The sequence below is a fragment of the Lagenorhynchus albirostris genome, chromosome 3, assembly GCF_949774975.1.
Source record: "Lagenorhynchus albirostris chromosome 3, mLagAlb1.1, whole genome shotgun sequence".
NCBI lineage: Eukaryota > Metazoa > Chordata > Mammalia > Artiodactyla > Delphinidae > Lagenorhynchus > Lagenorhynchus albirostris.
In genome coordinates this window covers 24,368,447-24,656,804 of record NC_083097.1, presented here as the reverse complement: position 1 = coordinate 24,656,804, position 288,358 = coordinate 24,368,447, and the positions used below count along the sequence as shown (strand labels likewise).

The following is a 288,358-nucleotide window of genomic DNA, read 5'->3' as shown; positions in this document are numbered from 1 at the left end:
TTCTGTTGTTTGAGAAATATTTTCCTGTTTCTTCATTTTCTTAACTCTCTATATTGGTGTCTGTGTATTAGACAAAATAGCCACCTCTCCTAGTCTTCATGGATTAGTCTTGTACTAGAGAAGAACATCACTAAGTAGTCTGGTCAGAGATTCTCAAACCTTTGTGCTAGTCCAACCCACTTTCTTTGCTCTTAGAGGCTCCCAGACATCTAAAGTATGCTGGTCCCATCACCACTCTGAGACAAGAGAGACTGAAGCCAATTCCTCAGGCGGTCCCCAGATAAGTTGGATTATTGGGTGCTCATTGTACCTCTTTCCCTCCCCTGGGATAAGCTGAGAGCTGGAGTTTTTCGACTGCTAGCTCTGTACTGGCCTGGAGGGAGTGGCCATGGTGACTGCCAGTCTGAGCCACCATCTCTCTTCTCACCATCCCTGGGTGGCTACAGTATTGCCGTTTCCTTTCAAGATTCCAAGACAGGTTAAAGAGAAGTCAGTCCTCATGGTAGCCACTGGAAAAGTTGGGGCATTGGACACATGATACAACTCTTTCCCTCCCAAGGATGAGCTAGATCTGTGGGGTTTGCACAGATTGTAGGCACTGTGTGGGAGTAAGGATTATGGCAAGAGGGTATCTGGAATGTCCCTATTGTTCTTTGCTTGTTTGAATGTGCCTGTTGGTTTTGATGTGGCTGGTTTTACACTCACCCAGGGTGCAGGGGCCTCTTAACTAGGTTCTAGATTTCTCACAAATGGGATATGTTTATGTATTATTGTTGAATTGGTGTGTTTGTGATGAAAATGGGGGTTGAGGGCTTCCTATTTTACGATCTTGAAAGGTCAGTATCTTTTTGTCTGTCTTTACATATTATTTCCAAAATTACTTCACAAAAGTGAAAAATGTGCAGTATGTTTGTGTTTGTTTCATGTGTGTGTATATATAAAATCTATATTAAAGCTAATTAACTTTTTAAATTTTAAAACATTTTCTAACACAATTTTTTAAATGGCCTCATTATAAAAACTAGTCTAGGAGTCACCAATATTCAAAATTTTCATAATTCTCTTCAGCTTAAAATTATTTGTGAATATAAGTTCTCATTAACCATTCAAATCTCACATAGAACACAAGAAGAGATTATAGTTAAAGGAAATCTGTGTAAAATATTTGGACTTATACTACAGTTAATGACTACATTTTTCTTTTTAGTTGAGTTAAAGCAAACTTAAAAGGCTTTAAATGTCACAGAAATTGTTAAGGAGAATAATTGTGAATGGAATGAATACGATAGAAAAAATTAGTATTCAATAAGGGGAGAAACAAAAGAAAATTACCTTTCAGTGTTAGAGAAAACCCAGAACTAGTGAAACACTGACAAATAAAAACATTAAAGGTTCAAATATATAAATTTTGTCCTATATATGAGAATGAGCTCCTCTCCTAGCATGTTTTGTGTAGCATCTGTATTTCATTCCATTTTGATACATCCCAATACCTACCTTAGTTCTTCCAAGCTGATTCATACTCATAGAGAATACACTTATTTTTGTAACATAACAGCTCCGTCTATCTGCTTCTGATGATAGATATGGATGACCCTCATTCAAGTAATTAACCAAATGAAAACTTAATGTCATTAATAGATCTTCTACACTGAAATGAAAGTAAAATCAATTTCTTTGGATTACATGATTAAATGCTTAAGGAGTCTAAACAGTAACTAAAAAGACATGATTATTTCTACTACAACTTAACTATACTTTCTCTTACAATATACACATATTTTGGTGAAATAGCATGATACATCAATGACTATAATCACAAAAGAGAAAACATTTAGGAATTTAATAACTGACAGACCAATAGATGAATAGAGATGTAACAGCTACATCCTAAAAAAAATATTCACTGGTACTCCCTAAGATGCTTTTAAAGGAAAGATACTAGCTTTTCCAAAATGTATAAAAATGTCTTACTGATGGTGTCAGTTGTGTGTGGGTGTGAGAGAGAGAGATTTGTCTTGAAATTCTTTTAATTATTCTTTGATTTCCAACTACAGTTACAATTTTGGAGTTTGGTTCTGCTCATGGTACTGCTTCCTAATGTGACATTCTGCCTGATGTCTTTTTCAGAGAGTTACCACTTCACAGGTTGTTAATCACAAGGCAATCTTCTGTTTGCCAGGGTCTGGCAAAATACCAGAATGAGTCACTTCACTGTAAAATGAAGCTTCTGCAAATCTTTCAAAGACTGTGTAAGTGTGTGAAGTGTTTCTATGTGTATGTGTACCTGTGTATGTATAGTTGGTTAGCAGCTTGCCCAGCTCATTTTCTCAAACACTACTTATGAATCTTCCATTGATGATAATAGCATCAATGACAGTAGTACAATAATGGCCACCATCACAACCCTCTGTGTGCCTAGTGCTGGGCTAAATATAGCCTATTTTACCTAATTTTCAAAATGCTTTTTCTGAGAAAAGGATTATTGTCTGAATTTTTGTAGTGAGGAAAACTCATGGTCATTCGTTCCTCATATATTTATTGAATGCTCACTATGTGCAAGGCCCTGTATAGGCACTGGGGAGCAAAGGTGAACAAAAGATTCATATATGCCTACATGTGTGTTGTTTACATTCTATTGTGACGAGATATGCGATAAACAGAATTAAAATGATTTTATAGTCAGTTAGGTGATTAAGACTGTGAGGAGGAGAGGTGGCAATCTTATATAGTGTAGTTAGGTTGATTTCAAAGAAAAGGTAGGCGAATTTTGAGAAAAAGCTTAATGAGATGGGGAAAATATCATCCTAGGAAGAAAAGTCACCAGTAGGAAAGTTTTAAGGTGGGAGCTTGTCTGATATTTGAAGACCATCCTGGAAGACAATGTATCTAATTGAGTGAACAAGGGAGAGAGTAATAGCGGACACGGTCAAAGATGGAAGGAATAGGGAAACTTGGAGCCTCAGGTGTGCTTTTGAGTGAAGGGCTGACACAAACTTATCTATGTGCTTTTAAAGGGTCATCCTGGTTACTATGCAGAGCACATTGCTAGAAGGAGACAAAGGGGGTGGCAGATATCCACGAAGTAGCTGTTGCAATAATTCAGAAAAAAAAAAAGATAACATGGCAGTGGAGAAGATAAGAAAATTGCCCAGTTACATGGTAAGTGCATTTGAATTCAGATCTGCCTTACTTCAAATATGCACTTCTGTTCCCTGTGTGTTTGGTCCAGCAGTGCTATAATTCAGCCTTGGGACAGTGAGTGCAAATTTCTTCCTTGACATTATGAATGACATCAGAGACATTGAGATCAAGTGTTAGGGATAAAAGAATCGGCTTTGGTTTTGACAGACTTCTGACACTTACCAGTAAAAGCCATAGTTGTGTTATTAAATTTTAAATATTTCCTTTTATTGGTCTGGATAGCTCCATACAGAGCAAGGAGAATGAACATTGCTATTATAGTGATATAAAGCAAGGAACAAAAAAATGGCTTGGTACTTAGAGAAAGAAATCAACAGTTTCCAGTGATTTTTAAAACATTGTTTAGCATGTGAGAGCAATTCTTTCACAAAGGGCACGCTACTTGGAATCCTTCTTATTGTTCTGTGGAGCATGGAGACTCGGCAGTTACTATACTTCTTTAATTTTTGAATGAGTAGATAACATTTCTGCACTCCAGATGAAATTTCAAATCAACGCATTTGAAGTGAATAGATCATTCTTGAGAGAATTTGGAAGAGGCTGTGGATACTGAGGAAACATGTAAAAAATATATCCTGACAAAGTAGAACAATACTAGATAAACAGAATAAAATATATTCATGAACAGTTTTAGTTGTTTCTGGAGTAGAAAAACAATAAAATGTTTGATGGATTAAAATCTTCTTATATAAATTTAAGTGTATCTGTATCACCATTTTGTTTTCCAAAAATGAATATGAAATAAGTATTTTTTCAACTGATTTTATATTTCATTAGAACCATTAGGATTGTCTCCTAGAAAATCATAGTAATTAGGCATTTACCATGAGAGCATAGATATGAAATGAAAAGGAAAAGAATGTCTGTATATTTGCCTGATTCAGATGATAGTTAAGCCTCACATTTCCTGACTTTAGACAGACAGCAAGGCGGGGGGGTACTTTATGTGCTTGTGTGCTGTGGCTGTGTAAGTACAAAATCAGCACTCAGTGCATTGAAGCAGGAGATCGTCAGATAAAATTTCCTGCATTCAAAAAAGGGCAGTTTATAAATGTATCAAGGACACACACATACACACACAGACACAGACACCTCATACTAGAAAATACTATTGGAGAACATCAATAAATATGTGCTTATACAGTTCTCAGAATTTAACTATTATGAATAAACAGAAATTCTTCTCCACTAGCGTTGTTAGGAATTTCAAATTAGCAATGAAAGAACTGGCTTTGGTTTTCATAGACTTCTGTGATTTAGAGAAGAATGAGAAATATATATTTAATCTCAGTTAAGTAAATAGTGATAAATGATGTCTTATTTTTCCACAGTTGTATATGCTATAAATTTTTAATGCAAACTTACACACCTAAATTATTATTTCAGTTTACCCTTCTTAAGACTTTAAGAATTCCAGATCACCCATCACTGGCCCACACACAGCATTTTTTTCTTCAACCTCTATGCTCCTCTATTACTGGTTTAAACGCACCCTTTTTTGCACAGACAAAATCTACCTCCTGTCGTCATTTCCTCATTATCCATCACTACTCAACTTGTTACAGTCTGGCTTTATGTTATCAAGACTCTATTGGAACTTGTCTCACTAAATCTCTGGGATTTTCCTAACTGCAAAGTCAATGAATCCGTTACTCTTGATTTTCCTTAATTTCTCAGTAGCATCTCCCTCCCCTAGATATTCCCTACTTCTTGAAAAGTCTTTCTGATGAATTTCTTGAAAAGAACGCTCCTGATTCTCCTATTATTTCTGATAATTCATGTTACACTCTCTTCCTCTTATATTTTGTTTCCCAGATCTCCATGAAGAATCTTCTTTTCCATCTACTTACCTGTCCATTTCATGGGACTGTACCCATTTGTTTCTTTCATTTATTACCAAACTCAGGGAAATCCAAATGTCAATAAACAGCCTGAAGTCTAGTCCTCTAACCTGAGAACCAATATGTTTAACCCTCTGCTTAACAAGGGCTTGTGGATTGTCCCATTTCCTCACACACATTTTCTCTAATAATAAATGTATCTGTCCTCTCAGAATGATCATCCTCTGGGTAATCTGTACTATAATGAACAGGAGCCCCCTCAACAATTGTCCTAACCAAACCAGAAACTCATCCTTCTCAGTGACCCTGCTGTCCAGTCAAGTCACAAAGTTTTGTGGATTTTAAGTGGGTGCTACTCCAATCTCTCTTTCACTGTTTTCTTCAATCTCTCATTTTTTTCTAAAGACTTCTTAGTGGGATCACTGTTTTGAATCTGGATTCTCACTAATCTTTGTTAGCAGCTACAGTAATTTTGGGTTTTAGACAGAGAGAAAGAGAAATTGACAGAGAAGAGAGGGTCAGAGAGAGAAAGAGATTGTTCTGCTATAACACAGTAGCTTCATTTCTAAGATCATTGGTTACCAACAATCATTATATGAGAAAGTTTTACATTTCAGGGGAAAAAAATGTGCTAGGGAGTTTCCAACTAGTAAAAACTCCCTTCTCCCGTAAGAATTTGAATGACAGAGATTTTTCTTATCTGTGTAACCACATTGAGAAGATCTTCAAGTTAAGGTAGCAAATGTGTCCTCTAGGGAGGTCCTTATTTGCTGGAATAAATATATTAAGATCCTTGGAATATGTTCTTGAAGGTCATAAGGTCCCCAAAGAGCATGTGTTAGAAAATGTTTGTCGTTCTGCTAATCACCAGGTTTCTGTTTGCTGAGTATGCCAGCTGAGAGAGAAAAATGAATTGTTTAGGAGAATTCAGACAAAATATTAGCAGCTCTGTAAATGGTGAAAGACGGGAATGATAAATTATGTAGCAGAAAAAAAGGAACTTTGCTGCTAGAACAGAGGTTCTGAATTAGAAACGTCATGACAATTACCCTGATACAAGTATAATATGAACCTTTTGCCCTAGTTACTCTCCTTCCTCTCCTCCGAACAAAGAGTTGTTGGTACAACACAAACAGTAGTCTTTACTCATTTGATCTTATCATATCCAGTTAACTCTATGCATTCTTAATGCACAGGAGAAATACCTGTGCCATATGAGTGCATTCAAAATGGCAACATAAAACCTAGCTTTGTCTCCTCTCAATCCAAACTCTGTAGTCCTCTATTTAAATTACTCTCATCTGATGTGTGCACTTGTCTGATTTTTCCATTATACTGTAAGATGCTTAGAGGAAGGACAGAGGCCATAGTTTTCATCATGTATCACACTCTCCACAACCTCCCCACTTGTTCCATCTCTTCAGAATCTAAAATAATGCTTTAGATATAGCACATCAGCAATTTTTATATCATTTTAAAAAGTAACAAAAACCCAGATATCTTAACTTTTAAACCCTGTTTTCTCTACTAACTCTGTTACTGTTACCTCTTCTGTATGGAATAAACCAGAAAATAAAACATACATTTTCAAGCCCTTAGAATTATCTTATGGTGAAAATCAATCTGCCAAAGAAACAGAGAGGCTTCAAATATACCTCTTATCTGCTTAACGAATAAAGCAGCCTGAAATCGAATGCTGTTTGCCTAGTTTTGGGGGAACACTTGCAAAGTTTGATGTAGAAGAATAAACATTTTTGGGGAGCTGTGGTAAGCTTTAGCAACCAGTATCTCTATACTCCTTATCTTCTAAACATGGTTTTTAAAAATGGATTAGCTCTATTACCTGCAGTACCAATATTTCACTGATTCTAGAAATAGATCATTTCCCTGTAAAATACTTCAAAAATGTTCCACAGGTGTTATTTTGTATTCTGCAATTTCTTCTTATTATTTATAGCTACAAACATTGCATTCCCCAAAATGCTTTTTGAAGTCAAAATTCCAGTACCTCTTTAAGGGCTGTAAACCAAAAAGTATCATCACTGTCACAAATTATTGCTTCATAAATATCCTTACCAAAACGTACCTTGTGATTATTATTTAATCAGGAAATAATATGTTATGGGGTAGAAATGTCTACTATTTATTCTCTGATTTTATTAAAGAAAGTCGATTCTGTACAGAATCACATTTCAAAATTATTATTATTATTATTATTTTTTTTTTTTTTAGGCTACGGACATGCAGGCTCAGCGGCCATGGCCCACAGGCCCAGCCGCTCTGCAACATGTGGGATCCTCCTGGACCGGGGCACGAACCCGCGTCCCCTGATCGGCAGGCAGTCGCTCAATCACTGCGCCACCAGGGAAGCCCCTACATTTCAAAATTATAAAGAATGGTTTCTGCTCTCATAGCTCTATTACAGTCATTGTCATATATTAAGGTTTATTCTAATTCCAGACCAATACATGGACACTGCACAAAATAAACAGCTTTTTTAAAAACAGAATGAACAAAATGTCTTGAAGCACGAATGAGTGATTATCATGCTTCTTCATCTCTTGGAAAATTTCTTACTGTTGCTGTAAGTCCCAGTGAGTTATAGTTCCTCTTATACACATAAAAAAGGATAATGGTTATAATCCCACTATCTGAATTTCAACTTTCACCTCTCTCTCTAAAGTTAAAAGTTAGCTTCCAAAGCTTTTAGAAAGCTGCTGCCCTTTTCAAACAGCATTTCTAGTACATCAGTCTTATTGATTTATTCATAGTAAATGTTACCCGCTCATTCTTTGTGTGTGAAACTGAAGAAGGCTAGATAAGTGCTTCCTAAACTCTGGCAACCATCTCAGAGGTAACTTGGCTAAACAGTGAAAACATATTCTTTCTGGTCAGGGCAACAGTCAGGCTGGAGAGGGAATATGGGGCTGTCAGTGCCAACCAGGATAAGCCATAAATTCTAGTTTACCACCAATATCAAATGTGAAATGTTTTACCATTCCAGGAACTATTACTTCCAGAAAGTGATAGAGCCTCTCCACTAATGAAAGCATTGATCCTGAACTGAACTCTGAGTGCATGATGTAAATCGGAGGAGTCTTTTTGGAAAAATCCATTTGTGAGTCTCAAAGTCCTTCAGTTTAGTATAAGTGAATTCATATCAAAAGAAATGAGTGAGGCAGCTTAATTCTACCACCCAAAGTACAAACTTAAAAAGAGGAAAAAAAAAGACATCTTTGGGTTATACTGAGATATCTCATCTCCCTTTATTTACATATTTACTCATTCATGTTATTTCTAACTTTCTAGCCCTGATTTTGCATTTCCATTTTGGCACATGGAATAAAATGCAGTTTTATTCCATGTGCCAGTTTATACTGAACCACATGACTTGCTACGACCTAAAGGTTTATAAGGCAGAGAAAGCCTGCAAACCATTTATTTTTGACCAATAACCAAAGAAAATAAGTAAGTTCTCCTTTTTGTTGTCTTTGTTGCTTATCCATTGGAAAGAATTAGGTAGGGCCCACATTCCTAACTCCATGAAAAAGCAAGAAGCTAAGATGATTTGATCTAAGTAGTTTGATGCCCAGCACTCATTCTCTAGTTCAACATCTAGAAAGATAGCAACCAAACTTATATTATAATAGAAACAAACGGTGACGTTATTTTCTGGAAAGCAAATACAACCAAAAATTCTCTTTATTTTTGGTCCTGACCCAATCAATCAGTGATGTGGCAGTGGGGCTGGTGTGTAGTGAAGGAAGTTCTAAGCTGATTCTCAGTGCCTCACTGTTGAATATAAATTGCCCCAGAGCACCTAACATTTGAGATAAGCATTTAATATGAAGTTACAGTAACAAAGTCAATATGCTAAAATGGGTAATAGAGACAATGTTTGGAGATGAGGAAAAAATATAAAGAAAATATATTTAAAGGGGGAAATATGGTCCTCTAAGGAAGAAAGAAAAGACAAAATGAAGGTAGGAGGAAAGAAAAAGAAAAAAAAAGGAAAAGAAATAGAAAAGGAGGGCTTCCCTGGTGGTGCAGTGGTTAAGAATCCACCTGCCATTGCTGGGGACACGGGTTTGAGCCCTTGTCCGGGAAAATCCCACATGCCACAAAGCAACTAAGCCCATGTGCCACAACTACAGAGCCTGTGCTCTAGGGCCTGTGAGCCACAACTACTGAAGCCCACGTGTCACAACTACTGAAGCCGCGCGTCTAGAGCCTGTGCTCTGCAACAAGAGAAGCCACGACAATGAGAAGCCCGCACACCGCAACAAAGAGTAGACCCCGCTCGCAGCAACTAGAGAAAGCCCGCACACAGCAACAAAGACCCAACACAGCCAAAACTAAATAACTAAAATAAATAACTTTTTTTAAAAATTTAGAAAAAAGGAAATATAAAAGGAAATTCAGGAAAAAGAAAACTCTAATATATGTTATAGCAGAATATTATTTTTGGGGGGGATAGAGAATTTGGCAAAAAAATTGAGGAACTCCTATAGGAAAGGTAATGAAATATTAAAAACTAGGGAAATATAATTTTCATATTTTTTGCTTTATAATATCAGGATAAACATGTAATCTAAGTCTAGTTGTTCAATTGAACTAATTTGAAGTTCTCAGTTAACAATCCCAATGACTAATGTGAACAATGTTAACTATAACATTAGCTGAGCTGGGTTTTTTTTGTTTGTTTCTTCTAAAGATTTCCACTGATTTTATCCTTCAAAATTTAATCCCTGGGACTTTGTTCTCAAGAAATGAAGGGTAAATTACAACTCTTCGTGGCTGTGCCGTGGTCATCCACGTGTCCTATTACCACACAAAAATAGTCACATCCTCTTTTAATTTTATTTTTTATACAGCAGGTTCTTATTATTTATCCATTATATACATATTAGTGTATACATGCCAATCCCAATCTCCCAATTCATCCCATTACTACCCCCACCCCCACCACTTTCCCCCCTTGGTGTCCATACGTTTGTTCTCTACATCTGTGTAAGAGTCATATCCTCTTAAGCAGAAGAGGAACATTTTGCATAGATTCAGCTTTACACATTCAAAGGACTACAAAAAATTTATGTACACTTAAGTTGATATCATTCTGGGATATCTTTGTGTGGTCTGATACAAAGGATGATGCCTCTGTCACAACTGAATGCTTATAACACCTTTATTTGAAGAAATTCTGCAGAATTGAATTTATACAATATCTTAATTATACAAACCTAGATTGTTGGTACAGAGTTTTTTACTTATATATATTGTCCATCATTACTAGAATGCATAATATATCAGTATTCTGTATTTATGAATGTTAGACTTTAAAAGAATGCTTTATTGGAATGGTGATTTCTTTAAACTTTGTTTACCTCATATGCTATATATATTTGGATCTTAATAAAAAGCTAATAATCAAGAAAAGAAAAAGAAAGTTGTAGGGGAATTAAGGAAAATATATTCTGCAGGAACTATGCTCAAGTGAAATGATTTTAAAAATCACTTTGGATAATAAGTGATGATAAACTTATGTGTAAGCATGTTTTAAAAATCATCAGTGTAGAATTAGGAGGAAGAAGGATGGAAATCTGTTCTCCTCTAGGACAGCTTTCTTTATTATGGATAATTCATTAGCTGGTCTAGTTTTGTTCTTATTTAAACAGAATGCTTATCTCATGAATATCATATATCAACATCTTGAGCTCTTACTATGTGAATGATACTAAGATCTATTAGGCCCTAAAAGATTTTGAAAATACTTCCATCATCTTTGGCAGTACTTCCACAATATGTGTTCCAAAACTTTTCCACTTTTCTTAGTTTCATATTCACTGATATTAATTTATTGAGAAATCAAAGTTATCTAAAGTGATGTCTGTCCTCATTCTCTACTTTCGTAGCTCCTTTTTCCTACCCTCTAGCCTCAGGCCAAAAAGCATTTGCACTACTTCCAAAAACTAATTTCTCTACTTAAGTTTTCAGTTATAGCCCAAACTGAGCCCTGTATGCTTCATTTCCGATTCTCCTTTGTAACTTTTAATTTCATCAAACAGGTAAATAATCAACTAATACAGAGATAACGACTAAACCCTGATGCTGTCATTTTATGTTTAAACTACAGCCCTCCTTTTAAATGACTAATATCTAAGGATTAATATCTCACAATCACTACATTTCCATGCTCTTTATTCTTTCCTTAACTCCCCCATCTTCCAAATTCCTTACTTTGAACTATCAAAACTATCAGGGATTCACAAATCACAAGACTAATAGTTGTTTCCAAGCCCACATTTTCCTTGACTTCCTGGAAGCCAGTTCTGCTTTCTTCTCTTACTCATTAAACGTCTGAGTTCTTCACGTTTTATTTCTCAGTCTTCATACTTTCTCTGCTCATGAATGAATGCAAAGTGTGTATTTCCAATTGTTTATGGCTACTTGCATATGGGTGTCTTGTCTTATTTTAACACATTACATTTATATCTAAATTCATGACCATAAAATTATGTCTTTACACTAAGGCCAATGACAAGATCAACTCCTAAGTACTAAGAACCTACCCCTATTTCCCTCCCAATTCCTGGGACCCAGGACACATTAGGATGATGGATTGCAGAAAGACACCCTTAGACCCTGACTAGGAGAAGAAAGGCCCAAGTGCCTCTCACATTTATCACCTCTGTTCTCTGGAGGGAAGTGTGTCCTGGAGGCTTTTGGTGGTAATAATGACCCGCTGGGGGGCAAGTAAGCCCCAGCAAGTCTGGACCCCCATGGCTGGTTCTCCCACCCTACCCCCTGCAAGCTCTATAGTAGTAGCTGCGGGTCTCCTGCGCCAGAAGTGACCTTGTTAAAAGAGGTGGTCTCCCGAGGGGGACGGCCGCCCAGGGCCATGCACATTGGCTCCAAAAGCGGCTCATGGTGAAGAGGCGCTGGTCTCTTGGGGAGAGTCTGAGAAAAGCCTAGTGGAGCGTTTGTCCCTGGTGTAATGGAGATCTTCCTCTCCGCCTCCATGTGCTCCAGCAGCCTGCAGACAAGAGCACTGCCTGACTCAGAAACGCAACCCCCTTCTGCTCTTCCTTGGAGAGGAGCTTGCTCTTGGCGCAGTCGTGGCAATGACGCTCTCGGCGGCGGCTGCGGTGAACTGGACATGCGCACGGCTTCCCACGCAGCACGGCTTCCACGCAGACTCCTCAAAGACGCGGATGTGGCCAGGCCGCTCCGCACGCTGGCGCTGGGCCCCAGCTGGGCGTTGTGCAACGTGTGAGTTCGGTGGACGTCTGGACGACGACGTGGTCGGGAGTGCCCAGTTCATGTGTTTCCACCATAAGGTATTTGGGCATTTGCTCGTCCTTGGTGCTGGAGGAGCAGGACGTGCTGGTGGAGTGCTTCTTGCCCACCGCGAGAATTTCGTCGGTGTGAACGGTGCGGGGCCCTGGGCGGAGGCCTCTTTCCACCGACTCCGGGCGGCTCATCATAAGAACAGCACCAGTGCCGCCGGCACCATCAACTTGGCTCGCAGTGCCTTCCCACCATGGCCGGCCCGGCAACAAGGGCTGACTGCTTTTCCCCTGTTTGTGGCGTCCGCAATCGCGCGAGGAGCCATTTTAATCCGATTGAAAGCACTGATTCCTCCTTCACTTCCAGTCTTTCTAGCCAGACGCAAAATATACCACAGGGTGGCTGAGCCCCCTGCTGTCATCCCCAAGGCAGAGAGGGCATTTCCAAAGAAGCCCCTAAGCCTATAGGAAACTGAGATCCTGACGTTGCCTTTGATAGTCAGCTCATCTTCAGCTGCTGGAAGCGTCTCTCAAATATATCAGTATTTGAAACCTGCATTCCGTGCATCAAGGCCAGCCGAGGCCACCCAAACACCACGGCTCCGGTGTGCAGATAGACTTACACCACATCACTGTGGGGCACCACCTGGACCTTCTGTACTTGGCTCCTGGCCAGCATCTCGTGGACAAAGTTTGTCCAGGAAATGGTACCCCTGCTAGTGCTGGGCGGGATCAGCCAGCTCATGAGGACAGCGATGACAAACAAGGTGAGTAGATGCTCCCAGTACTTCCGTCCTGTCGTTGAGCCTTCTCTCCTCTTCGTCATCTTCAAGGGTCCTCTCCTTGGGTTTATCATTGTCCTTAGTCCTCTGCTTCCTACTTGAGGTGTTAAAATAGTGCCGCCTAGAAGTTTCCACCTAGAAGTCTGACTGGATTATGGACTACATGCTTTTTCAGCAACAATCCACTGATCCCTTAAAAGGCAGGGGTTAGCAGTGGGCAGTTGCAAGCTCTGTAGCCTCGGCCCCCAGCCTAGGCAAGACCGTCCTGAGGCCTGTGGACAAAATTTAGCCCCCTCCTCACACTCGGGTGGAGAGACCTGGGTTCCAGCCTGATCCTGGGGCCCTGAAGACACCTAGAATACAGCACAGACCCTCGTGGAAGGACATTTTTTTCTTTCCTCGTTGAAGTGCTTCTTATTTTTAGAGCAACCAAAAACATTTACTATAAAACCTGTTTTAAAAATGAAAATAGTAGAAGTGAAAAGCTCAACATGATTCACTAGATTATGACAGTCCAGTTAGGAGCTGCAAGAATAAATAATCCTTGTTCTTGAAAAAAGGTCAAAAGAAATGACCTAATCTGAAAATCAAACACAGAAGTAAAAAGTGAAAAAGAGAGAGGGAGGGAGAAAAATAACCTACATCCATGACCTTTCTGATAATATCAGTCTAACATATGCATCTCTCAAATGTAGAATGAGAGGACTGAAAGAAAGGGTCAGAAACACAATGGAAAAAGTAACACCAATAATTCTTAGAATTTGGTGAAAAGAATAAATTTATAGATCAAAGAATATCAGTGAACTGCCAGAAGGATAAGTAAAAAGAAAACCACATAAAGTACAGCAAACCAGAGGCTAAGGGAAAAATATTGAGATCACTACAGAAAAAGGATGTATTGTGCATAGAGGAATAATGATGTGTAGAACAGTCTAATTAAAAGAGGGGTGGGCAGGGAAACCAAGAGAAAGGCCAGGACGCATTCTTAGAAAATGAAAGCATAAGGAAGACACATTCAGATGTACAAAAGTTGAGAAACTTAAATTATAACATAACTACATAATGAAGATAGTGTGTTATTGGATGAGAACAGAATAAATCAATAGAGAATAAAGAATCCAGGAATAGACAAACACTTACAAATTAATTTAATTAAATTTTTTTCCATTTTATTATTTTTTTAACATCTTTATTGGAGTATAATTCCTTTACAATGTTTTGTTAGTTTCTGCTGTATAACAAAGTGAATCAGCTATACGTATACATATATCCCAATATCTCCTCCCTCTTGCATCTCCCTCCCACCCTCCCTATCTGACCCCTCTACGTGGTCACAAAGCACTGAGCTGATCTCCCTGTGCGATGCAGCTGCTTCCCGCTAGCTATCTGTTTTACATTTGGTAGTGTATATATGTCAATGCTACTCTCTCACTTCGTTCCAGCTTACCTTTCCCCATACCTGTGTCCTCAAGTCCATTTTCTCCGTCTGCATCTTTATTCCTGTCCTGACCCTAGGTTCATCAGAACCTTTTTTTTTCTTTATTTTTTTTTAAGATTCTATATATCTGTGTTAGCATACAGTATTTGTTTTTCTCTATCTGACTTACTTCACTCTGTATAACAGACTCTAGGTCCATCCACCTCACTAAAAATAACTCAATTTTGTCTCTTTTTATGGCCAAGTAATATTCCATTCTGTATATGTGCCACATCTTCTTTATCCATTCATCTGTCGGTGGACACTTAGGTTGCTTCCATGTCCTGGCTATTGTAAATAGAGCTGCACTGAACATTTTGGTACATGACTCTTTTTGAATTATGGTTTTCTCAGGGTATATGCCCAGTAGTGGGATTGCTGGGCCATATGGTAGCTCTATTTGTAGTTTTTTAAGGAACCTCCATACTGTTCTCCATAGTGGCTGTATCAATTTACATTCCCACCAACAGTGCAAAAGTTTCCCTTTTCTCCACATCCTCTCCAGCATTTATTGTTTGTAGATTTTTTTGATGATGGCCATTCTGACTGGTGTGAGGTGATACCTCATTGTAATTTTGATTTGCATTTCTCTAATTATTAGTGATGTTGAGCATCCTTTCATGTGTTTGTTGGCAATCTGTATATCTTTTTTGGAGAAGTGTCTATTTATGTCTTCTGCCCATATTTGGGTTGTTTGTTTTATGATATTGAGCTGCATGAGCTGCTTGTATATTTTGGAGATTAATCCTTTGTCAGTTGCTTCATTTACAAATATTTTCTCCCATTCTGAGGGTTGTTTTTCCATCTTGTTTATGGTTTCCTTTGCTGTGCAAAAGCTTTTAAGTTTCATTAGGTCCCATTTGTTTATTTTTGTTTTTATTTCCATTTCTCTAGGAGGTGGGTCAAAAAGGATCTTGCCATGATTTGTGTCATAGAGTGTTCTGCCTATGTTTTCCTCTAAGAGTTTTATAGTGTCTGGCCTTACATTTAGGTCTTTAATCCATATTGGCTCTATTTTTGTGTATGGTGTTAGGGAGTGTTCTAATTTCATTCTTTTATATGTAGCTGTCCAGTTTTCCCAGCACCACTTATTGAAGAGGCTGTCTTTTCTCCATTATATATTCTTGCCTCCTTTATCAAAGATAAGCTGACCATATGTGCATGGGTTTATCTCTGGGCTTTCTATCCTGTTCCATTGATCTATATTTCTGTTTTTGTGCCAGTACCATACTGTCTTGATTACTGTAGCTTTGTAGTATAGTCTGAAGTCAGGGAGCCTGATTCTTCCAGCTCCATTTTTCTTTCTAAGGATTGCTTTTGCTATTCGCAGTCTTTTGTGTTTCCATACAAAATTATTTTAATTTTTGACAAAGGTGCCAAAGCATTTCAGTGGGGAGGTAAATTCTTTTAAGCAAATGATCCTGCAACAACTGGATACACATAGGGAATAAATAAACCGTAATCCCACCTAATAGCATATAAAAACATTCATTTGAGATAGAGCAAAACTAAAATGCAAGAGTTAAAACCCTAAAAGTTTAGAAAAAACAGTAGTGCATTCTTTATGCACCCTGAGGTAGACAAAGCTTTCTTAGAACATAGAAAGGAATAATAGGAAAGAGAAAACATGATAAATTTGACCTCATTAAAATCAGACTTTATCCAAATAGGATAAACTTAATAAAATACACAAGCAAAATTTATAGTTGACAAAAGCCCTGTATAAAAAATATATAAAGTACTCTTAAGACTCAACAATAAAAAGACAATCTAAAACAATGGGTAAAAAACTTGGATACTTCACAAAGAAAGATGTACAAGTGTGCAATAAACATGAGAAAAAAGTTCAACATTATTCATAAGGAAAACTTTAAGTGAAGTCAAATTTATAGATATTCACAAGAATGGCTAAAATTTAAAAAGTCTTTTAACACCAAATGTTGGTCAGGATTCAGAACAAGTAGTTCTCTTACATGCTGATGGTAATGTAAATAATGCACCCTCTTTTAAAAAAAGAAAGTTTGGTTGCTTATTATGAAGGTATATATCTGTCTCTGAAGTTCTACCCTAGATATTTACCCAAGATCAATGAAATTCCATGTCTACAAATAGTCTGCTACAAGAATGTCCAGAGATGCTTTATACAAGAGTCAAAAACGAGAAGTGGCCCTGCTGTCTGTTCATAGGAAAATGCATGAATATTTTGTGGTAAAGTCATATAACAAAATGCTACTCATCAATAAAAATAAACAAACTACTAATACATATAAAAATAGATGCTTCTCACAAAAAATGTTGGCAAATGAACCCAACTCAAAAAATTATATGCTGTATGATTCCATTTGTAATATATTCGAAAACAGGCAAAACCAATCCATGATGAAAAAAACAATTATAACATTGTTTACCCCTGTGGAGGGTGAAGGTATTGATGAAAAACAGCCACATGTTAACTTTCTGAGGCGATGGAAATGTTCCGTCTTTGCAGTATATGCATTTGTCAAAACTCATTAAATTATACATTTAAGCTTTGCTTATTTCACTCTAATTAAATTTTATTTCAAAGAAAGGTGAACAGATACTGAACTCTAGTTAGTAGGTTTCCTTTTTATTTGTTGTTTAATGGTATAAGTTACCAATTTTGAAATATCTTCTGTTTGCTAAGTTTGAGCAAATGTAATGAGGACCAGATTTCTTCCTTTTTGGAAGGGAGTTAAAAGTATTAAAAAGAAAAAAATATCTAGAAGGTGTACTGATGTGTTGGATAAAATTAGAGACACCAATAAGAGCTCTTCAGTTCAGTAGATAGATACAGAGATATGCATATTTTCAACTTCTGTTCACTGGTAAGGCGTAGAAGGTATGAATATACCTGGTGCCCAGTTTTGTTTTCTAAGAACTGTTGTCCATTTAAAGGGAACAAGGAGTGTAGCCAATAATAGGGCTGAGCCAGAAAAAGTGAGATGCATGCTTGGGCCATCCTGTAGTGCCAGACATTAAAGAAGTGCTATAAGAATCGTGGAGATGTGTCAGGAGAGAGCCCCATGCATTCAGAGACGGGGAGAAAGACAGAATTTTAAAGTAAAAAAGGAAAACTGTCACAACTGGTGAGTGTGAGAAGAGCATGAAGCAACTTATCTGTAAATTTGAAATTAAAGCAAGGTGAAATGTAATAAAATATATCCCAGTAGATGTCTTAAAAAGGATTGAAAGCCACTAGGCTAGTCTCTTCAGTGTGTCTGAACTCACCCCTGGAATTCTGACTGCATTCTTCTTTGAACAATACTTTCACAATGAATGATGCCTACTATTTCCTACATCCCCGTCACAACCAGCCCCTCAGAATTCACCTGTTTTCTATTCCATGAGACTTTTTAGCTCACCATCTTTACACCTGACTGGGTAGACCACTCAGGTGTAATTTATAAATGCTTTTCTTATGTTACTCTTACTTTTTGCTATGTCTCTTGTTTTAAAACGTTTGAAGCCCCAAGAGGCAGAAATACTATTTCTACTGTTGCCAACCCTAACAACTAACTACTTTTCATGAGCCAAGCAGATGCTTAATATTGTCAGTCTGATTGTTTTTCATATGAAAAATCATATACTAGAAAGTTAAGGTTTTTTCAGGTTCGGAATTTTTTAAAATCGGAACTCATTTTGTAAACGCAAATGTGTTTTAACTTGCGAGTTACTTTAGTTCAGTTCAAACATCAGTCAGTTCAGGAGCTTACATTTGCTACTCTCTCTTGTAGAATACAGCCTCTATTATTCAGCGAAAATGTTTTCATACATTGACTCTATTTTAATCCCATTCATCAAAACTACCCAGTTTCCTGGTCCTTGCCAGATATAGCATGGTCTTGGTGAGCAGATAACATTATTATATGAAAGCCTTTATCTTTAGTGGGTTCTGTACTGACAGGAGGAGAGAGAATGAGCAGGTGCTTGCAAACTCCAGTGGCCATCTGCTGAACCCTGAGCCGCACCCCTGACAGAGGAGCAGTCTGCACCCATTTTGTGAATGAAATGGTTTTAGTGGTCTCTGAGGCTATCGCTCTGTCACTCTTTGTCAGTACTAAAATTATGTGGAAATAAAAGTAAACAAAGCATCTTTCCTTCCTGTGTTTCCAAAAACGTATTGACTTGTTTAAACATCTAACTCTAGTGCAAACAAACATGGTTTTATTACAATTGCATTTAAATCTTGATGGAAAACAGACACCTCTCCTCAGATAGCTTTTCCTCTTCAAGATTATGTATACAGGCTTAAGACTGAACTCTATTCTACTCTTCAAGGAGAAGATCCAACTTTTAAAATTTTATAGATGTAATGTTCTCCCCTAGACATACTAAATGCCATATCCTAATATCTGCATATACTAATATTACCTGATAAAACCTGCATTAGTCTGCTAGGGCTAATCTAACAAAATGCCACAGATTGTATGGCTTAAACTAGTGGTCCCCAACCATTTTTGGCACCAGGGACAGGTTTCGTGGAAGACAGTTTTCCACAGGTGGGGCAGGGGAGGGTATGGTTCAGGTGGTAATGTGAGGTAGTTTTTCCAAAGATGGGGAGCGGCAGATGAAGCTTCGCTTGCTTGCCGGCCCCTCACCTGCTGCTGTGTCACCCGGTTCCTAACAGGCCGTGGACCACTACGGGTCCATGGCCCAGGGGTTGGGGACCCCTGGCTTAAACAACAGAAATTTATTTTCTCACCATTCTGGCGGCTAAAAGTCCAAGATCAAAGTTGGTTGGTTTCCACTGAGGGCTGTACAGGAAGGGTCTGGTCCAGGTCTCTCTCCTGGGCTTATAGATGGCGCCTTCTCAGGGTGTCTTCACATGGTTGTTCTTTCGTATGTGCATGTGTTCTGTCTCCCTGAACTCCTTCAGAGCCTCTTTCTCAATAAGAGAAATAAGAGCCTCTTACTTCTCTTAATCGTGACTTCACTTTATTCCCATCACTGCTTAGGCACTGTATGGGACCACCTTCCTCATTTTCTCCTCTTTCACACGTTTAATACTTCTCCATTTAATGGACTCCTAGTATAAGCTTGAAATAGTGTTAATTTCTGGAGAGATAATAAATTTACCCTCATAATATATAGTTAGGAGATGACCTGTGTGTTTATAGTTGTGCATCTCAGTTGGTGCTGTATAGTGGCTGAAAGCAGTGATCAGTGAGCATTTAAGAAAACTGGTCTAGCTTTAGATGTGTTGAGTTTGAGGAGATTGGAGTTGTGGAAAGGGAAATTGTACAGAAAGGGAAAACTTGGCTACAAAGTTGCATTTCATCAGCTTACAGGTAGTGCTTGAAGTGATTTAAACCACTGAAGATCTTAAAGGATTTCCCCAGCAGTTCTGAGGAGGAAGACGAGAAAAGGGCTAACGATGGAATCTTGGTGATCAGGCACTGGCCAGAAATACAGCAGAGGCTGTTCCTGAACTTTAGGATTTCAAAAATTCTTAGATTTTTCTTGATATTTCAGAATAAAAATTAATTTCTAGTGTTTGGCCGATTTTAACAACTTACAATCTATTTCACTGTCCTAAAAATCAAACATACACAGGTGAAAGCTGGTGTAGAATAAGTTCATTCTGATGGCTTGGTATCAAATATACACTCTAAACTTTTATTACTTTACCTTTTACCTTTATCCTTGTCAAGGCTCTCATTTTTTTTTTTAAGATCTTTATTGGAGTATAATTGCTTTACAATGGTGTGTTAGTTTCTGCTTTATAACAAAGTGAATCAGTTATACATATACATATGTTCCCATATCTCTTCCCTCTTGCGTCTCCCTCCCTCCCACCCTCCCTATCCCACCCCTCCAGGCGGTCACAAAGCACCGAGCTGATATCCCTGTGCTATGCGGCTGCTTCCCACTAGCTATCTACCTTACGTTTGGTAGTGTATATATATCCATGCCTCTCTCTCACTTTGTCACAGCTCACCCTTCCCCCTCCCCATATCCTCAAGTCCGTTCTCCAGTAGGTCTGTGTCTTTATTTCTGTCTTACCCCTAGGTTCTTCATGACATTTTTTTTCTTAAATTCCATATATATGTGTTAGCATACGGTATTTGTCTTTCTCTTTCTGACTTACTTAACTCTATGACAGACTCTAGGTCTATCCACCTCATTACAAATAGCTCAATTTCGTTTCTTTTTATGGCTGAGTCATATTCCATTGTATATATGTGACACATCTTCTTTATCCATTCATCCAGTGTTGGGCACTTAGGTTGTTTCCATCTCCGGGCTATTGTAAATAGAGCTGCAATGAGCATTTTGGTACATGACTCTTTTTGAATTACGGTTTTCTCAGGGTATATGGCCAGTAGTGGGATTGCTGGTCATATGTTAGTTTTATTTGTAGTTTTTTAACGAACCTCCATACTGTTCTCCATAGTGACTGTACCAATTCACATTCCCACCAGCAGTGCAGGAGTGTTCCCTTTTCTCCACACCCTCTCCAGCATTTATTGTTTCTAGATTTTTTGATGATGGTCAAGGCTCTCTTGTAACTGCTGAGTCACAGTGTCCCTTCTCAAGTTTAAATTATCTCCATAAATTTTCCTTTCATCCCCTAATTCAGGGCCTTTTATGAAGGCTGCTTTCCTCACATCTCAGAATCCTCCATCACTGACATATTCACTTGGGGATTTAGCTTCTCTCTACAAACTAAACTGAATCTCCACTATTGCTGGTCCCAAAGACAAGCACCCAGACAGTTTTCTTTCGTTTTTTTCCCAGCTTTTTTCAGATATAATTGACATATAATGTTATGCAAGGTATACAGTGTGATGATTTGATATACATGTATATTGCAAAATATCTATCATGTTAAGGTTAGTTAACACATCCTTTACCTCACATGAGTACCATTTTGTCATCGTTTTTGTCTTGGTGAGGCCATTACAGCTCTACTCTCATAGCAGCTTTCAAGTAAGCAATATCATACTGTTAACTATGGTCGTCAGGCTGTACCTTAGATCCCTGGACCTTATTTATAAGTGAAAGGTTGTACCCTTTGACCTGTGTCTCTGTATTTCCCCGACCCCTCAGCCCTGAGCAACCGCCGTTCTACTCTTTGTTTCTGTGTGTTCAGTGTTTTTATGTTTTACATATAAGTGAGGTAATACTGTATTTATTTATTTTTCATAGACAGTTTTCTTATAATGGGTCTAAAGGCAAATCACCGGGGAAACAGAACAATTTAAACCATTTAGATATGGGTCAATGGCAAAGATTAGAGTGTTTTTAAGTCAGCAGTTCTTGAACTTACATTTCTGCCTTCCATTTGAGATAGTAAAATGAAGGTCATTCTGGCTTTGGATTCTGGCTTCATATTTTTGAGAGTAGGATTCCCACCCTCAAACTTATCTCAGTACTCAAGCAAAGTAAAAGGGTCTTGAAAACTTTGCCCACTGCATCCAGTATGTCTGAAAAGAAAATTGAAATTAACTCTGATGACACAAATTAGACAGAATGAGAGGGTTCCCTATCTCTCTCTTTATTAAACAGGAGACTCAAAGAAAATAATTTAATTTTTCTCCTAAATATTGTCTCAAATCCTAGCTTCATATGGGTGAAGATTTATTTTCTTTGGTCAAGTTTTCTTCTCAAGGAAAAGCTGTGGGTGAGGTAAGATATGGGTGTGCAGTGAGGTACAAAAACTAAATATATCTCAAATATACCTTTGAAGGAGAGATCTTAGTATGATTAGAGGAAGAGCAATTCTTCAAAGTTTTATGATCCTCTTTCCTAGTTAGATTGCAGTATGTATGAAGAAAAAGTGATTGGACATTTCTTCAGATAAAAATAGTTACTTTAACTATTGAAAACCTGATTACAGTTAGCTAGCAACTGGTTATTCTTCTCCATGTTATACAAATTCTAGCCCTAAACCAGTCAGTCTCAAATTCTTCATACCTATCAGTGAGATATCACTAATCCCAAGAAACCTAGGGGTAACTGTATGTGTACACACCCACATGTACAACAACTATGTGGATAAGAATAAGCAAACAAAACCCTCAAAGCATGTATGTACTGGATCAGTATTAATACCTCTCCATATAGTTTTTATCGTTTTTTTTTTAAGGCTGGATCTACTACATTTTTAACACCAAAATAAATCCAGATGAATTAAAGATTTACATATAAATAGTGAGATAAACTTCATATATTTCTGTATTGTTTCAATTCTTATAGCAAGCACACTTCAAAAAATGTTTGAATACAGTAAAATATACATAACATAAAATTTACCATTTTAACCATTTTTAAGTGTACATTTCAGTGGCATTAGTACATTCACTTCGTTGTGCAACTATCATCACAATCCATTTTTCCAGAATTTTTTTATATTCCCAAATTGAAACTCTGTACCCATCAAACAGCTCCCCATTCTACTCTCCCCCAATTCTACTTTCTGTTTCTATAAATTTGACTACTCTAGGTAATTCATATAAGTAGAATCATACAGTATTTGTACTTCTGTGGCTTATTTCATTTAGCATTAATGTCTTCAAGGTCCATCCATGTTGTAGCATGTGTCAGAATTTCCTTCCTTTTTAAGGCTGAATAATATTCGATTGTAGTTTATTTATCCATTCATCTTCTGATGGACATTTAGGTTGTTTCCACCTTTTGGCCATTGTGAATAATGCTGCTATGAACATAGGTAGACAAGTGAGAAGAGACAGCAGAGAGCTCTTCCCCCCAACCTCACCCTACCCTATCCCTGTCTGTAAGTCAGGAACAGAGCTCTCACCAGAAACCAAATTGGCCAGAAACTTGATCTTTGACTTCTAACCTTCAAGAACTGTGAGAAAATAAATTTCTGTAATTTAAACCATATGGTTTTGATCTTTTTCATTTATTATTCTATGATGAAATTTTGTATAAATTTTCATTAGAATTAGTTTTTTTGTGACGTCTTTAAAGAGGAGTAATTGTGGTTAAATGCTCCTTTAATTAATAATATCTGAAAGCATTTAGAGCACTGTTCACTTATGTTTCTCAGCAAAACAAAACAAAGCCTAATAACTCTGCTGCTGTAAAAATTAGTTTCTTAGGTGTAAATGATACAGGGGCAGTTCTTCTTTTTTTTTTTTTTTTTTTTTTTTTTTGCGGCACTCGGGCCTCTCACTGTTGTGGCCTCTCCCGTTGCGGAGCACAGGCTCCGGACGCGCAGGCTCAGCGGCCATGGCTCACGGGCCCAGCCGCTCCGTGGCATGTGGGATCTTCCCGGACCGGGGCACGAACCCGTGTCCCCTGCATCGGTAGGCGGACTCTCAACCACTGCGCCACCAGGGAAGCCCAGGGGGCAGTTCTTCTTGATGATTATATTTGTGTCATTCTTTAGCTTTATTCATACTTTATCTTGAACTAGCTTTTAAAATCTACCATTGAAAACAGCGTGAAAGCTCCTGAATTAAGCTCTCTAGGGCGGCCTGCTCACTTCCTCCTGAGGGAAATGAAGTATGCCTGTGGCTGTTAAAGGATGATGCTCTTTATTTATTTCTTCCGAATGCATTTACTGGTGTAGATGGGAGAACTCAGTCCTTTCAGAAATTGGCTGAACAAATTAAATCAGAATTTTGTTCTTCCCACCTCCTTGATTTCCCCGATCCTTCTCAACGTCTCCTAAATGGATGTTGTCCTTTGAGCCATAATTCATCTGCTACTTCTGCAGGTTCAGGTGAGGGTAGTAATTTCCTAAGGGGACTTGGCTGTCAGAGAAATTCCAACAAAAAATCTAATTTTAAACTTAATGTTTCTTATAAATCACACCTAAGAAAACAAGGGGAGTTTTCCCTTTGAATGCTATTGAAACCAAATTAAAGTAGAAGAAATTTAATGGTTGGAAAGCATGGGTTGGGACTCAGAAGAAAACATCTTATGTTTATTTTGTTCTATTCTGTGGTAATTTATGAAGTCTTTAGTTTTCACCCCCTTAATATGTAACATCAGTAATTTTATCAGGTGAACATTAAGAGATGCTATCCTCTTTAGAGTGCTACCAGCAGGTGGGCTAATGTGTAACCAGCAAAAGAAAAAAAAAATTCCAGGAATTTTTTTTCAGTTATTTCAAGATGAAGTAAAATGAGTCAGGCATTTTTTGATGAAAGATCATAATTATTTTTATAACCTGAAATGGGAAATTCTGACCATTGATGAAGCCAAAGAGAAGATAGGACCCTCCTCCAGAAACACATGTGTAATCAAATTGCTTAGGATCAGTACTCCATCTCCTCTCCCCTCCTTCAGGGATTGCATTCTTAGATCTTTAATCAAATATCTTTACTACAAGGAAAAAATGAGGCTAGACAAATGAGTATACTGGCAGTCGTTCATAATTTTTCCATTCTAGTGAAACTTTCTTTCAAAAGATCAGCTGAAGGATAGCACATCAGCTGTAGTCTGTGTAGCATTAGAATCATGATATAGTACAAAACCTCCAGAATTTATGCACAGCTAGTATAAACCTCATTCTTGTTTTTATTAAAAACATCATACACTGATATTTGGTATTTTCACATGTAGAGATGCAAATTAGATGGTTCCAGCCATTAGAAAAAATTTGATATTTGTTGCAATGAATAGTGTTACATTGAAATACATTAAAATAAACATGTTGTATATTACTGCTCATTTCTATATTCACATGTTTATGCTTAAACATATATGGGAAGCTGTACCCATAGATAGAGACTCTGTTTCTGAGGACTAACGGATTCAGATTTCCATTTATTAGTTATATGCTTCTGGGAATGTTGCTTAGTCTTTCTAAAACTTATTTCGCACTATGCAAAATTGGGGCAGTTCCAAAGGACATTTCACGTGATTTCCCTGAGGATTACATAAAATCGTGTGTGTGTGTGTGTATACACACATGTATACGTAATTAAAATTTTTGTATATCTTTTTTAGCCCCCTTCACCTGTTACGCACACTTCCCCCCTACCCCCTGCCTCTGGCAACCAATAATCTGTTGACACATGACAATGATAGGCCCATAGATGATTCTAGGTATAGGTTTCCACCGTAGCTGCTTTTGAACTTTCACAGTTTTTACTATTGTAAAGGATTACAGAAGACAGTCTTCACAGGGAACTTCTAAAGTTGGGTACTACTAATAATCCCTTCTCTCCAACATACTTGTTAACATTAATGTGATTTTTAAAATGTTTTCACTCCTCAGTGCAATGCCTTATTTGACGCTCAGGTATAAATCCTAATTAGTTTAAACTCATTGTGGTAATATGGTAATAAGGCATATGCACAACAGCATCAGTCTGGCAGTGATGCAGAGAGCAAGTCCTTTGGTAAATTCTAGGAAAATTTTCCTCATTCTCAAAAAAAGTGAATCTTCCTCCTGCAAACATTGTCACATTTTAATGTAACATCAGGAAATGGCAAAGTCATCTAAGAAACATGAGGAGAGCTCACTTGAGAAAAACTAAGGGCATGATCATGAAATCAAGTGCAAAGATTAAAACAACCAACTCTGGAATAATTCTACCTTTGTACATTTTACTATGGGAGATATTTTTGGCCTTAAATTTTAATTATTTTGAGTGGAATTTATCTTATTTTGCGTAGAAAGTAATTTCACCCATCCATTATTGGTACAGTTAGCTGAGGAGAAGTGGGGGAAAAAACCCTCAGTATTTGAGGTTTGGAGGCTGATAATTCCATTTATCTAGTGTAAAACATTTTTAAACAATTGTTGTATATGGCTCAAAACAGTCTGTGTAATCATCAAGCCATAGCATTAGGGAAAGTGGAAAGTCAAATTCAAGATGTTGGTGTTTGTTGGCCAGTGCCTGCCAAGCACATGTATGCTTTTATTTTGGTAAAAGTAAACAATATTTCAGACTGAAATAATTTTCCAATCTTTGGTAAATAAAATATTTTATATATTAACTATGTATTTATAATTTTCATTATCTTGACTAAATTTACTATCATAAAATGCTCTGATAATTTTGTGGTCAAACATCTTCCACTAAGGGTGTATATATATATATATTTTTTTACTCTTAAAAATACCTGTAGACTTTTGTTTGTCGCAATTAGGTAAAGTACTCATCCTCATCTAAAAACAACTGAAGAATGGTGGTTAAAATATGTTTAACTTAATCAACCAGTTGGAAAGGAGGTATAGAATATTCAGAAGCTAAAAACTATTTGAAAAGGGTATCTAGAGATGTCAGCAGAGCATGAAGCTTTCTTTTGCCTTGAAAACATTTGATAAACCTTATTAACTTTTAGGCCACTGTGGATAAAGCCCACAGCCTACTCAAATGTGTGGAAGCTCATAAGAGACCCTTTGCCCCATTAAACTGGGATCCAAGAATACTTAATCTTTACTGTAACAGTTAGCTGTAACGGCCCAACCTCATTTTGAAAGTACACACAGTTCATGACTTCAAGGAAAACTGCTTTTATAAACCTTGGCTCTCAGGAGGGGAATTTTTTTTTTTCTTTAGATTTCATAACCACAGGTCAACATCACAGCAGGTTTGCATACCAAATTCACACTGTCTGAATATCAGGCAATCTCAGGTGTACAATTTGTTGGAGGTGGTATGGCATCCATATAAAATGTCAGAAGCAGGAGCAGTTCTCTCCAGAGTAAACTGCCTTCAACACTGGCCTCAAATTTGTCCTCAAACAAGGCTCAAAGAAATGAGCTTATGGTGTAAACAACCCAATCAAAAAGATGGGCAGAAGACCTAAATAAACATTTCTCCAAAGAAGACATACAGATGGCCAAAAGGCACATGAAAAGATGCTCATGTTGGCTAATTATTAGAGAAATGCAAATCAAAACTACAATGAGGGATCACCTCACACCAATCAGAATGGCCATCATCAAAAAGTCTACAAATAATAACACTGGAGAGGGTGTGGAGAATAGGGAACCCTCCTACACTGTTGATGGGAATGTAAATTGATTCAGCCACTATGGAGAACTGTTTGGAGGTTCCTGAAAAAACTAAAAATAGAGCTACCATATGATCCAGTAATCCCACTCCTGGGCATATATCTGGAGAAAACCATAATTCTAAAAAATACTTGCATCCCAGTGTTCATTATAGCACTGTTTACAATAGCGAGGACATGGAAGCAACCTAAATGTCCATTGACAGAGGAATGGATGAAGAAGATGTGGTACATATACACAATGGGATAGTACTCATCCATAAAAAAAGAATGAAATAATGCCATTTGCAGCAACATGGATGGACCTAGAGATTATCATACTAAGTGAAGTAAGCCAAAGACAAATATCATGTGATATCACTTATATGTGGACTCTATAAAAAATGATACAAATACTCATGAATACAAAACAGAAATAGACACACAGACATAAAAAACAAACTTACGGTTACCAAAGGGGAAAGTGGAGGGGATAAATTAGGAGTTTGGGATTAACATATACACAGTACTATATATAAATTAGATAACCAACAAAGACCTACTGTATAGCACAGGGAACTATATTCAGTATTTTGTAATAACCTGTAAGGGAAAAGAATCTGAAAAAGAATAGATATGTACATATATATATATGATATATATATATTATATATATATATGATATATATATAAAAAACTGAATCACTTTGCTATACACCAGAAACTAACACAAGATTGTAAGTCAACTATACTTCAATAAAAAAAACTTTTTTAAGTTGAAAAAAAATCAATGAACCAAAATTCAAATTGAAAAAACAGATAAAAAGATTAAAATGAAAGATAAGGAAAATGCTATTTATAAAAACTTGTGGTATACAGCTAAATGCTACTTAAAGAAAAATGTATAGCTTTTATGTATATAATAGGATATATGAAAGTTAGCATATGAACAAAAAACAGATTATTGAAATAGAAGAGAAAAATGTAATAGAGAATATCAAAATTGCCTAAACAGTATCTTCATTGACAGTTACCAAAATAGAAAAACATTTGGTGAGGATTAAGTGAAAAAATAAGGGATTTCAAAAGAAAATGGAACAAAATGGTGTTCTGCAAATATAAAGTTATATTTACTAAAATTGATATCAGTAGGGAAACTTGCATTTATTTCCCAATAATTTACTAAAAATGGCCCCCAAAGAAAAACTAATCTTGTAATAATTTATTAAGTTGAATCAATATTCTGATATCTTACAACAAATTAACAGTCCCAGATTTTGTTTCCAGTGAATTCTGCCAACTTTATAAGGAGCACCTAGTTTCAAGCTTGCTCAAACTATTTCAGGACCTTTATCTTATTGTATGATAAGTACAGCCTTGACCCAAAGACTGATGAAGACATAACCAAATGGAAAATTTTATGCTAATTTCATTCATGGTTATGAATATAAAAATCTTAAGTTAGACCTTTGTGGTATGAATCATGAATCTGGAAATAAAATTGGATTCATTTCAGGAATTCAGGGTTTATTTAACCTTATAAAATTAAATAATGTAATTCACTAGCATGTTAGAGAAAAATAATTCATAATGTTCACCTGATAGGCACAGAATATGTATTTTCATGAAATTTCAATCCATCTGTGATAAAAATTTAATTACAAAAGGGTATTTCCATTGCCTGATAGTCTTATCAGAATAATTAAATTGTTTAATACATTCAAAAATAGTATAAGTTTATTTTTCACTCACTTAACAGTTCAGGGTAGGTTCACATTGTTGAACAGCTGTCCCTTAGTGACCTTAGGGGTCAGTTGCTTTATCTCTCATCGTGTGCCTTTAAAATAGGATGACCATATAATGTGTTATTCAAAATGGGATATCTTTGATAGTGACTGGGGGAACTACGAATCATTCTTTTAGAATGCCAGGTTTATTACCCCAGACATACTGGGGTAGGTGGTCATGCTTCAAAAGGATCCTTCTTTGATCATAACAATTTCTGTCTTTAGGGTGGGTCATAGAGTATGAAAGAATATAAATATTTTACCTGAGAAGTTTTAATGGACAATCTTGAAATTATATACATCAATTTTAATCAGCTTCATTTGCTGGAACTTGTCACACAGCTTACGGAACTGCAAGGTTGACTAGGAAATTTGGTCAAACATTTTCTCATAAAGTAGAGGATAGATTTTCATCAACAGTTAGTGGTCTTTGCTATACATAATATATCTTAAAAAATATGGAGCAAATATTATACTTAATCATGAAATATTACAAGAATGGGAACTCAAGATCAAGAGCAAAGCAAGGACACACAATCTTATTTAATATTGTTTTGGAAATGCTACCCAGAGATAAATGAGGCAAGAGATACAAAGATTGAAAAAGTATTCAAAAGTTATTATTTTCAGATAATATGTTTGTTTTTATAGAAACCCCTAAAATACTATATATAAATTATTAGATGTGCAGAGTTTATCATGGATTCTGGATGCAAAATTAACATTAAAAATAACATCCACACTTCAACAATAAATGTTATTAAAAATCACATAGACGATTTGCCACAGCAGCATTAATAAAATGAATATATATAACAAAAGCTGTATAAGACCAGTATGGAAATATTACAAGCCTTATTAAAATATATTAAGACCTAAGTAAATTGAGACATATAACATGTTATCGGTTAGAACACTTTATATTAAGATGTCAGTTCTCAAGAAGTTGTCCAGTAGGTTCAGTACAATACATATTGAATAAAATCCATAATAAATAAAATCAAACAAAAATCTTCAAAGAATTTCTCTTGACAATCTGAATCATACACACACACACACACACACACACACACATGTAGCAATGCATGTAAGAGCACACACACACACAGACATACATGTATCAATACATAGAAGAACAGAGAGCCCAAAATAATTAGATACTGTTTACTTTTGGTAAAATATTTCACAGATTTTTTTCATAAATTACACATGACTATATTTGTTATAATATTTTTATTATGCTATATATTTTATTTTCTCTTCCCAATATTTTAGAGAAATAATAAAAATGTTGGCTAGTTCAATACATCAAATATTCACGCTAAACTTCTGCATGAGCATTCTGTGAGAGATCTGACTAGGAAAGAGTCAAGGATCCAGATTGATAGTATTCACCTGTAGAAAGAAAAAATGCAAATAGATTTCTCAGTTTCACAGATCTTTATCTTCAACTCATGTTGTTCTCTTGAGTTACAAACTTGTATATCAAGCTCACTCACATCTCCACATAGAAGTTGCCTGGACACTTAAATTTGTTGAAAATTGACCACATTATGTGTACATCTTCACTCCTCATCGCACAAGATCTAATTCAACCAGCTGTCAAAGTAGACACTTGGATATCACTCTGGAATCTTTCTTTTCCTTCTCCGCTTCTACCATCTCTCCTACTGTATAAAAATCACTTGGGCTTCCCTGGTGGCGCAGTGGTTGAGAATCTGCCTGCCGATGCAGGGGATACGGGTTCGAGCCCTGGTCTGGGAAGATCCCACATGCCGCGGAGCAGCTAGGCCCGTGAGCCACAACTACTGAGCCTGTGCGTCTGGAGCTTGTGCTCCACAACAAGAGAGCCCCGTGCATCGCGATGAAGAGTGGCCCCTGCTCGCTGCAACTAGAGAAAGCCCACGCACAGAAATGAAGACCCAACACAGCCAAAAATAAATAAATAAATAAAATTTAAAAAAAAGAAAAATCAATCACTGCCAGAGGGAGGAATACTCCCAAACTCATTCTACGAGGCCACCATCACCCTGATCCCAAAACCAGACAAAGATGTCTTAAAAAAAGAAAATTACAGGCCAGTATAACTGATGAACATAGATGCAAACATCCTCAACAAAATACTAGCAAACAGAATCCAACAGCACATTAAAAGGATGATACACCATGATCAAGTGGGGTTTATCCCAGGAATGCCAGGATTCTTCAAAATACGCAAATCAATCAATGTGATAAACCATATTAACAAACTGAAGGAGGAAAACCATATGATCATCTCAATAGATGCAGAGAAAGCTTTCGACAAAATTCAACACCAATTTATGATAAAAACCCTCCAGAAAGTGGGCATAGAGGGAACCTATCTAAACATAGTAAAAGCCATATATGACAAACGCACAGCCAACATCATTCTCAATGGTGAAAAACTGAAACCATTTCCTGTAAGATCAGGAACAAGACAAGGGTTCCCACTCTCACCACGTTATTCAACATAGTTTTGGAAGTTTTAGCCACAGCAATCAGAGAAGAAAAAGAAATAAAAGTAATCCAAATTGGAAAAGAAGAAGTAAAACTGTCACTGTATGCAGAAGACATTATACTATACATAGAAAATCCTAAAGATGCCACCAGAAAACCACTAGAGCTAATCAATGAATTTGGTAAAGTAGCAGGATACAAAATTAATGCACAGAAATCTCTTGCATTCCTATACACTAGCAATGAAAAATCAGAAAGAAATAAAGGAAGCAATCCCATTTACCACTGCAACAAAAAGAATAAAATTCCTAGGAATAAACCTACCTAAGGAGGCAAAAGACCTGTATGCAGAAAACTATAAGACACTGATGAAAGAAATCAGAGATGATACAAACACATGGTGAGATATACCATGTTCTTGGATTGGAAGAATCAACATTGTGAAAATGACTATACTCCCAAAAGCAATCTACAGATTTGATGCAATCCCTATCAAATTACCAATGACATTTTTCACAGAACTAGAACAAAAAATTTCACAATTTGTATGGAAACACAAAAGACCCCAAAGAATAGCCAAAGCAATCTTGAGAAAGAAAAACGGAGCTGGAAGAATCAGGCTCCCTGATTTCAGACTATACTACAAAGCTACAGTAATCAAGACAGTATGGTATTGGCACAAAAACAGAAATATAGATCAATGGAACAGGATAGAAAGCCCAGAGATAAACTGATGCACATATGGTCGCCTTATCTTCAACAAAGAATATACAATGGAGAAAAGACAGCCTCTTCAATAAGTGGTGCTGGGAAAACTGGACAGCTATATGTAAAAGAATGAAATTAGAACACTTCCTAACACCATACAGAAAAATAAGCTCAAAATGGATTAAGGACCCAAAAGTAAGGCCAGACAGTATAAAACTCTTAGAGGAAAACATAGGCAGAACACTCTATGACATAAATCACAGCAAGATCCTTTTTGACCCACCTCCTAAAGAAATGGAAATAAAAACAAAAATAAACAAATGGGACCTAATGAAACTAAAAGCTTTTGCACAGCAAAGGAAACCATAAACAAGACAAAAAGACAACTCTCAGAATGGGAGAAAATATTTGCAAATGAAGCAATTGACAAAGGATTAATCTCCAAAGTATACAAACAGCTCATGCAGCTCAATATCAAAAGAACAAACAACCCAATCCAAAATTGGATGGAAGTCCTAAATAGACATTTCTCCAAAGAAGACATACAGATGGCCAACAAACACATGAAAAGATGCTCGACATCACTAATCATTAGAAAAATGCAAATCAAAACCACAATGTGGTATCACCTCACACCAGTCAGAATGGCCATCATCAAAAAATCTTGAAACAGTAAATGCTGGAGAGGGTGTGGAGAAGAGGGAACCCTCTTGCACTGTTGTTGGGAATGTAAATTGATACAGCCACTATGGAGAACAATATGGAGGTTCCTTGAAAAACTAAAAATAGAACTACCATATGACCCAGCAATCCCACTACTGGGCATATACCCTGAGAAAACCATAATTCAAAAAGATACATGTACCACAGTATTTATCGCAGCCCTATTTACAATAGCTAGGATATGGAAGCAACCTAAATGTCTATCAACAGATGAATGGATAAAGAAGATGTGACACATATATACAGTGGAATATTACTCAGCCAAAAAAAGGAACAAAATTGGGTCATTTGTAGAGACGTGGATGAATCTAGGGACTGTCATACAAAGTAAAGTAAGTCAGAAAGAGAAAAACAAATACCGTATGCTAACGCACATATATGGAATCTAAAAAAACGGTACTTATGAACCTAGTGGCAGGGCAGGAATAAAGAGACAGACGTAGAGAACAGACTTGAGGACACAGGGTGGGAAGGGGAAGCTGGGATGAAGTGAGAAAGGAGCACTGACATATATACAGTACCAAATGTAAAATGGATAGCTAGTGGGAAGCTGCTGCATAGCACAGGGAGATCAGCTCAGTGCTTTGTGACCACCCAGAGAGGTGGGATAGGGAGGGTGGGAGGGAGATGCAAGAGTGAGGGCATATGGGCATATATGTATACATATAGCTGATTCACTTTGTTGTACAGCAGAAACTAACATGACATTGTAAAGCAATTTTACTCCAATAGGGATTAAAGAAGAAAAGAGTAGTATATATCTTAGCCAACAACAACAACAAAAATCAATCACTGCCAGAAAATAGATTTGATAGTAAAATATTTTGTCATTTTTTTCTGCCATTTTTAAATCCCCACACACTGGTTCAGGCTATTGTTATTTCATGATGATTACTGAGACCCAGATTTGTCTAGAGGTATGCCCCTTTAATCTGTGCTTCTCACTGTGTATAGAGTACAGTTTCTAAACCAGAATTGATGAGATCACTCCCCTTCTTTCAATTTTCTAACACTTCAGGTGTTTTCAGGAAATATATAAATCCAATTATATAGACAGGTTAGGGTAGATTAGGCTGTAGAATCAAATAAATTCCCCAAAGTATACAGTGGCTTGGTGGCAGACTATGTTAAATTTCTTGCTTATGAATCAGCCACATGGATGTTGCTAGCTTTTTAGATAGATCCCTGCTGTATACTGATTCAGGGACGCACGTTTTTTCTGTCTTCTGGCTCTTTATAATCTGGTTCAAGCCATCAGGAAAAAAAAAAATCATGAATAACATAATAAGGCACTGCTGCTTTCTAAAAGCCTAGAAATGACACTCATTTTCTGTTGTCTGGAAATTAGTTCCACGGTAACATCTAGCTGAAAAGGAGCCTGAAAAATGAAGTCAGGTTGTGTGCTCAGGAGAAAGAGAAGAACATGGATTTTGGTAACCACTTGGCTTTGAGGATTTTATGATCTGGTCCTCTGGTCCTGCTTGCCTTACAATGTCTCTTGCCATTTCTGGCTCCCTCCAAGTCTCTTCTCTAGCCGTGATGAATTACTGCAATCCCTTACATTCTCTTTCCCCAAGACTTTTTTAATGTATTGGCATTTTCTTTTTCTTTTTTTGATTTTTTTACTTTATATTGGAGCATAGTTTATTAACAATGATGTGTTAGTTTCAGGTGAACAGCAAAGTGATTCAGTTATACATATACATACATGTATCTATTCTTTTTTAAGTTCTTTTCCCATTTAGGTTATTATAGAATATTGAGCAGCGTTCCCTGTAGCATTTTCTGATTGAATTTAACTTTCCACCACAGGCCCATTGTTAGGAGCTGAGTTGTGTCTCCAAATATCTTATTTTGAAGTCCCAAATCCAGTACCTCAGAATATAACCAGACTTGGAGATAAGCTATTTAAAGAGGTGATTAAGTTAAAATGAGGCTCTTAAGAGTGGTGCCTAATCCAGTATGACTAGTGTTCTTACAAGATGAGGAAGAGATACTCGGGAGGCCTGCATATAGAAAGACCATGTGGTGACACACTCAGAAGGCAGCCGAGGAGAAGGTCTCAGAAGAAACCAAACTGTAGCTTTAGCTAACACCTCTGTCACTTCTGTGACTTTCTTTATGGGCTGACAGAGTTGTGATATATATGTATGGGCCAGCCTAAATCAAGTGAGGGTTGAGGCAAGAATAATGGAAAGAAAGTAAGAAAACAATGTGAAATTCAGACATCTAAATCCCTTGCAACTGATTTCATGATAGGAAGAGGACTGTATCTCAAGATAGCCAGATCATAATGTAACGTGATGGATAAACTCAGATGAATAAAAGCTAATTGTTTCTACAAACTTTGAACATATACATGGTTAGCTGATACCTTCACACATTACCCAATACTGATGCATGGTTTTTGCAAACTGCAATTGCAGTCTTGGGGAGTGGGACCCTAAGAGCCCTGCACTATGCCTTGAAATAACATGGTTGTATTTTGCCTGAGCAGGTATAAATTATAAGATAGACACAGATTTACTAGCACTGGTAATTTAAATGTTGTAGCCATTAATGTTGTTTAAGAGGCTTGGTGAATAATAGCTAAACCATTTGTACCTCTTGTCACCAGACTTCTCTTAATCTGCTGAGTAAACAAGATCATTGAAATTTTCGTTGTGAATATTTCTGTGCTACTATATTCTGTGGCTTAGAACACAGATAATTTTTTCCTGCCTGCTCTCTTAAGCAGATAAATGCATGATCTCAAAAGTTATTAGCATATCAGTGTAATTGACTGTAATAAAAAATGAAAAATCCTAATAATGTTCCTATATGTCATTCCCATAGACCTCAATTATTCAGAAGTTTCTTAATGCTGCTGCTGCCTAGCAGAGTGTAACCCATTAAATATGTAACTGGGCTAAAATATAAAAGTTTCTTAAATGCTCATAGGATAAAATCATGGTGGTGTTTTAAAATTTAATGTTGCTTAACCTGCAACACAATGAATTCCTCTGCCCAGAAATAAAGTTTATGGTGTGAAAGTAGAAATTAATCCATTGTGTTTTGTAAAAGTGGTCACACCAAATTTTTATTTTTCTTTCTTTGTTCAACTTTTGATTTCTGCTCTAAATATGCAGTTTGCTCTAACAAAGTTTTAAAGTTTGAAAAGAATGGGCATCTAATAAATTATTGTGTATGTTATTCTTATCACAGGTGAATAAGATCAAGAAAAATAAAATAGGGAGAAATTAAGTTGTTATATATTTCAAACTTTATCTGTCTATTGAAGAGCAAAGAACCAAGAGTAACCCAGACACATTTAAAAAAGAATAGAAAAAATTAAAGTACTTCAAAGGTAATTTCTTCATAAGCTTTATGAAAAATAAACATGTTAGTTATTACATGTTAGGTAACATTCAACAAATTTATTATCTAACAAATATGTTAGGTAACATGCTTTTTTTATTATTTTAAAATAAGCCACATTTTTGTTATATATGCTTAATATTTTATAAAATAAAGTATAGGCAATTTTATTTGACAATGAATATGGATATATACATGAGGAAATGTGCAAGTCTACTCTGTGTAGTAATCAAATCTGTAATTTAAAAATTGTAGAAAAATATAATTATATATGTCCATGGGACTTTAACAAGACTATAGATAATTTGTATTCTAAATATTATTCTTGAAGAGAAGAGCAGTATTTCCAAAATGAACTTAAACTAAGAACATTATCATATTCAGAATCCATTCTTTACTTAAAAACACTCTCATCATTTTTAGAATTTATAACATATTTCATACAGCTGCTTTCCCTCCTTAACCTTTTTATAGATATGGGCATTTTGGAAAACATTCTGAGGGCAGTTACGTAGATGAATTGCTTTGGGCACCGAGTCACAAAAAGGTTAGAGTTTTCTGTTCTCTCCCTCCCTCCCTCCCTCTCTCCCTCCCTCCCTCCCTCTTTCCCTTCCTCCCTCTCTCCCTGTCTCTCTCTCTTTTTCTTCCTTCCTTCCTTTTTTCTTTTTCTTTTTTGTTTTAAATACAGCCTGGAAGCATAGATACGAGGGTGAGAGATGACGAGAAAACTAAACCATTCAGGATTTGGGAGAGATTTTCTAATTTAAGATGCTCAAAGATAAATTTCCTTCTTTCTAATATAATCCACTGAGAATATTTTAAAACAGGCTAGGACAACAGTTGTTACTGGTTCATGTGGAGAGGATTAAGTCATAGGATAGTTCAATTTAGATTTCAATAGCACCATCAATCTTCATTTTCTACTTTCTTAGAAAGCAATGTTGGAAAACAAGAAAAGCCGCAATATCGGTCTCCTCTCTTGGGTAGGGCAGTGATATCAACAACTTTCAAATAACCTGGCCTGTGTGTTCCTTTCAAAAAATAGTACTGACTGGTGCTCTTTGTATGCATTTCTGTTTGTTTCATTATATTAATACATCTTTACTTACATGGTGTCAAAGGGAAAAAATTAAAAGTTATGCCAGTGCCCCAAAGGTGCACATACCTTCGTGTGTGCGCACGCATGTGAACACACACATGTACACACTCCCCAAAATTTAGTGTGTGAAAGATATTTTATTCCATGGCTTTTGGTTAAATGGAGCAAATCAAAGGGATTGAAGTAATAATTAACCCCCAGTTAAACTATTTTTTTCTCATGGAACATTTGGAAGAAATCTACTTGATTCTACCTTCAAAGAAGCAGTCATATAAAACACTTCTTCATTATCCTGGCAGTTGACACATTTCAAAACTACGAGTAATTCATAGAATCTGTTGGCGAAATATATAAACTGCCAAAACACATACACACACGTGGACACACACGTGCACATGCTCTTTTACTGTGCTGAAAAAGATTTATTTGAAATAAAGGTTTATGTATATTAACAGTATGCTAACTGAATCTTTTAAGGTCTGAAAATACTTTAAAATTGAAATGAGAGAATCAGGGACATTTCCAGGTTAAAATAATAAGTTGGGGACTTCTCTGGTGGGGCAGTGGTTAAGAATCTGCCTGCTAATGCAGGGGACATGGGTTCGAGCCCTGGTCAGGGAAGATCCCACATGCCTCAGAGCAACTAAGCCCACGTGCCACAACTACTGAAGCCCGTGCGCCTAGAGCCTGTGCTCCACAACAAAGAAGAAGCCACCGCAGTCAGAAGGAAGAATAGCCCCACTCGCTGCAACTAGGGAAAGCCCGAGCACAGTAATGAAGACCCAACACAGCCAAAAATAAATAAATAAATAAATAAATTTAAAAATTACTTTGTATTAATATATTATGTTTGTGACAATTAAGGAACCAGTATTGATATATCATAATTATTAACTAAAGTACATACTTTATTCAGATTTCTTTAGTTTTGTTTAATGTTTTTTTTCCTGTTTCAGAAAACTACATTATGTTTATTCATTATGTTTCAGACTTCCTTGTTTTTGATGACCTGGACAGTTTTGAAGAGTACTGATCAGGTAATTTTTAGAATATTCCTTAATTGAAACATTTGTGAAAATTTTATCATGAATGGGTATTGGATTTTTCAAATAGCTTTTCTGTATCCATGAACATGATTATATGATTTTTTTTTCCTTTAACTTGCAGATATAGTAGGTTAAATTTATGAAGTTTGCGTGTTGAAACAGCCTTGTATACTTAGAACAAATCCCACTTTGTCTTGGTGAATAATTCCTTTTATAGTTTGTTGGCTTTGTTGAGGATTTTGTGTGAATTTTCTGAAGGAGTTTGGTCTGTAATCTTCTTTCTTGTAATATTTGAATCTGGTTTTGTTTCTGTTGTGCTGGCATCACAGCATGAGTAAGGATTGATTCTCTTGCTTTTATTTTCTTGAAGAGATTTGGGAGAATGAACATTGTTTCTTCCCTTAAATATTTCATAGTATTAATTAGTGAAATCATCTAAGTTTGGTGCTTTCTATTTGAAAGATTTTTCAGTTATTGATAGAATTTTTTTATAGGTAACAGGATGCTAATGTTACCTATTTCTCTTTGAGTGAATTTTGGTAAATGTGATATTGGTCCATTACATCTAAATTTTCAATTGTATATGCATAAATTTATTATTTTCCCTTGTTAACTTTTAATGTCCACATATTAATAGTGATAAACCACTTTCATTTCTGATATTTGTAATTGTATCTTATCTATTTTTTGTTTGTTAGCCTCACTAGAGATTTATCAGTTTTATTCATGCTTTATAAAAAAAAAAAAGCTTTTGGTTTCTTAAATTTCTATTTTTTTCTCAATTTTGTTGAGTTCTGCTCTAATTTTATTATTTTCTTTTTTATTCTTGTTAACAGTATACTGAAAATACTTTAAAATTCAAATGAGAGAATCAAGGACATTTCCAGGTTAAAAAAATAAGTTGATAGTAGAGGACAAATTTACAGTTTTTTAAAAATTTTAGACTTAATTTGCTCTTCTTAAGATTTCTAGTGCAGAGCTTAAGATTTCTAGTGCAGAGCTTGTTACTGTTTTCTTATACTTCCTCCTTTTTAATACATATATTTATTTAAAAGTGTGTCCTTTAATCTGCAGATATTTGGGAATTTCCAGATGTCTTTCAGATGTTGATTTCTAGTTCAATTCCATTGTCTGAGCACTTAATTTGTATGATTTCTATTTTTTTTAATTGGTTAAGGGCTTTTATGGCCAATAATACTGTTTAGTTTTGTGAATGTTTCACGTGAGATTGAGGAGAAGGTATATGTATTATGCTATCGTTTGTATGTTGTATTCTATAAATGTCAGTTAGATCAGGTTGGTTGATAATGCTGTTCAGTTCATATCCTTATTGATTTAATTCATGCTTAACCAGTTACTGAATAAAAGGGCATTGAATTCCCCAAGTATAATAGTGCAATTGTCTATTACTCCTTTAAATTTTAACTTTAGCTGGATGTATTTAGAAGCTCTTTTGTCACATGCATACACATTTAGGATTATGATATCTTCTTGGAGAATTGACCCCTTTATCATTATATAATGCCCTCTTTAAACCTGATATTCATCCTTGTTCTGAAGTTGATTTTGTCTGAAATCAATACAGCTACTCCAGCTTTCTTTTGGTTATTGTTAGCATGGTATACTTTTTTTTCTGTTCTTTTACTTTTAACTTAGTGGATTCTTTGTACTTTAAGTGTGGTTCCTTTACACAATGTATATTTGGGTTAAGTTTTTATCTTTTCTGAAAATCTCTGTCAGTGGTGTAGTTAGGACGTTCACATATAAAGTGCTTATTGATATAGTTGAGTTGATATCTTGCATGATCACCATCAAATACATTGTATTGCTTTGTGTATAGTGCAGGTAACTTAGAACTGAGAATTCTCAAGTCCTCCCTCCTGTCCCTGTGACTTTGCTATCATTCATGTCACTGATCTGTGTGATATACTCACTCAATACATTATGACTGTTATTGCTTTAAAGTTATCTTTTTAGATCAATTAAGAGTATGAAAAATAAAGAATTTATTTTACCTTTATGTACTTCTTCTCCGACACTCTCCCCTTCTTCTCTATGTCATTCCTTCTTTTTCTCTGCTTTCTTTATCTGAAAGCCCAACTGCATATATGTTACATCTTTTGACAGTCTCACAGCTCTTGGACTTACCGTTCTGCTTATTTATTTCTTTATTTTTCTTTGCCTTTCAGTTTGAAAAGTATCTATTGACCTATCTTCAGGTTTATGGATCCTTTTCTGATTTGTATGGTATCTACTAGCGATCCCATGAAAGGCATTCTTCATTTCTGTTACTCTGCTTTCTATGTCTAGTGTGTCTTTTCATTGCTCCATAGAATGTGTACCTCTGCTTATACTACCCATTTTTGATGCATTTTATCTACTTGCAGCATTTGTGTCTGACTCTCATTCTTGTGATAGCCTGGTGTCTTCAGAGTATTTGAGTGTGAGTATGCATGTTTGTCTGTTGTGTCATGTGTGTGTGTTTGACTTTTGGCCTGCCTTGTAACTTTTTGCTGGAAGCCAGACATGTTGCATCAGGTAAAACAAAGTGAGGGAAGTAGGACTTTAGGGTCAGGATTTTAATTTGATGAGCAGCACAGTATATATTGTGAGTTATAGTTATATTTCCTTGGGGCTTCATGTCTCTCTAGTGTCCTTGATTTTGTCTTTCTTCCCTTTTGGATTTCCCTGAGTATTCCTACTCAGAAAGAGTATGTATTGTATCTGTAATCTTCTGTTACTACATGGAAATTTTACTGTTGTGGGTAAAATATGGGTGGATGACAGACTTCTATAGTCTTCTGAATAAATCTCAGTCTTTTCGTGGGCCTGTATCTTAGGCCTGTGACCCTCACAAGTGTTTATACAGTGGCGTGGCATTTATTCCTGGTTCCTTTCCCTTTCCCTAACTGAAACATTCCCATTCTATTTACTTGAAGCTCTCACTGCTGTTGACTATTTTGCTTTTCCTGTTAGGTGAGACAGAAAGGCTTGAGGATAATGGGGTAGAATAAAACTCCCTTTCTCCTAGCTATAAGGCTCTGACAGAGTCTTTTCTGCTAAAGAATAAACCTTTGTCATGGAAAATGCTCTGGGAATAATTCACAATGATACTCTCCTCTCCTTGCCAGAGCTACGAAGGAATCTTTCTCCAGTCTTCACTGTGAGAATTTGATGGTTCCTGGAGGGAGAAAGCCCATGAAGCTGTGGGCCCTTGTGAAACTCTAGCTCCCTTCACTTTCTCATCTGCATGCTAGTCTACACTTATCTTACAGCAGTTCAACAAAATTGCCATTTTAATGTTCCTACCGGTTTATGGCTCTAGTGGCTTTTTCCCCAGGTAAGCAGCTCCAGGTTGCTGTATTACTCTGGATGTAACTGTCCGCCAGATCTCAGGGCAACAGTTTGTTCTCGGACTTTAGTTCTCTGATGGGTCCAAGAAAAGTCGTTGATTTTCAGTTTGTCCAGACTTTATTCTTTTTTTTTTTTTTTTTTTTTTTGCGGTACGCAGGCCTCTCCCTGCTGTGGCCTCTCCTGCTGCGGAGCACAGGCTCCGGACGCGCAGGCTCAGCAGCCATGGCTCACGGGCCCAGCCGCTCCGCGGCATGTGGGAACTTCCCGGAACGGGGCACGAACCCGTGTCCCCTGCATCGGCAGGCGGACTCTCAACCACTGCGCCACCAGGGAAGCCCCAGACTTTATTCTTAACATAAGGGCAGGGCAGACAACTCGAAGCTCTTTACATGTTAAAGCTGAACCCAGTCAATTTGGTTACACAATGGAATATTACTCAGCCATAAAAAGAAACGAAATTGAGTTATTTGTAGTGAGGTGGATGGACCTAAAGTCTGTCATACAGAGTGAAGTAAGTCAGAAAGAGAAAAACAAATACCGTATGCTGACACATATATATGGAATCTAAAAAAAAAAAAAATGGTTCAAATGAACCTAGAGGCAGGACAGGAATAAAGACACAGACGTAGAGAATGGACTTGAGAACGTGAGGAGGGGAAAGGGTAAGCTGGGACGAAGTGAGAGAGTGGCATGGACATATATACACTACCAAATTTTAAATAGATAGCTAGTGGGAAGCAGCTGCATAGCACAGGGAGAGCAGCTCGGTGCTTTGTGACCACCTAGAGGGGTGGGATAAGGAGGATGGGAGGGAGACGCAAGAGGGAGGGGATATGGGGATATATGTATATGTATAGCTGATTTACTTTGTTATACAGCAGAAACTAACACCATTGAAAAGCAATTATACTCCAATAAAGATGTTAAAAAAAAAATAGGGGGCTTCCCTGGTGGCACAGTGGTTGAGAGTCCGCCTGCCGATGCAGGGGACACGGGTTCGTGCCCCGGTCCGGGAAGATCCCACATGCCGTGGAGCAGCTGGGCCCGTGAGCCATGGCCGCTGAGCCTGCGCGTCTGGAGCCTGTGCTCCGCACGGGAGAAGCCACAACAGCGAGAGGCCCGCGTACCGAAAAAAAAAAAAAAATAGGCCTATTTGGGCAAGTTATTCACTTCTCTGATTGCATATTCATTTGCAAAATGTGAAACAGCACATCTTGTATAGGTATATTGTGAGAGTTAAATTCAATGATTGATATGAAAGTTTTTTGTGCATTAGTACTATATAAGTACAAAACATATGACTTGATATTAGTGCCTTTTTATTGCATTCTAAGTTCAGAATAAGCTCTTGTTTTGTGATACATCTATTAGATATAGATAGAAAAACCTACTTTCTTAACCCAATGATTTTATATACTATGGTATGCTGAATAATGGCCTCCCCAAAAGACCACATCCTAATATGTTACCTATATGGCAAAAAGAGACTTTGCAGATGTGCTTAAGGATCTTGAGATGGTGGTATTATTCTGGGTTAGCCAGGAGGGTATGATGTTAATCACAGAAGTCCTTGTAAGAGGGAGGTAGAAGATCAGAGACACTGGAAAAGAGAAGGCAATTTGATGATGGAAACAGAAATTGGAGTGATGTTCAGAGAAAGTGACCATATGTCAAAGACTACTGGAGGCTACTAAAAAGTAAAAATGACAAGGAAATGAGTTTTCCCCTAGATTCTAGAGGAAAACAGCCCTGCTGACACCATGACTTTAGCCCAGTCTGATCTCTGGAACTCAAAGAGAATAAATTTGTGCTGTTTTAAGGCACTAAGTTTGTGGTAATTTGTTACAGTGACAACAGGAAACAAATATATATACTCAGAAATAAGTAAAAACACGGTGTGGTAAATGAGTTCTGTGAGGTTTCTTGAGCCCCAGAGGAATTTTCCCAAGGGTCAGTGATTTGGGGAACTTGAGCTCACAGAGTTAGGAAACAAATATCTGTATTTGGAGAAATTCTTCAAACAGGACCAAAAGTGAGTTCTATTATAATATTCTAGCAAACGTCATGCTCCCCTCCTCTCTCCTCTTGTTCTCTCTCTCTCAAGCTCTCAAGCTCACTCTCTCTCTCTCTCTCTCTTGCGCGCGCGTGCGCGCGGTCTCGCTCTCTCTTGTCCTCCCTCCTCTTATCCTCCTTTCTTCCAAGACACACACACACACACACACATACACACACGTATACAAACTACCTTTTTTATAAATCCTCTCGGTGAGGGAGGCTAAGCACTGGACTCAGGCATTGTGATGCTTTATAGGGATTAAGTGGGGTGTTGCTAACTCTGCCACCTGTTCCCACCAACTGTTTTACGTTTGGAAGTATGGATATCTGATCCAACTATGCATACAAGTATTGAGAATGGGTGCACAGGTCAAATTTTTTTTTTTTTTTTTTTTTTTTTTGCAGTACGCAGGCCTCTCACTGTTGTGGCCTCTCCCGTTGCGGAGCACAGGCTCCGGACGCGCAGGCTCAGCGGCCATGGCTCACGGGCCCAGCCGCTCCGCAGCATGTGGGATCTTCCCGGACCGGGGCACGAACCCGCATCCCCTGCATCGGCAGGCGGACTCTCAACCACTGCGCCACCAGGAAAGCCCAAATATTTTTATATACTTGAAAAAAATCAATGTCATGAGTAACATTAGTTATTTTGGTATATTCTAGCCTGCATTTCCTTGAATATTTTTGCCCCTAGATATTTTGATGGTTGAAAAATGCACAACTTTCCCTGCTCTGCCTTCCTCAGGAAAATATTTTTAAATGCATTTCCTTAGTGACTAATCAATCATATTTTATACGAATGATCAAAAGCCCTGGAAGTTTTATATGTATATGTATATATACATATACATGTAATGGCTTTAATGAAGCAGTAACAGATGTGTGAGATATCTGCAAAACCTGTAGATTGTAATTCTGTGACTTCTGTTCATTTGCAGTGTTCATAATATAAATATAATGTACTCCACTTATATCATGCTTGAGTACAACACTCCCAACAAAAATATCTGCAAAGTCAACATATCAAACCCAGTGTATTTTTTTAATTACAATAAGGCATTCTTGAAGGATGACTAGTGCCCCAAGGAATAAAATGAAGATTAGGCAAGTGTGTGATTAAAATGGAGGCCCCAAAAAGATTACATTCTCTATGCATTTATTCTCCATAGGGTGCACAACCCCCTAAGAGTAAAACGAATACTTTCTAGAGCTGAAAGTCTTCCATTTGGAAAGAAATGCTTAAAATAACAAATTGTGTTTGTTTTATCATCATATTTCCTTGACATATAGAAGAGTCATATTTCCTCATCACATTTCAATAAAAAGCTTCTTTTGACAAAAATTATATTTTGTCACTGCAAGGTATATTGGACTAGAAATATAGGACACAGAAATATACTGACACTAAAATATATTGAAAATAAAGGGGGAAAAAGGATTGAAAAATAATGGTGTTTATTGTAATAGTTTATTTAGAAAATTAAGTAGATCTTATATAAATACTAGTATTATTATTAGTATGTCTTCTTGTTGTTAAACATTGTAGATTTAACTATAATAGTCACCAAATGCATTGTATCTTTACTATTCTTATTGCCGTTACCAAACCGTATGCTATATCCGTACCTTGGCATCTCTACCTTTGTAAATTTCTTAATCATCTGCACACCTTTTTCTTTCTCACCAAAACCTATACTTCCTACTGCATACACTGTTAACATTATCATCTTCTGTATGTAGCTAAAGAAGAAAACCATAATTGGAAGTATATTTTTTGTTAAGTTTTTCTGTTTCTTAGAAATGTTTCATTTAATGTTCATTCATATTTGTTATTTTTAAAATTGTTTCATGTGCTTTTCCTCTGGATTTACTTTTCTTCTAGCTGAAGTACATCTGTTTCTAGTTCTTTAAATGAGAGATCATGTATTCTAAGGTTTCAGTTTTTATATATCTTCAAGTGTCATTTTGCCTCTATTCATGAAAGGTAGACTTCTGGGTATAAAATACTGGGCTAACTATCATTTTTCTTCTATACTTTATGCTTTGCTGTTTTTTGTTTGGTTTTTTGGCTGCGTGGCTATATACTTTGAAATTATTGCAGATGACAGAACTGGCTTTATTTGAATGTAAAATATGCAGATATACAATTGTCCATGTCATTGCTTTAACAGGAAAGATATGTGTCATGTGTAATTGAGAATTCACATGAGCCACATTTCTTTCCAACTCATCTTTACCTATATCTGGCCCTTGGCATTCTGGGTAAAACAGTTGAGTCTCTCTGTATCATTCTCTCCCAACCCCATTAGCTGTAGTATTTTGCAAAGCAGCCTAAGAGCGTAAGAGCTATCAACAACATAGCCTCTGCTTCTATCACTGATTCATGTGTGTGCTACTTCATGGCAAAACTTACCACTTACCATCTCATCCTCAGTTCTTGATGTGTTGAAAGCTGGCCTTTGGTTTTATTGCATAACAATGGCAAATATCAAGACTTTTTTCCCCCTAGTTTTTGGAAATGCATTTTCTGTTGGCCTGTAGCCATATGCTCTTCCTGGGTTAACTGAAGAAATTTCCTTAGCACTTTGAAAGCTTACTGAGCTGATTTTGTGAAAGTGCTTCATTCAGTGTGTGAAGTACATGATACCGTGGGTCTTCTGGATTTGAAATGTGGACTTCTGATTTGCCTTCATGAGCAGTTCATCGAAGAATGTTTCTGGGTGTTGCTGTTGTTGTTTTGTTTTGCTTTATAAAATGTGCTGATCATAACATTTTAGATAAGTGCATGAATCATGTTTGACTAAATTGCTGAAAAGCAAATGGGAGATGGCAACAAATACATGAACATTTTGTGAACAAGATGCTCCCTGTGTTAAGCTATTTCCGATGTAAATTATTCCTCCTTGGCAGTATGATTCTGTTCAGTTTTAAATTATGATGGTACTATAGAATTTTATAGTTAGCAGAGGACTTTGAAAACCTCATTTTTAACAATAAGGAACCCAACAGTGAAGAAAGAAAGCATTCAATTCACATAAGAAATACAGTTAATTAATAACAGACTGAGAACTAGTACTCAGGTCTTGTCATTTTCTGTTTAGTTTCCTGCTTTAACTTTTAAACTATTTATTCAAGTAATCTATTTTAGAGACATATAGGAGCAACTATTTCATAATGACTAAAATTTCACATTTAATTCATTTGCTTATTGTTTTTGCAAAGCACACATGCAAAAATAAAACGAAATCAAATAAACAAGTATTTTGCTAGCAAATACTAACATTTGGTTCAGGGCAAATGTTTCTTGTTTTCTGTTTCATTTAAAATAAACATTGGCTTAGCTATATTTTGTGTAAATAGCATGTTTTTAGCACATCAATAAAACTTTATTTAATTTATGTGCTGCAGCTGTCAACTACATGCAAATCCTGTTAGTGCAGTGAGATGGAAACCTTTCCCTGAAATCTTGTTAAAAATACCTCTGGGAATTCATATTCATATCTGTTTAAGAGAGTGGATAAACAGAATCTGCCTAGCATAATTGGGGGAAAAAATCAATAAGATTCTCTTATCAAGTGTCCTCTTTGCTTTCTGGTTATTGTTAGCACAGTAACTATAGAGAAGGAACTATTTCTAGTCTTTAATCTGTTCTATTTATTTTCAAAATTGTATTATAGTTCTTTTAGAAAGTAAAGACAAATATCCTATGAATTTTGGATACAGATCCATTACTTCAGTGTATCATCAGCCATTTCATAAGTATCTTAGAGATGAGATTATAAAATTAACCTCTGATTTTATGGGACACTGGAGTTTAGAGAGAGTAGGTCATTACTCAAGGCTGGTCAGTGGAGAGCAAGACGAAATTTTAACCTAGGGATCTGATGCCTCCGTGCACTTTCCCACTCTACTTCACCGTCTTTGATAACATACACGTCTTTGATCCATTCAGAAATATTTGATCACTTAAATAGTGTGATTGATTCAAATTGAAAGCATCGGTTGATTAAAAAGGCAAATGTATTTTTAAAAATTAAAATAAATATTAATAAATATAAATGAATAGAACACTTTTAAAGACAAATTTTAATGATAGCAAATTGACTGTATCTTGTTTAAAATTCAGCAGATATTATTGACTTAGCTTGTGCTGCTATAATAAGATACCATAAAGTGGGTGGCTTATCAACAACAGAAATTTATTTTTCACAGTACTGTGGGCTGGGAATTCCAAGATCAAGGTACAGGCTGATTTAGTGTCTGGTGAGAGCTCTTCCTGGTTGCCGACAACCATCTTACTGCTGTGTCTTCACATGGCAGAAAGCAAGCTAGTTCTCTGGCCTCTTCTTATAAGGACACTAATCCCATTCATGAGGGTTGCACCCTCATGATCTAATTATCTTCTAAAGGCCCCACCTCCAAACACCGTCACAGTGGGATTCGATTTTCAACATATGAATTTTGGGGGCGACACAAACTTCAGTTTGTAACATTATGGACAAAGCTGTAGGTGAGACAAGTCCTTTTCTCTCACACCTTGAAATGGTTTATATAATCATTTAGAGACACAGCCGACAAATACCTTGTGAGGGATCAAATAGCTCCTCTCAGAAGCAGGTGCTCTGGTGCTACAGGCCTGAAAGAAGGTACAGGTGGTTGAGCCAAAAGACCAGGAGAGATACTAATTCTATGAACCAAAACGCTAAATAAATATTTATAGATGCAAATAAAATAAACTAAAATATTTGAAATATTTAGACTTTTCTTTCACCCCACTGATAATCCGTATCCAAATAGTGAGTTAAATGATCTATTTGGAGTGTAAAGTAATGCAGTTATAATGGCAATGACTTTACCAAACTAAAACTCAAAATTGGGGACTGAAGATAGGATTTGTAAATCAGTTTTAGAAGCCTCCAAAATGCTTTGATTCTATATCTCTCTATGCCAAAATAGCCACTAAATTTACTGAAGGAAGAATAAAAGTCGATTAAAAAGTTTGGGGAGCAGGATATATCAATAAAACTATCTTAGGAGTAGATAAAGAATGTCTTTAATGTTGTGACTGTTTCTTGATTATGGTGTTTTGATTATAGTGACACTCAAAAGATCAAAAACATAATCTTGTGGATATAAACCTGCAAAGTTATGTCTCCTGGTGTAATTTCTGACAGCTTTCCTTACTTAAAATAGACACTTATCAAATAAATATATTCCATTTCAATTACTTAATTTTTATAATATCCTTAAGAAAACAATGTGAAACATTTGATCCTTGAAATGGGTACATCATTTCTGTAGATCAAGTTGAAATAGATTAATTTAATTTTAAAATATAGTTTTAAAGTTGTAATTCAGAACTGGATATCCTTAAGTGCATCTCTGCTAATTAAAAAAAACACACAATTTTAAATGTTGGCTTTTTTTTATGATTCTGCTGATGAGAATGAAGAAAGTGCAGTTAAATGATTGTGAGCTGTGGAGGCATAAAATTTGATACTATCAACTAATCAGTATGCTCAGTCATCTGTTCTCACTTTATGTGTAAAAATGTAAAGGCATTTCTGTAATACTGCCTTCTGTGTTTATCTGAAGGTTATATTCAAATTCTTAGCTTTCTAAAAATCAAGTACGCATCAAAAACTCAGAGGAATATCCCATCTATCACCACAGTTTTTATCTTCAACAAAAGCATGTATTTTTCCTAATAAGATATTCATAGGATCTGTTAAATTCATTTTTTGAGTTCTAGATTACATCAAAATATGGCAGTAGATTTGAGTTTTGCAGATGACTGCATCAAAGAATGAATGATTGGAAACCCAACGTGATATACTATTCCACGTTTCATGTTTTAAATAGAGAGAGGAATGCCATAATCTATAATTTAATTCAATGAGCTTTGAAGTAGAATGGTACATACTGCTATTTCTAGTTTAAGCAATACAGCCACAGAATTTTTATTTGACAGGGATTGGGACATCATCCCATTTCTTATTGATTTAAGTTTAACAACAGATAGACATCTCATAAGGAATGAAAACAGAGAGGGCGATAGAAATGTTACCTGGGGAAAGAATGTGTCAAATGCTCTCAAGTAAATTAAAACTATAACATTTGAGGTTTTGTCTTGTTTTGGTAAATGCTATTTTTGTTAATTTTTTTTCAAGTCTCCACTTTATAATGAAAAAATAATTTGAGTACCTAGGCAACTTGTTAAGTCTCCTAAAGGTTTTGGTGTTTAGAACTCCCTGGTTATACTATGCACATAATGAATTGTCCCCCTTGATGTGATAAATTATGTATTAGAATAATGGACATATCAATCAGTGGAGCTGTGTAAGTGAAACACACAGCTTTTGGCAAAGCAAATTCTGCATGTTTGCATTTATCACCCAAATGCCTTGACTTTGATGTAGACCTTTGAGATGCATTTATTAATCATGATTTCATTAAAAATGTTGGCTAACTAATGACTTTTATTTGTCAGAAATATTGCTGATGATATACTGCTGGTATCCAAAAACACTAATCTTCTTTTTGCTACTTAACCTTCTGTGTGATTGTTAAACAGTAACTTGCATGAGACATCATATTTTAGATTACTAGAAAGGTCTTGGTGTCAGAACTAATCAGATTGTGTATTTGCTGATAGCAGAATGGTGTGGCGTTTTCAAGTACAGTTCCAGTTAGATGTTCACTTACATCTGTTGAAGAAGGAAGAGTTCTGCTCTAGGGGAAAATGAGTGCTTTTACTGTTATTATGAATGGAATGATTAATGGTACAAATTGTTAGCATTTTAATATATTTCAGTGATTATGAAAAACTTGGTTTGAGTAAACTACTCAAAATAACCAAGTGTATTTTCCTTTATGACCTCTTTTTCTTCTATAAATAAAAATACCTATTGTGATACAAAATCTAAGCAAGTTACTCTGTGGGGAAAGAAAATTGAACTTTTCCATAATCCCAAAGAATTTACAGTCTACTTGGCTAGACAAAAATTGTTATGGAAAGTGATAGACTAATAAAATACACTATATATTTGTGAAATACCTATAAATAATAAAACAAAAAATGGGAAAATGAATAATGCAAAACATAGTACTGTTGCTTTAGAAAAGGAGAGAGATCTTTGTGATTTTTTTCTATAAATTATATTTAGTACAGTTTATAATTAGACTAATAATTTGAAGTTTCCTGGGATAATCTATTTCCTGGTGTTTAGAAAACAATCATTGAAGTACATTATTGAGTCAGTTTTAGGGTATGATATTAACTTTGTAAGTTTGTTTTTCTATTTTCATAAAAGGTAAATTATTATAGCTTCATTTACTAGAACTTACTTAAAGAATGATTCAGTTAATTTTCTAGGTAAAAAAATAGGTGCTTTGTGTGGTTTTATTGCTAATTAAAATCACCCAGGTGAAAAGGTTCTTAGGCTCCATGTTACGTATCTAAGAGTCCTCAATCTGGAATTGGTGACCACATATTTTTCTGAGTAACTAGACATACACTTGGCACTTGTAAGAGCCATGTCTCTTGCTGGATCCTGTCTATTTCTCTCATACATTCTCTTGTTGATTTTCATAAAATGGAAAACTTCCTTAACTCAAATTTCTTTGTTGTTACACATAGATATAAACCAGAAGAAACTTATAAAGTTGAAGTGAATTGCCTCTGAAGGCAGGTCTTTGTCTTCTTTATTATAATCATTTTAATACATTTCAAGTTATAAATTAGGGGTGTGTGTGTGTGTGTGTATGTGTGCATATATAGAGAGAGATAGATATGTATATATATATAAGACTTTGATTAAAAAGTAAATACCTCCTTTTAAAAGGAGCCAGTAGAAGAGCAAGCCAGTTAGAAGGAAGAGAAAATAAAAAGGCCTGGAGGCAGGAATAAGCTTAGTGTGTTCAGGTAATTGTGGTGGGGAAGATGGGAAAGAGATTGCTAGAGTATAATGGATGAGGAAGAGTCATCTCAGTAAAAAGAGGAGCAATTGAAGAATAGGAGAGTATAAAACGACTCCTGGGGCTTCCCTGGGGGCACAGTGGTTGAGAGTCTGCCTGCCGATGCAGGGGACACGGGTTCGTGCCCCGGTCCGGGAAGATCGCACATGCCGCATGCAGAGCGGCTGGGCCCGTGAGCCATGGCCGCTGAGCCTGCGCGTCCAGAGCCTGTGCTCCGCAACGAGAGAGGCCACAACAGTGAGAGGCCCACGTACCGCAAAAAAAATAATAAATTAAAAAAAAAAAAAAAAACGACTCCTGTGAGGTGTGTCTCTTCTTCAAGGTTGCTCTCTGAAATTGGTTGTTATCTGGAGATGGTTGACTACTCCCATGTTCAGTCCACACTCAACTATATCCTTCCCAATTGATTCCAAAGGCCATCTGGGAAAAAAAGATTGTTTCATCTTTGTCCTAGGTTTCCCCTGTCCTAGCAAAGGATCTGAAACATAAAAAATCCACAAAATGTAATTTGCTTTCTTTTTGTTAATTGGAGATCGAAGAAGGCCTTAGAGATGTAGTTGCAACCCATAATTTTATAATGAAAAGATGAAAACAAGTAGTAAGACAAATATCATTTGGTAGAGTTGGGATTATAACTTATGATTCTAGTCTCCTAATGCAGAGTTGCAACCTTACCTGACATTGTTATTAACAGTCTAAAGGGAAATAATGCCATTTGCAGCAATATGTGTGGACCTAGAGATGTCATACTGAGTGAAGTTAGTCAGGCAGAGAAAGACAAATTACATTCAACTTAGATGTGGAATCTAAAAAAAAAAAAAAATGCAAGTGAACTTATTTACAAAACAGAAATAGAGTCACAGACGTAGAAAACAAACTTATGGTTACCAGAGGGAAAATGGGGGGAGGGATAAATTGGGAGATTGGGGTTGACATGTACACACTACTATATATAAAATGGATAACTAATAAGAACCTACTTTATAGCACAGAGAACTCTACTCAATACTCTGTAATGACCTATACGGGAATAGAATCTGAAAAAGAGTGGATATATGTATAACTTATTCACTTTGCTTGTACATCAGAAACTAACACAACATTGTAAATCAACTATACTCCAATAAAAATTTTTAAAAAAAAGCACACAGGAAGTGGAAAAGAGAAGTCTAAAGGGATAAAGCCAAAATATCCCTAATAAGCCAAATAAAATTTGGGAGGGTCCAAGAAATTTTGAAAGGTCTTGAAGAGCTAAATTTAATACTAGAATTTTTAAAATGAAAGAGTTTTTAAAAGGGAAGTTTTGTTGTTGTTATTTATTTAATCAGTTTAATGATTATCAAGTGAGAATCAGAGAAAGATGTGTTTTTCAGTTTTCAACTTGGATGAAATGCACATCATCTTGACCCCATAATTCTATTTTTCCTAAATGAATCTATTATGTTTTGTGAGGAAAATATCAAGTCATCAAGAAATTAAAGAAGCATCAGCAAAGGGAGACTAGGACAGGGGTTCATCCATGGTCAATTTTCATTTTATTTGTCAGATTTTAGAAATCAGCTGTTATAATGCATATAAAGAAAAAAATAAATGTTTAAATATTGTAAGAATTTAATTTCAGAGAGTGTGCACTCTTACTTTTTTGGTTATCATCCTATGTGTAATTATCAACCAAATGAGAATAAAATATTATTCTTTTTTTAACATAATTTCCATGCTTGCATCATGTACAATGTTGTAAAATTAACCACCTTAGCATGACTTATGTCTTACTAACTAAATAGTTCATTTAAGTGTAATGGCATAAGGAACATGACATTAGGTTGTTATAAGGGTAGTTTATGTAAACGCTTTCCATGGAAAAAAAATTTAACCTGGGCCTGAACTATGGATCAGTAAACTCCAGGTTATTTGGAAGAATATGCCTCTTATCTTGAGGCAGAAAATGCACTTTATTTTCAGGAAGCCTACGTAAGTTTTTGGCTCATATCCCTAAAGTACCCTGTTTCACTTCTGTTCTATTTGCTTAGTCTGCCTAATTTGAAAAAAAACTTTCCCTTTTCAACACAAGTGCTATTTTAATAACTCCCTTAAGGATCCAGGGAGAGAGAAAATCATCAGTCCAGCTTCCTCTATGGCTTCTGTGGTGGAGAGATGAGCCTGTTAAACACTCTATGTTGATACCAAACACCTAAGGTCACTGACAGGGATTAGAGCAAGAGAAGGCGAGGAAGACTATCTCTAACAATGTGGGAGGTGGCGGCTGTGAATGAGGCCTGGGGACTCATATCTTTATCAGCCACACATTGTTGAAAGTGGGAATCTTGGGGTGAAGCTAGAACGAACTTCTTTGGAGCAAAAGCTGTCATAGAAACTGAACAGTAGAATCCCTCATTTATAAGTAAGGAAATTGATGGCCGAAGAAGGTATGTTTTATATGACAAGTTTGTGAAAGGTATTATACAGTTCTGAATTTATAAAAATCTGAGCCCATTGCTCTTTCATTTTGTCCATCCAACTAGTTAAAATTTAAATAGCATTTATTTATCAGGAGTCTATTTTGTGCCATTAATTTCCTTATTGGAAATTGACAGTGAGCCACAAAAACCCTGTTCCTACCCTCATAGAAGTTACTTTATGTGAATTAGATCGACAGATATTTGTGTAGTAGCATTAAATAGAATTTTCAAAGAAGGCTTTAAAATACTGTGAATATTTTTCCTTCAAACAGATGGTACATTAAATCACCAACAGTCAGAAACTCATTTATCCATTTTCCTCTAACCCTTAGGCCAGTTAAAAAAACAAATCTTGCAATAAAATTATGCTATTATATTCCAAGTTTAAAATTTTTAAAAATTCTATTTCTTGAGAAGTCCAGAATTGTCTTCCAGTAAAACCATTATTAAAACCAATATGATAATGAAATAATTGGTAAAGACTTTGACTTCATGGAAGTTTTTCCTCCATTGAGCATTTGACTCCCATGCATAAAAGACAGAATGATAAGGAATGAATAATAACAGCTTTGGAGGATGTTGCATTGCTTGAGCAAATATAAGAATGCAAATTAAAAGCATGCCTCAGTTTTACACCTCACAAGTTATGGTGGTGGACACAAATTCCCTGGCTCCAAACAATGAAAATTTGGTCACTGTGAATCAAATGAGGAATCAGAATATCCAAAGCTGCATTTTGAGTTAGGCAATTTTGTCTATAAACTGTTCAAATTACATAGAAAGAATGATCTCAGAATTGAAAGCAATGATTTTGTCCCTAATTACTTTAATATTTAGCTTAATTTTCTGTTTTCCTTGTCCTCTAGAGATAATTACAATGAACTACCCCTGCTCTATTCCCACCACAAACATATGGAAACAAAGCAAAGATTCACAGCTCTAAGGAATGGCTTGTCTATAGAGATGGAAGGAACAGAACCCTGAATTAGCTTCCCACTTTCCACTGATGTATTAGCCCAGTGATACTGACCTCAGTTCCAATATTGTACGTAGCTTTGTATGTTCTGCTTTTGTGTATTTTCTTAGACAGTAAAACCAGGGTGTTCCAGATGCTCCAAAGGAAGGCTTGATAACATATTTACAGCATGCAGCCTGGATAATAATGTGAGTTTGTGGATGAGACAATGTCAAAGATTGTTATTATCATGAAGAAAAATAGAGCGGATCATTATCAGAACCACTGATGCTGCTAGAAAAAAAGAGTAGAAGGAGTATAAGATTTTATTTGCATCTGTATTTTACTTCCTGTTGATGAGTATGTTATATAGGAACAAACTATTCATTTTAAGATTGCTAAGACATTTTTGGTGTTTCACTGAAAGAAACAATACAAAGCAGGTAATTGAGAAATGTACCTATAAGAAAATGATTTATATCTGGGATATACTTACTTCTAAGGAACTGAGAAATGCACCTATAAGAAAATGATTTATATCTGGGATATACTTAATTCTAAGGAGTACCTGATCAAGCGTTATTCCCATAACACTTTTTAAAATAATGATAACAGATGGAATTATGATAATGATTCTACACTAAAGACATATTATTTCCCTTAATAATCTTTAAACTTCCTAGAGTGTAATGCACAGTGAATAGTAATCTTTCTTAGGTTAGACCATGCACAGTGTTGTTTTCAACTTGTTTGCCCAATTTGGCAATATTATCCCTACTGTACATGTCAGATGTGGTCTACCGAATAACAATTAATAAGATTAGGAATGCTTCTTAATGAGGAGGTTAATGAAAATGTTAAGGGAGAAATCAATGGGAGTCATACAATGAAATACAATGGATATAAATTTTCTATAAATTAAGACAAAAAAATTTAATCTAAGATGGTGGTAGGACCTAGATGAATATTTTATTAGTAAATCAATCCCATATGCACAAAACTCTAAATGATAGGCTATGGGGGTTCAAATACTAATTTTTAATTTCCTCCTAACTATGACATTTTAAAACCCTGCACTAACTCTGTTCTCTTTTGTTTTGAATTTCTCTTCTATTACTGATCCTCTTGTGCCTTCACACTATTCATGTCCACATTATCATGTTCTTGGCTGACCATACCCTTTAATTAGTATCCATATTACTATGCACAGAGAATTCTAAGTCTCTAAATATTCAAAGTTTACAATAATTATATGTTTTGCAGTCATACTTTTCAAAAGGGTTATTTTGCTCTAAACACCATTTTTAAAATACTGCCATCAGTATTTTTGTGTGTGTTAAGAGGGACAATTCATAATTTCTCTAATAAAAAAACCCCAAATCTCAGTGTCTTAAAACAATTTCTAATTTCATAGTTTAGTGAAGGTCAAGTGACTCTCTGAGGCGTCTTCTCCATCCCTTTTTCCAAATGTTACATTTCATCTTTCATTTTACACATAGAATGCCCTCACTTTTGCCCTAAGAGTGACAACACAGAATTTCATCATTCAGTCTCCACAGATCAAATCCAGAATCTCCAGAAAGAATGAAAGGCATGCAGAGTTTCGGCTCACCTGATTCTTGAAATCCACAGAATCTGTATAATGATACAAGTATCCAGACTTCTTCCACTGTATGGCTTTGTCTATTGTAACTCTTTGAATTCACCCCTGAGGACTGAGGCCAATAATTATGCAAGAGAATAGAGGACATTTCAAAAACCAGGCTTAAAATGTCATATTCCTGTGTCCAGAACAAAGTTACACTTAGCAGCAAGAGGTAACTGGTAATATATTCTTCTTGTGTGATGAGTGGAAAAATGAATTGGTTTGAGGAAAATAAAATTATATCTGCCACACCAGAATCGCTTATGTTTCTTCACCCAGGACTCTACAATTCTGGTCTTTTTTAATCTGAAATCAACATATTGTTCCATCTATACTATGCTTTCTTCATCAAAATGAGAGTAATATCTTTAATGTTAACTCTTTATTGCTGGAGTAATAAATTCATGATTGAATCTAAACTGGGGTTTAAACCTAAACTTAGGTTCTTAATCCTGCCTTAGACAGTAACAAGAAAAAAAACAGGATGCTTTTTGTGTAACATCATCAGTATCTTCTCTGACTACAGTGGCAAAGGGGATTTTAGAATTTGGAATTTACCTGCCTTTATCTAGAAAAATAGCAGAACTGGTTAGACAGGTTTCTTACCTGAATGCTATTAGCCAACGTTCAAATTATCTAGAATTAAATCTGATAAAATGTTAGTTTAGTCTTTTGGGTCAGATAAATATGCTCTTTCTACTCCACATGTGTGTTTTTCACCCAGTGTTGGATGCATTGGCTGTTAAAAGCATATCTACAATTTGGTCCAAACCATTTCCTCTCTTATAATCTTTCTTTATGTTAAAAGATAAACTGAGCTAGATTAGAATTTTCAAGAGTTTACTTGATTAGATAGATTTTAATCCTGCAGTGGCCAAATCAAAAGTGACTAGCAGTGCTCTGCCGACTGGAGTTAGGGGAAATGCTTTCATAGGGCAGGGCAGACCCGGAAGCACAGCAAGGACGTTGATTGGCTGTAGCTTAAGTCATTGCCTTATTTGGGAAAGCCTAGTTTGCTGTTTGTGATTGGTGGTTCTTAAATTTTTTTTTCTGAGATATGAATGCCTTTATGGAATTGACTCTGGCGTAGGTTTTGATTTGCTTATATAGGCCACCAAGGCATTAGTGCCACCTCAGTCTAATGACTTCTTGTTTAATCACTTTAACATGTGCAAAGATATAGGCACAATACTAACAACAACAAAAAGAGATGAAATCATTATTTTTTAAGTTTGTTCGTATTGATCACATGGTTATGTATAGAGACATTTCCTAAGACATGTAAGTAACTGTGATGCCCTATAAAATACATGCTCTTCCGTGTTGAAGTGTAAAAATGAATGAGTGTAATCTACTGAACCAACAATAATTTATCCCTAGACAACAGACCAGGGGTCATTACTTGATGTCATTCAGTCATATACATTGTCTAGCACAGGCTTTTCTGAATTGAGCAGGTGTCCCATCTTTGAAGTAGGGAGTAAGCATCAGGATTAAGTGCTTTAAAAACAGCAGTGACAACAAGAAGTCATTTTTATACCTGATTGGAGGTTATATCTTGGAGAATGCAATGTTGAAATTAAGCTTTGTTCTGATATTCTGAACATAGAATCATAGCAGATCTTAATCCTGTGCTAAAATTCTCTACAGTGCTTTGAATTGAAACACTTGCATTTTCCAAAACATTGAATTAAAAAAATAACAAACTTCTAAATGATATTTAGATAGCTAAGTGATATCAAAGATACTCTGAAAATTAAACCTACTTCTTTATTTATATTCAGTCCATCTGAGCATAGCTTAAATTTTTCATCTAATGTCCATCCGACAACCTCAACCAATTCTGAATAAATCTCAGTGTGAACAAATATTTATAAACTGTGGTAATAGCATGAGACAAATCCATTGTCTTAACCCACCATTTGGATAGTATGTCCTTGAAATTACTATACTTCTTCAAAAAAAAATCTCAAGATATTTATATACTTTCTACTTAGGAGAGTTTATAGTTTTAGTGAAAGAAAGAAATTCAATAATTAGCCTTATGCATTTTCCTACATATTTATTTAGTCTCTATAAATTTTTGTATTATAAAATTTGTCATTCAAAAACCTTAAGTTTCAAGAAATCGAAACACACATTGGGAAAAGGAGGAGAGTCCATTAGGAAGATACAAGGGTGCGGGATCAAGGAAGATGACACATTTTCTTTTTCACACACGTGTTCCTTCTCCTTTCCTTGCTTGGTCCATGAAGGAACTTTTTCTACTTCACAGTACACATGGTATGCAAAAAGCAACCCAAACCATGGCTTATACCTCAAATTCACTTTATGTAATCCCAGCTAACTAGAAGAGCTGGGGAAGAGATTTTAAAAGAAGGGAGTGTTTTGGATAAAATTCATTCAAAAAAAATACAAAACAAAAACAAAGACAAAATCACTTTATTTTTCCATAGAAAGCTTGAAACTCACTGTCAAAAGCAAATCTAATTTTGTCTTCAGTTCTTCTTCCTCATAATACAAACTTTAAAGACTGCACAGATTTTTTTATAGCTACATATATATGCAGTCTTACATAGAAGCACATATACATGTCAGTTTTATTAGTCCTAACCAAGAATAGCTTTGAAGGAATTTTCCTGGAGTGAGAAATAGAAAGTTTAGTTGGAACTAAAATTAAATAAAAGAAATGGATTAAATCTATTCTGGGCAATTTTTTGAAGCAGTTTATGTATTTTATTGAAAAATGTCACATCATACATAGCTCAACAGATTGTTTTCTGTTAATCTACCATATTATTTCAACAGAGGTACTGGTTTCAAAAAATATTGCTCCATTTAAATGCTAATATAGATACCGCTATGGAGGTCTCTTAACAATTATGGGTTCTGAATAGTTATAGAACATTTGGACTTTATAAAGTTCCTTTACTTCAGTTAAAACACTGTATCTATAAAGGGAAAATGACTTTGTCACTCTGTTGGTTCCTAATATTATTAAATATTTATTAAGATTCAGTAGTACATTAAGCATTTATAAAGTAAGAATAGAATAATGTTTACTTTAATTAGCCTAGTATCTGAAGTCTCTTAAGGGAGATGGATATACATTACATACGCTTATGTGTAGCTTTTCTGGTCATAGATAGGATTCAGAATCACAGTAGCTCAGGTATGTCATCTTTTATTATTATGGAATTAGAAAAAAACACTTACAGTTTACCTAAGTCCATGATAGTAAGCTCCTTAAATTGTAGACCGATATGTCTTTGAGATTGCCCTTACTGCTTGCACAGTTTTGTTCTTTCTAATTTTTATTTTGATGTTTATTCCACTAAACATTGTTGATATCCACATTGATCAAAAAGCAGTATGTATATTTATGGCTCACATTAAGATGATATAATTTCTGTGTAATGTATTGAATCACCAACTGTTAGAGCCTCATGAGACTTCTAAGATAAACTCATTCACTTTGCCAGAAAAAATTTATGGCTTAGAGAATTTAAGATCCATTGACGGTCCAATGCTTTTATCAACCTGTCAGTTATGAGGACAGACAGACAAGTGATCTTCCTTCTATTGTTGAAATATTTCTTATACTTATGTGGTAGATAGTTCACCCTTGAAAGTGAAACATTTCTCATTGATGTCAGGGTTAAATGTTACAGTTTTAATGTTAATAATATAGAAATACACATAGACCAAAGACTAGAAATAAATTTCTATTCTTACTGTTTCTAACCCGATAATGGGAGAGTGGGAATGACTCTTCAGTACTACCATGTGCCGAGAGATGACTCAACATTGTCCTAACAGTCTTCTCTTTGAATCACTGTGAAATCAGTGCAATGGAGCATGATACCATTTGGCCTCCACATGACAGGAAAGGGTTATTTGCCTATTAAGTTTGCCTTTGTTCTTTTCTTATCAGGCTGTGATATGTCCAGTGGGACTACTTGGTATCCAAAGGCAAATATAGAGACGGAAATCACCTGTTGTACTTGGTGGTGAAGATGGTGATGATGATGATGATAATGATGATGATGGATGTGGTGGTGGGAATGATGATCATGATGTATAACATTGATCTAGGATCTCCTATAGGCTAAGCATTGTTCTTATTATTTTAAATGTATTATCCCATTTATTTATCACAGTAGTTTTATGAAGTAGCTACTATGGTTATCCTCTTTTTTACCTCATATATAGAGAGGGAAAGTACCTATATTCAAACACTGCACATCTTACTGTAACATCCACATTCATCCCATTTATAGAGTGTACACTCATATTTATTAATACTCTCATCAATATGTATGACATATATATTATATACTTACATGTTTATATATATAATGCATCATATGTTTATTTTAAAGAGTTTACAGTTAATTTGAAGATCTCAAAAAATGTTATTGAATTCCAGTTTGAGATCTCCATTTTTATATCACCAGTAGAGAGCATCTATGTGTACTATCTTGAAGTGATCACTCATTTTTGTGTGTGTGTGTGTCAGCTGATTTTTTAAATAGATTTTTATTGGAGTATAACTGCACAATACTGCACTAGCCTCTGTCACACAACAGAATGAATCAGCCACATGCACACATACATCCCCATATCCCCTCCCTCTTGAGCCTCCCTCCCACCCTCCCTAACCCACCCCTCTAGGTTGTTGCAAAGCACCGAGCTGAACTCCCTGTGCTATGCTGCTGCTTCCCACTAGCTATTTTATATTTGGTAGTGTATATGTGTCGATGCTACTCTCACTTCACCCCAGCTTTCCCCTCCTCCCCATGTCCTCAAGTCCATTCTCTATGTCTACATCTTTATTCCTGCCCTGCCACTAGGTTCATCAGTACCATTTTTTTTTTTTTTTAGATTCCATATATATGTGTTAGCATATGGTATTTGCTTTTCTCTTTATGACTTACTTCACTCTGTATGACAGACTCTAGGTCCATCCACCTCAGCAGAAATAACTCAATTTCGTTTCTTTTTATGGCTAATATTCCATTGTATATATGTGCCACATCTTCTTTATCCCTTCATCTGTTGATGGACATTTAGGTTGCTTCCATGTCCTGGATATTGTAAATAGTGCTGCAATGAATATTGTGCTACATGTCTATTTTTGAATTATGGTTTTCTCAGGGTATATGCCCAGTCGTGGGATTGCTGGGTTGTATGGTATGGTAGTTCTATTTTTAGTTTCTTAAGGAACCTCCATACTGTTCTCCATAGTGGTTGTATCAATTTACATTCCTACCAACAGTGAACTAGGTTTCCCTTTTCACTACACCCCTTCCAGCATTTATGGTTTGTAGCTTTTTTGAAGATGGCCATTGTGACAGGTGTGAGGTGATACCTCATTGTAGTTTTGATTTGCATTTCTCTAATAATTAGTGATGTTGAGCTTCTTCGCCATCTGTATGTCTTCTTTGGTGAAATGTATATTTAGGTCTTCTGCCCATTTTTTAATTGGATTGTTTGTTATTTTGATATTGAGCTCCATGAGCTTCTTGTATATTTTGGACATTAATCCTTTGTCCGTTGTTTCATTTGCAAATATTTTCTCCCATTCTGGGGGTTGCCTTTTCATCTTGTTTATGGTTTCCTTTGCTATGCAAAAGCTTTTAAGTTTCATTAGGTCCCATTTGTTTATTTTTGTTTTTATTTTCATTACTCTAGGAGGTGGGTCAAGAAAAATCTTGCTGTGGTTTATGTCAGAGTGTTTTTCCTATGTTTTCCTCTAAGAGTTTTATAGTGTCTGGTCTTACATTTAGGTCTTTAATCCATTTTGAGTTTATTTTTGTGTATGCTGTTAGGAAGTGTTCTAATTTCATTCTTTTACATGTAGCTGTCCAGTTTTCCCAGCACCACTCATTGAAGAGGCTGTCTTTTCTCCATTGTATATTCTTGCCTCTTTTGTTGTAAATTAGTGGCCATATGGGTATGCGTTTATCTCTGGGCTTTCTATCCTGTACCATTGATCTATATTTCTCTTTTTGTGCCAGTAGCATACTGTCTTGATTACTGTAGCTCTGTAGTATAGTTTGAAGTTGGGGAGCCTGATTCCTCCAGCTCTATTTTTCTTTCTCAAGATTGCTTTGGCTATTTGGGATCTTTTGTGTTTCCATATGAATTGTAAAATTTTTTGTTCTAATTCTGTGAAGAATGCCATTGGTAATTTGATAGGGATTGCATTGAATCTGTAGATTGCTTTGGGTAGTAGTCATTTTTAAAATATTGATTCTTCCAATCCAAGAGCATGGTATATTTCTGCATCTGTTTATGTCATCTTTGTTTCATCAGTGTTTTATAGTTTTCAGAGTACAAGTTTTTGCCTCCTTAGGTAGGTTTACTGCTAGGTATTTTATTCTTTTTTTTTTTTTTTTTTTTTTTTTTTTGCGGTATGCAGGCCTCTCAGCATTGTGGCCTCTCCCATTACGGAGCACAGGCTCTGGACGCGCAGGCTCAGTGGCCATGGCTCATGGGCCTAGCTGCTCTGCAGCATGTGGTATCTTCCCGGACCGGGGCACAAACCCATGTCCCCTGCATTGGCAGGCAGACTCTCAACCACTGTGCCACCAGGGAAGCCCGGTATTTTATTCTTTTTGTTGCAGTGGTAAATGGGAGTGTTTCCTTAATTTGTCTTTCTGATTTTTCGTTGTTAGTATATAGGAATGCCAGAGATTTCTGTGCATTAATTTTGTGTCCTGCAACCTTATCAAATTTGTTGATTAGTTCTAGGAGTTTTCTGCTGGCATCTTTAGGATTTTCTATGTATAGTGTCATGTCATCTGCCAACAGTGACAGTTTTACTTCTTCTTTTCCAATTTGTATTCTTTTTATTTCTTGTTCTTCTCTGATTGCCATGGCTAGGATTTCCAAAACTATGTTAAATAATAGTGGTGAGAGTGGACATCCTTATCTTGTTCCTGATCTTAGTGGAAGTGCTTTCAGTTTTTCACCATTGAGTATGATGTTTGCTGTGGGTTTGTCATACTTGGCCTTTATTATGTTGAGGTGGGTTCCCGCTGTGCCCAGTTTCTGGAGAGTTTTTATCATAAATTGGTGCTGAATTTTGTCAAAAGTTTTTTCTGTATCTATTGAGATGATCATATGGTTTTTATTCCTTAATTTGTTAATATGGTGGATCACATTGATTGATTTGCATATACTGAAGAATCCTTGTATCCCTGGGATAAATCCCACTTGATCATGGTGTATGATCCTTTTAATATGTTGTTGGAGTCTGTTTGCTAGTATTTTGTTCAGGATTTTTACATCTATGTTCTTCAGTGATATTGCTCTATAATTTTCTTTTGTTGTGATACCTTTTTCTGGTTTTGGTATCAGGGTGATGGTGGCTTCACAGAACGAATTTGGGAGTGTTCTTCCCTGTTCAATTTTTTGGAAGAGTTTGAGAAGGATGGTGTTAGCTCTTCTCTAAATGTTTGATAGAATTCGCTTGTGAAGCCATCTGGTCCTGGACTTTTTGTTTGTTGGACGATTTTTAATTACAGTTTCAATTTCTTTACTTGTGATAGGTCTGTTTATATTTTCTAATTCTTCCTGGCTCTGTCTTGGATAATTGTACCTTTCCAAGAATTTGTCCATTTCTTCGTGGTTGTCCATTTTATTGGCATATAGTTGTTTGTAGTAGTCTCATATAATCCTTTGTATTTCTGTGGTATCAGTTGTGATCTCTCCTTTTTCATTTCTAATTTTACTGATTTGCATCCTCTCCCTTTTTTTCTTGATGAGTCTGGCTAAGGGTTTATTAATTTTGTTTATCTTCTCAAAGAACTGGCTTTTAGGTTTATTGATCTTTGCTATTGTTTTCTTCATTTCTGTTTCATTTACGTCTGCTCTAATCGTTATGATTTTTTTTTTCCTTCTACTGACTTTGTGTTTTCTTTGTTTTTCTTTCTCTCATTGCTTTAGGTGTAGGGTTAGATTGTTTATTTGAGGTTTTTCTTGTTTCTTGAGGTGAGATTGAATTGCTATAAACTTCCCTCATAGAGCTCCTTTTGCAGTGTCCCGTAGGTTTGGGTCGTCGTGTCTTCATTGTCATTTGTTTCTATGTATGTTTTTATTTATTCTTTGATTTCTTCAGTGATCTCTTAGTTATTTAGTAGCACACTGTTTAGCCTCCATCTATTTGTGTTTTTCACAGTGTTTTTCCTGTAATTGTTTTCCAATGTCATAGTGTTGTGGTCAGAAAAGATGCTTGATACGATTTCAATTTTCTTAAATTTTCTGAGGCTTGATTTGTGATCCAAGATGTGATCTGTCCTGGAGAATGTTCTGTGTGCACTTGAAAAGAAAGTGTATTCTACCCCTTTTGGGTGGAATGATCTATAATTATCCATTAAATCTATCTGGTCTATTGTGTCATTTAAAGCTTGTGTTTCCTTATTTATTTTCTTTTTGGATGATCTGTCCATTGGTGTAAGTGAGGTGTGAAAGTCCCCTACTATTATTGTGTTAGTGTTGATTTCCCCTTTCATTGTTGTTAGCATTTGCTTTATGTATTGAGGTGCTCCTACGTGGGTGCATAAACATTTATAATTGTTTATATCTTCTTCTTGGATTGATCCCTTGATCATTATGTAGTGTGCTTCCTTGTCTCCTTTAACAGTCTTTATTTTAAAGTCTATTTTGTCTGATACGAGTATTGCTACTCCAGCTTTCTTTTGATTTCCATTTGCATGGAATATCTTTTCCATCCCTTCACTTTCAGTCTGTATGTGTCCCTAGGTCTGAAGTGGGTCTCTTGTAGACAGCATATATATGGGTCTTATTTTTGTATCCATTCAGCCAGTCTGTGTCTTTTGGTTGGGGCATTTAATCCATTTACATTCAAGGTTATTATTGATATGTATGTTCCTATTACCATTTCCTTAATTGTTTTGGGTTTGTTTTTGTGAGTCCTTTTTCTTCTCTTGTGTTTCCTGCCTAAAGAAGTTTCTTAAGCATTTGTTGTTAAGCTGGTTTGATGCTGCTGAATTCTCTTAGCATTTTGCTTGTCTGAAAAGCTTTTGATTTCTCCATGGAATCTGAATGAGATCCTTGCTGGCTAGAGTATCTTGGTTGTAGGTTTTTCTCTTTCATCACTTTAAGTATATCCTTCCACTCCCTTCTGGCCTGCAGAGTTTCTGCTAAAAAGTCAGCTGATAACCTTATGGGGTTTCCTTTGTATGTTATTTGTTGTTTTTCCCTTGCTGCTTTTAACATTTTTTCTTTGAATTTAATTTTTGTTAGTTTGATTAATATGTGTCTTGGAGTGTTTCTCCTCAGGTGTATTCTGTATGGGACTCCCTGTGCTTCCTGGACTTGGGTGACTATTTTCTTTCCCATGTTAAGGAAGTTTTCCTCTATAATCTCTTCAACTATTTTCTCAGTCCCTTTCTTTTTCTCTTCCTCTTCTGGAACCCCTATAATTTGAATGTTGTTGCATTTAGTGTTGTCCCAGAGGTCTCTGAGATTGTCTTTAATTCTTTTTGTTCTTTTCTCCTTATTCTTCTCTTCAGCAGTTATTTCCACCATTGTGTCTTCCAGCTCACTTATTCATTCTTTTGCCTAAGTTATTCTGTTATTGATGCCTTGTAGTGGATTTTTCATTTCACTTATTGTGTTGTTCATCTCTGTTTGTTCTTTAGTTCTTCTAGATCTTTATTATTTCTTCTATTTTCTCAATCCATGCCTCCATTCTATTTCTGAGATTCTGGATCATCTTTACCATCATTTCTGTGAATTCTTTTTCAGGTATATTGCCTGTTTCCTCTTCATTTATTTGGTTTTGTAGTTTTTTACCTTGCTCCTTCATCTATGACATTTTTTTTTGCCATCTTATTTTTTTTCTGATGAGTGGGATTGTGTTTCCTCAGGTTGTTTGGCCTGAGGCTTCCAACACTGGAGTTTGTAGGCTGTTGGGTAGAGCTGGGTCTTGGTGCCGAGATGAGGACCTCCAGGAGACCTCACTCAGATGAATATTCCCTGGGGTCTGAGGTTCTCTGTTAGTCCAGTGATTCAGACTTGGAGCTCCCAGTGCAGGAGCTTCAGACCGACCCCAGGCTCACGAACGAAGATTCTGCAAGCTGCACGGAGTGGCAAAAAAAAAAAAAAAAAAAAAAGCGAGGGGAGAACAATAACAAAGTAAAAAAATAAAATTAGACTAGGAAACTAACAGATATGTTAGAAACAATATTAAAATAATAATATAGATGAAACAACAACCAGAAGGTAAAACAGAATCACAATAGTAAAAGAGAGGAGAAGAAAAAAAAAGGTGGAAAAGGCCTTGGCTGTGGAGGGTGGGGCCTAAGCAGGGGCGGGGTTTGGGTGGTGGGCAGGTCCTATGCTTAGGACCCCCAGGGATGAAAAAGGCCGTTGGGGGGTGTGGAGTGTGGGCCTTAGGCTCTGTTGAACAGAAGGGGCCCAGATGTGCCTCCCGCCTGTGGTCTCAGAGGGTGGGGCCCCCACCTGGGAGCCCCGCAACTTCCATGGGCTCGAGTGGGCAGGGCACACATCCTCAGCTTCTCTCCCTCTCGTCCGGTCCTGGAGGGCCCCTCCTGCCTGCCTCTCCTGCTCTCCCCCCACCTCCCTCCTATGTCCCCAGGACCCATGTGGCCTGGAGGGAGTTTTAGAGGGCAGGGGACCCGGCCTGGGAGCTCAGTGGGCTTCTGACGCTCGAGTGGGCAGGGCCAAGCCCTCCACTCCTCTCCCACTGCTCCAGTCCTGGAGGGCCCCCCCTGCCTGCCTCTCCTGCTCTCTTCCAGCTTCCCTCCTATGCCCCCAGGACCCACGTGGCCCAGAGGGGGCCTCTGAGGCTATAGGACTGAGCCTGAGAGCTGTGCAGACTTCTCCAGCTGATTGGGCAGGGGATACACTGAGCCTGCTCCCCCCTGATCTGAGCCCCCAAGGGTCCCTCCAGGCGTGGGAAACACTCCCCCCTCTCAGCCACCCCTCAGGGGTGCCGGTCCTATCTGACCTCCACTTCTCCTCCCCGCTTAATCCCCCCACATCCTACCAGTTTGCTTGAGGGTTCCTCCCGTCACCTTGGGTGTCAAGGTCTCCCACCAGCATCCTGCAGGCACCCTAGTTGTGGGGAGACGCGAACTCCGCGTCTTGCCACACCGCCATCTTGATTCTGCACCTGAAGTGATCAGTCTTAATAAGGTTCTCGTACACTGTCTTTCAGGGCTGTAGGTGAGAGCATTCTGTTTAATATAAAATGTTATGGCCACCTTAATTTATTTATGCAAAGTAATAAACAAAGACCATGGTGCAATTTCCAGTAATTTACACTTTCGGTCATTTTCCTTCTTAGACAATTTTACATTTACATTTTAAATTATTTTGGGTTAATTTAATGACTCAGTTATTCATTTCACAATGTTTGGGAAAAAATCAGTGGTCCCAACATCTTATAAAAGTATATATTGATATGAGCTGACTCTAAGTCAGACTAGATTAAAATGGGAGGTTATTTGGAAATTTCCTAACATTTATATAAAGTGAGTTGCACTTACTTTATCTTCAGTGTAGCCTGAAATGAGAATTTGCTATATAAAGAATATTATTTGCTAAGATTAGGGTAGTTTGACTAGATGCAGCATAAATAGTTAGGTATTGCAGGCTGTTTAAAGCGACAAGTTCAATGATTGAAGACGATCATCTACTTTTACCTTTTCCCCAGCAGGTACATACGCTCCCTCTAATACAAATCATGTAGTTCTTGTTATGGGCTGAATGTTTGTGTGCCCCACAAATTTATAAGTTGAAGCTCTAACCACCAGTTTGGCTATATCTAGAATTGGGGCCTTTAAGGCAGTGAGGTTAAATGAGGTCACAAGGGTGGGTTCCTGATCTGATAAGATTAGTGTCCTTAAAAGAAGAAATATGAGAGTGTTCCCTGCTCTTCTCTGTCTTTCTCTTTCACTCTCCCTGAGTGCCCAAAAAAGAATTCATGTGAGAACACAGTGAGATGGCAGCCACCCCCAAGATGGGAAGAATACTCTCACCAGAAACTGACCATGCTAGCACCCTGATCTTGGACTTCTTGCCTCTAGAACTACAAGAAAGTTAATTCCTGTTGTTTAAACTACCTAGTCTGTGGCATTTTGTTGTCTCAGCCTGAACAGAGTGATAGTTTCTAAATATAATTTTTCCCCTGTTTCTTTTCATATCACTGTACAGTAAAGTATTTTTGTACTAAAATTATTGGGGCAATACCTTGGGTTGTATTTAGATTTTGTCTTTCATCTCAATTTAGCTCCCAGAGTTATTATGTTTGGCCTTAGCATAGTATTCAGGGGATATAGGCATTGACTGCAGACTGTGAGAGTTATACCTCCTTAGAAGAGGTCATCAAAAAATGTGACTGCCAGTTGACCTGCAAGCTGGACTGGGCCATTGGAGGCTCCCCACTCCTTCCCCTGTCCCTGGAATGTGTGTTCCGCTTGCCTTCCCCAATCGCAGAAGCTGCTCCAAGGAGACAGCTTTGAGATGGAAGTGTGATGTTGAGACTGTCTGGGCCTAGGTATGTGATTGAACCTGGTTAAGGCCTCCTGGGTATGTGACTGAACCCAGGTAATCTTAATTTTTAAGATTCCGGTGGGCAGGTATGGAAATCTATTCATCTTACAGCTGCCTAATATAGGCCTCATAAGTAAATTCCCTTGCTTTTTAAAATTAGCAGCCGCCAATCTGGAGTGCTCTGCCTCTCTCTTCAGTGTCTCTGCCCACTGCATAGGGGACCAGTTTCAGATTACACCTGGGAAGCTCCCATGAACCAGCATACCTAGAGACGTGTATCTTTCTTTTTAAATCCTCAGCTCATTTTTTAAATTGTTTGATCAAATCTTTTCAAAGTCAAATGTGAGAAGCCAAATAGTTAATACTTAATCGCCCCTCCAAAGCTTTGTAATAGAAAAATAGAAATGAGAGATATTTATTTCCAAGTTTAGAATAGGGTTAGGGATGCTGAAAATTATTGGGTTGTCTTTTCACACAAATTGCATACTTGAAAAAATATCCTGGAACTAATTTAGATAGCAAGATATTCCTGAACTCAGTTATACATTCACCTCCTAAGCTCCACTTCAGATTTTACTATTGCACGTGGGCAACAGAGGACTTAAAGCAGATCTAGTCTGGCAAGACCAGCATGAGGCTTTCCTATATTGGTTGTGAAACGGAATATTTAGACATTTCAGTTAGTTAGTTAGTTGTTTTATATTGTTACCTTTTAATAAACAGCTTCTGAAAGTATATTCTACTTCTGAAATAGTCTTATTTAAATAAGAAGGAAGTAGGTCTTTACTCTTACTAAGGCACTGGCAAATCTTAAGCCACCTGAGAAGTCTTGGTAATCTGTATGAACAATATTTTTTGAGAATACTTATTTAGAGAGATCACAATATTGGAAAGCTCCTAAAGGTCATTAAATTCTTAACCTATACTAGACAGAAAGGTGAAGTAAGATTTCAGTATATTGACTAGAGAACTCTAGGCTGTTAATGCCAGTGTTATAGCTGTGACATTATATGAGACCTTATCATCTTTATTCACTGTTATACTATAATTAGTATAGCTGTACCATTATGATAGTAAGGATTAATTACACAGGCTATCAGTATTCTTTGTAAATAAACGATCACTTATTTATAAGTGTAGTTAATATGATATTGATTCGCCAGCTCATTGTGGAATCAGTGTCAAATCTCGACATTAGTCAGGTAAAGAAATTTTTCCTCAAGTATACAGCCTAACTTAGTGAATGGCTTAATATTTTCTGATTTTATACAAAACTACTTTTACAAAGTTTGACGGATTATAATTTAGATTAAACTATTTTAATGGATTCTGGAGGTGGAAGTTTTTCATCTTGGTTGAGGTTCTCTCTAGAAGTATCTGCCTCTGAAGAAATTAGATTCCATTAACTGTCTGATTCATTTAACCGGCAATTCTCAGAAAACAAACACATTCGCCATCACCAGAGGCTGAATATTTGAAGAAGAGACCACTTTGGTTTTATAAGCCTGTGGAATTTTTCATCTGCTCAGTGTGCTTAGGTAAACTGTATCTATTTACTCTGTGCCATAGAAGGACTGTAAAAAATGGTTCCACTTTTTGGAACTTATCCAAATTAAAGAAATAAAGTTTCCATAGAAATACAGCTGACTCCAGTCAGCTATGTGCTCCAATATATCTGTGTTTTCTAACTTGTTCTCCGTTCTAAATATGCTTTTCTTCTCTGAAATGCCTATCTCCTTTGTGCGTACAGTTATTTAGTGGTCCTTTATTTTATCTGCCTGCCAAAATCCACAGAGAAAGGAAACGTGCCATCCTTACAACTTGCATAGGCAAGTTTTGAGATTTTGCAACTACAGTTGTGCATGTATTGAACGCTCCCCTTCCTTCTCGTGCATTTGCATGTGGAAATTGCATGCTTTATTCAATCCCCTAAATAATTCAACTTTGGGGTGGAAAAAACAGATTCTGAATTGGTATTAGCAACTTGAATGTATATTTACTGACTTTTTACGTGAAGTCATTGTAAAAGTCAAGAAAATATCAGAGATTCTCAGAACTTTATGTTTAGGCCACTTGAAAAATGTTCCAGGTTCTTCTCTTGGTTCCTTCTGTTTCCTGCTCCACACTGAATGCGAAGAATGTTAAAAAGCCAACATTCTGCCAAAAAGCAATTACCTTCATGAAAAGAGCTTGAATAGATATCTAAATGGACTTACATATGCTCAATTACATTATGTGAATTTTCACTAAAATTATACTTTTAAATATACTACAAGTTTATAAATCCTGAAAATAACTGGCTTTGTCACCTGGAAAGTTTCTCTTCAGTAGCCATGCCCTCCACATGTATACTGCATAACCTGAGAAGATACAGAGTAGATAATGAGAGATACTTTACACCAAAGGAAAGAAAAATTTAATAAAAAACAATGATTATACTCATATTGTTTTCTTCATTTTATAACCTTTCTATAAGATTCTTTAAAATTACTACAAAATATAAAACTAAGAGTAGGCTAAAACATGAGAACTGCAGAGTCAAGATCATGATGTAGGAATCTCTGTGTTAGTTCAGGATAGTTGAGTTATGAGGGTAAGATAAAGCCAAGTGTGGAGTTAAGGGCACTAAGCTATGCAAGCTATCGCCTCCCCCCAGGATCTTTTTCCATCAAACCTCCTAAGATCACTGAGAAGACTGATCTCTTGTACTAAATTCACCAGTGGACATTATTGACCTGACTTTGTAGTTACTGTGGAAATTCTAACAGCTTACGTAAAGTCTCTCATTGGAGAAATTTATCTTTTCTGACAACCACATAGTATTGTGACCATGAAATAATGGGATATAAAAGGGTCTGTCTTCATATACTTGGCAGTGAATTCTTTATAAACATCTCCCTATTCTGTGGTGATGGGAAAGCAAAACAAAACAAAAACTCAAGATTTTGGGGGCTGGTTTTCACTCATGCTTTATTGATTACTGTTTTATGAAAATTGGCCAAACCTTTATCTCTTTGGATTTCAGTTTTGTATTATATAAAATAGAAATTAATAGTCCTTGTTTTTCTTTGTACTTCACAGGAATTTTGTAAGTAATCAGAGTTTTTAAAGTTTGTGTGTATGTGTGTGTGTATGTATGTGTGAATTAAAATATTTTGAAACATGTAAACATCTAAATGTTAGGTAAGAGAAATAAAAAATAGCCCAAAAGGAATATTTTCTTTCTATAGGAGGGTCATTTCAATTTTAATCTTTTTAAATCTTTTGATTTTATATAGTACTGTACATTCATTCTTCATGTCCAAGTCAGTCAAACTGAACGTGATTTTATTGAGTGTTTATAGCATGTGTATACTGGACTAGGCTGGCCTTTATAAAAAGTTAATGTCTGCACTTAGTCTGTAGTTGTGCTTTCTATTTTGCTGGAAATGAGATTCTCTTTTTGAAACTGTGACACTGGTATTTTGATCACATCAGGCATCTTGCTTCTTTTCTATCACACTGCTATTTGCTTTACAAACAAACATGGTTGTTTCTCAGCTCCCACAGCTGTACACTCCACTTGCTCTATCATTTTAGGTCATTACAATTTTAAACACAGGGGGCCTTGACAAATCCATTCATGAAAGGTATGTTTCTTATTTTTTTCTATTCTTGTATTCAAGTCCAGGAAATAAATGTTATCTCTCCTCTTGAACTTGGAAACATGGGGAATATCCTCCTTCATTCTCCTCTCCAAATTTCACTAGGTTTAGAGAATGTGGTGTTAATAGAAGGTATTTTCAGCATCAGTAACATTTTGGAGGCTGAGTGTCCTTGTCATTTTTAATTCAATCTTAGGAAAGATAGAATATTTTCCTTCTTGAAAAGATGGGTAACTAGTATCAGAATTACATATAAGTAAGTTGCTTTTCAAATATTTTCAAATACTGTGTTCTAAATGGTAATATTAAACACTATATAACTTACCCGAAGGTGGATTGCATATATCATCATTAAAACTAAGACAGGTGTAATAATAAATATTGCCTCATATAGATAAGGTCCAGAAATGTCTGTAGTCTTGTGGGTAGTCATCTCCTGGAGTATAGGGGTTTAACATGGAAATTCTGATATATACTGGAATCAACTTTGAAAAAAATAATTTGTTCATAGATGATGTATGTTCATAAGAAATGCTAAGATATGCATTTAATAAGTGGTTACTGTATTTCCTATACTAAGTGTTTTTTACATGGTATATTATATAATCTTAGGTGTTATATAAAAATAAGTTTTATTTTATAGCATCTATTAAACACCTATTTTTATTTATTTTTTTAACATCTTTATTGGAGTATAATTCCTTTACAATGTTGTGTTAGTTTGTGCTGTATAACAAAATGAATCAGCTATATATATATGTATATCGCCATATACCCTCCCTCTTGTGTCTCCCTCCCACTCTCCCTATCCCACCCCTCTAGGAGGTCACAAAGCACCGAGCTGATCTCCCTGTGCTATGCAGCCGCTTCCCACTAGCTATCTGTTTTACATTTGGTAGTGTATATATGTCAATGCTACTCTCTCACTTCGTCTCAGCTTACCCTTCCCCCTCCCCTCGTCCTCAAGTCCATTCTCTACCTCTGTGTCTTTATTCCTGTCCTGCCTCTAGTTTCATCAGAACCGTATATATTATTTTAGATTCCATATATATGTGTTAGCATATGGTATTTGTTTTTCTCTTTCTGACTTATTTCACTCTGTATGACAGACTCTACATCCACCCACCTCACTACAAATAGTTCAATTTCGTTTCTTTTTATGGCTGAGTAATATTCCATTATATATATGTGCCACATCTTCTTTATCCATTCATCTGTCGATGGACACTTAGGTTGCTTCCATGTCCTGGCTATTGTAAATAGAGCTGCAATGAACATTTTGGTACATGACTCTTTTTGAATTATGGTTTTCTCAGGGTATATGCCCAGTAGTGGGATTGCTGGGTCGTATGGTAATTCTACTTTTAGTTTTTTAAGGAACCTCCATACTGTTCTCCCTAGTGGCTGTATCAATTTACATTCCCACCAACAGTGCAAGAGGGTTCCCTTTTCTCCACACCCTTTCCAGCATTTATTGTCTGTAGATTTTTTGATGATGGCCATTCTGACCAGTGTGAGGTGACACCTCATTATAGCTTTGATTAAACACCTATTATTCAATGAGCGACTTTGAGGTATTAAGAGCTGTTGAAATTTTCACAGCCAAAAAGATGTAGTCCCCAGATTCAAAGTGAGGAAGAAATTTTGCTCTTATCCACTTAGGTACAGCTTCCTTCATGCCTGAAGTCTATCCTATTTCCTTTATACCTCTTCCTCATGGAGCAGACATAAGACAATAAATAAATTAAATGAATTGACTTTCTTTAAAGATTTTAACTTCTTTCAGAATATTTCAGTGTATGTATATGTAATGTAGATGGCAGTGATGCTTATGGCAGGATCAAGGTCTGTATCTGTAGGACCATACTTAAGGGAATATCTGTATTCAGGTGCTTGGTCTACTTCATTTATCTCTCCATCTAGAACTGGAGTTGACATGCCTGTTACACATATTCCATTTATCTATCTGACTGTTATTTGTCAGTTTCTCTGTCTAGCAATCTACTTTAATATGCATCTAATGTGATGGTATATATCATTGTTCAACCTCAGAATGCTTGCTATGTCCTATTTCATTTTTCATTTCCTTCCCCATCTAAAAGATTTAATGATTTCTAAAGTAATGGCAATGGATGCAATTGATACTCTAACAGGATTAATCTGATATACTTGAGACTATAGTAGTATATATTTTGTTCCTCTTTCCTCTGTTTATTTAATTGTGCTTATAACATTATGCATGTAGATATAATACTGAAATCAGGAGTGACTGAATTAAGTATACACTTACTATAAATATTTATTTTCATTGTAAACACACATCTAAAATTTTATAGGCATATTAACCTCAAACAATATGTTATGTCACTATGGTATCATATCTAACTGGTCCTTCGTATCCAATTCACTGGGTTACAGTAAAGTGTTTTAAAGGGCATAACTTTTGTCCACAGTGCTTTATCATAAGATTCTAAGAAGCTGATGTAAGCACATTTAGTTGAAGCAGGAGTAAATTCTTATAATGGCTAGCTTGGGCAGTAGACCCACTGGGGTGTGTAACTCTCCTCCAGTGATGACTTACAACCTTGGGCAAGATACTTAAATTTTCTAAAACTCAGTTTTCTCAAATAGAAATCAAAAAAGTTGTCTCAAACTGTCACTATGGGATTTCTGCTTCTAGCTATAATGGAGTAATTGCCACCAGATTACTAGACTACCTCTCCTGGAAAAAAAAAAAAAAAAAAAAAAAACACAAAGAATTGTTTTTCAGATGTTGGACATAAGCAGCATTATTCTATGATATCTAAGAAAAGGGAAGTCAGTATGATAATCCTACACTTTGCCTGGAGGCCCTTTCCAAATTGCAGTGCTGGGAAGTAGCGCTGAGGTTGATTGTGGAACCCTTGAAAAGTTAGTAAGGTAGAGAGATTAGACTTCATGGCAGCAAGGTTTGCTGAAATTTGTGTGACAGGGTGTTGAACAGAGAAGAAGGTTCACAAATTCATACAGGAGTCTCTAAGTTTTTGATCATATAATAAATATATGGTGAAGATACAGTGTGAGTCTCCGTAGACTGACAGAGAAGAATTACCTTGGAGCAGTGGAAACTGCACAGTATACTGGGATATGTAAAAATTCCAAACAAGCAGTCAGGAGACATATTTAAACACCACAGGCATTCAGTTAAACCCCTGTAAGGCCATGCCTCAGGATTAAGGTGATTCTCATGAGACATTTTATAGGCCTACCCTAAACAAGCTAAAAATAAATATCCTAAAGATAGAGCTGACCCATTATTAAATTAACTACCTGACCCCCCCAAAAAGAAACTTAAGACAAAATTTATTCTCAACATTATAGCATTTATAATGCCCAGCATACAACAAAAAATTACTAGATATGCAAATAAGCAGAATAAATCTCACTGTATTACAAATATATGCAACAACCTTATTGACTGGGGTGACAAAAATAGTGCTGACCTAAGTAACTTTGGAAAGGACTAGAGTCTGTTAGTCCAAAGGCAAATAAACTGGACATAGGCACTGTACACTAACTGATGAAATTTCTTCCATTAAGGGTGCAGGTGAACAATATTGATACTCTATTCATGTACACAGGACTGAAAACATTGTGTCAATTAATGGCATTTGGTGGGAGCTAAGGTTTTCACTCTTGGAATGGAAATTTACAGATAAGCATGAGAAGGAGGCTAAAATGAGCCCTGGGGTAATGAATTCTAGATGGAAACATCAGAATGAGTTTGTGCGTAGTTTAATATAGATGCAGATGGTTACATATAGAAATATATATAGATAAGTGAAAATACATAATAGTAAACAGGCACATATTTCCATTCTCTTTCAGCTGAAAGAGCCTTGAAGCAAAGACGCCAGTAGCAGCAAGCATCCCCAGCCCTCAGATCTTGGTTTCTAATACCATTCTCCAGTAAAAGGAGCCCGGGCTCCTTGGAGAAGTGGTGCCCATAATAGACAAAATATAAAAAATGGTCATGGAATATCCACCACACATATTTATGGGAATATGGCAAAGATGCATAGTTGGTGCAACTGAAAGAACTCCCAGCATTTTGAGCATAAAGTAAAATTGCATAATGGCCCCGAATAAAAATATTTATGAGTCCGTACTGATATGAGTAAATGACTTAAATATCTAAATAAATGGGGAGAATAAAAAAGTCTCATGTGTAAAACAATTCAAGTAATTTATGTATAGACATATTCTGCCTTCGAGGAAGTTGTGCATAAATCCCCACTTCTTAAGTGTGGACTGCCATAGTAACCTTCTTCTGAAGAGTACAGTATAGGAAGTGAGGAAAAAAGAGGCATTTCAGAGTGTGAGAAACTTGGCAAACGCTACCTCAGCCATGAGATCAAGGTCAACAGAAATTGTGTTAATTCATGTTGATAATATGTACCCTTATTATGATGTGATGAAAATGGCACCTTACCTTTGTGGTCTTCCTCTCCAAACACATAGCCCTACTGTAATCATGAGAAAAATATCAGCGAAATCCCAATATTGTACCTGAACAGTCCTCCTGAAAACTGTCCAGAGCAGCAAAAATAAGGACAATCTGAGAAATTTTTACAGATGAAAGGAGCCTCAGGAAAAAATCACAATCAAATGTAATGTCGTATCTTGGATGGGATCCTGGAACAGAAAAAAAGGCATTAGGTAAAATCTAAGGAATTTGGAATAAACTATGTATCTAATTAATAACAGTATATCAATGTCACAACCACATGACATGAGTAATGCCAGGCAAGAGCCATCTGCTTGAGAGTTGTCAAACCACAAGACCATGAGAAATAATAATTTGTTGTCTTAAACCAATAGTTCATGAGTAACATGACTGGTTACTCAACAGTAGGTAACTGAAATGGAAGAATCCTCCTACAAGGAGAAAACAAGTAAAAACAACAGCAACAGCAACAAAAACAGCTGCAAAGGTCATGTACACAAAATTTTAAACATCCAGGAAATAACCCATAATAAGGGAATTCATATGGCTCAGAGGGTTAATGACCTCAAGAACCTGTGACAATCGATAATCTGAAAGAATACATATTATGTAATAGGGCTGTGCTGAGGGTAATAAATCAGACTGTCTTTGTATTTTACTGGTGAGATAGGAGCATATTCTAATCAAAGCTGAGGCATGTGAATTATGAACAGTGCTGGATATATGTTATAAGGAATGCAAAGTATATGACTTGAAGTGAAATAGTATTTAACAAAACTTAGTATCATTTATATTTAGAATCCAAGGGAGTAACCAAAACGTCTTATAATAATCTAATTAACTTGACTATACTAAGTACTTTTACTAGTAGTTTGTTTTATTTTATAGCAATAAACTATGCTAGAATAATAATTACATATTTAACTATATTATCATTAACTTGCATTGTTTTAAAGTATCAACTGACTGAAGAGAACGTGCTAGCTTGAGAATATAAGCACTATTTATTACATTGTTTCTTGAGAAATGATATTCTGAATATTAAAGAACTAGGTTATAAACAGATAATTAAATGTGAGAATTAATTTTGTTTAATGGGACGCAATTACCTTATGTGAACAATATAAATCATTTAAGCTTTGCTTTTTTTATTTATTTTTTTTTTTTTTTGGCGATATGCGGGGCCTCTCACTGTTGTGGTCTCTCCCGTTGCGGAGCACAGGCTCCGGACGCGCAGGCTCAGTGACCGTGGCTCACGGGCCCAGCCCCTACGCGGCATGTGGGATCTTCCCAAACCGGGGCATGAACCTGTGTCCCCTGCATCAGCAGGTGGACTCTCAACCACTTCGCCACCAGGGAAGCCCTCACTATTTCTTTTTCTTTATTTCTTTTTATTATTAACATTTTTATTGGAGTATAATTGCTTTACAATGGTGTGTTAGTTTCTGCTTTATAACAAAGTGAATCAGCTATACATATACATATATCCCCATATCTCCTCCCTCTTGCGTCTCCCTCCCATCCTTCCTATCCCCCCCAGGTGGTCATGCATATTCAAAAAGTCCATAATTATCATCTATGAATAATAAGTAGATAGATTTTTAGTCAAATTACCTACTATATAGAGGAGTGCTAACGTTGCTTATCCTTACAATGAACTTTCAGTTGCAGGTCACGCTGTAGCTAAGCATCTGCTGTGGCCATATGTTATCTCAGTAGATTGCCACCAGGTGAAATTCGTTATGAGATATACCAAATTCTAAAAACTATCACAGGAGATATGCTATAATACATAAGGTTTTCACCAAATTCTAAAAACTATCACAGGAGATGCTATAATACATAAGGCTTTGCCCTGATTGGCCTCCCAGTCCCAATGGAGGAGGTAATTCCACATTTCAGCTAATATTTTGGTTCCTGCAATGAAGCTGGAAAATATTTCTTGCAGTATAGAATCTGCCACTTGCATCTAGAAAAGTGAGTATAAGATTAAAAGTTGGAGAAAGAATTTACTCACCATGGGAAAATATTTTTGAGGGCTAGAAAACAAAAGTGTAAAGATGACAATATTTTCCTTTTATTATTATTCATGCTAGCCTGACCTTAAGTTTCTCACTTCCAGAGACTCCCAAAGGGTGATTAGATTTTTCACCTATTTTGAGGCACCCATGGTAGTTTAGCTACCTTTTATAAACCATGAACATGCTTGATTCAGTTAGGTGCTTTCAGTCCTTTAAATTCTTAGAAGTTTTATATCATACTTAAGCTGTTATGTCTGTTTTTCATTAACATAGATGAGTTTATTTGCTTTTAAATAAAATGAAGTCTCAATCTTTCAACAAAGTATATTAAAATGTATTAAGATAATATAAAAGTACAACATTTAATATATTTACCACAAATAATTTTAAAATAAATGCAAGTATGTAATTTTTCATATTTAAGTTTTCAAACAACAGTTTGGCAAAGAAGAGGAATGGAGAATTTGAAGTGTGGAAAACATCAGCATAGCTAAAAGACTATCTTCAAATAGACAGAATGTAGCATTTTACATTTAAAAAGTACATAAAAAGCATGTATCTGTATGTTAAAACAACATCCATTAAATTGCTAATTTTTAAAAGTTAAAGCCCTTTCTAATCTGGTCCCCTGGAAGAAAGGAAGTTTATGATGTTTGTATTAAAATCGGGAAAATGATCTCTGGTAGACAGAATTCTAAGACACTTCAAGTGTTCTGCCCCCTGATATATGTGCCCTATGGAATTCCCTCCTCTTGAGTGTAATGAACCTGTGCATATGATGGGATGCTATCCCTGTGTTTAGATCACCAATCAGTTCACTTTGACTTGATCAGTAGGGAGATTTTCTTCAGTGGACCTGATTTAGTGAGGCAGACCATTTAAAGGAAAGTGAAGCATCAGAAAGGTGCTCCTGTGTTAGCTTTGAGGACACCAACTGCCATGCTGTGAAGGCCATGGGATAGAGAACAATGAGTGGCCTCTTAATGCTGAGGGTCTCCATCCTTTAAAGTTATAAGGGAATTAATTTTGCCGGTAACCGATGAGTTCGGAGAAGGACTTCACGTCTAAAATGGGATTGCGGTCCCTGCCAAAGCCTTGATTTCAGCCTGTGGAGACACTGGATAGAGGTCCCTACTATTTGAACTATTTTACTGCTTCAGGGCAGGGACTGTTTTACAGTAGTGGTGTTCAACTTCTAGAACGTGGCTTCAGTGTCAGTTTGGGGTGGAAGAGATTCATTCACAATCTGGAGAAATGTTTCTCCAAGGTAATTAAAAGCAAGGACTGGGAAGACCCCTATGGTTGCTTGGAGTCCCTTCATTGAGAACTGGGAGGTTGGAAAGGCTGGCTAAGTGAGGTGAAGGCACCTAAAGTGCGTAAATTTGCAAACAATCTCTTTTCCAAGGTCCTTGCTCTTTGCACTAATTGCACAGAGTAGCAGGGTTTTGGTTTCATTAGGAAGCCCTCAATTACTGGACTTGAAGATTAAGAACTTTGGTGGTCCTTTTTTGAGGTGACAGCTAGAGTGTGAGAGAGTTGGTTGGCCAGATTAACTAAATTTGGAGTGGACATAGTTCCCCATTCCATCCTGGTCCTTTTACTGTAAGGCAAAGATCCTGGTTCACCCCATTAATAAATACAGATTTAAAGCTACCTGGGTAAAAATCAACATTTGAAGGAAGACCAAAATTTTCTTTAAAAGCGATCTGAAGTTGATTACAGTAGTCATGAACAGGTTCATTAGATGTTTTGTGTACAACCTGAATTCTGTTCCAATCAGCAGGCTTTGGAAGATCCCTAGGAATTGCTCAGTGAAGTCACCTAGCAATTGCCCAAGCCTGATCATATCATATATCAGTGGGCTGCTCTCCCAGTTGTTATTCTTAGAGACCTTTCAGGGTTTTCCCAATTAATGATTTTCATCCAATGCTGGGCCTCGCCTTCACTTACAAGCATATGAACTGGCTTATGTAAGTCAGGGAAACCAGGTTGATAAGTTTGTATGACTGTATTAAATTCCTCAGCAAATATGTGAGAATCTTTGATTACTTTGGGAAAATCTCTGACTGTGGCTCTTAGTTCAGCTTTAGTCCAGGGAATATAAGAAATTAAAGGGTTAAGCTGCTGGATCCTCAGAAGTCTTAATTTTAAAGGGACAGGTATGTAAAAGTTCAGAGGAAAAGAAAGTAGAGTTTTTGAGAAAAGGAAAAGGGGAATTTGAGGGTCTAGAGAAGGCATAGGCAGCATAGAAGGGAAGGAGGAAGATGGTATCAGTGGTGGATTCTGGCCACCAGGAGCCAAAGGAGAGAGACAAGATGGTGGCAGAGGCTGAGCCTAAGACAAGGAAGCCAGGGAGGAAAAGCGTTGAGCTTTGGGGGCCTTTTTATCTTTCTTTAATCATTTGTTTGCCTCAGTTAACCTTAAATTCTTGTTTTGCAGAGAGGCAATTTTAGGCTTCTGATAATGTCTGGAAGCCTCAAAAACACCAATCACAATAAACATTCCCATAAATTCTGAAAATTTTAAGCTATTGTAATCCAGTTAGGTTTTACGGTTATTAGGTTTGGGGATTTCAAAAGTTCCCCGTAATGACCATTGATATCCTGAATTGTTTTTGGTCAAGTTGGCCCATTTATTTAGAAAGGCATATGAGGAAGGATCATCGTTTTTAAACATAAAATCAGCCAGAATCCTTGTAGCTGAGGGCACCCTCAAAATATTTCGATAATTGGAATCCCATTTCTGAGAGGTTTTTCTCTAGAGTAGAAGAACCGTTTTCCAACAGCTTAATAATTTACAGCTCAAATAGTGCAATTCAGTCAGCCTTCAAGCTAATCCAGCCAATTCTAAGGAAATAGCTTAGTCCAAGAAGAGCCATGCCAAAGACTTTTCAGCCAATTTCCATAGAATGACCCCTATTTCATAGGAATGGGCTGAAGGCTGGACAGCTGGTACAATTTAAGTGAAGCAGCCCCTTTTCTTAAAGGAATGGGCCAAAGGTATTTTCAGCCAGCTTTGGTTGAAACAGTCTGATGTCAGAGTCACAACCGAAGTACCAAACCAAGTACCCATATACAGAAGAAGGCCTTAACCAGAAAGACAGAACTTTAAAATAGATCCTGAATAAAGCCTGGAAAGCTTCAAATGCAAAGAGCGTGTGAGCTTGGATTCAGGAGAAAGAGATGTGCGTTCAAACACCAGGGTCAGTGAGAAAAGCAGTGCGCAACAGTGGGCTCAATTGCAGGTATCACACCTATTTGCTCACCAGCCCTGGAGCATTTGTGGGTCTTCACCGGTCCCTGTATGGACCACCAAAATGTTGATCTGAAACAAAGAGACTGCCAGATGTTTGTCCAGCAAAGATAAGTTTATTCAGTATTAGCAGAGAATCTCAAGTATCAGCAAGCCATATGCAAGTGCCTGCATGGCAATGGAAGGAGATCACTTAAAGAGAGGAAAAGGAAGTTGGAGGGCTAGAGTAAATAAAGAGTCCATGGCTTTTGATTGGCTGAGTTCTCGCCAGGAAAGAAGGGGATTCTTTCTTCTTGGGCTCTGCGATTGTCTCAGGGTATGAGAGCAGCCCCCTTCTGGTCTCCTGACTCTATTTAATTGAGGTTTCTGTTTATCATTTAAGTTTTACAGAGTGCTATACATTTGGAAGGCATGAAGTCTGTATTTTGAGGTTGAAAACATAGTAAATGGATGACTAACACCCATGTGTTATATATTATACATTATATGAATATCATATAATGTATAATTAATTCTCCCTGGGAAGATCATAATAACAATCTTTCGAAGATTTAAATCATCTAATACTATGTGAAATGAATCCCCCCACTATATATATATATTTTACATATATATAAAAATATATATAAGATAACTGCTCAAAACTCAACAATTCAAAGTGTTAGCCATCTTATGTTTAAGAGAGAAAATATTTGTATGTAACCCAAGTCAGAAGGCAGGAGGGCACCACTTAATAGTTCTGGTTGTGGAGCCACGATGAATGGTTTAGAAATGTCAGCTCTACCTCTTACTGCCTAGATATTTCTAAACAAGTCATTTAATCTCTCTGTGCTTCAGTTTCTAAGTCTCTGAAATGGGGATAATACTGACTTCTTGTGTGTTAATTCTTTGAAGGCTGCATGAATTAAAAGTATGTAAAATCTTTGTTTCTTACACATAATAAATGCTTAGAATTAGCTTTACTATATGTCAAGAGGACCTGAAGTGCAGTTATGCAAGATACTACAAATGTTCACTTTTTTGGTTATTTCTAGGGAAATCATACATAAGTTGAAATAATTCTTCTCAAAAATGGAAACTCTAAAAATGAAGGGTTGTGTTTCATGCATGCTATGCTTAATTTATTTATTTTGTCAAGGTCTTTAAAGAAGATGATGTTGATTTTTAACATAAAATTAGTAATTGATTTGTTTCGTTTGCTCTATTCGACATTGTATTTAGTGTTCTTATTTCCCCTTAAAGTTACTGTATCTGTGTGTCTTAACTACCCTGCTTGGTTTTATCATGTGGTCATATTCCCAGTTTGCTCCGTTGTTTGTAAAAGTGCCAAACTGAGTTCATCAAAGGAATAGTGAATACTCCATATGACACTCATTATTTTGATTTTCAATAGAGTAAATTACATCCACAGTTTGTTCCTCATTTCACTTTGAAGTGAAACAGATAGTTTTTCCAATGATTATTCTGTCTTCTTATTGACAGTAACTGGTCTCTTACATGAATGTCAAATAATGGTTCTATTTTATAACCAAAATTGTAAATTTTTATCAAATGCAGGCATCAGGTTATTAAATTGATGATGTCTTTTATGAAAATTGGCATTGATTGAGCAATACAGCAGAGAAAGTACATACTGCCCCTATAGGAGGCAGACTAATGCATTTCCTCACCCCTAGGGTACCCACGTCCTAATCCCAGGAACCTGTGCATATATTGTGTCACATGGCAAAAGGTAATTAAAGTTGCAGGTGGAAATAAATTTGCTGAGCAGTGGACCTTACCATAAGGAGGTTATTCTAGATTATCGGGATGGGCCTAATGTTATCACTAAAAAGTAGAAGGGAAATGCAGAAAGGGAAGTTAGAAGGATGCAATGTGAGGATTCAGTCTGCCTTTTTGAATTTGGAAAAGGTGGTCTTGATCCAAGGTGTGAGGGGAACCTCAAGAAGCTGGAAGAGAAAAGGGAACAAATTCTCCCCTAAGGCCTTGTAGAAAAGAACTCAGTCCTGTCAAGCCCTTGATGTTGCCAGGGCAAACCTGTCAGACTTCTGATCTACAGAGCTGTCAGACACTAAATGTGTCTTGTTTTAAGTCACTCTTTGTAGTATTTGTTACGACAGCAGTAGAAAACCAACACGGTGCCCATCTTCTGAGGGTTACCCTCCTAGCTGTCTCATAGTCCAAGCAGACTGGGTGCAAATCGAGCACCTATGACCACAGACAACACTTAATTTTTAGACGGTGTATTTGGCCGAGGAAGAATATTTCCTGAGCCTCCATTACAGAAATGTTACGAGTGTGACAACCAGTCTACCGACAGGACTGCATACAGCTGTTGAGGCCAATTTTATAAAACCCCAAGCCAATTCCTTTCCAGGAAAAAAAAAATGTTAGCTTAACATATCACATGAATCTATTTTATATACTTTGATAGTTTTCACAATAATTTTAAATTTTACTCAAATTGTGATAAACATCATACAGTTTTCCATTTTCTGCTTGACAACTTAGAGATAGGGTCCCTAGATCCATTGTTCGAAATGCTGTATATGTATATATAGATATATAGATAGATATAGATTTACATATTTAAATTATATGTATAATTTAGCCTTTTGAAGACAGGAAAAAAAGAGGCAACATTTGGGTTTAGTTTTAGAAATATATGGCTATATTCACTTATGAATTTGCCCCACTGAATTGTAATGTGCTTTTTCTTCCTTCCATCCTCTCACAAGAACATTCTTGCTTTGCTTGCCAGCATTTGAAGAGGAATGAAAGAATTAGTTCATAAGGTGTGAAGCAGTAGGAAATTCCTTCCTAAAGTTGTCATGTTATCTTTCTGTCCACCTGGCCTATGTTCTGACATGAGAGAGACCAGTTTAGTTTATTTAAAGCTTGAGCACATCAGTTCTTCAAGAGAAGGCTAAGAATCTAAAGGAAGTACTTCACTGCTTCACAGACAAGTACTTCACAGACAAGAAATTACTGTGACCTTGACTACATGTTTCATTAATAGTGAGATATTTTCATTTCAAGTGTCTTTTTATATTAAAGCAGCAGGTTGTGTTGAACGTGAAACCACGGAGAGAAAACGTGACATATTTAAGGATTGTCACTTTTCATTATTGTAACTATTGAGACTATTTGGTTTATTTCCAGAATGACGATGTGGTACGTATTAGAAACAGCAACCTAAAATGTGGCAAACATGTTTTAAAAAGGTTTACGTTTAAACTTTGTAAAAATATATTTTTCATCTATCAAATAAAGCACTGGCTTATGAGTAATTATTTTAATTTTTCTCATTTATCTGTCTCCTCTCCCTTAAAGAAGCACCGCTAACCAACTTCATAATGGATTAGTATATTGCTTCCTGCTGCATTAAAATGTGGCATGTGGCATGGAATCGACAAATTTTAAATTCTTACAAAATGGGGATAATACAAGCAAGAGTCAACACACATAATTCTTACCATGAGAAGGCACTGTTTTAAGCATTGTTTATGTACTAATTCACTTAATTGTCACAAGAGGTCGGAATATCATGCTTGCATTTTACACAAGACAGGTGAAGCAACTTAACCAGAGTCACATAGTGGATCTGGTAAACATAACAATCTTGCTAATAGAGAAATTTTCTTTTTTGTGCTTTTACCAAAGCTATATTAAAATTAGTTTAGCTCTTTGGTTGCAAATAACAGAATAAATTCAAGAAAGAAAAGGCAAAACAGTAAAAAATACATATATTTTAAGGGCATAGTAGCATCTCATGGAACACAAGGATAGGAGGTCCTAAAAAAGACATTGGAACCATGCAATAAGAAGCACTGAGAATCTTTATTTCCACCTTTCATTTCTTATCTTTCTCTTCTGCTGCTTTAGTCTGTCTTCTCTATAGACTAGTCTTTTCCGTTCCCTTATCTTCATGGTCCATAGAAGCTAGCCACCATAACTCTCATGACCTGTCTCTTCATTCCATGACCAATCCATATGAAGCTTGTCCTAATTATATATTCTTATGCTAAGAAATTATATTGGTCAAACTTGGCTTAGGTACCCATCTCTGTCAAAACAGTTCTACTGTTAATAACTTCATTTTGAAATACCTTGAATATAAGAAGTAGAAGAGAGGCAATTGACTAGAAAATTCCATAATTTAAGTAACTGGAATCTTCCAATGTAAACTAATATATTTTAATATGCTAATATGTAAATTATATATTGTTAATTCAAGCTCATGTGATACCAACGAGAGGCTGATTATCTGTTTCTATGCAAATTATATGACTAGACAAAAGAACATCAAAACTAGAATAAGAAGCTGTTCTTTGGCTTCCAACTCCCCTCTAACAAACACACACAAAGGCTTTCCACAGAGAAACTCAATAATATGAAGAATATTTATATTGATTATATTAAATTGATATACACTTGATTGATACACATTTTTGTAATACAATTTGGAAAAAAATATCGCTAAGTGTGAACAAGCAATTCATTAAAATCCCATGATTCTTTATTCTCTGTTCTTTGGTTATATGGAAATTCTTGATTTTTTAAAAAAATGAATTCCATTATTACATATATTTGATAAAAAATAAGCAGGTGTAATTGGAACAGACAAGTTATGGTACTTCCTTCTACACAAGTATCATAAATATTTGAACAGTATGTTCCTGACTAGATACTGTTGGAAGCTTACTATGAAAGAACTAAATTCTGTTAAAACATAAATCTTATGGATTTGGGGGCTTGCAACACACTCTAGAAGACTCTCAGTGGCCAAAAATAGTACTAAGCTTATGGGAATGGTAGGGTTCTCTGTGGGGTGGAGGGATTAATTGTGTCAGTACCAGCAGGAGATAAGACCATGGCCACGGGATGGTCCCATGTCAGCAGAAGGAAATGAAAGTTCTCTCCGAGGGAAAGCATCATTAATTTAGGCACCAGCTTTCCACAGTCAAATATCACACACACACACACACACACACACACACACACACACACACAGTCACCACTAACAAGAATCTGTGGGACAAAAAAGCCACAACAGATTTAGACTCTCATGGACTTCAATGTTGACATTTCAAGAAATGAATATAAATTAACTTTAAACTCTATGAGGAGGAAAAGGTAGAATAATGAAAGTGAGCCAGCAACAAGTAAATAGGGGGGAAAAAACCCATAAAGTACTATATGGATATTATTTTTTTAAAAAATGAAACAATACATTGTTTAACTGTAAACGTGATAAAATATAAATAAAAGGGCTTCCCTGGTGGCGCAGTGGTTGAGAGTCTGCCTGCCGATGCAGGGGACACGGGTTCGTGCCCCGGTCCGGGAGGATGCCACATGCCGCGGAGCGGCTAGGCCCGTGAGCCATGGCCGCTGAGCCTGTGCGTCCGGAGCCTGTGCTCTGCAACGGGAGAGGCCACAGCAGTGAGAGGCCTGCATATGGCAAAAAAAAAATATATATATATATATATATATATATATATATATATATATATATATATATATATATATATAAAGGCCAAGGATGATAAGTTTAAAATTCAGGTTGTTATTACCTCTTGACTGGGAAGGGGGCTATCAGGGATTTGGAATCCTGAAAGAGGAAAGTGTTACATGGAGAGTGATAGGGTTCCTTGTAGTAAGTTGCAGTTCTTAAATTGTAGGTTCTCAGGTACTCTTTTATGCTTCAAAACATATATGCATGCCACAAGTATTTGTATATATATCAAATATTTAAAAATAATAAATAAAACTCTTAAAAAGGAATATATTAATTATATAGGCTAATATAAAATTAAATACTGTTTTACAAACTAACTTTAAACTTTGTACTTTAGATTACACAGGAGCACAAGGTCTAAATGGGTATCTCCTGGGGAGCCATATATTCCTGAAGGTCCTGAAAATTTCTCTTTTTTCTTCTCCCACTCTTCCTCCTCCCTCTCCTCCTTCTCCTTGGTGGTTACCATGAGAAAAATTTAAATGTCTGCATTTACTTCAATTTTAAGTTTAAACAATGTAGTATATTCTGCATTATTTCAACAGTTACCTTAGAGCTAAATAGTTAATTACAACTATAATGGCACCATTACAGAATGAATTCAGTAAGTGGATTTATTTTATGATTTGTTAAGTCAATGAATCATTTTACTTTTTAATGGTTTCAGGTTATTGAGAAAGAATGGAGGCCGAGGAAAAAATAAATAAAATATTCTTGCTAAGCCAAGGTCAAGAGATCTCATGGTATAATCATTTTAGAGTAGTTTGAATAATAACACTAAAATTGATTCCAGAATGGAATCATCACATACCTAAAACTAGAATAAGTATGTGGAATTCAAAAAACCCATGTTGGTGTGGCAAAATTGTTCTTGTATTTTAAGAGGTAATTTAGTTTCAGCAAAACATTATCTGCCACATTACATCAATTTATTATCTAATTCCTCAATATTTAATGTACTTTAAATTTAGTAATTTTTTTGGTTTTGTAGTTGTGTAAATAGTATAATAGTTTCTTACTAGTTTCGTGTTTGTGTATACTTAATTGACTTTATGATTAAATAATTTGTCATCACTGAAAGACTTTTTTTAAAATTAAACGTATGAGTAGTTTAACATGGTTGAGATCACCAGATTAAATCTGGAAAAGCTCTGTTAATTTTCAAGAGTGGTGTATTTCTGTTGACTTCTCATTTCAAAATCTGAGGGACTCATAATTAATAGAATAAAAATGCCCAGCTCAAATCCCCATTATAACATACTAAAAGGAAATTAAGCCAATACTATTAGGTAGCGGGCAAGAAGCAAAACATGTTTTATGCTCCTACATTGAACATCGTATAATGTCACTTGTTAAATTTTTTATAAGAAAATTTGGAAGATGTTATATGAACTTCTCATTAGAAAGGTATTATAACTAGTTCTGTAAAATATGACTAATATTTTATATTCTTGCACAGCTTTCCAGCTCACTGCATTTAGCCTGTCACATTCAAGATATTCATGTTTATTTTGATGAATTGATGAATGAATGAACAAATGAACAAGTAAGTGAACAAATCCTGCAGGAATCTATTTTATATCTTCAACATCATTCTCTTTCAACAGAAGATGTATTCCAGGATACTAAGTGTCAGAAACTGATTGTCTCTTTTGGTCTATGGCCTGATTCTTTCATGCTTCCTTTAATCTCTTCCTGTTTTCTTGCTCACATGCTTCTTATAAGTGCATCTAGATATAATTAAGTATCTTAGATGCTTTCTGAAGCCAGTGTCATTTCACTATTATATAATAAAGACTTTAAGTAGAGCAGCTTAAGTTTGACTCTAATGTGCAGTAGATATGACATTCCAAAGATGAATCACCATTTGAAGAATCTACAAAGAAAATTTAAAATAATTAAAATAAGTTGATCTCAGTGTTTTGAATCCTCTCACCTCAAGTATATAAGGGATGAAGAGAAAGAAAGGAGAGAGGATTTGGGGGGAGAAGATATTGGGAGGAAAATATTTTTGAATAAACATGTGATGTGATATTCTCTACCTCCCCTCCTCCAGGTAGGATGTGATATTCCTTCCCTCCCCTTCTCCCTCTCTCTGCTTAAACATTCATGTGGGGCACAGGCTCTCACAGGGATCTATAGAAAGCTTGATACGTTACGCCTTCATTTGGGAGGCAGGGTGGACTAGGGTCTGACTCTCACCTTGGAACTCTTGCAAAAGAAAAAGGACTTAATAACTCTTCGGAGAGTGATGCTATTTTGGGGTCGACCTACATACACTCCCTGGATACGTCCTAACAATACATGAATGCCTGTAGGGTTCTCTCCTAGCTGATGTGAACTGCGTAGAGAGCAAGCCATCCTGACTTCTGTCCAAGAGCGCCACCTGGAGTCACGGAGGGAATGAAGCAGCAAGAAGCTGCAGATGCATATTCAGAGCTCAGGAAGGAGTGGCAAAGGGCCACCTAGAACAAAGTCAAGAGAAAGGCAGGGGGGAGAGAGGTGGCCTGCAGAGAATGTCAGAGAACTCAGAAAAGAAACCCTTGCAAAATATGTCAGGAAATTAGAGCTGAATGATGGTTAAAGTAAGATCTGTCCTTACCTTGAAAACAGCATCTAGAAAAGAGGGCAGGGAAGGAGTTGTTTGTGAGAGAAGTTTAGATGAATAAATAGAAAAGCCAACTATACCATTTTTAATCTTGAAGGCATCCAGCCTGAAAAAGGCTGGTGTTAATATAAAGTCCTAAAAGTACGCTATTAAATCAAAATTCCTCGTGGTGATGAATATCTTGGACTAAACATTCTAATTACTGAATTGTGTCTGTGAATAACAATTTAAAGTATCCCTAGAAGAAATTTTATTTAAGAGTGGGCAGGAGAACCCTGGTAATTACCACACTAGGTATATTTTAAAGGGGCAATGGGTGATCAAAGTAAATTTGCATTTTGGATACATCAGAAAGAGTTGTTCAACCTCCAGGTTACATAAGAAAATGTAAAACTTTTCTTAAAAAGCTAATTCAGTTCTCTAAACTGTCAAAATAAGGGGCTGTGTTGTTTGACAAGGTTGCATTTGGTTTTATTTCTATTTCCTCTATTTCTTTTGGATTTATTGCCCAAATTCTGTGTCTCGACCAAAGCTGAGAGTGAGGGCAAATATCACTATCACAGAAATTCTGTTTCTAAGAATAAATAGGAAATTTTAACAAACATTTGTTATTATCACAACTTAACTTTTAAACATTTTAACAGTTAAGTATTGAAAGCTTAATGTTATAGCAAAGAACAGCAACTTCCTCACTGTCACCTGCCAGATTCCTGTTGTAGACACTGCAATGCACTTTTGAAATATTAGACGCTCATTTTCAGCTAAGGTCAGGGAGAAGGTCAGGGCTTCCCTGGTGGTGCAGTGGTTGAGAGTCCGCCTGCCGATGCAGGGGACACGGGTTCGTGCCCCGGTCCGGGAAGATCCCACATGCCGCGGAGTGGCTGGGCCCGCGAGCCATGGCCGCTGAGCCTGCGCTTCTGGAGCCTGTGCTCCGCAACGGGAGAGACCACAAGTGAGAGGCCCGCATACGGCAAAAAAAAAAAAAAAAAAAAAAAAAAAAATCACCTGAGTGCTCAGTCATAGGTGTATAAATTTGGCAATGGTGCCATTTAATTGTTTATCAAGAAAACAAAATCATCTGGATTTTCATTTGTTTCTGCTTTCATTGCACACCCATTAAATTTAACATCTTTGCTACAAGAGATATAGATGAGGTTTTTACAATAGGTCTCAGGAAAGAAGTGCACATATTTTGGAGATATATCAATATCATATTTCATCAGCAGCTACCAGAAGTTGAATGACTTCTTGTATAAGTGTGCATCAGTTGTTATTGAGCTCTGCTGTGTTAGTATTGCCGTTTGCAAAGTAACATATTTAAGATTTCTATTGCTCAAGCAGCCTTTTCACACTGTAATAGCAGCTATTACATCTTGTTTGAACATTTTGTGTAAACATGACAAGATACTTACAAAATGTTTTCCATGTCATTAGGTTTACTTAGGGCTAAGGAATATGAGGAAGATAGATTGGTTACCAGCTGGCTTACAAACAGTATTTTTACTTTCTCTTTTGCTGTGATAAAATTGTTTTATGAACACATAACTGCAGCATGTAAACAAAACAACATATATGCTTTTGATACTTGGATTTATCTTTATCATATTTATCTCATTGTGACAGGAAACTGATTTTCCATTCTATAAATTTTTTTTCAATCATATTGCCATGTTGTTAGTTGAGTAACATCCTGAAATCTCTCATCAAGCAAGTAAATAGAAACTCAAGTTAATCGTAAATTGATGACCCTTTCTACATAAAAATTCATTCTACATTTCATAATATCTGATGTGTTATACATTTAAATAGCACAGTTTATTATATAAATAACATTAGGTAATAATTTTTGTGCTACTGCAGTAATTTGAAGAAAATATCGTGGTAGCACAGGGGAACCAGGAACAAAAAATGCACTGGTGATGGAAAACTTTTGAGGGAGGAGATATTTTAATTTGGTCAAAAAGAATTAGTAAGAGTTGTACAGACTAAAAGCTATAAAATGACTTGGTTCTGCCCTTCCTCCCTCTTTCCCTCCTTTTTTTCCTTTCATTCTTTTTATAAACTGTACCATTGGTTTGGGTTTTCCAAAGTTTCCAGATGTCTATGAATAACTAGGGATTATTCCTTCATGATAGGAGTATGTGTTATGAATGTCAGGCATAGTGTCTCAAAAAGAACATTGAGTATTCTCATTTCTTTTCGTGGACTGTTTGTAAAAGAATCGATTTTAAAAAAAATTACTATACATGGTTATTTATGTTTCACGATTAAAATGATCGTCTCTGGTGACTGTCAAATTGTGTCCAAATCCTGGTCTCACTACGTATCAGTTACGTGATTTTATGCTATTTTCATTTTGTTAACAGTGGAAAATAATGGCATTTACTTGATAGAGTTACTGTGAAGCTAGCCCTCGTCCCTGCTGTCGTGAAGAAGCAGGAGGCCAAGAAGGTGGTAAATCCCCTGTTTGAGGAAAGGCCCAAGAACTTTGTCACTGGGCAGGACTTCCAACCCAAAAGGCACTTCACCTATTTGTGAAATGGCCAAGCTGCATTGAACTGCAGTGGCAAAGGGCTGTCCTCTATAAGCAGTTGAAAGTGCCTCCTGCAGTTAACCAGTTCACCCAGTTAACCAACCCTTGGACAGCCAAACAGCTACAGAGCTGCTAAAGCTGGCCCACAAGTACGTATCAGACAGAAAGCAAGAGATTGTTGACTCCACCTAAGAAAAAAGCTGCCAGCAAAGGGGATGTCCCCATGAAGAGGCCACCTGTTCTTCGAGCAGGGGTTCATGCTGCCCCCACCTTGGTGGAGAACAAGAAGGCTCAACTGGTAGTGACTGCACATGATTTGGGTCCCGTTGGGCTGGTTATCTTCTTCCCCGTCCTGTATCTTAAAGTGGGCATTTCCTACTGCGTTATCAAGGGGAAGGCCAGGCTGGGGCATCTAGTCCACAGCAAGACCTATCACCATCACCTTCACACAAGTTAACTGAGAAGACAAAGGATCTCTGGCTAAGCAGGTGGAAGCTATCAGGACCAGTTACAGTGACAGATATGATAAGGTCCGCTGTCACTGGGGGAGGCCATGTCCTGGATCTGAAATTGGTGGCTCGCATTGCCAAGCTGGAAAAGGCAAAAGGCAAGGAACTGGCCACCAAACTGGGCTTAATGTATACTGTTGAGTTTTCTGTACATAAAATACAAATTCTCCTTCAGCCAGTATTGATTGAGGAAAAAAAGAAAAAAAAAAAAACTAGCATAGAGTATTTCCAGTACATATGGCTTACACATGTTAAAATAATCCATTGATTTCTTTTATACATTTATTTGTTTGTTTGTTTTTGGCTGCGTTGGGTCTTTGTTGCTGCGCGCGCGCTTTCTCTAGTTGCGGCGAGCAGGGGCTACTCTTTGTTGTGGTGTGTAGGCTTCTCATTGCGGTGACTTCTCTTGTTGCAGAGCACAGGTCTAGGTGCATGGGCTTCAGTAGTTGTGGCTCATGGGCTCTAGAGCACAGGCTCAGTAGTTGTGGTGCACTGGCTTAGTTGCTCCGTGGCATGTGGGATCTTCCCGGACCAGGGCTTGAACCCATGTCCCCTGCATTGGCAGGCAGATTCTTAACCACTGCGCCACCAGGGAAGTCCCAAAAAAGAATCAATTGATAGCTAACTTTGGTGTATATGCTATTTTTGATATTCACTTCCCTGGTTCTTCATTTTAGATCAAGAATTATACCCTTCTCCTTTTTATCTTTCTCACATGTTCTTTTTTTTTTTTAAGACTTTAAAAAATAAATAAATTTATTTATTTAGTTTAGTTTTGGCTGTGTTGGGTCTTCATTGCTGCATGTGGGCTTTCTCTAGTTGCAGAGAGCAGGGGCTACTTTTCATTGTGGTGCGCAGGCTTCTCTTGTTGTGGTGGCTTCTCTTGTGGAGCACCGGCTCTAGGCGCGCAGGCTTCTGTAGTTGTGGCTCGTGGGCTCTAGAGCGCAGGCTCAGTAGTTGTGGCCCACGGGCAGTAGTTGCTCCATGACATGTGGGATCTTCCTGGACCAGGGCTCAAACCCATGTCCCCTGCATTGGCAGGCGGATTCCTAACCACTGTGCCACTAGGGAAGTCCTCTCACATATTCTTTACAAAAGCTTACACTGTGCTTTTCAATATCATTTCAAGAAAGTACTTATTTCTCAACAGTCATTCAGTATGCAGAGATGCAGTAGACTCTTGACTCTAAACCTGTAATTTGTCTGCATTTTAAAAATACTAGAGGCTAATATTTTTCCTTTCAATAAAACCAATGTCACCTTGTTTTTCTGTAGAACCATTAAAAGGTCTCTATCAGCATCTTTACCAAAGATGCTTCCCTGTCCTTGTAATTCATGCTTCAAATACTTTGCTGATTGTGCGTTCACTCAGATGATATTTTGAGTCCCATTTATAGTAGATCTTTGACTGTCCTTTAAACTAGGTGTAAATCTGTTTTGCCCCTAAACGTAAAACATTTGGGAAATGTTAATCCCAAGCATTCCTTGTCACTGTTCTCTTTCACACTTCCATTGCATTGTGCCTTTAGAAACGGGAAGAGTTGAATGTGTGTGTGTATGTGTATACATATATATATATATATGATTGTAGATAAATTAACTCTACAGGTTTTTAAGAAATTTATATTTAATGAGAAAGAGAAAGAAAGAGACAAAAAATTAGTTCAAGAAGCTCATACCATTACATGTCATGCTGTAGAGTGGTGATACATGCTATGGGGATATAGGAAGCAGAGAGGACAATAAGTAGTGACAGAGAGTTGCTGTTTTTTGCTAGAACTGACAAAGTACTCCTCTCAGATAAAGTCACTTTTAAATAAAACCTTGATGAAAAGGAGGGGATAGCTATGTGACTGTTTGAGGCTCCAGCATTCCAGGTAGAGGGAACAACAAGTACAAGTCCTTGAGGTAGGAGCATGATTAGGAGAGTGTTCAAAACATATAAGGAGAGGGCTTCCCTGGTGGCGCAGTGGTTGAGAGTCTGCCTGCTGATGCAGAGGACACGGGTTCGTGCCCCGGTCCGGGAAGATCCCACATGCCGTGGAGCGGCTGGGCCCGTGAGCCATGGCCGCTGAGCCTGCGCGTCCGGAGCCTGTGCTCCGCAACGGGAGAGGCCACAACAGTGAGAGGCCCGTGTACCGCAAAAAAAAAAAAAAAAAGAAAAAGAAAAAAAAATACAAGGAGAATAATACGGCTGGAACTTAGTAACTAATAAAGATGATAGCAGTTTAAGTCTTAATGTCAGCCAAGGAGAGAAGGTGTGAGAGACAGTTCTTCCTGAATGTATTGAATTGAGCACCTCTGCTTTTGACAAATGTGTGTGTGTATATATAAAATAGGGGATTGGAATATGACACCCCAAAATATGCCCCTTATTTTGAGCTAAAAGCATTTGAAGTTCAACAGAGAGAAAAGAAGCTTTCCCAGAGTTTCCCTTATCTGACTAAACCTTTGAGGTATGAGGATTGCCATATATCCCCTCTCTTGGGAAGTTTCAAGACCACAGTGAAGAGGAAAAGTTGGCACTGAAATGGACCAGCATAAACATTACTCCATTAATTTCCCCCATACGTTTGCCTTCCCACAGTTTGCCACATTGGAAGCCTAAAGTCTTTTCTTTTGTCTGTCACTTCTATACACATTTATCGTTAACATTCTAGATAAGCTAAATTTCTAACCATTCCTTTAAGTTACTCATCACTGAGTTTCTCCTGCAAGGATGCACACTACACACTCTAGTAAACTCCATTTGTTTTTTCTCTTGTTAATCTGTCTTTTGTCAGTCTAAGTCACAGGGCCCCAGCCAGAGAAACTAGGAGGGTGGAGGAAAAAGTTTTTTTTTTCCTTCTCTACATTTTTTACCATCTTTAAATGAAAACCATAGATTCTTTAACCAATGTATGCATAGTGTTTTTAAAGGTAATATACTATCCTAACAGTAATATGAAGGAAAAATAAAAATAAAGTAACCTATAAAAGTATGCATTTCAATACAAAGGCACAACTATACTTTATGACACAATAAAGCTGCTAGATGCTTGCCCTCATATGTAGAATTACTGTGACTCTTGCAGCTATGCCTGTAGTCTGTATTGGCAACTCAGCACTACAGACACTTTGGGTTACGGCTTTCTGATTGCTCAAAAAAGTGAACAATGCTTGCTTGGCAAAGTTTTGATGAAAACACAGTCCTAACTTTACCTGATTTGCATAATTTTTGTCTTCTCTGAATGGGAAAGTAATTTACATTTAAAGTGGTGTTTGGGTCTAAGCCAGACAATAAAAAATACTGAAACATGCAGGGCAATTCTTTGTTGTGTGGTATTGTCTTTGAATTTCAGAACTCCTGCTCTCTCGCCTTACCAAATACAGTGTGTCATAGTCAGCAGGATAAACAAAGCACTTCGAAAAATTTCCAAAATTCTCCCTTGCATCTTGAGAAAGATTTTAGTTTTAGTCTATTCTAAGTGTAATGGGAAACTGTTGTAGTCTTTTTTTTTTTTTAACATCTTTATTGGAGTATAATTGCTTTACAATGCTGTGTTAGTTTCTGCTTTATAACAAAATGAATCAGTTATACATATAGATATGTTCCCATATCTCTTCCCTCTTGCATCTCGCTCCCTCCCACCCTCCCTATCCCACCCCTCTAGCTGGTCACGAACCAACGAGCTGATCTTCCTGTGCTATGTGGCTGCTTCCCACTAGCTATCTATTTTACGTTTGGTAGTGTATATATGTCCATGCCACTCTTTTCACTTTGTCACAGCTTACCCTTCCCCCTCCCCGTATCCTCAAGTCCATTCTCTAGTAGGTCGGTGTCTTTATTCCTATCTTACCCCTAGGATCTTCATGACCTTTTTTTTTTTCTCCTTAGATTCCATTCCATATATATATATGTTAGCATACGGTATTTGTTTTTCTCTTTCTGACTTACTTCACTCTGTATGACAGACTGTAGGTCCATCTACCTCACTACAAATAACTCAATTTCATTTCTTTTTATGGCTGAGTAATATTCCATTGTATATATGTGCCACAAGCAATCTTTAGAATGAAAAATGGAGCTGGAGGAATCAGGCTCCCTGACTTCAGACTATACTACAAAGCTACAGTAATGAAGACAGTATGGTACTGGCACAAAAACAGAAATATAGATCAATGGAACAGGATAGAAAGCCCAGAGATAAGCCCATGCATATATGGTCACCTTATCTTTGATAAAGGAGGCAAGAATATACAGTGGAGAAAAGACAGCCTCTTCAATAAGTGGTGCTGGGAAAACTGGACAGGTACATGTAAAAGTATGAAATTAGAACACTCCCTAACACCATACACAAATATAAACTCAAAATGGATTAAAGACCTAAATGTAAGGCCAGACACTCTCAAACCTTTAGAGGAAAACATAGGCAGAATACTCTATGACATAAATCACAGCAAGATCCTTTTTGACCCACCTCCTAAAGAAATGGAAATAAAAACAAAAATAAACAAATGGGACCTAATGAAACTTCAAAGCTTTTGCACAGCAAAGGAAACCATAAACAAGACAAAAAGACAACCCTCAGAAACCATAAACAAGACAAAAAGACAACCCTCAGACAACCCTCAGAACCATAAACAAGACAAAAAGACAACCCTCAGAATAAACAAGACAAAAAGACAACCCTCAGACAACCCTCATAAACAAGACAAAAAGACAACCCTCAGAATAACAAATGAAGCAACTGACAAAGGATTAATCTCCAAAATTTACAAGCAGCTCATGCAGCTCAATAACAAAAAAACAAACAACCCAATCCAAAAATGGGCAGAAGACCTAAATAGACATTTCTCCAAAGAAGATATACAGACTGCCAACAAACACATAAAAGAATGCTCAACATCATTAATCATTAGAGAAATGCAAATCAAAACTACAATGAGATATCATCTCACACTGGTCAGAATGGCCATCATCAAAAAAATCTAGAAACAGTAAATGCTGGAGAGGGTGTGGAGAAAAGGGAACACTCTTGCACTGTTAGTGGGAATGTAAATTGATACAGCCACTATGGAGAACAGTATAGAGGTTCCTTGAAAAACCACAAATAGAACTACCATACGACCCAGCAATCCCACTACTGGGCATATACCCTGAGAAAACCATAATTCAAAAAGAGTCATGTACCAAAATCTTCATTGCAGCTCTATTTACAATAGCCAGGACATGGAAGCAACCTAAGTGTCCATCAACAGATGAATGTTGTAGTCTTTTGAAGAAAAATGACATGATCAGATTTATATTTTAAATGAATCATTCTGTTGATTAAATGTTAAGCTTTAGGACATGAGAATTAAAAATCACAAACAAATGGAATATTTTATATACTTTTTGTTTGTTTTGTTTTTCTTTTTATTTTACCCTCAATATTTCAGAATAAGATATTTTAGGGAAAATACTGAATTCATTTAAAACAAAAACATTTTACCAATTGTTCTGTTTATAATACCTAGTTATCAAATTTAAATATTATTGTAGGGAACTTCAGTTTGACAAAGTTCAAGGATGGAGACAGTTAGGAAAACAGTCCAAAACTGTAGATTTGGAATTGATATTCTTGAGTTCTAATAGTGTCTGTATTATTAACTGCTGTGTGAAAGTGGGCAGCAGCTTCTCCACACTTATACATATAAATCTAAAATTGTGTTCTACCTCTTAATGACCCCACATTATAATTAACAGTATATTTGGGAGGTAAGTAATTTCCTTTTTCATTGCAAGAAAATACATAATCCAGCAATGAACCAAAATAATGGGGATCATTTTGGCTTAAAAATGACTTTCTGTTTATTCTTCTCTCTCTAACTGCTTATATCTCCTGATACAAGATTTTCCACACCATAATTCATCCTGACCAGGGTAGCCAGGAAGACTACTCAAATCAAAGAGATGTGGTCCCAATGGAGACAGCACTTCTGTCTGAACCTAATATCATACTTGGTTGATTCAGAAAACGGTGTTTAAGAGAGGTGTTTTTTTCCTAGGCCCAATTCATCAAATATATCAGAAAACTTTTCACACTAAAAACCTGTGCTTAGCAATAAATCACTCAATAGTATCTTAAGAGAGGAAAAGAAACGCTGCATTAGTTGTTTCAGCAGTTAAATCAGTCAGGAAGGACACACCAATTGAGGAATTTTAACAGTCAAATCTTATTTATGAACAATCTGCTAAGGTCACCATCAAGTTTATCATTAATGCTGTATATGAAAGCATTTGATTTGATGTTAATGTCCAAATACTAACATATAGTATGAAGATTAGTAAAAATGTGGGTCCAGGATCAAACAGCAACCGAATATAGTGTTAGGGGATGTGTGGTATTTCGTTTAAAAGTGGGGACTTTGGAGGTTGGCTATCTGGGTTTAAATGTTAGCTCTACCACTAACCAGGTGTGTTACCTCAAGCAAGTTATTTTTCTTTACTAAACCTCAATTTCCCTCTCTGTAAAGGGATTTCTAACTACATGTTTGTTGTGAGAACAAGATAACCCATGCACTTAAAATATATTTGGTGAACAGGAACTCATAGATAAAGATTTGGCACTACTGCTATAATTTAGAAGATTAGGTGTACTAGATATTTATGTTTCGCTTTAAGAAAGAGGGACAAAATTTTGACACAGGATGAGTGGGGATATATAAGTGTTTGCTACATGGTGCTGAAAAGATATATTTTTCCTGTTGTATAACTGTGATGCTTAAATAAGTTTTTCTTTCTCTTTTAAAGTGGAAGAGCTCACATCTGAACTTAAATTTCTTTCTGCAGAATAGGCAGCTTTTATTGTCACAGCAGGGATTAAGGACCAGATGTATTTGTTGACAGCACATAGATTCTTAAGTACACTCGCATACATGGCTCCAGTTCATGCCCTTTTATGAATTTCCTAGTATTTAAAGACAAAAAACAATGGTCATTGTTAATTTGATGGCAACAATTAATTCTACAAAGCCCTAGAATAGAAATGAGGAGATAAGAAAAAATTACCATTAAAAGCAAAGGAAGTTAGAGTATGGAGATTACTTAGAAAACAGAAAACCTCTGCTTTCACTGAAGCCATTTAAACAAATTTACCCAAATTAGGATATTTTACTAAATAATACAAATAACTGTGTTCATTTTAAACTTCAATTTTAATAGACATCTTTGGTAGAACACATTAAAATTTCCAGAGAAGGTAGAATAAAGAAAGAAGTTATAGACATTTCTTGGTAGGTGAGATAAAATCTTATTCTAAATCTAAACATTAACAAATAGGCATTAAAGTTTTTCTTAAAAAAAGAGGTAGGGAAAAAGCTAAAATAATCCAAGATACTTTATTAAAGTTGACAAACTGTAAAGAAACACACAAAAGACAAGAACATTGAATAGTTACAGAATAGTTATCATATCTTCAAAGATTTTAGTGATACTGTTTTCATGGTCCTTGAGAAACAAAGGCAAAGAAGGTATGGCTCCTGGCTTTAAGTTTAATGTGTTGGGAAGCAAATGAAGAGTTACAAGAACATTGATGAGAATTAAACTGCAGGTATTTATACAGTGCTGAAAGACTCAAATTAATCAGCGAAGAGTTTGATGGGAAATAGGAATTAATGAAGGGATGAAGCCAGGGAAAGAAACAATTAAATTTAATTTTGAAGATGCACATTAGTTACTCAGGATCCTCCAAGAGACCTGTGTTATAAGCAGAGAAAACAGAAAAAAAATATTTGCAAGTCTGCAGTGACACTTGGGAAGTTATAATAGTCTGAAATGAATAGAAGGTACATTCAATGGAGTGGAATGGCCAGAGGATGATAAAAAAGGAAAACATGAATATACCTGGCCTTCACATTTCTTACAAAGAGACATTAGAACTCTAGTGCCACAATGCTTAAAACTGTTTTCCAGGGCAATGTTTTTCCACTTCCTGATGAAAAGTCTTCCCTTAAAGCACTTTACTAACCGCCCTTCCCACAGCATTGCTCAACCGAAGCCCCATCAATAGAAGACAGCTTATTGCATTTTTCTTTTTTCTTTTTTTTTTTACATCTTTATTGGAGTATAATTGCTTTACAATGGTTTGTTAGTTTCTGCTTTATAACAAAGTGAATCAGTTATAATATACATATGTTCCCATATCTCTTCCCTCTTGCATTTTTTAAAGGTGAGTTAGCATGTAGTTCCTTGGGAGTGATATTTTCCACCTTCAATCACTTTAAAGTATAAAGAGCTGATAGATACTTCTTTACTGAAGTCCATTTTGATAGGCAAAGACATATAAAAGATGCTAGAGATGAGGACATTTCCAGCAAGAGAATGAAACAACTATTGTGAGTAAGGAGAGAAGTCTCACTTTTTCTGTTTGGTCTCTGGTGCTTATCGTGTTCCTCAGTAAAGCTGAGAAGAGAATCTGCCTTTTTATTTCTTTATTTTAGTTCATTCACACAGTTTTTCTGGAAAATTTAAGCTAAACCTTATTTATAAAGTTAAATGTCATCCAACGTCATGGTAGAAAGACATACCAAAAAATAACGTAAAATTATATGTCAAAATAGATGGTGTTGTCTTTGCAGACTCATGTTAGCCTACGAATGCAGGAAAATCAAAACTTGCTATTACATTATTAGAATTATAAAAACACTATTCATCAAACTGAATTTTGGGCGGAGGGGAGGCCCAGAGGAGGATATGAGGACTAGAGTATTACTTTTTATGGTTGTTAACTCCTCTATTTTATGTTATTTGTCCATCAGGTGTTGAAGACGTTATTGTGCTTCTGTTGTTCAATATCTATACTGTAACTTTTTGCTGTTTTTTTTTTCTGAATGATGTTCTCATCTGTTAGTGCAGGTAGAGTTGTCAGCAGCGATAGTAGCAGAAGGAATCACCATGATGTTCTGGAAACGTTTGTAAAGACAGAAGGGTCTGAGAGTCTCAGGAGGGCTGAGGACTCTCTCTTCAGCTACCATTTACCCAGACACGTACTTGGCAGTATTGATTAGGTGCTTGCTATTTATCCCGTGACTTATTTAGGCAAGGGTATGCAAACCTGAATGAAACAGAGTCCAAAGCCCGAGCGGCGGCTCCACCGCGGAGTCAATTCATGCATACACCAAGGTTGCTGAGGCCACAGTTCTCCCCTCCTCTCCCTTGTTATTAGTGTTGGTAATTAATTTGAACAAGCCCCTCACCTCCACTTCAGAGTGGATGGGACGAGGGGAAGTACTGAATATGAAAGTGAAGGTGACATTAGGGTACTACTAAACCAAATGAGTTCCCTATAAATTCATGTTTCTTTGAGAAAGATATTTACCTTTGGTGGTGTCACATTCAAGTGTTTCTATTGCTAAGAATCTAAAAGTCAGTGTAGACCATACTGCAGTACTAATGGCTTTAAAGCAAAGTTTTGAGATATCTAAAATCAGATGAAGGAGATTGGCTAGGATTGATAATTTTATTTGTCTGAAGATAACTGCTCTCTATGTATGCTCTGCCTTAAAATTAAGCCCACACGTATGCATATTATATTTTCCACAACATATAATATTAAAGTATTTCTTTTATATTTTGGAATGTAAAAATTAAGTGGGTATGCCAGATATATAAATGTATTCCAAGGCAAAGTACATGCAATAGTGCATAAAATAAATGGGCTCCAAAAATTCTATTAATGTAAATATATGATCAGTATCGTCTTTAAATATAATGTCTGATATTTCTTTAAGATATTTGAGGTAACTTGGCCTGCCTTATGAAAATAATCCACTTGCAAAAACTATTCTATGTGTTACTAAATGTCAAATGTTTAAAAGGAAGTATCTGCCTAGTTTATTAAAAGTCAATTAAGCAAACTTATGTTTAACTTTCTATTAATACGTCAGTGAAGCTGCACTGCCTAAGGGACAGAGGATTTTATCACCCTGGTAGAAGTGGGAACCTGAAAGCTATTGAGCACTATAGATTTCCCAATGTATCATAATTATAGAAACACCTGTGTGAAATAACTCTGAGTTGAGCCACTCTAAAAATATAGAGTGCTTAATAGTCCTGAGAAGCAAACTCACTGCCAACAAGCCACAGGTGTTCACCACGGGAAGCCATAAAAAATGTGAAGATGAAGGATGTGATGACATTTCCCAACTCATAATATATATATCCTGAAATGAACTTATGCATCTATAATTGAGTTGGGTTTTTAAAAATTGTTAATGTGGCATTTAGGTTATTTTTAAAAATAAAAAGCCATAAAATTTCCAAAATGTGCATAATATATTAGTTTATAAAATTGGATGCAAAGGGATAAAATCAAGCTAGAATCCAAGGTTTAATTTTTAAAACTTTTTTTCTTATTAGTGATAGCACTTGAATTGCCTGTTTCCTATATTGAATCTAAAGTTTATGCAGATAAGTAATTATGTGAATGAATCTTCATTATAATAAAATACAGCTTTTTGAATTTTATTAATTCAAGTAACAGCCATCAGATGGACTATTTACTGCAATAAAAAATTATAATCATGTTTCACCTAAGATTTTGTTATTGTTCATATAAAACGTTGTAACCACAGGGAGCTGTAATCAAATTGCTCCGTATTTCTTTAACATGTACACTAATCTTTCTAGTTAATTCCATTCAGCATAAAAATAATACGTACTAATGCATTTTGCAAGCTTTATTAATGCCTTCCAGACATTCATGTTTGTTAACTGAACACATTTGATTATCTATGCTGATGGAAGACTACAGAAGCACGGATAACTAAAAATAGTATGTGGGCTTCCCTGGTGGCGCAGTGGTTGAGAATCTGCCTGCTAATGCGGGGGACACAGGTTCGAGCCCTGGTCTGGGAGGATCCCACATGCCGCTGAGCAACTAGGCCCATGAGCCACAACTACTGAGCCTGCGCGTCTGGAGCCTGTGCTCCGCAACAAGAGAGGCGGCGATAGTGAGAGGCCCGTGCACCGCAATGAAGAATGGCCCCTGCTTGCCACAACTAGAGAAAGCCCTCGCACAGAAACGAAGACCCAGCACAGCAAAAATAAATAAATTAATAAACTCCTACCCCCAACATCTTAAAAAAAATTTAAAAAAATAGGTAATTCAGAAAATGCTGTGCAGTTAAATGCACATACACAGAAACATATTCACAGATGTTTGTTCAAATATATCTCCCCTTTGTCAGTCTTGTAAGTAAATGATCCAAAGTAGTTGATGAAAGAGAAGTGGTTTCTGCCAAAGTACATGCAGATAAAAAAATGTGTCACCATCTGACTAAACATAGAAAGAGAAGAATGTCTCTGTTTCTACCTCTAGAACCTAATCTATGAAATTATGATTCCACATAGGTAATCCAAACTTTCCTCTAGGTTGGTTCCATCTGAGGTGGTCCAGTTGTAATACCAGGGTGTTACCAGTCTACAGGGAAAAGTATGGGTTAAGGTTATAAGCCAGTTTGATTGGTAGTTCTGACCAGTAGACCAGAGTCAGCACAGTGGACTATAAAGCAGAAACAGAAATAATTCCAAATTCTGACTTGCTCCAGACGCGCAGGCTCAGCGGCCATGGCTCACGGGCCCAGCTGCTCCGCAGCATGTGGGATCTTCCCGGACCGGGGCATGAACCCGTGTCCCCTGCATCGGCAGGTGGACTCTCAACCACTGCACCACCAGGGAAGCCCCAAATTCTGACATTTTTAAAGTATATTACTAAGGTTATTTGTTTAACTACATCAAAAAAAAATGCCAGTGGTATAAATAAGATAGAAGTTTACTTCTCTTTTGTGTTAAGCATGACGTGCTAGGAGTGGCAAGGTGATAGGTTTCTTTGCTCCATCAGGTCAGGTAGGCATCGGGGCTTCTTGTACTTTGTTGTTCAGGCCCCTACTGCCAGTCGCCTCGCGACATGACCAGAGGTGGTTCACCACAACCATGTCCACTTCTCAGCCCGCAGACGGGAGAAGAGGAAATGGAGGACCAGCAGTTTCCATTCAATGAAGGTGACCTGGGAGGAGCCAGTATCCTAGTTCCCAGAATTTAAACACGCGTTCCAGGCTGGCTGCAATGGAGGCTGTGAATATAATCTCCAACTACGGGCTCATTTACTCAACTAAAATGTGGGAGTTCAAAGACTAAAGAAAGAAGAGAAAAATTAATATTGAAGATAATTACAGTCTTTCCCAGAAGAGATAACAAAGAGAAAAGATTACAATAAATTATAATGAATAGCCAGGACATTTTTTCCCCAAGAAATGGTTGAAATCAGGTGAGATTCTGAGGAAAGAAAATGAGACTACCCCTATTGATTGTAAGAAGTTCCCTATGGAAAGATTCTAAAAATGTTAAAAGGTCCCATCTTCCCTGTTGAAACAGTGACCATCATTGTTTCTAATAAATGAGGCACTATATTCTGAAAAAAAATTGTTTGAATTTCATATTAAGTAGAAAGTCAGAGCTTAAAGGCATAGTAGTGTTCGTATTTTCCAGTGTTCTCCAAGATATGTTCCCTTGGATACTAGTCCAGTGAAATGGTTATTGGAAAAATTTTTTTCTTATCAAATAGGTTTGGGAGACATTGACTACTGTATCTCCAATTAGACAGTTATAAAGTCTAAGCATATTAATACATATTGCAACACATAGTAAAGAGAACTAATTAAATGCCTTATTCTAAATGCATTAATCACATAATTTTTATTCAAGTAGCACTTATCAATGTATTTTGACATAGCCTTTTGAGGAAACTGATTTAATCCAAACTCTTTATTTTACAAGATATTATAACAAATGAGGACAAAGCATTTATATACCTTAATGAGAACTAGATAAGTCAATTAACCTAACACCATGCAGTGAAGTCACAGCTTTTAGTATAAACAATTTACTGATTTAATCCAGGTGCTCAGCAGACTATGGTTCATGGGCTAATTCTGGCCCACTGCCCATTTTTATAAATAAAGTGTGATTGAACAATTGTACTCATTCATTTATTTATTGTCTATGGCTCATTTCTCACTGCAACAGCAGAGTTGAGTAGTTGTGACAGAGATCGTATGGCCCACAAAGCTTCTAATATTTACTATTGGGTTTTTTACAGAAAGAGTGTTTGTTGACCCCTGATTTAATTCATTCAGAAATATAAGTTAAATATGAGTCAGTATATCTCAAGTACCCCAGTATATCTTACTTTGAGAAGAAAAACAATTTGACATGGAATTGAATTAAGCTCAAGGAAAACTTAGAAGCAGTAATTATACTTCTCTCAACATAAGTGTTTTTTTCACAAAAATTATTGGTGAGCAATTCAGATGAATAAAATTTAAGATCTCTCAACTGAGTTTTATCTGTTACTTGAAACCGCTAAACTCCATTGGTGCCATTGTATTAAGCATTGATGATGTGGAGATGAATGAGCCATAGTACCAGCTCTCGAGTAGCTCACTGTCCAGCAGAGAAGATAAAAAAGAAATCCATCAAGTATTATATGATGACAAGATCTCTAATAATGTTCACCAAACTCTATCTAAGAAAAGGGTATGCCACATTATTTTAATGTAGCTTTTCCCCCTTTTCTCTAACAGTTAACATATCACATATACATCAGGTACTGTTCCAGTATACTAACTCATATAGTAATCACAACAACTGTAAATATATTGGTTCTCAGTCTGAGAAGACACAGATCTAAGGGGAGAAAAAGTATTTTACTCAGAGAGAACAGAATGTGCCAAGACACAGTACAATAGAGGTGCTGAAACAAGAGAAAGTGAGCAAAACTTCTTAAGTTTTCCTTTCAAATGCAGTATCAAGAAGGATAGGAAACAAGAGTGTATGAATCAACTCGGGAGAGCATCTTGTCTAAAAGATTTTGTCCCAATCAGAAGAAGGATAATAAAAAATGTCAAGTGTCAGAGGGCAGATATTGATGTAAGATAAATTCAGAGACAATTCTTAATATCGTTATTTTAGTTTAGTCCATTTTTACTTTCTGGCATTAGATGTGGCGAGATCATACTGTGAAATTTCTGAGTGTCTCCATGATGGTTTGAATTACTTCACAAAGCTCCACATGATGGATAATTCCCTCAAACTATATAGTTTATGTACAAGCTGGCATTATGTGGATAGACTGGCATTGATAACATATCAAATTATCTTAAGGGATTATCTAGTCTAATATCTTAATTTACTCAGAGTGTTTAGGCAAGATTTATAAAGCTACACAGCTAATGCCATCATTATGATTTCCAAAATATTAGAAAATCTTTATACTTCAGTGTAGCGACTTATATGTTATAATACAAAGTTATGTTTTACTGAAATAGAGTATTCTTACATTTAAAATGTTGATTCTATCTTAATTAACTACGTCTAAATTTATAGCTAGTATTTTTGAAAAGCATTGTTTGGAGTAAGACATTTTAAAATGCCATTGGTAAAGAATTCAACTTGTTAAAAATCTTCAAAGATGCATTTCAGTAGACATAGAGATAAATGTATAATTTTGGAAGAACAGTCTCTCAAATTGTATAAAAATGAAATGAAAATAATTTCTGCCAGTCATAAAATTAAGCGAACATATTTAGTTACATAGTAAAGACAAGTTTGGCAAACTTGCTAGAAAGTTTGCAAGTTTGGCAAATTTCCTTGCTAGAAAAGTAATCAAATATTGAGATCAATAAATATTTACATGGTACCTGGAAAACCAGAGGCAGTCTTTCTCCTGTACCTTAGACTGAGTACAACTAGACTAAAGAATAATGTCCAATTCTGAACTCTAAAATTAACTTAAGAAAAGATTCATGAGATAGGATTGAATAAATATGTAGTTACCCAGTAAGAAATGTAGGAATATCCTTGAAAGAAAACCAAAATAAATAACAGTGTTTAATAATATTTATTTTTATGTTTATATATTATAACAGTTGAGAGCAAATGAGAGACGAATCTGCAGCCTGAGGAATGTATGTTCATGAAAGAGAATGCAAATAGTAAGCATGGGATTACTTTTAGTAAGATTAGTAAGAAGAAATATGGGATTAATAAGATTCACTTCCCAAATTCCTCTGTTGAAAAACTAGGATTGGTTATATCTGTCTGGGATAGTATCCTAGAGAGCCTGTGATTCTGGGATGGATAGAGAGGTAATGAATAGTGACGCAGCAAGCATAGTAATAAAACAAGACATCTGTCATTAGAAAGATCATCTCATACCTAAACTTTGTCATCAATAGATTGTAATATTCTCAAGGGGGAAAAACATGAAACAAAACTGTGTAATGGTCATCTTCCATTGTTCAGTGGTCAAAATAAGTATTCTAGAACCAGATTGCCTGAGTTCAGATCCCAACTCCCCATTTTATTAATTCTGTTACCTTGGGAGAGTCAATTAATGTCTCCATATCTCATTTTTAACATCTTTAAAATGGGAATTATATTGAAACCTGTCTTTTGATTTGCTATAACATTAACTTTTTCATAGAAGACTGTCTGGCACAGATTAAGCCTTACAAGTAAGATATCTCTAATGGCATGTACATAATAGACAACTCTGTCCATGCTTTTAAAAAAAAAATTTATTTTATATTGGAGTACAGTTGATTAACAATGTGTTAGTTTCAGGTGTACAGCAAAGTGATTCAGTTATACATGTATCTATTATTTTTCAAATTATTTTCCTACTTAGGTTATTACAGAATATTGAGCAGAGTTCCCTGTGCTATACAGTAGGTCCTTGTTGGTTATTTTTTTAAATATAGCAGTGTGTATATGTCAATCCCAAACTCCCAATCTGTCCCTCCCCCCACCCCACCATTCCCCCTTGGTAACCATAAGTTCATTTTCTAAGTCTGTGAGTCTGTTTCTGTTTTGTTAGTAAGTTCGTTTGTATAATTCTTTTTAGATTCTACATATAAGCGATATCATATATTTGTCTTTATCTGAATTACTTCACTTAAGATGATAATCTCCAGGTCCATCCATGTTGCTGCAAATGGCATTATTTCATTCTTTTTAATGGCTGAGTAATATTCCACTGTATATATGTACCACATCTTCTTTATCCATTCTGTCAGTGGACATTTAGGTTGCTTTCATGTCATGGCTATTGTAAACAGTGCTACAATGAATATTGGGGTGCATGTATCCTTTCGAACCATGTTTTTCACTGGCTATATGCCCAGGAGTAGGATTGCTGGATCACATGTAGCTCTGTTTTTACTTTCCTAAGGAACCTCCATACCATACTCCATAGTGGCAGTACCAATTTACATTCCCACCAACGGGCTAGGAGGGTTCTTTTTTCTCCACATCCTCTCCAGCATTTATTGTTTGTAGATTTTTTTGCTGATGACCATTCTGACTGGTGTGAGGTGATATCCCATTGTAGTTTTGACTTGCATTTCTCTAATAATTAATGATGTTGAACATCTTTTCATATGCTTCTTAGCCATCTGCCATTTGGAGAAATGTCTATATAGGTCTTCTGCCCATTTTTTGATTGGGTTGGTTTTATGATACTGAGCCTCATCATCTGTTTGTAAATTTTAGAGACTAATCCATTGTCAGTCTCAATGTATGCAAATATTTTCTCCCATTCTGTGGGTTGTCTTTTTGTTTTGTTTACCATTTCCTTTGCTGTGCAAAAGCTTTTGAGTTTAATTAGGTCCCATTTGTTTTTTTATTTCCATTACTCTGGGAGATGGGTCCTCAACAAAATACTTGTAATCCAAATACAACAATACATTAAAAGGATCATACACCATGATCAAGTGGTATTTATCCCAGAGATGCAAGACTTTTTCAGTATCTCAACTCAATCAGTGTGATACAGGACATTAACAAATTGAAGAACAAAAACCATATGATCATCTCAATAGGTGCAGAAAAAGCTTTTGAGAAGATTCAATATCCATTTATGATAAAAACTCTCCAGAAAGTAGGCATAGAGGGAACTTACCTCAACATGATAAAGGCCATATATGACAAACCTACAGCTAACATCATAATCAACAGTGAAAAGCTGAAAGCATTGTCAGGAACAAGACAAGGATGTCCACTCACCACTTTTATTCAACATAGTTTTGGAAGTCCTGCCCATGGCAATCAGAGAAGAAAAAGAAGTAAAAGGAATACACACTGGAAAAGAAAAAATAAAACTGTCACTGTTTGCAGATGACATGATACTATACATAGAAAACCCTAAAGATGCTACCAGAAAACTACTAGAGCTCATCAATGAATTTGGTAAAGTTGCAGGATACAAAATTAATACATGGAAGTCTGTTGCCTTTCTATACACTAAAAATGAAAGATTAGAAAGAGAAATTAAACAACCATTTACCGTCACATCAAAAAGAATAAAATATCTAGGAATAAACCTACCTAAGGAGACAAAAGACCTATACTCTGAAAACTATATAAAACACTGATGAAAGAAGTCGAAGATGACACAGATGGAAAGATATACCATGTTCTTGGATTGGAAGAATAAATACTGTCAAAACAACTGTAGTATCCAAGGCAATCTGCAGATTAAATGCAATCCCTATCAAATCACCAATGGAATTTTTCCCAGAACTGGAATGAAAAAATCTTAAAATTTGTATGGAGACACAAAAGACCCCAAATAGCCAAAGCAATCTTGAGAAAGAAAAACAGAGCTGGAGGACTCAGGATCCCTGACTTCAGACTACACTACAAAGCTTCAGTCATCAAAACAATATGGTACTGGAACAAAAACAGAAATATAGATCAATGGAACAGGATAGAAAGCCAAGAAATAAACCCACACGCCTATGGTCAATTAATCTATGACAAAGGAGGCAAGACTATACAATGGAGGAAAGACAGTCTCTTCAATAAATGGTGTTAGGAAAACTGGACAGCTACATGTAAAAAAAAGGAAATTAAAACACTTTAACATCATACACCAAAAATAAACTCAAAATTTAGGTATTTACGTATTTAGGATTAAATACCTAAATGTAAGACCGGATACTATAAAACTCTTAGAGGAAAACAAATGCAGAATACTCTGTGACATAAATGTCAATGTTTATTTAATAAACTGAATGATAGTATAAAAGAAGCAAGGTTCTTATCCTAAACTATATTCCAAAGACTTTAGTGCTGTTTATTTATGTACATATGTTCCTTGGTTATATTAATATTAAAACCCAGAAGATATTCTGAGTGAAAGTATAGACAAGAGTAAGATAGGCACTTGCAAAATACATGGACTCTTTCAAGTTCTTGTAGTAGCATTTATTGCCCTAAAATTTGGGGGTAGGGAGGTAAGAAAAGGAGGTCTTGAATCTGAATCTTAAACCAGCCTTTTACACCATATATATTATGGAATAAATAGCAAGAAAGTGTATCCTCTGTTGATATCTAGGCAATTTTCTCAAAATTTTGTTGTCTGCTCACCAACGAAGAGCAACTGGGTTGGAATGTGTGTAAGCCTGGAGACTCTTGGACCTTTAACATAAAAATTAAATAAGAAGAGAGCCTGATCGGACTCTTCCAGCCTTTCTTTCTGCAGAGAATCTCAAAGAGCAAGGCCAACTCCAAAAGTAAACGTACCCACCTATCTCAATTTATCATGAAAAAAAACATGAATTGGAAAAAGAGATCCAAACACAGAGAAAAAATAACATATCTCTGCTTAGTGATATTTAATTTTTTCTTCTTTCTCAAAAGTTCAACTGCCAAGACTGATGAGCTTTTTTGTATACTCTTGGATATAAAACTGGACTTGCCTGATTTTAAACACCCAACAGCTTTTCACTGGTGGAAATACCACCTGCAGAAATACAATTCAGGGGACTTCTCTGGTGGTGCAGTGGTTAAGAATCTGCTTGCCAGTGCAGGAGACATGGGTTCGAGCCCTGGTCCGGGAAGATCCCACATGCCACAGAGCAACTAAGCCCATGTGCCACAACTACTGAGCCTGTGCTCTAGAGCCCACGAGCCACCACTACTGATCCCATGTGCCAAAACTATGGAAGCCCGCGTGCCTAGAGCCCATGCTCCACAACCAGAGAAGTCACTGCAATGAGAAGCCTGCGCACCGCAACGAAGAGTAGCCCCCACTTGCTGGCACTAGAGAAAGCCCCCGCGCAGCAACGAAGACCCAATGCAGCCAGAAATAAATAAATAAATAAATTTATTAAAAAAAAAAAAAAAGAAGAAGAAGAAGTAGAATTCAGGCTGTCCAGAATCCAAAGCCTCTTAAATGAATTGTGTACCTGAAAAATAGTTAAATGATTCACTCAAATTTATAGTAATCCTTTGGTAATGTTCTGAAATTATTTGCAAAAGGTAGACAGGCAGGCAGGTAGCCAGAGAGAGTCCCCAGTAGTGTTAAAAGAAATCAAAATGGTTTAATCACCCTGCCATAAAGTGAGATTGGCAAAGTTTATCCCTTGAAAGATATGAAATTATCATTTACAGTTGGGTGCCTTCTTGGAATTTCAATACAGTGAAGCTAGTCCCCAGATAGTAGTACCACTCTGTCTTTCAGAAAGTACAGATGACCCTTGAGAAACACAGGTTTGAAGTGCATGGGTCCAATTATACATGAATTTTTTTCCAAATAAATATGGTACCTGTATTTTCATTTTACAGATGTTTAAATTAACTAAATGTGAGGAAAAGTTTGTGCTCAATTAGAGACCACAATATGTGGAATCAAAGGAATTATGGTTTGACTATAATTCAAAAAGACACATGTATGCCAGCGTTCATTGCAGCACTATTTACAATAGCCAGGTCATGGAAGCAACCTAAATGCCCATCGACAGACAAATAGATAAAGAGGGTATGACACATATATACAATGGAATATTACTCAGCCATGAAAAGGAACGAAATTGGGTCATTTGTAGAGACGTGGATGGACCTAGAGACTGTCATATGGAGTGAAGTAAGTCAGAAAGGGAAAAACAAAGATCGTATATTAATGCATATATGTGGAATCTAGAAAAATGGTACAGATGAACCAGTTTGCAAGGCAGAAATAGAGACACAGATATAGAGAACAAATGTATGGACATGAAAGGGGGTAAGTGGGGGGTTGGTGGTGGGATGAATTGGGAGATTGGGATTGACATATATACACTGATGTGTATAAAATAGATAACTAATAAGAACCTGCTGTATAAAAAAAAAAAAAGTATGGTTTGAGTCCTGATTCTGTCCAGACTGTTTCAGCTTCCTACCCTTGGGTGAATCATTTATCAACTTCTTTGTTTTTGAGGCAGAGATAGAAGTAGGTGGATTTTCCACTCTGTGAGGTTTGGCACCCCTAATCACTGTGTTATTCAAGGGTCAACTCTATTTTATCTTTTCATAACTGCAAAAAATTATTTTGCTTTTAATCGCATTAAAGGAACTAATATCTAGATCTGTTGTCTGCTGGTGTCTTTCTGTCTGTTACATTATCATAATTGTTTTTGCAAAACCACCGCCTCCTATGACAGAGGGGGAAAAATAAAGCTGCTGAAATTGGTTGTTTGGATTCTGTAATTCTAGGTGGAGTAGTCAAGGAATATTTGTGTCCTAAGACCCAAATGCATGCATTCCCTTATAAGGAAGTTCTTGCTGCTAAATAGTACTCCCATCTATATCTCAGCTTCCAAGTTCCCTGAATCAGTGGAACCAACCAATCCAAGCTCAACTAAGAGACTCTTGCCTTTTGTTCCTCTCCTCCTCTCATGTCCCTAGCACACTTCTTTACTTAGAACTAAGGACACAGTAACACTTTCATTCTTCTACAAGTCAGGCTCATTATGTCATTCAAATTTTCAGCAACTGTCCTGGAATGCATGCTAAAAGAGTGCAGAATTTATTTGATTCTATTTCACCCATGCTATATATCACTAAATATCTTGAAAAACTTTCAGGAAGGCTTTTGCTATGTTAGCGTGTTGCCAAAAGAAGTTAGTAAATATAGTGAATAAAAGCCAGCTAAATATTGTCATATTTATCAAGTGACTAATAGACTAACACATTTTATTTTTATTTCTTAACAAAATAAGTAATCTAAAAAGTAACTCTTGGCCAAGGGCAAATAGTTTCCTGATACTGTGTGTTTGGTTCTCTCACTTTGCTATGAACTAGTAATTTTTCATATATTTCGGGTCAGTTACTTTTATAGTGTGAAAAATATGTATTAGTTTTTACAATTTCCCTTCTTTTTCTATTTTACTAAGAGTGTGTATTTAATTGTGTCTGTGTCCCAGTTCCTATACTGGCAGCACTGTGAGAATTCTGTATTTCTCCATTCATCGGTGGGTTTCTCCAAAAATCTTCAAGGAAGTTCAGTCTATCACACCGATGACTCATTCAGCCCTGATCTTTGGGGATTATTCTTCCTATTGCAGACTTTCTGACTAAAAGATAATTCAGTTTACAGTGTTGATTGTAACAGAAGAAAACATGAATTATTTCTTGCGTTTCATAAGCACAACAGTTATGGGGAATGGAATAAAACACTTAAATATAGTACACTTAGGATGTTTTAAAGCCTCAGGAATTAGAGCAGGTTTTATGACTGTGTCAGATAAAAATGGTATTAAAATATTTGTCAGCCCTTTACAGCATTTTTAGTTTAAAATAAAAAGTGCCTTTGGAAACAGCAATACAAAATTGAATGTTAACCATTTAGAATAGAAATTTGGCAGTAATATCAAGAGAATTAAGAAAGTACATAATTCTCATAATTAAATAATAATTCCATTTCTGGAAATGTGGCCTGAAAAATAACCCAAAGTAGAAAAAAATATATATATAGATATCTATTGCATTGTAATAAAGACAGTATGATTAGCACATACTATAATTCTCTGGAGCCCCAGATAACATATAGCAATAATGAGCAAATATTAAAGTATAATAAATTCATGACTATGCTCAAAAGATGACAAATTTCTCTATAGTTTAGAAGTGGAAAACTATTCTCACAGTGTTACGTGGCGGGTAATCCCACGAAGCTCATGATTTTCAGCAAGAGCCTTGGAGATTTTGATTCCAGTATGGTGACTATCACCAAATTTCCCATCATATCACTGAGGACTCAGTGAGGCCCATCATTTTATATTAGGATCTGGGGCTGTACTCCTTTAAAATGTAGAGACAAACTGTGGCAGCTCTCTGGAGTTGCCAAATCTATAAAACTTTGCCAGTAATAAGTTTGAAAGAAGGAGGAGATGGCCAGAAAATGGGATTTATGCCAAGGTGTTCACTGTGTCAGTGAAAAGATCTATGACATTAATTATATGATATGAGGCTAGAAAACCTCATTCTCATGAAGGAATGCACGAGACTGGGGGTGAAGTGGCAGTTGACCATAGTGGAAGCATAACCAGATACACACACACACACACACACACACACACACACAGATTGAGAAAGAGAAAGCAAGAGCATGCTCACATCCAAGATGAATATTACAACAAAAAACCTCTTCAAAGAGCTTGAAGAAAACTACCCACTAAGATCCAATTGTCATCAATTTGTCTTAAAATAAGTGTAAGTTATAGAGTACTCTAAAAATAATTTAAAGTAAGTATGTTTAGTTTCCTCCAAGTGATAATGGAAAAAATAGCATACACAAAAATGATAATTTGTGATATGGAAATAGCAGATACTAATCAAAAACAGATTATTTATAAAAATAAATAATTAAAAATATTAGGAGTGAAAATTATAGTCATTGAATATTAAAAAATAGTATCACAGTATTTGGGGTGAATTCTAGAAATTACTCAGTTAAAGAAAGCATTAGAAGTATGGAAGATAGTGTTGGTTAATTTACCCAGAAATCTACACAAAGAGTTAAAGAGATAAAAGAATAAATGGTATGTTTAAAGCATCCAGAAATAGTTCTGGAAGTCAAGATTAGATGACTTATTAGAATTACATATTATGAATTACATAATAACAGGTTTTTCTAGAATTGAAGAAAAACTGGCTTAAAATTCAGTGATAGCCCATTAAGATAAATAAGAATAAATACATTCATTTTCTAAGGAAAAATCTGAATGCTAAATAAAAAAGAAAATTTAAAAAAAAAGCTATACAAAAGACACCAATTACATATCAAGGAATAACATTCAACAGTGAGTTGTCATCACTTTGGCAACAATAATATTGAGATGACTGTCAAGCTAGAATTCTACATCGAGCTAAAGAACAGTCAAGGTTTAGGGTAAAATTACATTTTCAAACATACAAAAGCGAAAACAGTTTAGAGCATACATATTCATGCTGAATCAACTATTAAAGAATACTTTTCAGTAAGAATAAAATGCAAAAGGAAGGAGTGAGATGCAGAAAACAATGGTCATAAAAAATCAATATGTGATAACTGGATAGGACTGATGTAGTGGGTAGTTAAAATAGGCTAAGTTATTCCATTTAAAAGAGGATAAATTTCCAAATAACTTTAGAGTTTGTGAGTTGATATGTTTCTGTATGTTGAAAAATTATGGGTAATTACAAAGATACACAATTAAATTTGTAGCTGTCAAACTAGCAGAAGACAACACATGGAAAAATCATATCAACCTAACAGAAATGAAGAAGACAGGGTGGGGAGATAAGCATGCAAATCAAAAACTATGGAAAAGAAACAGAACACTCAAACTAAGATAAAATAAATACATTATATCAATAATTATAGTACATCAAAAGGATTGCATTCACCTCAAATTGGTGTTTTTAAACTTGGCTTTTGTTGTTTGCTTGATCTACTCATAAAAGAATCGATACTAAATGTTACACCTAAAACTATGAAAACTAAGTGAAACAAAAAATAATCAAATAAAATATGAATATTACTATGGGATAGTGTATTAGTTTCCAAAAATATGCTATTGTAACAAATTACAACAAATTTAGTAGCTTAATAGAACACAAACATATCAATATACATTTCTGGAGGTCAGAAGTCTAAAATAACTGGAGGGGCTGGTTTTTTTCTGGAGATTCTGTTTCCTTGGCCTCTCAGCTTCTAGTGGCTACCTGTATTCCTTGGCTTGTGGCCCCTTCCTCCATCTTCAAAGCACATCACTCCAGTCTCTGCTTCCAACATCACATGGCCTTTTCCTCTGACTCTGACTCCTTCTGCATCTCTCTTATAAGGATTCTTATGCCTGCATAATTGAGGATAATCTCCTGATCAGTGTCAGATAGTCACATCTACAAAGTGTCTTCTGCCATGTAAGGTAACATTCAGTGGTTCCAGGGATTAGGACATGGGCAATATTTGGGGGCTGTTATTCAGATTAACAAAGACAAAAAAATGAATGAGACTTATTAATTGGAGAAATATAACTCTTGTACAGATGATAATGTTAATCAAAGTATGATAATATTTGTATAAATTTGAAAAATAATACTATAATACTTATAAGTTCATATATGTATAGGGTATATAAATGTAAATGTATAAAATTTACACATAAAATTTATACCAATTGCCTCTAGTGAGAGAAACATAGAAAAAGAACAAAATAAATGTTACTTTTGCTGTAAATTTTTATTTATTTTTAACAAATATCTAAACAATTATGAAAATTTTAAAATTTGCTGATTTCAGATGCACAATTGACAGAAGTTTATTATTATTTGGATCCTTTATCACAGTTGCTTTTACTAATATATATTAAAACAATCTAAACATTTAAATATGTTTTAATGGATGTATATAAACTTCAAAGAATATCATAACATTGAAAATGATTGAGAAGTTTCTGTAACACATGAAAAAGTCTTATGTTTACAATATATGTATAAAAAGATTACAGAATTAAATTCACAAATGTATTATACATACACAGTTATGCACTAATTTAGAATAGTTCCTATGCCAAAGCTTTTACTTATATGTTATCCTATTTAATTTTTACTACTGCCTTCAGAGTTAAAAATTCCTACACTTATGATACCAATTTTACAGGTGAAGAAACTAAGGAATAAAATAAATGAGTAGTTGAACATGATTTCAAACCTATTCTGGCTGACGCTGAGCTCACACTCTTAATTCCTGTGCAGTATTGTCTATATAGCAAACAAGAATTACAAAACAACTATGTTTAGGAAAATATTTGAAAAACAGTAGGTCAAAATGTTAATGGTAATTGTTTTAGATTGTAGGCCTATGAATGATTATTTTTTCCTGTATTCCCAAAATACTCTATAATGAAATGGCATTTTGTATTGTTTAAATGATGAAATATTAATTTTATGCAGGTGTAAAAGTGATATTGCTGAACATCAGACACTTCATTTATAGCACATGTGATCTGAAGCAAAATTAGGTTAATTAGGAAGTATCCATTTTAAGAATGATAAAAAACTTGGAAGAAACTGTGATTTTGGAACAACTGTTATTGTCTTATTAAAAGAAGTCCATTAATAAGGAGTTCTGAAGATACTTATTTGATACCAAGGCATATAGTTAATGGATATACTTATAAAATAGCTAAATTTTACTTGCCTCTCTAATTTTCTAACACAGTAAAATTTCTGACGGTGTTATACAAGGATAGTACATACATGGGGAATAAAACACGGGTCCTCCAAATTTTAATTACTTTATTTTTGTTGGCAGTGCTGTGTCATTTTTTTTGAATTTTTCTAGAAGTTTTCCATACTCTTGCAACATAAAACATTTTAATAAACTTCAAAACAATTTGTGACTAACTTCTACAGTTGAAATAATTTCATGTTTAAATATTAACTATATGATGATATACATCAATCTGGAGAGCAAATGAGTCTACAAACTATTAATTTAAGAAAGGAAGAACTAATAACCAGAAAACAATGAAGTAAATTTCAATAAATACATACCTAGAAATAATTATTTTAAATGTAAATGGACAAATGGTTCAATCAAGAGACATAGGGTAGCAGAATGAATAAAAAATAAAACCCATCAATAGGCTGCCTATAAGAGACTCTTCTTAGATATAAAGACAAAATAGACTGAAGGTGAAAGGATAGAAAAAAATATTCCATGAAAATAGAAAAGAAAAGAAAACTGAGGCAGAAAATCTGAATAGTCTAATTATTAGTAACAAAATTGAATCAGTAATCAAAAAACTCCCCCAAGACAAAAGTCCAGTCCAGATGACTTCATAGGTGAATTCTACCAAACATTTAAAGAAGAGTTAATACCTATCTTTCTCAAATTATTCTGAAAATTTTAAGAAAAAAGGGACACTTTCAAGTTCAGTTTACAAGGCCAGCATTACCCCGATACTAAAACCAAAGACTACAAAAAAAGAAAATTTCAGGCCAATATCACTGATGAACATAGATGCAGAAATTCTCAACAAAATATTAGCAAGCCAAAGGATCATATACCATGATTAAGTGAAATTTATTCCGGGGATGCAAGGATGGTTTAACATTTATAAATCAATCAATGTGTTACACCACATTAACAAAAAAAGTATAAAAATCATTATCATTTCAGTAGATGCATAAAAAGTTTTTGACAAAATTCAACAGCCATTTATGATAAAAATTCTGAATAATGTGAGTATAGAGGGAATATACCGCAACATAATAAAAGCTGTATATGACAAACCCGCAGCTAACTTCATACTTAATGGTAAAAAGCTGAAAGGAACAAGGAACCGGGACGCTGAAAGGAGCAAGGAACAAGGAACAAGGATGCTGAAAGGAACAAGGAACAAGACAAGGATGCTCACTCTTGCCACGTCTATTGTACATGTATTGGAAATCTTAGCTGCAGCTATTAGGCAAGAAAAAGAAATGAAAGTTATCCAAATTGGAAAAGGAAGATGTAAAACTGTCACAGTTTGTAGAGGACATGATACTATACAAAAAAAAAAAAAAAAAATCCCAAAATCTCCACAACAAAACTGTTAGAACTAATAAATGAATTCAGTAAAGTTTGGGATACAAGATTAATATACAAAAATCTGTTACATTTCTATACACCAGTAACAAACTATTCAAAAGTAATTAAGAAAACAATCCCATTTACAATTGCATCAAAAGTAATAGAACACCTTGAAGTAAATTTATCCAAGGAGGTGAAAGACCTATATATTGAAAATTATAAGACATTGGTGCAAGGAATTAAAGAAGATACAAATAATGGAAAGATATTCTGTGCTTATGGATTGGGCTAATCAATATCATAAAAAATGTCCATAGTACTCAAAGGAATCTACTGATTTAATACAGTCCCTATCAAAATTCCAATGACATTTTTTTCACAGAACTAGAACAAATAATCGTAAAATCTAATGGAACCATAAAAGACCCTGAATAACCAAAGCAATCTTGGGAAAAAAGAACAAAGCTGGAGATATCACGCTCCTGACTTGAAACTATGCTACAAGGCTATAGTAATCAAAATATATGGTACTGACACAAAAAACAGACACATAGATCAATGGAACAGAATATGAGTGTCTAGAAATATGGTCAGTTAACCTATGATGAGGACGGCAAGAATATACAATGGGGAAAAGACAACTTCTTCAATAAACAGTGCTGAGAAAACAGGACAGGTACAAGAAAAAGAATGAATCTGGAGCACTTTCTTACACCATATACAAAAATAGACTCGAAATGGATTAAAGATTTAAATATAGAACCTGAAACCATAAAACTCCTCAAAGAAAACATAGGCAGTAACCTCTTTGACATCTGTCTTAGCAAAATTTATTGAATATGGCTCCTCAGGCAAGGGCAGTAAAGCAAAAATAAACAAATGGGACTACGTCAAACCAAAAAACTTTTGTACAACAGAAGAAACCACCAACAAAACAAAAAGGCAGCCTACTGAATGGGAGAAGATATTGCAAGCTATATATCCAATAATTGGTTGACATTCAAAATATATAAAGAACTCATTTAACTCAATATCAAAGAAACCAGACAACCCAATTAAAAATGAGCAGAACACCTGAATAGACATTTTTTCCAAAGAAGACATACACATGGCCAACTGACACATGAAAAGATGTTCAACATCATTAATCATCAGGGAAATGCAAATCAAAACCACAATAAGATATCACCTCACACCTGTCAGAATGGCTGTTATCAAAAAGACAAGAAACAACAGGTGTATGACAAAGATGTGGAGAAAAGGGAAGAACCCTTGTGCACTGTTGGTGGGAATGTATTGGGTGGGCCGAAAGGTTCTGTTTTTTCCATAAGATGGCTCTAGTAGCACTTAGTTGTCTTTAACTTCATTTGAAATAATTTTGTTAGATTGTGTGTGACAGCTCTCACATCAGCGTGCATTTAAAAAAAGACATCAAAATTGGTGAATTTTTGTATAGCCATTTTAATATTGAAGATGGAAGAATAAACACAACATTTTTGGCATTTTATGCTTTATTATTTCAAGAAAGGTAAAAACGCAACTGAAATGCACAAAAAGATTTGTACAGTGTATGGAGAAGGTGCTGTGACTGATCAAACGTGTCAAAAGTGGTCTGCGAAGTTTTGTGCTGGAGATTTCCTGCTGGACAATGCTCCATGGTTGGGTAGACCAGTTGAACTTGATAGTGATCAAATTGAAACAATAATTGAGAATAATCAACATTATACTATGCAGGACATAGCTGACATACTCAAAATATCCAAATCAAGCACTGAAAGCATTTGCACCAGCTTGGTTACGTTCACCTCTTTGATATTTGGGTTCCACATAAGTGAAAAAAACCCTTCTTGACCATATTTCCGCATGCGATTCTCTACTGAAATGTAATTAAAACGTTCCATTTTTAAAACAAATTGTGACTGGCGATGAAAAGTGTAGATACTGTACAACAATCTGGAATGGAAGAGATTGTGGGGCAAGTGAAATGAACCACCACCAACCACACCAAAGGCTGGTCTTCATCCAAAGAAGGTGATGTTGTACATAATGGTGGGATTAGAAGGGAGTCCTCTATTATGAGGACTTTCAGAAAACCAAATGATTAATTCCAAAAGTGCTGCTCCCAATTAGACCAACTGAAAGTGGCACTTGACGAAAAGTGTCCAGAATTGGTCAACAGAAAACGCATAATCTTCTATCAGGATAACACAAGACCGCATGTTTCTTTGGTGACCAGGCAAAAACTGTTACAGCTTGGCTGGGAAGTTCTGATTCATCCGCTGTATTCACCAGATATTGCACCTTTGGATTTCCATTTATTTCAGTCTTTACAAAATTCTCTTAATGGAAACTATTTCAGTTCCCTGGAAGACTTTAAAAGGCAACTGGAACAGTTCCTTGCTCAAAAAGATTAAAAGTTTTGGGAAGATGGAATTATGAAGTTGCCTGAAAAATGGCAGAAGGTAGTGGCACAAAATGATGAATACGTTGTTCAAGAAAGTTCTTGGTGAAAATGAAAAATGTGTCTTTTATTTTTACTTAAAACACTGAAGGCACTTTTTGGCCCACCCAATAAGTAGGTACAGCTACTTGAAAACAGTATGGAAGTTCCGCAAAAAACTAAAAATAGAACTGCCATACAATCCAGCAATTCCATTTCTGGGTATTTATTTGAAGAAAACAGAAACACTAATTTGAAAATATATAAGTACCCCTATATTTATTGAAGCACTGTTTACAGTAGCCAAGATATGGAAGCAACCTAAGTGTCCATTGCCTGATGAATGGATAAAGAAAATGTGGTTTATACATTAAATGGAATATTATTCAGCTGTAAAAAAGATGAAATCTTGCCAGTTGCATCAACATGGATAGACCTGGAGGGTATTATGTTAAGTGAAATTAGAGAAAAACAAATACTATATGATTTCATTTATATATGAAATCTAAAGAAGAAAAACAAACAAAACAGGAACAGACTCATAGATACAGAGAACAAACTGGTGGTTGCCACAAAGGTGAAAGATTGGGGGATGAATGAAATAGGTGAAGAGAATTAAGAGGTACAAACTTCCAGTTATAAAATACATAAGTATAAATAAATCAATAAGGTAATGCAATGTACACATAGGGAATATAGTCAGTAATATTGTAAGCAGTTTGTATGGTGATGGATGGTAACTGGTCTTATTGCAGTGATCATTTTATAATATATAAAAATGTCAAACTACTATGTTGTACACCTTAAACTAATATAATATTGTATGTTAATTATAACTTAGTTTAAAAAAATGGAAGCACTAATGTCAGGGAGCTTGTTTAAGTTGATTTCATTCTACTGTTTTGTCTCCCTTACCATATGAAACTGTTGTATCCAGAAAAGTCACCTTAATGTAGTCCATTGATGAGATAGCTGGCTTCATAATCTTATTTACAGAAATGAAATTAAATAATCCTCTTCTCGTTGTCCTCTGGACATAGTGGACAGCTTGTTATCCATCTAATGGTTTATTTGCATGAAAATGATTTTGTTGTTTTAATAATCTTGTAATAATTTTACTTTTACAGTGATTATATAAGAAAGCATTTTATTCTGTGTTTTAAAATGTATTAGAAAGGAAGAATAATTCATTCTGAAATGCATATGTATCATCTCAAGAGCCTGGGACAATTAAACTTTCTAAAAATCAATATATTCTTCACTGAAAACAAAAAGCTTATGAACCTATAACTTTACTGGCAAGAAAGCATTCGTATTTTAAAAATAAAAGAATTTTGAAGTACCCATAGGTTAGAAAATCATCCACAAGGAATTAATTACAAATGACAATAAAGATGACTAATATTTTGGTAATAAGAGAGATCTCATTTACTTCAGAAATAAGCTTTGTGACTTCATCTACTAAAGCTGCATTTGAAGTTGACAAAGTCCATCCCAGTGTATACTCTGAAGCTCTTTGTTCTTTAAGGAAAAGAAAAAACCTGTTAGGTCAATTTTTGCATTAACTTTTAAAAACAGCCCCTAATCAACGTATCTATTTTTTCTTTTTTTTTCCCTTTGCCTTCCTCCTGTCATTTCTCTTTATCTTCCTCCTGTCCTTTCTTCCTTCCCTCCCTCCCTTCCTTCTTTCTTTTCTTTCTTCTCTCTCTCTCCCCCCTTCCTCCTTTATTTTTCCTTCCTTCCTTCTTTACTTCTGTCTCTCTCTTTCACTTTTACTTGAGTGAATACAGAAACATTTTCTTAAATCATATCATTATATTTTGATTCATACTTCCAAATCATTTTACATACTTGGCAACACTGAATGGGAAAACAGTCAATAGGTGACTTCATTATGTAATGGTTATTCTAGGTCCTGTGCTTTCCCATGTAAATTTTAGAATCAGTTTGTCAGTATCTACAAAGCAGCTTGCTGAGACATTGATCTGAATTGTGTTGAATCTATTGATCAAATTGGGAAGAAATAACATCTTCACAATATTAATTTCTCCAATATATGAACATAAAATATTTCACTTTCTATTTATGTCTTCTTTGGTTTTTTTCATTACTGTTGTATAGTTTTTCACATACAGATCCTGTAAATATTTAGTTAGATTTACACCTAAGTACTTGATTTCCTTGATATTATTATAGTTTTTTTTTTAAAATTTCAAGTTCCAGTTGTTGTTTGCTGACATATAGGAGAGTAATTGACTTTTAAGTGGACAATTGTATTTTGACCTTGTATCCTGTGACCCTTGCATAATTGCTTATTAGCTCCCGATTATTTTTGTAAAATCTTCGGGGTTTTCTATATAGACAATTCTGTCATGTTTGAATAAAGATCTTTATTATAATATCTCTTTACCAATATCTCTCTATATAATTTTTTTCATGTCTTAATGCGTCTGCTAGGACATCCAGTATAATGTTAAAAAGGAATGGTAGTAAAGGACACCCTGGCCCTACTCCTAATTTTAGCAGGAAATTGTTCACTTTCTAACCATTAAGTATGAGGTTCGATGTAGGTTTTTTGTACATTTTATTTATTAGATTAATGTAGTTCCCCTCTGTTATTTATTTGCTGAGAGTACTTATCATGAATAAGTGTTTATTGAGTGCTTGTTCTGCATCCATTGGTATGCTCATGTGTTTTATCTTATTCAGTCTGTTAATATAATGAATTACATATATTGCTTAATGAATGATTGTTGACTAGCCTTGCTTTCCTGGAAGGAATCTCAGTTGGTCATAATATATTATCTCTTTTATATATTGCCAGATAAGTCACTAATACTTTGTTAAGGATTTTCCATCTATGTCTATGAAAAATACTGGTTTGATGCTTTTTCTCTTGTAGTATCTCTATCTGGTCTTATTACTGGAGTAATGCTGGCCTTACAGAATGAATTAGAAATGTTACTTCTAATTTTGGAAGAAATATTACTTCTAATTTTTGGAAGAAATTGTGGGACATTAGTATCATTTCTCCCTGAAATATTTGGTAGAATTCCCCAGTAAAACCATATGGGTTTGGTGCTTTCTTTTTTGGACATTTATTAATTATTGATTCAATTTCTTTAATAGGTATGGGTCCATTTATACTACCTATTTTTTCTTGTGTGAGTTGGGTAGTTTGTGTCTTTCAAAGAAGTGGTCAATTTCATGTAAGTTATCAAAGTATGGGCATAGACTTGAATGTATTATTCCTTTAGTATCCTTTTAATATCCATTAAATCATTAGTGATGAACCCTGTCTCATTTCTGATACTGATAATTTGTGGGGTTTTTTGTGGCTTGCCTGGCTAATGGTTTATTCATTTTTTTAAATCTTTTCAGAGGAAGAACTTTTAATTTTATTGGTTTTCTCTGTTGTTTTCGTAGTCTTGATTTAATTAATGTTGCTCAAATTTTCATTAGTTCTTAAAAGGAAAGACACTTTCTTTCTACTATACACATTACACTTCTGACACGGAAAATGCGGGGGGTTTTCCGCACCAACCACATCTCTGAGTCTTTGAACACTAACTGGGTGTCCTACAATTCAATTCAATTCAATTCAACTCAGTTCTATTCTGACACTACCTACCTGGAATTCTCACCAGATCTCACAAATTAAGAGCCCAGACCTGCAAGACTGCCCCTAACTTCAGATGCCAGTCTCAAGTTCAGGCCTCTGGTACTTCTGACTGATTGGTTATAAATCAGAGTTCCCACTGCCCACTCTTCAGGTTTGTTAATTTGTTAGAATGGCTCACAGAATTTAGGAAAAACAGTTTACTTACTATATTATCAATTTATTATAAAAGGATATAACTCAGCAATGTCCAGATGCAAGAGATGCATAGGGCAAGGTATGGGAGAAGTAGTGCCAAGCTTCAGTACCCTTCTCAGGCATGCCACCCATCCAATACCTCCATGTGTTCCCTAACTCAAAAGCTCCCTGAACTCCAGGTTTTTTATGGAGGCTTCATTATGTCCGTTGGCATGATTGATTAAAAGATCGTTGGCCATTGGTGATAGAAGTCAATCTCCAGTCTCTTTTCCCTCCCCAGAGGCCCAGAGTGGGACTGAAAGTTCCAACTCTCTGATAAGTGGTTGGTTCTCCTGGCAACCAGCCTCTGTCCAGAGGGCTTTCCAAAACTCACCTCATTAACATAAACTGTGGCTGAAAGGGGCATGTTATGAATAACAAAAGATGCTCCTTTCACTTTTATCTCTCCTGAGCTATTTTGGGAATTGGGAACAAACCCCAACATTATAACAAAAGACGCTTTGATCACTTTTGCTCTTATGATGTAGGAAATCACAATGGTCAAAAATACAGACCAGGGCTTCCCTGGTGGCACAGTGGTTGAGAGTCCGCCTGCCGATGCAGGGGACACGGGTTTGTGCCCCGGTCCGGGAAGATCCCACATGCCACAGAGTGGCTGGGCCCGTGAGCCATGGCCTCTGAGCCTGCGCGTCCGGAGCCTGTGCTCCGCAATGGGAGAGGCCACAACAGTGAGAGGCCTGCGTACCGCCCAAAAAATTAAAAAATAAAAAATAAAGACCAAAAACAGACATTCGGTTAACACTATAAATGTCCTCTAATTACTGTTTTCACTGTATCTCCCAAATTCAGATGTTTTGTTTTCATTTTCATTTAATTCAAAGAATTTAAAATCTTTCTTGAGACCTCTTCTTTGACCAACTGATTATTTAGAATCATGCTGTTTATTTTCCAAATATTTTGGGGAAAATTCCAGCTATCTTTTTGTTTTTGATTTTTAGTTAATTTTTGGTTTAATTCCATGTACTTTGAGAACATATTTAATGTGGTTTATTTATATTTTTATAAATGTTTAGGGAATGTTCTATAGCCCAGAATGCAGACTATCTTGGTGAGTGATCCATGTGAGCTTAAAAAGAAGGTGTATTTTCCTGCTCTTAAATGGAGGACTCTATAAATATCAATTTGATTAAATTGATTAACAGTACATTTTATGTTGTCTGTATCCCTCCTAATTTTCTACCTTTTTCATCTGTAAATTACTGATAGAGAAGTGTTGATGTCTCCAACTACTTTAGTAGAATTTTCTATTTCTATTATCAGTTCCATCATTTTTATCTCATGTATTTTGATACTCTTTCAGGTGCATACACATTCAAATTTTTATTTTTATTGGAAATTTGAACCAATAATTATTATGTAACAATGTTCTCTTTATCTTTTATAGTTTTCCTTATTAGGAATTCTGCCATATTTTACATAAATATAGCTACTTCAGCTTTCTTTTCTAATATTCACATGTTTATACTTCTGTATTCTCTTACATTTAACCTATCTGAGTCTTGAATTACTTATAGACAGCATATATTTGTTCTTGGTTTTTCTTTTGTTAAAAAAATCCACACTGATAATCTGTCTTGTTATGTGTATTTAGGACATTTACATATAAAGTGATTATCCAATACAGTTGGATTATAATCTACCAAATTCTGAACTGTTTTCTATTAGTTGACTTTGTTCTGTTTCTTTTTCTTTCCCTCTTTTTATATCTTCCCTGGCCTTAATGGAGCATTTTATATAAGCTACTTTTTTTTCTCTTCTCTGAGCTCACCAATTATGCTTCTTTAAAAAAATTAGTGGTTTCCCTAGATTAAAACTAATTTTAGTTATTTTAACTCTTCAGTCTGATAATTCCAAAATCTGTGTCTTAGCTGTCTGGTTTTTATGATAACTTTGTCTCCTCAAACTGTTTTGTTTTTTCTTGCATTTTTTTCATGCTTTGTAAGATTTTGTGGAAACCTATATGGGTTTTAATATATGGGACAATAGAAAATGAGATTAAATGGGCCTTTAATGTGATGATGTATATGAATCTGGACATGGGATTCACTCTTTAATGATTGCTGGAGCTTTAATGATTGTTGGAGTTAAAGGTACCAAGCTTCTAATCTTTTCTAGTGTCCTCGTTTTTGTCTCCTCTTCTGACTTTGGGGATTCCATATGTACTCTTTCAAAAGAGTCTGTTTCTTTCTCCTTTTCAGATGTAATCCACTGTTATTAGACTGAAGCCTTGTTGGTTTGGTGATAAAATGTTGGGTAGGAGGAACATTCTGTAGTCTTCTAAGTCCCAGTCTTTTAGTGGCCCTGTTTCTTGGTTGTGTTACCTCTACAGGTATTTCTTGGGTGAAATACCTTTTTCCCCTATACAGTACACTAGTCCTGAGCGACAACATTTCCATCTGTTTTCTTGAAGTCCTGTCCCCTGTTATTGCTCTCTACCCCTTAGGTTAGATAGAATGCCAGCAGCAGTGGCCTGCCTGTGGGAGGAGTTCCCCTTTCTCAGCTGGGATAAGATTTCAGAATTGCCTTCTGGCAAACCCTTTTTCCCTGGAGAGTACACCTGTGTTTTGGAGAAGGCACTGGACATGTTTCACAATGAATACTCTTCTACCCATGCCAGAGACAAGAGGGGTTCTTTTTTGGATCTTCACCATAGAACCTCATGGTTTCCTAGAGAGAGCCCATGAAACGGTGGAGGTTCAACGAAGAACCCAGGAGTTTCTCTTCCCTTCCACACATAGCCTCCAGCATTAGTCAAAATTACCCTTTAAGTGGTCCTACTTGTTTATGGATTCAGTAACTACAGCTCTAGATTAACAGATTTCAATTGCAGTATCACTCTGGATTTGCCTGACTCCCCAGATTTCAGGGTGGCATTTTGCTTGGTGACCTCTGTTCTATAATGTTTACAAGAAAAGTAATTGATTTTTAGTTTCTGCTGCTTTTCTTGTTTAAAGGATGGGAATAGCAACTTCCAAATTTATTCCATGCCTTCTCTGAAAGCGGAAGTCACATTGTTTTCAGTATTTCAATATTGTTATACTTCATATTGGACATGCTAAGTACCTCAGATTCCTGAATTTCTCTGAATTTCTCTTGCACAAAAGTTCATATCTTGATTTCTCCCATTTAGCACTCAGTTTTCATTCTTTGGTTTGCTAGTTTGGTTTCCAGTCATCTACCTGCACTGCATCTTAAAAAATGTTGATATCCCTGTTATTTCATTGTTTTTTAACTTAGCACTTGTATATTTATACTTTTTTTCTCCTTTATTATCACTTAGTGATTTTTTAGTAGTAGGGATTAGCCACCATGTGTCTACCCTTTCATATTTTGTGAACTGGTCTCTTTTCTATTCTTTATTTGTTGAAAGTATACTTTCAACAAACTATATGTAGATTTGTAGTTAGGAATTTTAGTAACTACAAATTTAGTTCCTAGCTTTATAGTGTTTGTAGTCCCATAGGACAATAGATGGTTAAAATTGTAAATATTATATTGAATAAAACAGACTTGATATGTGAAATTTTTTTCTTATTATCATTTTAAACACTCTGCATGGGCTACTTATTTTTTTATCCCTAAATAGTCTTTATCATGTTCCATAGATTTTAAATCATACAGACATTCATTTCATAGATTCATAGATTTCATAGACATCAATCAAAAAAGTCAGCTTTTTTCCACTGATGAGGGTGACATCTCTTCTAGTTGGCACTACCTTTCTAGTTTCCATCAATCAATAGATTCTATAAACTGAATAGAAAGGTATTATATCTTTAAAAAAATCGAATTCAACACCACTGTGACCCTTTAGGGCTTGCCTCAGTTGCAGAAGGCTCCCTCACCAAAGCTCATGCCTTCCTGGGGCATCTGCTAACTGAGTGACACTGGAGTGTTAAGATACAGTATCTCAGCCAGGCATCAGACAATTCTGTTAGGAAATAGTCCTCCAGAGCTCCCTGTGGGGTTGGCTGTTATGGACTGAATGTTTGTGTCTCCTCAAAATTCATGTGTTGAAATCATAACCCCCAATATGATGATATCAGAAAGTCGGGCCTTTGGTAGGTAATTAGGTCATGAGGATGGAGCCGTCATGAATTGGATTAATGCCCTTATGAAAGAGACCCATGAGAGCTCTCTCGTGAGTACACAGTGAGGAAACAGCATGTGAGTACACAGTGAGGAAACAGCAGAAGAGGAATCACATGAGAATCTGACCATGCTGACACATGATCTCAGACTTCTAGAACTCCAGAACTATGAGAAATAAATTTCAGTTGTTTATAAGCCATCCAGTCTATGGTATTCTGTTTTAGCAGCCCAAGCTGACTAAAACATTGGCCAAGGCTATGTGGGTCGTGAATCATTATTTGACTTCTGTTTCTGTCAAATTCTACTTCACCCACTTCCTTTCAAGGGTGTTATTCCCTGATAGAGATCTTATACCCCAAACTCAGCCTCCCAGCATGTGCTAGGAAGCTAACTTACGACAATAACAAAAAGCAATTAAAACCAGGAAAATTTCTAAGTATGTGTATTGACAATGATCTCTTCTTAGCGCAAGGTACTTTGAAGAAGCAGTTTCTTACCCACTCATTGTTAGAGCATCACTTTTACCTTGAAGGGACAGATTAACATTGGGGCTAATGACAAGATTATTTGTGCAATAGAAAAAGGGTTGGTTCTGTCATCTTTTATTTCACTTGTGTTTACGTAATAAGTATTTTCATCACACCATAGTCCCTTAACTAGAATGTATGTAAGACACTTCAATTTTGTTAGTATTGGGTTAGCAGCTAAACTTTAGCTTATATTAGAAGAAATGGTCCAAAATTTGACTTAATTGGGTGCACATATATTAAAAGTATACAACTGAGTGAGAGTACTGTGCTTCACTTTTCCTTGTGGATTCCTCCTCCCACCAGAATAATAAAGGCAGAGTGCATGAGAAGTATAACCTGGATTAGGATTTACCTGAGGACATTATTGTAAATAATGTCCTTGATTTCTTTCCTTTCCACTAAAACATATACACATAAAAATTCTAACATTTCTTCTCATGCCTTATTTGCATATGGAATGTGTTCAGCTCCAGCTGGACACCACTAGTAGATTAAAGATCCATGAAGGAAGAAACTGTATATATCTTACTTGTTACAATTTTCAGTTCTTTGCGTAGCATCTGAAACAAAATACATACATAAACATAGGTACATACATATATATGACATGTATGTATACGTATATTATATAAATATATATACATGTGAATATATATTTGAAAAGTGATGGAGAGACTTGTAAAAATGTTTGTAATTCCCAAGTCATAAAATGATTCATAAAATTTAAAATATATATATATTACTTATCCTGAGGAAGAAGGATAATTCTTATCAACTTTCCTGTGAACTCTTCCTTGAACTTTTCAGCTGTAATTGACTGCACCTCCCTCCAAAGCCCCCTCTACCTTGCTCTCCATCCATATTAATTAGATTTGATGTCATCATTGTTTATATGCTTATCTCCCCACTCTTCTGTGAACACCTTGAAAACCATGTCTTTTTATTAACTTCCAAACCCTAGTGCCTAGCAAAGAGCCTGTAATTCAATAGCATTTCATAATAGTTTATTGAATATAATCTACTTTAACTTTCTTTCCCAAGCAAGCTAAACTATTAAAGTAAGATACAAAGGTACAAAAGATTTTACCTAAAATGAAAAGTACAAAACCAAACACATATAATGCTTGTAAAGTACATGGATTTAACAGATTATTTTTGTCTCAGCAACCATCAACAAAAGCACATTAAGAAAATACAAAGGAACATTGATAGTCCTTGCGGTATTTGTGCAATATTATGTCTTCCTATACAACTGAATGATTTGTGACAATAAGAAACCATAGTAGGATTTTTAGTAGCAGTACTTCTCTGAATTATCTCAAACTGCTAGCATTATGCTTCCTTTTCCTTCATTATACTTCCAAATGCAAGCTAAGATCTAGAAAAGAAACTTAAATAGATAACAAATTAAGGAAGGATTTAAAAAAAAATTCATGGGGAAGAAAAGCATCTGGAAGCACTGACTGTTTGGATTCAGCTTCTATACTAGCAAAGTACTTGTTAGTTTGCCTTTTCATTATCTTTCCCCTCTGCCTTCAATATCAGTTATTTACTTAATCATACTCTATAGCATCTGTTTGTTGTTCACATATTATACAGAACTTTGTTATTTCTCTCTCTCTCTCTTTAATGGCCCCTCTCTTTAAGTAATCTAAATATAGATTTTTGAAAATAAGTCATATTCTCCCACCAGATGATAAGGACCTTATGAATAATTTAGACCCTGGAACTAGGTTAGATGTGGAGAGACTGTAACTTACTATGGACACGTTCTGATTGCCCATGTGTAAATTGAAGCACACTCAATGTGGAAGCAATCATCATCATAATATGATTGTTATAAAAAGTCATTACCTTTCATGCTGGAAATGTCACTTAAATGTCAGTTTGGAAAATACAGAAATCCAACTTGGGCTCTAACTACATGCTGCTTAATTCACCTATAATAGATGAAGTGACATTCTACTAACTAGCCATCATCTTGCCACTAAATTTTTTTTTTGACTGACTAAAATGGCTGGACTATGTGCAATTTATCAACTAGAGTATTTCAGTTATTCCTTTTTCTTCTAAATTTGTAAGACCAGCTATGCAAACTACAACGATAATTACAAGAGAAGTAAAATACCAGAGGAAATATGCATTTTCATGGGTCCTCCTGTCTGGTTATACAGAGCAGTGAGGTTTAGCTATTTTGGAACTTTGCTTAAGTGAACTTCAACTTTATAACTTTTACTGCCTAGTAAAGTGTAGGATGAAAGAGTCTCCAAAACTTTAGGTGAAGCAAATGTCAAAAGAAAATGCAGAATCCTTACTATTGAAACCCTTCTGTTAAATCTCTAGAAAGGAATTTGATTTTTGGAGGCAAGTTGCATCCAGTGACCTATTAAATAAGGAAGTACTCAAATAATTTTACAGGTAAGAAAGTATTGTCCAGTTCTTAGTAGACAGTCGCCAGAACACTGTATAAGGCTTCTAGAACTTTTAACTTCATAGCATTTCATGCAGGAAATAAACATATCTCTCAAAGAAGTCCAGCCAGGCATGGTGTTTAATGAAGTAAATAAGACTCTATTGCGTGCAGTTTCAGTGGAGACACATTAATGGCTCTGGAGTGGAGAGATAATACAGCCATTAACAGTATTGCCATGAGTTCGTACAGCTACAAGCAATTTAACTAAAGCAAACTGCATGCTTTACAACTAGTCTGTCTCACTAGAATCTAAATCCCAGATGATTTCACTGCTCATATAAATTAGTCCATGTCATGAAACAGAAGGTTAAAAAAGGAATTGTCATATTTTTTAAGATACTAGAATTTAGAGGGTTGTGAGGAGAAGGCACAATGATTAGAATAATATCAGTGTCTGAATTTCTTTGGCCCATGTCCTAAGATAAGGCCTCCACTTTGTTCCCTGATCAAAAGTCACTGAAAACTACTGAAGAAAAATCCTATAACTGTGAAGAAGGATGCCGTTTTGAAGTCTCAGCAGGACCCTCAGGGACACTTAGCAATCCTTTTTTTTTTTTTTTTTTTTTTTGCGGTACGTGGGCCTCTCACTGTTGTGGCCTCTCCCGTTGCGGAGCACAGGCTCCGGATGCGCAGGTTCAGCGGCCATGGCCCACGGGCTCAGCCGCTCCGCGGCATGTGGGATCTTCCCGGACCAGGGCACGAACCCGTGTCCCCTGCATCAGCAGGCGGACTTCCAACCACTGCGCCACCAGGGAAGCCCAGCAATCCTTTTTTATGTCCCATCAGCAGCCAGATTCATCTTCCATTACAGGGAGTGGATACTGAAGAATTTCATCACTTCTCTCAAAATGTTTATATGCTCTCTATCCTTGGCCTCATCTTCAAATTCACAGACGTAATTGAAGCTACTAAGCATGATTTCTTTCAGTTTATTATACCTGGCACCTTCTAAACCTATTGCAATCTCTTCTGTCATTCCTTTTTGTCTGATCCAGTGGTTCTCAAACTTTATTTTGCAAAAAAGCTACATGAAGGGTTTTTTTTTTTAAACACAGAATGTTGGGCTCCAAGCCCAGACTTTCTAATTCAGTAGGTCTAGGGCAGGACTTGAAAATTTTCATTTCTAGTAATTTCCAAGGAGATGCTCATGCTGCTGGTTTGGGGAACACCTTGAGAACCGCATGTCTAAGAAAGAGCGAACTGATCTTTATCCTATCCAAGTGTAATTTCACCACCTGCTCTACGTTACAACCTATTTTATCTTATTTTAATCGTTTCCTCTCATTTTTATTTTATCCATCAAAATATAGTCATATTTAAATACCTCCAATTTTGAAGACCTTCTGAGGGCCCTGTGTTTATTGAGCTAGTAGCCACATAGTTTTATTATGACAACTTTGTTTTAATGTTTCCACTTTATTACCTAACACTCACTTCTCAGGACTGTATATTCTTGCCTTCAATCCATGTTATTCTTCTAAATATCTTCTTTACAGATTCAACAATGATTTCCTAATCATAATATTTAAAAAAGTCATTAACCTCTTCAACTTTGGCCATTCTGTGCCCTTCCTCATCTTGAAACAATACAATGTCTTCTGTGCTACCTCTCATGGCTCACCATATTTCTCTCTGCTTCTCCTTTCAACCTCTTTCCTGAAGTCCACTTCTCTCTTAGTCTCTTTGGGCCTGCTGTACTACAGACTGGGTGGCTATAAATAACTGAAATTATCTCTCACAGTTCTGGAGGCTGGAAAGTACAAGATCAAAGTATCAGCAGATTTGGTATCTGATGAGAGCCTGCTTCCTAGTTCATAGATGCCACCTTCTCTCTCTGAAATCATATGGTGGAAGGGGGAGCTCTTTTTAAGGGCACCAATCTCATTCAGGAGGGCTCTATCCTAACGACCTAATAACCTCCCAAAGGCCCCACCTCCTAATACCATCACATTGGGGTTAGGATTTCAAAATATGAATTTTGGAGGGACATAAACATTCAGTACACTGCAACTTCCTTGCCTTCTTTCTGCTGGCATTCACCAGGATTCTTTCATAATTTTTATTATTATTCCACATACATAAGGGTGAATTAATTCATTCACATCCACAGGTTTTACAGACGCTTATACTCTCGTGACTCTAAAATCTGTCTTTGGGACTTCCTTGGTGGTCCAGTGGTCAAGACTTCGCTTTCCAATGCAGGGTGTACGGGTTTAATCCCTGGTCGGGGAGCTAAGATCCCACATGCCTCGTGGCCAAAAAAACCAAAACATAAAACAGAAGCAATATTGTAACAAATTCAATAAAGACTTTAAGAACGGTCCACATCAAAAAACAATCTTTTTAAAAAATTTAAAAATAAAAATAAACTCTGCCTTCATAGATCTGCCTAGAGCCCTCTCCTGAGTTTCAGATCTGTACAGCCGAATTCCTACTGGACATAACCACCCAGATGTACCACAGGAACCTCAAACTCCATGAGAATTTAAGAAGATGGTAATTTTGTCTTTATATACCAGTTGTCTGATATTTTTAAACCTTCATTAAAAACATCCCATCTAATGAGCTACACAATAAGAAATTTAGGAGTTCTGCTCCTTCTTACTTGTAGTCAGTTAACAAACCCTCCCAAAGCTGCTTCAATTCTTGCAGAAGTTTGGCTCCTACCTTCTGCTTCCTCCAGATCACACTGCTGTACTGCTGCCAGTGTAAACTTTCTGAAACAAAACTCTGATTTTTTTTTTTTACTCCTCTGTGCAAAATCTTTCTTACAATTTCTACATCTAAATAAGATTCAAAAGGTCTGTCTACATATCTACACTTAATACCTGTCTTTTCTCCACTTAGATTTTACATCCTCACCTACCAATTTAATTCTAGTTCCCCAAAGATAATTGTTACTCTTTGTTCTTCATGGTGTTAGCATCAATTGGAATTTCTTATATTCTTTTGTTATATTACATTGACATTTCCTGTGTGAAAAGTTTGCTCCCCCCCTCAAATAATATATGTTAAATGTTCCTTAGAAAATATCATACTATTTGGTGATTTTTAAAAGTTGGATTATTATCCTGGATTTGTTTCCTTATGAGAAGCAAATATTGACTATATGTTTTGTATACCTAGAGTCTACTAGAGTGCATGGTACATAATAGATGCTCAGTAGATGTTTACTGAAATGAACTCATTAAATAAGATAGAGCATGGAGCCATTTGAAAATAAAGGGGACAACAAGGCTATTGGCTGTAGGATCCAAGATAAATAAATACAGATATCAACATAAAGACAGTACAAATGTTCATAGCAGTTTTATTCATCATAACTAAAAATTGGAAACAAAGTGTCCATCAACTTGTGAATCAATAAAAAAGTGGCATATCCCTATGATGCAATTATTACTCAGCAATAGAGACACAGCATGGTTGTATCTCAAAAGACAAAAATGATGGTGATCTAGTGAAGCTAATAGGATAAAATATATTCTATGATAACATTTACATTACATTTTAGAACAAAGAGGCACAAGGAAACTTTCAGGGTGATAGAAATATTATGTACCTTGATTGTGGTGTTAATTTCATGGGTGTATTTGTCTGTCAAAGTAAAGATACTAGACACATAAAATTGTTGCATTTTACTGTATGTAAATTATAGCTGGATTTTGTGTATGGTCAGATATAAAGCTGGTTTTAGATCAGATGTTTCAAGCTCAAATTCTATTAAAGATAAGGCAAGAAACATGCATACATGGAGATCTAGGTCAAAGATAATATAAAATGTTAAGAATTGTGTTTAATTGGAAATTGCATGCTGTTATCTAAAAACTTTCAAATTTAAATAGTATAAAATATTTCTCTAGCCAAAGAAAACACATCTCCTTGATAGAAACAGTCCATGGACATTGGTCGGCAACTCCTATGTTAGCTAAAATAGTAGTTTTTCTAAGACCAAGCAGAAGGAAAGAAAAATCAGATAGAGAATTAAGCTAATTTGTTACAAAGAAGATAAAAGGTAATTTTACCTTTTGGCATTTCTCCCACTAAAACAGTTCTGCTGTAAATTGACCTGGTGAGATTAATGGTGAGTCCAAAAGTATAAACTATTTTCTGGAAAGATATTGCCAATGCATGCTAGGTGAATTAATTATTCCAGTAAAATTTAAGAGCCCTGTGTGTGTGTGTGTGTGTGTGTGTGTGTGTGTGCCTGCGTGAGAGAGAATATATATTTTCACACCAAGTACACATATGTATATAAATAACCTTTTGCAAAAATCTTTGTGACAAAAATTGGATGTAGCTATTGAAATTCTTGATAAATAAGCTAAAGAGCTTTGAATCTTCTTTTCTGAATTAACTACAGTTGAGGTAGTCTTCAATGTCAGAACCTTTTTAAAGAAGTCAGCATCAGGTTACTAAACCTGAGACTCCTCATAACAGAGGGAAGGTTCTTGAGTTAAGTAGACACTTTGCCATGAAGCCAATGTCGTCACTGCAGAGGTAGGTTCAGGACTGGGTTATCAGATGTACACAGAAGCATGAAGTTCAGGTTGTCAACCTATAGTGATAATCGAGAGCAGCAGAGTAAACACTGTGGAGCGGAATCGTATAGGAACAGGGACTTCCCTGGTGGTCCAGTGGCTAAGACTCGATGCTCTCAATACAGGGGGCCCGGGGTTTGATCCCTGGTCAGGGAACTAGATCCCACATGCCACAACTAAGAGTTTGCATGCCACAACTAAAAAAAAAAAAAAAATCATACAGGAACAGAGCAAACCTTAGAGACAGATCATCACCTGAAAAGCAGGTTGCCGTAAAGGCCTCATTGATGCGTGTGCTCAGCTGGGAGTCTCCTCATTAGCAGATCCTCATCTGTAGATTAGTGAAGTGTTGACTGTGTACCAGGATCACATGAAGATCTCTTACAAATATGAATATGTCGTGAAAACACTTCAGAATCGCGAAATCTGACTTTCTAGGGTGAGATTCAGCCACCTTCATTTTTAGTTTTAAAAATTCCCCATGCAATTCTGATGTCCCTGCAAATTTGAGAAGCTCTTGATAAGTCCCTTTTCATGTAGTCTGCATGCTTCTTTGACACATGTGCTCTCGCACATTCTCTTTTGCCATATCTTGACCTAGGCAGGCATCTTAGATACGTATTCAATTTCTTATTCCTGTGTTAAGTTGAATTAAAGCCTTCTGGTAAATACGCCATATTAAGTGGATTGATATAAAGTAACACTCCCAACATTGAGGTCACGTGCCTAACAATTGCGCCTATCTATCCACAGAGGAGAGACCAGAAATCAGTGTTCACCTTCCATCCTTCTCCACTCCTGGAATTATTTTAGTTGAAGCCTCATTACCTCTTGCCAAGACTATTGTTTTAGTTACCTAATTGGTGCTCCTGTCTCCATTATCTTACATTCCTAATCCATCCTACATATTCTTGTCAAATGAATTTCCCTAAGTAACAGTTCTATTTTAGCACAGTCCTGTTCAAAATCTTTGCCTACTAACTAAAAACAAATGTGATTCAAAGCCTCTAAGACTAAGTCTACATCTTTATGTTCAGTTCAATAGCTCTTTACTCCTATTCGTGTAACGCTCCCCAGCCAAATTAATTGTCTCCACAACAGCCTCTTAGTTTTCTGATTCCATGCTCTGAAAAAATGCTCTTATTCTTCCTGGAATATCTTTTCCCAATCAGAATAACTCTATATCTCCCAAAGGGAGCTAGTGATCCTCAACTTACTACATTGTTCTTTTCGTGAGGTTAGTCTTTTGCAAAGGTAGTTGCTCAAAATAGGAAACTGATATTCTCTTCCTATCCCATCTCTCATTGACACCATACCAGCAACAACAAAAATAAAATTCTAGCATGCCCCTGAAGTCAAATACAGACTAGAATGAAACTTAAGAAGAGGAGACATTCTCAGAGAGAGCCACACTATATAGTCAGCCCTCCACATCCACAGGTTCTGCATCTATGGACTCAAACAACTGTGGACCAAAAGTTCTTAAAAAAGGATTCCAGAAAGTTCCAAAAAGCAAAACTTGAATTTGCCGCACTCCACAGGCAACTATTTACATAACATTTACGTTGTATCTACAACTATTTATATAGCATTTACATTGTATTAGGCATTTTAAATAACGTAGAGATGATTTAAAGTGTACTGGAGGTTGTGCATAGGTTATATGCAAATACATAAGAGACTTGAGTACCTGCTGATTTTAGTATGTGAGGGGGTTCCTGGACCCAATCCCAACAGATACTGAGGGACGACTATATTCACAAAAATGTAGGGATGTGGAGTTTGCGTGAGCAAAACAACCCAACCAATAACAACAAAAATCCTGAGGAATATTTAAAAATGGTTTGAATCTGGTAATATAATTTCATAAATAAGAGTATCTTCATTTGGAATGCTTATTTGAAAACTGAATATTATACTTCTATTTTGTCTGACTGCTTCATAAAAACCTGGACTAATCATTGACCCTATTTAAAGTCAGCTGAGGGACCAGATAGACTCTGATAAAATACTGAGAAAATAATCTAAATGAGAAGGGAATTTAGGAATTGATTATGTGTATACTGTATTTTCACCCTTAAGGAGCATCTCTTTAAAGTGCTCTGAAGTTTCTTTTTTTCAATATATGTTTGACCCATACATTTATGTGGAAAGCACCAGCATGTTGAAATGCTCTTTGCTGACTGAATGGTCTCTTAGCTGGGGACTCTCAGGAGAACTTCAGTTTATATGGGCTTCCTGATCTCAGTGAGACTGGAAAAATATGGAGGTTATAGAAGGTAGCAGCAGGACTAATGTCAGTGGCAAACTCCCATCACTGTAGCGTCAGCTCTCCTTTTCTGTACCTCAGTTTAGTGATCAGGGATCTTAATCTTCTAGCCAGTTTACAGGATGTCACACTTTATGAAAGAGATCACATCTATATTTTTTGGAGAGCAAAAAGTAGCAGGTACCCTAAACACAGAGTTAACCAACATGTGTTCTGGAGATGAAAAGATCAGTTCTTTGAAAAGGTCAGATTCTACTATGTCTGTGAAGTTTTGGGCATGGGGTGCTATGTCAGTGTAAAGACCATGCCAAGTTATTCTCCCTTAGTGAAGGACAGGTTGATTGAGTATGTTACTCCATCCAGAAGATAGCTGAATACTGTTTCTTGTGTTCTTTTGAGCCACCATGTATGCTTTGTTGCATGGGCAGTTAAAGCAAAACGTATTACAGATTTGAGTGATGAGCAGTACACGTTATGGCCACCAGCTGGTCCAATGTACAGTACAGTTCTCTCTGTCTTTCTACCATGGAGAACCTGGGGATTCAAAACTGCTTGCAGAGGTTGGTGGGATCGTGGGGATTCTACGGATTCTGTGCCACACTCAAGTAAAAGAATCATATATACACACTACCAAATGTCAAACACACAGCTAGTGGGAAGCAGCCGCATAGCACAGGGAGATCAGCTCGCTGCTTTGTGTCCACCTAGAGGGGTGGGGTAAGGAGGGTGGGAGGGAGACGCAAGAGGAAGGAGATATGGGGATATGTGTATACATATAGCTTATTCACATTGTTATACAGCAGAAACTAACACACCATTGTAAAGCAATTATACTCCAATAAAGATGTTATAAAAAAAAAGAATCACAATAGAAACTTCAAAATGTTTGAGGTGTTTCAGGAAATACCTCTCTTTAAGGAAAATAATTACCAGTTGCACAAGGCTTTGGAGTGTAAAAGACATCTGTACTTTCAGGCCTTTTATATAGACAGGCCCTAAAGCAATTCCAACATGAAAAGCCTGGAGGATACTACCTGAGATCTTCCACTTACAGGCACACCCGGACCTGCCACAAGGTCACTGCAAGGTCACACTGCTCCATCCACAGGGTGACCCCTGTGAAGAGTGAGTGGAGAGGAAGGGTTCTAAACCTGTTCATAGATCCCTCGGCCCTGTGCCTACACCAGCTGCAAGTAGGCTGCTGTACCTCATTGTTAGTCATGGGTGTCTCAGCCAGAAAATGAATCAAACAATCCTATAACAGGACTTGAGGACTTCTGGGTTATGAAAAAGATAATTCACTTGGCCTGTGTGTTGGGACTTCTCTTTCAAGCAACAGAAATTCAATTGTACTTTCCACTGTGTTTGCTTCTTTTTATCTGTTCGCTTCTGCTGTGTTAAATTTCTCATCCGGGGGACCAGGTTCTCTTGTGACAAGAGTCTGAACTATTGCAGAGATGAAGGTTTTTACATTCTTTTATATACTTATCTGTACTGTTTGATTTTCTAAAGCCATGTATATCCATTTCTTTGTATCAATAGCAGTTGTGTGTATGGTGATTTCTAAGCCATTTAAAATATGTTCCTTATAATTCTCTGTACCAAAAACACTGATATGTTATTAAAATAAACAAATGCAAGAGTAATATTGTAGAAAGAATCTTGGAGAGAAAATGGAGGAGAGGAGAAGAGAATGTAGGAGTCATGGATAATGTTAATACATAGAACAGATCAAGAAAGACAGGTATATTCCATAAGCTTTAAAACGTAGGACTATTACTAAAAATAATAACATAATGAAGCACAGGAAGGAGAGTAATGGGAAGTGGGGGTTGGTGTATCTGAACTAGAGGTAGAAGCATATGTTCTGGTTATAGTTGTTCATATGTAAACAGAAGAGAATTGGATCCATAGGTTTCGTTCACTGTTTTGTTTTTCAGAAATGGGAAAAATTGGGTCTTTGCCAGTCAGTCTCATTACATACTTCCAGAAGATTCCTTAGCAGACACACTCTGCTCTTGGGGGAGAATCCAGGGAAGTAGAATGGGCTGTGCCTTTTAATCTCCCTTCCTAGAGATGCTTCTTTTACTGTATGGCCCGAGAAAGGTGGTCAGGAAATCTTTTACACATATTGGGAAAACTGGTCTCTCCCTGACTAAAGACTACAGAGACGAAGATGTCATAGGCTCACCAAATGTTGCCATCAGGAGTCAAAAGAGTTCTTAGGAAAGCATGATACGTGTTCCAGGAGTTTTCTGGGGTTGACCTACAGTGATAAAATGCGTGCTTGCTTCTTGATAAGAGAAACCAGAATGTGGACTGTCATCTGAAACAGCCTAAAATAGTAGGACCAGGAGAGAGGGTTGGCAGTCAGAGCAGCCTACATTTGTAGAGTTTGACATGGCTAACATACATGTGTTCTCCTTTGGGCCAAAAAGACAACATAAATCACACTGCATTAAGATAGATGCCTGCTGGGATAAGGAGACCCTAGGAGAAAACCAATGGAGTCAAGGGGTGCATAGCCCTTGCCAGGAATTGACGTGTGGGGATGGCAGGGCTCACACATTCAGTAAAGTAATCAGTAAAATGTCTAGCATTTGGGTACCTGTCACGACAGTGGATGGTCATAGACAAAAGGGACCTGCAAATAGTACTAAGTACAGTCCTGTTACTCTTGACCTTCTTATTCCCTCTCCTTTATATCTGACCCTGAGGCCAGATGTCAGACTGGGAGGAGAAAAATGCCAAACAGAACCATTTCCTTTTTACCACCAAAATTTTTAGACTATGGAGCAGGCCTGAATGTGGGGAAGGGAGAATATTTACATGAGATATATGAGATTAGAGTACAGACCAAATCAAATTTCTTTAATACCCCCCAAAAAGATGTGATTCAAAACCCAAAAATACTAGGACAAGAGAAAAACTAGGCTCTAAATCAGTTGTGTGTGTGTGTCTGTGTCTGTGTATGTCATGGGGAGTTAAGTTGGGAATTTCGACTAACATACCAAAACCAATAGAAAAAAAGATTCCAAAATGAAGCTTTAGGCAAGGATGCATCCCTTAGAAAGCAATGCTGAGAAGTCATGTCATGACTCATAAGCCACTCTCCTAGATACATCCTCACTGGCCAGAAGCTGTGTGTTCACCAGCAATGTGGCAGAGGCTAGGGGGCGCCAAGGGCAATTGCCTCTTTCTCCTGGGAGTTGTCAGAGGGGCACAGGCAGTGGGGAATCCTCTGAAGAACACTCTGAAAGCGCTCACAGGAGAAAGGGTCATGTTTAACCCCCATCGGGGCCAGAGCATGCAATGCTGTCTTACAACAGATCTAGTTAAGTAAGAACGTTCTGCTGCCTTTGTTTTTGCTGCATCTTTATGCATCAACCTCAGAGAGGTAGAAAACCACAGCCAGCTGCAGAGGGAGGAGGCTCTTAATTTAGAACAAAGCTGTCCATCTCATCCCGCCTTCCCAGACTGAAGTTTCTCACCTCTAAAGACTTCATTATGAAATTGAGTCTGTTTTCAACCTGAGCAAACGAATAACCTCAACATAAAAGAAGAGTGGGATGGACATAATATATGCTGATTACCTGTCATGAATTGTGCTGGTTCCACATACTAAAATGATGTGGGAGGTGTGTGTGTGTGTGTGTGTGTGTGTGAAAAAGAGAGAGAGAGGGAGAGAATGACTGACTGATTAGAGTTCTGGCCTTCATATAATTTCAGAATCTATTGAAGAAGAAATATGTGGTGAAAATTATTGAGATAATTAGTGATTAGTTCTTTAAGCTATATGACAGAGTTCAATAATCTGTGGCTCACTGGTCAAATCCTACCCACCACCTGCTTTTATAAATAAAGTTTTGTTGGAATACGAATGTGCTTATTCATTTATATATTGTCTATGGCTGCCTTTGTGGCCCAAAGGGAGAATGCAGTAGTTGTGACAGAGTATAATTGGCAGGAAAAGCCTAAATTATTTACTATCTGTTCATTTAAAGGAAAAGTTTCCAATCCTCCTGCTGTAAGAGATTAAAAGCAATGAGAGACTCTAGGTTAAAATTGTGAGTTGGATATGTGCATGTAATTTCACTCTCTCTGAAACTTCACTAAAGTGATTAAGGGAAGCAGGATTAAAAAGAAAGTGAATCATAAAGTTAGGCAGCTGGGGAGGATGAAGGAGTATGTTAGACATCAACAAAATATTGGAAGCTAGAAAACAGATGGTTTAGTGGTAACAGAATTAACAGAACCAATAATGGTGAATTCTAAGCAGGAAATGGGGAAAGTTGAGAAACTGAGAACTATTTTATAGTGCAGAATCTTTAAAAGTCTCATAAAATGGTAGCAGTAGAAACAGGGATGAGGGGAGTTGGCAATACTGAAAATGGCCGAACTGAATGACAAGACAATAAAGATGTGTGATTATTTTATGCATATTAATAATAACGTCTGGTGCCTCTCTTTATTCAAGATTCTGGCAAGACCACACTGATTTTTGTAAGAAATCTGTCCTTATAATAGAAACTCTCGCATCTCTGGAAAGCTACAATAAGCATTATTATCAGGGTTGCCTTTGGGGAAAAAAAATCTAGGTATTTGGGGGCAAGAATCTGAGGAAGGATTATTTTTATTGGTTTGACCTTTCATACCATTTGCATTTTTTCCACGATAATTAATATATCGTGAATCAAAAATCAATGATAAAAAAGGCACCTCCCCAAAAGATTTTTTCATTTAAATAATATTTTACTACCTTTTTAAAGATAAGCCAAAACTTGGTAATACTTTTGTCCAGATTCCTTGCTGGAAGGACTTATAGTGGACTTTATTTGACAATGCTGAAATCAGAAGTTGTCAGACTCCCAGAAGTCCACTGATGTGTTCCTCCTTCCCTACCATCTTCCAGCGCACAGAGTCCACTGCGAAGCTCTGTGTGTTCCAGAGTGGCTCAATAAGGGGGAAGCAATCAAGACCCATTCTGGGAGATGAGAGATATGACAACTGGGGACAGAGATGAGCTTCTTTCCAAGCAAAGTTCTGAAAAAACCTCATGTATCTACCATGTCCCCAGGTGAGTATCACATCTCTCATCTCCCAGAACTGACCTTACACCTGAATGTTAAAAGGAAGATCTGATATTAGCATATGTATATGCTTATTTGATCAGTGGTGTTCTGTAAAGGAAAATTGCAACATGTTTTCATGCCTTAAGAACAAACATACTGGCATATCATGAAGTCAGTAAAATCAGAGAGGGTTTCTCTGAACATATGACCTTAGAATTGATATTTTAAGAATGAGTTTGGGGCGGGGGGTATTCCCTGGTGGTCCAGTGGTTAGGACCCCGCGCTCTCACTCACTGCTGCTGAGGGCCCAGTTTCAAGCCTTGGTCAGGGAACTAAGATCCCACAAGCTGCGCAGCACGGCCAAAAAAAATAAAGAATGAGTTGGGGGATGGGAAGAGGGGGAGTTGGAGGAAGGCAGTCAAAATGTACAAACTTACAGTTATAAGATACGTAAGTACTAGGGATGTCATGTACAACATGATAAATATAATTAACACTGCTGTAGGTTATATATGAAAGCTGTTAAGAGAGTAAAACCTGAGAGTTCATCACAAGGAAAAATATGTTTTTCTATTTCTCTAATTTTGTATCTGTATAAGATGATGGACGCTCAGTAAACTTATTGTGATAATCAGTTCATGATGTATGTGAGTCAGCTCTATGCTGTACACCTTAAGTTTATACAGTGCTGTATGTCAATTATGTCTCAGTAAAGCTGAAAGAAAAAAAACAAAACACAAAATGAAAACAAAAAGAGGGCTTGGCACTTATCTGGCTTTTAATACATGCTAGTTTTCTTCTTCCTACTATTTGTTAAATATACATAGTGATTTGTTAAGGCATCATGCCCTTGATTAATAGATGAATGGATTGATCTACCCAATAAAAGTTTTTATCTACCTAAAAAAAAAGAATGAGGTAGAATGTTATAATGCAGAGTTAGAGCAGGTAGAATCATTTCTGATAAGGAAACAACTTGTGTAAATAATTTATGGCAGAAGACAACACGGCAATTTTGGGGATCTCAGTGAAAGCCCGTATGCTTGGGGTGGGCAGAATAAGGCAGGAGATGGTGACATTAGGCTGGACAGGAAGTCCATAGGCAAAACCTGGGAGTAATGTGAAGGATTTTCTCTTTATCTTGAAAGTAGTAAAAGCCATTGAAGATTATGAACAATAGAACTACAAAGTTTTGAATGATCTTTTTAAAAGGCCATCTGAGAAAATTGAGAGTACATTAAAAAAGGACAGGTGTGGAGAGTGGATGTTATATAAGTAAGTACTGTAGTAGATCAAGTAAGATATAGTGATACTGTGGATTTCTTGGAAAAGATGGTAACTGAGAAGACTTTCAAGATTCAAGAATTCAGGTCTAGAAGCTGGAAGTTTGGTGGTGAAATTTCTAAGATAGGGACTATTGGAGGACATTTGTTGAGCAAATACATTATGTGTGTTGGGGAATGTTGGGTAGATAAGAAAGTCACTGACCCTCCGTTCACAGTAGTATAATCAAAAATTGAAATGAGAAACAATGTGTTATGAATTTTATTACAGTATAGGGAGCTAAGACGCAATTTTGCAAGGCATCAGGAAAGGCCTATCTGCAGAGTGTTATCTAAACAGAGGGCTGAAGGCTTAGAAAGAGGTAGCATTATGAAATGTTCAGGAAAGTGTGTTCCAGGAAGAGGCGATGGACAACAGGTACAAAATGCTGCATAGAAATGACAACATGAAGCTGAAAGAAGCTTACAATCTTAGATTTCAGAGATGGAGAAGAAAATGCATGAGAGACCAGAAAAAATAAAATGATATTAAATGTAGATAAAGATTTTAGGTGCAGTTTACTACAAAAGTGTTTAAAGTGGGATATATTTGAAAACAAAATGAATACCCATTAATAGAAAACTATTTAATTATATGACCTTACAGCTAGTGGATACATATTGTAAGTACAGCTGGTGTATTGGATATTTTGCAGCGTAAAACATGTTAATTGTATATGCAGAATGAAAGTATGCTTTCATATAAATACAAAAATAATATTGTGGTTAATAAATCTGTATGGGTGATTGTAACCTCCTTCATTATAAGCGTACGTATTTTTAAAATTTTCCATGCTAAATCTATATTATTTTAACTAGCAGTTTAAATAAATACCAAAAAAGAAGGCTTGAAAGTTCCTAGTAGGTTTTAGAAGACTTTCTAATATGATAACAGAAATGGAATAGTTTTGTTTGTTTAAGAAGTAACTTCATCTACTGTTGTGGGTTGAATTGTATCCCCTAAAAAGCTATGTTAAAGTCCTAACCCACAAAACCCCAGAATATGACCTAATTTGAAAATAGGACTGTTGCAGATGTAATTACTTCAGATGAGTTCATACTGAAGTGGGGTGAGCCCTTAATTCAGTATGACTGGTGTTCTTTTAAGAAGAGTAGACAAACAGGCTCAGAGGGAAGACAGTGTGAACACAGACAAATGAGGGGAGGATACCATGTGATGACAGAGGTGGAGATTGGAATGATGCAGCTGCAAGCTAAGGAATGGCAAGGTTTGACCATCACCACCGGGAACTAAGGAGAAGAAAGGATTTTACCCAAAGTCCCAGGGGGAGCATAACTCTGCCAACACCTTGATTTTGGACTTACAGTGTCAAGAGTTATGAGAGAATAAATTTCTGTTGTTTTAAGCCATACCCTGTCTGTGCTATGGCAAACTTAGGAAACTAATACAATTTTCTAGAAAATTCCTTTGTTACCCAACAAACACCTAAATCAGGAGTCACTCTTCTTTCTTAAATAGACCACTGAGTTTGTGTCCAGATTTTAATTAAGCCAGAAAGCAAGGTATTCTTTCATATGAGTGTACTTGAGTCTGTGTATATCTGTGTGTATTTGTGTGTCTGTGTGTGGGTGTCTGTGCAGATATGGAGCAGAAGTAGGAGTCAGAATCAGGGAGACATGTCTTTTTCTGTTTTTCTGTTGGGACTCTCTTAAATTTTTCTATAGCTTCTATTTATGTGGTGGAAAGGGTAGACTAGCACATTTCAGATATTTTTAAATCAAACTGACAATGCTGGAATGAGGACCATACTCTACATATCTGATTTATAGTCACCAAAACCCCAGCTTTATAGTTCTTTGAAACATGGACTAGTTTCAAGATTTACTGATCAAAACATAAAGAAATGCAATCATATTTAAGATGAGAACTGTCTCTGTAACAAATCAAATAGTCCCTATTTTATAGACATTCAAAGACTTCCCACAAACTCGGATTATTTCTCTTACAAGTTTGAAGATAACTTAGCCAAGGAAAATGAATGCTTATAAGCTTCAGTGCTTTACTACAATTAAATTTTTGCTGACAGTAGAGTGTGATCACTTTCTTTCCCCTTTAATAAACACCAACTGGAGCAAACAGAATTACTTTCCTAAACCTCTTTGGTGAAATGATGATATGAAATGAATTCAATCCCTTGATCATGGCAGTGATAAAATAAGGCTAATTTTTTATCTTTCCATGTATTTTCCTCACTTCCTTCTTCCTCTCTTTTTTTCTAGTTTCTTCTCCCCTTTTCTTTTCTTCCTCCCTCTTTCTCTCCCCCTGCCCCTGTGAGCTTTCTCCTCTTTTCTCTTTCCTACTTTACCCAGTGTCACTTTAACCTTTCTAATGTATTCTTAGTAACATGTGACACTATTTTGGTACTCAAAATATTGCGCCAGTCCTGTATAAGTAAATGAGAAAAGGTCTTCAGACCTTTCTTCTATTATCTTAGAAATATATTCGTCAACTTAATGTCAGTTAAATCATGGATATGCATAGTGACTTAATACATTTCAAGATTTGTTATGCAAATGTTTTTGTTGCTTTAAAAATGTAAATATTGAGTCACAGATGTAGAAAACAAACTTATGGTTACCAAGGGGGAAAGGGTGGGGGGAGGGACAAATTGGGAGATTGGGATTGACATATACACACACTACTATACATGAAGTAGATAACTTGGACTTCCCTGGTGGCACAGTGGTTAAGAATCTGCCTGCCAGTACAGGAGACATGGGTTCAAGCCCTGGTCCAGGAAGATCCCACATGCTGTGGAGCAATTAAGCCCGTGTGCCACAACTACTGAGCCTGTGCTCTAGAGCCCATGAGCCACAACTACTGAGCCTGCGTGCCACAACTACTGAAGCCCACGCACCTAGAGCCCATGCTCCTCAACAAGAGAAGCCACCGCACGCCGCAACTAGAGAAAGCCCGCGTGCAGCAATGAAGACCCAATGCAGCCAAAAATTTAAAAATATACATATAAATTAATTAGTTAATTAAACATAAGTAAAATAGATAACTAATAGGAACCTACTGTATAGCACAGGGAACTCTAGTCAGTACTCTGTAATGACCTATAATGGAAATAGAATCTAAAAAAAGAGTGGATATATATATATATGTATAACTTACTTTGCGATACAGCAGAAACTAACACAACAGTGTAAATCAACTATACTCCAATAAATAAATTAATTAAAAAATTAAACTATGTAAACTTGAAGTAGAGTACATTAAAAACAAAAAAATAAAATTTAAATATTATATATTAAAATGCATTAGGAAAGCCCTATAATCGGTGGAATTTGTATGTTTTTGTTACTTCCTAAAAATGAATGTCTTATTTTTATACTGACAATGCACTGGGATACACAATTACTGTTTTAAACAACTAGATGACATAGATTTACAACTTAACAAAATTATTTCCAGTTTTAAAAAATATTTCTATATTAATGATACTTAGGAAGATATATTGAGTTTCCATATGTGGATCAGCAATAGGAGCTCCTCTTACTGTTTTGGAGTTAGTGACCCCAGCAGACAACTAAACAGAACAGTACAAGAATTTATGCAAGAGATCTGAGTGGTACAAACAAAAATGCCACATTTCTCGAGGTCATCTGAGGTGGCCACAACCATCATAAAAGGTAGTTCTTAAAGAGAGAGGGGCTTACTTTGATGAGAGTATGTCAAGCAGCGTGATTACTAATGAAGATACAAATACACATTGTTCTTTTATAGCTTCCTGAGCCTTAGAATCCAAAGGCACACCTAGAACTGCTGCGACACAAAAGGACACAAAAGCGGCAGAGCACGGCAAGTAGAGAGAGGGCAAATATCAAGATAATTCACCACCTCCACCAAGATTGCCCCATTGCCACTGTCAAGGTTATGAAGTTCCCAAGGTGAGATGAAGGCAGGCTTTGTGGAGTCCTCAGGTTCCCATCTCCCAGGTCACTGAAAGGGTACAAGCAAGAACCTGCTGACCACCCGAGAAAGTTTCTAGCTGAATTACGTTCCAGATTCAGGGGGTCTGGAGATGGCTTATTACTCACCACCACCCAAATATTGATACCAGTGTGCTGCAGTGGAACTGAATGCCACTAGCTGGTCTCATTGAGTACTACAGCCTGGGCTGATGGGTGTCACCAGCAGTGGACAAGAGCGTAGAAGACATTACTTCATCTCGTTGCACAGACCGCCCCCCACCCCAAGCCCTTTGCAGTTAGTGGCTGCTAAATATTTAGAAGATGTAGCAAAATTTACAGGATGCAGAGGGTAAAGTTCTTTTAATGAAGGAAGGCTTTGAGATTGTGAATTTTTTCCCACCACTTTGAAATTAGGTAGGACTGCATGACTCTTTCTGGCTGATGAAGTGGGAATGCAAATGATGTCACTTTAAAGCCAAATCATGACACTGCTGGTACTTGGCTGTCAAGCTGTTTCTTGCACTGCTGTGGTGATTGAACAGACTGTTATCCAGATGATGTAGTTACATGATGATGGAACCTTACTCATCATGAGTTCTGAATTACTAATGAAGAGCTGATACTTGTTGCCAACTTGCACTGAATATATAGCATGAGTATGTGTGAGTGTGTGTGTGTGTGTGTGTGTGTGTGTGTGTGTGTGTGTGTGTGTTTGGTCTTAACTTACCGTGATTAATGTACTACCCAAATTCTGGAAGAAATGGGGACTGCGGCAAATAAATGAGATGAAGTTCAAAAAATTACATCCATTGCTGATAAAGGTTAAATCGTAGGGAAGAAAAATGTGATGATAGGCTTTTTAAACTCAACCCCCAAACCAAGTAGATTAGTCATAGGCAGTGCTGGCCCTAAAGCAGAGCTCCTTATCAGATCAGCATTCATGGGGAGGAGGCAGCCCCACAGCATCCTGAGGCTTCTCTTCCATCATCAACTATTGTTCCTTTGATTTAGTTTTGGGATCCCTGGTGAGAAATACAGATTTTGTCCCCAGAAGTCTCTGAAATATATTGGAACAGTACATTAATTGTATAGCTCCAAAGCCACCCTATAACGAAGTCTGAAAACTTACTCCTTGTTCAACCTCCATTTCCTAATTATATACAAAATAGCATACCAGTAACTTGTAGGGAGATTGACAAATTATGATGCTCTAGTGAATAGTCGCTCTAATAATAATATACCAATGCCAACATTTTAAATATTAATCATTTTGAAATTCCCAGGATAATTGAAGATTAAATATTCTTGTAAGTTTATGTCTAGATACATTAACATCCAAAGGAATTAATATATGAAATATTAGTTTTCTTGTCAAACTGACTTTATGTGTACAGTGACCGAAATTTCTTTTTTTTTTTTTTTTCCAAAATTTCTTAAATTGAAGATCAGGAACCATGATTACCTCTCCCCTTCACTCCATTTTCTTAATTTGCTAATTATCAACCTAAAATTCTTTCAGTATCTGGAAGGACTTGAAGTTCTATCAGGAGATCCATCTTAGTTCTTATAGCAATGGAAGTAGTCAACTTCAGGGAATGAGAAGTTCTATTAATTCACTGTGTTTTAAAGTCCTCCATTTTTAAAGAGTCCAAAAGTTAATAAAACATTTGTATTGGTAGTTTTGCTACATAACAGATCACCCTTGCACTTAGAAGCTTAAAACAACAATCATTTACTTAGTTTACAATTTCACGTGCTGGCAATTTGTTCTGGGGTCAGCTTGATGGTTCTCCCAGGTCTGCGTGACTGACCATGGCTAGTTTATTTCCTTGGACAAAGCAGGTCACAAGCTTAAGGCCAGAGTCAGTGTGGGAAAGAACATATACTCCACTGTTTGATTAGCTACATAAGGCTAGTGGCTACCATATCAGGAAGTACAGAATAGAACAATACCATAATTGTAGAAAGTTCCCTTGGACAAAACTGGCCCAGAAACTGTGACCTGTGAACATATAATCAAATGATAGTAACACTTTCAATTCAAAGGATTTTCTCAATGCCACACTCTTAATTTTGTTTCTTTTTCCCCCTCTGAGGAACTAATTCTTTCAGAGATTATAAAAATAGATATGCTAGAAATTAAGAATCTCTTCCCTGTGAGGGAAGTGACAGTTGTGACATCTGCCTGAAATCATTGGCCTGCATTTAGATATATGGCCATGCCTGACCTCAGGGAGGTCAGAAGTACAATGTTAATATGTACTCAGAGAGAGGAAGAGCAGAAAAATCTGTGTGTAATCTACTAAATCTCATAAAGTTTTGTACATTTCTTATTAAGATTATTCACAAGTATTTAACCTTTTTGTTGCTACTATATATGTGGTCATTTCCTTTATTATATATTTAATTGTTTATTTTTATTTAGTTAGAGTGTTGATTTCTGTATGTTAATTTCATACTGTGTTCCTGTTTTTCATACTTTTCTATTGATTTATTCGTATGTCATGCTGTCACCTGCAAATAGAGGTAGCCTTGCCTTTCAATTATTACCTCCAATTGCATTCTCTTATTAATTACTCCCTCCAGTACTATTATAGCCCCAGTCAGGAGTGAACCTATAATAAAGTGGTCATGGGAAAGGTTCCTAGTGGGCAAAACATCAAGCAGTACAGTTGTTTATCCACATTGCCTGGAATAAAATATGGCTAGAGGTTTGGATCTACACTAATTTATGGAAAGCAGCCAACAATTTTGCTTGATGGTCAAGGGCACAAATGGAACAAGGTTGGAACATATGTGACAGAAACATCCCAAGAAGAATTATGTGAATGTATGTCTCAAAATGAGCCAAGATGGTGACAATATTTATATCCTGTGTCAATGTTCATCAAAAGACATCCACTGAAAAGGAGTGTCCGGTAGCCAATATGACTTTGCCTGTGGTTGTCTATCAGCCTGCTTCCCCAGCCACCCTGTACTTGTTCAAGGGGCCTATATACTGTGTAGATATGGGGTAGGGATAGAAGCTGTGTTAAACTTAAGAATATGAATTATCCCTACAACAGGTCTGGCCATCAACACTGATAAGTGGCTCCCTTCCAACAGCAGAAACCAATGCTGGATCTCTTACCTTATTCTCTTGGGTGAAGCAGCCTTCCATCTGTTTCAGGCTGATTACATTGGAATCCTTCCATTATGGAGGGACAACAATTTATCTTCACTGAACTAGATAAATATTGAGGGAATGGATTTGATTTTCCTCTTCAAAGTGTTGCTGGCAGCATCACCTGCTGTGGACTTATGGAATGCCTTACTCTATTACTATCTAACACAATATTGCTTCTGAAAAAGAAATACATTTCACATGGAAATAAAGCCAGCATTGGTCTCATACCTATAGACTCAACTTTCCTGAAAGAACAGTGTAATGGCCTACTAAGGATGTGGTTGTAGTATACAGACAATAGAGAAATGTTGGAGTCATCATTTACAGTAGCTATCATAGGTTTTGAACCTACTGCCAATATATGTTGCTCTTTCCCTAATAGCCAGACTATGCAGGTCTGGAAACCAAGTAAGAGTGACTCCTTTTGCATTTTATTTATTTATTTTTATTACCTTTACTGAAGTATAATTTCTTATTTTTAATTATTCTTTTTTTACTGAAGTATAGTTGATTTACAGTGTTCTTTATATACAGTTTGGAGCTATATTGTATCAAACTTCTATGAATATTCATGTATAATTCTTTGTGTAGACATCTGTTTTCATTTACTTTGGGTGAATTGACTGTATGTCGGGTAAATACGTGGTTATGTTTTTCTGTAACTGCCAAGAAAGTTTCTCACAGTGATTGTATATGACAGTTACTGTTGCTGTATATCCTCACCACCACTTGGTATTGTCAGTATTTTTACTTTTAGCCAGTCTAATAGATATGCAATGGTATCTCATTTTGGTTTTAACTTGCATTTTCCTGGTAACTAAAAATGCTGAACATCTTTTCATGTGATTATTGGCCCTTGAATACTTTATTTGGGAAGTATTTGTTCATGTCTTCTGTCAGTTTTTCTTCTTTTTCTTTTTTGTAGTAAAATCATCTTTATTCCATCTTTGTCATACTGAGAAAGAAGAACTTCTTAAAACATGTTTGGATGTCATCAATAATATTACTTGTAGGTTCTTCTAGGAACAATGATAGTCTTACCTGTATATTCATATAGCAAGTTGAACTGTGGCTACATGAAGATTAATCACTCAATTTTTATTATAAGAAGGGATTTAGAATTTAGATTTAAGGCAATATAGATATTTGAGATTATAGCCAAATTTTCTGTTGTAGTTATTGTATATTCATGAAAATTCCTACAGTTTGCGTGTGAAATTTTGTGCATAACTACACTATATCAACCTGTCAGTTCTTCAATTAAGTCATTTACTTTCTTGTTATTGAGTTCTAAATATTCTTTATATATTCTCAATATAAGTCCTTTGTTAGTCAGGTGTATCACAGACATTTTCTCCTGTTCTGTTACATTAACCATATATTTGAAGAATAAAATATTTTAATTTAAAAGTCCAATTTGTATCACTTTCTTTCATGGTTTATGTTTTTCTGTGTTGTAGCTAAGAAATATTTTCATATATCAGGGTATGAAGGTACGTCCATTATCAGGATGTCTCTGGTTTTGGTTTTCAGATATCTTGTCCCTGTGGCCACAGGAGTAATACAGGTTCCTTTAGTGTCAGGTATAGGAGCTTTCCAGTCTTTAATGCAGAGCTTGAGCTGGGAGTTTGAAGCCCTAAGCTCATCCTGTTCTTTCTTCCCGTGCAAATGTCAAGGGCCCGCCGAGCCCGCAGGTGCAGTGGGTGCTGGTTTACACTTTGCTGGGATGCAGGGGCTGAGGCTGGGCTGTTGGCCAGGCTTTCTCTGGGTCTTCAGTTGGAATGTGGCTGGCCCATGTTGGTTTTTGTGTTTAATGCTGTACCTATTACAAGAAGGATCTCTTTTTTTCAAGCTGTACATTTATAAAAACAGATCATGTGCTGTATATATAAAAAATCTCAAGATGATAGAAACATGTATGAATGTACTAAGTAGTATTGCACTGTACTTATTCATAAGATAGGATTTATTACAAAACTCACACCAGGTACTTACAGTCGTGCACTACTCCTTTTCAACTACAGAATCAGTGTTACTGCTTTCTAGCTCAATCCCTGCAAACCCTTCCCAACCCTCTCCTGTAGGTAATTTTCCTCTGCTGGCCCCCAACTCTGTGTCTCCTCCCCCTGCCTCCTAAATAAATAAAGGAATCAGTGAACCAAAAAAAAAAAAAAAAAAGCAACCAGCCAATCCCTTTAGAAGCAACCAGCCAATCCCTTTATACTCTTCAGTTAGACTAAAATGTTTTGAGGTATCAAATACGTGGTCACCCAGAACCTTGCCTTCTATGGGTTTGGTTAGGAAAAACCGGTAGTGACATTTTGCATCTCTCTATTGTCACACCATCCCATGGCCCACCAGTGCTGCCTTTACCACCAGAAATAGAATCATTAGTGCCTACAAGCCTAATTAGATTAGAGAACCAATTCCAGAAAACCCAGAACTAATTAAAAAAACTCATCCTTAAGGTTCTGTTCTTTGAGAATCCTTTCCATTATCAAAATCTGAATCAGTCAGGTTTTGACCAGAGAAGCATAACCAGTAGGAGAAATATATTAAGAGATTCATTGCAAGGAATAGATTACAGGGTTATGTGGGCTGGCTCGGCAAATCCAAAACTGTAGGACAAGCTGTCAGGAAGTGTGGTCTGGAACTCGGGCACAGGTTGAGTCTGCTATCCACAGGCAGAATTTCTACTTCAAGAAAGCCTCAACTCTGCTCTTGTCATGTCAGAGGATTGAATTAGGGCATGCAGATATAGGATAATCTCCTTTATTTTAAGTCAACTGGTTATGGACTTTGATCACATCAACAAAATACTTTCATAGCAATACCTATACTAACATTTGATTGAATAACTGGGGACTGCAGCCTAGTTAAGCTGACACATGAAAAAAAAAATACTGTCTGTGAAATACACCTTTTTCATTGCATTGTTTGTGTTTTCTGTATTATTTTTGCCTTGATCTATTTATAGTTTGAAAAAAGTATTTTACTAGTTAACTATTTCTATGTAACAGATTTTGTGTAACCACAAACTTCCTGGCTTAAAATAACACAGATTCATTATATCACAGTTTCTGTAGCTCAGGAATCTAGCTACAGCTTAACTGGGTCCTTTGCTTCAGTGTCTATCATAAGGCTGCATTCAAGGTGTCCTCAATGACTGGGGTCTCATCTGAAAGCTCAGCAGAATAAGGAACTACCAAGCTCATTTACATAGTTCTTGGCAGGTTTCAGTTCCTTTTAAGTTCTTGCACTGAAGGCATCATCTGTCATGTGGACTTCTCTAACATGGCAACATGTTTCATGAAAGTCAGCAAGGGAAGGTATATGCTTCAAGTCAGCAGTCAGACTCTTGTAAACTAATTATGGAAGAGACATTCCCCTAAACATTGAGATATTCTGTTGGTCAGAAGAAAGCTATTTAACGAGAGAGAATCATACAAGGCTGTGAATACCAGGATGTGAGCATCACTAGTTGTAATCTTAGACACTACCTCCCACAGGTATATAGTTGTTTATTTTTTTTCATGTGTCTAATTCTCCTTATGTAGTTTCTTTTGTGCAACTTTTCTTACATATTTTTATAATTATTTTCTCTCTTCGTGTACAACATAAGCCCTTTTTGCTTTATATCTCAGAAAAAGGTTATCTTCTTGCGAAAAGAATTTTAGCCATGGTAAGTAATTCTAAATACAGGTTAACTTTAAATATTTAGGTCTTCTGAAAATGAAAAAAGAAAACTTAATTTTTCCAAATTTTGAAGGCACATTTAGCTAAAACTTTTGCACTTAGAACTGTCTACTCCACTATATGACCCTCATTTGTCTTTCCAAAAAATAGCCTTTTATACATTTTCTAATTATGTTTTATTTCTCAATTAAATAATTTTATTGTTTTATTCAACAGTCTCTTGTACATCTGAACTTTAAGCCATGTACATCATTAAAAATATTATTAGATTGTACAATCAGAGAGTGTAGAATTGATAATGCCCAAAGGGGGGGTTATTAAGAACACAAATTTTCAACCATTTATTTTAAGCAGATTCCTACTTACTGCATTATTTTAAGGAAGGGAAAAAAAATGTGGCTTTTTCCCCTTAACTTTATTGTGATCATTATCACTCTGACAACTAAAGTGTTTATATTTTCCATAATTTATAGTTCCTGAATTTCTGAACACTTCTATAGGAGGAATTGGCACAGTAAGATTTAAAACAGATTTTAGCTACACTCCCAGCCCATACCACATTTAAAACCTTAACATCTTTTCTTCTCCTGGAAGGTTGCTGACTGCCAATCTACTGGGAACTCAAAGTGGTCATAGAGACCTTCCACCATTCCCAACGTTACCACCCGATGTGTGTCTTCTGCAGATAGTTCGGTCCATGGTTCTAATGGCTTTGTCTTTCATTGGTTGATAATCTAGTTCATCCCATCTATGGGAGTATATAGTTGTCAGTTCAGATTGTGCCCTCTTACCATTACCAAGGTCAAAGGCTTGTGCTGTGGATGGAATTATGTACCCTCCCCCAATTTAAAGGTTGAAGCCCTGACCCCCAATGTGACTATATTTGAAGATAAAGCTTTTAGAAGGTGATTAAGGTTAAATGAGGCCTTAAGAGTTGGGTCTTAATCTGATAGTATTGGTGGATTTATAAGAAGAGGAGGCAGAGATCCCTGTCTCTGTGCACATGCATGGGGGAAAGGCTATATGAGCACACGGTGGGAAGGCAGCCATCTCCAAGCTGGGAAGAGAGCTCTCACCAAGAAACAAATAGGCTGGCACCTTGATCCCAGACCTCCAGCCTCCGGAACTGTGAGAAATGAATTTCTGTTGTTAAGCCACCCAGTTTATGTTATTTTTGTTATGGCAGCCTTAGCAGAATTAGATAGCGTGCATCCTGGAACAAGTGTAATAACGTCTGCAATCCTGGCAACCCCCTGTTCCTACATCTACATCCACTTACTTTTACCCCTAGGTATTGAGAACACATCAATCCTATTTTAGCCACTGAGCTTCATGGTGTGTGGAGAATGATGTGATTTACATAAGGACAAAACCAAAGCAGACAACGAATACAGTTCTATACACAGATAGATGTACAAAGCTGGCAATATCAATACAACATAGTTCTCCCCATCAGAGGATTCTGGATTGGACACCCATGCCTTCAGTCCACCAGCTTCCAGTAATTCCATCCGCCTGGAGTGGTGATTTCATTAGTCACTTTAATAAACTGGCTTAGCTTTTCTCACAAAGTTTTCAGGCAACTTTTGGCCTCTTTCAGCACTTCTGAAAATGGTAGATATGCGCCTATCTGCCCGGTGGGCACAAGTAACTGGTAACAATCTCAGAAAATTCCTGTGTACTTAGTAGTAGGTGGTTGACACCACAGTGGTATCTTCTCTTCATCAGGTGCTTATCAGGACTAAAGTCTATCCTTCCAGGAAATTACATGTACTTTCATCTTACAGTGAATAAGATTAGCATACCTACATTTAGGTATGCTAAATGTAGCATACCTATTAAATATAAAGAAGCCAAAATGTATGTGGCCTAATCTGGTTCTTATCATAGTTTTTTTCTATATTTTAAATCACAGTAAATATCTTCTAATGATTCACAGAGATATGTAAAACTAGATTTTAGTGTTCACTTTTTTTTCTGTTTAAAAACCTTAAAACGCTATGGATGATTTGAGAATTGTTTCCATTTTCCTCTCCTTAAAGCTTCTTAAAACACTAAGCAAATGCACAATTTGTCACGGATTTTATATGAAACATCTAAAAGTATTAACTATTTTCAAGAAACATAAGTTAGGATCTGTGTATAACACAACTAATTTCCTTTCTGTATATTTTACTGGTCCTGTGTACTCACCAAGTCATTTATACCTCATCTTGATGTTAAAATTAAAAGGTGTCCCTAATGTAGATGAACTAAGGTGATTATATATTATCACCCTAAGATAATGAAATTATAGTAGCTTAATACTTTTTAAGCTTATTCTAACACTATGAGATACCAAATACAAGTGAGCTCATAAATTATTCAAAAAGTTATAGAACTGCATATCCATTGAACGTTCAATAAAATAGCAGAAGAAAGAAGATACATACTTTATCTAATACATGCTGCAGTAAATGAATTTGTTGAAACTTCTGTTATTGTCTTCACAGAAGTATCAATAATTTTTTATATGCAAGGGTATAATATTCAGTGTATTGTGATTCATCCTGCTTTATTTTCAAAAGATGTATTATTTAAAAAATATTATTAGTTTTAAAAAACTTCATTTTTTTAGAGCAGTTTTACGTTTATAGAAAAATGAGGAAAGTACAGAGATTTCCCGTATGCTTCCTGCCCCCACACGTGCATAGCTTACCCCATTATCAATATCCCACACCAAAGTGGTGCATTTATTATAACTGATGAACTATATAAACAAATCATAACCACCCAAACTGAATAGTTTACCTTATGGTTCACTTGGTGTTGTACTTTAAGTGGGTTTGGGCAAATGTATGACATGTAGCTATCATTATAGCGTCGTACAGAGTATTTTTGCTGCCCTAATAATTATCTGTGCTCTGCCTATTCATTCTTCCCTGCCAGCCGCTGAGAACCACTGAACTATTGTCTCTATTGTTTTGCCTTTTCCAGATACCATATAGTTGGAATCGTACAGTCTGTAGTTTTTCAGATTGGCTTCTTGCATTTAGTAATATACATTTTAGGTTCCTCCATGTCTTCTCATGGCTCGATCCCTCCTTTCTTCTTAGTGCTGAATAATATTCCATGGTCTGGATGTACCACAGTTTATTTCTCCACTCACTTATCAAGGGATATCTTGGTTGCTTCCAAGTTTGGGCAATTATGAACAAAGTTGCTGTAAATATTCATGTGCATGTTTGTGTGTGGAGTTATCAGTTCCTGTGGGTAAATACCAAGGAGCAAGATTGATGGGTTGTATTAAGAGTACGTTTGGTTTTGTAAGAAACTGCCAGTCTACCATTTTACATACCCGCCAGCAATGAATGAGAGTGTCTGTTGCTCCACATCCTTGCCAGCATTTGCTGTTGACATATCTCACTGTATAGTGTAGTTATGGGTGTGTAATGATATCTTGTTGTTTTAATTTGCATTTCTCTGATGACATATGATGTGGACCATCTTTTTTATATCCTTATTTCCTATGTGTATGGCTTCTTTGGTGAGGTGTTTGTTAAAGTCATTGGACGCTTTTTAATAAGGTTTTTTTCTTATTGATTTTTAAGTGTTCTTTGTGTATTTTAGATAATAGACCTTTATCAGATGTGTCTTCTACAAATATGTTTTTCCAATCTGCGGCTTGTCTTCTAATTCTCTTGACATTGTCTTTTTTTTTTTTAAACATCTTTATTGGAGTATAATTGCTTTACAGTGTTGTGTAAGTTTCTGCTGTATAACAAAGTGAATCAGCTATATGCATACTTATATCCCCATATCCCCTCCGTCTTGAGTTTCCCTCCCACCCTCCTAATCCCACCCCTCTAGGTGTTCGCAAAGCACCGAGCTGATCTCATTGTGCTGTGCAGCTGCTTCCCACCAGCTATCTATTTTACATTTGGTAGTGTATATATGTCATTGCTACTCTCTCACTTGGTCCCAGCTTCCCCTTCTCCTTCCCCTTCCCTGTGTCCTTAAGTCTATTTTCTACATCTGTGTCTTTATTCCTGTCCTGCTCCTGGTTCATTAGAACCTTTTTTTTTTTTTTACATTCCATATATATGTGTTAGCATACGGTATTTGATTTTCTCTTTCTGACTTACTTCACTCTGTATGACAGACTCTAGGTCCAGCCACCTCACTACAAATAACTAAATTTCATTTCCTTTTATGGCTGAGTAATATTCCATTGTATATATGTGCCACATCTTCTTTATCCATTCATCCAATGATGGACATTTAGGTTGCTTCCATGTCCTGGCTATTGTAAATAGAACTGCAATGAACACTGTGGTACATGACTCTTTTTGAATTATGGTTTTCTCAGGGTATATGCCCAGTGCTGGAATTGCTGGGTCGTATGGTAATTCTATTTTTAGTTTTTTAAGGAACTTCCACCACTGATGGTGGCCTTGTAGAATGAGTTGGAGTGTTCCTCCCTCTGCTATATTTTGGAAGAGTTTGAGAAGGATAGGTGTTAGCTCTTCTCTAAATGTTGATAGAATTTGCCGGTGAATCCATCTGGTCCTGGGCTTTTGTTTGTTGGAAGATTTTTAATCACAGTTTCCATTTCAGTGCTTGTGAGTGGTCTGTTTATATTTTCTATTTCTTCCTGGTTCAGTATTGGAAGGTGGTGCTTTTCAAAGAATTTTTCCATTTCTTCCAGGTCGTCCATTTTATGGGCATACATAGTTGCTTGTAGTAATCTCTCATGATCCTTTGTATTTCTGCAGTGTCAGTTGTTACTTCTCCTTTTTCATTTCTAATTCTGATGATCTGAGTCTTCTCTCTTTTCTTCTTGATGAGTCTGGCTAATGGTTTATCAATTTTGTTTATCTTCTCCAAGAACCAGCTTTTAGTTTTATTGATCTTTGCTATTGTTTTCTTCATTTCTGTTTCATTTACGTCTGCTCTGATCTTTATGATTTCTTTCCTTCTACTAACTTTGGGTATTTTTTGTTCTTCTTTCTCTAATTGCTTTAGGTGTAAGGTTAGGTTATTTATTTGAGATTTTTCTTGTTTCTTGAGCTAGGATTGTATTGCTATAAACTTTCCTCTTAGAACTGCTTTTGCTGAATCCCATAGGTTTTGGGTCATTGTGTTTTCATTATCATTTGTCTCTAGGTATTTTTTGATTTCCTCTTTGATTTCTTCAGTGATCTCTTGGTTATTTAGTAGCATATTGTTTAGCCTCCATGTGTTTGTATTTATTACTTTTTTTTTCTGTAATTGATATCTAGTCTCATAGTGTTGTGGTCAGAAAAGATACTTGATATGTTTTCAATTTTATTATATTTACCAAGGCTTGATTTGCGACCCAAGATATGGTCTATCCTGGAGAATGTTCCATGAGCACTTGAGAAGAATGTGTATTCTGTTGTTTTTGGATGGAATGTCCTATAAATATCAATTAAGTCCATCTTATTTAATGTATCATTTAAAGCTTGTGTTTTCTTATTTATTTTCATTTTGGATGACCTGTCCATTGGTGAAAGTGGGGTATTAAAGTCCCCTACTATGAATGTGTTACTATCGATTTCCTCTTTTATGGCTGTTAGCACTTGCCTTATGTATTGAGGTGCTCCTATGCTGAGTGCATAAATATTTACAATTGTTATATCTTCTTCTTGGATTGATCCCTTGATCATTTTGTAGTGTCCTTCTTTGTCTCTTGTAATAGTCTTTATTTTAAAGTCTATTTTGTCTGATATGAGTATTGCTACTCCAGCTTTCTTTTGGTTTCCATTTTCATGGAATACCTTTTTCCATACCCTCTCTTTCAGTCTAGGTTTTCTTCTGTGTTATCTTCTAAGAGTTTTATAATTTATCATTTCAGCCTGTGAGCCATTTTGAGTTAATTTTTGTGAAGGGTGTAAGGTCTGTGTCTAGATTCATTTTTTTGCATGTGGATATCCAGTTGTTGCAGCACCATTTGTTGAAGAGACTGTGTTGCTACATTGTTTATTATTTTTTTCAAATTAAATTTTTTACTAGGTTAAAACATGTTAGCATCTAACCTATCAAAAAATATGAAAAAGCCTATAAATTGAAAATTCTCTTTTACCAGTTTTAATTTTTGAATAATTCTAAAAATTTGAATTATTTTTGAATAATTTTTGAATTATTTCTAATTATTTTGAATTATTACCAGTTTTAAATTTTGAATTATTTTTGAATAGAATATAAAATTCTATTTTTAATTATTATTAAAACACTATTTTCAGTGTTTTTAGTTGTACTCTGATATTTGTCTTGATAGACAGATAGACAGATAGATAGATATTTATTTATACCCTGATGTTACTTGGAATTTTAAAAGTCATCATCTTTTGACTTATCTTGTGTTTAAAAATTTTGCTCACAAACCTCAGCTGTCTTCCGACTCTCTCCCAGTATCCCTTCAATCCCTATAATTAAAAGATACATGATTTATCATTTACCTTGTTTGCAAAAATTAGGATTATGTGTTTGTATATATATAGATGTAGATATGTATATTTGTAAGTATACTTTCTTAAATGTTTCAGATACTTGTGAATATGTTTTCCAAAATTCCAAACAAATTAAATAAATTACAAGTTTATATTTTTTCTGAGAATTACTTCTGCCTCCTTCTTCACTCTGGAATGTTCTTATAGTCTGCTCCACAGCTGTTGTCCTAGGATTCTCTTTCTTTCTATGCTAGTTTAGATTTCATTTCCTGACTCCCATGTCTTATGAGTTCTTAGATTATTCTTGTTTACATGTGTTATTTAAGCTAATTATCTAATAGTATCCTAAGAATGATTCAGGTAAGTTGACATTTTGATTCTTTCAGTGTTACACTTACTTTTCCTTCAGAATTCTCAAGGCATTGCTTCACATCCTTAAATATATTTAGAGTTCCTATTAGGCAAATCGGTGCTCTTCAGATTTCTATTTCTTGGCATATAATTTGTGTTCTCTGACACTTTCAAGGTTTTTTAAGCTATCACTTATGTTCTCATCTTTCATTAGGATATTCTTTGATGGAGGTCATTTTTTAAAGTTATGCTGTATAATAGGTTGACCCTTTGAATTTAGAGACTTATTTCATATTTGTGGAAATTTTCTTCCACAATTTATTTTTGTAATTCCTCATCATCCATTTTTACTTGTATTAAGTTATCTTTCTCACAGTTCTCCTCAAATGTTGCATCTCCTGGTCATAATTTATAATTTTCTATCTTTTTTTCTCATTTTCCATCTCTGTCATTTGAATGGATTTTTAAAATCATTTAATGCTTCAATTAATTTTCTTTTAATTTGAAACAACCTATTTGAATATGTAAGAGCTTTTTATTGCATATTTATTTTTCATTTTATATAGGCTGTTGTACTTGATTTTTAAGCATGATATCTTCTTAATGATCTTAAAATATAATTTTTTTCTTCAGTTTTCTTCTGAGCTCTGTTTGTCCTGTGCTCCTTTTGTTATTTTTATTTTTTTGTTATCTGTCCTTCCTGATGGAGTCTTTTCTTAAGTATCTGGATATCCTTGGTTGTTCATTTATATCTAAGAAATAGCTACTAGAATCATAAAGAAAGTTCAATATATGTGTTTATGAATGGATTGAGGCTTATGAGAAGTGGGACTACTCAATAGGAGGTACATATACTAAGTGTTTTTGAATCTCCTTTACCTGTCCTCCCTTTCAAATATATTCTCCCTGATCCTTTTACTTCTCTCATTATTTTGTTTCATTATCCTGGCTATTTTTCTTATCTTTCTTTAATGTTTCTACTAAATCTCCAGTTGGACATACTCTCCTTTGAGTAGAAAATAATAATAGGAGATGATGTCAGAAGGCAGCATGGCCAGATTATGCCGAGATTTTAGGGCCTTCTTGGAAATTTGGCTTTTAATCTGAGTGAAATGGAGAGGATTACAGGATTTTGAGTGAGGAGGACATGACCTAAATAATTTTTTAAAAGAACATAAGGGCAAAACTGCTATGCATAGAATTGGGGTCGGAGAGATAGGAGAGGAAAGGAGGAGGAGCCAGCCTGGTGGCTATTAAAATAAACCTGGCAAGAGTCCAGTGTGTTCATTGAAAATGCACTAAGAACTAGTTGGAGTCTAGATTTCGCATTCATAGCTGTGTGTAGGGCTTTCTTATGTTTTTTACTGAAATTATACAAAAGGATGGATATTTTAGGTTACCTGGAGAGATTGAGACCAGTCAAAAGGTTTTCCTGCTGCTCTCTCACTGACAATTTAAAGTAATGTTATACCAGTTTCACTTTCAATTGTTGAGAAAATCTTTCAGGACACCCTTAACTCCTGTAGAGAAGCTTCCGTCTGACTTAACAGTGCTTGGAGGCAACACTTTTGCTATCTCTGAGGTCTTAAAAGATTTTATAGTCAAATTCTCAGCTTCATCTTTAAATCATGCTTTTCTGTGAGTGTCCTGGACATGATATTAGATTGGAAAACATTTCTAAATTTTAGCCTGATTTGCCATTTGGAGAGCCTGAGAATCTTCAATTCCCGTAAGTCACAGCTCCTTTTAGTTTAACATTCATTCATTTAGCTTATCACTCCCCTCTTATATTTTACTATAAGCAGCAAGAAGAAACTTCTTGGTAAAGGTAGACTTTCAGTCCTTTGCTTGGAAATCTTAGCTAGATTGCCTGGTCCTTTAGGTGCATTTTCTATGCATTTTCTACCTTCCATGTTACTATGGAAATAAGGTTGCTGAATGTTAGGCCACTTGCTAATATGGCTCTTCTTTCCAATAGTTTCTGGCAAGATTTTTCTCACTTTCTGTTAAGCCTTCACCAGAACCTCATCAAAGCCCAAATTCCATGAGTGGTGTGTTCACAGCTAAAGTTTTCACTACATCTTTCCTCAGAATCCTTTTCAGCCTCTCCACTGCCGTTTCCAAAGCCATCCCCCCATATTATGGTTTTGCTCTGGGGCATTCCACTTGTGATACAAAAAAAACTGTATTAACTGCGTATTAGCAATGTACAAGTTATCTGTTGCCCCATAACAAATGATTCACCAATTTTGCAACTTAAAACTATAAACGTGGGGCTTCCCTGGTGGTGCAGTAGTTGAGAGTCCACCTGCCGATGCAGGGGACACGGGTTCGTGCCCCGATCTGGGAAGATCCCACATGCCGCGGAGTGGCTGGGCCCGTGAGCCATGGCCGCTGAGCCTGCGCGTCCGGAGCCTGTGCTCCGCAACGGGAGAGGCCACAACAGTGAGAGGCCCGCGTACCGCAAAAAAAACCAAAACTATAAACGTTTATTACATCATAATCCCTGTGGATCATGAACCTGGGGGCAGCTAGCTGGATGGTTCTGGCTCAGGGCCCCTCATGAAGTTGCATTCAGGTGGTCAGCCAGGCCTTAGAAAAGCTTCAAGCTCCCTCATGTGGTTGTTGGCAGGCTTCCGTTCTCATTAGCTCTTGGCTGGAGACTTCAGCTTTTTCGCCATATAAGCTTCTCCATAGACTCCCTGAATGTACTCATGATATGTCAGCTGGCTTCCCCAAGAGTGACCGATGACAGAGAGAGAGAAAGAGAGAGGGAGACCAAGCAAAAACTTTCAGGCTTTTATTATCTAACCTCCAAAGTGACATGTGACATACTACCACTTCTGTTTTATGCTATCTGGACAAGAGACCAACAATCTTGGTAGGATGTGGAAGATGTGAACATTAGGACCAGGGGATCATTGGGGGACATCTTGTAGGCTGCCTATCACACTGAGTAAAACTAAGCTCCTCTTAAATCTTATGCAGCAAACCCAGAGGTTTTCTTGGTAAACAGGTGACTACTTCGAAGCAGGAAGCCTTCTGACACTAACGGCAATTTCTCTTGTGGCAGAAGAGTCTAGCAGTGCAGATAGCCAGTGAACTACAATGACTCATTTTATGGGTTATTGAATTTAATGGACAGATTTTTTTTTAATGATAAGTTTATTTTCAGAACATTGTTTAATTTAAGAATAAAATATATGGCACCTATCAACAAAGCCAAGATGTTTTAGAAATAGAATTTCTGCATCAGTTTTTATATGAGTCAATGATAATGTGAACTGGCATTCAGTATAAATATTAAATACAGGCTTATTTTCCTCCTGGTCATATGCATTTAGATGTTCCCCAGGGGTTTGCTTTAGACTTCATGAGGCATAGCTTTTTAAAAGCAGCTGCCATTTTTATGAGAACAATTTTGTTTTCCAACAAAGTAAGCACTTTAAGAGAAAACTGACATAAACCCTGCCATGTGTACAGGTCTGGATAGGAACCAAATATTTTGGTTTTAAAGCACTGAAGATAGTGTTATTCATTGTATTTAAATAAAAAGGTATATACTTCATAATTTATAAACTAGCTAATAAAATTTTAAAATAAAATATTTTTCCATTCAAAAGCTACCTGGTGGTATTTGAATTACAACATGGTTTTAGCTTTTTTTTTTTTTTTTAAATTAGATCCTAGGTCCTCCATAGAAGGAACAAACTATTGTTATACTCAGAAACTTGCTTGGATGAATCACCTTAGGGTATTATACTAAATGAAAAATAAATGTTAATTTTTTAAAACCTCAAAAGTTTACATATTGCTGGATTCCATTTATGTAACATTCTCAAAATGAGTAAACTGTAGAGATCAAGAACAGATTAATGGTTGCCAGGGACTTAAGTCATGGTCAGAGTAGGTATTAAAAGGATAGCACTAGGGAATTCCTTTGTAATGATGGAAGAGTTTTCTATCTTGATTGAGGAGGTGGTTGCATTAATCTGTAAATTATAAATGTGGTAAAATTGCATAAAACTATACACACACACACACACATGAGTGCATGTAAAAATTGGTGAACTCCAAATAAGGCCTCTAGATTATTTCAGTTAGCCAATGTCAAGTTACTGGTTTTGACATTGTACCTACAGTAATGTGTTATGGTTGTGGGAAGTTGGGTGAAGAGTACGCAGTATTGCTCTGGACTATGTTTCCAATTCCAATGAGTCTATAAGTATTTCAAGATAGAAAATTTAAAAGTTAAACAAATTAATTATTAAATGGATTGCCGTCAGAGTAGACATTTTTAATACCATGTTTTCCATTCTTTCTAGGACTATATGGAGCCCATACTTACCAAAAGTTCAAGGAAAATTAAACTAACAATAAAATAATAATTTAAGTAAATGACAAATATATAATTTAATAAAATTACATACACTTTGAGGTTGATATATTATAAATGAGAGCAGTGAATTTAATAGCATTAACTTATTTATGTCACTTTTATATTACTTTAATGAAATGATGAAAGTCTGTCTTTAAATTATAAATTACATTAACTGTCAAAGTCTTATGCAAATGAATTAAAGGTATTATTCTTCAAGGTTGTATAATTTTAATGTTACTGTATCTTTTTCTGTTATTATAGCATCAAAACCAAAGATGTCCAAACCCCCCATCAATATTCAAGAATTCATTTAGTAGCCAGACATCATGTTACAGAAGAGTAAATTATTTAAAACATAGAAATATGGAGATGGAACTACAACAGTATATTTTTTCTCCGTGTTTTTGTTTGTTTTTTAAATTAGCATGTCTATAGTATTCTTGAAAATTATCCCAACATATAAAGACAAAAATAGTTGTTTAACTCTTTTTTTTTTACATCTTTAGTGAAGTATAATTGCTTTACAATGCTCTGTTAGTTTCTGCTTTATAACAAAGTGAATCAGTTATACATATACAGATGTTCCCATATCTCCTCCCTCTTGGGTCTCCCTTCCACCCTCCCTATCCCACCCATCCAGGTGGTCACAAAGCACCGAGCTGCTGTTCCTGTGCTATGCGGCTGCTTCCCACTAGCTATCTGTTTTACGTTTCGTAGTGTATATATATCCATGCCACTCTTTCACTTTGTCACAGCTTACCCTTCCCCCTCCCCATAACCTCAAGTCCATTCTCTAATAGGTTGGTGTCTTTATTCCCATCTTACTCCTAGGTTCTTCATGACATTTTTTTTTCTTAAATTCCATATATATGTGTTAGCATACGGTATTTGTCTTTTTCTTTCTGACTTACTTCACTCTGTATGACAGACTCTAGGTCTATCCACCTCATTACAAATAGCTCAATTTCGTTTCTTTTTATGACTGAGTAATATTCCATTGTATATATGTGCCACATCTTCTTTATCCATTCATCCGATGATGGGCACTTAGGTTGTTTCCATCTCCGGGCTATTGTAAATAGAGATGCAGTGAACATTTTGGTACATGACTCTTTTTGAATTCTGGTTTTCTCAGGGTATATGCCCAGTAGTGGGATTGCTGGGTCATATGGTAATTCTACTTGTACTTTTTAAGGAACCTCCATACTGTTCTCCATAGTGGCTGAACCAATTCACATTCCCACCAGCAGTGCAAGACTGTTCCCTTTTCTCCACACCCTCTCCAGCATTTGTTTCTAGATTTTTTTGATGATGGCCATTCTGACTGGTGTGAGATGATATCTCATTATAGTTTTGATTTGCATTTCTCTAATGATTAATGATGTTGAGCATTCTTTTATGTGTTTGTTGGCAGTCTGTATATCTTCTTTGGAGAAATGTCTATTTAGGTCTTCTGCCCATTTTTGGATTGGGTTGTTTGTTTTCTTGTTATTGAGCTGCATGAGTTGCTTGTAGATTTTGGAGATTAATCCTTTGTCAGTTGCTTCATTTGCAAATATTTTCTCCCATTCTGAGGGTTGTCTTTTGGTATTGTTTATGGATTCCTTTGCTGTGCAAAAGCTTTGAGGTTTCATTAGGTCCCATTTGTTTATTTTTGTTTTTATTTCCATTTCTCTAGGAGGTGGGTCACAAAGGATCTTGCTGTGATTTATGTCATAGAGTGTTCTGCCTATGTTTTCCTCTAAGAGTTTGAGAGTGTCTGGCCTTACATTTAGGTCTTTAATCCAATTTGAGCTTATTTTTGTGTATGGTGTTAGGGAGTGATCTAATCTCATACTTTTACATGTAGCTGTCCAGTTTTCCCAGCACCACTTATTGAAGAGGCTGTCCTTTCTCCACTGTACATTCCTGCCTCCTTTATCAAAGACAAGGTGACCATATGTGCATGGGTTTATCTCTGGGCTTTCTATCCTGTTCCATTGATCTATATTTCTGTTTTTGTGCCAGTACCATACTGTCTTCGTTACTGTAGCTTTGTAGTATAGTCTGAAGTCAGGGAGCCTGATTCCTCCAGCTCCGTTTCTGTTTCTCAAGGTTGCTTTGGCTATTCGGGGTCTTTTGTGTGTCCATACAAATTGTGAAATTTTTTGTTCTAGTTCTGTGAAAAATGCCAACGGTAGTTTGATAGGGATTGCATTGAATCTGTAGATTGCTTTGGGTAGTAGAGTAATTTTCACAATGTTGATTCTTCCAGTCCAAGACACTGGTATATCTCTCCATCTATTTGTATCATCTTTAATATCATTCATCAGTGTCTTATAATTTTCTGCATACAAGTCTTTTGTCTCCGTAGGTAGGTTTATTCCTAGATATTTTATTCTTTTTTTTGCAGTGGTAAATGGGAGTGTTTTCTTGATTTCACTTTCAGATATTTCATCATTAGTGTATAGGAATGCCAGAGATTTCTGTGCATTAATTTTGTATCCTGCTACTTTACCAAATTCATTGATTAGCTCTAGTAGTTTTCTGGTGGCATCTTTAGGATTCTCTATGTATAGTATCATGTCATCTGCAAACACTGACAGCTTTACTTCTTCTTTTTCTGATGTGGATTCCTTTTATTTCCTTTTCTTCTCTGATTGCTATGGCTAAAACTTCCAAAACTATGTTGAATAAGAGTGGTGAGAATGGGCAACCTTGTCTTCTTCCTGATCGTAGTGGAAATGCTTTTAGGTTTTCACCATTGTGGATGATGTTGGCTGTGGGTTTGTCATATATGGCCTTTATTATGTTGAGGAAAGTTCCTTCTGTGCCTACTTTCTGCAGGGTTTTTATCATAAAGTGGTGTTGAATATTGTCAAAAGCTTTCTCTGCATCTATTGAGATGATCATATGGTTTTTCTCCTTCACTTTGTTAATATGGTATATTATGTTGATTGATTTGCATATATTGAAGAATCCTTGCATTCCTGGAATAAACCCCACTTGATCATGGTGTTTGATCCTTTTAATGTGCTGTTGGATTCTGTTTGCTAGTATTTTGTTGAGGACTTTTGCATCTATGTTCATCAGTGATATATGACCTGTAGTTTTCTTTCTTTGTGATATCCTTGTCTGGTTTTGGTATCAGGGTATGGTGGCCTCGTAGAATGAGTTTGGGAGTGTTCCTCCCTCTGCTATATTTTGGAAGAGATTGAGAAGGATAGGTGTTCGCTCTTCTCTAAATGTTTGATAGAATTTGCCTGTGAATCCATCTTTTCCTGGGCTTTTGTTTGTTGGAAGATTTTTTTTTTTTTTTTTTTTTTTGCGGTATGCGGGCCTCTCACTGTTGTGGCCTCTCCCGTTGCAGAGCACAGGCTCCAGATGCACAGGCTCTGGACACACAGGCTCAGCGGCCATGGTTCATGGGCCCAGCCACTCTGCGGCTTGTGTGATCTTCCCGGACCGGGGCACGAACCTGGGTCACCTGCATCGGCAGGCAGACGCTCAACCACTGAGCCACCAGGAAGCCCCTGTTGGAAGATTTTTAATCACATTTTCAATTTCAGATCTTGTGATTGGTCTGTTCATATTTTCTCTTTCATCCTGATTCAGTCTTGGCAGGTTGTGCATTTCTAAGAATTTGTCCATTTCTTCCAGGTTGTCCATTTTATTGACATAGTTGCTTGCAGTAATTTCTCATGGTCTTTTGTATTTCTGCAGTGTCAGTTGTTACTTCTCCTTTTTTATTTCTATTCTATTGATTTGAGTCTTCTCCCTTTTTTTCTTGATGAGTCTGGCTAATGGTTTATCAATTTTGTTTATCTTCTCAAAGAACTAGCTTTTAGTTTTATTGATCTTTGCTATCGTTTCCTTCATTTCTTTTTCATTTATTTCTGATCTGATTATTATGATTTCTTTCCTTCTGCTAACTTTGGGGTTTTTTGTTCTTCTTTCTCTAATTGCTTTAGGTGCAAGGTTAGGTTGTTTATTTGAGATGTTTCCTGTTTCTTAAGGTAGGATTGTATTGTTATAAACTTCCCTCTTAAAAGTGCTTTTGCTGCATCCCATAGGTTTCGGGTCATTGTGTCTCCATTGTCATTTGTTTCTAGGTATTTTTTGATTTCCTCTTTGATGTCTTCAGTGATCACTTCGTTATTAAGTAGTGTATTGTTTAGCCTCCATGTGTTTGTATTGTTTACAGATCTTTTCCTTTAACTGATATATAGTCTCATAGTGTTGTGGTCAGAAAAGATACTTGATACGATTTCAATTTTCCTAAATTTACTGAGGCTTCATGTGTGACCCAAGATATGATCTATCCTGGAGAATGTTCCATTAGCACTTGATAAAATGTGTAGTCTGTTGTTTTTGGATGGAATGTCCTACAAATATCAATTAAGTCCATCTTGTTTAATGTATCATTTAAAGCTTGTGTTTTCTTATTTATTTTCATTTTGGATGATTTGTCCATTGGTGAAAGTGGGGTGTTAACGTCCCCTACTATGAATGTGTTACTGTCTATTTCTCCTTTTATGGCTGTTAGTATTTGCCTTATGTATTGAGGTTCTCCTATGTTGGGTGCATAAATATTTACAACTGTTATATCTTCTTCTAGGATCGATCCCTTGATCATTATGTAGTGTCCTTCTTTGTCTCTTCTAAGAGTCTTTATTTTAAAGTCTATTTTGTCTGATATGAGAATTGCTTCTCCAGCTTTCTTTTGGTTTCCATTTGAATGGAATATCTTTTTCCATCCCCTTACTTTCAGTCTGTATGTGTCTCTAGGTCTGAAGTGGGTCTCTTGTAGACAGCATATATATGGGTCTTGTTTTTGTATCCATTCAGCCAGTCTGTGTCTTTTGGTGGGAGCATTTAATCCATTTACGTTTAAGGTAATTACCAATATGTATGTTCCTATTCCCATTTTCTTAATTGTTTTGGGTTTGTTATTGTAGGTCTTCCCCTTCTCTTGTGTTTCTTGCCTAGAGAAGTTCCTTTAGCAGTTGTTGTAAAGCTGGTTTGGTGGTGCTGAACTCTCTCAGCTTTTGCGTGTCTGTAAAGGTTTTAATTTCTCCATCAAATCTGAATGAGATCCTTGCTGGGTAGAGTAATCTTGGTTGTAGGTTCTCTCTTTCATCAGTTTAAATATGTCCTGCCTGTCGCTTCTGGCTTGCAGAGTTTCTGCTGAAAGATCAGCTGTTAACCTTATGGGGATTCCCTTGTGTGTTATTTGTTGTTTTTCCCTTGCTGCTTTTAATATGTTTTCTTTGTATTTAAGTTTTGACAGTTTGATTAATATGTGTCTTGCTGTGTTCCTCATTGGATTTTTCCTGTATGGGACTCTCTGTGCTTCCTGGACTTGATTAACTATTTCCTTTCCCATATTAGGGAAGTTTTCAACTATAATCTACTCAAATATTTTCTCAGCCCCTTTCTTTTTCTCTTCTTCTTTTGGGACCCCTATAATTCGAATGTTGGTGCATTTAATGTTGTCCTAGAGGTCTCTGAGACTGTCCTCAGTTCTTTTCATTCTTTTTTCTTTATTCTGCTCTGCAGTAGTTATTTCCACTATTTTATCTTCCAGGTCACTTATCTGTTCTTCTGCCTCAGTTTTTCTGCTATTGATCCCATCTAGAGTATTTTTAATTTCATTTATTGTGTTGTTCATCATTGTTTGTTTCATCTTTAGTTCTTCTAGGTCCTTCTTAAATGTTTCTTGCATTTTGTCTATTCTATTTCCAAGATTTTGGATCATCTTTACTATCATTATTCTGAATTCTTTTTCAGGTAGACTGCCTATTTCCGCTTCATTTGTTAGGTCTGGTGGGTTTTTATCTTGCTCCTTCATCTGCTGTGTGTTTTTCTGTCTTCTCATTTTGCTTATCTTACTGTGTTTGGGGTCTCCTTTTTACAGGCTGCAGGTTTGTAGTTCCCGTTGTTTTTGGTGTCTGTCCCCAGTAGCTAAGGTTGGTTCAGTGGGCTGTGTAGGCTTCCTGGTGGAGGGGACTAGTGCCTGTGGTCTGGTGGGTGAGGCTGGATCTTGTCTTTGTGGTGGGCAGGTCCACGTCTGGTGGTGTGTTTTTGGGGTGTCTGTGGACTTATTATGATTTTAGGCAGCCTCTCTGCTAATGGGTGGGGCTGTGTTCCTGCTTGCTAGTTGTTTGGCATAGGATGTCTAGCACTGTAGCTTGCTGGTCATTGAGTGGAGCTGGGTGCTGGTTTTGAGATGGAGATGTCTGGGAGATTTTCACCATTTGATATTATGTGGAGCTGGGAGGTCTCTTGTGGACCAGTGTCCTGAAGTTGGCTCTCCCACCTCACGGTGACAGCACTGACTCCTGGCTGGAGCACCAAGAGCCTTTCATCCACACAGCTCAGAATAAAATGGAGAAAAAGTAGAAAAGAAACAAACAAAGAAGAAAGGAAGAAAGAAAGGGAAAGAAAGAAAGAAAGATAAAATAAAATAAAGATAAAATAAAGTTATTAAAATAAAAAGTAATTATTAAGAAAAAAAATTTTTTTAAAAGAAAACAAAAACAAAACGGACGGATAGAACCCCAGGACAAATGGTGAAAGCAAAGCTATACAGAGAAAATCCTACACAGAGGCATACACATACACACTCACAAAAAGAGGAAAAGGGGAAAACATTATAAATCTTGCTCTCAAAGTCCACCTCCTCAATTTGGGATGAGTCGTTGTCTATTCATGTATTCCACAGATGCAGGGTACATCAAGTTGATTGTGGAGCTTTAATCCACCGCTTCTGAGGCTTCTGGGAGAGATTTCCCTTTCTCTTCTTTGTTCTCACAGCTCCCGGGGCTCAGCTTTGGATTTGGCCCTGCCTCTGCGTATAGGTCGCCGGAGGGCGTCTGTTCTTCGCTCAGACAGGAAGGTGTTAAAGGAGCCGCTGACTCGGAGGCTCTGGCTCACTCAGGCCGGGGGAAGGGAGGGGTGCGGATGCGGGGCCAGCCTGCGGTGGCAGAGGCCTGTGTGACGTTGTACCAGCCTGAGGCGCACTGTGCGTTCTCCCGGGGAAGTTGTCCCTGGATTCCTGGACCCTGGCAGTGGCGGGCTGCACAGGCTCCCCGGAAGTGAGTTCTGGATAGTGACCTGTGCTCGCACACAGGCTTCTTGGTGGCGGCAGCAGCACCCTTAGCATCTCCTGCCCGTCTCTGGGGTCTGTGCTGTTAGCCATGGCTCACGCCCATCTCTGGAGCTCCTTTTAGCAGCGCTCTTAATCCCCTCCTCGCGCACCAGGAAACAAAGAGGGAAGAAAAAGTCTCTTGCCTCTTCAGCAGGTCCAGACTTTTTCCCGGACTCCCTCCCGGCTAGCCGTGGTGCACTAACCCCCTGCAGGCTGTGTTCACGCCGCCAACCCCAGTCCTTCCCTGTACTCTGACCAAAGCCCGAGCCTCAGCTCGCAGCCCCGCCCGCCCTGGCGGGTGAGCAGACAAGCCTCTTGGGCTGGTGAGTGCTGGTCAGCACCAATCCTCTGTGCGGGAATCTCTCTGCTTTGTCCTACGCACCGCTGTTGCTGTGCTCTCCTCCGTGGCCCCGAAGCTTTTCCCCTCCGCCACCCGCAGTCTTTGACCGCGAAGGGGCTTCCTAGTGTGTGGAAACCTTTCCTCCTTCACACCTCCCTCCCACTGGTGCAGGTCCCGTCCTTATTCTTTTGTCTCTGTTTATTTTTTCTTTTGCCCTACCCAGGTACGTGGGGAGTTTCTTGCCTTTTGGGAGGACTGAGGTCTTCTGCCAGCGTTCAGTAGGTGTTCTGTAGGAGTTGTTCCATGTGTAGATGTATTTGTCGTGTATCTGTGGGGAGGAAGTTGATCTCCGCGTCTTACTCTTCCGCCATCTTCCCCTTCCCTCCTATTTAACTCTTGATAAATAATTAATATTGCATTTTAAAATGGACTTCTTGATATTACATCACTTTCTGTGCTGAGAGACTTTTTAAAACGTTTTATTAAAGTATATTTGATTTACAATGTTGTGTTAATTTCTGCCGTACAGCAAAGTGACTTAGTTATGCATATTTATATTCTTTTTCTTATTCTTTTCCATTATGGTTTATCACAAGATATTGAATGTAGTTCCCTGTGCTATACAGTAGGACCTTGTTGTTTATCCATCCTATCATCCTGTATATACTAGTTTGCATCTTCTAATCTCAAACTCCCAATCCTTCCCTCCCCTACCCCCCCACCCCAGACAACCACAAGTCTGTTCTCCATGAGTCTGTTTCTGTTTCATGCCTATGTTCATTTGTGTCATATTTTCGATTCCACATGTAAGTGATATCATATGGTATTTGTCCTTTTTCTGACTTACTTCCCTTAATATGATAATCTCTAGGTCCATCCATGTTGCTGCAAATGGCATTATTTCATTCTTTTTATGGCTGAGTAATAAATATTCTATTGTGTATATATACCGCATCTTCTCTATCCATTCATCTCTAGATGGACACTTAGGTTGCCTCCGTGTCTTGGCTATTGTAAATAGTGCTGCTATGACATTGGGATCATGTGTCTTCTTAAATTATAGTTTTGTCTGGGTATATGCCCAGGAGTGGGATTGCTGGGTGATATGGCAACTCTATTTTCAGTTTTTTAAGGAACCTCCATATTGTTCTCCGTAGTGGCTGCACCAATTTACATTCCCACCAACAGTGTAGGAGGGTTCACTGTTTTCTCCACACCCTGTCCAGCATCTATTATTTGTAGACTTTTTAATCATGGCCATTCTGACTGCTATGAGGTGGTACTTCATTGTAGTTTTGATTTGCATTTCTCTAATAATTAGCCAACATGAGCAGCTTTTCATGTGCCTGTTGGCCATCTGTGTATCTTCTTTGGAGAAAGGTCTATTGAGGTCTTCTGCCCATTTTTTGTTTTTTGTTATTGAGTTGAGTCTCTCAAAAAAATTTATCTGAGACTTTTTTGATAATTTAAATTAAAATGTATTTTTAACCATAAATTATAAAATATTAAAGAAAATAAACACAATTTCTACTGAATTGTAGTACATAGTTTATTTTTCCTTAGTATAGACAGAAGTAAAATGAAACATTTTAAGTGTTATTAAACCAAACATTTATACTTCTAATGTAAATTATGCTCCTTGAGTATTTTTACGTTTATATTCAATATAGCAATTATGTAAAGTTCTAGAAAATACAATAAGATGTTAAACTGAGATATGACCATTGTAAAAGAATATACACAATTTTCTCTATGTAAATAAAGAGAAGCAACTGAGAAGCTATTAAAATTAGCACACATTTATTATAGTTCAAATGAATGTTTAAAAATGTCTCTCCATGAAATATAAAACAGGAGAAATGGAGATGAAACACCTCTTAAAGAGATTTAATAATGGACCTGAAAAAAACAGATCAGAAATATATCCAATTACAAAATTTAAAAAACAACTTTATATCTCAAAAAGAATGCATTATATATATTTGGGAGGGAACTGATTATTAAATATATTATGTGTGGAAAATTTGCTGTTGTTCAGAAGAGGAAATATCAGTGTAGCCTAGCATTTATGGGCAAATTCTCAGGTGGAGTAAACATTTTTTAAAGAATAAAAGTGTGGGGCTTCCCTGGTGGCGCAGTGGTTGAGAGTCCGCCTGCCGATGCAGGGGACACGGGTTCGTGACCTGGTCCGGGAAGATCCCACATGCCATGGAGCTGCTGGGCCTGTGAGCCGTGGCCGCTGAGCCTGCGCGTCCGGAGCCTGTGCTCCGCAATGGGAGAGGCCACAACACTGAGAGGCCCGTGTACCGCAAAAATAAAAGTGTGGTTGTATACTTATCTAATACTACAGGATTTCTGAGTCATATTATGCAAAAGTAATTGTTTTTTGAAAGGTGCAAGGAAAGCAGTAACCATAATATTGCACTTTGGTAGTGTTGGGATTCAGCAGACAGGAAAATCTTCTGGGGCTCCAGGGTGTTTTACCTAAAACTCTCCTTCAGTATAGAGGGAGCTGTGATCATCACCAGCAGTATCTTGGGTTTAATGCTACACCCTGACTCCTAGGTATCTAGCAGAAGCCATTCCTTGTCCTCATTCTTCCAACCCTTCCAGCAGTTTTATTCGCATCTAACTCTATGTATTAAAAGTTGCTTGGCTGGAATATCTAGATTCCTTTCTATTTTCCTGACCGAAACTGACTAATACAATGATTATTATTTGTATGTAAGGTTTGAATTGAGGTGTGGGAGTGCATTCAACAGTTTGAAATGAAATGTCATTTCCAAGGAAATTATAAAAATACATTTTTGTCTAACTTATGATTTTTTTATGAAACGATGTATTCACTTGATTTTCATCAAATTCTGACTTAAATCTATTTGCTCAATGGTCTGTGATTTAATTTTGGATATTAGATACCTGAAAGTGTTCAGTGATACAACTGTCTGAACAAATTACGAGCCAAAGCAATTTCACGTGTCTGTTGAATACATCTCACTGTATAAAAACTTGGATTATCCTGTCAAAATTGGCCTACCAAATTTTATGTCCTCTTCAGATCTTAATACTACTTTCTCATAAAACATAAATCTGATGATAAAATAAAGGGAAGCAAAATAGCCCTAGTGTTTTCCTTCCTAAAATGTATTGTTACCTAATGATTGCAGAATTCTGTTTGCTCAAAAATTAGGTTTCTTTTTAGACGTTCTATGAATTCTGCAGAGAAATTTTGTTTTAGCTGCTGAATCGTATACTTCTTAATCTTTAGAGAAGTTTTTGCCATATTTTATTATACATCTTTATTAATGATCATTTTTCATAAATAAGTAAATGATTGCATCGGTGCTACTATACTTTAGAATAATTACTAGGCAATAACCCTAACTGTTATGATTTAGAGGATATACTTTGGTCAAGTCTACCAAACTCATGGAATAGTAAGCCTAATTTTCATTGGCTTGGGCTATATCACATATGACTAGCTATCAGTTATCCATGTGGAGATGCTTCTTTGTAAGTGTAAAATATCCCAGTAGCCAACAAGATGATGAGATTCTTTGGGACCAAAAGGAGTGAGTCTGAAAACTTAAGATCCTCATAAAGATAAAACTAATGTGAAACATAACCCCTATTTCTCCTGAAATTTGGAAGAATGAGTTTATTCTATCCACAAACTCCTCTTCCCTTGTTCTCCTAAGTAAGATCTTCTAGTGTAGGGATTACATAAACCAAGCCCCAATTTATGTATCTTTCCCCAAAGCACTTCTATTGTAAGAAAAGTAAGAATATGCTTAGAAAACAACCTGAGGATTGTGCATAATTACAACCACAATTTTGTAGGCATTTGTGTCATTTTTGTCAGAAGATATGTTTGTAGCAATTGCAAACCTGTTTTTGCAGCTTCTATGATATAGAAGTGGAAAGAAAATTGGGGACAGCCCTCAAAATATGGTGCGTCTTCATTTATATATTTGAGAACACACCAGCAACAAAATAACTACAATTTGGCACCTACAAAATACCAAACTCTTAGGTAGATTAACTGAGTTTAATGCTTACAACATTCCCATGGGGATTTAATTTCCCAAATTTGCATGTGAGAAAAATGAATCTGGGTAGTGTGGCAGAGACTAGTAGCCGTTAACTAAAATTCAAGTTTTGTTTGATTGTTTTGTTTGGTTTTCTAATTTTCTTAGTTTCCTATAAAGTTCATTGTGTCCACATGACTAAGTTGGATCAATGGAATTTACATACGGCTGTAGAGGTGATGTGTGCCATTTGCAGTCCTGGTTCACATAAGTATCCCACAAGGCTTTTTCTGTGATTTTTTTTTTTCCTTCTGGATGGAATAGAGATTAGGAAATCAAGGAATCCATATTTAGAAAATGACAGCAGCTCTTTGCCTGGCTATCTGAATGACTGCATGGAGGACGCTTAATCCTGTAAATGTTCACTCACTCCTCATAAGTAATAATTAAAGCTCTACTGTGCTTGAGTTACACATTTTTTTGTTTCTATTTGTTGTTAAAGTTAGCCCTCTCCAAGTAATTAAGTTAGTTAAATAACTTGTCTGAATTCTCAAACTTGGGAAATGGAAGAAGGAATTCTTGAATTCAAGTCATAGGATTTAAAATCCCAATTTCTCTGTACTGCATAGAATGCTCTGTGTGTGTGGATGTGTGTGATGATAAATAAGCACAGATACAGCAGGATCCTTCTGACTGTGATCTCTCACCAGGAACATGGGTGTTTCTGAAGACACTGATTTATAACCAGTAGGCATTTGTAAAGTACATACATATTTTAGAAGCTGTTCTTTAATTTGCATGCTGCAACTGCTATGTGGCACTATTTATAACTCATTTAGAACTACTTGGCTTTGTAAAAAGAAAAATATTATTACTGTTTTCTTACACGTTGCGTACTACGGGTCTTTGTTCTTATCTTCTCTCTTGCACTGGAATTCTCCATGATTCTTTAGGGGAACAAAATTTGCCACCCCGAAATGTGTCTCTTTGGCGTAAGGATTAATTTGGTCTGATTATTTTTAAGAAATAGAAGACTCAGGAAGTTTTTCTTGTTACTTTTCTCTTAACTACCTAAGAGAATTCAGATAAAGGGCCTGTTGCAGGACTAGAACTATCACCAGAGATATCTGTAAAGAATATGGGCTAGGTGTGGTGGGGGAAATTGGCAGGGCCTAGAGTTCAGAGTCCACTATGTGTCCCATTGTCTCTGCCCCATTGTCTCTGCAAGGCCCAGCAAACATTTGCTTTTCCATATCTCTGTGAATTGCCTTTCTCCCCTTTGAAGTTCTACACCACTACCCCGATATCCTCTTTTGTTGAAGATGGTATTTAAGATGAGTGTTACAGCCATGTATACATGGATCTCTCCCATGTACACGTTATTAAACTTTTGTTTGATTTTTTTTCCTGTTAATCTGTCTCACGTCAATTTAATTCTTAGACCAGCCAGAAGAACTTAGAAGGGTAGAGAAGAATCCCCTCCCCTTCCCCCTGCCGAAATTCCACTCTGTTTTATTAAAGTCATTGAGTGTTAATCTGAGGGCATGAGTTTGGGTAGTGCAGGTTATCAAGCAAGGATAACTTACTTGACTAGACAGCTACTAGTAGTGTTTCTTTGTGCTGCTCATCTACAGAACTTACATCATGTTTATTTTTGATGTATCTCTGTTAAGTAGGAGATGGTACAATCTATTGGTACCATCTTGTGTGATGAGGAGTAAATAGAGAATTTTTCTAAATTGAGAAAATGAGTGGGTTTTCTATTAATACCAAAAACAAAAAGAAGACAATAGTCTAGGGCCCCTTTCCTCAATGATTCCTCCTAGCAGGGTGATTTTCCCCATATCCAGAGATCACCAATCCCTTCAGCCTTTCCTAGAACTCTCTTTCTTTCCTCCAACAGCTTCCTCTCATCCACCCTCTACAACTCAGGAGGAGTGATTGTATTTAAACACAGGTCTGATCAAGTGTTCAAGTAACTTCTCTTCAAAGGCCTTTAATTACCACCAGTTACCCTTAGGGCAAAGTCTAACTTTCTATCTTCATGACTGCTTTATTCCAAACTTTTAGAAAAACAGTACCTGGGCTTCCCTGGTGGCGCAGTGGTTGAGAGTCCGCCTGCCGAGGCAGGGAACACGGATTCGTGCCCCGGTCTGGGAAGATCCCACGTGCTGCAGAGCAGCTGCGCCCGTGAGCCATGGCCGCTGAGCCTGTGCGTCCGGAGCCTGCGCTCCGCAATGGGAGAGGCCACAACAGTGAGAGGCCCGCGTACTGCAAAAAAAAAAAAACAGTTCCTGACCGATTTTAGCTTATCAGTAATTAACATTTAAATAAATTTTAAAGTTATTCAATTTTTAAATAATTAAAGTTGAATGGAAAGTGAAATCATCTAGGATGAAGGAGACCTGGGAAGGTTGGGTAATGGGAAAGTCATGAGCCATATATCAAAGTCTCTATGAATGGATTGTGGTGGGAAAACAGGACTCTGGGTGCCCCAAGGGAATAGCAGGAAAATGTTCTTAAAGTGACAGTGAGGAGTAAAGATAATTTTACCTTTAGATTCCACAGACCCAGCTTGATGCCAGGAAGTTCAGGGAATATTAAATTACAAGATAAAGGTACACTGAACGGTGTATGTTTGGGTTTTTTTTTTTTTTTTTTTTTTTTTTTTCGGTACGCAGGCCTCCCACTGTTGTGGCCTCTCCCGTTGCGGAGCACAGGCTCCGGACGCGCAGGCTCAGCGGCCATGGCTCACGGGCCCAGCCGCTCCGCGGCATGTGGGATCTTCCCGGACCGGGGCACGAACCCGTATCCCCTACATCGGCAGGTGGACTCTCAACCACTGCGCCACCAGGGAAGCCCTGTTATTTGTTTTTTATAATGGAGCCTGCTTTTCATGTTCTACAGCCTACTGCATACATCTCCTTGGTGTTAGGATAAGCTTCAGAACGACCACAGCATGACTCATCACTCCCACTCCATCTCCTCCTCTCCCCTTGTTTCTCATTTCCATTAATGTCATTACTTAGCATCTCCCAGAGATTTCCCCCATTAACTAGAATCATCCCAGAATCTTCTCATTCCTATTAGCCTTTTAACTCCTCAGTATTTCTCAGTTGTGTCCCTCTGTTTCCATCCATAGTATTTTTGCCCACATTCAGGTTGTTATCATTTCTCCAGGGTATTACAATAATTTCCCACATGTTTCCTGACTTCATGGGGAGAGGCTAGCAGAGGGTTTAGAGAATATACCTGGATATGAATCCTGCCTGTGCTAATGACTGTGGAAAAGTTGATGGCCTACATTGTTTGATTTGTAAAATGGAGTTAATAATAACAGAAAAAGGAAAGATTTTTATGATAATTAAGTAAAATAATGTATGTGAATAGTAGCTAATATTCTTATTATCTAGTTTTGCCTGTGTTTAATATGCTTCACATTCAACACTTGGAATAATAATTATGAAAGCCAAATTTGACTAAGTCAATCCTTTATTTAAATACTCTCAATGATTCTGTATATTTTTATAGAATTAAGCAAACCAAATATATGTTTTCTATGGTTAAGCCCTCTGTCTCTTCAACATCATAACTTTTTTATTCCCCCTAGAAATGTGTACTCTGATAATGAAATTTCTCAGAGTTCCCCATGTACAAGAAGTGCTTTCCCTTCTCTGTGCCCTTTCCTTATTGACACTCTTATCAGACACCTGTTCCCACCTAATTTGCCTGAATAAATCTTATGTATCTTTAAAGCCTGAATACTCAAGTACTTCTTAAACTTTTCCCAGATCTCTAGGATGGCTACTTACCCTGTTCCATAATACCTCTTATATTATCTAAACAATAATATGTTTAAATACTATTTAAATAGTATTCAGTTAAATATTTTTAACTGAATTTATTTTTGCATTTCTAGCCCCCCAATAAATTCAGATTTCTTTCTCTTTCCTTTGTATTCTTGACTGAAAATCATGCTACTAACCTTAATTATGCATTCTAGAATTCAGTACTTCCTCATGCACACTCCTGTAATCCACATCTATTAATATAAAAAAATTAATTAAATGGAATTTGTTGGTGATTACATATTTATTTTTTAAGTAAATGTTCTGAATGCCTTTCTGGTTTAATCTTCTTGAGAAAGCTGTTCTAGAATGATATTTAAAGTTTTACTCCTTAGCCATAATTGTTCAGAAAGATGGAACGGATTTTGTACAGTGTGAAAGAAACGATTTGTACCATGGTGTGGCAGAAGGCTGTAATGTAAATCTAGACTTGGAGAAAACCTGAAAGGCTCATTAATTAATTAATTTATTTATTAATTAATTTATTTAATGTCTTCTTCTCTCCAGATTACTCATATGTTTCTAGAAGAACATGAGTATGCCTCATGGCCCTCTACTTTTTCAGCATTCCCTAGTACATGTAATAGATAATTTATACATGTCAGCTAATTACAGTATTGATGGGTTCTGTGGGTCAGTAGATCACAGAGGGGTGAATAGCATGAGGCAGGATGGTCAGAACTGTTCAAGGAAGGGATGGCAAAAACACACATTTAAGATGCTTAGAATTAATTAACGACTTACTATTCATGTGACTTGGAAAACTCTCTCCACTTTTCTGTTTATTCAGGGTGTATAGTGTACAGCACTGTACCTAGCTGCTAACAGATGCTTACTATATTTTTTTTCTTTTCCTTCTCCTACTTCACCTGTCTCCACATAGTTGAAGTAAAATTATGATAAATAAATTTATCTCACAAAGGCCTTAATATTTTGCTGATTTAAAAGTATTTTATGAAATCTATAGAAATGTTATAGAAATATATCTTACTATATGTTTGTATGCTCATTTATATGATTATTAAATATTTATATATTTAATAGTTTGTATACATTTACTGGAAATTGATTAATCAATTCAGAAATTTGGCCGTGTGTATATCAGATAAATACTAGTATCCATTCATAAAATATTGCTAAATTGAAGTTTGTATTAATGAAAATAGCAAAGCATTCGATTCATAAAACATTTTGGCTTTAAAAATTAGATGATAATGAGATATGAAGCATTATTAAATAAAGATAAGACATTTACTATAATTTAGGAATCCGAATTTCTTATTCTGGAAATTTTGGGGGTGAGAAGAAGGCAAAGAAGCTAGAACATACATAATGTAAATTAAATGTTACATATATTTAAATTCATATGTACTCAAGGGTACCACTTATGATAAACCTTTCTAAATGTCAAGCTTAATTATAAAACTGAAGAAAATTTTAATTATTAATCAATAGAATTTTAGAGGCTTTTGAGAATCTCTCAAATCTTACTTAAATCAACTTCATTCCAATTGTCAATGCAGCCAGCTGTCTTAGATTTCAAGAAAATATATTTTCTACTAGCATTTTCAATAATCTTTTTAAAGTCAACACATAGCTCTAAAAAATGTATCAGAAAGAATAGAATATCATATAGAGGAGAGATTGTTCTGTCCTCAAATATTATATAAAATATTTTACAGATTCTTTTATAAATTTAACATCAGTTAGCTCAATAATACATGCATAGAAAAAAAAAAACCTAAGATACTACATGTATTAGTTATCTCATGCTGTGTAACAAATTACCACAAACTCAGTGGCATAAAATAACACAGTAATTATCTCACAGTTTCTGTAATCTAAGAGTCTTGGTATAACTTACCTTGGTCCTATGTATGGTTGCTATCAAGGTTTTACCATGTCAGGGCTCTGGTGGGGAGACTTAAACAGTGACAAATCTGCTTCCTTCTTACTCAGGTTCTTGGCAGAATTCAGTTCCTTGCTTCTATAGGACTGAGGCCCTGGCTTCTCATTGGCTGTTGCCTAAAAGCTACTCTCAGCTCCTAATGGCAGCCTTCCATTTTTAGAGGCTACTAGCATTTTTTTGTCATCTGAACTTCCCCATCATGGCCCTTGACTTTATCAGTCCAGCAAGGGGAGGTTTTAGAGTAAGCCTACTAGCAAGATACCGTTTTATATAGTGTAAACACAATCATGGGACTAACATCTTATCGCTGCTGTGTTCTGTTAATAAGAAGAAAGTTGGCTTCCCTGGTGGCGCAGTGGTTGAGAGTCCGCCTGCCAGTGCAGGGGACACGGCTTCGTGCCCCGGTCCGGGAGGATCCCACATGCCGCGGAGCGGCTGGGCCCGTGAGCCATGGCCACTGAGCCTGCGCGTCCGGAGCCTGTGCTCCGCAAGGGGAGAGGCCACAACAGTGAGAGGCCCGCGTATGGCAAAACAAAAAATAAAAAAATAAGAAAGTCACAGGTTCTGCCCACACTCAAGGGAGAGGATACAAGAAGAAATGAAAACTTGGAGAGGAGATTGTGGGGGACAATCTAGAATCCTTCCACTGAACTACAGAAACAATAAAAATACAATTTTTAAGTCAAATTTCAGGCCAGTAACAATGACATTCAATTCTCTGAGCAACTTATCCTTCCTAACACTTTCCTGGTGAGGGTTTTGTAATGCCATAGTTTATCCATAAATCGTCACTGAAGGAATGAATAAATGATGGACTGCAAGTTTAGTTTAGTTTTACACATCACTGTAATAAATTATCTTTCTCCACAAACAAATGAAAAGTTAAGCCATAAGGGAGAATGTAAGCTTAATGGCTTTCTTCCCCGCCCCCTTTTTTGGTGACAAAATTGCTTTTTCCTTTTTAAAAAATTAAGGTGTCACCAAACGTATTGTATCACCAATACTTTATGAGAATGTACATCTAATGCAGTTTTTCCCCCATACACTTATCAACACTATCTATAATTAAGATTTTAAAAATATTTTCCCAATATAATAGATTCAAATGGGTTATTTATGAAAGGCAGGGATATTTCAAAATTAGGAACCCAGTTTCCATTAAACCATTATAAATAATGGTCTAATGAAAAATAATTACAGTTAATACAAATGATGTCAATAGCATATATGTTGGTGGTCAGAGCAAAACATTTTAAAATGTAAAATGTAATTACTTTCCAGCCAAAGAATAAAATGTTATAGTGCACATGTAATTAATAAAGCATTTTTATCTTCTATCTGTGCCATATTTTTAATCTTCAGAGGTGTTAGACGTATGGACAACAATTGCATAGACCCCAAGGCCAGGCCAATAACTCCCTTACCACATGTTGCTGTGAAAATTCATTGCAAAAAAACAAAAATAAAAGGAGATTTTTTTTTTTTTTTTTGCCATATGTGGTCTTTGGTCAAGACAAAGCTGCATTTAGTACCTCTGAGATACAAGGAGCAATACAGGGAAGAACGTGTTAGAAAAAAATTCCAAAGAACATTTTTAGTGTCATAATCGACATAGATGTAGAGCTTTGACTTGTTCATGTAAAATTGGGAGCTCTGAAAATATATTGATTTCAAATCTGTGTCTTTCTTGTGAATAGATGATTCTTGCTTAATTTAATTAGTTACTCTAAATAAAGGTTGTGAATTTTTTGCTGCAACATGTTTATAAAAGCATAAATTTAAATATGATTTATTGTTTTCAATTTTTAGAAATCATTATTAACATTTTGCTGTTATTTTGAAAAATGTTAGGAATATGCACTATGGGAATTATTGGATTGTTAAGAACTCCTTTTGTAGCCTCTTCCTGGCTCCCACTTTTCTTCCTTTTATAAAATATTTTTCAACTTTCAAACATTTATGATATTCTAGAATGTAAAAACAAATTGTGTTTGTTTTAGATATTAATCAAGATTTTTTAAATTTCTTAACATGAATAAAAGTAATAAATTAACTACATTTTATACATAATTGACGCAAGTAAAATTATTCAAAATATCACTTTAGATTCAAAATAGATATTAGCTAACCACTGGCATAAGTGTTTGTAAACTTAATCAGTGGAACTTAAATTTTTCACTTCTCTCCAGAAATTCTTTGCTTCTATCTAGAAAAGTGTCTCTTGACAGAATACATAAATTCTACCTTATTAAACTTTTTTCCTATTAAGAACTTTTGAAAATTTGTCAATCTATTATCATTGCATATGCATGAGTAGCATCATACCAATAATTGGCAGAATCAAAGGTGTCTGGAAACCATTTAATATTTCACATTTCAAATCCTCTTAAGCCAAATATATTCTTTTAAATATGTGTAAAGTTCTTGTCACTTTCTCATTAAATATTTCTGCAGTTCCATTAAAGCTTTCACACATGATAGCAATGCTATCATAGGCCTGACAACACATTTTCTTCAAATAATGGCGACTATACTGAAGGTTTTTTTTGTTTTGTTTTGTTTTGTTTTTTGCGGTACGCAGGCCTCTCACTGTTGTGGCCTCTCCCGTTGCGGAGCAGAGGCTCCGGACGCGCAGGCTCAGCGGCCATGGCTTACGGGCCCAGCAGCTCCACGGCATGTGGGATCTTCCCGGACCGGGGCATGAACCCGTGTCCCCTGCATTGGCAGGCGGACTCTCAACCACTGCACCACCAGGGAAGCCCCCTGGGTTTTTTTTTTAACTTTTTGAATTATACACATCATCTTCAGTATCAGTTGGAAACCAAGAAACGTTTAAGATGCACTTTCTGGGTATCATATCACAGTGAGAGACATTACTTCAATTTATGGACAGAGTTATGATGTTCTGAAATCAATCTTTGCACCCCACCAAAACTCCTATCTTGAAATCCTGATCCTCAAAGGTAATGGTATTAGGAAGCGGGGCCTTTGGGAGCAGATTAGTCATGAAGGTGAAACTCTCATGAGTGGGATTAGTGTCTTTATAAAAGAGACCCCCGGGAGCTCTCTCAGTCTTTCCACCATGTGAGGATGTAAGAAGTGGGCTGTCTGCAGCCTGGTTGAGGGTTCTCACCACAGTGGTAACCCAACCATGCCGGCACCCTGGTCTTGGATTTCCTGCCTCCAGAACTGTTCGAAATAAGTGTTGGTTGTTTAAGCCACCCAGTCTATGGTAAATGTGTTACAGCATTCTGTATTGACCAAGACATTGGATAATCTGAGTAATTACTGATCCCTGTTATGATATCTTGATATTTGGGTCTTTCTTTGCAAAGAATTTTCTTTTAAAAATAGACATCTTTTGAGTGATTCATTTTCAAACTGAACTCCTATTTTCAAAACTATACCATATTATATTCTAATCATCAGATATTTGAAGACTGTCACATCCTTTGATATTAGTCATGAAATTAACTATTTTAAATTTTCTTTCATTATATTTGCCCAAAATTCAAACAGCATGCATGTTTTTGAATTGAAATTTTAGTTCTCTTTGCCACTGTACTGATGCCATATATAGCTGGATAACTTACTATTGGTAATACAATTAGTTCTTCCACATTACTCTAACCAATATTATCCTTGTTTCTCAAACATGCACTCCAAATTTGGCATTCTTTGCACCGGTTGCCTTTCTCCCTGAAATGTTTTCCTCATATTATCTGTCAAGCAAAATCTTTTACTTCATTCAAATCTTTGCTCAAATATCAGTCTCACCAAAAACGTCTATATTAGCCCTACTTAAAATTGGTCCCTGTACCTTTTCCATGTTCCGCCAAGCCTGACCCTCCCAAGTCACCTTACTTGGAAATATGGATTTATTTTTACCATAGCATTACCGTCAGTTATCATAACATGTAAGTTATTTACTTAATACCTATCTATATTGTACTCCAGAAGGCAAGAATAATCTATTGTGTTTACTGACGTGTCCCATGCTCCTAGAAGAGGCCCCAACATATAGTAAGGGATGAATATGTATAAGTTAAGTGAATGAATCAATTTAGGAATAAATGAAGGAATTAGTGAAATCCTAGACTCATTAAGTGGCACATTCGAAATTTTGTATTAAAAATGACTGCAGATTTATATTTTGATACACTTTTGAAAGAATCAAAGTTAACGGAAAAGACTTTATGTGAACCATATGGACCCCAGAACAGTTTTGGAGAGCTGAAGAAAAATAAATATCAACAAGAATAATTTCCTTCTGTTAGCATGTAGAAAGAATACACCAAGTTAGAGAGAGTATAAGTGACCTATTACTTCTATTGCTTTATGCCAATGTACATAATTTAGTTTCCACATTTAAAAAATACATCACCCTATTGCTGTTTTACCCTTACTGAGTAGAAATGTGAGTTGTATTTCAGAATTTATGTACCTGATTTTTTTAATTTTAAGTTTTGTAAAGCTTTCTGTTATAATCTTCTATGATGTTCAGCAGATAACACACACCCTTCTTTACTTTCTCTAGAGGTTGTATTTAGATGAAAGGCCAACTTTTTAATCAAGATATTTCCCAAGGTGAAAACACCTAAGCTATCTAAAGTCTTTCCAAAAGTCAATAATCAGTTTGAGTCCAAATTAGGTTTAAAAACCCCTTAATTTGATACTATATTTAAGAAATACTTATACCATCATAATAAGTCCAGCCCAGCCTATTATTTCTTTTTTTAAGTTAATACTGTTTTTTCTTTTTTTAAATTGAAGTTTAGTTGATTTACAATGTTGTGTTAACCTCTGCTGTACAGCAAAGTGATTCAGTTATGTATATTTATCAATATATACATTATTTTCAAATTATTTTCCATTATGGTTTATCACAGGATATTGAATGCAGTTCCCTGTGCTATACAGTAGGACCTTGCTGTTTATCCATTCTATATGTAGCGGTTTGCATCTGCTAACCCCAGCCTATTGTTTCTTGAGTGCAGGAACGGATCATTATTTTCTCTGCTGAATATCAAATAAAGTATTTGAATTTTGGAGTCTAGTTTTATAAAAAAATAAAATATCTTTACACAATATGACTATGTTTAGATTGGTGAAATGAGAGTGAAAGGAGTCATGAAGGAAAGGAATCATTTTTTCTATCTCAAGAGCTCCCACAGGTATCTGTCCACTGAGTGGAATTGCAAATGGAAATGTATACACTTTTAGTCTTTCTCTCTCTATTTCTCTCTGTGGCTCCTTCTCTCTACCACCTGCCATTGAGGTCTGTGTTAAGGCAGAAGACATTTGATTCTCTCGCTCCCTCTGAAAAGTATATGTGTTGGTTGGGGGTTGTCCCTGAAGGCTTTAAATCCCTGAAATTCCACTCTGTACAACAGGCTCTGCAGTCTGTCTCTCAAGGTTTCAGATAAGGCCCATCTGTTGTCCTCTGGACACAAGAGTATTTTGTAAAAGGGCTGGGAAAAAAATGCTTGGCAACACACAGTTAAAAATCTTAACTTGAACAATGTTTATTCTCTCATAAACACTGATGGCTGCTACAGACTGAATGTTTGTGTCACCCAAAATTTATGTGTTGAAAACCCTAATCCTCAGTTTGTTGGTATTAGGAGGTGGGCCGTTAGAAACTTAATTAGGTCATAAGAGTGGAGCCCTCATGATGGGATTAGTGTCCTTATGAGAAGAGAACTTACTTCTCAGTCTGCTCTCTACCTTGTGAGGTTACAACAAGAAGGCAGCCTCCTGCAAACCAGGAAGCAGGCTCTCCCCAGGCACCAGGTCTGCCAGCACCTTAATCTTAGGCTTCCCAGCCTCCAGAACTGAGAGGTATATGTTTGCTGTTTAAGCCACCCGGTCTATGGTAATTTGTTATAGCAGACCAGTCTAACTAGGACAGTGGCCGTATCCATTTTTACATTTGATTTAGCAGTTTGTTAGTACCTTTTAAAATTAAAAATATGTGAACTCATCTTCACTTCACCTTCCTGCCCAACTGTGGTGAAAAAACATCCTAGGTCTATAGGATTCAATCCTTTGGAAGTACTGGCACAACTTTACAACTCTCTGTGTACACGTTGTGCAGTGCAATATGATCTAGAGAATCAGAAAACTCCATTCAAAGTGAGTGTGCATCAGTAGAGAGATGACTGAAAAAATGAGCTGTATGGTATTATGGAATAATATACCTTTTTAAAAATAATGAGTTTCTTCTGAATTTACTGACTGGGAGAGGCTTCCATGATGATTTAAATAACAAGAGTAAGTTGCAGTGAAATGTATATACAGTGTTATATCAAGGCAAATCACAAATGAATAATAATAAAATTATATAATTATAAATTATATAGTAATAAAAATCATATAATAATAAAATTACATAGGCCCCAAACTTATATAATTTTATAACTATGAAGGTGGATTTGGAAGGAGACATATTGAACTGTTCACACTGTTTACAGAAAGGAGATGGGAAAGGGAAAGTAGAGAAGGAGCTAGAGTTTAGATTATAACAAAAAAATTGAAAGAGCTCAAAATTGCACAGCCACACAGGTACTATTTAAAAGTGGCAAAAATTTATATTTATATACATATATACATACATGTGCATACATGTTTATATATATACATACGTATATGTGCATGCCATGGGAAATTGTATGGATTAATCTTGTTACTTTCAAGCAATATTATGTGGGTAATTAAAAACTGATGTACATTTTTTTCTAATTAACACAGGGCTGTGCTGATGGAAAAAAATAACTTAAACCATCTTATATAGTGTAATTTCATTTATTTCTATGTATAAATGGGCAATTTCTAAGTTTTCTATGGTAAATTTTATTTTTCTTAATTAAGCGAATAATCTAAATAAAAACAATAAAATATTATTTCACTAAAATAAAAAAAATCTGGAAATCTATGAAAATTGAGAGGAATTCTTTTGGGAACAGCAGTGATTCCAGGTTAAAAGGAACTGGTGTGCTATATTTAGTTAAAAACATAGTTACAGACAGTGAAATCTGGTCCTCCTTGCATCCAAACATTTTAGTTTTTATATACCAGATGGAGGTGGTTCATCATGGAATCTAAGTATAAATGTATATAGTCATTGAGTCATACTGTCCTAGGTTTCAATTACCTGGTGAATCTAAGATGTACTGTGTGTGTGGTATGGATGAAATGTGGTGCTTTCAAGTCCTCTTACTTGAGAACTAATCACGGTTTACCTTGAGAAGATGTATGTAATGGGTTGTACCTACTTGGCTGTATAAAAGGCTATACTTTATTTTTGCCTTTGCAATATCTTAGCAGATTGCCTGTGATATGCATCACAGTCTGGTTTATAACTTATTTAAAGGGGTTGGAGAAAGTTTTTTAAAATTATAGTTTCATCACAGTTTGCCTGAATGAGAAGGAGAGAGAGAGAGAAGGAGAGGGAGAGGGAGAGAGAGGGGCAGGAAACTAGACAAAGGTCAACACTTATAAATTATATGCTAATAAAAACACAATATTTAGCACTATGTGTGATTGCATACTGCTTGACTGGTAGGCAGCACAGATATGAATTGAATGGAGTCCAGGCTTCCCACTCTTCTGTGCTCCATGCAGAGAGGTGGCTGCACTCATATGCCAACAGAAAGGCAGAAAATAGTCTGAACTCTTATTGAAGCCTAGAGAGTGGGTGAGAATGCTAGGATCATTATATCGTAACATGATAATTATAAAACTGAATCGATTCCCAGACAAAATGGGCAAATACAGAACTCTCAAGTTAAAAGCAATGGCATAGCTTTCCTAAGTGAAGCCAGTCCCATGTGCACACTTCCTAATGGTAGAAAGTTAGTATATCTTTGTGAGAAGAAGCAAGTTTAACATTTGGGAAATTGGTGCCAAGGCTAGATTGTGGAAGAGAGACTGTACCTCTATTGTGGATAATATACAGTACTCTCAACTGAAACCACTAAGTTGCCAGATTTTTACATATATATGTAAAAGTATACATATTTAAATATATAAACACATACACACACAATACTTCACTTAGCTTGGCATAAATCATAAATGTAGAGAATTAGAGGGAACAAAGCTAAACTGAAAGCAGTTCCTGGACCAGGAACTACCATTTGATGACAGCACAGGGTTGTAGGACGGGAGATGAAACTCAGGACTGAAGGAGATGAAAGATTTAATAGGCTATCTTTGCATAAAGCTGGGGCCACAAAGGACTACATCCCCTGTGAAGAGGTGAACAAGAAATTATCCCTGCCATGCAAAAGGGGATGGTAAGATTTGTCTGCCTTGAGGTGATCAAAGACAGGATGGAGAGAAAAATTCTCCCCAGAGAACTGGAATCATAAATGAGCCCTCCTGTGGGTTTACAGTCCAAATTCACACTAATTCTGTGAAAATCCTCCTGACAAGAGTCAGTATCAAATGTATATTTTCTCTAGAGGAAATTAAATTCAATCCCAGCCTTAAATGGAGCTAAATATCCCAAGGAGAAGAAATCATTCACAGAAAAAACATTCTTGAAAAAAGCAGCACAAAGAAAAAAATTATTACTGAGAATTATCAGAAACAAGAGAAAACAGAAAAACATTCACACAGAGTTCAGGTATGGAAATTATGACATACAAAATAAAAGCAAATTTGTTTAATAGCTTTGAAGAAATTAAAAAGAAGCTTGAAAATATTAGCAGGGAATAAGAAACGATGAAGAATGATCAAGTTGATATGAAAAAGAACCAAATACAGTATCTAGCAGTGAAAAATATAAACATTAAAATAAAAATTCAGTTGAAGGACTAACGAGTGTTATGAATTGGATTATTTTTTCCATTTATTAACCCTGTGTTCTGCCTTCCTTGCCCCGTTAATGTCACCTTGTCTGTGTGACTTGTCTTGGTTAATGAATGTTAGCAGATGTGACGCAAAAGAAGTTTTAAAGATATGTGCAGAATCCAGCTTCACATAAGAAAAGCGTATCCTAAATAATTGTCACTTCTTTCTGGACTCCAGAATAAAAACAGGTGGAGGAGGCCTGAACCTAACCAAGGCTTGAGTGCAGCTGGTCAATCAAATTCAGACTAAATCGCACAAAACACAAACATGAAAAATAATATGCACAGATCCACAAGGATGATACTTAATGCATGTTAATGCTACATGTATCAAAACCTAGCTAAGAAAAGGATATGTTAAACATAACAGAAAAAAGTGATTGTTTTTGGTCAAAATTTAATGCAGATAGGTAGTTTTCTTAAGTGAAAGGATAAGAGAAAGGATGGAGATAGAGAGTAGACACTTATTAGGAAGCATTAAATCATCAAGAAAATGTGGCATAGGAAAATCCAAAGAGTAGGTGATAATTGTCTGGAATATTTGAAAAGCAGCAACCTCAAATTCAGGAAGTCCTATGAATGATTAGCAAGAAAAATAAAAGAAGAAAACCTTACACTCATACTAGTAATTCAATAGAACACCAAAGTAAAAGACACGATCTTTAGAAAAGCCAAAGGGAAAGATAGATCACCTACTAACCAATGAAAATTAGACTGCTTGCTAACCTATCAGCTGCAAAAATATAGTAGAAAGGCATTATTAATGTATTGAGGGAAACTTTCAACCTGCTCTCTTTAAGGAAACAAGCTGACATAAAAACATTTCTGTATATATAAGCACAGAGATGTTACCACAAAAGGTCCTACACCAAATAAAATTACAAAGAATGTATTTTACTCAGAAGAACAAACAAGCATATAAACAAAAATCCAAGACAGAAAATCTGAAATGCAAGATAAAATGAGAATCAAAAATACTGGAAGTATTTATAGATAAGTATTAATAAACATTTAATATAATAGTAATTGTAATGTTAATTTGAAACAGAAAATTAGGTTGAAACTAAAACACAGAATTTATTTGATGCCTTATAAGTGGTTTAATAAGGAAAAATATTCTAAGGCAGTTAATGTTCTGATGAAGAATTAATACCTTAATTAACTTTGGACTTTGTTAAGTAACTATCCATTATAATGAAGATAGGGTATTTTTAAAAGAATTAGCATAGAATAATTTCCAAACGGTAGAGTGAAAAAATGGAACGAGGGAATAAAAACAAAACAAAACAACCCCAAATAAGAGCATACAGAAAAAAAGAGAGAGAAGTCTGAGAGGGTTATGCCTCCAGGTGTGTTCTTTTTCTTCAGGATTGCTTTGGCAATTCTAGGTCTTTCATGGTTCCATATAAATTTTAGGATTATTTGTTCTAGTTCTGTGAAAAATCTCATGGTCATTTGATAGGGATCACATTAAATCTGTAGACTGCTTTGAGTAGTATGATCATTTTAACCAGAGGTCCCCAGCCTTTTTGGTACCAGGGACTGGTTTTGTGGGAGACAGTTTTTCCATGGGGGGGTGGGGGTGGGACAGTGGGGGTGATGGTTTCGGGATGATTCAAGTGCATTATGTTTATGTGCACTTTATTTCTATTATTATTACATTGTAGTATATAATGAAATAATTATACAACTCACCATAATGCAGAATCAGTGGGATCCCTGAGCTTGTTTTCACTTGCCACTCACTGATAGGGTTTTGATATGAGTCTGCAAGCAATTCATTTATTATGGTCTCTGTGCAGTCAAACCTCTCTGCTAATGATAATCTGTATTTGCAGCCACTCCCCAGCACTAGCATCACTGCCTCAGCTGCACCTCAGATCATCAGGCATTAGAGTCTCATAAGGAGCGTGCAACCTAGATCCCTCGCATGCGCAGTTCACAGTAGGGCTCGCGCTCCTATGAGAATCTAATGCTGCTGCTAATCCGACAGGAGGCGGAGCTCAGGTGGTAATGCAAGCAATGGGGAGTGGCTGTAAATACAGATGAAGCTTTGCTCGCTGCCCGCCACTCACCTCCTGCTGTGCGGCCCGGTTCCTAAGAGGCCACGGACCGATACTGGTCCGTGGCCTGGGGGTTGGAGACCCATGATTTTAACAATATTAATTCTTCCAGTCCAAGAGCATGGGATATCTATTCATTTCTTTGAATCATCTTCAGTTTCCTTTATCAGTGTTTTATAATTCTCAGCATATAAGTCTTCTCCTCCTTGGTCATGTTTATTCCTAAGTTTTTTTTTTGGATGCAATTTTAAAGGGATTTTTTTTAACTTTCTCATTCTGATATTTCATTGTTAGTCTAAAGAAATGCAAAAGATTTCTGTTAATCTTGTGCTACCTTGCTGAATTTGTTTATCAGTTCTAGTAGTTTATGTGTGGAATCTTTAGGGTTTTCTATATATAGTATCCTGTCATCTGCATATAATGACAGTTTTACCTCTTCCCTTTCAGTTTGGATACCTTTTATTTATTTTTCTTGTCTGACTGCTGTGGCTAGGATAAATGGAACAGATTAGAGAGCCAAGAAATAAACCCACATGCCTACGGTCATTTAATTTTCAACAAAGGAGGCAAGAACGTACAATGGAGGAAAGCCAGGCTCTTCAGCAAGTGGTGTTGGGAGGGCTGGACAGCTGCATGTAAATCAGCGAAGTTAGAACATTCCCTCACACTATGCACAAAAATAAACTCAAAAATGGCCTAAAGACTTAAATACAAGACATGACACCATAAAACTCCTAGAAGAGAACATAGGCAAAACATTCTCTGACATAAATTGTAGCAATGTTTTCTTAGGTCAGTCTCCCAAGGCAAAAGAAATAAAAGCAAAAATAAACAAATGGGACCTAATCAAACTTATAAGCTTCTGCACAGCAAAGGAAACCATAAAGAAAATGAAAAGACAACCTATGGAATGGGAGAAAATATTTGCAAACGATGTGACCAGTAAGGGCTTAATTTCCAAAATATACAAACAGTCCATACAATATCAAAAGAACAAACAACCCAATCAAAAAATGGGCAGAAGACCGAAATAGACAACAGGCACATGAACAGATGCTCCACGTCACTAATTATTATAGAAATGCAAATCAAAACTACAATAAGGGATCACCTCACACCAGTCAGAATGGCCATTATAAAAAAGTCTACAAATAACAACTGCTGGAGAGGGTAGAGAAGAGAAAACCCTCCTACACTGTTGGTGGAAATGTAAATTGGTAGTCACTATGGAGAACAGTATGGAATTACCTTAAGAAACTAAAAATAGAGTTACCAATGACCCAGCAATCCTACTTCTGTGCACATATCCAGAGCAAACTCTGATTTGAAAAGATACATGCACCCCAATGTTCACAGCAACACTATTTGCAGTATTTACAATGGCCAAGACATGGAAGCAACCTAAGTATCCATCGACAGATGAATGGATAAAGATGTGGCACGTATGTGTGTATGTATATATGTGCGTGTGTGTTTGTGTGTGTGTTTGTGTGTATGTGTATAAAACTCAGCCATAAAAACAATGAAATAATGCCATTTGCAGCAACATGAATGGACCTGGAGATTATCATACTAAGGGAAGTAAGTCAGATAAAAAGACAAATGCCATATGATATCAGTCATGTGAGATCTAAAAAAATGATATAAATGAATGTATTTACAAAACAGAAACACAGAAGGCTATATAGTTCTGAGAAAAACTAAGCTCCCTTAATATCAAGAGGACTGTGTTCACTTAAGTAATCAAAGGCCTGATAAAGACAACATAGAACATAAGTTATTATTTTGACAAGATATAAGATCTTTGTTTTTTTCTAGGCTGATTACTTAAAGATAAAGAAAAAAACCCTCATAATCTCTTATTATCAAGATGAGACCAATGAGTGGGGGGGGGGGAAAAGCACTGTCATTTTAACAGAGAGAAAACCAAATTCCAATTTTGTACCAGTTTACTTTTAATATTAAAACTTATTTACTTAATTCAGTTCATTCCAATCTTATCCAATCGTGACCACACATAAAATTCCTTTCTAAAGATTCCTTTTCTCACAAACCTTAAGAACTCTGTGTCCATTTTAGTTTCTCCTTTGTTTTCTTTTCCATTTAGAAATAACCAGCTTTAGAACAAAAACACTTGCTTTTTCCTTAACAAAACCATCTCCATACCTTACACATTTTCTTACACTGAGACACATTCTACTTCTATTATTATAGCTGGTAGCTTTAACTACATATATTAATTGGAATTCTTAACCCTTTGAAATATTACTTTTTAGTGAAAATAAGAAGTAAGCAATTGTGAGCTTTATTAACATTTTGTAGCTTGGCGAACTTATAAATACGTTTTATAATTTCTAGGAACATATGCTACTTCTTAGTACAGTCTTTCAGTAAAGCACAATCTGTATTTACTACGAGACCCAAACAAGTTTAGTCTGTGTAATAAGAGGTCAAAAGTCTGTAAACTTAAAGTTGTTCAGCAATTAATGTTTCATTGTTTTATTTTACTTGGTAATGATCTAGACATTCAATGAATTCCCATCATTTAATTTAACCTAGCAAAACTCAAGGGTGTAAATTAACTAAGAGATTCAGGAAACTATTCAAGTAGAGATGTCATAAAATAATTATTGTTAAAAAGTTCACCTAAAAACTCTTATCTCATTTACATGCATTCATTTGTTTTTAACAATCGTTTGTTTTTACATTCATTTGTTTTTAGCAATCGGACTACTCATAATGTTTAGATGAGACATTAAAGCAATTAATCATTATCTTAATTGTTTTTTTCTTTGGCTGACAAGTTGTGTAATAGAGATAATATGAGCTTATTTGACTTTTAGTAAACCTAGTTAAAAGTCTTATACTTAATTCTGATAACCCTAAAGACATGTGTATATTAATTAAACCAACAAACTTAAAACTATCCTTTATTTACCAAAGTTTTCCTCGATCACCTGAACTTGAAAAATATTTGGGCTAGTTTTTATTATATTTTAGATAAGGTTTATATAGTGCTTGTTTGTTTAGGACAGTTAAAAGATGCTTGTTTGTTTAAGTCAGTTAAAAGGTGCTCCTTTAAAAATTAATTTTGGCAATATCATTTAGAGGTAGAAAAAAATCACATCTATACATACATACAGACACAGACTGAGCTCTCATAGTTTTCATTTTAAAACTTTAGTTATGAATCAGGTACAGTACAAAACTCACTAGTTTATAAATAACAGTTGTAATAAATTAAGTTCACTAGCCCAGATGGCTAAAGTCTTTTATTATTTGTGTAGAAGACTTTTAAGATCTGTAATCGGTCTTGATAAGCAATTTTAAGGAGGCTGATTGGGCAAGAGAGTTCTTTTAGCAGTTTGTGTTTAAAAAGGCCGATTTCCCTTCTTTTCTTTTAATTTCAGGTTCTACTGATTGAGCTAATCTGGGCTTAGTCTCAGGCAATGTGGGCTATGTTACATTTCAAAGATGTGATAAGATTTATAACTTTAAGGGACAGAGAAAGAAAATGTAAATTTTCTCCAGGGAGTTTTGGAATACATTTGTCTATTACCATAAGTCTTAGGATAATTATTATTATTTTTTCCTTAAGCACAGGACAATTTTGCTCCAGTAGTCTGATCTTTTATGATATCTACAAGCATTTGGAGAGTAATAGGTGAAGCCTTGGGACTAGTAAAGTTAGTTGGGTTTTGACTTGCTTCTAGAGTTGTACTTCCGGTTTTGCAGAGATTTGTAAGACAAAGACAACAGTTTTCTATTAGCCCTTGAATATTGGCTTCCAACTGATTAATTTTCTGATTTTTTGCAGGAAGGCCTGGGGAATTGCTGAGGATATGGGGCAGTTTTTAAGAAGGGAAATTTATGTTGGATTTTTGTTTTAAGTCTAATTACTGTTCTTTCAGTATCTTATTAATCTTAGGGAATCTTAATAAGGGATTCCCTAAGGCTAGCTGTTATACTTTTTTTTTCCCTTTTAATTTGATACTCTCATAAGTACCAATATGACAGCTGCTCAAGTATATATGAGAACATATATATATATATATATATATATATAAATATATATATATGAGAGCCCTCAAGTATATTCCTTTTAAATACAGCCAATTTAAGGGACCCACCCTCTGGCCATTGATGAGTAGGATCTTAACATTAATTTCAAATAGCAACTCAAGCCAATAAGCCTTTTAACGGAGAGACCAAGAGGTAACTTTCTAGGCCCAGAATAAATCCTTACCATGGACCCAAGCAGTGTCCCTGGAGAGGGCACAGATGATGCAGCCCCCGTGATCAAAAATTTCACTCCCAAGAAAAGTGTAAGAAAGCAAAGGCCTTCGTTGCACAGGTGGTAAGGATGGTATAGTGAAAATGTTTCCAGTCTCATGGAAGTATGAGGTGCCTCCCGTTATCGATCTGCTAATCTGTGACACTGGGCAGGTGCTATTGAAATTGGACTTTTCCAGAACTAACAAGGCAGTGATCACTGAGATGACAAAGGCATCTTATGGATTGGGATCCCTCATGACAAATTCCTCCAAGAGCTGGCATGGCCAGACAAAGAGTATGCTGTTGTTGACTTCAAACCCATGTTATTCAACTGGCCACCAGATGCACCCTAGTAAATGCACCTTCTAGATGGTGCTGAGTGGAGCGAATATTCTCACTGGACACAAAACCAGTCTCTTAGGACACTGAACGAGGTGGAAGGAAAAACCTCATCCGGTTTTTACATAGCGGACCCACAGAAATGTTTGTCAAAATAGACACAGGTCTGTGAGAACTGATAACTCACCAGTCTGTGAGGCCAGATTGACAGTGGGCTTACGAAGGAGCTTTGCCTATTCTTCTGCCCTATGGTTCTTTCTCCTTATGACAAATAGCACAACTGACAGAGACAAAGAAAAACAGTGACTGTCTTTGAGACGAAAGCCTGAATAAAAACCAAGAGTGCTCATCTAACAAATACCAGAGTTGTTATGTGGCAAGAAACTAGCTACAAATATTTTCTCCTGCTAATTTAAATTGAGAGAGAGAGAGAAAAGGGACTCTTAACCACTTTCCTTTCCACCAGACCTTGCAGGCAGAGATCCAGAAGGCTGATATGGTAAGAAATCTTACCTTCTACTGATGTTTGTCGGATGTCCCAAGATCTCTCAGCTGGGCAGCCTTGGGGCAGAAAGTGGGGTCCAGCCAGTCTCCTGGCTGGTTCACCAGCTGTAGGGGAGGGCGAAATTTCCCCCTCTTGTGCTCATGAGTTCTTGTGGCTGGACTAGCAATAAAATTGACACAGAACAAACTAACAGGAAAAAAAGGAAAATTTTAATTTGTGTGCAAGGAGGTCTCATAGAAATAGGGCCTGAGAAGTGGCCAAAGAAGGCAGCTTTTATACTTTTTGGACAAAGAAACAATACACTTGTGAGGAATTGACAGGACATAAAAATCTTAGGCTTAGATGCTTAATTAGTAAAGAATCTAAACAGAATTTGGGCTTGGGATGGTAAATTAAGGAAGTAACAAAGTTTGTTTATATAGGCTTCTTGTCCGAATTTCTTTTTTTTTTTGCGGTACGTGGGCCTCTCACTGTTGTGGCCTCTCCCCTTGCGGAGCACAGGCTCCGGACGCGCAGGCTCAGTGGCCATGGCTCACGGGCCCAGCCGCTCCGCGGCATGTGGGATCTTCCCGGACCGGGGCACAAACCCGTATCCCCTGCATCGGCAGGCGGACTCTCAACCACTGCGCCACCAGGGAAGCCCCGAATTTCTTATCTCTGGTGATATAGGTGTCTTTCTACCTTCAGATGCAGGGAGTGCACCTTTCACAGGAGACATTTATTTCCTGCTTTCAGGGAGACAGAGAAGTGGGTCAAAGTGTTTCTTGCATTGGTCATTTTGTGAGAAATGTTCATTCGAAATAATCAGTATGCCATTGAGGCATATTTTGGGGCAGCCTGCCCTGAGCCTCAACAAAAGTCATACAACTACAGGTATTAAAAAGGATTATAAGAATATCATAAGTATCTATATGTCAATAAATTAATTCAAGGACAGATAATTAAAATCTTCCAGAAAATAGAAAGAGAGGGGATGGTTTCCAATTCATTTTATAAATCTAACAAATTTTGATATCCAAATTAAACGAGGACAAGACAAGAAAGAAAGACTATATGCCTTCCTTATCCACAACCATGCTTAGATAGGGACTTTGATTTTCAGAACACACAAAAAAAGTTGTTTAGATCAGTGTGAGAACTTAAAAACTTGGATAAATGAGGAGGTCTATACTAAAGGGATTTAGAACATATCATGGAACTGAAGCCACATTTTGAGAACAGGTGGCAGGCAATTTGCAGATCAAAGGTTATCAGATTTCCTTATGTTTCCTAATAACAGTAGCTATTAAAAGCAAAATTTCTGTTGATGGGAAATCTTTTCAAAAATTTATCCATAAGGGATCTCCAACTGGCCATGCTGGTTGAATTGCCTTCCTGGGAGGTTTTGTGTGATCATCCCAGAATTTTAAAACATATGTGTGAATAGCTTTAGGCAAGGTTAAGTTCTCACCTGTGAAGAGTCAACACGTTTTATTTGTTTATTTTATTGCTGTAAAACACACATAACATGAGATCTAGTCTCAACAGAATTTAAGTGGACAGGAAAATGTTTTTCACTATAAGCACAGTGTTATACAGCAAATCTCTAGAACTTTTTCATCATGCATAATTGAAACTTGTTACCCACTGAATAACGACTTCCCTCTTCCCCAGCGCCTGGCAACCGTGATTCTACTTTCTATGAGTTGACTACTCTGAATCTGTCATATAAGTGGAATCATGCAGTATTTGTCCTTATTTCACTTAGCATGTTTGTAGCTTATTTCATTTAGCATAATTTAAAACAGTACAGCTGCTATGGACAGCAGTATAGAGCTTCCTTAAAAATTAAAAATAAAATTACCATATGATACAGCAATCTCACTTCTGGGTATTTATCCAAGAGAATTAAAATCAGATCTTGAAGAGATACTTGAACTCTCATATTCATTGCAGCCTTATTCACAATACCCAAGATGTGGAAGCAACCTAAATGTCCACCTATGGATGAATGGATAAAGAAAATGTGACATACCCATATATTTTATTTTTATCTTCTTCCAACCAATTTGGTTTCCTCCTTTATTCCTGCCTGGAATAAATAGGTAGTCAATTGAGTTTGCAACCCTCCCTCTTCACCCTACTGTTAACCAAACCTAGTGTCCTGGTGTGTATATCACCATATTTTTCTCCACGCTCATATTACCATATACAAATGCATACAATATTAATATGCATTCATAGAGATTTTTCTCACAGTTTTACAAAGCTAGGATCATTTTATTTACAGTATTTTGAATCTTATCCTCTCTTAATAACCATGAAGGAAATAATTTCAAATCTTCAAATACTTGGCTATAGTTCTAACTTATGTGTACTGTTTCAAAGAATAGATGTAGCACATTTGTTTTTCAGACATTTCTCTACTAATGGACTTCTACTTTGTTGTCTTCATAAAGAAAAGATCTTTTATTCACTTCATATTTTCACTTCTTTATTTTCTCGATTTTCTTTTTTTGAAAACTTATGGGGAATATTGATTTCTGCTTGATTTGACCCTCTCTAGTTCCTCTCTTTTTTGCCATTTTGTTTTTTGTTCTCTGTCCTCAGACATTTTCTAGATGTCTTTCAGATCCTCAGCAGTTGCTCTTCAACTACTCAGTATTTTATTGGATATTTTCATGTTGCTAATTTCTAGGAGTCTGCTTCTTTACATTGAGAATTTTTTTCTTTTATAGAAGTAACATCCTTAATTTACAGATACTAATTAGATTATTTTAATGTACTCACCACAACTAGTTTACTTGTCTGATGCTGAGAATAGATAATGACAAGATTTATTTAGCTAATACCTGCCTTTAAAAAGGAAATTCTGTTTTAATGACCTCCCATTCACCCCACTGGTGAGGGAGGGCTTCTTACCCTGGAGTTATATGGTTATAGAGGTGGCTGGTACATGACACTTGCTACCGGACAGACAAGATTGACAGCAGCCTTTCAGTAACATACACTCACAGACTGGGAGAGGAGGACATAGCACATGGTGGGACCCAGGGGAGCTGCACTTGGAGACAGAGTGAACAACCAGGGGCTCTGGGAGGCAGTCGTAGTAGTAATGAGAGGAAGAGGTGGCCCCTGGTATCCCTGGAAGGGTTGATTGACTTTTTTGAATAATTCCACTGGCTGACAGGGTCTGGAAACATGCTACTTGGGTATAAGCAGGACTGGCCTGGTTTCCTCAACAAGAAGGCTTGTTTGGCTAAGGGACCTGCTCTGTGGGAATGGAGCAGGGAGAGGGATTGTGGTTAGGCCATTCCAGCTTCTCCTGGTTTCTCAAGATGAGAAAACAGTGCATAATATTGCACCTTAATGTTAAGATTTACACCACAAATTCAAATGTGACATGCTAAATATGATGAAAACTCAAAAAAAAGATAACAAAGCTCTGCGTGATATTGTTGGAGAAAAATTAAAAAGAAGACAAGAAAATTCACTTATATATCTTACAGTTTTGTTAGTTGTATCTCAATAAAGCTGAATTAAAAATATAAATAAAATTAAATAGTAAAAACCCCAGGAGATTCTTTAAGGCCCAAGTTGATCCATTTTACTGTTTAAAACAAATAAAGACATTGTAAAGGCAGATGAAGCTTATTTGACTTGAAAATAATAACTAGAGACCCTACTAAGATGACATTTAAAAAAATGTATTCACATATATTTATTTCTATAAAATAATATATCAACTATGGGCTCATAGTAGTTTTAATTAATTTTAGTGTGTTAATGTGCTTGGAAATATATATCAATAGATTGAGGTAGAGATGTAAATAACATTAGTTTTTCTATGTATGTTACTGATAAGGATGCCCATAATTAACTTCTAAATTTAAGATTACAGAATGTTTTGTACAGAATTTAAGCAGTGCAGGTCTCTCTCTCACACACACACAAATATATTTACTGAACACTTTCATACAATCCGTCAATAAGTATTTATTGTACAGTGTGCACTTCACCGGGCCAGTCCCCAAGAGGAATATAGACATACTCTCAATGTATTTGTGACACAAGTGAGGGGACAGATGCAAACATGCAGAAATTTAATGGAACAACCTGATGAGGTTGAACATGAGCCAAGCGTTATGGATGTATGTGTGAAAGATGAAAACAATCATGGTTAAAACTGTTAATATACATACAGGGAGATGTTAAATTGACATTTAAAAAGAAAAAAAAAACAGTAGCCCAATACCTATTCAATGGCTTCTAGAGCGAGTATTTCAAATTTGTAATTTGATATTTAATTTATAATGATTAAACCTATATAGTAAATATACTATTTAATTTTCAGAAACTTATTTATAGTAATTCAGTTAAGCATATCTTGACAATTATTTTACTAAATAGCATCAAAACATACAAAAAGATGTAGTTCAGCTTTGTGGAGATGGCTGTATGTTTTGTTTTGCATAAGTAGGCTTCTTTTGTATGTTTTGCTTAGGATTTTTTTTCCCACGTTTAAACTATTTTTAATATTTCTCATTCTTTCTAATTGCTGCACAGTATTTTGTAATTTGCTGTATTATAATTTATCTAATCCTTTCAAATTTGGTGGTCATTTAGGTTGTTTTCATATATTTACATTTATAAGCAAAGTTAAATGAAAGCTTTTATCTGACTCTGTCTCTCTCTGCAGATATTTCTCTAGGACAGTAAGAAAAATGTGGAATTTTTACTATAATTGTAATTTTTTAAATGTTCTTTTTTTCTTTAAATTTTTAGTTTTCTTTGAGATTTATCTTTTTTGGCTGTTCTTATTGGTGAGTGTTTTTGACATTGTCCTTTATACTAATGAATAAATAACTAGTTGAATCAGTTTAGATAGTAGCACATGAGCTTTAAGATGTGCATTTTGAAGTTACTTGGCTCATACAAATTATTCTCTGAAATAGAAGGCTGACTGCAGAGAGACACAAATGAATGGAGTTTATAAAATATCAGGCTCTGATTAAAAGGGTTGAGCATATGAACCAGAATTTACCTTAACTGCAGGTTTAAAATCAGACCCCAGCTGCTTACAAGTCTCTGATCCATTCAAATCCACCATCCCCCACTGATAAGATTTAGGGCAAGATGTGATGTAGCTTCATGATGAACATTTGGAGGTTGATGGATGAAGAGAGAGGAGTCAATAATGCCTAAATTTTATAATTTTCCATGGTGCTCAAAACAGGTTCCCCTCCAGGACCTCTTCTGAGTCAGCCCTTTAGGTAAATCTCAGGGCCCTTAAACTCAGCAGTAATACTGTATTTCACACAGTGTTATGAGCTCAGTTTGCTGAGAGCTGCATGGTGTTGTTAATTACCACTGAGAAAGGCCACTGCAGTGTGGTAATAAACAGAGGAAGGCATTTGCCAAATCTAAGTAGCCTCAGATTTATTTCTTGAGTTTCAGAAGCATGGTCAGTGAACTGAATAAAATGATCTGTGGTTTGTCTTTAGGCAGCACAACTGTACCAGCAAATATGAAACAAAGTTCTCATAAAAAAGAAAAGTCTTCTGAATAGTTACTATGCAGTGATTCTCAATCTTGGCTGTACCTTGAAATCATCTGAAAAACTATTTCAAAGGATTGATTCCCAGGACTCTCTGGGACCATTTGATTCATAATCCCTAGTGGTAGATTCAGGTATTGGCATATTTTATGGTTATCCCAATGATTCTAGTGCATAGCTAGCTTGGGAATCACTATGGATTTGTGAATAAAGTACAAGTTTCCTGGCTTGGAAGACTTCGGAAATCTATATCAAGTAATTATGACTTTTCCCCATGTGAACAATTTACTATATTTCCCTTTGGAAAAGTGTTGCCTTTATTGGATTTCGGGGGTGTATTTGTGCATGTGTGCATGTGTGCATGCACGTGCCCCTTCTCCACCATTTTATTGTGGAGGATTAAAGTTATAACAGTTTTTGCAGTTTTCTCATATACAGTGATCCTGAGCCCATATCAAGGTATTTAAATTTTATGAAGCTAAGTTTTCTAGTTTTGTCCTGGGAAAAAATACTTAGGGACAGATACTTCTCCTTCAAGACCTTTCCGTTTGTAGAGGGATAAGGTAAGGGCAGACTGGCTTAGTTCACCTCAATAATAATAATAATAATAGTAACTCTATAATTAATTTAATAATTGATTAAAATAGTGCTTCAATTAATTACTGTAATTAATATCATATAGTCCACCTTTCTTTTCTGTAACTCAGAGAAACTATGAATATGCATTTCATTTGCATATTTATGGATGTGGCTCCCTATTCTTGGGCTTATCTCTTTATTATATAACACTAGCCAATTTATATTTTTTAGTATAAAAAACATATTCACCAAACTTTCTGGATTGGAGTTGATACTCCACCCTATATTATTTTGTCATTACTCTTATCAATGTCTGTATATACGTTTCTAAATTTTTATTGTAATTTCAATAATTAGATTCAATTCAGAAATGCGTATATTTGGATCCACAATCTTGAAAGGAAGACATTCTTATTTAATTTTGTTTTATTGATTATAAAACACATTTACTTTTATTAAGTATTTATTAATATAGTTGAAATGGTGTGTGGTTTTATCTCAAATCCAAAACCATGGCAGAAATATTTATAGAGGGAAATTATGGGACTTGTTAATAAAGTCAAGTATAAGGTATCAAAAGTATCTGCAAAAACGCCTGCAGCAAACATCATCGTAGTTTATGGTGAAACTATGAAAGCATTCCTCTTGTGATGGAGAACAAGAGGAGGGTGCTTGTTGTTCCCACTTCTCACCACTGTAGGGATGGTCCTATTCATTTCATTAAGACAAAGAAAATAAATGATTTTAATGGCATAATTTTAGTGTAAAATCCCCAAAATCTAGAAATAAAATATTAGGTTATTTAGAGAGTAAGTATAAATTCAGAATACATATACAAAAAAAAAAAAGAAACCCAAAAAACAATCAATTGCATGTATCTTCTTCAACAACAGTTAGAAAAAAAAACACAAAACACACTTGAAATAGCATTGATAATATAGTGTCTAGGAGTAAATCTAAATAAAAAAGATTGATAAGGCATTTATGGAAAAAATTATAAAATTCTATTTTAAAATATGAACAAAATCTTAAATGGAGAAAGGTCAGTCTTCAGATTTATCTATGGATATAGCATTAACATGCAGTCCCTATAAAAATTTAATTTGTTTTAAGTGACTTAATAATCTCACTAGATTTATATCAAGGAGCAAACATCAAAAATATTTATTCCTGAAGAAGAAGCGTAAGTATGTCTAAAAATGTATCAAGATTAGTGAAGGTAAAGAAGTTAAAATATGGTATTGAAACAGGGATTGAAAATTTGAACAATGGCACAGAATCAAGAGGCCAGAGAGAAACTGAGACAAATATTTAAATTTGATTAGAGTCTGTTCTGGTTATTTATTACTGCATTAAAATCTACTGCAATATTTAGCATTTTAAACAAATATTGACTTTATTTGCTCATCAGTCTGTAGGCTGATCTCATTCTTCTGGTTCACATGGTATGGATGGGGGTGCAGGGATATCTGGAAAGTCCAAAATATTCTCACTCAAATGGACTGGAGTTGATACTGTACCAACTTGTTGGCTAATATCTCAGCTGAGGCAGTCAGTAGAGAGCCTGGTTTGCCTTCATATGAGTCTGTCAGCATAGACACTTGGGTTTCATTGCAGTAAGCTGGGGGGCTGGGTTCCAAGAAGGGCTATTCCCAAATGAAGATGGAATCTGCAGATCACTTAAGGTACAGTTTTAGAATTAAACAGTGTGACATCCCACCTCATTTTGTTGTTAGAATAACTCACAGGATCAGCTAAGATTCAAGGGGAGAGAAAATAGACTCTCTTCTTGATGCGGGAGTGGCAAAGTCACATGACAGAAAACCATGTGGAATGGGAGGTACTACTACAGCCAATCTGCAAACACTGTCTACTTCAATATCATACTGGCTGTCGTGCATCACTGGGGAAGTAATGGTCTTTTCAATTAACTATGTTGGGACAATTGATAATTCCTTAGGGGGGAAACAAAATAAAACTTTAGAGTTTTTGTTCTAAATTAATAATTAGACATCATAATTATTGGCACATGATAAACAACACATGATAGATGTTTGTAACTCATATGACCTGACAAAGGACATTAACCTAAATATAAACGGAATTACGCAAAAGCATTCAGAAATAGAACACACAAAAAGGTACAAAAAATTAATCAAAATTTCAAAAAAAATATAGAATAAATGCCTTATAAATATATGAAAGGATGATCACCCTCCATCATGGGAATGCAAATCAAAACTTAAATGACATTTATCTTTATATTCATGAGATTGGAAAAATAATCAGAAATTACCATATGTTTATAAAAATATATATACACACATACCCCAAGATATATACCAAGATATATTTACAAGGGTGGGTGCTCACTCTAAGTTCATTTTTCCTTGAGGATTTTCTTCTTTCAGATGAAAGGATTTATTAGACACCATGTGATTCCACACAGAGTTTTGAACAAGGTTGTAAAAAATGTGCACTAGATTTGATACTTATTTCAAAGCTTAGTTCTAATGGCATTTATAGCTCAAAGGCTTTCTGATTTGTGTCTTTTCGTAGTTGCTTATTCCCAGCATACACATCCTTGAATCACTGGGCCTTCTTTATTCTCTTTCATTTCATCATTCACACCAGCCAGGTCTTTTCTGTGCTCATCCCTTTCTGGTAAAATGTTGTCAGATGTAGCCAGGTGAAAGCAATGCATACCATACCACTAAAATTCTGCTTTCCAGACTCTCCTGCCAATGCTAGATATTCATGTGTATATCATCTGTCTTTTAAATTATTTTCATCAAATATTTTACCACTGTGTTACATGGATTTTTATCTTTCCAGCTTCCAACAAGTCTTCCATTGCCCATTCGTATGCTTCTATACAAACACACTCACATACACACACACACACACATACACGAGGTGTGGTAAATATACATAAGTGACAAAAATTATAAAGAAAAATAGGATAATTAATAAAAATAGGAGCGTGATTATTTCTGTGGGTGAGAGGAAAGGTGGTGCTCATAAGAAAAACAGTGTGTTTGTAAGATATGGCATAAATTGTCACCTGGTTGCTAAGTACATGCATTTATAATTTTATACTGCTGTTTAAAATTAGCAAATACACCTTCAAACACTTTTTTCATATATGCTGTAACTTTTTTGCAGTTAAAAAATGATAAGTGCCCCAATTAGACAGACCAGGTCACTGACATTGCTTGAAGAGTCTGACTTTAAGAAAGATTATTGAGGACTGGATATGTCACATATAAGGTAACTATATGTTGGAGAAGAATAGAAAGTTGCATACTATTTGCAGAATATCAAAGAAAATTAAAGAATCATTGGACAAATCCAGAAAGGTAGTGAGCATTGGGGTCCAAATGTGAATTTAACACATAAATTAGGAAAGAAAACTTATTTTCCTAGGAAAATATGAAGTTCCTTCAGAATTCTTTCAGTTTTTTGAAATTAATACAAGTGGCTGGCTGTTGACATTGAGTGCTGAGTGCAATATAATAAAATAATAAAAATATTTTATGTGGTATAAAATATATGTATATGGCCTTTGTCCCAGGGCCTAGCACAAAGCCCCTAAAATCCTCAGAATTTCCTGAGTGATATTTTTTTACTCCTAAGGACCCCCTTTTTGAGCACCTCTGAGTTTATGCTAATAAGGTGACTTAAAATGGGGCCCCTAGATAGCTCAGGATTGGGGCTGGTCACCAGAAAGATCAAGTGATTAAAGGGTTGGAAATATTAGCCCAATGCATGGATTTCTGGGAAAGGGGGGTGGGGCTACAGATTAAGCTCTATAAAAACTCTTGAATAACAAGAGTTGATGAGATTTCAGGTTGATGAACACACACATATGCTGGGAAGGTGGTACACCCCAGTTCCTGGGGTACAGAGGCTTATGCACTTGGGACCCTCCAAACCTTGCTCTATACCTTGCTCTAACCTTGCTCTAAACCTTCTCATCTGGCTCTTCACATGTAGCCTTTATAATATACTTTATAATAAACTGGTAAACCATAATGAAATGTTTCTCTGAGTTCTATGAACTGCTGTAGCAAATTAATAGAACCTGAGCAAGGGCTTGTGAGAGTCTCCAATTTATAGCCAGTTCACTTAACCTGTGGGATCAGATGGTGTCTCCAGTTACATAGTGTCAGAATTGAGTTAAATTTGTAGGACATGGTGAGTCAGTGTCCACTGAGAATTGGAGAATTCCTTGGTGATGTTGCAAAATACACGCTAAAATTATATTATACTTAACATTGCAATTAGCTTAAAATGCACACACATTTTATATATATATATATATATATATATAAAAAATAACAATGACAGATATATATATATATAAAACAATGACAGAGATTTAATGTGTGTTATTGTATTTTTGTTGTTCAGGTCATCAAATTTTCATCAGATATATATATATATATATATATATATATAAAATACATATGAAAGAGAAATAGCTTAGATTTTTAATTTTTATTTATTAGTTGGTTTTGTTTTTGTAATCGGAAGAGTTCTTGTAAATGCAGTAAATGTTTACTAATTCAAAATAATTCAATTGTCCATAAAAACAGACCTTTAATATTCAAGTAAACCAATTAAAGTGTTGGTGTGAGTGCATGCTTTTTTAATAAGCACTACAGCTATTCCACAAGAGAGAATGAGGAAAGCTGGGAATATAAATATAATGCCAAAAATATTTCAAGAGCAGTAAGTCAGAAACTCTAAATCTATAATTCATCACATGAAAAAATAACTCCTCTCAGAACTAAGAGTAAAAATTTGTTCTGTCAAAATCAGTTCTTGTATTCAAAATACAGCAACAGCTGTACTAAGTGGTGTCAAATATATAATGTTTCCTTTATTTCCTTTACAGTGTAATTTTTGAAGATTTTGAAAGATTATTTGCTTTGATATATAAAACAAGCAGAGAGACAGACAGACGTTCAAGCATAACAAGGAAAAAGAATTAGTTCTCTTTTTCCATTGTGGTCTTATTCATATAAGGCAACTTAAATTCTTTTCATTGGTGCAGATTGATACCTAGAAAGCAGCAGCAGTAAAGTAGTACTAAAAGGAGCAGCAAAATTAAAGAGACAGACAGTACCAAATATTGATGAGGATGTGGGACAACTGGAAATGCCAGATATAGCAGGTGGGAGTATAAATTGGAAAAATTACTTTCTAAAACTGTTTGGCATTATTTTTTAAAGTAGATTGTATGTATTTCTTGAGGTGTACTTGGAAACATACCCATCCAGGTATATACTCAACATAAATGCATGTAGGTTGCACACTCATTCACACATACATTCAGGTACACATACAATAATGTTGATAATAGCACTAATCATTATGGTCTCAAACTGGAAACAACCCAAATGCCTGTCATCAAGCAAGTGAATAAATTAATAATAGCAGGTTCATAAAATGGAATAATACATTGGATGTATTATTGGGTGACAGTATATCACCAATAGATTGACAAAAGAAGCTTAAGTGACTTACCAAACCAATACTGGGCAACAGAAGAGAAGCCAGGCAAAGAAAACACATAGTATATACTATTCCATTTACAGTAAGTTTGAAAGAAAGCAGAACCACACTAAGTTGTTAGTGGTCAGAATAGTAGGTAACTTTGGGAAAAAGGAGAGAGCAGGATTGGAGGCAGAACAAGTGAGCTTCTATTTCTTGCTTTATGTATTAATTACATGGGGGAACACACTTTATGATATTTCATGAAACTAAACCTTATGATGAATGTACCTTTTTATATGTATATTCGTCTTATACACAGTTGTTTTGTCCTTTTTAATGTCAGCACTAGAGAAATCATCATAACATCATTTCCTGATCATCTGGATTAATACCTTAACACTAACTCTTTCTCTCACATAACTGATGTCACTGGATATCCAGAAGTGTTTCTAAATTGTTTCCTTAGCAATGAAGGATATTGATCTGTTGAATTTTCTTTTCTGGTAATATATTTGTCTGATTTTTGAATCAGGGAAATGCTATTATTAAATAGATACTATTTTCTCAAAGAATTAGATAATATAGAAGTGATATTATTTATTTCTTAAATAAACTTTAGAATCAAGTTTTTGATATCCGTAATTTAACTTGCTAGAATTTCTATTGGGATTGCACTGAATCTATAGGTCAATTTGGAAAGAACTCATATCTTGACAATATTGAATCTTACTATATATGAACATGGAATACTCTCCATTTATTTGATTCTTTTTGCGTTTCTCTAATGACTGGTGATGTTGAGCATCTTTTCATATGTTTTTTGGCTGTTTTTCTCCAGGTTTCTAATGATTAGTATTTTTTTAAATTTATTTTATATTGAGGTATAGTTGATTTACAATGTTATGTTTGTTTCAGGTGTGCAGCAAAGTGATTCAGTTATATTATACATATATCCATTCTTTTTCAGATTCTTTTCGCATATAGGTTATTACAGAATATTGAGTAAAGTTCCATGTGCTATGCAGTAGATCCTTGTTGATTATCTATTTTTTATATAGTAGTGTGTGTATGTTAATCCCAAACTCCTAATTTATCCCTCCTCCTCACCTTTCCCCTTTGGTAACCATGTGTTTGTTTTTGAAGTCAGTGAGTCAGTTTCTGTTTTGTAATTAAGTTCATTTGTATCATCTTTTTAGATTCCACATTTAAGTGATATCATATGATGTTTGTCTTTCTCAGTCTGACATACTTCACTTAGTATGATAATCTCTAGGTCTATCCATGTTGCTGCAAATGGCATTATTTCATTCCTTTTTATAGCTAAGTAATATTCCACTGTGTATATATACCACATCTTCTTTTTTTTCTTTTTTTTTTTTGCGGTACACGGGCCTCTCACTGTTGTGGCCTCTCCCGTTGCGGAGCACAGGCTCCGGCTGCGCAGGCTCAGTGGCCATGGCTCACGGGCCCAGCCGCTCTGTGGCATGTGGGATCCTCCCGGACCAGGGCACGAACCCGTGTCCCCTGTATCGGCAGGTGGACTCTCAACCACTGCGCCACCAGGGAAGCCCATCACATCTTCTTTATCCATTCATCTGTCAATGGACATTTAGGTTGCTTCCATGTCTTGGTTATTGTAAATAGTGCTGCAATGAATATCGAGGTTCATGTATCTTCTTGAATTACTGTTTTCTCTGGATATATGTCCAGGAGTGGGATTGCTGGATCATATGGTAGTTCTATTTTCAGTTTTTTAAGGAACCTCCGTACTCTTCTCCATAGTGGTTGTACCAGTTTATATTCCCACCAACAGTGTAGGAGGATTCCCTTTTCTCCACACCCTCTCCAGCATTTATTGTTTGTAGACTTTTTGATGATGGCCATTCTGACCAAATTATGTCCTCCAAAATTTATGTGATAAAACCCTAACCCAGCTGTGTGACAATATTTAAGGAGGTGATAAAGATTAAATGAGGTCATAGAGGTGGAGCTCTGATCCAGTAGAACTGGTATCCTTATAAAAGAGGAAAAGACACCAGATCTCTCTTCCTCCCACCCTGCCTCTCTCTCCCTCTCTCCCTCTCTCTGCCATATGAGGACATATTGAGAAGGCAGATATTTGCAAACCAGGAAGAGAACTCTTACCAGAAACCCAATCCTGCCAGAACCTTGATCTTGGACTTTCCAGCCTTCAGAACTGTGTGAAAAGAAATTTCTGTTAAGTAAAAGAAATAAATTGTTTTTCATATTGATTACAATGTCAAAATGATATGTTGGACATGTTGCATTAAATAAAACATTATTGAAACTAAAAATATAATAAAATTGTTTCCTTAAACTCCAGTAAAGAGAAAATAGATAACTATTAAGAAGCAGGCTGATATATAGGACTGTTCTTCAAAATCATTCAGACATAGCTGATAAGTTTTAGAATATTTAAAGCAATGTTACCTTTGGTGGAGGAAATGTATTCCTTAATGTATTAATTAATTAATGCAGCCACTTCCATATAAGCAATTGTTTTATACAAAAATAATGTGAAGATGAATAAAGCGCAGACCATCCTTTCAAGAAACTCATGAAACACAATTTGAAAGGGAAACAAAGATATCATTATAGTATACCATGGTAAAATAATGTGGAAGAATAAAATATATTTTGTAAGATAATAAAGAAACTCTAGGAGACTTTTGGGATGAAATGCCAACAAAGGAGAAGTGCATTCTAGACCTAAAAGACACCACTGAAAGGAAGTGAGGACAGAGAACTGAGAAATTCAGATTGCTGAAGTAAAAAGAATGGGGCAGGGAACAAATGAAGGGCTGCTGAATGATGTATGAGCAGGATAGTGAATATATGTATGACGCTAGGGCTGCCATACAAAATACCGTAGACTAGGCAGCTTAAACAGTAAAAATTTATTTCTCACAATTCTGGAGGCTAGCAAGTCCTAGATCAGTGGTAGGCAAAGTTGGTTTCATTCTGAGTCCTCTTCTCTTGGCTTGCAGCTAGCTGCCTTCTGACTCAGTGCTCACGTGATTCTTCTTTGTGTGTGGGGCGAGTGGGGAGTGAGAGAATGAGAGAAAATGAGGTGGGGAGACCGCTTGAGCGCTCAGGTGTCTCTTCTTACAAGGGCAATGGTACTTTGGATCAGGACCCCTCCCTTACTAATTCATTCAAATTTAATTTCCTCCTTACAGGCCCTATCTCCAAAGGCAGTCACGTTGGGGGGTTAGAATTTCAACATATGAATTTGGGGAGGGGCACAAGTCAGTCATAGAAATGTACAATTTTAATGAGTTTATTTTAAATTAAATTTATATAAAATGTACACAACCCATATAATGAAGGCTATACATATTTGACTAATTATTTACTTATTTATATTATCTAATTACTATCTAATTACTAAGAATGAGAGACAGATGCCATGTTCCTGATAGAATCTTTAATAGATTCAACATGTCATTTCTTCTTATATTGAGCTATAAATTATATGTACTTTCAACAAAAATTTCCAAGGAAAAATATTAATATAAGATATTTAGAAAACCTTTAATGGTAGCTAATAAAATTTTGAAAAGGAAGAGCGATGAGAGAGCTTATTCTTCCATACATGAAATGTACCATAAAGTTGTAACAATTAAAACAGATATTCATGAAGAGATTAGTGAGTCAAAATGAGGAAATACAAATAGATAATTTTTAGGTTTCTACTTTGAGTTACTAGATCTACAATATAAATAGAGGATGCAGGAGGGAGATAGATAATAACTAATAGCTGACATTTATTTTGCTCCTACCATGTACCAGCCACTGTTCTATGTATTATCTCATTTAAACCCTACACAAACGAGCTGAAATACGTACTGCTGAAGTGTGTTTTAGAGCTATGAGACTGAGGCACAGAGAGTCTAAGAAACACCAAAGTCACACAGTTTGAAAGTCACACCATAGTACAGCCAGTATGCAGCATCCTAGGCAGTCTGACTCCAGGACCTACTCTTTGAACTGTTAGCTAAAGTGCAACAGATTCAGCTTTGATCATGCTGAGTTGAAGTTGCCTGCGTGATACAGAAGGGGACTGAGGAGGTGAGAAGGAGGCTAATACACTTGATACTTCAGGGTGAGCTTGGGATTTTCGTAAGATCGTCATCAGGGGAGTGGATGGTGGGCAAAGAGTTAGATTAAATAAAACACAGAGTTTATTGGACAAGATAAAGTGAATACAATAGATTCCAAGAACAAGGAATAGAGTTAGCTTCAGACATTTTGAGTATGATTATTTTACTCTTTGGGACAACAAAACAATGACGCTTATCTTCATTTCTTTGTTTGAATACTTTTATTTTTATGCCTTTGTGTGTCATGTTTCTCTCATTTGTATGGTGAGAAATGGATATAACTGGATTATACATCCTCCCTTATTTTTAACTAGAGAAATGCAATGGAAGAAAAAGATGAAGACACTTCCAAATGTTTTACTATATTCTACTATTTGTCTAGAAAGTATTTTTCCCATGACTAAAATTTAAATTGGCCTTCACCTGATATGATCTAGCTGTTACCATTTCAACTACAACTATACTCATTCAGTCCACAGTGGAAGATTATGTATGGCCACATCACATACTGCATCCCGTTTGCAAAGTGATGTTATCTCAGCTGTTATTCCTTCTCTGGCCCTCAAGAACAGACCAGGTGCTTCTTCTCATTATCCTGCAAAATTTGAGCTAAATGAGAAAAAAATAATCACCCCCCAAAGCTACAGATACACAATTTTGGACAAAGAAACACAATATAGTTATGAAAAGTTATTAAGAAAATAATTTTTGGAATCAGATATGCCTGCATTTAATTTCTAACCTTAGCATTTACTAGTGGTATAACTGTGTGTCTGTTATTTCACAACTCTGTGCTTTGTTTCCTCATTTATAAGAGAGAGTCCATAGGAGTTAACTTGATTCCATGTGCTTATAATATACCCAGGACTCTTCAAAACACTGTATATCTGTTAACTCATTTAATCTTTACAAATATCTCTGTGGGAGATGATGCTCGTATCCTTATGGAATATGAATGACAGAAGGACAAGGTGACTTTCTCAGTCACAGAAGTAAAATTTGGTAGGGCCAGGAAGAGCTCTCTGGGGCAGCAACTTGCCAGAGCATCAGATCAGAGAACTGAAACCTGCAAGGGAGAATGTTCTTGTTTAGCAAATCTGACTGCCTAGTGGGTTGTTGATATAAGGAAGGCTGACCTGGTCTCTGTGCTTCCAAACTCCTCTGAAGGAAGTGCTGGAGAGGGGCTGTGTAATTATGAAGTCTCACTGAATTATCATTGTTTTCAGACTTTTTTGTTACCTAAAGAGATGAGATACTTCGCTTCATTTGGATAACATGAAGCACATGCTTGTGTCTGCTAAACTTAGGTCTGTGTGTGTGTGTGTGTTTACATGGTTTTGTTCTACCTAAAATTTCCCTGTTGAACATTCCATGAACTCTATATCAATTCCAGTTTTGTTTTGTTTTGTTTTCCTGATCAGATCTACCCATGAATCACTCTCCAACTTGGCTACCTTGCAAGTAACTGTTCTAGAATGACCAAAATGAAAAGCTTCATTGCTTAGTGAACATGTGGCCTTCCCCACGCCTCTTCTAGTCCGAGGGCACTGGTGACTTACAGTGTTCTGTGGGAGTGGGGCTGCAGGGACTTTTCTTCCATAATATGCTTTAGCTTATCACTGCATGTCCCCTGTCACAGAGCAACACTAATTAGGCTTTTCCAAGGGATATAGCTACAGGAAGCTTTCACGCAGGATGCACGTTAGAAGAATCCAGGTGGATGTGTTTCTACAGTTCCTAAAGTCCTCTCATATGTCCATGTTTAATTTGCTAGGATGACCTACTGGGGAATCAGTAGACCTTATAAATATAGGTCAAACAATAAGACACCCAGTAAGTTAGAATGAGAAATGATTGCTTTCTGGCAAGGCATCAATTTGAGCCCCACAGTATTTTTTTTTCCATTAGGGTATGAATTCATTTCTCATTCTCATTTCTGTTTTAAGCTGCCCAATCTTAGACTAGATTTTTTCTCTTTTTCTTATGAATTAAGCTACAGTTGTATTTGATTCCCCTTAAGCATCAACTTCATGTGACACAAGGTCTGTGATCCTAAAAATCTCAGGGGACAGGTTAATTAGTTGATTGGTGCTTATTAATTACTTAGTGGTGATATATTTATGCCCCAGGACTGGGAAAACCTCACTCTGCTCTATGTAGTCTCACTTCCAAGTGTTTAATGCTTACAACTAAATTCTTTCTCTCATAGTGATTGTTACCTGCAGAGGACAAAAACCAGATGAAACCTAAAAAGAAATTCATAGGTTTACCTCTTAGCAGCCAAGGAATATGTATCACCCAACCCTATTAAATGACCTGATTTACGATCTGATAATTCAGGAATTGAGGTTACTCTCTGTCTGTTTGACACAGCATGGCTCTTGGCTGTATCTCACTGTTATGTCCTACTCACCTATGTTATAGAAACAAATTATTGGATGATAACTCATTTACAAGGACTAGGTCAGCTGTTCATCCTTTATCAAACCATCTGTTGGTAAAAAGGCAGAGCCATCTGTATTTAGATGGAGGCCATGTCCATTCCTTTCAGCTGAAACCTCAGGTGATGGAGAGGTGTCCCCAAATTTTAGCATAAGTGTGAGAGGCAGTGTGACGAGAATGTGGGGAAAGCATATAAAGCATTATTATTATAATGAACTCGAGGATACACCAAGCAAATTCACAAAAGAGGATGACTCTAATCAGAGACAAGAGAAGGAGTGGTCTGTGGGTATGTAATCCAGTCGTTAAGGATATATACATAGAGGGGTTGGGATCAGATAGTAGATTTAAGTTGGAATCTCAGTTACTCTGGTCACCAGCTGTTTGAGTTTGGGAAAATTCCTTAACTTTTCTGAGCCTCAGTTTCCTCTCAATACAATATACAGACAATTTTTAGAATAAAAGCAAATGTCCTTAATAAAATTTTGTTAGATTAAATTAGTACAATGTATGTAACCTGTAGCAAAGTGTCCAGGTTGTAAGAAGTGGTCAGAAAAGTTCAGCTAAATAAATACAAAAAATAGTTATGTTGTGGCTTATAAAATGAGGTAACATAGGTGACTTATAAAATGAGGTAACATAGTAGAGGTAAGCAGGGGTAATGAGCAATAGAGATGTTGAAGAAGATAGAGTGAAAAAATATTGTTTATACTTGGCAATTAGAGCTCCCATGATCAGAAAGGTTATTGATGATGGTAGCTGTTGAATGAAAGAGTAGGAAGGGAAGATGAAGATGGAGAATATTATAGTGCAATTGGGCCATATTGCTTATGATTAGGGAAAGAGTAGGGTACAAAAAAGAGATGTCAGCGTATGTAGTAATCACAGTTACTTACAGGATTACAGAAGTAACATATATGGTGTTTGGCCTAAAAAAAGAAACTCAATAAACAATATTTTTCACCTCTTCTCCAAACTTTTAAGACAGATTTTTAAGGCATAGAAAGTTATAACCAGGGGCTCCTGCATAATAAGAATCCTGCTAACAGCCTGCCAGCTATGAGGGCAACATCTGTATATCCTTGATGCCTAACATGGTGCATGATACATAATTCATGCTTTAAAAAGGGAGAATTCTTTCACTTTCTTCCTTATATTTATTCAACAAATGTTCATTTAGCATTGACTAAGTATCTGGAGATATGTTAGGTGAAAGATATGGAAAGATAAGTAGGATGCAGATTTTCCTCTTAAACACATCACTCTATTGGCTACTGTGTGGGTTTTATTGTGGGTTGTTTTTTTTTTGCGGGACGCGGGCCTCTCACCGCTGTGGCCTCTCCCGTTGCGGAGCACAGGCTCCGGATGAGCAGGCTCAGCGGCCATGGCTCACGGGCCCAGCCGCTCCGCGGCATGTGGGATCTTCCCGGACCGGGGCACGAACCCGTGTCCCCTGCATCGGCAGGCAGACTCTCAACCACTGCGCCACCAGGGAAGCCCCATGCTGTGTGTTCTGACATACTATTAGCTGGTGTTCACAAGAACTAAGGGGAGGATTAATTTTGTGTAACACAATTGAGAAATGCTTTCTGGGGGAAATGACATTTAAAATGGGTCTTAGAATTTGATTGGAAATTTTTGAAAGAGAATGCCAAAGATTATTTCAGTAAGAGGGAACTACCAAAACAAGTTTAAAGATGAAAAAAGAAGTTTATTCATTTCATTTATGCTCCCATTTGATTATTTATAAATCATAAGATATTTTCAGATTTGTTATATTGGGAATGTATTGACATTTTGGTCACATTTTCACATTTATATATTTCCGCAGTGATGGGATGTTGAATTAATGTGCTATAAACTTACAAATATTCTATTTAACTGCACTCCCTATGTGGTTATAAGATTTAATGAAAACTTAGGCTTTCAGGAAAAATAATTACCATGGACTGCATAAGATATATTTGACGGCTTAACACACTGTATTAAAGTACTCATCTTTTGTAATGTGAAATAGAAATTTTAAGACAAATCATTAATGATAATTAAGAGAATACTAATTTTAACAAATTCATTATGCATGGTCCTTTATCCCTACACAAACACACACACACACACACGTACGCACATGCACATACTTCATAAACACCAAGGGAATATAGAGGGACCTAATCTAGGCTAAAGTGTGAAACATAAGATTTGGGGGTTTGAGACCATAAATATAAACATTTTAAATAATCCATTCTTGGGACTTACCTGGTGGTCCAGTGGTCAAGAATCTGCCTTCCAGTGCAGGGGATGCAGGTTCGATCCCTGGTTGGGGAACTAAGATCCCACATGCCTCGGGGCAACTAAGTCCGCATGCCACAACTACTGAGCCCTCGCGCTCTAGGGCACGTGGGCCACAACTAGAGAGAAGCCTACACGCTGCAACAAAGAGCCTGCACACTACAAAAAAAAATCCCACATGCCAAAACAAAGATCCCGCGTGCCACAACTAAGACCCAACACAGCCAAATAAATAAAAATCTGTTCCAAGCTGATGTTATTAGGATTCCTATATTATTAGGTGCCTAGTCCTAATAATGACATGGAAATTGTCACTTCTTTGTGATTTTTTAAAGGGAAAAAAGTTATCATTAAACTTACTTAGCACTAAAGTTATTTATCACTACCCAACTTGTGTAACAAAAACAAAATTGGAATACAAGTGAGGACACACAGGTTTCACCCAGATGTAAAACTTTATTTTCACATGATATTAGAAAACATAGTTGCTTTATTTATTTATTTATTTTTAACATCTTTATTGAAGTATAATTGCTTTACAATGGTGTATTACTTTCTTCTTTATAACAAAGTGAATCAGTTATACATATACATATGTTCCCATATCTCTTCCCTCTTGCGTCTCCCTCTCTCCCACCCTCCCTACCCAACCCTGCTAGGTGGTCACAAAGCACTGAGCTGATCTTCCTGGGCTCTGTGGCTGCTTCCCACTAGCTATCTATTTTACACTTGGGAGTGTATATATGTCCATACCACTCTCTCATTTTATCCCAGCTTACCCTTCCCCCTCCCCGTATCCTCAAGTCCATTCTCTAGTAGGTCTGTGTCTTTCTTCCCATCTTGCCCCTAGATTCCTCATGACCATTTTTTTTTTTTTAGATTCCATATATATGTGTTAGCATACGGTATTAGTTTTTCTCTTTCTGACTTTACTTTGTATGACAAATCCTAGGTCCATCCACCTCACTACAAAAAACTCAATTTTGTTTCTTTTTATGGCTAATATTCCATTGTATATACGTGCCACATCTTCTTTATCCATTCATAGGTTGATGGACACTTAGGTTGCTTACATGTCCTAGCTATTGTAAATATAGCTGCGATGAACATTTTGGTACATGACTCTTTTTGAATTATGGTTTTCTCAGGGTATATGCCTAGTACTGGGATTGCTGGGTCGTATGGTAGTTCAATTTTTAGTTTTCTTTTTCTTTTTTTTTTTTTTTGCGGTACGCAGGCCTCTCACTGTTGTGGCCTCTCCCGTTGCGGAGCACAGGCTCCGGACGCACAGGCTCAGCGGCCATGGCTCACGGGCCCAACCACTCAGTGGCATGTGGGATCTTCCCAGTCCGGGGCACGAACCCGCGTCCCCTGCATCGGCAGGCGGACTCTCAACCACTGCGCCACCAGGGAAGCCCTATTTTTAGCTTTTTAAGGAACCTCCATACTGTTCTCCATAGTGGCTGTATCAATTTACATTCCCACCAACAGTGCAAGAGGGTTCCCTTTTCTCCACACTCTCTCCAGCATTTATTCTTTGTAGATTCTTTGATGATGGCCATTCTGACTGGTGTGAGGTGATACCTCATTTTAGTTTTGATTTTCATTTCTCTAATGATTAATGATGTTGAACATTCTTTCATGTGTTTGTTGGCAATCTGTATATCTTCTTTGGAGAAATGTCTCTTTAGGTCTTCTGCCCATTTTTGGATTGGGTTGTTTGTTTTTTTGATATTGAGCTGCGGTGGCAGAGGCTGTTGTGACGTTGCACCAGCCTGAGGCGTACCATGTGTTCTCCCAGGGAAGTTGTCCCTGGATCCCGGGACCCTGGCAGTGGCGGACTGCACAGGCTCCCTGGAAGGGGGTTGTGGATAGTAACCTGTGCTCGCACACAGGCTTCTTGGTGGCGGCAGCAGCACCCTTAGCCTCTCATGACCGTCTCTGGGGTCCGCGCTGTTAGCCGCGGCTCGCGCCCATCTCTGGAGCTCCTTTAAGCTGAGCTCTTAATCCCCTCTCCTCGTGCACCAGGAAACAGAGGGAAGAAAAAGTCTCTTGCCTCTTCGGCAGGTGCAGACTTTTTCCCGGACTCCCTCCCGGCTAGCCATGGTGCAGTAACCCCTTCAGGCTGTGTTCAAGCAGCCAACCCCAGTCCTCTCCCTGGGATCTGACCTCCGAAGCCCGAGCCTCAGCTCCCAGCCCCGCCCGCCCTGGCGGGTGAGCAGACAAGCCTCTCGGGCTGGTGAATGCCGGTCGGCACCGATCCTCTGTGTGGGAATCTCCTTGCTTTGCCCTCCACACCCCTGTTACTGTGCTCTCCTCTGCGGCTCCGAAGCTCCCCACCTCCGCCACCCACAGTCTCTGCCCTCGACGGGGCTTCCTAGTGTGTGGAGACTTTCCTCCTTCACGGCTCCCTCCCACTGGTGCAGGTCCCGTCCCTATTCTTTTGTCTCTGTTTTTTCTTTTTTCTTTTTCCCTACCCAGGTACGTAGGGAGTTTCTTGCCTTTTGGGAGGTCTGAGGTCTTCTGCCAGTGTTCAGTAGGTGTTCTGTAGGGGTGGTTCCACATGTAGATGTATTTCTGATGTATTTGTGGGGAGGAAGGTGATGTCCACGTCTTATTCTTCCGCCGTTTTGAAGCTCCTTCCATAGTTGCTTTATTTATGAACAGAGAAGACACTCAAACATTTTTTGAAGTCAGAGACCTCATTTGCAAATCTAATGAAAGCTAAGACATTGTTCCTTCCCATAGCCCCTGTATTCCCTTTACATATGTTTTCCTAACATGTTTTTAGCATTTAGGAAGCAAGGATTACTGAGTCAGTAATTTTTCAGACTACACAAAGTCCTGTCCCAAATTGGTGACTTGACTTTGAATATGTTTTCTTTGAATTTTTACTATCATTGGTGGATGTTGGTGGGGTAGAAGGTGGGTTGGGACTGGAGCCTGGGGAATGAACAATGATTCAGTAGTTCCCTGAGATATATAGAATTTCACTTTTGGGAGAAGCGTTAGTTTTAAATAAATCCTATTTACAGACCTGTTCAGTTAAATTATCTTAGCAAACATATATCGTACAACTTTAAGGCTTCTTTTCCCTCAACACGTTAACTATTTCACCCCACTCTCTTTCTGCTTGCATGGTTTCTGAAGAGAAGTCACATGGAATCCTTATCTTTGTTCATCTGTACATGTTTTTCCCCTAGGGGTTCTGTCAGGATTTTTATCTTTGATTGTCTCTAGTTTGAAAATGATACGCCTAGGTGTAGTTTTTTTGACGTTCATCCTGTTGTTGTTCTGAGCTTCCTGAATCTGTGGTTTTGGTGTCTGACCTTAATTGGGGGGAAATTCTCAGCCATTATTATCTCAAATATTTCTTCTATCCCTTTCTCTCTCTCTTCTCTTTCTGTTATTCCCATTATGTGTATGTTACACCTTTTGTAGTTGTCCCTCAGTCCTTGGATATTCTGTTCTTTTCTTTTTCAGTCTTTGTTCCCTTTCCTTTTCAATTTGGGAGATTTGTATTGAGATACCCTAAAGCTCAGAGCTTTTTTTTTCAGCCATGTCTAGTCTACTAATAAGTCCATCAAAGACATTTTAAATTTCTGTTACGGTGTTGTTGTTGTTGTTGTTTAATCTCTAACATTTTGTTTTGGTTCTTTCTTAGGGTTTCCTTCCGTCTGCTTATACTGTTCATCTGCTCTTGCATATTGTCTATTTGACTTAAATACAGCCCTTAGCGTATTTAATCATAGTTGTTTAAAATTCCTGGTCTGATCATTCCCACATCTCTGCCATGTCTGGTTCTGATGCTTTCTGTCTTCAAATTGTGATTTTTGCCTTTTAGCATGCTTTGTAATTTTTTCTTGATAGCCAGACATGATGTACTGAGTTAAAAGGAACTGTTTTGAATAGGCCTTTAGTAATCTGATGGTGAGGTTTCTGGGGAGGTGAAGCCTTCTATATAGCCAATGATTAATTCAGTCTTTTAGTAATCATATGCCTGTGGACTGTGAACTTCACAAGTGTTTCCCAGTTTTTTCTCCCCCCTTAGTTGGAATAGGATGGCTAGAATGGGCTGGAGTTGGGTGTTTCCCCTCCCCAGGTCGCTTAGGCTCAGATAACTACCCAGCAGGTTAGGCTTTGGTTAACTAGTTTCCCCTGAAGGCAGCCTTGTTAAGAAGAACATAGCACTCTGACTTATTTTACAATGTTTTCTTTACCCTTCCCCTGTTAGAAACCATGAGGGAATTTTTCTCAGATATGTACACTGGGAACCTGGCCGAGCTCCTGGAGGTAAATCTCACGGCTTTTTGGGCGCCCCTATGACTGAGTCTCCTTGAAGCTTTTAACTCTCAGACTTGCCCACACATTGCCTCAAGCACTTCCTCAATTACAGGTCAGGTTTTCCTACTTCTGCACTGGTTTCCACCTGTGGCATCTGCTCAGATGTCTCTCCTCAAGGAAGCCATGACTTCCTGCGTTTGCCTGTTGGCCTCTCTAGTCTTGGGGGCAGCAGTTTGTTCTGTGTCTGCCCCTCTGTTAGTATCCAAGAAGAGTTGTTGATTTTTCAGTCTCTTCAGCTTTTCACTTGTTAGGACGGAGTGGTGACATGCAAGCTTCTTATGTGCAGAACTGGAAACCGGAAGTCTGCTTGTTCAACTTCTGGGTACAGGAGATTTCTCCGTGTTCTAGGGATGAAATGGTGAGTGAATGCAGCTGCTTTAAGATCTTCTGAGACATAAAGCACGAGGTAAGGATGGGTGCAGACACAGGTACTTCTGTTGATGCAACAGATATCAGCTTCTCTCCCCACCCCCTACAAATAATCATAGATTCTCTTGGAAATATCTCAAAACACTTGGACATAACATATTGAAGTATAGAAAACTGTCTTAGGGCTGGGCTGAGATCAGGATTCTTGTGACAGGGCTGCTCCTTACTGAATATATGACTTTGGGCAGAACTCAGCCTCTCTGAGCCTCATTTTGTTCCTAGGGAACACTGGAATTGTGATATTGTTCCTTATGTCTGTTTGAGGATCAAATAAAATAACTTGAGTAAAAGCACTTTGAAATCTGTAAGGACCTAAAGAAATGTCAGTTATGACTATATGTTCTGGAAATGGCTTTGTAAATGACAGTAACATTTTTAAATGACCATCTGGTTAAACAAAACCCTGCACTTAATCCTGGATATTTCAATGTAATGTCCAGAGACGTGCTTTGATTTACACATATGCAGAGCTTTCGGCTGTTTAAATATATCCAGTCATATCTCTAACAAGTGGAACTGACTAACGCAGAGGTTTTTATGATTAGCAAGTTTACTTAAGGACAGATCATTAAAAAGACCCTTCTCATGTGATCGTTGACCAGTGATGTTCTCACATTCTGTAGTCACTCCTGGTTCTGCAATCGTTTTCATGTTGTGCCACTTCGTTTGTCTGAGCTGTTCTTCAAAAATCCCTCCCGACAGTCCAACATCAAAGGAAACAATGTTGTTTCCTTAAGCAAAAGGGATGGAGCTGTGGCTTGCCAGCCTTTACAAGCGCCAACAGCATTTCTTTCTAAAGCACCTGCTGTTACACGTCAGCCTCAGCCGGCAAAGGACACAGATAATGACAGCAATTTTATTATTATTATTATTATTATTATTATTCCTTTCCAGTATGTGAAAGCAGAGTAATGAATTTTATACAGACAGCATTAAGTTATGGCATGCAGACCAGCACTTGCTTCCTTAACCTCCAGACACATGAATCGTAAATATTACTGTGGAAGCTAAGAGAACATGTAACTGCTATAGAAAGTAATTGACAGACAAAACCAAAAAAAGGACTCAGTTCAGAAAGTGTTCACTATCATAGAGCCCTGGATGTGAAGCAGAAAATGAGACATGTACTCAAAAAAGAAAACTAGTTACAACAGACTTGGTTATCTTTTTATCAGATCCTTCCATCCATTTTCTGTCATTTCCTTAATCTCATTTGATTTCTAAAAATGAAATCTGATTTTTAAGAATTCCACATTCTGTTTATACAGGCAAACCTGGGTCAGCTATGCAGAGTTTACCCCCTGCTCCTCTATAAAATGTGTGCAAATTAAATACTTCCTTTGGTTCTTTTCTTTTTTTTTTTTTGCGGTACGCGGGCCTCTCACTGTTGTGGCCTCTCCCGCTGTGGACCACAGGCTCCGGATGCGCAGGCTCAATGGCCATGGCTCACGGGCCCAGGTGCTCCGCGGCATGTGGGATCTTCCCCGCCTGGGGCACGAACCCATGTCCCCTGCATCAGCAGGCGGACTCTCAGCCACTGCGCCACCAGGGAAGCCCCGTTCCTTTGGTTCTTAATCTGAGGTTCTGGTGATCATCTATGAACATGCTGCAGTTTTATCCTCAGAAATTTTCAGGTTTTCAATACCAGTCTTTGTCACAGGGCTCTGTTTTCTTCCACACACTATGCTTTATGCAGATAATACTGCATTTATCTCACAAACTTTCTGAGTTAAAATCATCCCCCAAATCAAAGTGTTAGCCATTCCCCAGGTCTCAAATCTTTCATCGATCTGTTCCTGTCTTTATCACTACTCTCTTTGGGGAGCTCAGACCTCCTGCTCACAAAGGGAGTTAGATGTCTCTTCATCAAAGCTTTGCTTACTTCCTTGGTCCTTTTTATTATGTTCTAATTCTTTTGTTGGTTTTCCTCCTAAGATAACCTTATGCTTGGAGAATTCTCAAGTCTTCCCTCTTCTATCTCTTCTGTCTTCCTGATTTTAAGACCTTCTCTTTAAGTTCTCCTTCCAGTCACTGTAAGGAACTAAGTGTTAGAGAAGTTAAAGAATTCCTTCATTTCCACAGACAGAAACAAGGATTAATTTGTCCTTTGGAAACAAAGAATGTGATATTTATTTTTTTAATTTTTACTTGAAAGTTGAAGCAGTAATAAAAGTCCTATTGTGAAAAAATTAACATTGTAAGTATTGTTATTACTACCATTATTATAAACATGGATATGTGTACAGATCCACTGACTTATGCTGTATTTGCTTATTCTTTAGTTGAACACCCTATAAAGAATTACAGGTGTACTAGTGATTGTAATTTATAGTTGCAAAAAAAGGTAAATAAATAAATGTTAGACTGAAAAATAAAGGTGGATCTGTCGACAGATCCATATTTATCATTAATGGCAGTAACAGATTTCCTTCTGTGATGGTGGCAGAAAAAAGAAATGAGGACGTACCCTTGTGCTGCTTCTTGTAAGCAGCCCTAGTGTCTGGGAAAATCTTGTTACATTTTAAAGGCTGAACTCATAGAATTTCTGTTTTCAGAAAGTCTTCTAGACTGTTTTAAATGTTGCTCTGAGTTCTTCTTGAGATGACACAGTTACTTCACTGTTCTCTGACTGTTACAGTTTCATGATGCTATCTTCCTTTTGACTTTTCTGTGACATAGAAAATAAAAAAGATATATATATATATATATAAACATACACACCTTACTTTTGAATATATTTATCTGCTAAAAAGGGCTTAAGGCTATCTCCTTATGTGATAAACTTTCCACCCCACCACTACAACTTTTGGCAAAGTATTTACCCCCATTTCTTATAGATGTCCTATCTCCTTTCCTCAAACTTGTTTACACAGAACTTAAGATACAATGTTTTATTTCCTTATGATTGAGATTGCACAAGCCTTCTGGCTAATTCCATACTTCCAAAACAAGACATAATGAATCTTCCTCACGTTGTCTGTTGGGGTCAAACAAGTTTAGAATGAACCTTGGAGACTTAAAAGATTATGAAGAAAAGTCACTGGATATGTGGATAAAACAATATAAAAATAAAAATGATGTCAATATCCAGAGTAAGAAACGTTCCTTTTCTCCTAACCTCCTTCTACCCACCCTGGTCCCTGACAGTTATCTGCCACTTCCTCTTTATCCTGATCACAGGATGTAGACAGAGGGGCAGTGTTACCCTTAGGCACAATGTGGCTTCGAGAGGCTGCAGTGTTACTCTTTTTCCCTGAACCTTGACCTTGGCTCAGCTGTGCAGATTTCTAAATTTTGTGTCTTAGCATGAGCAAGAGAAGTAGGCTGGGCCTCCGGTTATCCTCACAGGGTAGATGCAACGACATCAGTGTCAGCTTTGCTCTTTGGCTAATTCTAACATGTGGGCATCAGAGTGAAACTAAATTCCTGCTGGTCTTTTTCCTCCAAAGCAAACGGGAAACTTCTCTGTCTAACTGCCCGTGACAGCGTCTTAGTTCAGTTTCTTGCATGCACTTTCACAATCTGCTTTTCTCTTTCTCCCTAGATCTATAAGCCATTTTTCATCCTGCTATCATTCATTCTACTAGGTGAATCACAAGCTCATTAGTGCAATGAGAAAGGTCTATTTTAATTTGGCACTGACTGACTTTTTGGTACAGTACCTACCAACAACCCAGGCTTCTATGACAGATTTACAAACACCGTATATATCTCTTTTTCTCCTCATTCTTATGTTTCCTTATGTCTGTAATATATTTCCTCAATTTGTCCTTTCAGTGAACCCTTGATTACTTTCAAGATTCAGGTTAGTTATTACTTGCTTTGCACATCCTTCCCCAAATTCTGTATTTCTGTCTCAGGTGAATTTAGGTGATCTTCTGACTCCACACAGATGTAAACCAGAATATAATTATAGCATTTAGCACATTCTATTGTAAATGTTTCTCTACTACAGCAATATTCACTTTACTATGAGCAATAAAAAAGAATATCTTAAAAAAATATTTATATCCACAAAGTTATACTTGTGCTTACAACACTGGGGCTACTAAGTAAATATTTTTTGAGTTCACAGAGGATAGTATATCAGTTGAACCAAGAATTTGATTGTCTTGCGTATCAGTTAATTTTGCTGCAAGAACAATAGAGCACACAAATCTTATTAATAGCTTACAACAACAGAATTTATTTTTCATTCACATAGTATTTGGGTGGCTATCAGTCAGCTTTGGCTGCTGCAGCTCCACTGAGCTCTGTCAGCCTGTGACCACTCTACTTCACATGTTTTCCCATTCTAGAACCTAGGATAAAGGGCAGTTTCTACTTGGAACATGCTTCTCTTGTGGCAGAGCAAGATTACTGGTAGAAAAACATGCATTTTAAAGGTTCAGTTCGTATGTGGCATATGGTCACTTTGACCCACATTCTGTTACCTTAAATGACTTGACCAATGAGTAATGAGTTGAGGATGTAACTCCTCCCACAGGAGGAGCAGTAAGTAACAGGACAATAGATAGGGATACATATATATATATATACACACACACACACACACACATATATTTATAAACATATATACACACATGCTATCTAATATTAAGGAAGCGAGAGTAAATAATGAGAAATAATAATGTAAAGTAACATAGTTGGTATTCTTGGTCACAAATATTCACTTTGCTTCTTATACACAAAATAGACTGCCATTCTCTCTAAGGAGCTCTCAACATTTTCATCCATTATAGCATCGACTCAATACCAGAATTTCATGATATATTCTACTGTATTTAGTATCTCTTGATTCAGAGACTTATGAGCTAAAACAGTGAGTATCCATCATGGCCATAGAGGACACATAGCCACAAAGAACATATAAAGATGACACAGAGACAATAAACCTCAGGAAACCCCCTGACTTGGAAATGGGAAAAATGGAAGTACACATCAGTCACTGACCTATAGCAATTCTGAAATCCTAATGTGCAAACATAACAGGCACTTTTCATCCTGAGAGTAGGGTCCTAGTTCAACTCCTCTCTTGTATTGCTTTCCAGCCCGCTCATCTCCCTGAATTTTTCTTTGAGTCTTTGGAGGTCTTTTTTTTTTTCCAAATTCCTTCTTGGACCCACTTGAAGAATAATCTGAGAATGTATCTGCCTTGATGGCTGACCAGTTTTCTCAGTCTGATTCTATCCAGATACTTTTAAAAATGACTGAAAACGTAATAATCTTAGGCTTGTTTTTTAATATAATTGGTTGATCTTTTGACAGTTTTGTTGCAGTAACACCCAAATGTCTAGGCACTAAAATCTGTGTTTAAGTTAGATTTGATGTAATAATGAAAAATCAGTGACTTAAAGTAATAGACATTTACTTATCTGTAGATTGTAATTTGTTGATTTTAATATATTTTGTCAGCTATTGGCTTTAGCTGTTGAAGCTTTGCTCAGCTCTGCTTTTTTTTTTTAATTTTTATTGGGGTGTAGTTGATTTACAATGTTGTGTTAGTTTCAGGTGTACAGCAAAGTGAATCAGTTATACATATACATATAGCCACTCTTTTTTTTTTATTAAGATTCTTTTCCCATATAGGCCATTACAGAGTATTGAGTAGAGTTCCCAGTGCTATACAGCATATTCTTATTAGTTAACTATTTTATATATATTAGTGTGTATATGTCAGTCCCAATCTCTCAGTTCATCCCTCTCCCCCTTATCTCCTGGTAACCATAAGTTTGTTTTCTACATCCGTGACTCTACTTCCATTTTGTAAACAAGTTCATTTGTACCCATTTTTTTAGATTCTATACATAAGTGATATTATATGATATTTGTCTTTCTGTAAATGGCATTATTTTGTTCTTTTTTATGGCTGAGTAATATTCCATGCTATATATGTACCACATCTTCTTTATCCATTCCTCTATTGATGGACATTTAGGTTGCTTCCATGTCTTGGCTATTGTAAATAGAGCTGCAGTGAACATTGGGGTGCATGTATCTTTTTGAAATATGGTTTTCTCCAGGTATATGCCCAGGAGTGAGATTCAGCTCTGCTTTATCATCTTCATTTTATAATCTATTTGAAAGGAGCAACACTTTTATTTATAAGAGTTATTTATTTCCATGGTAGAGGGAAAAGAGCAGGACAGTTGATAGCAGTAGCTGATGTCTCTTAATGGCTTCTGCAGTGAATTGGCACAGTGTCACTTCTGTGAACATTCTACTGGCCAAAATAAGTCATATGATCAAGCCCAACATGAGTGGGTGGAGAAGTGCATGCCTTACATGAGGTACTGTAAGGCAATGAGCAGGAATGTGTAATGCTCTTCTGTGAAGGAGAAGGGATAGTTGAAATCAGTAAGACAATCCACCCTACTGTATAGTCTATACAGACTTTAAGATATGGAGGCATAACCCAAGTTTCAGTTGGCCTGAAAGTACTATAATAGAATAGTTTTGAAAAGCAGCAGTAATTCATCATTCATTTCTCAACTTTCTAGTTTGTAGTAAATGTTTATTGGACAATTATTTAGTGTACGCCATTTCATTTGGTTTTAGTTACACAGACTTAAATAGACATCACTAAAATAATGTAATTTCACATAGCGGGTATACAGGAAGTAGGTAACAAGAAGTTTTGATACAGTGTTATAACTGCTATGAAGGGCTAAGTGTATGCTATTCTAGAAGCATGTGGAAAGTGCCTAGACCCACATATGTAGCAAAAGCTTGATCTGCACTTGGGGGAGTCATGACATGTACCTAGAGTAGACTGGGAGTAGATAAGTTGGAAAGGCAAAAACACTATAAGAAGCATTTTTTGGAGGATCTGTTGACAGGAGCTTTGGCACTGAATCTTAATATTGTCTCTGAGACCGACTGTGTATAATATTTGAATTTAGGCCAGTTTTTAATTTCTTCAATTTGGATTTTACTGTAAATATGTTCCTCCTTTGTTATTTCAAAATAATAGAAAGTTTTTTATGCCAACCACTGACTTAGGAAAATCAAGATGCTGATGTATGCTTAATGATGGCAACAATTTAAATTTAATATTGGACTAAGAATATGAGGGAAAATGTCAAAAACAACAGATATGAAAAATTTTAAGTTCTACATGGCGTCAATTAATTGTTCAACTCATTCCAGAAAAAAAATAATATTTGGTTTTGTGATATTAACATATTTTCTACCAGTACTCTACATTATAAATATTCAGGATACTTATCAATTCATATGTGAATTGATATAAATCATTTTGCATGTGGATTGATGACAACTGGATAGTACATTCACTTAAGTACCTTGAAATAAAGAGATAAATAGTAAAAAGCATTAAAATAAATTTCTGGTGCATCAAATATACAATGTACACTGTATATACAATGTACAGTGCACATAGTGTATTTTTGTGTATTGATGTATACAAGTAAATGAGCTGTGAGACATCTACAGTGTACACAGTGACTACTCTGGAGGTAACCATGGAGTGCTTGAAGACCCCTGATATAAGAACCCGGGAAACAGCTCCCCAGCTGATTAGGTTTGTGGATGCATATGAGTAACAAACTGTCTGGGCCTCAATTTCCTTTAGTCTAGTCTAACTTAGGATTTCTTTAGTCCTTTTATTATCTAACATTCTGTCATACAAATATTGGAAAATGGAGGCATAGAGGTGTTCATTTATTTTCCCAATTAGGTATGGAGCAGACAGGAACATTGAAACTATTTCTTGACAATTATTTACAAGGAAGAAGACCTTTATGTTCATCTTTTAGGCACTTGGGTTTTATCCACTGTCCTTGAATTGTAAGGAAGGGTAAAAGAGAAGAATTTCTGTGTATCTATTTTATTCTGTTCTTTACTTAATATGCTTCTACTTTATCACCTTTTGCCTTCTCAGAGCAATTCAGCCTACTCTTTTTAATATCCCCTTCATTTGGAGTCCCCTCCTATAGTATTACTCATGATTACAGTCCTTTTCATTGTCCTTCACTGAGCTTTTTGTATTTCTGTTAGGTTTATCTAGAGATGAGGTAACCAAAACTGAAAACTTCATTGAAGGTGAAACTGACTTGATACATGTACCTTGTATACATGCAATGAGATTTATATTTTAATTCATTTTATCACCTTTATAAAGATATTAGGATACTGCGAAATGCTATCAAATGCTAAACATATGATCAGACATTTTTTAAGTGATAGAAATTAATTTTAAAATTTTAAGAATATAGTACCACTTTTCAGAAAAGATAACTTCCCCCTTAAGCCAGAATTTTTCCATGAGCAAATATTTATCTGCAATATCGTCATCTATAATATTTCAATGCAATTAATATTTGTTGAGCATTTACTATGTTCAAAACACCTATGAGTGTTGCAGATGAAAACAATTAGAGTAGGAAAACCTCCGCTATTAATGATGTACACTTTAACAGAGCAAGTAAGATACCTGAACAAGTTTATCTAGGATACTTTAAGGGATATAGTCACAAAGTACTATGGAGAAGATGCAGGAGATGTAAGCAGGAACATACCCCTAGTGCATGAGAAACTTAACGTTTCACTGTCATATTGCCACAGGTCATATAGATTCAATCCTACAAACCTGGAACCTGTAAGTAAATATTAACATCCACCATTACTTATCATATAAACAGCAAATAAAGAAACAATCACTATAAAATATAGGTACTTCAGATCTTATTTCTGTATCTAATAATGATATCTGAGCTGATATTCACACCTTTCCTTCTTCCACTAACCTTCAGAGTTCCCTTATCCACTGTTATCAGCTAGGTTGGAAGATTACACAAATTTTGATTCCCACAGGATCCATCTCTTAGTGGTCTCATATATATTGGTTTGTATAGCTGGCTTCTGCCAATCACTTCCTCATAAAACTCATGGTTGCCCTCTTCATGATGGCAGGGATCCAGCTTCACCAAGAAGCTGACTGGTAACCCAGAACATGGTGTCCTATCTGGGTCTAGCTTTGGGCTTTGCTGTTGGCAAAGAATGAATAATCAGTAGTTTTAGTAGCTAGATCTGCTTTGGTGAAGGAAAGTTCACTACATTAAAACTATTCGTAGGCTCCATCACAGAAATTTTGTACATAGACCCACTCAGTAAATACCAAGCTGACTAGGAATAGAAGTTGACATGCAGGAGACATATCTTCATATACATTGTTTTATATCATTCTTTGCTATGAATGTCCCATGTAGGGCATTAATGTATGATGCAGAAATCTTCACCTTCTGTACCCTTTCTTATAGACTCATCAATACACCTCTCCATCAGGCTTCCTTATCATCAGTCTTCCAGTTTCATCCTTTCTAAGTTTCTGACCGTTTGACCAATGCATTAGCTACTGCCTATGAATTAATTTATAACTCAGGGTATTTCACTGTTTACACAAAACGGAAAATTATGCATGTTGCCAAAGTTATTCCAGTTGGAAAGATTTTTTTTTTTCACCATTGTCTTTTGGGATGTCTCCAAGGGAAGCTTTAGTGCAATGATTACTATTACCAGCTATGGCCTGCATGTCATAATCATCTGTAAACTAGATCTGTACTTTTTCCTCTTCTTTAATCTGGTGATTTTACTCTCCATTATATGAAAGTTGTGAGTCGAGAGAGAATTGGTGAGTCAGGAAAAATATATACCATGGGAATCTGAGACAACTTTAAAGCAAGTAATATGTGCTTGCGCCAGAACTAATACATACCAATTCCAGTTAAGAAGTGTATGCTATTATATGTAGAAATGTATGATCTAATGGGTCGGACAACACCAACTTAACAAAAGGAAGTTTGGATTACATGGACACTTGGTATCCCAAGATCAGATATTTAGTCTCTAACAGGACCCAGACTGCTTTTAAGGTAGAGAATAATCATCAGAATTCTCTTGTTCCTCTTACCAGAGGCTCCTTGCAGCATACCTATCAGACAAAAATACCTCACCACCTAGAGGGGTGGGATAGGGAGGGTGAGAGGGAGGGAGACGCAAGAGGGAAGAGATATGGGAACATATGTATATGTATAACTGATTCACTTTGTTATAAAGCAGAAACTAACACACCATTGTAAAGCAATTATACTCCAATAAAGATGTTAAAAAAATAATGGGATCTCTTGGGTCATAAAGGTTCAAATGACAGAGAAGCATGAGTGTCAGCCTTGTGCTACTAAAAGTCCTTCTTATATCTGGACACCATTCAAAACTGGCAGTATTTTGAGTTATTCACTAATGGATTGAGCGGCACACTCGGATGTGACATGTGTTGCTTCGAAAATCAGGTTTCCCACAAGCATTGTGCAAGGAGCAGCAAACTGTTTCTCAACTTAGAGGAGGGAGCTCAACACACATCATACCAAAGGATCCCAAGAAAGAATTGGCAGGACCCTCAACATTTTTGGAGTTTAACTCCCACCCTTGGACCTGCATGCATTTGACTAATGCATCTGCGGTTTTTGCTGTTTTCTGTATTTCAGATACAGTTGGCATAATTTCATTAATGTGATGGGCTGGGTGTTTTTCTATGTGAAACCAAGACAGTCAAGTCTTTCTAGACTATTTTGTACCAGAGAGCAAATCTGCACTGCTCTCCCTGTTCCTGGCTATCTTTACTCATTAGGCTAGAAAAAAGTCCTAGGTTAATTGCTGCCTACCATGCAATAGGAACTGGCTTGATTTCAAGTAGGATACCACATACAGACCAGTAGCTGCCATTGGCATCAGTATTCTATCGTGGCATCAATCTAGTTTCTCCAGTATAAATCTGGCTTCTTTCTGCATCAGTCAAACATGTGAGTAAAGGGAATGTGTTACAATCACAACTCAAATGATTATAATCACAACTGCAAGACACTGATGGTAATATTTGCCCCCATAATTCCCCCAGGATATGTTATTGTCTTTTATTTGGTTCTGTCCAGTGAGTGAGTAGTTGAGTATTTCCACCAGCTTCCTCTTGCCTTTTTCTACTGTAATAGTGCTTAGTGTCCTAGTTAGGAAAATATGTGGGGATTAACAATTGGAGGCAAGTGCTAGAATGGTGAGTCAATTCTTTCTATACATTCTGGTACCAGGTACTGACTTAGGATGGTTCAACTTAAGATTTTTTGGCCTTACAATATTTTTTTACTTTTTGACGGTACAAAAGTGTTATGAATTCTGTAGAAACCATACTTCAAATTTTGAATTTTCAAATTTTCTCAGGCTACGGATATGCAGTACAATACTCTCTGGTGATACTGGGCAGCGGCAGTGAGCCAAAGCTCCCAATCAGTCTCAAAATCATGGGGGTAGACAACCAATACACTTTCAACCATTCTGTACCCACAGGACCATTCAATTTTTCACTTTCAGTACAATATTCAATAAAGTACATGAGATATTCAACACTGTTGTAAAACAGGCTTTGTGTTAGATAAATTTGTCCAACCATGGGCTAATGGAAGTGTTCTGAGCATGTTTAAGTAGGCTAGGCTTAGCTGTGATATTTGGTAGGTTAGGTGTATTAAATGTCTTCGACTTGAGATATTTTCAACTTATGATGGGTTTATTGGGATATAATCCCATCATAAATCGAGAAAGATCTGTATATATTGATATATAGAAAGGGCTTGGGTTTTCATCTCATTCTGTTGGATTTCCACAGATTAGAAGAAATTTAGACCAAGTATTCAAAAACTCTCAGAAGGTTTGTGTATATTTCCTTCTTCAGCACATAGTACCTAGAAAATGGCTATAGAGTCTTTCTTACAGTGTATATTCAAAATCTTTCTCCAAGGTTACAAGGTCACATTGCAGGGTCATTTCTCAGAGGAAGTTGTCCTCAATCAAGGGGATATAGGTTTGAAAAGTGACTTAGGTCTAGGAACTGGGTAAGAGATTGTGAATATCCTCTATGATGTCTTGAATTAGATTTACCTTCACTCTTTTGCTGCCAATATAGCTGTAGAAAGCCCTTAATAGGGATACCACAATCAATTAGCTACTTGCACAGATTCCTGTGAATCTCAACATTCATTATCACTGTGTCCCTGTGGCTTATAATGGTGATAGTGTCCACTTTTCTCAGAGGAAGACCATGACCTGATGAGGCAGAACCACCGAGAACCTGCAACAGGATAGCAGAGTTGACTGCAAGCTTCAATCAGACATAGTTTGGGTCCATTGAAGCCACACTTGCTCCAGGCTAATGTCGGCTAGTGGGTGAGCTCTGCAGGGGAATTAGATCCAGACCAATGCTGTCTAACATGGGGCTCCTGTAACCTGCAATTTTGCTGAGGGGCTCCATGTCAGCCTGGCTGATACTTTCTCATGACTGCACTAGGGTTTGTTACGGATACAATAGTGTACCCTCTCAAATTTATGTTGAAGGCCAAACCTCCAATATGACTATATTCAGAGTGAGAGAGCCTTTAAGGAGGTAATGACTTATGACCTTAAAAATGAGGTCATAAGTGTAAAGCCCTAATCCAATATGACCAGTGTCTGTATAAGAAGAAGAGACAGCAAGGATGAGTACACACAGAGGAAAGGTCTGATGAGGATGCAGTGAGAAGGTGGCCAAGAAGCAAGGCTTGAGGAAAAACCAAACCTGCCAAAACGTTGATCTTGGACTTCCGACCTCCAGAACTATGATAAAATTAATTTCTGTTATTTAAATCCCCAGTCTGTGACATTTCGTTATGGCAGCCCTGGAAGACTAATACCGGGGTCTGAAGCTCTTCCTACCCAATCATTCCTTCCCTCTTCTCTCCTTTCACTGGCATCAGACCTGCCTACTTTTGCTCCATATTTAGAAAGGTATTTGGCATATAAGAAGTGTAAGCTTACATTATATATATCATCAAACTATGGATATAGCATTTATGTGGATCTTAGAAATTTGGGCATAAATTGAACTTGTGATCTATTAAAAATTAAATACTTAGCATCTTTAGGACTTGCTTCCTTTTGTCAATGTAAGAAATGAATTAGATAAATTTTACTATTAATACCATCTCCAAAATTTCCTTTTCCTCTGACACCTATTGCACTTTCTAGAATAGAGGAATTATTTTTCTGTACCAGAGTCTTATAGTAGAAAAGAACTTAAGTCCAACTCCCTCATATATCAGATGAGGAAACCAAGATATTGGAAAAAATACATTATTTGTCCAAGAATATAAACATGTTAGTTGTATAGTTAGAGCTAGAACCCATTTGTTAGCTTGAAGAATTAACTTTTTTTTTTACGTCTCTATTGGAGTATAATTGCTCTACAATGTTGTGTTAGTTTCTGCTGTATAACAAAGTGAATCAGCTATATGTATACATATATCTGCATATCCCCTCCCTCTTGCGTCTCCTTCCCACCCTCCCTATCCCACCCCTCTAGGTGGACAGACACAAAGCACCGAGCTGATCTCCCTGTGCTATGCAGCTGCTTCCCACTAGCTATCTATTTTACATTTGGTAGTGTGGATATGTCAATGCTAGTCTCCCACTTCATCCCAGCTTAAGACCCTATCTTAAGTTGGTTGTGGAACCTCATTCCCTCAAAAGACTGAAGGTGCAAGATCCTCCCAGCTGTGCAAAATAGTTTAGGAGGGGCTTATATGAATGAGAATGTCTTTGAGGTGAATTTGAAGACCCAATGTGTCTTAAATTGGCTGGTTTCCACAGAAGGCTGCAGTTATGTCGAGTGCATTATATGAATGTGGTTACATTGGTATCTGAAATTTACACTGTTAACATGACCAATCTCTGTTGCCACTGAATTAGGATTTATATTAGTGACTAGTTTTTGTTTGTTTCTTTTTGATCTGGAAACTACTTGAAATGAAATAACTGAGAAACTATGTTTCTAAACTTTTCTTTGGAAACTAATAATCATATAATTGGTAGGAAATTGGAAAACTCATCAGAGGTTGGATAGACCTATGGATATTAAAGAGCTAAAAAGTTCTGATAGACAAATGTAATATAACTTCATGGAAACATTTCTGAGTGTGATGTTAACAGCTAGAGCATAAGTGTAATGTACTTTTTCAGCATGAAATAAAATAGAAAAAACTAAATAGGACAGATTGGGAATTCAAATCAGTGGTTTAATTTTGGTTTCAGGAATTTTTGTCATTTTGAGGAAAAAAGAATTTTGGCTCTCCAAAATAAACCTTCTTCAAAAATATTTTTGGTCCTCTACCTTTATTTATTTTTTTCTCTTTGGTGCATTACTTATTTATTATACAATTTATAAAACTTAGGTATTTAAGAAATGCTAGCGACTATTTCAGTTGCATAATGACCTAATGAATCTTGTTCAATGTGAGTTATTTAGGAAAAATATAAAATTGGAATTTTATTTTTTGTTTCATCAAAGGAAGGAAATATTATTTAAAAGTTTTTGTTGATATTCTTTAAATAGCATATCATCTGTGTTTTAATATCTTGTGTTCATATTTTACCTTTTTTGAAGATATAATAATGCATAGGGTGATGGAGACTGAGAAATGTAAATTAAAGTTGTAGGAATAAATTCCAAATGAAGGACAAAGGGAAATTAAGATGAAATATTATTTTAAATATCTATTTTTCACTGGGAATATGTTATAATATAGTTTCCTGGCCAAAAAAAAAAGAATGACCAGAGACCAAATGGAAAATAGATATCCATAGAAATACATAAAAGCAAAACACAGAGGACTATAATTAGAATTATTACTTGAGTTTCTCAAAAAGAAGTGGAAAAGTACAGAGGTTGTGACTGCAATTGAAGGAAATGAAGGTTTTACTTAGCTTTTAAAAATAACTGTTTGATAATTGCATAGATTTCTTTCTAGGCTGTGTTAAGTACTTGACTTCCTAAAGAGTGAAGAGTAGTAATTACTGTGAAATCTAGTTGGATTAATGATAGAATTTCTTCACTCTATTTTTTTAATTATTCCACTTATTTTGTATTTAGGTTGATGTTTAAACTAACACGTTCTTGTAAAAAGTTTAGAGACTACAAAAATATTACAAAGAAGAATCTGAAAACAATTTTATTTCAAAATTACTCCAAATTACTTTTTCTATACATATATGGCTACATATATATTTTACCTAAAATCATATTTATTTTATAAAACATGCTTTTTAAATTTATGTATTTTTAATATTTTCCTAGTGATTTAGTCCTCTAAATTTGATTTTTATTGTTTGTAGTATTTCCAAACTTACAGGTGTAAATAAGTAATAAATTCTATGTAAATAGCTTGTGTTTTTAGAAATGTTTCAAATACAACTATTAAGAAAAGACTTGTACATAGTTTGTTTTCCAGGTATCTGATATTGTTATAATAAATCCTAAAAGCAGAATTATTTCTGGCTCAAAGTACATTATTAGTTTTATTTTGCAGCTCTTAGAACTTTCTTCAATTAGTTGAAATTTGAAGGGTATAATACAGCTAAGTTCTTAACTACACACATACAGATATACACACATATGTTCTTACTGTACTGCATTTGATCTTTCAATATATAATCCGTTGTTTGTATTACTCTGTTTTTGTGAATGTGTGGGTAAAGTTAAGATAAAGGGTGTAGATTTATTTATTAGCTTAATTTTATTTTCTGTGTTTTTCATTCTGATCCTTGGCCAACAACATTACTGTTTGCAGTGATATTCTCATTCATTTTAGTAAACAGGAGAAAGTACATCTTTGTTATTCATCTTGAAAAAATGTTTTGTAGAGTTTGGCATCCATATTAACCCAGTAAGTTCACTTTGTGAATATCTCAATGCTCTAATACTATTAGCATTTGAATTTAACTGATTTATTGGCTTGGCCAAAAAGTTTGGGTTTTTCCAAAACGTGTTATGGAAAGAACTATCTACAGATAATTTTGAAATGGCATAATAGTTGTATATCATTAAATGTTATATCTACTTTAGCTTTTTATTATTTAGGTGAATTTTGTGCTTTTCATAGGTACTTCATTTTTAAAGCTTATTCCTAACTACTCATTTTTATTTTTGTGTTGTTGTATCTATGAATAAGGTATTTTCTCCTTATTTTCTTAAATTAATCACTGTTTATATATAGATAACATTGATTTTGCATAAGAAGTTTGTAAATACCAATGCTTCTAAATTATTTGATTTTAATATTTTTAGCTCATTTTCTCACTTTTCCAGATAGCTACATTATTGCATATAATTGTATTTTCTCCTTTCTTCAAATATTGATAATCATTATATCTTTTTCATGTATTTGCATTGACCAGAGCTTCTCAAATAATCTCCAAAAAATGACAATGAAAGATGATGAGAATGATCTTTATTACTGACATTTATGCAACTATTTCTGTTGTTTTATTTTAAAAATTAGATCTGTTTAAATGAGAGAGTTTTAAGAATGTATTATTTGCCTCTTATTTTTAAATTAATAGTATCAGGATTGTATGGAGAACATCAAGTACTAAGCCAAACCTTTGACTAGGTTACTCTCTTCCTTGTACAATTTAGTAAGTGTGATAGGAAGAATTCTAAAGTGGCTCCCAAGATTTTCCACCCTCTGGTGTCCACACCTTGTTCCCCATTACTGTGGTTATGATGCATGTCACTCTCATGATTAAGATATATTACATGGCACAGTAGACTTTAAGAAAGGGAGATTATTAAGGTGGGCCTGAATGGGTACATTCGAGGGAATGTTGTTTTCAGATAATGTTCTCAATTTCTTTAGTCATTTTAAGTCTATGCAAGTTTTTAATTACCCTTGAAACAATTTAGCTAAGTTTACATTATTTTAAATTGTGCTTATTTTTTTGGTATTTTGAAAATTCTTTTCTAAGTTGAAGTTTTTATTTACCTTAACATGATTTAAATTAGGCTCATTTTCTATTAAAACCAAATCATAAAGGGTTTTTAAAACAATTTCAATGCTCAACTCTTGTAAGAATTTCTTTTTTATTCTTGGGTATTATTGTTTGAATTTTATAAAATTTGTTATTTGGGGAGTATTTTAAAATGTGGAAAAGCACAGAAATGAAGATGAGACACATGTTCTTACATCCTGGAATTAATACTTGCTAATATTTATTTGGATTTATTTCATTGGTTTTCATTATAAGAAATAATGAAGTACAGATACATTTGAACTCCCCTCTCATCACCTCCATTTCCCTCTCATCATCATGTTCTTGCAGTGAAGTCTTCAGTCCAATACTCTACATTTGTATTCATACATTACACGTATAATTTACTTTGTGCTTTAAAATTGTTATATCAGTTGTTTTATTCTTCACCGTTTTTTTTGTTTTTTTTTTTTTTTACTAAATAAAAAGTCTTAAGAGTGTCAGCTTCATTGATAAATGGCAAGGTTTCTCATTCTTTTTTTTTTTTTTTGCGGTACGCGGGCCTCTCACTGTTGTGGCCTCTCCCGCTGCGGAGCACAGGCTCCGGATGCGCAGGCCCAGCGGCCATGGCTCACGGGCCCAGCCGCTCCGCGGCATGTGGGATCCTCCTGGACCGGGGCATGAACCCGTGTCCCCTGCATTGGCAGGCGGACTCTCAACCACTGCGCCACCAGGGAAGCCCTTTCTCATTCTTATTTGATATTTTCCCTTGTATTCATTGCTGCATTTTGTTTATTAATTTCACTCTATTAGAATATTTATGTCATGTCATTGATATTCTGGCATTAGGGACTTGGACATTAGGCCTTTTATGAGTTTCCCTATGTGTATTCCTAGACTCAGAGTGATTGGATTGTAGAACAGGCACATTTAAAATTTTACCAGGTGTTCAAAATTGCCACACAATTTTGATATATCATTTTTCTCCCTCTAGTAATGTGGGTTTACTTCTACCTTCCCACTAAATAATGTACATTTAATATTTTCCAACATTAGTTTTGTTACCAATCTGAGAAAACCAAAATCCCATTTTTTTGTTTTAATTTTAATTTTTCTGATTACAGGTGGCATAATCAGTCCTCCTCTTATGCATGTTGCTTATTTCTGTTCCTTTACTGTGAATTACCTATTTACATTATTTTCACATTTTTAATTGCACACTTGTCTTTTTGTTTCATTATTCACATTTAGGACTACTTTATATATGCAGGGAATGACCCTTTTTTGATTATATACATTATAATGCCCTCATTGTTTGCACTTACACTTTTTTTCTACCTTTTAAATTGTATTTAAAATACATACTGAAAGTCTTCTCTGGAAAAATATCTATTGAGATCTTCCAGTATGTATTTCAAATACAATTAAAAATTTAGAAAAAATAGAAGATACACATATGACTAAAAGGCACATGAATTGGTGCAGTCAATATGGAAGTTCCTTAAAAAACTGAAACTATAACTACCATATGATCCAGAAGTTCTACTCTTGGGTATATATCTGGAAAGAAATGAAAACACTAATTTCAAAAGATACATGCATCTTGATGTTCACAGCAGTACTATTTCCAATATCAAAGATATGAAAGCAACCCAAGTGACCATCAACAGACAAATGGATAAATATGTGGGATGTATATATATATATATATATATATATATATATATATATATGATGGAATGTTACTCGGCTATAAAATAAAGAGAATGAAATTCTCCCCTTTGTAGCAACATGGATGCACCTAGAGAATATTGTGTTTAGTGAAATAAATCAGAGAAAGACAAATACTGTATGATATCACTTATACGTAGAATCTAAAAAGTAACACAATTGAATATTGATATATGCAAAATGAAAACAGACTCAGATATAGAAAACTAAGTAGTGGTTACCAATGGGGAGAGGGAATGGAGGAGGGACAAATTAGGAGTATGGGATTAAGAGATACAAACTACTGTGTGTAAAGGAGATAAGCAAAAAGGATGTATTTTGTAGCACAGGGAATTGTAGTTATTATCATGTAATAACTTTTAATGGAGTATAATCTGTAAAAATACTGAATCACTATGCTGTACACCTGAAATTAGTATAATATTGTAAATCAACTATACTTCAATAAAATAACAAAAATACATATATACATACTGAATATTGAAGCTCATTCTCTTGTTTTTTCAAACTGGTCACATTGTTTCTAATCATTATTATAAAAATTAACAAATATAATTTTTCTGTTGAGTTAAAATTTATTTCTTTAAAGTATGTCACTTTATAAAGAAAAATGCTCAGAATATATTAGCAATATCTAATACATTTTTAATATTACCCTTACTATATGTTATCCTTTAAATTCATATTTGTGGATATATTTCAAAATATATCATGCAGGTTGGATCATTGGAATGATAAAAATCTGTGTTTATCCATTTATTTCTCAAATAAGAACAATCTGAGGAAAATGTGTTTCTTGAATATTATGCTTTGTGTTTGTTTTCTAAAATGTCTTATTTTTATATAAGTTGAGTCATTTCAAACCACATAATGTAGTGCAATGAAATGTAACAGACATGACAAGAGACATTTCCTTCTCTGGAAAAAAATATGGATATTCTTCACAGTGTTTACTCTGCATACATTTTATTTCAACCAGCTGCTTTTCCAAATCTTCATCTAAACTGATTTTGCAAATAACTGCTTAGTTCTCTTTTTTCCTACCAGGCAATAAAAGTGTACACTTAACGAAAAAGACACTTTTGAAATAAAATATATAAAGTGTTAAATGTTAAAACTCTTTACCACTTATTTTTGAATTAGTGTTTAACTTCCTAGTTTCAGCCTTTAAAACTAGGTACAACTGAAACTGACACAAGAATTGAAATAATGCCATCAATAATTGAATAAATATCCGTTTATTTACTTTGTATATTTTTTAAAACACAGATACATTATGACAGAGGGTAATGGTTTTCAAGATTCAAAGTCAAATGAAAAATATTATCTCCAACCTATGATTTATTTTCCGAAGCGCAGTTTGCTTCTGCGTGTCAAACTAACTATGAAATTCTGTCTTTTGACCAGATTAAGTTGAGTGGGGTGTTGTGTGTGTGTATGTGTGTGTGTGTGTGTGTGTGTGTGTGTGTGTGTGTGTATACCATTAATAGCCTCATTTAACTTCTTCTGCTATTGTTTAAACAATCCTGGTTGTTTCTAAATCTACTGTTTGCATTTGGATATACTGTAGAAAGGAAACATGCCATTTTCTCCAGAGTTTCTGTCAAATTCTGACATCTTCTTTTCCTTTCCGTAAATCTCCTGAAAAACGGTCTGTTTAACACTCCTATTTGTGCCTTCAAAGGACTGTGTTACACCCATCCTCTATAAAATAATTCACTTCTGTGACTTACAAGTGACTTATTCTGTTAGGAGTGACCAATATTAATTTTGGGCAAACTTTTTGTCAAAGTCTTAAGGACTATTATAATATCTTGTAGGGTATTTTAACGAATATCGAATAATTGAGTCCTTCTCTTCATGAGTATCTTTTGGTCTAGTATTGCTATTATTTTAATACACTGCCAAATAATATTTAGCAACATTACATTTAGGGGTTTTTTTACATCTTTATTGGATTATAATTGCTTTAAAATGTTGTGTTAGTTTCTGCTGTACAACAAACTGAATCAGCTATATGTATACGTATATCCCCTCCCTCTAGAGCCTCCCTCCCACCCTCCCCATCCTACCCCTCTAGGTGGTCACAAAGCACCGAGCTGATCTCCCTGTGCTATGCAGCTGCTTCCCACTAGCTATCTGTTTTACACATGGTAGTGTATATATGTCAGTGCTACTCTCTCACTTCTTCCCAGCCTCCCCTTCCCCCCCACGTCCTCAAGTCCATTTTCTATGTCTGCGTCTCTATTCCTGCCCTGCCACTAGGTTCATCAGTACCATTTTTTCTAGATTCCATATATATGTGTTAGTATACAGTATTGGTTTTTCTCTTTCTACCTTATTTCACACTGTATGACAGACTCTAGGTCCATCTACCTCACTACAAATGACTCAATTTCATTCCTTTTTATGGCTGAGTTATATTTCACTGTATATATGTACTACATCTTCTTTATCCATTCATCTGTCGATGGACATTTAGGTTGTTTCCATGTCCAGGCTATTGTAAATAGTGCTGCAGTGAACATTGTGGTACATGTATCTTTTTGAATTATGGTTTCCTTAGGGTATATGCCCAGTAGTGGAATTTCTGGGTCATATGATAGTTCTATTTTTAGTTGTTTTTTTCTTTTTTTTTTTGCGGTATGCGGGCCTCTCACCGTTATGGCCTCTCCCGTTGCGGAGCACAGGCTCCGGACGTGCAGGCTCAGCGGCCATGGCTCACGGGCCCAGCCGCTCCGCGGCATGTGGGATCTTCCCGGACCGGGGCACGAACCCGTGTCCCCTGCATCGGCAGGCGGACTCTCAACCACTGTGCCACCAGGGAAGCCCCTATTTTTAGTTTTTTAAGGAACCTCCATACTGTTCTCCATAGTGGCTGTATCAATTTACATTCCCACCAACAGTGCAAGAGGGTTCCCTTTTCTCCACACCCTCTCCAGCATTTATTGTTTGTAGAATTTTTGATGATGGCCATTCTGGCCGGTGTGAGGTGATACATCACAGGGGTTTTGATTTGCATTTCTCTAATGATTAGTAATGTCGAGCATCTTTTCATTTGCCTCTTGGCCATCTGTGTGTCTTCTTGGAGAAATGTCTACTTAGGTCTTCCACCCATTTTTGGATTGGGTTGTTTGTTTTTTTATATTGAGCTGCATGAGCTGCTTGTATATTTTGGAGATTAATCCTTTGTTATTTAGGCTTTTGACTCACTAATTACAGGTATAATCTGCATGAATTTTTATTTTTCTCATTATTTCTGACAGGTTTTAATGTCTATTAATGATGAATACAAACACCCATACACAGTTACACACACACATCAAAAAAAATGTTTTGATTAATACAAATACAAACACAGAATTTTCTAGTCTCTGGAAAATTTTAATGTGATCCAAGTAATTTTCTCCTTAATGGTCTCAGTGAATTTACCTTGCCACTTTATTGCTTGATTGCTCTTTTGTAGTTTTATTATCTATTCCTCTGTACCTGCCATTCTATTTTGTTTACATTTTGTTTCTTATATGATATATTGACTATATATACTCTATTGATGTAATATTTCTATATATATCTGTAATAACATATGTATATTTTATATATTAGTAGATTTTTGGCTTTTTCAGTTAAGAAGCTCAGATTTAGCAATGTATTGGTTATAATGATTTTTTAGTAATTCATGATTACTTAATTATATCTTTATTATTTACCTTCATTTACTTTTAGCATTTTCAGTTATTGATTTATTTATTCAATGAATTGGTTCTTTAAAAATTCTTATGCTTAGAACCAAAAATTGATTTTTTTGATAAAGCAGATTTTAGTGTTCATTCTAATTAATAATTTAAAAATATATTTCAACCCTTTTTGCTTTACGATACTGTATTAGTTTCCTATAGCGGCTGTAACAAATGACAAAAGCTTGGCTTAAAACAACAGAAATTTATTCTCTTACAGTTCTTTTGGGCAAAAGTCTGAAATTATACCACTGTGATGAAATTAAGATGTCAGCAGGGCCATGCTCACTCTAGAAGCTCTAGGGAAGAATCTGTTCCTTACCTCTTCCAGCTTCTGGTGCCTACAGAATATGTTGATTCATAGCTGTATCAGTCCAGTCTTCAAAGCTAGCATTTCAAATCTCTTTCTGCTCCATCTTCGCTTTGTCTTCTCTCTGTGTGTCAGATCTCCCTCTGCTTCCCTCTTATAAGAAGTATATATGCGTTGGCAGTTAGAGCCCACCCAGGTAATCCAGGAAAAACTCTATCTCAATATTCTTAAATTAATCACATCTGCAAAGGTGGCCCCCCTTTAAAGAAAGCAATATAAGGTAACAGTTCCAGGGATTAAGACATGGATATCTTCAGGGGGTTCATTCTCAGCTTACTATGTATTATTTTCTTTGCATTTATCAGTTTCTTTATGATCTACCTTTTAATTATGGCTTAATTTCACTGAAGTATCATGCACATGGAATGGAAACAGAAATTCTTTCACTCATGTACTTGTGCCCCTCCTCAGTGTTTATTCTTTTCAACAAGTCCTTACCCAGAGGAACTCAGAACATGTGCTTATTAATTGTATGACTATGAAATCTCTGCTTTTAGAATCTTCTCATTTAATTCTGGCACCTAATTGCTTTATCCAAGTTTTCTCTGCTAATACTGTGGGTTCTTTTGTTAGCTTGTTGAAATTAAGTACCAGAATCTATTGATACATATTTGATATTTTGCTTGTTTTCCTCCTTGGTCTTGGTCTTTAGGACATAAAATAACAGGAAATTAAAAAACAACATTATACTATATTTTTTGTAGAAATGCAATAGTAACTGAATTATAAAACAAAACAGTCACCATAAAACTATAAGAGTAAAGAATGGAAATACGCATGTTTTAACACAGGAATTGTTTAATAGGCTATGTTAACTCCATATGATAGGTAATTCTATGCTTCAAAAAATACATTTTGTAGAATATTTAATAGCATGGAAAATGGTAACGGTATAGTGATGAAGAATAAAGTGAGCTATAAAGGAGCAAGAACACAATGATTTCATTTAAAAAAATAGGTATTTTGAAATAGTTTTAGATTTACAAAAGAGTTGAAAAATAGTTGAGAGTTCTATATGCCTTTCCCACAACTTATACTGCATCTTACATAACCGTGGTACAATTATGAAAACTAACAAATTATCATTTAAACATTCTACCAAGTTAGAAAATAAAGAAATTTTTGATTTCACTGTTTTTTCACACTAATATTCTTTTTATTTTCCTGCATCCAATCCAGGAGACCAGTTTGCCTTTAGCCATCATTGTCTCCTAAGTCTTCTCCAATCCATTATAATTTTTCATGCTTCCTTGTTTGTCACAGCCTTGACACTTTTGAATACTACTGGGCAAGTATTGTATAGAATGTTTCACAGACTGGGTGTGTCTGATGTTTTCTCATGAGCAGTACAGCTATGGCTGTTTAGCAAGACTAACACAGAAGTTAACTGCCCTTCTCATCACATCATATCAGGGGGTAAGATGTCAGTTGGATTTACAGGTGATGCTGACTTTGAACACTTGGGTAGAGTGGTGTCTCCCAGATTTCTGCACTCTACAGTTACAGTTTTTACCTTTCTATTTATCAAAAATGACTGACTAATTTTAGCCCATACTTAAGAATGTAGGTTATCTTGGTGGGACAAGTATAAAAGAATTTGTGAGCAAAGTTAAAACATCCACAACAATGGACCAATATTTTTAAGAATATATATTCAGGGGCTTCCCTGGCACAGTGGTTGAGAGTCTGCCTGCCAATGCAGGGGACATGGGTTCATGCCCCGGTCTGGGAGGATCCCACATGCTGCGGAGCGGCTGGGCCTGTGAGCCATGGCCGCTGATGCTGCGTGTCCGGAACCTGTGCTCCACAACGGGAGAGGCCACAAAAGTGAGAGGCCCACGTACCACAAAAAAAAAAAAAGAATATATGTTCAGGCTATACAAATATCCTGTTTTTCTTTAAGTTTCTCCCACGTTCACATTCATCCACGTATCTTGCCTGCAGTAATGGTCACTGTGGTGTTCTACTGGTGATTTTCAATTATCCTCATCAGAAGTTGGTAAAGAAGAATTTTTTCTTCGCCAATAATTTATTACTGTAATTATTTATTTTTATCAGTATGGTCTTATGGATATATTTTATTTGGAAAGCTATAATCCAACACAGTTGCTCTTTATTTTGTTCCTTGAATTGTGCCAGCCTTGGCCATTGGGAGTTCTATCCAGTTAGCACATGCTTCCTTGTGAATATGTCTCACTCTTTTCTTTTTTATCTTTTTTAAGTTGTTTATTTGTATGTCTATTTGGATGATCTCTTGTTATCTGGTGCTATAATATGGTCCAGATTTATATTTATCTTCCTCCGTCCTAGAATCAGCCGTTTATCAGGAAGCCCTGGTTCCTTTTATTGAGAATCGTATTTTAAAACTAAGATCTGGAGAGGGCAGAGTCAAGATGTCATACTAGGAGAACACGGAATTCACGTCTCCTCACAACTAAGGCACCTGCCAGGCACTGGTGGGGAACCATGGACACCTAATGGGATGGGAGGAAGCACCAGCAACTGGTTTTTGGGGTCTTGGTACCCAGGCCAGCGGTTGGACCCAAGCTCTGGTGGTGGCAGCTCCGCGTCAAAATTGCTGGACTAACAGAGAACCTCAGACCCCAGGGAATATCAATCAGAGTGAGGTCTCCCGGAGTTCCTCAACTCAGCACCAAGACCCGGCTCTGTCCAACTGCCTGCAAACTCCAGAAGCTGGACATCTCAGACCAAACAATCAGTAAGACAGGAATGCGGCACCACCCAACAACAACAACAAAAAAAAGAAATGACAAAAATATATGTTACAGACGAAAGAGCAAGGTAAAACCTACAAGACCACATAAATGAAGACGAAATAGGCAACCTACCTGAAAAAGAATTCAGAATAATGATAGTAAAGATGATCCAAAATCTTGGAAATAGAATGGAGAAAATACAAGAAACGTTTAACAAGGATCTAGAAGAACTAAAGAGCAAACAAACAATGATGAACAACACAATAAATGAAACGAAAAATACTCTAGAAGGAATCAGTAGTAGAATAACTGAGGCAGAAGAACGGATAATTGACCTGAAAGATAGAATGGTGGAAATAACTACCACAGAGCAGAATAAAGAAAAAAGAATAGGGCTTCCCTGGTGGCGCAGTGGTTGAGAGTCTGACTGCCGATGTAGGGTACACGGGTTTGTGCCCCGGTCCAGGAGGATCCCACATGCCGTGGAGCAGCTGAGCCTGTGAGCCATGGCTGCTGAGCCTGCGGGTCCAGAGCCTGTGCTCCGCAACGGGAGAGGCCGCAACAGTGAGAGGTCCGCGTACCGCAATAAAAAACAAACAAACAAAAAAAGATAATACCCCTCCTGCATGATCAGCTGCTGCCTGGCAAAATTTATTTAAAAAAAAGAAAGAAAGAAAGAAAAAAGAATGAAAAGAATTGAGGACAATCTCAGAGACCTCTGAGACAACATTAGATGCACCAACATTCAAATGATAGGGGTTGCAGAAGAAGAAGAGAAAAAGAAAGGGTCTGAGAAAATATTTGAAGAAATTATAGTCGAAAACTTCCCTAACATGGGAAAGGAAATAGTCAATCAAGTCCAGGAAGCACAGAGAGTACCATAAAGGATAAACCCAAAGAAAAACATGCTGAAACACATATTAATCAAACTGTCAAAAATTAAATACAAAGAAAAAATATTAAAAGCAACAAGGGAGAAGCAACAAGTAACATACAAGGGAATCCCCATAAGGTTAACAGCTGATTTTTCAGCAGAAACTCTGCAAGCCAGAAGGGAGTGGCAGAACATATTTAAAGTGCAGAAGGAAAAAAACCTACAACCAAGATTAATCTACCCAGCAAGGATCTTGATGGAGTACTTAAAACCTTTACAGATAAGCAAAAGTTAAGAGAATTCAGCACCACCAAACCACCTTTACAGCAAATGCTAAAGGAACTTCTCTAGGCAAGAAACACAAGAGAAGGAAAAGACTGACAAAAACAAACCCAAAACAATTAAGAAAACTGTAATAGGAACATACATAATGATAATTACCTTAAATGTAAATGGATTAAATGCTCCCACCAAAAGACATAGATTGGCAGAAGGAATACAAAAGCAAGACCCATATATATGCTGTCTACAAGAGACCCACTTCAGACCTAGGGACACATACAGACTGAAAGTGAGGGCATGGAAAAAGATATTCCATGCAAGTGGAAATCAAAAGAAAGCTGGAGTAGCAATTCTCATATCAGACAAAATAGACTTTAAACTAGAGACTATTACAAAAGACAAAGAAGGACACTGCATAATGACCAAGGAATCAATCCAAGAAGAAGATAACAACAATTGTAAATATTTATGCACCCAACATAGGAGCACCTCAATACATAAGGCAAATGCAAACAGCCATAGAAAGGAAAATCAACAGTTACACAATATAGTAGGGGACTTTAAACACCCCACTTTCACCAATGGACAGATCATCCAAAATGAAAATAAATAAGGAAACACAAGCTTTAAATGACACATTAAACAGGATGTACTTAACTGATATTTATAGGACATTCCAACCAAAAACAACAGAATACAGTTTTTTCTCAAGGGCTCATGGAAGATTCTCCAGTATAGTCCATAGTTTGGGTCACAAATCAAGCCTTGGTAAATTTAAGAAAACTGAAATCATATCAAGTATTTTTTCTGACCACAATGCTATGAGACTAGATATCAATTACAGGAAAAAAACTGTAAAAAATACAAACACATGGAGACTAAACAATATGCTGCTAAATAACCAAGAGATCACTGAAGAAATCAAAGAGGAAATCAAAAAATACCTAGAAACAAATGACAATGAAACCATGATGACCTGAAACCTATGGGATGCAGGAAAAGCAGTTCTAAAAGGGAGGTTTGTAACAATACAATCCTACCTTAAGAAACAAGGAAAAAACTCAAAAAACAACCTAACCCCACACCTAAAGCAGTTAGACAAAGAAAAAAAAAACCCAAAGTTAGCAGAAGGAAAGAAATCATAAAGATCAGATCAGAAATAAATGAAAAAGAAATGAAAAAAATAGCAAAGGTCAATAAAACTGAAAGCTGATTCTTTGAGAAGATAAACGAAATTGATAAATGATTAGCCAGACTCATCAAGAAAAAAGAAGAAAACTCAAATCAACAGAATTAGAAATGAACAAATAAGAAGTAACAACTGACACTGCAGAAATACAAAGGATCATGAGAGATTACTACAAGCAACTATATACACCAATAAAATGGACAACCTGGAAGAAATGAACAATTCTTAGAAAAGCACAACCTTCTGAGACTGAACCAGGAAGATATAGAAAATATAAACCGACCCTTCACAAGCACTGAAATTGAAACTGTGATTAAAAATCTTCCAACACAAAAGCCCAGGACCAGATGGCTTCACAGATGAATTCTATCATTTAGAGAAGAGCTAACACCTATCCTTCTCAAACTCTTCCAAAATACAGCAGAGGGAGGAACACTTCCAAATTCATTCTGTGAGGCCACCGTCACCCTGATACCAAAACCAGACAAAGATATCACAAAGAAAGAAAACTATAGGCCAATATCACTGATGAACATATATGCAAAAAGCCTCAACAAAATACTAGCAAACAGAACCCAACAGCACATTAAAAGGATCATACACCATGATCAAGTGGGGTTTATCCTAGGAATGCAAGGATTCTTCAATATAGGCAAATCAATCAATGTGATACACCATATTAACAGATTGAAGGGTAAAAACCATATGATAATCTCAATAGATGCCGAAAAAGCTTTTGACAATTTTCAACACCCATTTATGATAAAAAAAATCTCTCCAGAAAGTAGGCACAGAGGGAACCTACCTCAACATAATAAAGGCCATAAATGACAAACCCAGAGCCAACATTATTCTCATGGTGAGAAACTGAAACCATTTCCTCTAAGATCGGGAACAAGACCAGGTTGCCCACTCTCACCACTATTATTCAACATAGTTTTGGAAGTTTTAGCCACAGCAATCAGAGAAGGAAAAGAAATAAAAGGAATCCAAATTGGAAAAGAAGAAGTAGAACTGTCACTGTTAGCAAATGACATGATACTATACATAAAGGTCCTAAAAGATGCTACCAGAAAACTACTAGAGCCAATCAATGAATTTGGTAGAGTAGCAGGATACAAAATTAGTGCACAGAAATCTCTTGCATTCCTTTACACTAATGTTGAAAAATGTGAAAGAGAAATTGAGGAAACACTCCCATTTACCACTGCAACAAAGAGAATAAAACACCTCGGAGTAAACGTACCTAAAGAGACAAAAGAACTGTATGCAGAAAACTATAAGACACTGATGAAAGAAATTAAAGATGATACAAACACATGGAGAGATATACCATGTTGTTGGATTAGAAGAATCAACATTGTGAAAATAACTATACTACCCAAAGCAATCTACAGATTCAGTGCAATCCCTATCAAACTACCAATGGCATTTTTCACAGAACTAGAACAAAAAAATTCACAACTTGTATGGAAACACAAAAGACCCCCAATAGCCAAAACAATCGTGTGAAAGAAAAACAGAGCTGGAGGAATCAGACTTCCGGACTTCAGACTGTACTACAAACCTACAGTAATGTATACAGTATGGTACTGGCACAAAAACAGAAATATAGATCAATGGACAGGATAGAAAGCCCAGAGATAAACCCACGCACATATGGACATCTTATCTTTGATAAAGGAGGCAAGAGTATACAATGGAGAATAGACAGCCTCTTCAATAAGTTCAATAAGTGGTGTTGGGAAAACTGGACAACTACATGTAAAAGAATAAAATTAGAACACCCTAACACCATACACAAAAATAAACTCAAAATGGATTAGAGACCTAAATGTAATGCCAGACACTGTAAAACTCTTAGAGGAAAACATAGGCAGAAAACTCTATTACATAAATCACAGCAAGGTCCTTTTTGACCCACCTCCTAGAGAAATGGAAATAAAAACAAACATAAACAAATGAGACCTAATTAAACTTAAAAGCTTTTGCACAGGAAAGAAAACCATAAACAAGACCAAAAGACAACCCTTAGAATGGGAGAAAATATTTGCAAAGGAATCAATGTACAGTACATTAATCTCTAAAATATATAAACAGCCCATGTATTTTTACATGGCTGTAAAAAAAACCAATATATTTTTTTAAAAAACCAATCCAAAAATGGGCAGAAGACCTAAGTAGACATTTTTCCAAAGAAGACATGCAGATGCCCAAGAAGCACATGAAAAGCTGCTCAACATTACTAATTATTACAGAAATGCAAATCAAAACTACAATGAGGGATCACCTCTTGCCAGTTAGAATGGGCATCATCAGAAAATCTACAAACAAATGCTGGAGAGGGTGTGGAGAAAAGGGAACACTCTTGCACTGTTGGTGGGAATGTAAATTGATACAGCCACTATGGAGAACAGTATGGAAGTTCCTTAAAAAGTACAAGTAGAATTACCATATGACCCAGCAATCCCACTACTGGGCATATACCCTGAGAAAACCATAATTCAAAAAGAGTCATGTCCCACAATGTTCATCACAGCACTATTTACAATAGCCAGGACATGGAAACAACCTAAGTGTCCATCGACAGATGAATGGATAAAGAAGATGCGGCTCATAAATACAATGGAATATTACTCAGCCATAAAAAGAAACGAAATTGAGTTATTTGTAGTGAGGTGGATGGACCTAGAGTATGTCATATAGAGTGAAGTAAGTCGGAAAGAGAAAAAGAAATATCATATGCTAACACATATATATGGAATCTAAAAAAAAAAAATGGTTCTGATGAACCTAGGGGCAGGACAGGTATAAAGACACAGACGTAGAAAATGGACTTATGGACATGGGGAAGGGGAAGGGTAAGCTGGGATGAAGTGAGAAAGTAGCAGTGATATATATACACTACCAAATATAAAATAGATAGCTAGTGGGAAGCAGCTGCATAGTACAGGGAGATCAGCTCAGTGCTTTGTGACCACCTAGAGGGGTGGGATACGGAGGGTGGGAGGGAGATGCAAGTGGAAAGGGATACTTAAATAAAGATGTAAAAAAAAAAAAACAGGGGCTTCCCAGGTGGCACAGTGGTTGAGAGTCCGCCTGCCGATGTGGGAGACGCGGGTTTGTGCCCCGGTACAGGAAGAGCCCACATGCCACGGAGCGGCTAGGCCCGTGAGCTATGGCTGCTGAGCCTGTGCGTCCAGAGCCTATGCTCCGCAACGGGAGAGGCCACAACGGTGAGAGGCCCGCATACCGCAAAAACAACAACAACAAAAAAAAAACCAACTAAGATCTCAGTGCTAGATATGCTTGTTGCTACTGGGGTTTACTACTTCTAGGCCCTCTCTATTGTCCAAGCTAGAAAAAATATAGTATGTTTATTAGCTCATATATACACACATATCTGTATTTATTTCAGCATCTGTATGAGTTTATATATATGTACATGCATATATATAAATATGTTAGCCTGTTTATTTATCATATGTGTTTTTTTAACATATTTATTGGAGTATAATTGCTCTACCATGGTGTGTTAGTTTCTGCTGTATAATAAAGTGAATCAGCTATACGTATACATGTATCCCCTTATCTCCTCCCTCTTGCTTCTCCCTCCCACCCTACTTGTCCCATCCCTCTAGGTGCTCACAAAGCACTGAGCTGATCTCCCTGTGCTATGTGGCTGCTTCCCACTAGCTATCTATTTTACATTTGGTAGTGTATATATGTCCATGCCACTCTCACTTTGTCCCAGCTTACCCTTCCCCTCCCTGTGTCCTCAAGTCCATTCTCTACATCTGTTTCTTTATTCTTGTCCTGCCCCTAGGTTCTTCAGAACCATTTTTGGTTTCTTTTTAGATCCTATATATATTTGTTAGCATACGGTATTTGTTTTCCTCTTTCTGACTTATTTCACTCTGTATGACAGACTCTAGGTCCATCCACCTCACTACAAATAACTCAATTTCGCTTCTTTTTATGGCTGAGTAATATTCCATTGTATATATGTGCCACATCTTCTTTACCCATTCATCTGTTGATGGACACTTAGGTTGCTTCCATGTCCTGGCTATTATAAATAGAGGTGCAGTGAACATTGTGGTACATATCATATTTGTTTATACTCCTTTCTCTGACTCTAATCCTGCACAAAATGTTTTATTATAGGCCTTTCCCCTTTGCTTATTTGTAACCTTTTTCTCTTGTAGTGAATAGCCTGGCTCCCATCATTTATTTAAAATTGATTTACTTATTCAACGCTCGTATACATCTAGAGATGTTTCAGAATGACTAAACCATAATCCAGTGAGGAACAGATTGGCCAACTAGAGTACAGTGTTTATATACAATTCCTTTTGTCTTTAGCCTTTAAAAAAATCCAGTTAAAACACTGCTTCCAAAGTAACTTCTGTGAATTCCTTTTCCCCCACCTCTTTCAGTGAGGTTGCCTAATGCATTTGTAAGACAAATATAATTTGTCACCATCTGCATTCAATTCTGGGATCCCTTGATATTCTGGTTGATTTTTTATTTGAAATATTACATTCACTCTTTGTGGTGTAAAATCATACAGGTTTTGAAAAATGCATACAATCATGCATACAGTACCACAGAGACGTTTCCATCACCCTAAAAATCTAATTGTGCGGCTTCTTTTTAGCAAACACCTCTTAACCTTCCTCCCATCTTAATTATAGTCTCTTTTACAACTGTACTTTTGCTTTTTCCAGAATTCCATATAAATGGAAGTGTACAATATGTTAGCCTTGAGGTTCTCGCTTCTTTCACATAGCTAAATGTATTCATGCATAGGTTGTGTGAATCAGTGGTTCTTTTAATTTTAATTACAGTTGTCCCTCAGTATCCAAGCGGGGGATTGGTTTCAGCACCATGGATTGGTACCAAAATCCACAAATACTCAAGTCTCATATATAAATAGCATAGTATTTGCATATAGTCTACCCACATCTTCCCATTTTAATTCCTCTCTAGTATACTTATAATACCTAATACAATGCAGATGCTATATAAATAGTTCCTGGCATACAGCAGTTTCAAGTTTTACTCTTTGGAACTTTCTGGAATTTTTTTTGAATATTTTCAATCCACAATTGGTTGAACCCACAGACACAGAGGGCTGACTGTACTACATTGCAGTACATTGTATGGCTTACCATAGTTAATCTGTTGACATGTTGGCCATGTGACTGTATAACTTTTTGCTATCAGTTTGAGGCAATTATGAAAAACATTGTACACATTCTAACATAGATTTTGGTGTGAATATGTTTTCAACTTGGGTAAGTATCTAAAAATAGGAATTCTAGGTCATATGGTAAGTCTATGTTTATGAGAAAATATCAAACTCTTTTCCAAAGTGTGGAAATTTCATTTTCACCAGAAATGGCTGAGAGTTCCTCTTGCTCTGCCTACTCTCAGGAATTCATGCTTTTATCGTTTTATCTTTTTAAAAATATTTTTTCTTCATTGCCCTTTTTTTTTTAACATCTTTATTGGAGTATAATTGCTTTACAATGGTGTGTTAGTTTCTGCTTTATAGCAAAGTGAATCAGTTATACATATACATATGTTCCCATATCTCTTCACTCTTGCATCTCCCTCCCTCCCATCCTCCCTATCCAACCCCTCCAGGCGGTCACAAAGCACCAAGCCGATATCCCTGTGCCATGTGGCTGCTTCCCACTAGCTATTTACCTTACGTTTGTTAGTGTATATATGTCCATGCCTCTCTCTCGCCCTGTCACAGCTCACCTTTCCCCCGCCCCATATCCTCAGGTCCGTTCTCCAGTAGGTCTGTGTCTTTATTCCTGTCTTACCCCTAGATTCTTCATGACATTTTTTTCTTCTTAAATTCCATGTATATGTGTTAGCATACGGCATTTGTCTTTTTCTTTCTGACTTACTTCACTCTGTATGACAGACTCTAGGTCTATCCACCTCATTACAAATAGCTCGTTTTCGTTTCTTTTTTATGGATGAGTAATATTCCATTGTATATATGTGCACATCTTCTTTATCCATTCATCCGATGATGGGCACTTAGATTGTTTCCATCTCCGGGCTATTGTAAATAGAGCTACAATGAACATTTTGGTACATGACTCCTTTTGAATTTTGGTTTTCTCAGGGTATATGCCCAGTAGTGGGATTGCTAGTTCATATGATAGTTCTATTTGTAGTTTTTTAAGGAACCTCCGTACTGTTCTCCATAGTGGCTGAACCAATTCACATTCCCACCAGCAGTGCAAGAGTGTTCCCTTTTCTCCACACCCTCTCCAGCATTTATTGTTTCTAGATTTTTTAATGGTGGCCATTCTGACTGGTATGAGATGATATCTCATTGTAGTTTTGATTTGCATTTCTGTAATGATTAATGATGTTGAGCATTCTTTCATGTGTTTGTTGGCAGTCTGTATATCTTCTTTGGAGAAATGTCTATTTAGGTCTTCTGCCCATTTTTGGATTGGGCTATTTGTTTTTTTGTTATTGAGCTGCATGAGCTACTTGTAAATTTTGGAGATTAATCCTTTGTCAGTTGCTTCATTTGCAAATATTTTCTCCTATTCTGAGGGTTGTCTTTTGGTCTTGTTTATGGTTTCCTTTGCTGTGGAAAAGCTTTGAAGTTTCATTAGCTCTCATTTCTTTATTTTTGTTTTTCTTTCCATTTCTCTAGGAGGTGGGTCAGAAAGGATCTTGCTGTGATTTCTGTCATAGAGTGTTCTGCCTATATTTTCCTCTAAGAGTTTGAGAGTGTCTGGCCTTACATTTAGGTCTTTAATCCAATTTGAGCTTATTTTTGTGTATGGTGTTAGGGAGTGATCTAATCTCATACTTTTACATGTACCTGTCCAGTTTTCCCAGCACCACTTATTGAAGAGGCTGTCCTTTCTCCACTGTACATTCCTGGCACCTTTATCAAAGATAAGGTGTCCATATGTGCGTGGGTTTATCTCTGGGCTTTCTATCCTGTTCCATTGATCTATATTTCTGTTTTTGTGCCAGTACCATACTGTCTTCATTACTGTAGCTTTGTAGTATAGTGTGAAGTCAGGGAGCCTGATTCCTCCAGCTCCGTTTTTCTTTCTCAGGATTGCTTTGGCTATTCGGGGTCTTTTGTGTTTCCATACAAATTGTGAAATTTTTTGTTCTAGTTCTGTGAAAAATGCCAGTGGTAGTTTGATACGCATTGCATTGAATCTATAGATTGCTTTGGGTAGTAGAGTCATTTTCACAATGTTGATTCTTCCAATCCAAGAACATGGTATATCTCTCCATCTATTTGTATCATCTTTAATTTCTTTCATCAGTGTCATAATTTTCTGCATACAGGTCTTTTATCTCCTTAGGTAGGTATATTCCTAGATATTTTATTCTTTTTGTTGCAATGGTAAATGGGAGTGTTTTCTTGATTTCACTTTCAGATTTTTCATCATTAGTATATAGGAATGCCAGAGATTTCTGTGCATTAATTTTGTATCCTGCTACTTTACAAAATTCATTGATTAGCTCTAGTAGTTTTCTGGTAGTATCTTTGGGATTCTCTATGTATAGTATCATGTCATTTGCAAACAGTGACAGCTTTACTTCTTTTCCGATTTGGATTCCTTTTATTTCCTTTTCTTTTCTGATTGCTGTGGCCAAAACTTACAAAACTATGTTGAATAAGAGTGGTAACAGTGGGCAAACTTGTCTTGTTCCTGATCTTAGTGGAAATGCTTTCAGTTTTTCACCATTGAGGATGATGTTGGTTGTGGGCTTGTCATATATGGCCTTTATTATGTTGAGGAAAGTTCCCTCTATGCCTACTTTCTACAGGGTTTTTATCATAAATGGGTGTTGAATTTTGTCAAAAGCTTTCTTTGCATCTATTGAGATGATCATATGTTTTTTCTCCTTCAGTTTGTTAATATGGTTTACCACATTGATAGATTTGCGTATATTGAAGAATCCTTACATTCCTGGAATAAACCCGACTTGCTCATGGTGTATAATCCTTTTAATGTGCTGTTGGATTCTGTTTGCTAGTATTTTGTTGAGGATTTTTGCATCTATGTTCATCAGTGATATTGGCCTGTAGTTTTCTTTCTTTGTGACATCCTTATTTGGTTTTGGTATGAAGGTGATGGTGGCCTCGTAGAAGGAATTTGGGAGTGTTCCTTCCTCTGCTATATTTTGGAAGAGTTTGAGAAGGATAGGTGTTAGCTCTTCCCTAAATGTTTGATAGAATTCGCCTGTGAAGCCATCTGGTCCTAGGCTTTTGTTTGTTGGAAGATTGTTAATCACAGTCTCAATTTCAGTGCTTGTGATATGTCTGTTCATGTTTTCTATTTCTTCCTGATTCAGTCTTGGCAGGTTGTGCATTTCTAAGAATTTGTCCATTTCTTCCAGATTGTCCATTTTATTGGCATAGAGTTGCTTGTAGTAATCTCTCATGACTTTTTCTATTTCTGCAGTGTCAGTTGTTACTTCTCCTTTTTCATTTCTAATTCTATTGATTTGAGTCTTCTCCCTTTTTTTCTTGATGAGTCTGGCTAATGGTTTATCTATTTTGTTTATCTTCTCAAAGAACCAGCTTTTAGTTTTATTGATCTTTGGTATTGTTTCCTTCATTTCTTTTTCATTTATTTCTGATCTGATTTTTATGATTTCTTTCCTTCTGCTAGCTTTGGGGTTTTTTTGTTCTTCTTTCTCTAATTGCTTGAGGTGCAAGGTTAGGTTGTTTATTCGAGATGTTTCCTGCTTCTTAAGGTGGGCTTGTATTGCTATAAACTTCCCCCTTAGAACTGCTTTTGCTGCATCCCATAGGTTTTGGGTCGTTGTGTCTCCATTGTCATTTGTTTCTAGGTATTTTTTGATTTCCTCTTTGATTTCTTCAGTGATCACTTCGTTATTAAGTAGTATATTGTTTAGCCGCCATGTGTTTGTATTTTTTACAGATCTTTTCCTGTAATTGATATCTAGTCTCATGGCGTTGTGGTCGGAAAAGATACTTAATACAATTTCAGTTTTCTTAAATTTACCAAGGCTTGATTTGTGACCCAAGATATGATCTATCCTGGAGAATGTTCCATGAGCACTTGAGAAAAATCTGTATTCTGTTGTTTTTGGATGGAATGTCCTATAAATATCAATTAAGTTCATCTTGTTTAATGTGTCATTTAAAGCTTGTGTTTCCTTATTTATTTTCATTTTGGATGATCTGTCCATTGGTGAAAGTGGGGTGTCAACGTCCCCTGCTATGAATGTGTTACTGTCGATTTCCTCTTTTATGGCTGTTAGTATTTGCCTTATGTATTGAGGTGCTCCTATGTTGGGTGCATAAATATTTACAATTGTTATATCTTCTTCTTGGATCGATCCCTTGATCATTATGTAGTGTCCTTCTTTGTCTCTTCTAATAGTCTTTATTTTAAAGTCTATTTGGTCTGATATGAGAATTGCATCTCCAGCTTTCTTTTGGTTTCCATTTGCATGGAATATCTTTTTCCATCCCCTTACTTTCAGTTTGTATGTGTCTCTAGGTCTGAAGTGGGTCTTTTGTAGACAGCATATATAACGGTTTTGTTTTTGTATCCATTCAGCCAGTCTGTGTCCTTTGGTGGGAGCATTTAGTCCATTTACATTTAAGGTAATTATTGATATGTATGTTCCTATTCCCATTTTCTAAATTGTTTTTGGTTTGTTATTATAGTTCTTTTCCTTCTCTTGTGTTTCTTATCTAAAGAAGTTCTTTAGCATTTGTTGTAAAGCTGGTTTGGTGGTGCTGAACTCTCTCAGCTTTTGCTTGTCTGTAAAGGTTTTAATTTCTGCATCAAATCTGAATGAGATCCTTGCGGGGTAGAGTAATCTTGGTTGCAGGTTTTTCTCCTTCATCACTTTCAGTATGTCCTGCCACTCCCTTCTGGCTTGTAGGGTTTCTGCTGAGAGATCAGCTGTTAACCTTATGGGGATTCCCTTGTGTGTTATTTGTTGTTTTTCCCTTGCTGCTTTTAATATGTTTTCTTTGTATTTAATTTTTGACAGTTTGATTAATATGTGTCTTGGCATGTTTCTCCTTGGATTTATCCTGTATGGGACTCTGTGCTTCCTGGACTTGATTAACTATTTCCTTTCCCATATTAGGGAAGTTTTCCACTATAATCTCTTCCAATATTTTCTCAGTCCCTTTCTTTTTCTCTTCTTCTTCTGGGACCCCTATAATTCGAATGTTGGTGCGTTTAATGTTGTCCCAGAGGTCTCTGAGACTGTCCTCAGTTCTTTTCATTCTTTTTTCTTTATTCTGCTCTGCAGTAGTTATTTCCACTATTTTATCTTCCAGGTCACTTATCCGTTCTTCTGCCTCAGTTATTCTGCTATTGATCCCATCTAGAGTACTTTTAATTTCATTTATTGTGCTGTTCATTGTTGCTTGTTTCATCTTTATTTCTTCTAGGTCCTTGTTAACTGTTTCTTGCATTTTGTCCATTCTATTTCCAAGATTTTGGATCATCTTTACTATCATTATTCTGAATTCTTTTTCAGATAGACTGCCTATTTCTGCTTCATTTGTTAGGTCTGGTGCATTTTTATCTTGCCCCTTATCTGCTGTGTGTTTTTCTGTCTTCTCATTTTGCTTATCTTACTGTGTTTGGGGTCTCCTTTTTGCAGGCTGCAGGTTCGTAGTTCCCGTTGTTTTTGCTGTCTGTCTCCAGTGGCTAAGGTTGGTTCAGTGGGTTGTGTAGGCTTCCTGGTGGAGGCAACTAGTGCTTGTGTTGTGGTGGATGAGGCTGGATCTTGTCTTTCCGGTGGGCAGGTCCACGTCTGGTGGTGTGTTTTGGGGTGTCTGTGGACTTACTATGATTTTAGGCAGCCTCTCTACTAATGGGTGGGGTTGTGTTCCTGTTTTGCTCATTGTTTGGCATAGGTTGTCCAGCACTGTAGCTTGCTGGTCGTTGAGTGAAGCTGGGTGCTGGTGTTAAGATGGAGGTCTCTGGGAGATTTTCACCATTTGATATTATGTGGAGCTGGGAGGTCTCTTGTTGACCAGTGTCCTGAAGTTGGCTCTCCCACCTCAGAGGCAGAGCCCTGACTCATGGCTGGAGCACCAAGAGCCTTTCATCCACACGGCTCAGAATAAAAGGGAGAAAAAGTAGAGAGAATTGGTAGAAGTATGAAGAAGGAAAGGAAGAAAGAGACAAAGGAGGGAAGGAAGGAAGGAAGAAAGAAAGAAAGAAGAAAAGAAGGAAAGGAGGGAGGAAGGGAGGGAGGAAGGAAGGAAGGAGGGAAGGAAGGAAAAAAGACGGAAAGAAAGGAGATACAGTAAAATAAAATAAAGTATAATAAAGTTATTTAATTAAAAAATAATTATTTAGGAAAAAAAAGGGACGGATAGAACCTTAGGACAAATGTTGGGAGCAAAGCTATACAGACAAAATCTTACACAGAAGCATACACATACACCCTCACAAAAAGAGGTAAAGGGGAAAAAATCGTAAATCTTGCTCTCAAAGTCCACCTTCTCAGTTTGGGATGATACATTGTCTAAAGGAGGGAAGGAAGAAAGGGAGGGAGGGAGGAAGGAAAGAAAGAAAGAAGGTAAAGTATAATAAAGTTATTAAAATTAATTATTAAGAAAAAAAGTTAAAAAAAAAACAATAGACGGATAGAGCCCTAGGACAAATGGTGGAAGCAAAGCTATACAGACAAGATCTCACACAGAAGCATACACATACACATTCACAAAAAGAGGAAAAGGGGAAGAAATCATAGATCTTGCTCTCAAAGTCCACCTCCTCAATTTGGGATGATTCGTTGTCTATTCATGTATTCCACAGATGCAGGGTACATCAAGTTGATTGTGGAGCTTTAATCCGCTGCTTCTGAGGCTGCTGGGAGAGATTTCCCTTTCTCTTCTTTGTTCTCACACCTCCCAGGGGCTCAGCTTTGGATTTGGCCCTGCCTCTGCGTGTAGGTCGCTGGAGAGCGTCTGTTTTTTGCTCAGACAGGACGGGGTTAAAGGAGCCGCTGATTCGGGGGCTCTGGCGCACTCAGGCCAGGGGGAGGGAGGGGCACGGCATGCGGGGCGGGCCTGTGGCGGCAGAGCCCAGCGTGACGTTGCACCAGCTTGAGGCGGGCCGTGCGTTCTCCCGGGGAAGTTGTCCCTGGATCCCGGGAACCTGGCAGTGGCGGGCTGCACAGGCTCCCCGGAAGAAGGGTGTGGATAGTGACCTGTGCTCACACACAGGCCCCTTGGTGGCGGCAGCAGCAGCTTTAGCGTCTCCCGCCCGTCTCTGGTATCTGCACTTTTAGCCGCGGCTCGCGCCTGTCTCTGGGGTTCGCGCCTTTAGCCGTGGCTCACGCCCATCTCTGGAGTTCTTTTAAGCAGCGCTCTTAAATCCCTCTCCTCTCGCACCAGGAAACAAAGAGGGAAGAAAAAGTCTCTTGCCTCTTCGGCAGGTGCAGACTTTTCCGCGGACTCCCTCCCGGCTAGCCGTGGCGCACTAACTCCTTCAGGCTATGTTCAAGCCGCCAACGCCAGTCCTCTCCCTGCGCTCTGACGAAAACCGAGCCTCAGCTCGCAGCCCTGCCCGCCCCGGCGGGTGAGCAGGCAAGCCTCTCGGACTGGTGAGTGCCGGTCGTCACCAATCCTTTGTGCAGGAATTTCCCCGCTTTGCCCTCCGGCCCGCTGTTGCTGTGCTCTCCTCCGCGGCACCAAAGCTCCCCCCTCCGCCTCCCGCAGTCTCCGCCCACGAAGGGGCTTCCTAGTGTGTGGAAACTTTTCCTCCTTCACGGCTCCCTCCCACTGGTGCAGGTGCCGTCCGTATTCTTTTGTCTCTGTTTATTCTTTTTTTCTTTTGCCCTTCCCAGGTACGTGGGTAGTTTCTTGCCTTTTGGGAGGTCTGAGGTCTTCTGCCAGCGTTCAGTAGGTGTTCTGTAGGAGTTGTTCCACGTGTAGATGTATTTCTGGTGTATCTGTGGAGAGGAAGGTGATCTCCACGTCTTACTCTTCCGCCATCTTCCCAGCACCCCCCTTCATTGCCCTTTTAATAGGTAGGTAGTGGTCTATCTTTGTAGGTTTAACTTCTATTTCCCTAAAGACTAATATCATTAAGTATGTTTTATCATGTTTGGTGAAGTATCTGTTCAGATATTTCTCTGCTCATTTTTCAATTAGGTTGTTTTCAGTTTTAATTTTGTTGAGTTTTCAGTGTTCTTTATATATCTCAGATATAAGTCCTTTACCAGATATTTGAATCACAAATATTTCCTTCTAGTCTGTGGCTTGCATTTTCCTTCCCTTAATGTTGTCTTTTAAAGGATAAAGATTTTTTTAAATTTCTGATAAAGTCCAATTTATCATTTTCTCTTCTACAAATTATCATTGTAGTGTCATATATAAAAATATGTCGCCCAACTCACAGTCATGAAGATTTTCTCCAGTGTTTTCATCTTAAGTTTTATAGTTTTACTTGTTAAATTTAGGACAATGATCCATTTGAGTTAATTCTAATGTAAGATGTGAGATATATATTCAAGTTACTTTTGTTTTTCCTATATGGACGTCTAAATTGTTCTGGTATCCTTCTTAACAATACTGTCTATTCTCCACTGAATTTTCTTTAAAAGTTTTTAAATGATCAGTCTATATCTGTGTAGTCTTTATCTGCGCTCTCTAGTCTGTTCCAATGAGCTGTCTGTCTATCCCTTAGCCAGTACAACAATCTTAATTACTAAAGCTTTATATAGTAAGTCTTGAAATCAAGAAGTGTGAGTCCTCCAAATTTGTGTGTGTGTTTCAAGAATAATTTTGGCTATTCTAATTCCTTTGCCTTTTTCATCTTAATTTTAGAATCAGCTTGTTAAAAAATCTGGTATCTATAAAAGAGTTTGCTGGGATTTGGATTTGGATTGCACAGTATCTATAGATCCAATTGCAGAGAGTGAACATCTTAACACTATTGTCTTCCAGTCCATTAGGTTTTATTGATTTCTTGCATTAGTGTTTTGTAGTTATGAACATACAGATTCTGTACATATTTTGGTAGATTTATACCTAAGTATTCATATTCTGTTTGGGGAGTGCTATTTTAAACGCATTGTTGTTGCTGTTTGTGTGAGTGTGTCTGTTAATAGACACTATTTTATTAGCACTTTTAGGTTCCCAGCAAGGTTGAGCAGAAAGTACACAATTCACATTACCCTCTGCCTTCACAAACACACAGCTGTCTCTACTATCAACATCCTGTGCCGCAGTGGTACACTTATTACAGTCGATGAACCAACATTGGCGTATCATTATCAACCAAAGCCCATGGTTTACATTTGGGTTCATTCTTGATATTGTACATTCTGTAGGTTTTGACAAATGTATAATGACATATATCCAAAATTTTCATATCATGCATAATAGTTTCACTGACGTAAAATTCCTCTGTGCTCTGCCTGTTCATCTTTGCCTACCTCTGAACCCCTGGCAACCATTGATTTTACTGTCACAATAGTTTTGCCTTTTCCAGAATATCATTTACTTAGGATCATGTGGTATGAAGCCTTTGCAAATTGCCCTTTTTTCACTTAGCAGTATACATTCCATATCTTTTATATCTTTTATCAACTTAATAGCTCATTTCTTTTCAATGTTGAATAATATTGTATGGGTATACCATTGTTTGTTTATCCATTCATCTCCTGAAGAGCATTTTGGTTGCTTCAAAGTCTTAGCAATTATGAATGAAGCTGCTATAAACATTCATGTGCATATTTTTGTATGAACTGAATCTTTTTATTTCAAATTCTAATTGTACTCTTCTGGTATATAGGAATATGATTGAGATTTGTATGTTGATCTTGAATCCTGTAATCTTATTCAACTTGTTCGTTAATTCTAGCAATAATTCTTAGATTTGTTAAGATTAAATTTTATTTTACTCTTTTCTTTTCAATCTATATGCATTGTGTTTTCTTTCCTTTTGCACTGGCTCGCTCTACCTTTGTCATGTTGAATAGGAGTCATAAGTAAGAACATTTTGGTTCTGTTCCTTCTCTTGGAAAAAGCAATCAGCCTCTCACCAGTAAAGTCAACTGTATCTTTATTCAAGATCATTCTGGCTAAAAATGAATCAATATTACTGGCCTTTTAAAAGAACTAGCTTTTGTTTTCATTGATTTCCCCTATTTTTCTGTTTTTAATTTCACTGATTTCTGTTCTAAACTTCATTATTTCTTACTTTTGCTTGCTTTATGTTTAATATGCTTTTCTTTCTTAAGTTTCTCAGTAACACAAGCAACTTTTGTTACAGATTTTAGATCTTTTTTCAAATATAAAAATTTAATGCTATAAATTTTCTTCTAATCACTGATTTACCTGTACCCCACAAATTGTGATATGTTGTATTCTATTATATTTTTACTTCAAAATATTTTAGAATTTCTTCTAGATTATCTTTTTAGTCTATGGGTTATTTAGAAGGATTGTTTTTAAATTTTCAAATATTTGGGAATTTTCCAGATATCTTTCTATTATTGTGTTCAGGTTTAATTATATTACATTTTAGGAACATATATTGTATAATGTACATTATTTTAAATTTGTTCAAGTGTGAATTATGGCCTTTCTTTCTGAATATTCCATTTGCACTAAAGAAGAATGTATATTCTGTTGTTGGGTAGACTGTTATACAAATGTCAATTAGAATAAGTTGGTCATTAGTGTTTTGCAGGTCATCTATGTCTGAACTGATTTTCTGCCTGATTGGTCTCTCAGTTGCTGTGAGAGGAGTGTTGAAGTCTCCAGTTATAATTGTGGATTTATCTATTTCTCTTTTCATACTTATCTATTTTTATCTCATGTGTTTTAAAGTTCTATTGTATATTACATACATAATTAGGATTGTTATACTCTTGAAAATTGAGCATCAGGCAATGACTCTCTTCAACCCTAACAATATATCCATCTTGTTTTCCCCAGGTTTTCAGTGATTATTTTGGGTTTACAACATACATTCTGAAGTAATCTAAATCCACTTTTAATAATATTATGTGGCTTGGCTTACAGTGTAAGAATTTTATTATTTTCCCAATTAATCCCTCCCATCCTTTGTGCTGTTGTAGTCAAACCTTTCATTTTTTCTCATGCTATGAACATAATACGTTCTAACTTTTGCTGCAAAAGTTAGTCTTCTTTTAGAGCAAAATTAAAACATTTTATTTTCATTAATTTCATTTCTGAAGCTCATCATCTCTTTATAGAGATCCATGTTTTGACTAAATTTTACTCTTTCTGGCTAAATAATTTATCCCCATCTTCTCTGTGGTAATCATGCAGGGAAAACCTGTAACAGGTTACAACTCCATATGCCTGCAGACCTCGGAGGCTTCACACTATTTCACTATCCAACACTTGGCTTTTAGCACTTTGTTAAACATTTCTAGCTTAATCATTTTACTTATATGGCATTCCACAGTATTTGCCCCAAGGAAGCAAATCCTGGGGTTTTGTTTCTCTCAACAAACTCCTGTCTCTCACCAGATTTAGAGTTAGTTGTTTGCCCTGTTATGTCAGTTCACCCATGGCTTCAAAAAAAGATAATTTACAATTTTCTTAGCACTTTTTTTTTCTTATAAGGATAGGAACAACAGTCACTCCAACTCTACATCTCTCACCTGAAACCAGAAGTTCGGTAATTTTGTTTTGAACATAGATATAAGAAAAAGTCAGTTTACTTCAAAGATAACAATATCTGTTTATAAAATGTAGGTTCACATATTGAGCCTTTCTACAATATAGTAAAATTTCCCTATAATTATCATAATCAGAAAAATATTATTAAAATTATAGGATTATGAATACAGTGTAGTGAATATTAAAGAAGAGGAATTAGAATGGAGGTTTGTAGGGGAAAATAGTATATTTGAGAATAAGTATTTAAAAATATGGTTATGAGAAACCATAGATAAAAATGTACTTATTTCTAGCTCTTGCTATTTCAAAAAATTATTAGTATAAACACACATTAGTATAAAAGCACATTTTGACAAATAGTGTCTGCTTTTTTTTTTTTTTTTTTCTTTTTTGCTGGAATAAGAGCAAGAGAAATTTGGGCTTCACTGACAGCTTTTTAGATTCTGTTTATGTTGTTTTCCCATGGTTCCAGCTCATACTTGTGGAAATGGGTCTCAAGAGACTTTAGAACCTTGGTTTTGTCAGTGACTTCTTGGAGTGATCTAGGGAGAAAAATCACTGAACCTTCCCTTCAGTCTTCTTTTTTATCTGCAAAAGGAGAATGGCAATAACTTTTTGTGTCTTCCAAGTCTATTTTGATGACTGATGATATGGCATTCTATATTCTTTGGAGGCAGAATGATAGGTAAAAGTGCATGTGTGATAGAGTAAGATTATATGTAAAGTTTAAACACAAACAAAATTGAAAAAGTGTAAATAACTTCAGTATGAGTGCTTCAGCCCACTATTCAAACTCACTTTGATTTAACTCTGTAAATTGACTTTATCTCCCTCACCTACAACAATTACAGTTCTTACAACCACAGCTTGTCTCACACTAAGTAAACCTCAGAGGGACTGTTTTGCTGGTCCATCCACTGTCACAAGCTGACTGAGCATTAAAACTTCCACCTGCTGTGGAACAGCATGCTCCCAAGTCCAACTGCCAGAGTATAGAAAACCAGTGACACTGAAGGCACCAAGGGGAGCCTTTCTTAACCTGCTTATCTCCTAGAACCCTTGAGGAGGTCTGGGTTTAAACCCTCTTCAGAAAGACAACTAGAAAAGTAGGCATGTTTAATTTCAATTCAATCAGTTCTATGTTCCTGAAGTTATGGAGATACTATACCATGATCTGTTTTATACTTTAATTGGTTGTACATTTTAATTATTGACTCTTGTGATACAGATTCTAACAATATTTTGTGCTGTACGAAATTCCACTACCTTTTTATTATCTAATATAGTTCTTATTCTATTCTACAGCAATTGGGGAAGTTTCCTAGTAATTTTTTTTTGTAATAAATAAGGCAGCTTGGGCCTAGAAAGTGGGCAGAAGAGATGTGATGACAGCAGCTGGTTATTTTATGTTTTATTTTGTTTTGTCTCTCTATTGAGTTTAGTTGGTAGGACCACATCACTTGTTAACTGTTGACATCTCATGGGGAGTATGACTAAAGGAAAAAACAATTAATGCAATGTCAGGACAAGAAATGGGAACCAAGACTAAAATCTGAAACCAAGGAAAAATATATATAGAAAAAGCCATACAGTAAAGTGATCCTTGTCATAATGGGAGAAAAATGGTGCTATGAGATTATTTTAAACATAATGGTGTTTAATTAGTGTATGTGTATAAACAGCAACAATTTATTGTAAGCCAGATCTGCCAATATCAAACATGAAAAACATCATATTTTCTTATGGATCCTTTAGGCAATACTGATCATATAATTTATGTGTAATTTCACTTTTTTGGGTAGAAAATAGCAAGAAAAGCAAATATATTTCAAATATATTAAGTGAATTTTTAAAAGTAATTTTAAATGAAAGTAATGAATTTGCATAATTTTAAATAAAGCATTAGTGATACACAGTTTAAAACATCAGTCCTATGTGCACTGGCTTCCCCACATTCAAGCCTCTCTCCCCAGCAAAGACTTGCAGTTTTTCAGTTGTTTCTTCTGATAGCACATGTTCCAATCCTCCCTCTAATATCATATATACCTTCTCAATATTCTTTGCTGCCTTCATCTTCCTTTCATAGCTTTTTGATGTTAAAAAGCTCTTGTTACCTTAACACATCTGTTTTAAGATACTCTTGAAAATCCCTGTGTATTAGTCAGGGTTCTCCAGAGAAACAGAACCAATAGGATATATACCATACAGGCATACCTCAGAGATATTGCAGATCTGGTTCCAGATGACCAAAATAAAGTGAATATCACAATAAAGTGAGTTACACAATTATTTTGGTTTCTAGGGCATATAAAAGTAATTTTTACACTAAACTGTAGTTTCTGAAGTGTGTGATAGCATGATGTATAAAAAATATCCATACATTAAAAAATATAAAACAATTACAGTTGTAACTTCAAAGATCACTAATCACAGATCACCATAGCAAACATAATAATGAAAAAGTTTGAAATATTGCTAGAGTTACCAAACTCTGACACGGACACATGAAGTGAGCAAATGCTAATGGAAAAATGGTGCTGAAAGACTTGCAAGGTTTCCACAAATCTTCAATTTGTAAAAAAACACAGTATCTGTGAAGCATGACAAAATGAGGTATGCCTCTATGTAGATATATAAGAAGGGATGTACTATAAGAATTGGTTCCTGTGATTATGGAAGCTGAGTTCCAAGATCTGTCTGAAAGCTGGAGAATCAGGAAAGTCAGTGGTGTAATTCAGTCCCAGTCCAAAGGCCTAAGAACCAAAGTAACCCTTGGTATAAGTCCTCATCTGAAAATTATGCGGAGGGTCGATAGTGTAAGTCCTGGTCCAAGTCCGGAGACCCGAGAACCAGGAATGCTGTTGTCTGAGGGCAGGAAAAGATGGATGTCCCAGCTCAAGTAAAAAGAGCCGATTCTTCCTCACTGTGCCTTTTTGTTCTATTCAGGCCCTCAACAGATCAAATTATGTCCACTGTGTTGGTCAAGGTGATCTTCTTGACTTAGTCTACTGATTTAAATGCTAATCTCCTCTGGAAAACCCTCACAGACACACTTAGAAATAATGTTTTACCAGCTATCTGGGCATCTCTTAGCCCAGTCAAGTTGACACATAAAATTAAGCATTCACACTCTGCCTTACAGAGCCAAACGCTAAGTCGTTTGTCATGTGACAATGATTCCTTGATCTGTAAAAGGAGGTTCATGACAAACTGTAACCTGTCTTTCTAGATCATGATATTCCAATGCCTTGACCACTTGTTTTCTGTCTTCCATCATCCCAATATTCAGTGTGAAGTTATTTGTGCATATCATCACTGTCAATTATATTGGCACTAAAAGAAGTAAAGTCACTTACCATTGAGAAGCAAGAATCTGTTCATACAAATCATGGTAGTAATTTGTAATTTGGGTTTTCCTCGTTTTCCTAGATATGAGAAATATATAATCTTGATCTTATTCTTAAAGACTCAGGATAATATACGATTGAAAACTAAGTTCTCTGATTGGTAGTATTTTTATTTTTATAATATTACTTTTATAATTAAATGTGTCTTGCAAACTGAATGGTATAGGACAGGTATAAGTTTGACTGAGGTACTCTGAAATCCTATAACTTAACTTGTCTTGTGCTTTTGTGTCAGATTATAAAGTCTGAATCTCTACTGCACTGACAAATAGTAAGATAAACAATACAGGCACAAAACATTGTCTAGAGTCTTCTTTCAGCTGCTTAATGACCAAAGAGAATAAAAATGAGAGGAGTAGTAACAGAAGTAAATGAAGGCCCTCTGGACTCATTCTATTAGATAAAGCAACTTAACAGGGAGAAAAGTGATCACTTTAAGGTGAAGATAAACTTCTTGCAGCAAGTTTGATAAATTGTTATCATTCCAGGCAATTTGAGATAATGCAATCTCCATGTCCGAGTGGCGTAATTACTGTATACATTGTCAGCTGTCAGGAAATCAAGAGATCAGTCACCCAAAGACTTGGCTGGATCCACATGTATTTATTTGAACCTGGGGTAAAATTCACAAAAACAAGAATAACAAAGATTAAAAAATAATAAAAAAGAAAAGAAGGGAGGTTAAATAATGAATATAGATGCTCAATTTCTGGCATTTAACCAGAAAAATGTTCAAATTCATAAATATAAACAAAAATCATTGTGAGGTTTATTTTTCTATAACCCTATGGCATAAAATAAGAATGTAAAAAATACGAATGCTGTTTTTATAATTTAATATACAAATTAATTTGAATCAAAAGTTTTTATACTTTTGATGCAAATTAGTCTGGATTTTAACTTTTTTTTAAGAAGTTACTTAATAGATAATGTCAAATATAGGAATCAAGAGAGGGGCTCTTTGGTGGGGCTAATTGCAGACTCTGGGAGGGCTCACGCCAAGGAGTACTTCCCAGAACTGCTGCCAGTGTCCCTGTCCTCACAGTGAGACAGAGCTACCGCCCAACTCTGCAGGAGACCCACCAACACTAGCAGATTCTTTCCTGATGTTGGTTATCACAGACTATTCAGTAGAGTTCCCTGTGCTACACAATGGCAGAAGAGTAAGATGCGGAGATCACGTTCCTCCCCACAGATACATCAGAAATACATCTACACACGGAACAACTCCTACAGAAAACCCATTGAACGCTGGCATAAGACCTCAGACCTCCCAAAAGAAGAGGGGATTAAGAGTGCTGCTTGAAGGAGCTCCAGAGATGGGCGCAAGGTGCGGCTATCAGTGCAGACCCCAGAGATGGGCATGAGACGCTAAGGCCGCTACTGGCGCCACCAAGAAGCCTGTGTGTGAGCACAGGTCACTATCCACACCTCCCTTCCGGGGAGCCTGTGCAGCCCGCCACTGCCAGGGTCCCGTGATCCACGGGCACTTCCCGGGTAGAATGCACGGCGCGCCTCAGGCTGGTGCGACGTCACGCCGGCCTCTGCTGCCGCAGGTTCACCCCGCATCCATACCCCTCCCTCCCCCTGGCCTGAGTGAGCCAGAGCCCCCAAATCAGCTGCGCCTTTAACCCCGTCCTGAGAGAAGAACAGATGCCCTCTGGCACCTACACGCAGAGGTGGGGCCAAATCCAAAGCTGAACCCCGGGAGCTGTGCAAACAAAGAAGAGAAAGGGAACTCTCTCCCAGCAGCCTCAGGAACAGCGGATTAAATCTCCACAATCAACTTGATGTACCCTGCATCACTGGAATACCTGAATAGATAATGAATCATCCCAAATTGAGGAGGTGGACTTTGAGAGCAAGATATATTATTTTTTCCCCTTTTCCTCTTTTTGTCAGTGTGTATGTGTATGCTTCTGTGAGATTTTGTCTGTATAGCTTTGCTTTCACCATTTGTCCTAGGGTTATATCCGTCCGTTTTTTGTTTCTTTATTTGTTTTACTTAAAATTTTTTTTTCTTAATAATTATTTTTATTTTAATAACTTTATTTTATTTTATCTTATTTTATCTCTTTATTCCTTTCTACTTTTTCTCCCTTTTATTCCGAGCCGTGTGTATGAAAGGCTCTTTGTGCTGCAGCCAGGAGTCAGTGCTATGCCTCTGAGGTGGGAGAGCCAACTTCAGGACACTGGTCCACAAGAGACCTCACAGCTCCACATAATATCAAACGGCGAATATCTCCCAGAGATCTCCATCTCAGCACCAACACCCAGCTTCACTCAACGACCAGCAAGCTACAGTGCTGGACACCCTATGCCAAACAGCGAGCAAAACAGGAGCACAACCCAACCCATTAGCAGAGAGGCTGCCTAAAATCATAAGTCCACAGACACCCCAAAATACACCACCAGATGTGGACCTGCCCACCAGAAAGACAAGATCCACCCTCATCCACCAGAACACAGGCACTAGTCCCCTTCACCAGGAAGCCTACACATCCCACTGAACCAATTTCAGCCACTGGGGACAGACACCAAAAACCAAGGGACCTATGAACCTGCAGCCTGCAAAAAGGAGACCCCAAACACAGTAAGATAAGCAAAATGAGAAGACAGAAAAACACACAGCAGATGAAGGAGCAAGATAAAAACCACTAGACCTAAGAAATAAAGAGGATATAGGCAGTCTACCTGAAAAAGAATTCAGAATAATGATAGTAAAGATGATCCAAAGTCTTGGAAATAGAATAGAGAAAATGCAAGAAACATTTAACAAGGACCTAGAAGAACTAAAGAGGAAACAAGCAACAATGAACAGCACAATAAATGAAATTAAAAATACTCTAGAAGGGATCAATAGCAGAATAACTGAGGTAGAAGAACGGATAAGTGACCTGGAAGATAAAATAGTGGAAATAACTACTGCAGAGCAGAATAAAGAAAAAAGAATGAAAAGAACTGACGACAGTCTCAGCGACCTCTAGGACAACATTAAATGCACCAACATTCGAATTATAGGGGTTCCAGAAGAAGAAGAGAAAAAGAAAGGGACTGAGAAAATATTGGAAGAGATTATAGTGGAAAACTTCCCTAATATGGGAAAGGAAATAGTTAATCAAGTCCAGGAAGCACAGAGAGTCCCATACAGGATAAATCCAAGGAGAAACACGTGAAGACACATATTAATCAAACTGTCTAAAATTAAATACAAAGAAAACATATTAAAAGCAGTAAGGGAACAACAACAAATAACACACAAGGGAAATCCCAATAGGTTAACAGCTGATCTTTCAGCAGAAACTCTGCAAGCCAGAAGGGAGTGACAGGACATATTTAAAGTGATGAAGGAGAAAAACCTGCAACCAAGATTACTCTACCCAGCAAGGCTCTCATTCAGATTTGATGCAGAAATTAAAACCTTTACAGACAAGTAAAAGCTGAGAGTGTTCAGCACCACCAAACCAGCTTTACAACAACTGCTAAAGGAACTTCTCTAGACAAGAAACACAAGAGAATGAAAAGACCTACAATAACGCACACAAAACAATTAAGAAAATGGGAATAGGAACATACATATGGATAATTACCTTAAGTGTAAATGGACTAAATGCTCCCACAAAAAGACACAGATTGGCTGAATGGATACTGAAACAAGACCCATATATATGCTGTCTACAAGAGACCCATTTCAGACCTAGGGGCACATACAGACTGAAAGTGAGGGGATGGAAAAAGATATTCCATGCAAATGGAAACCGAAAGAAAGCTGGAGTAGCAATTCTCATATCAGACCAAATAGACTTTAAAATAAAGACTATTAGAAGAGACAAAGAAGGACACTACATAATGATCAAGGGATCGATCCAAGAAGAAGATATAACAATTGTAAATATTTATGCACCCAACATAGGAGCACCTCAATACATAAGGCAAATACTAACAGCCATAAAAGGGGAAATCGACAGTAACACATTCATAGTAGGGGACTTTAACACTCCACTTTCACCAATGGACAGATCATCCAAAATGAAAATAAATAAGGAAACACAAGCTTTAAATGCTACATTAAACAAGATGGACTTAATTGATATTTATAGGACATTCCATCCAAAAACAACAGAATACACATTTTTCTCAAGTGCTCATGGAACATTCTCCAGGATAGATCATGTCTTGGGTTACAAATCAAGCCTTGGTAAATTTAAGAAAATTGAAATTGTATCAAGTACCTTGTCTGACCACAACACTATGAGACTAAATATCAATTACAGGAAGAGATCTGTAAAAATACAAGCTCGTGGAAGCTAAACTATACTTAATAACGAAGTGATCACTGAAGAAATCAAAGAGGAAATCAAAAAATACCTAGAAACAAATGACAATGGAGACACGACAAACCAAAACCTATGGGATGCAGCAGAAGAAGTTCTAAGAGGGAAGTTTATAGCAAAACAATCCTACCTTAAGAAACAGGAAACATCCCAAATAAACAACCTAACCTTGCACCTAAAGCAATTAGAGAAAGAAGAACACAAAAACCCCAAAGTTAGCAGAAGGAAAGAAATCATAAAGATCAGATCAGAAATAAATGAAAAAGAAATGAAGGAAACGATAGCAAAGATCAGTAAAACTAAAAGCTGGTTCTTTGCTAAGATAAACAAAATTGATAAACCATTAGCCAGACTCATCAAGAAAAAAAGAGAGAAGACTCAACTCAGTAGAATTAGAAATGAAAAAGGAGAAGTAACAGCTGACACGGCAGAAATAAAAAAGGTCATGAGAGATTACTACAAGCAACTCTATACCAATAAAATGGACAACCTGGAAGAAATTCTTAGAAATGCTGCACAACCTGCCGAGTCTGAACCAGGAAGAAATAGAAAATATGAACAGACCAATCACAAGCACTGAAATTGAGACTGTGATTAACAATCTTCCAACAAACAAAAGCCCAGGACCAGATGGCTTCACAGGCGAATTCTATCAAACATTTACAGAAGAGCTAACACTTATCCTTCTCAAACTCTTCCAAAATATAGCAGGGGGAGGAACACTCCCACACTCATTCTGCGAGGCCACCATCACCCTGATACCAAAACCAAACAAAGATGTCACAAAGAAAGAAAACTACAAGCCAGTATCACTAATGAACATAGATGCAAAAATCCTCAACAAAATACTAGCAAACAGACTCCAACAGCACATTAAAAGGATCATACACCATGAACCTTGATCCTTGATCAAGTGATCCATGATCACTTGATATGAAATCAATCAAGTGATACACCATATTGAAAAATTGAAGGAGAAGAACCATATGATCATTTCAATAGATGCAGAGAAAACTTTCGACAAAGTTCAACACCCATTTATGATAGAAACCCTGCATAAAGTAGGCATAGAGGGAACTTTTCTCAACATAATGAAGGCCATATATGACAGACCCACAGCCAGCATCATCCTCAATGGTGAAAAACTGAAGCCATTTCCACTTAGATCAGGAACAAGACAAGCTTGCCCACTCTCACCACTCTTATTCAACATAGTTTTGGAAGTTTTAGCCACAGCAATCAGAGAAGAAAAAGAAATAAAAGGAATCCAAATTGGAAAAGAAGAAGTAAAGCTGTCACTGTTTGCAGATGACATGATACTATACATAGAGAATCCCAAAGATGCTACCAGAAAACTACTAGAGCTAATCAATGAATTTGGTAAAGTAGCAGGATACAAAATTAATGCATAGAAATCTCTGGCATTCATATACACTAATGATGAAAAATCTGATAATGAAATTAAGAAAACATTCCCATTTACCATTTCAACAAAAGAATAAAATATCTAGGAATAAACCTACCTAAGGAGACTAATGACCTCTATGCAGAAAATAATAAGACTGATGAAAGAAATTAAAGATGACACAAATAGATGGAGAGCTATACCATGTTCTTGGATTGGAAGAATCAACATTGTGAAAATGACTCTACTACCCAAAGCAATCTATAGATACAATGCAATCCCTATCAAACTACCAAAGGTATTTTTCACAGAAGTAGAACAAAAAATTTCACAATTTGTATGAAAATACTAAAGACCCCAAATAGCTAAAGCAATCTTGAGAACGAAAAATGGAGCTGGAGGAATCAGGCTCCCTGACTTCAGACTATACTACAAAGCTACAGTAATCAAGACAGTATGGTACTGGCACAAGAACAGAAATGCAGATTAATGGAATGGGATAGAAAGCCCAGAGATAAACCCACACACATATGGTCACCTTGCCTTTGATAAAGGAGGCAAGAATATACAGTGGATAAAAGACAGCCTCTTCAATAAGTGGTGCTGGGAAAACTGGACAGGTACATGTAAAAGTATGAGATTAGAACACTCCCTAATACCATACACAAAAATAAGCTCAAATTGGATTAAAGACCTAAATATAAGGCCAGAAACTATCAAACTCTTAGAGGAAAACATAGGCAGAACACTCTATGACATAAATCACAGCAAGATCCTTTTTGACCCACCTCCTAGAGAAATGGAAATAAAAACAAAAATAAACAAATGGGACCTCATGAAACTTCAAAGCTTTAGCACAGCAAAGGAAACCATAAACAAGACCAAAAGCCAACCCTCAGAATGGGAGAAAATATTTGCAAATGAAGCAACTGACAAAGGATTAATCTCCAAAATTTACAAGCAGCTCATGCAGCTCAATAACAAAGAAACAAATAGCCCAATCCAAAAATGGACAGAAGACCTAAATAGTCGTTTCTTCAAAGAATATATACAGATTGCCAACAAACACATGGAAGAATGCTCAACATCATTAATCGTTAGAGAAATGCAAATCAAAACTACAATGAGATAGCATCTCACACCAGTCAGAATGGCCATCATCAAAAAATCTAGAAACAATAAATGCTGGAGAGGGTGTGGAGAAAAGGGAACACTCTTGCACTGTTGATGGGAATATAAATTGATACAGCCACTATGGAGAACAGTATGGAAGTTCCTTAAAAAACTACAAATAGAACTACCATACGACCCAGCAATCCCACTACTGAGCATATACCCTGAGAAAACCATAATTCGAAAATAGTCATGTACCAAAATGTTCATTGCAGCTCTATTTACAATAGCCAGGAGATGGAAACAACCTAAGTGTCCATCATCAGATGAATGGGTAAAGAAGATGTGGCACATATATACAATGGAATATTACTCAGCCATAAAAAGAAAGGAGATTGAGCTATTTGTAATGAGGTGGATGGACCCAGAGTCTGTCATACAGAGTGAAGTAAGTCAGAAAGAGAAAAACAAATACTGTGTGCTAACACATATATATGGAATCTAAGGAAAAAAAAAAGGGCATGAGGAATCTAGGGGTAAGACGGGAATAAAGACACAGACCTACTAGAGAATGGACTTGAGGATATGGAGAGGGGGAAGGGTGAGCTGTGACAAAGTGAGAGAGTGGCATGGACATATATACACTACCAAACGTAAAATAGATAGCTAGTGGGAAGCAGCCACATGGCACAGGGAGATCAGCTTGGTGCTTTGTGACCACCTAGAGGGGTAGGATAGGGAGGATGGGAGGGAGGGAGATGCAAGAGGGAAGAGATATGGGAATGTATGTATATGTATAGCTGATTCACTTTGTTATAAAGCAGAAACTAACACACCATTGTAAAGCAATTATACTCCAATAAAGATGTTAAAAAAAAAGAATCAAGAGAGAACATGGAATTTATGTCTAACCTTTATATATTTTAATATTTCTAACAGGTAAGTATATGAGGATGATGTATAAAGGATTTAGTCATCTCTGATGATGCTATATTAAAGAGTGCCAAGTCACTAAGGTACTTTGTTTATAATGGTTAAGCTAGAAAATGTACAAGAAACGAAGTATCATTTGTCTACCCAAAGATATCTTCTATATGTGGTAAATGAAAAATAACAAAACAAAACAGAAAACCACCATCCATTACAAATGGGAATGTTAAATACTGCATTATGACTTCATTTCACATGCATAACTTTCTCTAATCATTTAGGAAATTTTTAGAGGAAAGATATTATGCTCATAAAGAATCTGTTTCACTTGCTGAACAGACTCAATCTTCTCCTTACATGGGACAACCAAGTTTAAATGTTTCATCAGCAATTCAGTGTAATTCAACAAGAACTAAATTCATCATCATCTTCCCAGTAGTCCTGATCCATCTTCATGCTTCCTGTTTTGTTTAATGGTATCATCACTCACCCAATCAATAATTTCAAGATCTTGAACTCTTCATTAATTTTCCTTCTTTCTCATCATGTCAGCAAATCCCATTGGTTTGATCTTGACAAAGTATTTAACTTTCTTTTTCCATCAAAACAGCAATGTCTGGGCCAATGTTAAAATGTGTTTATATTGTCCCAGTATTTTCTTATAGAACAACTTATTTTGAAACATCCCTTTTTCTAATCTACCCTTAACATTGATGCCTTAGCAAAATTTTTCTATTTCATCTGTAAATATGACTGTATTAGTTAAGGTTGAAATTCAGCTTTGTGTCACAGAACCCTATAATATTTTTTAATGGATATAGAAGTTTCTCTTTATAGTGGTGTGGTGTGATGACATTTTCTCAGTTATCCTTGGACCTTTCCTCCTCCTATCTTCTTTCTCCACTCTCCCTTACATTATTGGAGGTGATTTGCTACTGTGAACATGATGCAAACTGAGGATGGAGAAAGGGTTTAAGGGTAGGGGCAAGCATTGCAGTCATGACTTTACTTCATATCCCTTTAGTTAAATATTAGTTATATGGGCATGCTTAAAGTTACAGATGACTGGGTAATTGTACCAGCCTTGAGAATGTACCACTTGTATTTCCCTTTAAGAGAGAAATGTCTGGTGGTTCTCACTTGCCACACATTTGGGGGCTACCACAGTGTCCAAACAAAAGCCAAGCTTTTCCTGGGCTATTTGTAGCTAATGACTTAGCAATAAGGGCATCCTAGAGCTTGGCATTCCTGCCCAACATGAGACTTCTCTAAAAGACAGCCTTTGATCTGGGGCTTTCTGTCACCCTGGGGAGGTATTTTTTAGAGCTGCACTGCAGTCCTAAGCTCTTCCTACTCAGTCCTTCTTCTTTCTCTTAGTTCATAAATGTCAAGCCTAAATCTCCATCTCAAGGCTCTCTGGCTATTTAGGTTCCCTCTCCCCTTTATCATTCACAGGCATTTCCCCAATAAATCTTTTGCACAGAAAATATGTCTTGTCATCTGCTTTTCAGAGAACAAAAATTAGCCAGCAATAGCCGAACTTAAATCAGGAGTTCTAATATTATGAGAACAGGGGAGACCAATGCTGTCTTTGCTGTAAGTAACAAGTCTTCACTAGATTTCTAGATGCTACAATAAAGTTTTTTTTTAATAGCTTCAGATGAATACTAATTGTTGGAGCAGTAGTAGTTCATACATAAGAAAAAAAATTCTCACTAAAGCTCTATAAATATTAACACATAAGCAGCTCTACTTTGGGTACCTCTTGAGTATGTATGGCACAATATAAAGTATTCTAAGTAAATAGATCCTGATATTAAATAAGCATTCATTCAAATGTCAAGTCTGCAATTGATTCCATGTGGGATTTTGAACAAGTTACTAAAGTTCCCTAAGACTGTTTCTGGATCCATTAAAAGTAGATATGAATAGTTTTCCTCCATTAATGTTATTATAAAGTATAATGAGATAATGAAGAATATAAAGGGCTTAGCAGATTGTCTAACATAGAGGAAGAATTTCTCCCTCCACCCACTATTGCAATAGTATTATTGTTCTTGCTGATGTTGTTATTATTATTATTTTCTACAGCATCCTGAGCTATTTCTTTTTTAATATGAAATAAAATCAGTTTTTAATATGAAGTTAATTAGAATTTGAAAACTGAAAGAGGCTATTTTCGTACAAGGTTGACTTTGACTAGGTACTAACATCAAATAAGCCATTAAGAAAACATTTTCTGCCCATAGTTTTTACTGAAGCCTGAGCAGTAGTTAAACAACAAAATCAAAGTGGATGACAGTTCCACTGGAGGACCGTTTCTGAGCTCCTCATGTATTCATTCACTCACAATAATTCATTTCACGAACATTCTTGAGTACCCAGCCCTTAAGGTGACAATCCCTGTTGCTGATTCTTCTACAACTCTGAGATGGAAAGTGGAGACCCTCAGGGGTGTAATGTCCATTTTCATCACTAAAGTGGTTGAAGAAGAGGACAGTGGCATGGCTGGCCTGAGGTCACAATTGCCACTGAGCAGATACTAGGTCTCTTGATGAATGAGTTCAGTGAATCATTTCCATGTAGCTTCTTTCCAATGTAAATCAGAAATGAATGTGATATTGTGCCTTCCTTCTGAAGACTGCTAGATTCTGTGAAACTCCAAGTGGGAAAATTGTAGAAAACCACTCTTGATCACAGCTCTAAACTTTCACATGTAATTGCTGATAATGTTTTTCTTTGCCAAGTGACTTATACATCACTTCAAGAATATTTGACCCTCAAACACACACAACAAAGTCTTCCTTTTATTTCATGGGAAAATATAGCATGGAGAGTAGGAGTGTTTTTGTTCTTGTGAATGGTTTTGCTTACTGTTTTTGAATTGGTCGCATTATTGATTTGTCCATCAGTGACTTAATGTAAGCATGTTTAGCTTAAATTAACTTTAGAAATGGGTGTCACATAACATAAGCTTATACTAAGACTCCCAGAGCTGACGTAATTCATGAAAGTGGCTGTAGAACAAGGGTTGGCAAGCTACAGCCATGGGCCAAATCTAGCCTGTTGCCTGCTTTCATACAGCTTACAAGCTAAGAATGGTTTTTGCTTAAAAAACAATGAGCAGGACATTCATTGAGGATTGATATTGGGCTGCCAAAGGGATGAGAAGGAAGTAGGATTGGGCAGAGGGAGAAATTGAACTATAATGCCATCCTCTGCTGACCCCATGAAGAGCTTTGGAGCTAGGATGGCCTTTCAGAGTCTTCTTGAGTAGGGATGAGTAGCTGTGAATGTGAGCTGACCCTGAAGGGGGTATAAATTTGAGCAGGGTAGCTTTCTTAGCTAAGGCAATCCTCAAAGAGCAATGATGCTTGAAGATCATCTGTCAGCCTCTCAGCAACCGAGGAACAAATTCTTCTCTCTCCTGAGGGGGCTCCAGACTGGTCTAGGACCTTTCTTAACAGTTGGCCCAACACAATTCTGGTGCCTGTTTTCTAGCTCTGCCCTGTAGCTCCCTAGTTTCATGACATGGGGCAGCATGGAAAGAAAGACCCAAGGAAGAAAACAGCTAAGATGAGAAGGAAAAAACATTTCTCAGGAGAGCCAGATCTAAGCTAGATCCTCTCTAGAGCTAGAATATCCAGATCTGCTCAGGGTGGGGACTGATTGTCAGTCTCAAGAGTGGAAGAGTCAAAAAGAGAGCAGACCCTCAGAGGGCACAGTGTAGGGCCTCATATGCTTCCCTGATCATGTTAAGTATTCCACCCTTGGCAGAAGGGCTCTGTTAATGCCTGACCCTGTATCTCACTGGGTAAAGTAATGTAGTAGCAAGGAAGGGGAAGTCTGGAACTCCCTGTTCAAGTGGACCACCATTTTCTCTGTGTTAACACTAAGTCTCTTTGATTAACCCTATTACTTCTACCCTACATTTCTTTTACTAATATAAGGAACTTTTCTCATTTGTTGGCAACTTTTTCCTCTTCTGCACAACTCACTTCACAGTTCATCTCATCTGGTAAGTGGTCAAGATCAAGGTTACTCTCACACTACTACTGGACTGACTGGTATCTCCTACCCGCTTGGAGTTTATGGTGTAAGTTTACAAGGGTAGAGCTAACTCTGAGGCAGCTGTGTTATCTTACCTTCAGGGATTGTGCTTTGTGTGTAATAAGCAGTCAGTTAATATTGAACCAGTACAACAAATAGATTCACAGAAAGATGAATGACTCAGTGACATTGCATGAATAGAGTGATCCATACAGGTGAACCAGAGATCTGGTTCAATACATTCTTCAACAACACCTAGTTTTATGCTTTTATTATTATTATTGATTTCTTTCATTCTTCTATCTTTTTAAAGTCTAGAGCATGCCCTTACCAGAACATAGATATCAACATCAATTTTATCTAG

The 288,358-nt window shown here is 36.4% G+C and overlaps 2 pseudogenes; one reads left to right on the top strand and one right to left on the bottom strand.

Annotated features, from left to right (window-relative positions):
* Positions 1 to 12,525: 12,525 nt before the first annotated feature.
* Positions 12,526 to 13,761, bottom strand: LOC132518281 (paraplegin-like; annotated as a pseudogene).
* Positions 13,762 to 84,992: 71,231 nt separating this feature from the next.
* Positions 84,993 to 229,241, top strand: LOC132518280 (large ribosomal subunit protein eL8-like; annotated as a pseudogene).
* Positions 229,242 to 288,358: the final 59,117 nt, after the last annotated feature.